The sequence below is a fragment of the Spodoptera frugiperda genome, chromosome 27 (assembly GCF_023101765.2).
Source record: "Spodoptera frugiperda isolate SF20-4 chromosome 27, AGI-APGP_CSIRO_Sfru_2.0, whole genome shotgun sequence".
NCBI lineage: Eukaryota > Metazoa > Arthropoda > Insecta > Lepidoptera > Noctuidae > Spodoptera > Spodoptera frugiperda.
The window spans coordinates 4,012,491-4,300,848 of record NC_064238.1 but is presented as its reverse complement, the minus strand read 5'-3'; the positions used below and the strand labels follow the sequence as shown (position 1 = coordinate 4,300,848).

Sequence of the window (288,358 nt, the reverse complement as noted above, 5' to 3'; positions counted from 1 at the left end):
CTTCTGGTGGATACACTTCTTCATATTTGCTGTGGTAAAATAAAGAAAAATTGGTATTTACATAACCTTTACAATAGAACTCTAGAACAACTTGTTCTTTACTGTACTACAATCTTCAACTACAAGCCTCGAAATAAAAATTTATAATTTCTATGCATGCATACTATGTATGTCATCCTTGCAAAGTCCACTTTTATCATGGCTTGATTAGTCGATTAAGAATCAAGATAAGGTTTGATCAACACATTTTCAAAGAGGTCCAATACTTACGCAGCAATGTAAGTAGCAGCCGTGCCCACAAGCTGTAGTTTAGTCCGCACAACACTCATGTAGGACAGGAACCTGTCTACATATGACACCGCCAGATGCAGGGTCTCACTCTGCTGGTTGTACTCATCACACACTTCAACCAGCCAGTCAATGAGGATAGAGCGCATCATGTGGGTGATGTCAGGCTGTTTGCGCATGTAGCGGGGGTTGGCTCTGTTCTTTGCCTAAAAATATTGACAAATTATTTAAGAAGAATATAAAATGTTAAATAAATTTTGTTTAAGTTATGCCATCTGTTGTTTTAGATTAGATGTATTACAGAACTTCATAAAATTTTATGAAAGATGTCTATTATATAGTATCCTATACCATTTCCAAAAATATGGTTACTTTAGCATAAACAGGTATTTAATATTGATTACTACTACTAGCACTTACATCTTTCAAGTGATATGTTTTAGTTACATATTTCATTGCTGGATTACAGCAGAAAGTTCACAAATAATAGAGTGTAATTTCTTTTCTAACTACTAAAAAATAAACCTTTACACAGTTCAGTCAACTATTATGTTTGTTTCAATACACATTGCATTACTGTAGAACTGCAAATGCTGTATTTTTTTGTTTATACACAAAATTTACTTAATATATACCATTTTGAATGCCCAGCAAAATATAATGTAGGTCAAATCCATTTCTTGCATTTCTAGTAAAATTTCTAACTGATATTGTATAATGTATATTGATGAACGGGTTTCTTGTGAGGACAATCAACATTTGACCACAAAGCAATTAAAATTGCAATTAGATAAACAATATTAATTGCTGTTTTAAGACTAATGTTATTTGGCCTAATTACTGTGACCTTAAATTCATATCAAAATGACAGTAATGAACTTCTTTCATTATCTAAAAAGCTTATAAGAAAATAATGTAACAATAATTACCTCAATCTCCTTCATGTACTCGTAAATGTCTTGTCGGTATTCCACCACATGGAAGAACATCTCCCGATCAGTCTGAGCAGTGGTCGTGTCATCATCTTCATCATCAATGATCTGACTCTCATTCTTGGAGATTGACATAGAGAGCACACTGGTGTCCCCAACTGACATAGGAGATTCCACCACATTTTTCTTCTCTTGTAGAGGCCTAGCAAGAGGAAAATAAATTGGAGGCTATTGGCAATAGGAGGTATGAAGAATTAAACAAACCCATAAAATGAGGAATAAATCATTCTGTATGCAAGTTGATATTATTATCAAACAACAATGCTAAGTCTTGTCATGTAGTAGAATGTAATCCATAAAAACTAAGGTTAAACCCATTACAAGATGTTAGATTCATAGGTTATGGGTTTCTTTAAAATTATCATTAACAGTTTTTCATGTGCCAAACATGCTACATCTATACCAAATTTCAACAAGACCTGTTGAGTAGTTTCAAAGTAAAAAGGAATATGCATGCCCAAACTTTTGCATGTAAAACAGTACTAGAGTAACAGCATAATAGGCTTTGAATATAATATGAATAAAAGTGAAATTATTTAGGTTATAGAACCCCAAATCTCAAAGCTAGCCAAAATGATTTTCCTTTAAGCAAATGCAAGTAAACTAAGGGTTTGTTTAGATGTTATAAAAAGAACATGTAATTACCATTTCCAATTCACAAAGTTTCATGGCATTTTATTATTTCTGATATTATGTAGGTAGACAACTTATAATACAATACGAGTATAGTGGGTAAAAATCCCAACTTCTAGAGTTAGGTTACAAAATAAAGGTTAACTTGGAAACTTACCGAACTGAAGGCGGTTCGATCAACCGATCTGGTTTCTTCTCAGCTTGAAGGCACAGCGTTTTCGTACTCTCGTTACTGACAAATATGCTATCCTTCTTCGTATCTTTAGCAACAAACGGCTTAAATGTGTGCTCTCTTTTCTTGACCTCGGCCTCCGTGGGTTTGTCTTCATAAACACTAAAGGCGCGAAATTGCGCCACGGGTGGTACGATGTTCTTTTCATTTTTAATCTGACGCATTGTCCTGTTCTCATCTTGACCTTTGCAAGCCCCGTTTGTCAGCCCCGGCTACAAACAAACTGTTTTAAGAAAACTGAACAAGTAAAAAACAACACAAACTTACCCCACCGGAGTATACTTACGAGTTTCAAGTTCCGACTTTGGTTGCATGCAAACTGGCTGAGGTCGCCCAGGGCTCGACGTTGATTAGCAAACACATCAGCACTGTCTTTTCTTAAGCCTAAAGAGGCATTTTCTTGATCTTCATGTATTCTAAAAGCCATTGCCCCCGCTTCCGTAAACACTAATGAAATGAAATACCAGACCGGACAAACACGGACCACGCGAATGCAAGAATGGCAACCGAAGCGGAAATGTGCTAATAACTTGAACTAAAGACACATTTTGTTGAAAAAATGAGAGTAAATTAAGAAATATGTGGCGGTTTTGTTAAAATCCACCCTCAAAACGCAAGCGAAGCGTCAACGGACAAGAGACATTTTAGAAGTTTCAGCTGTTGTAGTTTACGTTATTCTCTTGTCTGTGGTAATTTAAATTTGGTCCAATGAAATCGCGAGTTACAAAATTGTACTCTATTGTCTATGGACATTAAAAACTTTATGGTTTCAACCGTTGTTTTATTGGCATGTTCTGTTTTTAGTAAATAAAAATGTCTCAGATCTTTTATACATTCTATTAATTTGCATCACTATAAGACTTCAATTGCATTATTATATTATAAAATACATTTAAATTGGTATTAATAATTACCTCGATATTTTAAAACATTTGTTCGTAAACCAGTAGACATAATAATATGTGCATGGGATGCAACACTTAACTTGTTTAAACTGTTTGTGTAACGAGCGAATTGCGAATATATTTTATACTATTAGGACTCTGAAACCAAATTATATTTGAACTACACAATACCTTATTATCTTTTCATTCGTAATTATACTAGTCTTTACCTTATTCTAGACATTGAGGAACATTATATTTACAATTGTGTATATTAAATCGAGTAATATACCTAAAACTTCCTAAGTTTGAAAAATACTATGTTGAAAACCGTGTTAAAATTGGTTCAGTCAGACGCGAGATAATCGCGCACAAACATACATAAAGACGTATAGGTCATACTGAGAAAACTCCTAGTCGAGAGATTCTCAGTCTAAGTTGGAACTTAATTTCCTATGTATCAATCGAAAAAAAAACATTTAGTCTCTGGAAGACTAGCTGGCATTGTCATTGTGACATTTATTATTTTGGCACATATTTGACACTGACAATTCGACGTAAACAGATACAGCTGTAATAAGACAGTCAAGTCGTATTAGAATTGATAAATATTATAAAAAATAGAATGAAAATATCATAAATGATTAAAACTCAGTGAATTTAAGACAGTCAGTTATAGAAAAATATGTTTAAGTTGGTTATATTCCTTCTATTTGTAGGCTATGGCTGTGATACAAGTTTTGCTGTTAGAGTTTACAAAAAAGCTGATATATTAAAGCTCAGGTAAATAATTATTAATAATAATTAGTACGGGCTGTAAATTAATCGCATTCTCATATGTGATCATAAAATATGTCCCATTTTATTAATTCTTATTCAACCATATCTAATTGGAAGTGTCCCTAACAAAATACTGTTTCTTTTTGACTAAAAATAAAATTTTATTTAAAAATATATCCTTATGAGATAAGGATAATTATACCATAGTCACTATATATTATAATAAACATCACTTTTGTTACAGAGAAGAGGTGCGTGAAATGTTCCAACATGCTTATGATAGCTACTTACGATATGCATATCCTTACGATGAATTGCGGCCGCTGAGCTGTGACGGCGTGGATACATGGGGAAGCTATTCGCTCACCCTCATTGACGCTCTAGACACTCTAGCTATAATGGGAAACTACACTGAGTTCAACCGAGTTGTAGAATTAGTTTTACAAAAGAAGGACTTTGATGCAGACATAAATGTGTCTGTATTTGAAACTAATATTAGGATAATTGGAGGACTGTTGAGTGCTCATCTATTGTCACATAGGTAAGTGTTAAAAGATTATGATATTGTTTCAATACAAATCCAGGCAAAAATATGGTTACCTATAAATCTTCAATCTAGTTATATTAAAAAAATCAATTGCTGTTTCTTAGTCTTGCTAAAACTCAAGAATGGATGGAGTGATTGGTTAAATTTTGGTCTTGTATTATTTGTTGTAGTACAGGGAAGGTTTAAAAGATGAGAAAATAATGTTTGAGGCAGTACAAAGTTTGCCCTGTCAGCTTGTTATTTACAAATTTAAAAAAATAACAAAGTTACATAAAAACTGTGATATCAGTACTTTGACCATTAATTAATATTAAATATTTCTGTACCATTATCCAGAACAGGCATGAAACTAGAACCAGGCTGGCCATGTAATGGGCCACTTCTAAGACTGGCTGAAGATGTAGCACAAAGGCTGATTGCGGCATTTGATACCACAACTGGTATGCCTTATGGAACTATCAACCTGAGGTCTGGTGTGCCTCCTGGAGAGACAAGTGTTACCTGCACAGCTGGTGTGGGCACATTCATTATAGAGTTTGGGACATTGAGTCGTCTCACCGGAGATCCCTTGTATGAAGAGGTATGAAAAAATTCAATGTAGATCGATTTACTGCTTCATTTTTATAATAACTATTGTGAGACATATTAAATTAACTAAAAATGGTTACTCTCGTAAATTAATGGAGAAAAGCTCTACTAGTTTTGCACGACGCGGCACGTCTGTGCACGCAGCTCATAATGAAGAGTCCCTCTGGGACTCGAAATTAGTTGAGCTTTTCTCCATTAATTTACGTGAGTAAACCATAGTTTTAGTTAATTTACTGCTTTATTTGTTGAGTAAGTGCATCTGTTGAATAAATATTTTTTGGTTCTATCTTAATATTTTTTAATAGTTATTCCACTGTATTTAAGACTAGCTTTTTATATAGAGTGGAACCATACTGAATAGTGAGCATGCAATAAAAGTGCTGTTTAACATTTTTGAGGAATCGACAATGATTTAATGTTTTATTTTACTATGTAAAAGCTTAAAATTATGGTTTATAGGTTGCTTATAATGCACTTCTAGCATTATATCATCACAAATCACCAATAGGTCTGGTGGGTAACCACATAGACGTCATGACGGGCCGCTGGACAGCACAGGATGCGGGCATCGGCGGCGGTGTCGATTCTTATTATGAATACTTAGTTAAAGGTTTGTGGAATATACATTATTGTACATTTAAAGAGCTTTATTAATAACTAGCAAACCCGCGAACTCCATTTTGCCACCAATTATTTGCCGTTTTCTTGCTTTTCTCATAAATTTTTACCGATTTTTTCTTTTCTATAAACCTCACGGAGCCCGAGACCTTTCTAACGAATGCAAAACCGTGCAAATCGGTTCGTGCATTCTGGAGTTATAGCGTCAGGAAGGAAAACCCGACTTATTTTTATATAATAGACTAGCAAACCTGGCGAACTCCGTTTCGCCACCAATGAGTTTCCCTGTTTTCCTGATTTTGTCTTAATTTTTTTCTGAATTTTCTTTGCTATAAACCTCACGGAGCCCGAGCCCTTTCCAACGAATGCAAAAACGTGGAAATCGGTTCGTGCGTTCTGGAGTTATAGCGTCAGGAAGGAAAAACCGACTTATTTTTATATAATAGACTAGCAAACCCGGCGGACTCCGTTGCGCCACCAATGATTTTCCCTGTTTTTCTCTTGAGGTTTTCTTAGCTATAAACCTCACGGAGCCCGAAACCTTTCCAACGAATGCAAAACCGTGGAAATCGGTTCGTGCGTTGTGGAGTTATAGCGTCAGGAAGGAAAACACGACTTATTTTTATATTATAGATTTACTGACCATTAGGTTCAATTTCCAGATACAAAAAAAAAATATTACCACAACGTATTAAGTATTTCTTACACTATTAACCTAAAACATTTATTAAGGCATTTTTGCCCTGAAAAAATAACATAGTTTAGTAATCATCTAGTCAATTTGTAAACTTTTGGTCATTATCACCTTCATCCATTAAACTTACGTATAAATCTATTTTCAGGCGCCATTCTATTAGAAAGACCAGAACTGATGTCGATGTTTATGGAAGCTCGGAAAGCGATAGAGAAATACTTGAAGAAAGACGACTGGTTTGTGTGGGCGACCATGTTGCGAGGACACGTTACGCTGCCCGTGTTCCAGTCACTTGAATCCTACTGGCCTGGGGTACTTAGTCTTGTTGGTAAGGATATGTAAAAAACTACATGTTTTACTTTCGTATTTATCTTTGGTTGGTATATTTCGCCATATGTACTTGGTACAAAGTCTGTATTTTCGGTTGAGACACGGCCATTTACCCTCATGCATTTACTCGCTTGTAAATCGATGTATACCACATAAGATTTTTTGTTTACTCACTTAATCCATGATATACCGGTAGCGCAGATCTATACGAGACATTACTACTATTTTACTATGTGTGTGTCTCACTATATTCTATTGTGTCTCATATATATATACAACTGGTCTTTTGATACAGTATCAAAAGACCAGTTAAATGTTCCAACTAGTTCCAAGACCACAAACTTTTTCAACTCAATGAACTATCATATCAATAACCTCTTCCCTTTGCAGGCGAAAGCGACACAGCGATGCGTATAATCCACAATTACCACAGCGTGTGGAGACAATACGGATTCACTCCTGAAGTGTATAACCTTGGCACTGGCGAAGCTTCCTCGTCTCGAGAGAGTTACCCACTCCGTCCTGAGCTTATTGAGTCCATCATGTACTTATACAGGGATACCAGAGATCCTATACTGCTGCAGATGGGAGAAGATATCCTGAGGAGTATTCAGCATTCTGCGCGGACACCTTGCGGTTATGCCACGGTCAGTTCCACAAATTATACGAACGTGTATAGTAAATTATTTTAGGTGAAATGAAAGACATTGAAATATAATTGAAACTGATGGATAATATTATGTTACCAAATTATTATGTTATCGGCTTACTCACGTAACTGTTTGACAAGGAACTAAACTGGAAGACTAGCAACGCGACAATCGCCGCGTCGTGAGTTGCGGAATGCTGCTCATGAATATGAGCCTCTAGCATGGCTTGAAACTAGTCGAGTTCCTCGTCAAACAAATACGTGAGTAAGCCGATAACATAATAATTAATTTAGTATGTCTTACGAAAGTTAAAATAAAACAATTATATTGTATGAGCTACTGTTGCGGTACTGCTCCTTTGTACTAGAACTAAATTGCAATAACAATTTCCAGATTAAAGACGTGCGCGACCATCGTAAAGAGGATCGTATGGAGTCGTTTTTCCTTGCTGAAACGACGAAGTACCTATACTTACTGTTTGACCCGGACAATTTCATCCACAACCCGGGCGTACACGGCACTGTTATCAACACACCCAACGGAGAATGTGTTGTGGACCTTGGTGGCTATATATTTAATACAGAAGCGCATCCAATCGACCCCACTATGCTGTATTGCTGTCACGAAGCTAGGCAAGGGTAAGTCAAAATAAGTAGAAATGTCATATTAACAGAATATTAGTACCTTTACATTCAGATAAATTATTTAAATAGTCGTGTCAACATACATTTTTATACCGGTTTTCTTTTTATAGTCCGAGAAAACTTAACACAAATATTGTTTTTACAGCATCAACATAAGCGAAGTTCACAGAATATACCAAATGTTAGAAGAAGAAGACAACATAAAATTAATGACTATCGAAGGTTCTGCTAAAGGCACTCCAAACGAAACAGTCGAGGCTGCACAGAATGAAACAGTGCCAAATACGTCTGAAGATGCTAAAAGTGGTACAGTTGAGAAACTAGATCAAAATCAAGTACTGATTAAGACTGAAACGAGGACTGGTTACGTCAATATCGATGGGACAGAAAGAGAGAAAACCAAAAATGAATCTAGTCTAAGAGATATAGTCAAGGATCGTATCAATAGTTACTATAATAACTCGAACAGTAAACCAGAAAATGAGGATGAACTCGCGTTCTCTTCCGACAACAACACCCTGACTACACAGTTTGACGTAGACGACATAATTGTTCCACAAAATCCGCCCGAACCATTACAGACTCCCAGCGAGATGAAGGCGAAAGAAACTTTCAAAATACTACCGAAAGTTTTACAAGACTTTTTGAACAGTGACTGGAAATCTAAATCTAAATGTGAACCTCAGCACATGTTAGAGCGAATACGTAAAGAGAAAAGGTATCCAAATCATCCAGATGCCGATAAATATGAGCTGCTGTTGACACCGGCGCCATCTTTCTTACAAAGGATATCGTTGGCGGGAGAATTTCTAAACAAAAAACAGTTAGAAATGTAATAATCATTTTTTCTAGGAAAAGGTTGTTTTGAGTTACAATATCGTTTTGTAAATTTTTATTAGGATGTTGATGTTAAGTTAAGGATATCTGTTATTTAATAGAGTTTAATATATATTATTAAAGAAAACTTTTTTAATTACATTTCCCCATCCATATTATTATACTTCAGTAAAAGCAGACTTGTTTTTACTAAATTGTAAAATTCGAGATAGTATTCTTCTAATGGCACTTTCGTTTAATATACCAATAATTTCTACATTTGGATGTTTTGTCTGGGAATTTTTAATTTTGCGTGACGTTCCTATTGCATTGCACATATTGTATACAGTTTAGAACTTAAAATATGTGTAGGTCTATTAAACAGAATGTGAAGAAATACTTAAGCATAGAGCTTCTTTTTCGTAAAATATTAATGCTCAAATTGGTGAGGGCATGGTACTACTGCCGTGCCCCCAGATGATTGCTTTAATCGAATATTTAGGTACATAATCTTTCTAGTTATTTTTTTTAAAGGGCGAAACTGCGAAAGTCGTCTAATGACTTCCCTCGCTTTGGGCGAGGCGAGAGGAAGTGTCAGACTCTTACTGACTAAAAACCACACCGTTCCTGCTGTTGCTTTTCAAGCCGGAGGCCCGGTAATCCCAATAGGTAGACCGCAGCTCCGGAACCTTGCTCGTTGTTGGATCGACCATTTGGTTTATTACCTCCTTAGTGTATCATGAGGAACATGACATGAGCAGATAATTAAGAAGAAATAAGAATAGCAGGCTACGTCATGGAGACGTAGGATGACACATTTTGACACGAAACAACATGAAGAACTGTAAATACAAATTTTAGTGATCATTGAAACATAACATTTTTAATTCATAAAAATGAATACGTTCCCTTTGAATATGAGTAGCCGACCAGCGAATCCAAAGGGTGCGTTGAAAGGTGGTGCGTGGAAAACACAGTGCTCTATGTTTTACCACATGTTTGTATTAACATGTCAGAATTGAAAACTACTATATCAGAAGAAATTACTTTGTCTTCGAAAGGATACAAGTTACAAAAATTTTTAGGCGAAGGCGCCTATGCTAAGGTACGTCAACACTAATATTTCCTGTCTCTTAACAGAAGTTACACTTGCACCACTAGGTACTATTTTTTTTTTAGTTTCTCACCTAATATTCGTAGCGTATTTTGACAGGTATATTTATCTGAATACTCTTCAAAGGATGATAAACACAAGGCTACACTTGCTTGCAAGATCATAGAAACCTCGAAAGCGCCAAAAGATTTTGTTATAAAGTTTTTGCCGCGTGAGATCGACGTGCTCATTCGCTTGAATCACCCACATCTTATAAATGTGCATAGTATATTTCAAAGAAAAACGAAGTATTATATTTTTATGAGATTTTCTGAAAACGGCGATTTGCTGGGTTACGTTTTGAAGAACGGTTGCGTTTCTGAGAATCAGTCGAGAGTGTGGTTCCGACAGCTTGCGCTAGGTATACAGTACCTCCACGAGTTGGAAATAGCGCACCGTGACATCAAGTGCGAGAACATCCTGTTGACAGCCAACTACAACGTGAAACTTTCTGATTATGGTTTCTCTCGGTTTTGTCTCGATGATACTGATACCCTTGCTCTAAGTGAGACTTACTGCGGTTCGATGTCATATGCAGCGCCAGAAATTCTGCGTGGTAAACCTTACCTGCCGAAACCGACAGACCTGTGGTCTTTGGGAGTGGTGTTATTTGTGATGCTGAATAAGTGTATGCCATTTGACGACACGCAAATGCGAAAATTATACGAGCAGCAGATGGGAAAGAAATATAGATTCAGATCTAGTATAAGCAGTGCTGTCTCAACCGAGTGTAAGTCTGTCGTGAAACATCTATTGGAGCCCGATCCAGGACTACGCCACTCCGCCCAACAGGTGCTCAATTCCGAATGGATTGCTATGGATAGTAGGCTTACCAGTGAGTTCTAAACGAAGTCTTAATATGTACGAATCTATCAGGTCATTACAGTTTACTGGGGTTAAAGGTGCCCTTGTTAGACAATTTATTGCGTAATTAAAAATGTAGGTGTGTCTTAACTGTTTCTTTTGCAACTATCTGTTTATAAGTTTTGTTGATTTATTTATTACCCAATAAAATGATACGTTAAGGGTTCTTTCAAATAAGACGTTGTTGCCACTGTTTACCGCAAGTCAAAGGCACCTGGCATTGCGTACAAAACGCCTAAATTGAAAGAGCCCTTAGATTTGTCAAACAGAACACAGAGTGTGAAAGCTTACATTTAAGACGTACGATATTATGAAAGTTATCTAACAATTTAAAAATTACAAGCAATATTCGATACTTTAAACTGGAATCTTAATAGCTTTGAATGCAGTAGAAGCATCGGCACTCAAACGAGCCAAAGAGGAACATCGACGAAACTCTGAGTCTCGGAAACACCCGATTGCAAAACACGGAGACATTCTAGACAGCGCCGGTAGAAGTTCTGTCTATAAGGTAAACTTGTATAAACGTGAAATTGTCGTTAAAATACAACACTTTTTTTTGTATTATCATTAGAACTTGGGATATTTACCATGTTTATTTATATCTATGAGTTTCCGATATTTCGGCACTGTTGCAAGCGTCGATTTAGTTCATCCGTGATCATGGTAAATATCCCGTCTCAAGTTCTTGCGATAGTTACAAACTTTTTTTTTGTATTATTATAAAATAAATAAACGTTTTTACAGGCGAGTGAAATGTTAAAAACTCTTGCCAGTGTCACGTCAAAGCACATGAAATAAAGATAAATGGAGGGCAAGTCAAAGGTATGTTTACACAACAATTGTTAAAGGTAGGCGTCCACAGGCCCGCATCGTACGCATCGGACGGATCGCATCAAACGGATTAATTTTTCAGACTGCGTCCACTGTATCGTCTGACGAGAGTATTAGCGATTGGATTGCCCACATTCACTCGGATTTTTGACATCGGCATTCCATATGACGTCATCGATACGCATCGCATGTAGGCATTGCTGATGAGCGATCTGGGGCCTTAGTCTGCTATTATGGTCGATCATTGAGCAGTGCAAGAGGGACTTAGCTATGTAGGTTGTATAGCTTTTTCCCTCTCAGAATGGTCGTGATCGACCATTCTGACACAATTGTAATAGCAGACTAAGGCCCCTGTACGATGTGGATCAATGGACGTTACGTAGTTGTATGAGTTTCCGATGCGGGCCTGTGGACGCTTACGTTAAATAGGTAGGTAGGTACTTTAGACTCTTTACCACATTAAAGTACCTTCCTAACATTATTTTAACAGGTTCATCACACGGATGAGGAACTTAAACTTTCTGGATCAGAACAATTGACACTCGCTACTCGTGGCTATAAAATGATAAAAAAAGTGAACGAAGGATCTTATGCTAAGGTATTGTAATAACATAATATTATATTTATTTACATAGGTAGGACTGCCTCGTTGGTCGAGTGATCGCAAGTGCGACTGCCGGACAAGGGCCTTGGGTTCGATTTCCCGGGCAAAGTTATTATGTACTATGTAATCTGGGCGTATTCGGATTTTTGAAAATTTCTCAGTGGTAGCACGGAGTCTGAAATTGTACCCAGTATGTATATGGCAATAGGCTCACCCCTTATTACATGGGATTATAAAACAAATGGTGAAAAATAGGAGTATATTGCATAGCGGCATTACCTGCCGTAATGTGCACTTCTGCCTACCCCTACGGGGATAAAAGGCGTGACGTTGTTCGTAGGTGCAGGAAGAATTTAGGCAGAAATATTAAATGAACTGTAATAATAATTGTGTGATAACAATACAGGTGTATCTAGCGGAATACAGAAATCCATCGAAGAACGATAAGTTATCAATACTAGCTTGCAAGGTTATTGATACCAATACGGCACCTAAGGACTTCGTAAAAAAGTTTCTACCCAGAGAAATAGATATGTTGATAAAACTAAATCATCCACACCTCGTACACACCCACAGCATATTTCAGAGAAGATATAAATATTTCATTTTCATGAGATATATGGAGCACGGAGATCTACTGGAGTATATTCTTCAGAAGGGTGCCGTGCAGGAAGACCAGGCACGTATTTGGGCCCGGCAGCTCGCTCTCGCCGTGCAGTACATGCACGAACTTGAAATAGCTCACCGAGATATAAAATGTGAAAATGTTCTACTAACTGCTAATCAAAACGCCAAATTATCTGACTTTGGTTTTGCTCGTTCATGTGTTGATAAGTCACTCAAAGATATTCATAGTGAAACGTTTTGTGGCTCGCTATCCTACACTGCTCCGGAGATATTGCAAGGCTCGCCGTACTACCCCAAGCCAACAGATGTGTGGTCCCTGGGCATTGTCGTCTACGTAATGTTGAACAGGGCTATGCCCTTTGAAGACAAGCATATTAAACAGTTATTTCAAGCTCAAATGAACAGAAATTGGAAATTCCGCTCGCGATATATAGATTCTCTTTCAGAAAACTGTAAGCGATTGGTGACCCTAATGTTAGAACCAAATTGTCAGCAGCGAATTAAAATTGATCACATTATTAACAGTGAGTGGATAGCGATGGACTCTAGATTACTAGGTAAAATTAAGATAATTATCTTAAAACTCTGCCTTTATACTATCATCATCATCATCAGCCGAGAGAGGTCCACTGCTGGACAAAGGCCTCCCCCTTAGTCCTCCACGTAGAACGACAAGCCACCACCTGCATCCACTGGCTCCCCGCCACTCTGACGATGTCGTTAGTCCACCTAGTGGGTGGGCTCGCTGTCATCGCAGCGGTAAGTCCCCTCTTTGAGGAGTGGCTAGAGAGGCGCCACGGCGTCCTCACCTACCGCCTGACGCAGGTGCTTACCGGACATGGGAGTTTCGGTAGGTTCTTGTTCCTTATTGGGCGGGAGGAAACGCCCGGGTGTCATCACTGTGAGGACCGCCCGGAGGACACGGTAGAACATACGGTAGCGGTGTGCCCTGCGTGGGCTGAGCACCGCCAAGTCCTCAGGGATGTGGTCGGCGACGGCGACATCTCGCGCCCGGCACTGGTTCAGGCCATGGTGCGGAGCGAGAGGGACTGGGATGCCGTCTCCTCCTTCTGCGAAGCAGTCATGCTAGCTAAGGAGGAGGCGGGGCGCGTGAGAGAACAAACCTCCTCACGCCCCAGCCGTCGCGAGAGACACTCCGGGCGTAGGGGATCCCGAGACGATCTCCGGCCACCGTAAGTGCGGGCCTGCGGACGGTGAGCAAGGGTAGCTCACCGCCCGAACAGAACCAGACCCGTGCGTGCGGCGCGTCGCGTTCCGCGCGCGTCTCAAAGAGCCATCAGACCACCACAGATGGGGCCCAGTAGGGCTGATGCCTGATCCGGAGCTGCGGACTACCTAGCGGGTTTACCGGGGCTCCGGCTCGAAAAGCAGGAGAAGGAACGGGGTGGTTTTTAGTCAGTAAGAGTCTGACACTCCCTCTCGCCTCGCCCAAGGCGGGAGAAGTCATAGGATGATTTTCCCCCCTCAAAAAAAAAAAAAAGTCCACCTAGTGGGAGGTCTGCCCACTTTACGTCTTCCGGTCCGCTGTCGCTACTCGGTCACGTTCCTGGCCCCAGCGGCCATCAGTCCTTTGAACGACGTGTATGTCTGTAACTCTTGTTCTTTGGCGAATTTCCATATTTCGATATTTTTTATACTATATTTTCTTCAAATGATTCTCATGTAAATTATAGAATGGACACCGCAAGAGACGTTAGCTTTCAAGAAGGCACGAGAGGAGAAATTACAGTTGCAGAAGAATCTAGAGAATCAAGAAGAGAAAGACGTCAATACTGCCATACCTGACACCTCTGTAATGAAGGCCGCTGTGGATGTAAACGCTTCTTCGACGTCCTGGTAAAAAATGTTTATTTATTTAGTTATTCGCTCGAGTGATTCCTATATGCCTTCCTTTTATAAAATTCTTAATTATACCCGTAGTCAAGATTTGTTTACTGAACAGTACCTGATAGCGCGTTCGGCGCTCTATACGTTCGATTAGTTTAATCGAGCCGGCCAATCACTAACTCATACTAAGGGTACTGATTGGCCGGCTCGAATTAACCAACCAATCCGAGCGCCGAACGCACTCTCGTTTCGATTACTTTAAACGTAAAGCTTTCTCGTATTAAGGGTACTGATTTTACTTGTAAGTTGTAACCACGATAGAAGTTCGTATGACAGTGGAATCGAGAGTATGGAGGAAGACGATTTTGTAGGCAGGGCTTGGTAATGTCTTGATGTATTTCCAAATTAAACGATACTGGTCTTAGCAAAGTATTGAATTAGAACCGGCAAGCGAGCATAAATATTGATTAATGAATATTCGGATTGATGGATACCAAACAATCCTGTCAGACAGATAAGTTTACGGTGTCCATTCATATTCAATTAGGTTTCTACAAACAGAGGTTACATTGCGTTAATCTGACGTTGGATACTGGTATCTACGCTATTTTGACATAATAATAAAACATAAATGACACAGGAATACATTTCAACATTTACAGTAAAACAACTCCAATAAAAATGAATATCTATACACCATAATATTTTTTATCACGACTGTGTACCACTATGCTACCACTAAAAGTGAAAATGAAGTAATAACCGTTCGAGAATGTAATATAAATGGGTCCTGCTACCGAAAAGGTAGACCTTAGCACGACACAATCCGATATCATGGTATTACAAGAGAAAGGATTCATACTAGAAAAAATGGTCGGAGAAGGTTCTTATGCTAAGGTAAATAAACATACAGATGAATATTATGAAGCGAGTGGCCGTTGTAAACAGGTTTTTGACTATTGAATAAACTTCTTTACAGGTTTACAAATCTACGCATATGGTCGACGAGACACGGCACGCTGTGTTGGCCTGCAAAGTGATAGACACAGCGCAAGCCCCACGCGACTATCTCACTAAGTTCTTACCACGCGAGTTAGACGTTCTGATAAGAATCAACCACCCCCATATTGTGAATGTGTCCCACATTTTCCAACGACGAGCTAAATACTTCATTTTTCTACGTTTCGCAGAAAACGGCGATTTACTAGATTTTTTGACACAAAACGGCGCAGTGCCAGAGAACCAATGCAGACTATGGATGAGGCAGATTATATCGGGCATTCATTACATACACACTATGGATATAGCACATAGAGATCTCAAGTGTGAAAATATATTAATAACATCAAATTATAATGTGAAGATTACCGATTTTGGTTTTGCACGCAATGTTCGTGCGCGCGGCAACGACATTATGAGCGAGACCTACTGCGGGTCTTTATCTTACGCAGCTCCAGAAGTACTGAAAGGTGTGCCTTACTTACCCAAGTATGCGGATATGTGGTCACTCGGCATTATCCTCTACACGATGCTCAACAAAGCATTACCTTTCAATGAGACATCTGTTAAAAAGCTCTATGAGAAACAGGTACTTGCTGTTGACGTTTTTACGCAAATAATGAAACACTCTGTTCATCTCTCTCTCTGAATATATCAAGACCCACGTAAGTAAAGATACTTAATCCAGTTTATGTTTGACTAGGTGATGCGTAAATGGCGTTTTCGTACAAGCGTAGTGAACCAACTGTCATCGGAATGCAAACAACAAGTGACAGAGCTAATGGAACCGGATCCGAAGTCCAGGCCGTCTGCCGGGAGCTTCTTCAACGGACCCTGGATAGCGATGGATGCCAGGCTCACAAGTAAATACATACATATAACATAATGTGACTGTACTCACTTCGTCCCATAGAAGTAACAACAACAGTAAAACTGCAGAGCAGCTTTATATTTAAGAGCATTAACATGTACTAAAATTCATTTGGTAAAGCTCCACTAAGGGTCCGTTCACACAGACCGGCTCGGAGAGGAGAGCAAATTTTTATGACGTTGAAAACACAGTTTTAAATATCTGTATTAAGGTTTATTTTTTAATGTGCACTGTTTTTGTTATTAAAAATGCTTGACGGCGCTTGGTGTGAAATAATAAAAGGAGCTGACCGGCTCCTATCGCGTGCTCTTACTCGCTTGCGCAGCCGATCGGCTCCGAGCGCATCCGTGTCCAGCCGGTGCATGTGAAATAGTTGGCGACTCTGACTCCAAGCGTTTACGATCCGATTTGTGCGTTCGAGCAGCCGATCGGGTCCGATTGTGTGCTCTTTGTTGCTCGCGCATACGATCGGCTCCGAACGCATCCGCTTCCAGCCGGTTTATGTGACGTAGTTGGCGACTCGAAGCGACCGACTGCAAGCGTATACCATCCGGTCTGTGTGAAAAGAAAAATGCGCGCCGATGCTCTCCGAGCCGGTCTGTGTGAACGGTCCCTAATAGGGGTAATAGGGGATCCGGATGCAATCGCGTATTATAGTAAAGCCAAAAAGCCCCAGCATCCTAAAACTGAGACTGAGGATTAGGTACTCTCTTAATTTTGTTGATGAATTTGTTGAGATCCCCAAGGATGGTGGTCGTTATGGCAAGCTGACCACACAAAAGGGACCAACGGTCAGCAGTAATCCACCACCCAGCTGATTATGAGGATAAACAAAGTGGTTTAGTTAACCTTGATAATACTAGGCTTGTGTACATAATATTTTGATCACAAACTAATAATTTTATATTAAACTTATTTATAGAATTGACATTTTTAGAAGAGTCATTGCTAAAACAAGCCCATGATGAGGCTCAGAGGAGAGAGAAGGAGACGGAAGATGAGAGTGAGGTGGAGAGAATAGCTGAGCTGCGGCGGAAAGGACGTGGGAAAGGTAACTGTCACTTTAACTATGTATAGTACAATCAAAGTATAAGAATTAGTTGTATAGTTAACATTAACAACTTTTGTGTCGATAGTACAATCAAAGTATAAGAATTAGTTGTATAGTTAACTTTTGTTTTATACCCGGGTAGACAGAGATGTGAGAATTTGTTGTACCTATAGTGATATAGAAATCTGTGAAAAATATATTTCTAAATACTTTATTTCTTTTACAGAGGGCTTGAAAATATTGAAAAACAATGAAGCATTATTAGCCAAATCACAACAGTTATTTGATAATAAAGAATATTAAAAAAATGAAAATCAGCAATTGTGTTCATTCAGTATTTATTAAACTTTTAAAATTCTTTATTTTATATTTTTAAGATATTGTAAAAATGTTTTAATACGTAATTGTACAAAGACTTTGTTGTTTTAATGATATACATTAGTGAAATTATTCACTCGCTAGTTTTTTAACTTTTATTTATAAAGCCTATGGAAGACGAGGGTCTATCGTAAAGGGCTTACAACATGTAGGTATAACATTTGGCACAACGTGTTAGGAACAGGATCGTGGACTATACTATAACTCAAATCATTTGTAAATGTTTTAACATAGCAAAACAAACTTCGTAACATTGTGCGACAGAAATATAAATACAACTGAATGTTTGCTTCACATACATTGGACATATGAAATAAACGCTATAATATATTTGTAACAGACTCTCAGGATGTTTAATCAGGGTAATGCTTATAAAGACATCTATATAATTATTTATAATACATTTCTTAAACAAACAAGAAGAATTCCAGAAACAACTATTGAAGCTGTCCCTATTCTATATAAGTAAATATATTATAAACTGGTATATAATCTCTTATAACTATATGAAAAAGTATTTCCAGGAAGTGGAAAAGAGACCAGAATAATATTGTCGCCTTTCAGTCGATTCCTAATAAGCTACTTAATTACTTGTAAAAGCGCTAAGTACGGCAAAAATTGTAACAACTGTATATAATACTTATGAATATGCAAAGTTAGTTGATTGTGTTCACTTTCATAATAAACAATTTCATTTTGATATAAAAACATCATGGAATGTCTATTGCTCGCTTGATAATCTGATTTCTTTTTCATTCTATCATTATATCAACCAGCACACACAACTCCAGAAATATTCACTTAACCATTAAATTAGAGGTATAATAAATATTTTTCTTAAATAAATGATTACATCAATATCTATTATTCTCGGTCGCCACTCGCCTAATATTTTTTATGACTATTGTACATAATTACTTATGATCTTGACAAAAGTAATAAAGTATAAAATGTGATGAAATTACTAAGCATTTTTCCTCAATCTCACGTGTGTTTGAAGAACTTTCTTACAATATCTTAGTTATTTTTATAGTATAGTGAAGGTATATTATATCTTTTTTCATTTAAAAGACAATGCCCTTCACTACATTAGCTTTCTCTTGCGTTATGATTGTTTTAAAACAATTTTCACACTTTGAATCACGAACAACAATTTGTGGCAAAACACAATTGCTGTCCCAATATGAACGAAGTTGAATGACGACCATCATTAATCCTACAATAAAATTGTTTGTTTCTCTCATGATTTTTGGCAGCTGCATACAATATTACATCTGTTTTAAACACTACATAACTTTATTATTTCAATTAATACCTTGGACACACATTTCACCTTCGAGGACTAAGTCTTAAATATTCTTTCTTTTTACTTTTAGGGCTGAACGCCAAAATACATAATTTAGCACCAACACACTGTCGAAATTAGAAAAAGACCTCGGAATTAATATTTTTTCATTCACATAATTTTACTGCTGCTCAGCAATTAATTAATGTTAATTTAATTTACATAGTATTAAACGAAATTCAAACACTTTACCCGCCGTCCTTAGAAATTCTTTTAGGAACAAAATCCTTACTAACGAATAGTTTCAAGTAACCATTATCTGAGTACGGCAGACTTTATTTATCTGTGGTCCATTGAAAAAAATGCAATAGAACTCTTACGATCTCCAACAAAAATAGAGGGAATCTTCATTTAACAATATCTTGACACATAATTATAATATTATATTAATTATCTATTTGTTTTAGAGTTTTTTCTCTAACAATTCATTGCTGAAATTTATAATTTAAATAGGCTTACGTATAAAACATTTGTTATATGCCCTTTTCATAAAGGACTTCATAATTATTATCCGCGAGCCTAACATCCAATAATAATGTTATATTTATACAGACAGTGTTGTAAAATGTCAGCGAAATAGTAAAATGACATTATGAAACCTGTATTGTATTAATTGTAGTTCATTATTAGAATTTAGTAAATGTTTCGCTGACGTGATTTTGTTTTCTTTTTCACTTCTTACGCTTTGGTGGTAGTTTGCAGTATTCTGATTAGTATTTGATGAATGATGACGTACCTAGAGTGACATAGGTTAGTATAGCAGTGGTACTATTGCGCCCTCGCCTCGTCACGCGGGGGAGAGACAGCCGACGCGACGTCCGCTGTTGCTGATCTTACTTTCATCGTCTGAAAGCATTAGAAACCACTTATAAACACACTTATAAATTGCCATTGTATCGTCAGTTAGATATATGAGACTGCCTTATAAATAAAACATATTATTTTGTTTCAATAGTTAATTGTATACTTTTGTTATGCTACCCAAACCACCAAAAGCTAGGAAACCCAATTATTGCCGTGTTAAATGTTGTTAAAAGAAGTTCACAATCACCAAACTACAGTGCACACTCGTTATATAATAGTGCTAGAAAACAAACATACCTTTGGAGTTTCAAATTATTTCAAACAAAAATAAAAACTGATATAATCTTACTATGAATGCAAACTTATTTCAAATGTATATCTGGTCACCTGGACAAACTCTCTAAACAAAAAATTCAAATACTGATAGATTAGTTTATGATAACTTGTACATGTAATGGTATTTATATTAATTTTAACGCCACTGAGAATCCTGTAATATTCTAAAATGTGTCAAATTAAATTGAATTATTGTACATTGTTTCCAAAATAAATATGATACTGAATGAATTATATGTATATCTTTTAAAACCGTACTCAAAAAGTGTTCACGAAATCATCAATTGCTTTAGGCCATACAGCACATACATAGGTACTTGAATTGTAAATGAAACTAAACATGTACATATTTTCTATTGTAAAACAAGATAGATAATTTTTCATGGTATAAGATGGCAAACGAGCAGACGGATTACCTGATGGTAAGCGCAATCTCTGCCGCCCAGGGGTTAGGAATTTAAGGGTCGTTGGGGAATCGGAGATTAGGAAGATTGGGAAACGGATAATTGGGCGACCACGACCAGTAACCTCACTCACACAACAAAACACAACGCAAGCTTTGTTTCACGTCGGTTTTCTGTGAGGTCGTGGTATCACTCCGGTCAAGTCGGCCCATTCGTGCCGAAGCATGGCTCTCTTTAAACTTAAGATTACGATTTTCTTACTTTATAGTCCTTAACTGAAGGTTCAAAATTAAATATCATATTTATTCTACATATTATGATGATTTCGTGAACAGTGCAAAAGTATTACAGATTAGTGCTGTTAGTAAGGCAACTTACTGGCGAGTTGGTTATGTCACCTGAGCAGTCATCGTGTAGAGGGCACACGAGGTCGCCGAGGTCCAAGTCGTCCTTACTCTTCTTACGTTTCAACGAGAACTGGCTTTTCTTTGGTACCTAGTAATAGAGGTATCATTTAGCTTGCAATAATAAATCTTAATACAAATTTTGTTTTTATAAAAACACTAGCGGACCCGACAGACGTTGTCCTGTCTACACGTCTCTAATTTGAAAATTTTAAACTTTTTTTAATAAGCTAAAACATTCTGGACCTTTTTGATGAAAATTGTTATTCAAATGTTATGACAATATTTAACGTCATTAATATTTGACACTGCGATGGTAGCGCCGTCTGTCGGATCCAATGTAAAACATTCCAAAATCAACAACCTACTACTAAATTAAAAACTAATTAAAAAAACATTGTCCAGCGGACAAAATTGTGAATCTAAACCATTCTCAGATCCCCTTGAACACACACAAAAAAGTTCATCAAAATCGGTCCACTCGTTTAAGAGAAGTTCAGTGACATACACACTTACAGAAGAATTATATATATAAAGATGACTAGGATTTTCTCCTGTGTCGTTGATTCGTTTACAAGTATACAAATTCGTATACACGTCACACCCTACACACATTTATTTTACATCATGACGGTGGCAAGAAAGCGGACGTCTCGCCTGATGGTAAGTGGTTACCGTGGCCCATGAACGCCTGCAACACTTGGGGCATTACGTGCGCTTTGAGTTCGGAAACCTATTTACTCCCCTCTTGAAGTACTCCATGTTGTAGCCTATAGGGAAAACCTCGGCAGAAAGTTCATTCCACGTCACATATAGATTGCACAAACAGTTCTCTCTGTACTCGCGACACGTTACTATGTAGCCCAACCAAACTGTGCCAACCGTGCAGCAAATTGTAATCTCATGTGGAAAAGGACAAGTTTGCTACAGCAAAGTCCTTGTTTAGTCTTCAAACTGATATAGAAGATCAATCAAATCTAAATGGCAATGGTAATGGCTTCTTGGCCCATCAGACTCTCATACGAATAACAAACAAAATGACATCAAATAAGTGTTTTTTTTAAGTTCAAGGGAGTTCTTTTGTAAGTATGTCATTACTCTTGGCACTGCTACATATCCCTGACCTATGGTATTATTTTTAGAGTAGGGAAGGTTGATAAAATATTACGTTGAAAGGAGTATGTCATAGCTGATTTCCAATAGGAGGTGAAAATAACAGCGAACATTTACCTTGTATTTGGTAGTAGCAGTAAGAGGTTGATATCCGAGCGTTTGTTCCGCGTTACGCTTCTGTTGTATTACATCTCGGCCTAGCAGGTCGTTGAATCTAGAAAGATAAGATGCATAGGTTTATGTAATATTGTTTAGCTAACCTTTATTAACAAATTCATTGAAAAATGTCAACGACATTAGGAAAGAATTTAACAGATATAATTAATTATTATTATTGCTTACCTCTGCGTGAGATGCCGCCGCAGTAGCGTCTTGTTGGCTGGAATGTTTAGTAAAGCAGCCAGAAGTTCTGCCGTGAACCGCGGCTCCAGTAACATGAGGCCTCCGTGAACACCTTATACAGAGAGAAAACCATTAATATTGCAAAACAGACGCGGCGAACATTACGCAAGGCTGTTCACGAATATGAGGCCCTAAGGTGGCTTAAAACTAGTTGAGTTAGCAAACAGTCATGTGAGTAAACCGTAAAACTTGTTTTTTTTATGGAACACGATGGTAAACGAGCAGACATATCATCTGATGGTAAGCATTCGCCGCTGCCCATTGAAACACCAGAGGCGTTACAATTTCAATAAATATTTCCTAGCTTCGCAACTAGTTGACGCCTGCCAGATTCGATAAAATAAAATAAAAAAATCATAGTTATTATTGTTGCTCACCTGCGCCACGTAAGTTGGGCGCGTACTCCGCGAGGTCGATCTCCTTGAGCCACTGCATGACGCGGTGCGAGGACCACCGCGCCAGTAGCTCGGGCGGCACGCAGGCCTCGGGCGAGCCCTCCGCGCCCACCGTCTCGCCCTCCGCCGCGCGCCGGATCATCGTGTCCGGGTCGAACTTGTTGTCGCGGAGGACTTGGATACCTGAAAGTCGATTTTGATGGTAAATTAAATTAATTAACACAGTACAGTACAGTAACGTCACGCCTTTTATTCCCGAAGGGGTAGACAGAGGTGCTCATTACGACACGAAATGCCACTTTACAATGTACACCCACTTTTCACCATTTGTGTTATAAGTCCCAATATGGGCAATAGGGGGTGACCATAGGGTCACCATGCCCAGACTCCGTGAGAAATTTTCGAAAAACCGAATAGGCCCAGTATGAGTAATAATATGCCCGACCCGTGAATCGAACCCGAGACCCCTTGTCCGGTAGTCGCACTTGCGACCACTCGACCAACGAGGCAGTCTAAATTAATTAATTATTATTTATTAAAAGACCATTAAATATTTTTTTTTTTTTTTTTTTTAATATGTTTATTTACTTTTGTTCTCCACGGACTCTTGGTCCGTGCCCTTGTCATACAATTTGTTTTTCTTTTTACAATAAATCTTATCAATATGGTATCTACCTTACACACTACAATTAACCACAACTATTAAATTTTAACTACAAAAATACTTACGATTAACATATTTGTTTTCTTTTTTTAATCAACTAAATTAAATTTACCGGCGGCTCTGCCAAGTCAGTCAGTATATATATAAATATTAGAAATGGTAAAATCCATATCGGAATCCGGACCGGACGGCATAACCTTTGAGAACTGGTGCACTCCGAGGTTTCACTGGACGAACGGGGTCCCTGGATGCGGTAAAACGACTTGGATAGTGGATCAATTTGATGCGGACAAAGATTTTATTGTCACCACAACAACTGAAGCAGCAAATGACCTCAGAGGCAAACTATCTTGTCGATTTGGGGGACTACTAGTCAAATCTAGGGTTCGAACAATGGCGTCCATCTTAGTAAACGGCTTGAAGGGGCGAGAGAGCTGCACTCGACTAATGGTAGACGAGGCTCTTATGAACCACTTTGGAGCCGTGGTGATGGCCGCCCGAATAACTTTAGCCAAGGAGGTCCTGCTAATTGGTGACATAAATCAGCTCCCGTTCATTGATCGTGACAACCTCTTCCCTCTCCACTACGCCCGCCCTACACATATTACACCCATAAGTCAGGAGTTGCTGTGTACCCACAGGAATCCGATGGACGTGGCCTATGCTCTCAACACAGTTTACAGTGGCATATACTCGTCCAGGTCGGGCGTGAGATCCCTCGAGACAAAAAGATTCTCGGGAGCGATGATCCCAAAATCACTCCCCGACACCTTATACCTGGTACACACCCAGGCAGAAAAGGAATCCCTTAAGAACCAGGGATACGGGTCGGGCGAGGGATCACGCATCCTCACTATACACGAGGCTCAGGGACTTTCGTCCGCGAAGGTGGTAGTTGTGAACACAGCAACAAAGAGGCAAAAAATTCATGATAGCGTACCACATGCAGTAGTTGCAATTTCGCGGCACACACATAGTTGCATCTACTACACGGACAACTGTGATGACGCGATAAGTAAATTGATCAGAAGGGCTGCTGAAGAGAGCGACCATGGGATTATGGACTACAACCTGAAAATGGCCATCAAACACAGAGACGCGGCAGTTGTGGGGGCGCTTTTGGGCGAGAAATGTTCCTCGGACTAAAATAAAAATTTATATAGCGGGAGGTAATGTGTATGCGGAAAACGTAAAAAAGAATATAATTATATAATTGGTAACTCTTTGACTTCTGTAAGCTCTGTTGAAGTCAGCCCACCCGACAGGGGTTGAGGCGTCACGCTCACATAAATGTCCTACAGTCGGTGGCGCTGTGTGTTGGGTTGTTCCGTTCCCAACAAAATGGTTGACCGGACCAATTGCTGACACACACGTCATACTCGTGAACGAGTGCCTTCTGCTGGGGCAGGTCGGCTCTCCCAGCGCGCTGGTGGACCATAAAATATTTAAACCCTTATGAAGAAGTTTTCTGCAAAGTAGTTCATTGAAATGTTACATGAGCTTTACATTTTTAGAGGACGCAATTTTATTTTTTGATCATGTAGGGGGGGTCAATAGAAGCTTAACTTGAAGTTTGTGGGGTCGCCACCCTTGTCCCTCGGCCGCCATCTTGGAAAAAGGGATGGAAACACTTTTTTGCTATATCTCGGAAACTATGCATCGTAATAAAATTTTTAAAATCATAATTTGTAGAAAATTATTTTGCCTACAAATATGTTTATATAACTTTTTGCCCTAAATTAACAATTAAAGAAGTTATAAGTAAAAAAGTGATTTTTTTTTAATAAAATTTTCTCTTTTGCTCTATAACTTTTTTTTTACATTTTATAAATAAATGGCTTCAGACCAATCTTGTAGAATGTTTTTCGAGAAAAATTTTCCCTACAACTGTTTTCAATTTCATTCATTAGAAACTCAGTTACAGCGCTCCGAAGTTAACCGGGTTCGTCAAATTAGTCCAGTCAAATAAGCTTAAATTAGGTAAGAATCTCGGAATGAGAGATACCCAGCTGTAATTTTGTATATACTTGTATATTGACCCCCTAAAACTTGTCTCAAAACCATGGTATATATGGTAGGGTGTAAGCAACTCTTAAAATTCAGGGTCAAAGGTCCCAAAAATCGTTTTTTTGCGGTTTTTTGGAAATATCTCATTTCCTATGGGTTTTTGGTATTTGTATTCATTATTAATATTGTAGAATACAAAATTCTCTACTTTGACTAAGTTTTTTTTATACGGTGAAGCGTTTTCGAGATAGAGGGCGGAGAATGCGCGGTCACTGCATCACATCAGACATTTTTTTTTTCAGCTAACCTATCCGTTATGGTTGGTTATGGATAGGACATTAAAAAAGACGTTATAGTTTCTAAAACCATTTTTCGTCAAATTCAATTGTTTGAAAGATAGACGCTTCCAAAGTGGAAAATTGACCGTGCGTTCTCCGCCCTCTAACTCGACAACGGTTCACCATATAAAAAAAAAATTTAGACAAAAGTTGTAGAGAATTTTGTATTCTACAATATTGATAATGAATACAAATACCAAAAACCCATAGGAAATGAGATATTTCCAAAAAACCGCAAAAATACGATTTTTGGGACCTTTGTCCCTGAATTTTAAGAGTTGCTTACACTATACCATATGTAGGTTTTGAGACAAGTTTTAAGGTGTCAATATACAAATATATACAAACTTACGGCTGGGTATCTCGCATTCCGAGATTCTTACCTAATTTAAGCTTATTTGACTGGACTAATTTGACGAACCCGGTTAACTTCGGAGCGCTGTAACTGAGTTTCTAATGAATGAAATTGAAAACAGTTGTAGGGAAAATTTTTCTCGAAAAATATTCTACAATATCGGTCTGAAGTCATTTATTTATAAAATGTAAAAAAGTTATAGAGGAAAAAATAAAATTTTATTAAAAAAAATTCACATTTTTACTTATAACTTCTTTAATTGTTTATTTAGGGCAAAAAGGTATATAAACATATTTGTAGGCAAAATAATTTTCTACAAATTATGATTTTAAAAATTTTATTACGATGCATAGTTTCCGAGATATAGCAAAAAAAGTGTTTCCATCCCTTTTTCCAAGATGGCGGCCGGGGGACAAGGGTGGCGACCCCACAAACTTCAAGTTAAGCTTCTATTGACCCCCCCTACATGATCAAAAAATAAAATTGCGTCCTCTAAAAAATGCATTATTCGGCCCTCAAATTGTAACATTTCAATGGACTATAGGCGGTTTGTATAATCCGATGAGACGCATGAATGGTCGCCAAACGCGGGTGGCGGCTAATCGTGCGGTCAATCGCTAGTGTATATGGCTTAGTGATATACAATGTTGTGGCGTTGTTTGGTGTTTCTTATTGACAGTTTTGTTTTACTAAGAGGGATTGGTAAGTTTTTTTCAGGGTCTGGTGTATGCTGTCAAGGGGTATAAGACTATAGTAGGTACCCCTGCGTATGGAGAGCGCGTGCAGCGCGTGCGTGACGCGGAGATGCGCGTGCAGGTCGGCGTGCGTGAGGCGGTGCAGTAGTCGTGCGTCGAGCGCGGCGTCCCCGGCCGCGGCCCGCGCGCCGCACGCGCCCACGTCCTCCAGCCAGCGCAGCGTCCACGCCGTGTCCAGCCGCCCCGCCAGTGTCAGTAGCGGGTCGCCGTGACCGCCCTGACAAACAGAACACTAGAGGGTTTAAAAAGGTGTTTTCATATTCAAAAACGTTAATATTTTTTTAAAACGTTGACTAACGCGTCGTTTGCATATCACACACAGAACAACAACTTATAATCTATACTAATATTATAAAGCTGAAGAGTTTGTTTGTTTGAACGCGCTAATCTTCGGAACTCCTGGTTCGATTTGAATAATTCTTTTTGTGTTGGATAGCACATTTATCAAGGAAGGTTATAAGCTATAAAACATCACGCTATGACCTATAGCAGCCAAGCACAGCGGGTGAAACCGCGCGGAAGTAGCTAGTTCAAACATATAAATTTTTAAACTGACATGGTCACTAACACTAGAATAGGAATTTGAAACGGGATATTTACCATGTTTTTATTTATGTCTATGAGTTTCCGATATTTCGGCAATGTTGCAAGCGTAAATATCCCGTTTCAAGTTCCAATTATTCAAACATGTTAATATTTTTAAAAACGTTTTCTCACATGATGTTTACACATCACATACAGAACAACAATTTATATAATCACATCATATTCTATGGGGGAATGTAACAGCCGATCAATTGCATATCAGCCAGGTAACTTGTGACACCAATCGTGCAGTCAGTCTTCATACTACGAGATTAACGTACTTATCTACAATGTGATAGGGGTGAGACTTCTAACCCGTTAAGGCTGAGTACCACATCTAATTTTATCGAGAAAAAAAAATGGAGGGTTGAACCCCCAATTGAAAATATTGAAATATGACGATATTTTCGGTAAAAATAATTCAGAAATGTTTTTTTTTCTCACCTAAACATTATTAAACATATGTCTAAACATTATTAAACATATGTTTAAACATTATTAAACATATGTTTAAACATATGTTTAATAATGTAATGCTAACTGATTCATTACTTTTTTCATATGAAAAAAGTAATGAATCAGTTAGCTAAGGTTATTAGCTACTGTTTGTCGTATTTTTTATGTTTCTACGACGCATACAACCTTTGATATCAAAAAAAGTAAAAAAATATTAAAATAGCCATAATTTTTAGGGGGAGGGGATTCGACCCCTTCGACCCCCGACTTTTGTCGATAAAATTAGATGTAGTACTCAGCCTTAACGGGTTAGAAGTCTCACCCCTATCACATTGTATATCGATATATTATGAGAATATGAACACTTACCAGCAAATCAGTGAGGCCGAGCAATATCTTCTTCTTATGCAAAGGATGTTTGATGGCCAGTTCCTTCTCAATGGCGTTATGCGAGGCGGCCGCTAACTGTCCTCGCGCATCGGGCGAAGCACCGAGCCAAGTACGAGCGGCGGGTACATATACTTCCAAACCGAGGCTTTCAAGCCAACCACAGGTGGTCTCACAGTCCCACTCGCGAACATCTATCGTTTCCCTGGAAATTAAATTAACATGTTTTTTAGACTTAGCAAATTATTTGCGGGATGTCGACATATATGCAGCTCATAATTTAGGGTCCCGGTGTGGCCCGAAACTAGTCAAGCAACACCAAAATATTTTATTATCTCAATTGGCCAGAATGCCTACCGGACGGCTTCAACTACTCAAACAACTGTCGAGGGCACATCGCAGACTCGGCTGCGTCGTTATCCACAATAGCTTTCCTCCAGAACTTATTGCTTCAACACCAGGTATTACATCTAATATATAAAATTCTCGTGTCACAGTTTTCGTTGCCATACTCCTCCGAAACGGCTTGACCGATTTTGATGAAATTTTTGAGCTTATCCGGTATCTATAAGAATCGGCCAACATCTATTTTTCATCCCCCTAAATGTTTATTTATATGGCAAAACAACTTTTGCCGGGTCAGCTAGTAGTATATAAAAGTACATACCAAGGCATGGGATGCGTGCGCAGTCTTGGCGTAGAAGGTCTGGCCGGCCGCAAAGACCGCGCGTCCCCGCCCTCTAGTCGCGCGCGTAATGCTGCCGCCCCTGGGCTACTGCTGCGACCAGACGACTCTTCCTTCTCCGCTGTTACATTCAATTACACATTACTATCAATTTTATATTGTGTTTATTTCATGCCAAAACATGCTAACAAACTTAAGACAGTGTCGTGCCTATTCTTCTTGGTTCTGATTATAACCAACTTCTTTAGTCGTGTATTCGCGTGATTAACTCGCATTTGTATTCTATTAGGACTGCGGGTAAAACTGTAGCGTCTGTGTCAAATATTTATGTACAAATTATTGTTAAATATACGCAATTAAATGATGTATGTTTATTTATACGATTTACGGTGAAGCCAGGCTAGTTTCGAGTAACATTAGAGAAAACTTGGACTTGAACTTCTGTAAGGAAGCTGGTGTGGTTAGAAACTAGTCGGCCAATCCCTAATCCAAACAAAGATTACATTAGCTAAACAAAAGACAAAAAAAGTATTGAACGCCTTTAAGATACTATATCGATATAGTAAGGCAAAACTTTGTCTAACTATCATAGCTGCATCTTTTATTACCATCTTTAAAGACGCTAGTTTTATGGCCTCAAAGTTTTTGATCTTCCACGACACATGCAAGCAATCTTTTATAAAACTTTCAACGAGTTTTTGATATCGTACGGACAAATCAGTACCCTTAGTACGAGTTTGCTTTACGTTGAATGAAAACGAAACGACAGCGCGTTCGGCGCTCTGATTGGCCGACGCGAATAAACCAACCAATCATCGTTTCGTTTTCGTTCAACGTAAAGCCAACTCGTACTAAGGGTACTGAAGAATATACATAAAAGCCCCAAATTAAACTTTCACTTTAGCTAATAGTAATTACATAGTTCAGTTATCAATACAAAAACCAAAAGCTACATGCAGTTTGCAAACGATCACAAGGACACTGGACATATTCCTAGGTCTGTTTGGAACATGCGTCTACAACATTTTCTATATACAACAACCACATAACGACATAGACATAAGCGAGCGGAGTGTAACTGGAAAAGCATGATATGTAATATTTTTCCAGAAGTTTTAGGAAAGGGACATATTAGATTTAGAATTCCATTTCAGCTATGATCGTCCCACTGCAGGTCAAAGGGACATATTACAGAGATATTTATTTTGGAATATACGACAGTTGATTTTGAATTTGTCTCAAAAACTGTTAGGAAAATCTGGAATTTTGATTTAAACGACGCAATTGGGGGATTTTGGACATTTTGAAGATACAAAGGGTTGTATTAGAGCGTTCAAGCTGGGTCCATGCGGGTCAAAGTGACCGCGTGGGTCGTAGAGACCTAGGTTGGGCACAGAGTGTCCTCGGCCGCGCGCCACCACCATGTTGTTCTGTTTACCGAAGGCCACGCGCGCCTCTGACGTCACCACAGAAGAGCGCGGCAACGACGAATACATGTGCGTGTTGCGCTCGATCGTACGACCGTAGTTTGCGGGCGGTGTCTGAAATGTTAATAAATATTGTGTCAATACTATTTCATTTAGCCATTTAAGTGGGTAAATAGTAGGTATTGGAGGGTTTTTGTAGTGAAATTAAGATGTTCTGGCAAGTTAACTTGAAGGATTGCTCTTTCATTTTTTTGAGGGGGGAAAATCATCCTATGACTTCTCCCGCCTTGGGCGAGGCGGGAGGGAGTGTCAGACTCTTACTGACTAAAAACTACTCCGTTCCTACTGCTGCTTTTCGAGCCGGAGCCCCGGTAAACCCGCTAGATAGTCCGCAGCTCCGGTTGAAGAATTGCTTACAGCTAAACTTTCAATGTCTATTGGGATTTAAGATCCATGTTGATGTTGACTGACGCCTTTAACTGTCTTGGGATGAAACTATGAAACTTGATACTTCATACAACTTAACTGCCACAACTGTTTAATGGTAAAGAAACCTTAATTTATTGTGAACAGTTCTTGCCTGCAGTAAACTTTAAACATTTTAAACTGGCACAGTTTTGAGTCATAAAAGGAAAGCAATAAAGTAACATACTCTAGGGGGCGCAGGTCTAGCGATGGGCATGGCGGCCACTGGCTCGGGCGGCGGCGGCGAACGTTCTAGAATGCCGCGCTCGGCCGCACGCAGCCTCACTTCACTTAGTTTCGACAACAACTCCAACTTCTGCGTCTCGAGAGACGAACGTTGCAGCATTTCCTGGAAAAGTTTACAGCCATTTGTTAAGCGAGTTTTATTCTCTGACTATGACATACTTTGGTTAACTGTTTCCATTAAGGCAAGTATGAAAAAGGTGCATTATAGCTTAGATGTTAATTTCCCACAGAAGCACTTACGTATTCCGTATTGCTTAGCATTTTGAAAATGTATCAATACTTATTTTTCGAATAATTCTTGGAATCCGCATTTAATTACCTAAATAATGGTTTGATTAAACATTATTTTGCACATATAGATCGTATAACTTTAAAGCTTATGACCGTAAGTTTCATAGATACTACTTATACCCAGAACCCTAATAGGGCAGTAGAAACTCAAAATTATTATACACTGTATCCAGAAAATCCTACCTAAAACAAATACAAACAAATTCATACGCTCTATAGCATCGCGCTAACGACCCATACCATACATTCCAAATTCCATTTAAAATAAAGAACACGGAGAACAGCTGTCTAGACCAACTGTGCCTCTAATAGGATCTCTAAATCGAAACGTCTAAACAGCATTGACCTCATCGAAATTAAAGTTCAATCCGATAGAAATTTTTATAGTACAACGCTGTCTCCACTCGTTTGTTGGTTGTTAATAAAAAGGCGCATCTGGCGTACTTCGTACCGTACGCGCCACACATTGCCCGGAACGTAAATGGACTACAGAATTAGAACGATTCAAACGGACTGTTTATCTTTATTTTATTTAGTAGCTAACGTGCTGATTGCTGTTTTACCAGGTATTTTGGTATATTGAATCTAATATAAGATTCTTTTGGTAATTTGTTTAACATCATAGTTAGTTATGTTTGTGTTACGTTTCCATTCATCAGTTGTAGTACCTACATATTAATAGCATAATACTGTAATATTCAAAACCGGCTCAAATATTTTATACTGCAGTTTTATTTACAAACGCAAAACCAATAAAGCTTTATTGCTCATTAATACTAAAAGAAATAACCAAACCTATTTCAGCATTTATAAAAGCAAAATAATGTTATGTTTTTGAATAATATTTTATTAAATTGAAAACATATTAGTTTCAAATGTAACGATAACGTTTATTCAATAATAAATATTTTGTTTTGAACGATTTTACAAACAAGTTGTGTATTGAACTGTTCCTAATCTATCACGTTGATTGATCCGTTGGCACCCGCGCGTGGCCATGTGTAGGTGAGGCCATCATTATTTTCTCTACACTATTTTATCGATTTCCAGACCTACATGTGACTATGTGACGCATCAATTCTTTTAAACATCAACTAAGTGTTCCATTAAAATTAATTTAATTTCCTATGTGTCAATCACTGAAAGAATTTTCGTAAACATTCAATGAAATGTTTTTGTAACACAAATCTGAGACAGGAAATATCTTTAAACGAATATTTATCAATGAAAATAAAAGTTGTTGCCGTCCGAAACTTTTCCTTGTAACACAATACAACCGATATAGGAGGGTCATGCTGCCAAAAGTTGCTCGGTAATGTGGGGGCTTTGTTACTTTTGTATTTTGGTGTAAGAGTATGATGGAACAAGATGACAGGAGACATAAATCTCTTGTCATAATTCTGAGACAATGAACATTCTCGCACGCTCACGCGACTCGACGTCGCAACCCGTAATTTGCATCCTACAAGACACGCAACGTTAGTGATTCGATCATCTAATCCGCATAGTAAAACACACGTCATCTGTAGTACGTGATACTGTATTTTCTATATAAGTATGTTGGTATTTGATAGTACACTTCCATTGTGCCAGCGTAACGATTATCGATAGTAACATAAATCTATTGTCGATAAATACCAACATGAGTTTTACCAGATGTCGGTTCTCTAGTTGCTTCTTATCTATCTACACTAATGAATAAAACTGTAGTGTCTGTTTGTAACATTGAAATAACCGCTTTTTACTACAAACATAAAAATCCATACGATATACAATTTTTACAACTTTTGTCTGACTGACCGTTGGTTCGAGCTAATCTCTGGAATCTCTCTAAAATATCTGGACGGATTTAAATGGGAGTTTTATTTTCAGGTAGCTGATGTACTAAGGAGTAACTTAGACTACTTTAATTTTAGAAAAAAAGACAAATTCCCAATTTCTTTTGGAAGTCATTATTCTACGCGGACGAAGTCGCGAGCAACAGCTAGTTTTAAAATACATCATCATAATTCAGGAAAGGAATTTATTATAGTTAATAGCCTAAACTACACCGAGTTTTCGTAAGTTATGTTATTAACGTATATGCGACGCGACCAAGCAACTAAATGGTAACTGAAAATATCGATATCCAAATCCTCGGCAATATCTACCCTTTTCAATAAGGATTAAACTTCAGGTTGGCAGCTCAGGCAATTTAAAAATAAAGAAAAATGTGATTATATCCACAGTACCAACAAAATTCATACTTTTAGCGCTCTCCTGCCTTGAAATGCAAATATTACTTTTTGACTTGGAGATGAAACAATGAAAACGGATTTCATTCATTAAACTAATTGAAGGCGACCGGATTCTGGCAAAGCCGCGCTTTGATGACACGAAGGTAATCCTAGGATTACAATTCCCTATTGTATGTATAAGGGCATAGGTATCTATCCACCAAATACATTATATGCAAACCTATTTCAAGGACTGTCTACTATCAAACTAAATGCATAATAATTGATGGATTGGCTCTTTAGCCAAAAAGACAAAGCAATAATAATCTAAATAAAGTGCTTGTTTTAGGTCTATTTGTACCTATAAGTTTTTAAACTGACATGGCCATTAAACTGACACTATCATTAGAACTTTACTTGGAAACTCATAGACATAAATAAACATGGTAAATATCCCGTCTCAAGTTCTAAAGATAGTATTTGTACCTAGTAATTGCTTAATGTATTTGGTAAAATGTCGTGTGACGGGCACGCGAAGTTGAATGCGATAAAGAGACCGGGCTCCGCCTAAGGCGCGCTAGAAATTGTGCGGCCCACACCGATCATGATTATTCAATAGCCCCGTTCCACGGGGATCTAGGCCGTGCTGAATGTTAAACAGTTTACCGTCTTACTATCATATTTATTAATTCAACTGCAAATCCAAACGAGCTAACACTGTCTCACTGTTCCCTTAACAAATTAATTGGACACATTTACCCCTTGTTTCACTAAGTTAAATTAATCTATTGTATAGGCCTATGTAATGTTAAGGAAGTAAATGAGATTGCAAACTTTCCCAGTAAATAAAGGACGACAATCGCGAAACTTAAAGTAAAGTGGCAAGACAAGTGTACAGCGGAGTTGTAAAACAAGCAACTCTGTTTAGAACTAGCGTGACCCCAGTCTCTTTAGCGCCTAGTTTCCAACTTAAATATTGAAGAATTTTTGTTTTGTTTACGATTGTAAATTAAAGAAAAAGATTTCGTATTTGAAAATAAAATACTAGCAAATATTTATCCGTACGTATACAAGAACGAAAACAAAATAAATGTAGATACGCTAGCGTTAAATCTTGTCCCAGTTAAATTTTCACGCGTTTTTAAATGGAATTCTGCACGAGGCCGAGTACGATCCCAATTTCAACGTTATGTTATTTTGTTGTTAACCTAGTATTTTCAACATGCCCCAGAATGCGGCTGGAAGCTACAAGCGCTTTTTGTTTAAGCTGGAAAATTAAGTTTTTTTTTTACCTTTTGCAATCTTTGTTCAGCGTCGTCCAGCCTCTGCCTTGCATCCTGCAGCGCGCGTTCTAGGTCTGTCATCTTCTCGGTCTGCGCGGCGATTTGTTCCGACAACACTTGCACCTGAAGATGCAAACTTTCTTTGTCTGCCTCGAGCCGGCGAACGCGATCCTCCGCATCGTTCTGTAATGTTCGTTACACTAATATAGTTCACACAACACAACCTATAAATAATATGCACAACACACAAGAACGCCGCTATCCGTGCAAATGATTAAACTTGCAGCTCTGTTCATGATTCCGATCATATTTTTGCAGAGTTTGCATTTGTAACAACACAATTAATATGGAAACTGTTATGAATTGTTAAATCATTAGGTATAGTAAATTCACATTCAATTATTATTTACATGGCGCAAATACTAATAGGTACTAAATTAGTATGAAAAAAACATCTCGCACCTAAGTTCCTAGCCTTTACTACAAACTCAATTTACTGTCATAAACGGGTAGGTGGCAAATTGAAGAGAGACGTGTGCTGTAAATAATTTCCGAGCTCAATTCTCCAATTGCCTGAATTAAAGTTTTGTCTACTCTCACTTCCCGTACCTTATAACTTCGTGTGGGCATTGGCGGTAATGAGGGATTAGATGGCCAAGCTCTGTCGTGCATATAACACGGCGGTGGCACTGGAGGTCCGTGACACCAACACATTGGAGGCCACCACCCTCCCTCCGGCCACCGGAAGTGCTCGTAGGAATTCCATCGCCGTTGCAGTTCTGGAGGTGTCTCCTCATTACGAGAACGCCGCGGCCGAGGAGATGCGCGAACACTTGTTGGGTGTTGAGGCGGTTTCGATGTTAACGACGACCTTGACTTGCGGTCACGATCTTGCCGATCGCCCGGAGTACGTCGACGTCTTTCCAAACTGGCTGCGGAATAATCATCGACTCTAGATTCCGAGACACGTTCATCTCCTTCGTCTACCATATTTCCGGTTGGCATCCAAGTAAAATCATCATCACGTCTAGTAGAATTATCTAGCCGCCTACTAGGCGTCAGGGTCCGGTACTCCGCATCACAGCCTCCAGTTTCGTACTCTTGTTCATCAGAGTCATCTGCGCTGGAGGAGCTGGATTCTGTGTCAGATGATCCAGTTCGAGCTGCAGCTACAGCGCCTTCTGTCCAGGTAGTACATTTCACTGTTGCTTCATCAGGACTGTCTGAATCACCGCCTGCCACGAGATAAGCGATAAAAAGTATATAAAACGCGTAGGAGCCTCATGAGCGACATTAACTCACCCATCGGGGAGTACATGTAGGAGCGCACGGCGGGGTGTACGTAGCCGGCCGCCGCGCGCTCCTGCTCCTCATCGAAGGGCTCCGTTAGATATTCGCAGTCGGACATGAGGCTCCGCAAATGCGACACTGCGCGACAAGCTCTCGGCACGAGTCACCTACGTGTCTCTATTTTAAAGTTTGGCTAAGTTCCAGTAATATGCTACGTCAGTGACTCGTCCGCAGATCGCGAGTTACGTACTATCCTGTGGGGGCGGTTCCTCACTGGACTGCACAGAAGCCGAGTCCCGTTCTGAGGCTTCAGACGCTGTAGACAGAGGACGTTCGCTGCCGCCGGATATTCTTCGCGAGCGAATTTCACCAAAATTTTCTTCTCTTATGGAGCGCGCAACATTTCTTATCTCCGCGGAGGTCGATCGTGATTTGACCGATCGAGGCTTTTCCTCGACTACGGTACGATTGTGTAATGCCGCGATGGTGGCAGCCACGAGTGAGCCCCCGCGGCCGAGCTCGCGCATGTTTTAGTTCAAAATGAGCGAGGCTTACACGAATAGGGCCGACGCCCGCGCCCGGAAATAGATCGCTGTATATGCGCCTGATGCATTCTGAACACCCTTCTCGCTTTGATCAGACTTTTATAGTTTAACAAAAATTAAGGTTTATTATGTTAACAAACCCATTTTGTATCACATGTCAGTAACAAACGCATTATATGTTAATTTTAACACGAAATCTTGAAGTATACAACATATTGTTTATGTACACACAACACACCACAACAAGGCGTAGGTAATAGTTGTAGGCAACGTGCGATTCGATGCACACAAGCTAGTGCACTCACCGGCATACAGTTAACGCCTTCGTACAAGGAGTGGCGCGCTCGCCCCCACTCGTCATAGTTTTCGAAATTATTTCCAGCGTAATACTCTCCATAGTAACCGTTCCACATGACGCTAGGATCAAAAGCAGTTGAAGCATCGTATTCACCATTTTCATCGACAAAATCGGGGTTATAAGGTAATTGTGGCGGGTAGTAGGGCGGGGCGCTTGTCTCTGTCAGATTAAATTCATAGCGGCCCTTACACGAACCCAAACAATTCATATTGGCTCCTCTCTGTGCTCTGTATTACAAACAGCTACTTTAGATATAATTTATATCATTTTCTTCTGTGCTATTGTTGTGCACATAAATAAATAGTAAATGTATTTTGGTAACACATAAATCTTACTAATATTATAAATGCGTAAGTTTGTAATTTGTATGTAGTATGTATGTTTGTTCCTCAATCACGTCAACGGCTGAAGGAATCAGGATGAAATTTGGAACAGGTTGTGGTTTAAAAACATAGGTGGGCACTTTTTATACCAAGGGAACACGGGAGAAGCCGCTGACAGAAGCTATAGTGTACTACAAATATTTTAAATAGGACAATAAGTAAATATTATGTAGGATTTTTAGATTATTAAATCTATAAAAAAAAAATAATTTCATACACTTCACCGAGCAGGAACTCTTAGTAATGATATCTATGACACACAACACAACAATACGTTATACACAAAAATAAGTTATACAAATTCACTATTTATTGTGACTTATTAAATGTTATCAACAACATCCAACTAAATTCATTTTGAAAATAAGATAACTCCCCTCATGTCGGAAATAGCTCGACAGCTGTTCCGTTGAGAATATCCGACAAAAGATCCATTTTACTGTTCCACAGAGGGCGAGCACGTGTACCAAAGCCCTAAAAATAGACACACTGTTGAAAACTTTGCGTGCATGAAGCAATTGTTGCTACTAACATAAACATCTCAAACTTCAAAGTGATTCATCAAGAATTGTATACACAATACAAAATGCTTTCCATTACAAATTGTTGTAGGAAACACGGTTTGTATTATCCTCAATGTAGACTAAGATTTGTTCAAATGTTCTCACCCTTTTAACTCTAAAAGGATCGTTTAATTTGATGTATCCTAATAATACTTCGCATTTACGGCTTCTCTCGGAGTTTCTTAGCTAATGATACCTCATGCCTGTATACGGATAAAAAATTGCGTTTCAATGAAATGCAATCATGCGAGCAAGACTAATTGGTCACAAATCAGTTAGAAAACGCGTATCATATTATTATCTCATACTATATCATGTGCGCCAGACATCATGAAATTACTAATAATAAAAATTGAAACACGATCTTTGCGTGAAATAAAAGCAACATCGTCATGATCATGATCTTATAATTACTCAAAAAATCAGATCATCTACCGGTTTGTAGAATAAAATAAAGAAGAAATTACTCGTGTATCTAAAATAATATTTCATGATAAAGAAAGGATGACAGATAAAGCACAAAACTGAATGACAAGAGAGCCGAGATTCAATAAATTGTTAGCCGAAGCTCCGCGCCGAATGTCGTCCTGATGGTGACACGGGCTCAGTGGAGCAAACATCTCTCAAACGATTTGAGAATACTGACATTGCATAATTCCCAAGGGGACGTACAACTGAAGCATTCGAAATTCGTCACAATTTTATCAAATAAAAAGAAAGTCTGTGAGTAAAACGTGATGAACTTCGTCTCGTGGTGAAGCGTCAAAATTTTACAGAAGTCAGCCGCAAGGACCAAATCCTTTTAGGATCAGATATTGAGTTTGTACAATTGGTAACTCAAGTAAATCTGAAATAATATTGTTCCATTATATTTGACGGTTCTGCCTTTGGGAGCGGCTATTAGATATGGTAACAAAATTTATTTTGTGATATCTAAACCAATTGGATGTAATTACGTTACGTATGTACGGTTTACGAGAAAGAGCATTTATTATGTATAGGTAGAAATCATATGGATAAATTGATTTCTAAACTCATACGCGAAATAAGTACAGTCTATATTATAAATTCACAATTTCTAATTCACAAATGGAGCAGAATACTAAGAGATATTAATTATAATTTACCTAACAGAGCGGTTAGTTAGTTTGTCATTTGATAATGGTAGCAGTAGATTGTTATACGGGATTGAATGTTGGCGCCCATCGCTGGCCCATTTATCTGATATAATCCCTTTGTTGCCTTTAGCACTCCCGAGAGAAGTTATGGGATCGTATTTATAGCTGCGCTACTAGTTTATAGCTACAATACAAATAAATAGAAATTAACGAATACGTGTATGAGATAAAAACTAAATAACTTTACTACCGAAAGAGTCTTGAATTTATTAGTGAAGGAAGGAGGGAGGAGATTCTTATCAATATTAATTGGTTGTTGAGGGACCCTCTTATCCGTCCTTAATTTTTATCGGACAGTTGTATTTCGAAAAGCTTCAGTAAGTACAATTTGATTTTCTTTAAACAAGCTCTTCTTTTGTAACTTAATAAACGGTTCACTGGAAGTCTAAGTTGCGGCGTGTATAAAAAAGAAAAAAATGAAACTTAATGGCAACTTAGCCTGAAGTTGACAGCGAGTGACTGCCTGCCGTGGTACCGTCCGGGGAGCGTAGACGACACAACTTTTATCCTTCTTTTATTCTTTGAGATACAATCGATTAGCCCTGTCTGTTATGCTATGACACATACCTATTAGACTATTACTTATTTTCAGAAAAATAGAAAGTCAGTCAGTTTTTTCAACAACACAAAGGACTTTTTTCGTATATCACTGGATATTTCACTGTATCGCACAATCACATATCACAATACACATTTAAAAAAAAAACTCACAATCAAAAGCTGGCAACTATTAACGTAACGACTGAATGTAACAAACTGCTGCTAAAAATTCGTCACATCACTATGTAAACGCTTTGGGTCATTAGTGGAGCGAAACACGCGCTATCTGAACAAAATAATATTTATTACTGTATTTTCTCTACACTGCAAAAATGTTGTGTGAACAAAATTTATTTTAACGATAAATTGGTTTGATAGTGTTACTTTATTACTTTAATACTTATTCATACAAAACTGCACGTAAATTACCAATTAATGCAAAAGAAAATACCATTTTCTGCCGATGTAAATTAATTACAATTCCATTATTTTTACATAAAACATGTTTTCCATTTGCAAAATAACGGTTATATAAAAGACCAGTTTACCTAAAAGACTTTGATCAATTTGACAATGTTACTGAATTTTACATTTAATATTTGAAAATGATGCTTTCTAATTTTCTTGCTTCCTTTAGGCAAGTCATGACAAAAAATAACACAAAAGAGGGATACAATGTAAATTGTAAGTACAAATAAAGAGAGGCTTTTTTTCCACAACAAAATGTAACAAGCCCAGTGTGCAAAACGCGGGTCGACACCCTTGCGGCCCGGTGGGCGGCAAATGGACTCTTGGGCGGGCGGTGACTATAAATATCACTTGTTACTATAATATACTGTTCCACTTAATTATTGCCTGTTGAAAAAGAGAAACCTAATGTGTTTCCCAAGACACAGAGTATCTGGGTTAATCGCGCCATTGTTTATGAATTGAGCAAATACAACAGTACGGAAGCGCACCATACTATTTTAAGACATTGTTGAACCAAAAAGAATTTATTGGAGAAATTCTTGGGCGTACCACTGTTGTCGTAAATTAAGACGAGAAAACATGGAATAGCCATCGTGCTTGTGATGTGCAGGGAATGCTGAGTAGTGCTACAAATCACTCAGGATCTTGTCCCAACAGCTCATAAACATCCAGTACTAACCATGGCTGGGTAATAACGTTTACTATAAAGTAAATATAAACACTGCTCGTGGTTATGACCGAATTACGATCCATCAACGTGTTTACATAGAAACTAATATGAAAACAGTTACTTGCATTTCTCAAAGAACTAATATATTGTATACTGGATCTGCTTCAAATATTATGTAAATTACGTTCTTCGTCTTTTGCATGTAAGAATCTAAAATTGTCGCTTGACCAACGAAAAGACTGTTACAAAAAACCAAAAAAAAAAACCCTGTCTGTCCCACAGTCAAATAAAAAATATTCAACATAAATAACCAATCAAAATTAACCGTATTACACCATTATCCTAAAAGTTAAATGAATCGAGTTTTTTTTTTCAAGACTTGCCCCATAAATAAAAAGTTCACAAACGCTGGCACGGAAGTGAATTGAGAAACAACATTGGTTACAAATACCCTGGCTACATTGATATTTATTTTCCTTATATTTCATGTAAAACATGATGAATGGAACAGCTGCGACAAAGGCAAAGATGTGGTATTTGTACTGCGCATGATATCTTTGTGTCTTTCGAATACAATCAGTGTCTGACTTTTAAAGCCTTTTAAAGCCGTAGGTACCTATTTGTTGTATTCAAAAGATGTTATGATTATGATTACTAGTGCTTACTTCCTATTATTGATTAACCAAATTGTAACCTAAAATTTCGTCTTTTATTCATTAGCGGTAGAGTTTAAATCACTACACTAACCGCCGTATTCAGAGACATTTAATGATTACTTACTTCTTAAACTATTCCTTAGTAACGATTTTGTTCCGAAAATAATTGCTAAAGACTGTATTAAGTAACAATTAAATGATTCTGAGGACGGCAGTAAGATTTTAAAAATAAATTCTATACATCAGTTACAAATCCATTACTGAGATAGACATAAAAGAAAAACCCAAAATATTTGTACTCAACCCGAGAAATGGATCAGAAAAATCTATCCTCACCTCTAATGAACGAGCACACACTGGAATTAAAAAGAAAACTAATTTGACTAATCAAATAAAAACCTTTTCCGTTTGCAAATCAATTTGCGCTATGTGAATTACATATAGCAGAAATAAAAAATGCAAAACCAATCCGACATGCATTACAGAGTATGAAACAAAAATAATAGAAATGGATACGATGTAAAACTGCTGATGGAATCAATTAAGCGAATAAAACCTTTAGGTCTCCAATAACCATTGTTCCTAATTGGTTTTTATTGATTCGTCCAATATCTTAACATCTGACGTACTTAGTTATCATTTTCATTCAATTTTCTATTAATATAAAAAGGTTTATGTTTACAACATTTTAGTGTGGGAGAGCATAAATGGGCCGGCTCGACCGGAGTGATACCACGGCCTCACAGAAAACCGACGTGAAACAACGCTTGCGTTGTGTTTTGTTGTGTGAATGAGGTTACCGGAGGCCCAGTTTCCAATCTTCCCAATCACCGATTCTCTAACAACCCTTAAATTCCTAACCCCCAAAAGGCCGGCAACGCTCTTGTAACGCCTCTGGTATTTCGGGTGTCCACGGGCGGCGGCGATTGCTTACCATCAGGTGATCCGTCTGCTCATTTACTGGCTAATACCATAAAAAACATAAATGCAGGTTTTTCCTGAACTCTATTTTTTAATAACACTATTCTCATTTGTGTTGTAAGTCCCATTGGAATAAAGAGCGAGTCTATTGCCAAATGCCATAACGCTTACTGCATGTAGGTAACATGTTTTTATCTCACTCCTTAATTTAAAGTGTTATTTTCCTTAGCAAACCACTTAGAAAAACTATGAGAAGCTGTGGAAAATTTTTGCACATCTGATTAATACAAAGTTATTATAATGATATGCAAAACTGACATCACTTCACATGAATGCAGACAATAGACGCATGAGTTTGACCCATAACGTACTTATGATCCGTACTTGACCCAATACAGAGGAACTGAGAGACCCAACATTAGAATACCCTGGTACTTGACCTCTATAGAATCTATTTACAATGCTAAAAGACTCTTCAACGTTAAATGCGTGGCCGTACTCTCAGCTTCAATGTCAGTGTTGTTCATAAGTGGACACCGAAATATTAATTTATTGGTTATTTTAATAGCGAGCGTTGTTCGTGAACCGGCTTTATATAGAGTCTTATTTAATGAGATGGTATTTTAATTACGAATTGTAACAAATAAAAACGTTTATTTAGGTATGTAAATTACTTAAGCAAAAACAAAATAAAATCAGCTCTACTGAGACTTAACTTTTACAGCCCCAAAGGACCAAATTAGAAATTAGTGAAGTCCTCACTGAACAAATGTCTTGTTTGTTAAGGGATTTACATAGATTACATTTTAAGTAAGCACGCCCATTTTTCTGTTAAAGTACACATCCATTTTGAACTGAGTATTTGAGAACATATTGTGAAAAATAGGGCACAAAACATTCCGAGTATTTTCATGATACTACTGGTAAATGGAAAAATCCAATAAACAACCATATATTTAGTTAAAAACAACATAACGCGCAACATGTATAACAATGAGGCAATAATGACCGACCCGACGCGACTGAGGCGCTCTGAATTTTAAATTACTCTTTGCACAGGCGAATTCGCTGAGCCAGCTCGTAAACAGCCTATGTCGATGACTGCGCAAAGAAACATACCCCTTTTACGTATTTTCATTGTTGAAATACTTAACAAATGAATATAGCGAGTTTCAGCAAACATTTTTAAACATACAATGTCTACAACGTAGATCAAATTTTATCTGAAATTATTAAAGTTCATCTCCAAATCCCCTGTCATCTATTTCTAGAGATAAAATTTTGAATCTTCATTAATTAAAAACGAAATCCTCGATCGTATCTCCAAGTTGAAGACAACCTGAAACTTGTTGGTTCAAGCTTTTTCAAATTTACATAACTACTACCCAAGTAACGAGAAAGCTTTTCATACAGCGATTTGTGTAGCTTCTTCAAAAGTGAATAAAAAATTTAACTCCTAACTTTCCAGACGATTGCATTGTAGCTAGACGAGTTTTGAACCGCGCTTGCAAATAGTTTTAAAAATGAAATGAGTTTACAGCAGTCACAGAGCAGCCAGTAGCATATTGGAAACATTTGCGAACTTTGCCAAATTGAACCAGTTAAATCCAAACCGATTTGAAGGGGTTTTAATTATGGCACCCTAGTCGAAATACCAACATTGATGCTTGGAAACAAATTGAACTGGAATCCGAGTATGCAATAATATTTCGCATTCCATTTGCTCTGGAATTGCTACAGTATTGTTCCCTCGGTGACAAAGACTAAAAAATACGTATATTGGAATCTTCCTCAGCCATGCAGTTTACTTACCAAAGGATAAAGGGGTTGAAACCACAGCCATATCACATCATACTATGATAGTTTTAGGGGGAGCTACGGTTGGGTAAAACCGCATGCAGCTTATAGAAATTCCTTTTAGCCTTCACTATCATTAAAGTTAGGTGATTCTAAAAGTACGCACGTAGCTGTCTATAAAATAGATCATAAGAATATGTCAAAACAAGACAATTTAGATGCTACAGCAAAAAATAAGTAAATATTATAGCTACAGGTTGTTGAATAATTCATCAAACGATTTGTTATCTGATTCATTCTGGGCGGGTCGATTCCAGAATACTGTTCACGGGAAACGGGTGACAGGCATCGGATGTACGGCGAAGCCTACTTTCACGCTTGTCGCTCTGATGAGGCCAATGCCGAGGGCAGGCCTCTATGGTATTTATTATTTTATTTACAATATTGCCTACTTTATTTATTTACTGTCAACCGTCAACGGGAAACGAAAGTATATTTCGTTGTAGCCACGATGTTCCTTTTATGGTATGACCTTGAATGATTCTTCCAACAGTTTCTTTACAATTTCTACCATCAATATTCGAGTAAGACTCTACAAATATACGTAAGTATATATGAGTTTCCGAATACACTGTGTGCTGTATGGTCAATTGACATTAAAACAAAACTAACGATGATTCTACATGAGAACAAAATAGCATTATAGCACTGAATGAACACGTTCATACAGTTATTTTAACACCAACGTTAGGTAACAGCTTCATTTAATTAAATAAACGTTTCTGTTAACGTTTATGTGCGTCCAATGCAATCAATGTTCGACATAGCATATAATCCGAACGACGGACGTGATTACACAATATTAAACATTGAAGCAGGGGCACATAGTGCGGCGGACACTCCAACCCCAATAAGCCACGCAAACTACGATATAACAATATCATAGCACACAGACCACACAGCAGTATTGATGCTATACAGGCTCATCGACATCTCAATTTATAACCTATTATATAGTAGAAATAAATTCATTTCGCGCTCCCTGCTCGAGTTTTCCGATCAAACGCCGAGTGCCCGACATTTTAATTGAAATTCTGTTGATATCGAACCCATCTTGTAAATTAAAGAGTTACATTTTATTAATTTATGTAATAAATAAAATAAAATAGAGCATTTTCATAATAAATTGCTTTATAGAATTTAAGAAAATAATTGACAATAAATAGATAATCCAATTTTCTACGCTCTTCCTCTACAATACTCTATCTAGTCTTTAAAAACCCTGGCTGCAAGTTAAAAGCAAATTATATAACATTTTCTTGGAGCTCCTCTTTTACCCGGAAAATGTGGTATACATTTTCTTTTCCAATAAATAATAAGCTTTAAGTACTACGATATCGCCTTAAGCTTCCAAGTCAATCAATGTGAGTACCTATTGCACAGCGCTTTACCGCCAACACAAAGGAACAAGAAATGTTTAAAATCGGGCTGTGCGGTGCCGTCAATTTTAAGTGGGCCAAAGAGACTCATCGAAAATTCTTTTCCACGTACGAATCGTTAAGTTAGAACGGTTTTATTATTGGTATAGATAAGAGGCGTGAAATACGGATCCCCAGCGTGGGGTGCGGGAGGCTTGGAGAAATTCTAATTAGCGCTAATGGAACGCGCGTTCACCTGGAACTAGTCTGCGGCGAGCGCTTCCTACCTTGCGAAATTAATGTTAAATATTTTACAAAGCACAGGGCTATTATCGCACAAAATGTACCAAGTTCAACATGTCACGTACAACGGCAAAGTTATAACAGCAGTCAACTTTACTAACCCAGTTATTAAGGGCTGTTCCTAATTACACCTATTCTCGGGAGAAAACTAGGCTGTAATTATGCTCTTAAATAAGTAGTCTTTGAATCAAAGGAGCGGCGAACAACGAGCTTTATTTTATTTAAAGAGTAGGAAGACTTCAAATAAATTACAGACCTAAACGTTGAACGTAGCAAACACTGAAAGACTCATACATCTTTATACTAAATCAAATAACTCTGAAAGCTTTTGTTGAGTTTTGCATAGGTACACTAAAGAAGGTATGGTATTCCGGGATAAATCTTACGGATCAGATTGATCATCAATCCTTGTTTGAACGGATTGAAATACCTTAATCCAAGCTGCCTTACGATATCCATTCTGCCCTATTTCCATCAATTCTGCAGTAAACCAAGTAAGACTAGACAAATACAATGTTATGATATTCTACTACAAAAATTCAATGTAATTTTCTTTACAACCTCAATATTTTCGATGCTACTGCAAAATACATTGAATTAAAACAGCTTTTTAAACGGACTTCATACTATCAGTACCTTAAAATTGTTTTCAGTAACTATCAAAAGGCAGCAAAAGACTAAAGCAATATCCTCACTAACTAAATTACCAAATATTATACTGGAATACGATTAAAATAACCTACTACAATCGAGATTAGAATCAGTCGTTATTTAGTTCAATATGGGCAGTCCAGATAAGCTACATATTGGTATTCAGTTTCCACAAAGTTATACGCAAACTATTCGAGGCTTTCCAACAGTTTTATAATATGCTATAGGTAGTACGAACTACATGCAGCGTACATTGCACAAGGGAGGTTAGTTACCCCGTATGCTGTAAGGGAGGCAACCGGCAATGAATGCCTAAGTGGTGCACACAGCTTATGAGGTCCATTCAGGCACGAGGTTCAATGCTGGTCAGTAAACAGCGCATTCATCGCATACGTGTCACCTGGTAGCCCAGTGTTCATTTCACAATATCGAACTATTGGCAATTTCGACTAACGAATTATGTGACGGATTAGGATTATTTGCATAGGGAGCGGAGGAAATGTGATACAATAATGTAATGTATTTAAATACGTACATTTACCTCATTATACAAAATTTTCTCCGCTCTACGAGTATTGTATTTAGGTGAGTAATGTATATGAATAATTATTATGGTCATGACATGATATTTGCGGTATTGCGCCCGTTTCCATGCGCAATAATCGGTCATAGTACCTACAAAGTCTTTTATAGATTAGTACGCCAACGCTATGCTGAAATCAGCATACAGCTAATACAGCTCTTCGATTCAAATTATGCCAAACAAATCCTTGTAGGTAAACAAAAACAGGATTCACGAAAATAATTAGCAAAAAAAAAAGGTAAAGTAACAAAATATTAGGTCAAATAATCGATTCAAAGTGGGGTGTTAACCTGTAAGAGCTGTCATGTTATAACGAGCCTTGCGTCACGGCGTGTTCATTGAGCTGAAAGCTACTTGGGTAGTCACAGACAGACAGCTGTCGGCAAGCTGCGGCGACACGGACAGCCCCTTGTTCAGGAGCGACAGCACTCGTGCACACGTTGATAAGGGATCGATATCGATACGATTGTTGTTTATTTACAACGCTAATCTATTGTGGGAGTACTAAGACGAACGATAGATGTGTATTGTGTATTGTATTATAATTTAATTAAAGCCTTACCACTACCTTTAGTAACTACTAGGTATTTTAACGCGTCAATAGGGGTGGTGGAGTTTTAGAAAATGAAACTCAATACACATATGTATAATTATATTCCAAGTCACATCAACGGCATGACTGAGCTAAATACTACCCATAAAAAATGTATGGTAGCATAATAGGCACTTAGTCGCGACTTCATTATGCCATTTACGTGAAGATCTGAGTTAAGTGGAGATCTACAGTTAGAATATTCTAAATTTTAAAATATTCTACAATTCAGGCTTAAGCTTGACTTTAGCACTGACCAGAGTAATGCTAAAGTCAAACAAAATGTTAGAATGTTCTTCTTCAGTTAAAACGAAATCCCACAAAAACATTTTGTAAATAAAAATTAATAACTCTCGATGGAACTAATAATCGATTTCTGAAACGTAATGAATTCTAGTCAAATTTCTTTTATTATTATAGCGAAATTTTGTAAAAAGATATTTCAGACTTGGTACTTTAGACTAGCTCTTTACTCTCGGTCTATCTTTTGCCTTTATGTCAAACCATTCGAGCTTGCTTCTATAAAATAAAAGCATAGACGAGGACTGCAAAATTTCATTATAATTCACAATTAAATTAAAGGAACAAAGCGCTTCAGAAATGAGGACTGGAGGAGATACCTACATAGGAATAGTCACGGAAGCTAGCTAATTTTATTATTTGTTACCGAGAAAAATGTAGAGGAAAGTCTATTACGGTGCGTCTTACTTATAACCGTATAGTATCTGCATAAATGGAATAGAATCGAATTAATTGGATCCGTGGTTAACTTCAGCTCCAACTAACTTCCACTTGAGATGTGTCCCGCCGGCAGGTAACCAAGTTAGGAACGTATACCGTCAGCATTTCGACTATGCGTTGAATATTCAACGTTTCGTTATAAGCATGCAAATTCATATTTAGAGCTTTCAGTGGCAAATATTTGTTTAGGACGAAAAACGATTGGCTAACAAACTGTTTTCCCAAATTTTATTAACTCGTTTGAGTGAGTACGGCAACGTTAGTGACATTAGTTTAATGACGTGCCTGAAAATGTAAAGACAGAGGCGGGAGCCACGTGCTATGTAGGTAGGGTTGTTGCGAATGTATTCACGTCAGCGAGCAAACGTACCATGGGTGTGCAATTAGTTCCCTTCCGCACACAGCTTCCAAAGGCTTTTATGACCGGAGTTTTAAACGTAGGTAAGCGTAACCAAGACTCGCACGGGCACAGGATCCAACCGTGGAGTTTGTAGTATTTAAAAAAGTTTTGTGTAAAAACGATATTGATTTGTGAAGCAGAAATTCATTTGAACGAAGCATGAATGAAACAAATAAATCAGAAAATGCGAATTGGTTCATTCGAATCTGATTCTGATTGGTTAATAGAAGTACTTCGATTTTTAATAGAGGTTCAATAAAAACTTTAAATAAATATTTAATTATTTGAAGTATTTACCAACTCTGTATTCCCCGATTCCCAATTAACTGAAATTGAATTTACAAATCAGCCTAACGTTCAAAGCTTTGTAGGTTAATTAATTATTTATTCTTCCAATCGACGACATTTTTCCCCATGGGAATACGTTGGTGATTTTTTCTACTGTTCTGGAAAATCCAGAGACAGTTGACAAAGAATTTTCTTTTTCGTAGAATCAATATGAAAGAGGGTTATCAGGGTAGAATAAAAATCTATTAAAAATAATAAGGTTTCTTCCAGACTCGACGAGTTTGCACAATGTAAGAGCTGTTAAGTTGCCGTTCACGTTGTTTGCTGAGACAAAAGCTTCGTTCTACGAGGTAATTCCTAGGTGAGGATATACAGTACGGTTTAATACTATACCTACGCAAATATAGATTCATTATATAGACCCTAAAAAAAATTATTAATTACTTTTCTTTGGTGACTCCTAGCACATGTATCTCATATACATAAATGGAGACCTCTACGTAAGATAAATTGTAACAAATTAATAAGATATTGAAGTAAAATATTTTATTCATTTATTTATTTTCTTAGATAATTTAATCTAAGCTTAATCGAAAAACGAAGTGTCATCTAATAACGATCATCTTAAAAACATGGCTATAAATGAATTTGTGGAAAAGGGATAGAAAGGTTCTCAATACTAGTTCTTAACTAATTGGAAATGAGGTCGGGATACCGAAACAAAAAGGATTACATAGAAAAAGGTCTCGAAGAAAATCTACTACTACCAGACCTATTATGTTCTCCAAGAGAGATAACAATTTCAATACACAATCATTCAGTTGAGTGATTGTCAACTGACTAATTAAAATATCCTAAACATTCACTTGTATTCTGTACATATTTCATCGTAACACATAAATTGTCCCAAGTCGCGCATAAAACGGTCACGGTTCCATAATGACGCTATGATTATTCAATCGTAAACAAAGGTAAGGAAGTAAGTTCTTATCTAAGGAACAAAGGAAATTGTACAGTACTCACTAGGGCAACGGAGTTGTTGTTTTGTTGGAGCCATCGTAGAATGGCGCTGGCGGTGGTGAAGTCTGGTCGTGGTGGAGGAGGCACCGCGTGCTGCAGGGAGCTGGCTAGCTGCTGGGCCAGCTCAAGGGCTCGGGCGCGAGCTGCACGACCAGGCCCCGTATTCGTCGTGCCACCCGTACCTCCTGCCTCTGTAACATCATACAAACTATTACAGAATGTTGAAAAAGACCTTCAAAAGAGTGGCAAAACCACAATGTACCTATCAAAAAGGGTTCAAAACCAATCAAAACAAAGACATCAACAATAATCTTACTCGGGTACTAAACACAATAGAAATGAACTGATCAAATCAAACCAAACAAAATTATTGTACATCTTTAAATGTAAGAGGTAAGTTATCAACTCTACTATGAGAACACAAGGCTTTAGTGGGCGGCAAATGCGAGAGCGTTGCACAACAGATGGCGTTGTTTAATATTACGCAGGCCGGAGGTAAATAAAACGGTGAAAAAACCAGAAATCATTTGATAATATGAAAGTTTCCATCATAATTCTGACTCAAATTGTGCTATCTATGTATGGTCAAGAATTTGGAACTGTGTGAATCTTCTAAAACACATTTTACACGAAAAATCCTGAATCGCGGTATGAAGATTTTCTAAGGACTGAGCATGTAGTTAAGTTGGCTGTTTTAATAAGTGGAAGTGTATGTCTTCTGCTGTGTCGATACTTACTAGGCATTGATCGCTGCTCAATGCAGTCGTATCTGCTTAGTAAGAAAACGTCACGCATTTCACGGTATAGTTTAACGATGTTAAACCGGCTGGCTTGTAGCGTGCGCCGACTCCCGTTCGCCCGGACGGCCGGCCGCGTCGGTGAGGCTCGCGCACATTCCCTGACTGGCCTTTGCAATACGCGTTGTTAGTCTAGACACCGGGTTTAGAAGTCTTGAACACTTCCACGTGCAGGCACTGACCACGTCAGGTGCCAGATTTTTGTTTCAATTTACTTTTTTAATTCGCAATGAGAACTTAGCTGATCGATAACACAGAGTCAACTAAGCTACCTTCAGCTAAGTATCAATATCAGATATTACATTACAGAACATTATACGGTCATTCGATACATCGACGAGCTTCAATGGGCATTATTATGTATTGTATTTTCGCAGTCATAAGTACAAAATCACCTTCAAGTATTTTAAAAATTGAATCCTGATAGTGTTATGTTATCTCGACCCCATGAATTTTGACGTGGATAGAATTAACCAATACGGGATGAAAATTAAAGATACTCTTCGGAATTGAAGTTGTTAATGGTATTGGATAGATGATTAGGTATCTACGTCATCTCTATCAGTATAAAAGAGATTTTTATGAACTGGTTTCCAGGAGCAAAATTTTAATTTACCAAAAATGTCCATCAAAAAGATTATTTTTCAGAGAACAGTATTTAATTGCCATTATTTCTATAAATCGAGATTTAGGTACTCGAGAGAAAACATCTCGTGGGCGAAGTCGTAGGCTGAAAGTTTATAAAGGTAGGTAACTTCTTGAATGACCATTGGGCTATTGGACAACAATAGTTTATCGTGTGTATCGTCTCCTATTGTTGTAAATTGTAATAGTCAGTGAGATTCCAACAAAGCTAATGCTTTAGGATATCCTCATTGGCAGCACATTCGTAATTTGTGCCAGTTACTTCATTGGGTATATCTAGATAAATAGGTACAAATGTACGACATCATGTGCTCGCCTGCATATGATAGAGAATACAGAAAAGAGAAATACTGATCGAGAATGTTAGATACTAGAATTGTTCTGAATCTCATAAAATTGTAGGTATAGGTACGCACCTACAATATAAATCGGTTGTCTTTACCACATTAGGGAGGTACATGTTCTTTTTAATAACGAAGCGAAATATCATCTGTAAGTCATTGTCTTTAGGGGCAGACATCTTTTTGTTACCTTACAAGTTATAATACCTCTTATTCTTAATGTCTATCACTCTGCCTACATAAGAAAAGACTAGAAATAGTGAAGACAAATAAAATCTTATAAATCTGCATTCATTAACCAACGTACAGCCAGCATAAGCGCCACGACACAAATCTCTTCGAAATTACTCCACTCGCGCAAATTGCGCGGGGACCGAGTGAATTGCATCCGCCGATGAACAATGGCGCTTTTGCTTGGAGCAAAAAAAAATCTTCATCATTTTACCCTTCGTTATAATAGTAGGGACGTTGCGATATCTTTATACCACGGTACGCCTCCACCACGAATAATATGAGAAGCTCTTTTATTTTCAGGATTAAATAACCGGACACGTAATTAGCACAAGCCCACATGTGACCCCGCATTCTCGTTGTGTACAGCGCTAGTGTTGTGGTTAGGGGATAGAGATACAGCAAATACGTATCGAGGTATATTATGAAATGTGCATACGTTGCGGTATCTGGGAATCCGTAGCATCTGCATCGCCGAACAACCGCTGCGTACAAATATCCAGCAGCCACCACCTAGTCACGTGCTCTGGTAAATGCCAACAGCCCGGCATTGCAATCACATCAAACACTCATCACAAACTCATCACTTTTTACTAAAACTTCGAATGTCTTTCACTCTTTATCGTATCCAGATATAGAACGGTACTCCATTTTTGATGAGTGCATCGGAAACATTTTCCTGTACCAAAACGTAGCGAAGATAATTCACACGAAACACACGGAAATCACTAAAATGATTAACAGTAGCTTTCTTCCGGGGTAGTAGAGAAAACCGAATTTATTACGAACATAATATAAATCCCGGTGACCCGGTTCGGCTTCGCTCGAAAGCAATTTTTATGTTTGACTTGTACGTACGTTGCACTTTAAATGCGGTTTAAATTGAATTTTTAAAAACTGAAATGTTGCACAAGTTAATATTTTTTTAATGTGTTTTGGTTTTTTTATTCTTTGTATTATTATGCGTTTGGAAGGGAAATATTTAATTTTATCGTCTTTTTTTTTAGGATTAATAAATAATAATAGGAAGGAATAGAGATTAGACGTTACTAGTGAAGCAAAAATCTATTACCATTACTAACATTTAAAAGGACCGTCTTAGCAGAGCCACTTCCGGACCCTCTGATTAAGACTATTCAATGTTCGTTCTAACAAGATCAGATAAAAACAAGATACATTTCTGAAAAAAGCGTATTCGTATCTAAAAGTACAGAAGTAAACCGCATCCATTTGGATTTAGTGAACCCTGGGAAATGAGAGGTAGGATTTACGAGCGCTGATGAAAATGTTCGACAAAAAACACGGATCGACCTGTTGAACACACAGAAAATAGGAGATACAAAGAACAAACACAGAGGGAATAGTAATTACGAAAGTTCCTTGGTTCAAAGAATAAAAATAAATAGAAGTTGCTATTGCTGGTACTGAGCGTACCGAATGAGGCACATCATTTGTTAGAGAAAAGTAACTAGGTACATGAAGTCTAGCGTCGTCATTAGGTGGTGTCATTAATACTCCTTTGCCGTATTGGGTACAAATAACGGGAGCTAAATAGGTCATAGTTTTAACAAGGCATTTTTCAATAAAAAGTATTATTCCACATCTAAGTAAAACTCTATTTTAATGTAGAGAAAGTACACACAGGTTTTTATTAAGGGTCGGTCCTTATCTCTCCCGCACTTTGTATGTACTGACTACTGAGTACTGTCCCACATTATAATTCATTTTATCGTATGCAGGTATTAGGAACGTTTTATCTACATTACGTATTAACCATTTCTTTTGTTTTAGTAAATACGGTAAATGTAACGATGAAAATAAAATACTCTGGATCTCCTTTAGAGTTAAAATGTATGAAAAGAATTATGAATTTAGTTGATAAGTTAGAACAGTGAACTATGCCATATAATAACAAGGATCAGGGTTTTTTTGTAGTTCATCTCTGCCTACCACATCGGCGTGATAGCAATACATAATGACGTGACAACTTTTGAAAGTCATTATTGGGGAATAATGAAAGTCAGGTAAACGCGGAAAGGTGACTAAACGAATATAATAAAGGTAAATAATAAGAGGAAAACACAAAAGCTTCTGGGCAAATATTTGTGAAATGAAAATGCCGTGCGATAAGAAAAATAAACGCCTAAAAATTTAATCTTGACGCTATCCAACTGAGATTAAATTCTCTTGTCTGTGTTCATTATAACAAGACAAGGTGACATGGTGCAACTACAAACTAAGTTTTATCTCAACTAAGTAACTAGATATTCCAAACTTCGTATCGAGCCTAATGTTGTTTATGATTTTCTTCTTTTATTTAAGTACTCTTTATTTTATTTTTAAAACACTATTTCATGATGACGGTTTATTTGAATTTTTAATCAATAATTAGAGGTTTGTTAAATTTTGAGAAAAACTACTATTTATTTATTAACGTCTTGTCTGTCGGTAGTGTCGATATATGAGACACAATAGAAAACACGTTGTCTCGCGTAGATCTACGTTCCGGCCAGATACCACTATTTCCAAATATTAATATTTTCGCGGGTAATCTCATGAATACATTGTTTATTTTAATTATAATAGACTGATAATGGATTTTAATATTTATTATATTAAAAAATAAATATTGTCATTTTAGATATGACAATATTTATTTATAAATATAATAAATATTGTCATATTTAAATAAAATTAGTAGGCATTAGGTAATACACAAAACGTATACGTTGCATTAATTTATCAAACAACTTTCAATTTAATTAAGTGCTGTAAATCAATTTTCAAACCACTTTATTTTGCGAACGCGAAAAATAATCCGCTCCCGAGAATTCTGCTGATCCCTTTTCAAACACGCGAAATACCGCGACTGTCAATAAATACCAACGTGTATTAATTACATTCCAATCAATTGATTCGATGTTTATGATATTAATTGATTAAATTTTTGCGATTGTTATGTGATATTAGTTTTAATGTTTAAAAAAATATTTTAGGTGATTACTTGGTAACAATAGCGAGGGGAATTTTTCGCGAGCACATTAATCGCAAGGACGACGATACGTCCGCGGAGGCTGCGTGCGGGCGGCGGACTGGCGCCTCGCCACCCTCTGTTCAACAGTTTGCACCCTCTCCCACGAAAACGTCACCCCTATTTCCTGGAAAGCCTACAATCCGCCTGTTACGCTACCAACTTTATTCATTTACTTCTTACGTATTTCTTTTAACTAGAAATTTATATAATGACGAAATAAAATTAATAAATTCAAATTCTCGAAACTTGTCACATTAATTTTAATGGTGTCATTGGTACATTAATATAGTAAAATATTACTAAGGAGTTAGGGAACTCTTAATGTAGGTAAATTGGTTATTGAGTTTAATTTCAAAGCAAGTTTTCCTTAGTAGTCCATTGTGTTAAGCACTTATTCCTTTCAACAATAAAAAGTTATTTAAAAGTCAATATGTGCCTAATGTAGAAGATAGTTAATATAAAAAAATATATAATCAAATTTTGAGAATGAATTTTACTGCATTTAGTTAACTATTACATGATAGCAAGAGGAACTGCAGAACAAGGGGTTTTAGGTCGGGCAAATTCTTATTGGATGTTTTTAATTTTACTAAATTTCTTAGTAGTGTTGATCATGGAATCTTGACCTGCATATGGCTATTGCCACATACCAAGCCTTTTGGCTTACTTCCTCTATACAAGCAGTTAGCTGGTGAAAAGTGGATGTTATACTGTGTATCTAGTAAACCTTTACTCCGCAAAGTGTTATACAAAGTTACACCCATTAGACATAATTTAAATTCTTAATTATATTATATATAAAATTGAAATTGAATTGTATTATAACTTTCATTAGACATACAAAATTAATTATTATGATTTTCCGTTTCCTCAACAAACAGATATGTGCGTAAGCGATAAACCATAATAAGAAATAATATTGTGGTAATACCAACATTTATTCATTTTTAATTTTTAAACATACTTGATAAGCAAATAGGGTATGGTAAGCTTTATTTTTGAATGGTTCTTTGAACTGCACATTTTCCATTTTGAATACCTAGTACTAGTCTTAACACCATATCTTAAAGCGATCTAAGGTGAATTGTCATTTCATTCATTTAAGGTAGACAAACATGAAAATTAAGAAACAGTCATCAAATACATCAATACAACATTCATAGTACTTGGTAATTTAATGTGTAAGAAATGGAAACAGAAATCAAAACTTGGAAAAAGTTTTTAGTACCTAGTTAGGCAACTTTCTCTGAGGTTATCAAGTTTTTATGTAATCCGAAACTAATTGCTCGCTGTTGCTAGTTAAACCAACTATCCCTTTTATTATCAGATACTACAATACCTTCATCTAAACACGAATTATAAGCACAATTCAGGACCTAAATAGTCATTGAACCATGAAATTAGCAAAGTGATTTTTACTAGTTGCTAAGTTCTTATAAATTAGGAACCAGGTTTGCTAAATAGATTGAGTGGCCTATTTTATGACCAGTACCACTTACCGGCTATAATCCCATCCATCTGCTGCAAGGCAGCTTCCAATAACTTCGATGGATCAGATTCTGGCAAAGTTGGGTTGTTATCGCCATCAACTTCCGTCGTTTTTCCCATTACACTGAAAGTTATTAATTTTTAATGTATGAAAAATGTTTTAAATTACTTTGTTACTTTTTTGTTCATGTAATAAAGTTTTGAGAAATATTGGAAAAAGTTAACTTTTTGTCAACAAAACTTTGATTTTGACATTTGAATTGAATTGGACAATTTGACATGAATGAATATGGCTGACATTTATAGGCAACAGAACTATGTTATACAGCCTACAGTGATTAAGATTAATAAAATTGTAATAAATAAAAAATAAGAATAAAACAATTTTGCAATGTTGTTTTTGAAATGTTCTTTAATTTTCACTAAATAATTTGCAGTAAATGAAGGAATGTTGAGGATGGAATGTTCGCTTTTCGTTGGGTTCCGTACCCAAAAGGTAAAAATGGGACCCTATTACTAGGACTCTGCTGTCCAGTCCGTATATCTATCAGGAGGATGTATCTTTTGAACCTTGATAGTTAGCTAGGTACCTACATAATTTAAATCTTCACCCATAATAGAAATTGGTAGGCTACGTTTTAACAACAAATAAGTTACAAAAACTTACATTAAACAAGGTAGCTTTTTTATTTCGCAGTATCAACGGTTATCTCTTAGGTTTTTGGTAATAGGTATATACATAATAGGAATCTATTAGATACCAACCTTAAAATCATATAGGTATGTGCCTAGCATAACGCCTTAAGCGCCACATAGACACTGAAGCCCACTAATAAGCTGTATTTCTTTTAAGTCAATTGATTTTATCAAGCTAGGCATAATGCTATTCTTGTATATTACAAATTCTAACAACATCCAGACGTGAATCCCACGAGTCCCCAGAACAGCTTAGAGCTAGACTTACATGTTTGATTCAGGAGATAAGCTTGACTTTAGTGTGAAATGTCGGATCTATCTTCGAGATTCGAACAACATAATACTCACCATAGGGGCAGGCAGTGGTCCACACAATATAAATGGAACATGTAGGTACCAACATATACCATGTACCTAATAAGGGGAAGGGTGGACCTATTATGAACACATGTGTACATGAGATTCAATGCATTGCCACATTTACTTTAATAATTTCATTTAATTAAACATTTTATATAAGGGGATTCTACCATTGAAATAAAATCACTTTATTGTATGTCATAGTTTATTAATATTTCATTAGACCCTTTACCAAATTATTATAAAGTAAATAAATAGAACTACATATTCGGTAGTAAGTACCACATGTTTATAACTCTTTATCGTCACAATCGATAACAAGTACAATTTTTAAATAAACTGCAAATAAACTTTTTCTACGAAAACAAGCATAACAGCCATTTTGTATAATTATATTTTATGTATTTTTTATAGATCAATAAATAACATTTGTTTAGATTTACCAGATTCTAATAGGTGTATATATAAAAGGACGTGACAATTTTAAAAAATGCACACATTTAAAATAATTATGATATTTATATAAGATGATATTATTATAATCAATATTAAACTATTGATCTAAGGCACAATCTGCTACAATTTGATATAGTAACTATCACTCTTGATTCCAAACTGGTTCCTCGTAAGTAGTAACCCTATTTCATTTATTTATATTAGTACAGTTTGATATTATTTCTCTTAATATTGATATAATAAAATAACAGAAAAATATCAACGACAAATTCAATCTGCTTAGAAGTTACTAATTGCTTTCAACCATGTTAATTTCTCTATCTTATATTATTACATACATAACAACTTAAAATAAAATTATAATGTTGGTAAGCTGTGTTTTGGTATTAAGGTGAGGATCGCTACACTAAATATTCTGTTTTTTAATATTAATTATTATATGGTGTATATTATAGTGTTTATACATATAAGATACCACCAAATCTAGTGTAATATTTATTGTAAGTCACGCTGCTCTAGTTTCAAAGTAGGAATCAATCATTTTCAATAGACGACAATAATTTTCAATTAGGAAAAATTCCCAAAAATGTAACTTTAAAAATACTGTTTGTATCTACATGATTAATGATTTAATTTTATTTCAACAATATTCTAAAACAACGTCGAATACTTTAGTTTATAATTTGTATTACTACCACACAAAAAATAAAATATTTACTTCAAATCGCAACAATCAACAATGTCATTGCTGCATTGCAAATAAATCAATTACAGAACCACTGCATGATACAGTTTCATGTTGATTTTTTAGCAATGCTAGCACCCATGTCATAGAAGTTAAATAAATACAACTACATCTTTAAACCTCTGCATTCTGAAAACATTTTATATTTAAGATCTGTTCTTAATTACTCCTAGAATCTATAAAATATATTACTCTATTAAATATTAAAGGCAATATCTATCATTAGATATGGACGGATTAAGTAAAGGCGCCCAACGGGGGTTACCGATTAATAATATTAATAGCTCTTATGCTAACCTACACTTGTATTAACGTTAAAATTGCGGCGCGACGGGACCAAAATATATAATAAAACACTCAAGTTCTACATAACCAACAATTGAAACAGCATAATATAAGAATCTCTATAAATAAATATGTGTTGCTCATTTCAGGTAACTCACTATGTCCATGCAACTCACGGACGGACTACCGCGTGCGCCGACTGCTAACCTAACACCAATGCAATAACAAAACAAAATAACTTCGTTGGTAAACATAATTTCAGTTCCATCTAAGTCAATTTAGTAAACTTATCAGGCAAGACCACAACCGATATTAAGTACTTAATTGCTAAAGGAATGTAAATCTCAGGTTAAAACAAACAATGGAACGGATTGACCGATGTCATCAAATACGAATACATGGTACAAACAGTGTACCTTACATAGGATAAAACTTCTACATTATATAAAACGAAAATACGATGCTTAAATTTAGTTTAGTTAGTATGGATTGTCTAGAAAATATTGAATCTGATTAGAAGAAATTCATTTTATAACAAAGTAAAGTTTAAAGATATAATTTGCTACAATATGATGATAAATAGGTTTACCACAAAGTTGAGCATTTCTCTTAAAATAAATATAATTTACCTATTTTGATTAATCCATAAATAAAGAGCTTAGAACTCAGGTGTGATTAACCAATATGCCTGTTTGAAAATTTATACAATAAGTAACGAATATTATCTTAACAGGCACCAATAAAAAAGCACATGCAACTTTCTGTGGAGTATTTCAAAAATGTATGTGAACTAATGTTATTATGCTTTTGTGCGAGTACAACACTCTACATGCTCGGTGCTTGAGCTTAATTGAGCAAGGTGTGCTAAGTATAGCCACTCGTTATTAATTGTTGTTTTAAATTAAGAAATATTACTTTAATTCTAGATTTATTAGTTCCATTCATCTCAATTGTAACTCGATACAGAAAGCGCTTTTAGACTATAATAAAGTTGATTGACTTTTTAAGTACATAATGAAATTTATAATTCTAAGAATGTATAATATAATATGTATTTTAGAAAAATAAATAATAACAACAAAATAATTTAACTTGTACATTAAGTATTAGTCGTGGACTTGCATCACATGCACTTTATAAAAGGAAACATAAATAAAAACGGAATGTAGAATTTATAATTCCTGTCTGTACACAATCACAATAATTAAACCATCACGGATTTATCATAGGCTTTGCCTTTCTATAACTTCTCAACAGCGAAATGTAAAAATATATATTAATTTGTACACTCTTCACCATAAGTTTTATTTTAATAAACATTTGTATAATTCACTATCGCACCAAAATACTCTAAAATTGTATTTTTTTCAATTTCAATAACGGTAATGTACAGTTAAGTACTTTAAGAAAAATAAAAGTAAAGATTTTTATTAATTTGAGTAGGTAGTTCCCCACCAAAGAATGAATAAAATTCGTAAATCTCACGAAATGGAATGTATCCGTCATAATTTGGAATGTAAGTAATAATAATTACTGCTGAATTTCAGCATATTCCAAAAAGTCTTATAATAACTCAAATTATTAGACATGATCTCATTTTTTTTTCACCATATCATATCCCTTTTTAAGTACTAAAATATCCATATAAATATCTTCGCACATTTAACTATTATAACCACTAAATAATTATACCTTGACATAATTTGCACTTTAAAATAAAATAGCTTCGGGGGGACGTTCAGCATATAGCATATTCGAAGCACTTCAACATACAGTGCCTACTTTAAATAAAGAAAACAAGATAGAAGAAACAATTAATTGTATCTAATAACCGTAAATATGTAAATAAAAAGGTGAAGTATCTTCGAAGTGCTTACGGACTATGCAAACATAGCATACGACAAGTGCATCATCAAACCAAAAGTCAGTGATCGAACGGCCCCCCTGCAAACAGTCATTGATGGCTCTTGCTCAGCAGGTGGGAGTTGAACTCGTACACATTGCAGCACTGTTCGCCGCAAATGTTACACTTCCAAGGGTTGGAGTCGCAGTGGCAGCCCTTGTGCAGGAAGTACAGCGTGGAGTCTGGAAATGTTATGGAGCAAAATGTACATACGAGAGACGACGGCAGCATGGCAGCATCTCCGTGCGTCGAGGTGATCACTCCGCCTTCCGACGGCGAGGCGCGCGAAGCCTGAAACAGAAACAATCAAGGCTCAAGGAAATGTTATTCTAAAGCTTCTGTGAAAGAACAACTCCTATTCTCCAGTTAAAATTCATAGGAAAAAGTAATATTTCTTATTTAACTCGACATAAACGTACGCTAGAGCCCCGAGCGCGTCCACGAGCAGAGATGCGCCGGCGCAAATCTTCTCTTAATAAACTTTTTAGCGGTGACACCTTGATCAGAGATGACAGGCTCGAGGATACGCCTCGTTTATCGCCCCCATTTGTTTCGCCTTCCCGCATTTCATTATTAGCCGACTCTTCTTGAGTGTTGGGTTCCTGGAAAATTGAGAACAAAATATTCTAAGTATACTTAAGCTCTAAAACTAGTTTGGATATGTCGTATATGCAAATTTAGTGCTAGAAAATAAAAGGATAAAAATAAATTTACCTGTTTTATAGGTATCAGAGTGATGGACGGAGTTATATTTGTGGGTAGTCCAGCTGATAGGGAGCTGCTAGCGATGGCGCTGTCGCCTGATTGAGGTGAACTGGGCCCTTCACCGTTCATGCGCGAATCTAAAATCAAACACGATATTAATGCATAAGGTACTTGTTCCAAAATATTAAAAGATTCAGATAAACAGAGTAAAAGGAATCGAAAATGATACTGGAATTCAGCTACTGAGTAAAAATATTGTATAGCCAAAGGGCAGTATTTGCTCCCACATTGTTATTGCATAAAAACACAATGTTACTTTCAGGTTAATATGTGTTGGCCTACAATTCGAGGTTGGAGCGAAAACTGGTCGCATGTGTCATCAGGCTTGCGCACAAGTGTCCCAGTAATGTAAAAACTAAGATATTGCCTTTTGTCTAACAATTATGTAGAGTAAATACCATTAATAAATAAAACTATATCAATATTGTCCTAATAACTCTGCAATTACAAGGCAAAATTGCCAAAAATAAAAACATTTGTAATTTATGAAGTTAACTAATTCAAGAATATTCCTATAAAAATCTTATAAGAAAACATGTCTACTCATATACAAAAAAATCATAATTACCAGAGTTGCCTAAATGGTTTTGGCCGGGAGAAAAGGTTTCGTTATTGTCGGCCATAGAAATCTCAACATGTGGGGTCAAGTAGTGCATGGGTGGTGTTGCATTGTCCACGGAGCGAGCACCATTGCTTTCGCCACTATCCGAGTATGTTGCAGCAACAGACACGGATAGGCTGGATCCTAGAGCGCCGAGGGCATTGATGGCGCTGGGGTCCATTGTACCGTCAGCGTACGCGGCATTGGCGATTCCCGCAGCTAGCAGAGATACAGAAGAGTTGTTTCCAGGACCAGGGTTGTCCAAATCAATTCCATGTCTGAAATGTATTTACAACAATCATTAAACATAGTAAAAAAAACATTATTAATAATTAAAACTCAAATTATCCACAACAAATATGTAAAATAATTGTTATACACACCTGTTAAAGAAGTGAACCCTTAAACTTTTCATGGTGGGTGCACGATAACTACACAAGGGGCAAGTTTTAACGAGGTCATGTTGTCCAACGTGTTCGTTTTGGAAATGTGCGCGCATGGCAATTTGGCGCTGGAATCCTCGGTTGCAGATTGGGCAATGATACGGCAAGCTCTTAGTATGAGTAGTGAAATGTTCTGCCAAATGATCTTTCCGGAAGAATCTTTTTTGGCAAACGCGACATTCATACGGCTTCACTCCAGTGTGCCGCATTTTATGTCTACGCATATTGGCGCCATTTGAAAACTTCATGTTGCACACGTCGCATTCAAACAGCTTTCTGTGAGGCCGGGGATCGGCATTTTGTGCAGCTGCCACATTATTGTTGTCAGGGGAACATTGGGCCATGTGGGTGGTTAGGGCTCGACTACTTAGGGTACTAAAACTATTGCATGTGGTACATTTTAGTAATGTACCACCTCTTTTTGGAGTTTCTTTGCTGTTGGTGGCAACCTGAAAAAAATAACAGCATGAGCAATTTCATGTCTTCTATTCTGCTATGTTAGCCCCTAAAATACCCTACCATTTGTTTTCTTTAACAAGATCATGTAGATAATATCTTTCAAAACATAAACAACACCATATTATTATGTACACAAGTTGTAAACAATCAGGTAGTGGTGTACACAATACAAGACAATACTTGTAAAATACTGTTTTAAATCACATGATTCCTACACAGCTACAGATTGTAGAGATCAGTTAGTTATTTAATTTATTTTCCTCATGAATTAATATTAGAAATCTGAAAATCAAAGCTTAGGAATACATTTAGAAGAATAATGTTTAGAAAACTAACTGCAAATTAGAAAGTGAAGCAAGAATTTTTTGATAAAATTCCCAGTTACAGTTACGGCTAAATGGCACAGGTAAATTGTGAGTAGAAGGTTACCTTATCAGGTAATGATAATAAGTACTACAAATAGGACAGCTGATTCATCACACTCAAAACTACCATCTCAATTTGGGTGAAAGTTAAACTGATAGTCAAAGCTAATAAACATTTAGGTCAACACATCATAATAAGTGCTCCAAAACTTAAGCAATTGGGTTCTAGAAAGCACTCACTCGAAGCAATACTAAGTTAATAAATTGGCACTTATATTTTTTAAATTAATCGAGACAATTCAGCCACAAGTGCACAAGTTTGACTTGTGTTAATAACTTTTCTAAAACAAACACTTAACAAACAAATATTTTTTTTAATAATAAAACTGAATTACTGTTGCAAACTTTACAAGTGTGTTGCATTGTTACCTAAAATTATCTCAATTAAAAAATAATTACTCAGAACAAATTAATTAATCACATTGAATAATGTTCTCAGTAAATAATTATAATGTGTACTATCATTACATCCTTGAGAAAATTACCTTTATTCCCAGATTATATTACATAACATGTAGATTGGAATTTTGTTTGTATTAAATAAGGATAACTAATTGTTAATAGGCTTAGCTATGAGTTATAGTGCAAACCTTTATTAAAATAGAAGACCAACCTTGTGAGAAACGTCAAAGATTGTTATGAGAAGTCTTAATGGGAATTGATTGTGTATATTTATCAGAGTATATAAAACTTCTTATATAATAAATGCATTTAGAATGCCACAACTCACTAAGAACTAATGCAAAACCATTATATTTGCCATTTTGGTGACCTGCCCTACTTACACCGAGACAAGTTTTACATTGGATATTTCATTAGCTATACTTTCCCATTTAATTTAATTTAACATGCTTTTTAGTAGCAAATATAAACACTTTTAAACACTGGTTTCAGCACAAAGTTTACTTGTCTAATCAGATTTTTTCTCCTAATAATCCAGCAAAATTTGATAAGGAAATTAGTTGATTAATGATATTTATCCCGTAACTGATCTGGCGACACACTTTGCAAGTGAACCAGACTAGTCCACGATTTAGATACAGTTAACAAATGAGCTTACTAACCGGTTCATTTTTGACTGCAGATAAATTTGGTGACACGGTGCCGGAGTCGGCCTCTGTTTCCCCTTTTGATGACATCACATTACCATGTAGTGAGCTTTCTGATCATCACTCTCCCGCCTTCCAAACTACGAAAACATAAACACGTCAAAACCACACATTTTATGCTTTAATTAACGCCAAGTAACACAAAGCACACTAATTCTTTTCCTAAAGAACTCTAAAACACAAAACAACTTGTTTCTCGTAAGAATGGCGAGGTGACCCATTTACGAAAACATACGAATTATCTACACACAATATATTACTTTTTATACACTATCTGTCGTATTTTATGCTTAATTTCATATTGCATGTAAAGTTTAACAAGTTCAATTGCTAATGCTCACAGTAATAAATCACAAACTCACGTTAGCTTGATACGTCGACAACCAGAACAGCGGTATTTTAGGGAGAGATCGCTATGTGGCCTAATTCAATGCTTGAGTTCGATGCACAAAATACGTGTTACGCGTATAACTGTAAATGCATAAATAAGTGGTTCTTCGGTTTACTTATGTTATTTTGGTTTTACTATGCAATGACAGTATTTACTATGTTCTAAGAAGGATTATTCTAATGAAATTAAAAACCTTTAACCAAAACCATTTTGATAAAAAACCGAACACCTGTAAAGTGTTTTTTTCTTTTCCGAGATTATTTATTCTTTTCTGTGGCAACATAAAATTGTTTCGTGACGTCAGAGTTGTACCGATTGTCTCTGTCAGATTCATTACTAATTATATCTACTGTTCTCTGTTTCTCCCAAATGTTCAAGTCCTAAGAATTACAAGGATTAAAAATAATAATAAATAACCAAGTTGGAAACAAGTTTTAACTTAATCAATGATCTATAAATTAATAAATTATTTGATTATCTTATATAAATTAAATTTCAGTATTCTAAATTCTAATAGTAAGAATGGCTTATTTCTTTGCTTCATCTAAATTACTAAATTAAATAAATAAAGAAACAGTTTTGAATTTTATAAAATGATAGAAATATTTAAATTCTATTTCTACGAAGTTATGGAGTAAAGATAATAAAACTTCAGTAGAAAATCCATGAAAACCGTGAAAAGTAAATAGGGTTGATAATAATTATTACTGAAAAACTATTTTCTTGACTGTCAGCTGTTTCGTTTGACGTTTGCTCCTGTGTCATCTTGTATCTTTGTCATCACATCTTTACGTCAATTTGTTGTCAGAAAATATAGAAAACAGAAACCAGCAATAATTTAACATTGTGAAATACATTAATATTGCTTTGTACGAGTTTATTGTTATTATATAAATTATTATTTTAATTTTGTGTAGCCATAGGCTTCTTCACAGTGGGCTTATATGCTGAATCGAGAAACAAAAAGTGAAGAAAGTATTATGTTTGGCACGTAAAGGGTACAAAATAGTAAAGTTTTATAATGTGTTCTTCCACAATTTTATCTTTTTTAAGACAGTGGAGACTTTGGATTAGGCCTTTCTTGATAGCACTTTATGTTGTATTCATTATTGTATTAGTACCGATCCTCATCGCCCATTCGATAAACAATGGATTTAAAAAGTCGGATCAAGGTTCATTGGTGGGTGGAGGGTTTGTTCTTCTCGCCGTACCCATCTCCATATGGCAAATAACACAACATGTTGTACATTATACGAAACCAATACTACAGAAACATATTATAAGGTAAGCTATGTGTATAGTTTGTTAATTAATATAGTAATTTGATTATAATACTTAAATACCAAAGTAAAACATAGAACTAAAAAATCAAGTAGGTTCACATGAAAGTTTGGAATAAAGATTACTTTAAATATGCAACTATTTTGTTCCATTTAGGTCCAACAGTGACATACAAAGTTTCATGGTTACCTGTTAATTTAATTAAGCATTTTCCTCTGAACCTAAATAACTAATTAATGTGTTATTTTCCAGGATATTATGGATGGTACCAATATATGCTTTAAATGCTTGGATAGGCCTGGAATTCCCAGAACAATCAATTTATGTTGATTCTCTAAGAGAATGCTATGAAGCTTATGTAATCTATAACTTTATGAAGTATTTGTTGAACTATCTCAATGAAGATCATGACTTGGAAGCACTTTTGGAGACTAAACCACAAGTTTATCATATTTTCCCCCTTTGCTGTTTGACACCATGGGAAATGGGAAGGTAAGAGCTATTGGATATTGTCATAATAATTACAAACAACTTCTGCCAGTGGCTTCGTCAGGTGTCTGATGATAAAAAGGAGGTACAATATGATGCTATACGTTATTCCAGACCATAATCTGCCCCTGTTCCAAATTTGATATCGATACCTGTACCCATTTTCACATGATTCAGTAAGAAACATACACACACAAAAACACAAACTCTCAAACATTTTTTGGTTTTGTGGGGCTTAGTATATTGTAATGTAATTATATGGAAATTGAATAAATAAATAAATAAATAATTCACATAATAATATTAATAATGTCCCCTTACATTTAGATTAAAATTGTTCAATGGGCCTCTGCGAGTTGGCTTCGGCCCCTCATACGCCTTCCAAAGGTCTGGGACCCTGTGGTCCCGTGATTATGTAAAGAACATACATATTAATAAGATAATGTCAATTTATTAACATCACTTTTGATATTTTGCCTTTCCCTTTGCCCTGAAATGGAACAATAATAAAAAATAATATCAATATCACTGAATCCAATTTCATCATCAACTGTTCCCAATAAACATGGGCTTTTCCATTCCACTGAGTCTGAACTTATTTTTTTAAATGCTAAACTGTATTTATTTGTTTATATAAATTTTGATAACACAAGATATGAATTGATACTTATCAGTCATACTTAAAAATAAAAGTATTAGATAAAATGTGATAACTTAGTCCATAACATTATGTTTGTACTTTGTACATTATATTTAGAATATTCTAGATTACCATCCTAAATTGAAAAGTAGAAACAATGTATGGAAGCAATAACCTTTACTTAACTAAGGGTTTGTCCAAGGTTATCTAGACACACGGCAGTGTGTCCGCCAAGTTCGAGCAAAAAACCGACACACCGGCCGTGGGTTATATTACACGAACCATTTCGGGCCAAGTTCGACCCACCTATAACTCAAAATCTATTTTATCTACGCATATGAAATTTCTAGTATCTGTCGAGATCTACTTGCTTATCTAAAATACAAAATTTCATAAATGTACCTATTGTAGGTATTGAGATATCGACGTCAGAAAATCGCTATTTTTACTATACACTCACTGACTGACTGACTCACTCACTCATCAAAAACCTAGACCACTTCTAATGGTCGTATTGACTTGAAATTTGGCATGGAGGTAGGTCTTTAGGTCAAAGTAAAGGAAAAAATCTGAAAATGGCCAAGTGTGAGTCGGTTTTAAAAATAATGAAGGTGTAAATTCATACCCCTAAGGAACTAAAACAAAAAAATTATCTATATCTTCCAATGGTCGTAGCGACCTAAAATTCGTTACGAAGGTTTGTATTTAGTCAAAGAAAAGTAAAATAAGAAAAAAAGAAAATAAACCTTACAAAAATAAATGAAATCCCACCCAAAACATAAATGTGAAAGGCTGCCAAGTTCGATAATATTGGAATGCTTCGCCTATAAAAGAAGTGAGATCTAAATAAGTACCAAGTTCCATACACAGGCCTCAGTTAAAAATGATATAACTTGGCAAGTTTTAATAGAAAATTATATACCTATACCTAATGCGCTCTAACAAGGTGCGGCTGACAGATGCCAGTATGACGTTGACGTCTTTCTTTAGGGATGGACATTAGAAAAATCTTTTTTTATCGCTATCGATACTCGCAGCATACATTTAATTCTCTTTAATTTTTTTATTAAATGTGTGTGTTATTTAGTTGTGCAGTCTAACTACGTGTATATACTTGTCAAAATAAATATTTTATGACCGAGCCCTGAGGTGTTTCAGAGTTACAGTTATACAGAACCGTGAAGAAAAAAAGGATATATTAGTTTGTATATGTTAGATTAAGTACCACCACGCATTATCAATGGCGCCGGAAATGTCTAGAAAAATGCCTACTACATATTTCTGCTCAGATAATGTCACTGTGGTTTGGGCAGAGAGAGCCGCGTCTACAGTGGATTTACCCACGTAATTAAAGGTTTTTTAAGAATGATAATTGAACGACGCACGATTTTCGTTTTTTATTCTAAAAAATATCGACTACCTATCCATCGTAGCCGTACATCCCATCACTAAACACGACTATGGCTTTACGTTATACGCATAACACTTTACTTTATTTTTCATTTCATTAGATTTTAATTGAATACTAGAACATTCCGGTTGGTTTTAATTTAATTAACTACGCTTCCGAATGATTTAACATAATACGAATGTGATATAGCTAAAATATTAAGGCATAATTTTTAAATTGCAGCAACTTTCAAGAGTGATACGAAACGTTACTGAATCTGTCAGCCGCACCTTGTTAGAGCGCATTAGGTATAACTCATTGCGTTTAGTAGGTTTATAACAAAGTGTGTGAAAACTTGCCAATTTGTTATATCATTTTTAACTGAGGTCTGTGTATGGAACTTGGTACTTATTTAGATCTCACTTCTTTTATAGGCGAAGCATTCCAATATTATCGAACTTGGCAGCCTTTCACATTTATGTTTTGGGTGGGATCTATTATACTTGACATGCTTGGTTGAATGTAAAGTTGTTATCTACAAGTTTCAAGTTTGCAGCTGTACAAGACAACTTTTATAAACAAAGATTAAAATGTGTAACATACATAACACTTCAATATAACAATGAGATATTTATTATATGGATGCAAACACAAATAAAAGTATAAAATCAATAGCTTCTGTCGTGGTGGGATAAAAAGTATCCTATGTGTTATTCCAGACTATAATCTACCCCTCTTCCAAACCTCATTCCAATCCCTTCAGAGATTTTGATGTCATTGAGTAACAAACATACATGCAAACACATAAACTCAAAAACTTTTGATATTAGTAAGATGTTAAACTAACACAAGCTATCATCTTTATACCTTTTTATATATACATAAACATTCTTTTAACACCAAAGTTCTAATAAATTACATTATGAATTTATTTTCTATTATCATTATGTACTATTTGCCATCAATAAGTTACTTTTCTCCTCAATGATAATTATGTCAATTAGTTAAGTACATGATAAAAGAATTATTGTTTTTATACTTCAGTTGTGATAACAAACAAGAAGATATATTTAATCAAGGAGAAATGTTTATATGTAACCTGCTTGGCTTGCATACCCTTAGAATAAAAAGTAACCTATGTGTTATTCCAGACCATAATCTACCCCTGATCCAAATTTCATCCCAATGCCTTCTGCAGTTTTGATGTGATTGAGTAACAAATAAACAAACATACACACAAACATGGTAACTCACAAACTTTCGCATTTATAATAATTGTGGGTTTTTTTTTTGTTTTAGTGAATTTGTTCATAACTGCAAGCATGGAATCCTTCAATACACAGTAGTGAGGCCAATCACAACTGTTATATCAATGATCTGTGAACTATGTGGAGTTTATGGAGAGAGTGACTTCAGTCCAAAAGTCGCCTTCCCATACATGATAGCAATCAACAACTTGTCACAATTTGTTGCCATGTACTGTCTCGTATTGTTCTACAGAGCCAACAAAACTGAATTAAAACCAATGAAACCAATTGGTAAATTCTTATGTATCAAAGCTGTGGTGTTCTTCTCTTTCTTGTAAGTTTTTTTTTATTATAGTTTATTCAGATTTTTTTGAATACTTGATATTCTATTATGTAATCTAATAACGTATTTTCTACTTCCAGCCAAGGAGTTATAATTAACATATTGGTTTATTGCGGAGTGATATCCACAATATTTGATATCTCAGATTCGGATAAGATAAAAATCATGTCTTCAAAGTTGCAGGTCAGTTTTTAAATTTTATGAGAATTCTTAATAAGATGTAAAAACGAAAACTAGTTGCCCTTGAAAACCATCTCCATTGGAGTAGAATATTTTAATTCTAATTCTATCGATAGTCTGGGGAAACTACTTTGTACTATTAAAGAGTTTCGTAATTATGTCAAAAGTATTTTACGCAATACTGAATTAATTGTACTTAGATACTGGTCGCGTTTGCTTGGTTTTAAATAGGACAATATTGTAGTCAGATCTATTGTGTATTCCAATAATGTAACATCACGCTTCTTTCTCCGTTTGAAGGTAGGCAGAGCTATACTGCATTGCACAATGCACATATTCGATCTATGTAACACATTACTATGCACACATTTTGCCAGAGTATTTTATTAAGGGTCGATCCTAACTGACACCATTAAAAATTATCTTTACTATTGAGTCAATCTTTAATATTTGCTCAACCGGAAATTGAATTCGGGTCCGTTTTCTTGATGGCAGTTGCGTATTGGAAGACTCTCCCAAATGTTTAGCGATGATTTCATATGACGAGCTGAATGAAGAAGAACTGTCGCGCAATATCCTCTAGGAAATGTATGTATTAATAAATAAATTTTCTTTACAGGACTTTCTGATTTGCATAGAAATGTTCTTAGCAGCAATCGCTCACCACTACAGTTTCTCTTACAAACCCTACGTGTCTCCGGAAAATCCATCGCCATCATGCCTTGGATCTTTCCTCGCTATGTGGGATGTATCTGATGTCAAGAGAGATATATCTGAGCACCTTGGTGTTGTTGGTATGTAACGATTATTTATTTTTATAAGAATTGTATTAATATTTAAATAACACTTAAACAGGCTTTAAATAGGTATACAAAAACTAATTTAAATATAGACAATGTGTTATCAAGTAAAAGAGTATCCTGAGTGGCCTTCAAGCAACTGAAGGTTGTGTAATTATATTACCTTAATTCCTTTAACTAATTCCAACAGGAAGCTCCTTCAGTCGGAGACTGCGCGGTAAATCAATGTATCAAATGGCGCGCGGATATGACGAAAGCTCAAGATTGGTCAGCGAGCAAGCTATACCGTCTAGCTCAGCTCCTAATCTCACAGTGGATACGGAAACACCCGCTGTAGAAGTGCGTCCGTCAGTCTACGGATCCCTGGATAATACCGTATCAGCTATATCCACGAACTCCGAAACACAACCTTTACTCGACTACGATGAGCAAAATCAAAACGATCCGAAAGTATAAAAATGTGATATAAACTTTTTTTGCTTATTATGAAACCGAATATTAGTGGCTTGGTGCTACTTAATGTTAATTCTTATAGGTAATAGATATTGCATCACAATACAAGTCTCTTAAACTAAGATATTTCTAAATTGTACATTCCTTATTTTACTCAACCAAAGTATGAACTTGAACATGAACAGTGAACATCTTGAATTTTTGTTTTTTTAGTATATTTTATGATCTGCAAATGTATCTTATAATAAATAGTAATATAATATGAATAATAATATTAGTATAAATTGTGATATTTACGTTAATCTGACTATAATGTAATTATATGTTAAGTTTTAGAAATAAATATTTGTTTTATTGGAATAAGTGAAAACCTTTTATCTTTTGATTTAGTTTCAGTAAGCAATGTTTGCATGTGGGATACCAATGGTCTGAAATAATCTGATAAGATTGAAAGATCGTAGAAGACAAGTACCTTTTAGCCCATACTACCCATCATAATTGGAAAGTTATACAACTAAATTGTTGAACAAATTAAAGTCAAAGTCAAAGCATTTATTTCAATTAATCCTAAATAAGGCACTTTTGAAATGTCAAATTGAATTGTCCGTCAGTCTATCTGTCAGTGAAGCTAGGCGCTCGTTCCAAAGTGTTGCTTCGAATGGAGAAGAACGAGCAAGAAACTCCATCGTTACTCTTTTTAAAAAAATGATTTTTACATTAAAGAGTTGTGGCACAAAAGATCCTCACACTAGATGATAGCGGTTTGTATATTTATAATTTGCAAGTTGAGTAGTTTCTCAGAGGGGCTCTTCTGTGTACACTCATTAAGCATATTCATTCTATTTATTTGTTTCATAGCTTTTTATTTTATTTTTTTTATAGAAAATTGCTCTTGACAGAACTCTGGGATAGGGCAGACCTTCACAAGAGTAAGGATATTGAATAGATAATATAATAATGAATTAAAATTGCGACAACACTCAACTAAAGCATTCATCACAAATAATTTAAGTAAAAAAAGCGGATTTTATTTTTATCTTCATTTAATCATAGAAATAAGAGAATATTTAAGTAACTTCATAGGTAATTAACATAATAAATATTATTGCGAGATAAAATATCACGAAATGCTTTAAATACTTGATTATTTTGATTGAAATAATTATATTATTAATCATTACATAATAAACATTTAAATAGTGTCATTTATAGAGTAAATTGCATTATAGATTTATAGGTTTAAAAATATTTCACTTTTAATAGCATTAAAGTAAGAAATAGTTAAAAACAACATAATATTGCGTGATATTTGAGAGAAAAATGTAGCTCTTTGCATCCTTAGCACCTTTACATACATTCACATTTCTAGGCAGAGTTCACAATTTCTGACGATTCCATGTAATACTTGCTTGATTATAATTATATTATTACTTCATTTACTTATTTTCTAATCAATTATTAAGTCAACAGCCTCATAAGAATATCATAAACGCGGTTAATGTAGGAATGTTCCAATTCCTTATTATAAATATATAGTATTTGATATTTAATATGTACTCTTTGATATGCTTTTAGTTAGGGCGTAGGCAGTAAAGCAAAGTTTAATCAGTGGCTATCTTCGACTCAATTCTTGTTCTGCAGAAGTTTTCTAAAGCAGTCAATCCAGCCTTCAAGCTGTTCATTTCAATCCTGTGCCATAACGATCCCATTATAAGATAATAGAAGCAAAGTCCAGTGATGAATAATTTGATTACATCATAGATTATACTGTTTGGCCAATAACCAACGGTGCCAATTAGGAACATCAGGATCAAACCACCGACTGTCAAGTACAATGTTTTAGATTTTGACAAGTTAGTCATAGCTTCTTCACAAACTTTAATAGCTTGGGTAGCTGTGTCATCGAATGTATCGCCAATGTCAGCCTGTTTTTCTATATATTTATTGTCAAGTGGTTTCACAAGTAATTCTAAGGAAACTGCATTGTGATCAGAATAGGAGAACTCTTTGCCAGGCACTCTATCAGGTAATGGGTTGCCAAACTGTATTACTTCAGCCTGAAACAAAAAATAGTAGGCAAGTGATTATACAAACCAATCTTGGCTATGAGTTACTGTAAACATTAGTAATTCTACTTACGCCCCAGGCTGGGTTAAGTTTATACAAAATATGATCTATCCTCTTTCCTTCTGGACATATCTTCACTTGATTAGGGTCTGAATAGCTATTGTTAGCACAGTCAGAAGTTCCAAGGGATTTGGGTTTTGTTGGATCTTCAGAGAAAGGGTCTACCAATGGTGGCAATTGGGTGATTATCCTGGAAATAAACATATGTTTAAGTCAACAGTTTTTGAAGATTAAAAGTAAAAATCAGCGCAGATTTGAAGGCGTAATATTTTAGGTTTTTCGAATATTCGTAGTTGTGCCCAGTATATGGTGAATGCACTAGACTTTAATGACTAGAGACTACCCCATTTCAAAGGATTCATAATATAACTGGTGAAAAGTGGGTGTGAATAACATGCACCTCTGACTACTTCTTTAGGGTAAAGAGGGTTTGATCTTGATGTCTTTGCATAAATTTTAATTTTGACACTAGAGCAAGTAATAAATATTTTACTTGAAAGATAAATCTCCCGGTCCAGCATTGAGATCCCCAGCTAATATGGATATGTCGGCGGGTCCTGTAGTCAAGTTAACAAATTCAGCTGTTGAATATGCTTGCAACATTCTATGAGCCAAATAAATATCATCTTCATGATACTCCGCATGAAGCTGAAATTAAAGATACCATGATAATTTAATTAATAAATTACAAAAATAAGTTGTGGCGACACTCTGACAAGTGACAGATGACAGAAGTCGCACATAGACTATCGACGAGCAAATCAATGGATGACGTCATAAATATCCTGCATCACACATAATATGACGAACAACAGTAGGGCAGAACGCCCGCCAGGCATGATCACCTCGCCTGGTCGGAGGATCCTCCTTTGCTTAGGGAACTTTACTCTCTGTTCCCTAAAAAGTCATTGTTTATTTATTAGTACTTATTTATAATAATTAACATGATTTGATGATGAAGGAATTAGAGATGGGGTTTTGAAATGGGTTAGTGAAATGTATCATTAATGCAGGGCATAATATGATATTAATTACAGTATTCAATTTAGTTTAGTAGTATTGAAAGTATTTAGGGGAATTTCCAAGTAGTATATAAAACTGGTGTATTATTTTGGTCACTAAACACATTAGTAATATTTGTATGTAGTGTTTGTATATACAGACTGTTGCATATAATGTTATAATCTGATAATGCTAATACCAAAATGCTGTATCACAGATAAAGAATCATGTCACAGTTAAATTGACAATACTTTTTATCTTACACTTAGCCTCATTTCTGTATGATGTTAAGAGATGACTGATAAACATGGTTATATGTTATGTTTTATGTTAGATACAGTCAAAACTCTTAATCAGTCTAATTAGGAAGACAATTTAATCCAAGTATATGTTTAAGGGAGAAATAGCATTTCCTTCCCATTTCTCCAGTTTTAGAAAGGTTTTTAGTGCAAAATCAACTAAAGATACTTTAGACTGGTAAAGAGTTTTGACTGTAACATTTAAATGTGTTAAGTGATATAGGTACTCACTACTCACATGTGTACAATATACATTAATTAGTCTGTTACCATACTTAATACGGCAGAGTCCGACTCCTTTACCTCCAAACCAATCTCCATGATGTATCTTGTGAATGTAACCATTTAGAGGCCATTGATGGAAGAATACATCTTGCATTATCCATTTCGAAAATATACATAGGCCTGACCCAAGTACACCACTGTAAAATAAGGAATGAAATAGGTACATTCATTTTTCATAGTCATTACTTTCATACTTGTTTTGGGTTATAAAGCTACAAATTGCTATGACAAATATTAGCTTTTATTATTATCATCTTGGCTATAGAACTATAGAACTGACAAATTACAGAATTAATGGATTTCATGCCTATATGATTCTAGTGTCAATAAAAACAAATAACATATTGTTTAGACTGAATTACCTGTAAAAGTAGTGTGAATAAGGGAGATTGGTTTTCAAACTGTCTTTTAAGTACAAATAATCTTTCTCACTCCAGACTTCTTGTAGACAGACTATTGTATGAGAACTCTCTTGTAAGTATTTGGCTATGGCTTCATAACGCTCCGTACGATTTTTTGATACTACTGGTATGCCCCTGAAATTGAAACATATTTCTTACTAGCCAGGGATTGGCCTGCCAACAGTATTCCCCTAGGATTAAAAGTATCCTATAACTCAAAATTCGTTCCATAGTTTCAGCTTGATCAATGGACAAATATCCAAACAAACAATCTTTCATATTTAAAACATGGCTGTGATATAAAACATATAATATCACACTTTTATTTAGTACAAACAGAAATAGGTTTGACAAAATTAACAATAATAATTTTAATATCTGGAACACATTGGTTTCAATTAAGAATAATAAGTACCTACTCTAATTGAACTTTGAGGTTTGCCTTAGCTTTGACAAAGTACCAAAACGAACATTTTATTGGTTGATAATGAATTAAAATCAATATAAAAGTTGTAAATAATTTCTCACAGAAAAGTTTTAAAAAGTGGTCAAGTATAACGACCAAAGTATAGAAAATTAGAGATAGGAATATTTTGTTTTAATATCTATCGTGAGACCTAGGAATATATTATAGAGTTGTCTTAGAATGAAATGAAACTTACCAACAATTTAAAGTGAAAATATTTAAATGAAATTCCATTGTTACAATATAGGCCACTGACTTTACTTGAGCGGAGTTTTCGTATAGGAAACTAACTTTTTCTACGTTTCTATTTGCTAGAAAAATTAAGTTTTTACTTTTCAGTTTACTATATAGTACTGCATCGGTTTTTATACTTTGTCAATCTGTCTTTGTCATCATATCAACAGCTGTCAAAGTAATAATTCTTCTGTCAACGTCATCTGATTATAATGTTTCTTGGTCTAAAAAAATCGCAGTTGAATCTTGCCCTATGTAAAATATTAGTTATTGAGGTTGCATTTTTCTTTTTTAAATTAATGGAATATAAAGAATACCATTTTGTTAAGAGGGTTAAAAGAATTTATTGCACAAAATCAATCTTACAAAAATGCATTCAATGTTTTTTACACAACGTCTGTGACTAACAAAAGTACTATTTAATTTAAAACCAAAATACTTTAAAGAACATTGTTTTATCCTCAACTGTATAATTTATTGTACAACGAATCACAAATTACAATTTAAGTAATTTTCACTCAATATTATCAGCACAATTTTAATGTCAGCTATTATTGTACTAATTGCTAGTTACTACAATTAAAAGAAAATTAAACCAACCATTTATTCAAATATTTTAAATTACGACATTTAACTATCAATATCATTAGTAAGATAAACTAAGTACTAATAGGAAATGTTTTGTTTGTCTTCTAACACTAAACAAACATCAAGTTTTTTAAGTACTTTCATGTTTACTATTTATTATATTAAAAATAGAGGCGGTTTTCATATTGTTTGTACTCTACTACATAGCAAATATGTAAAAAGAATACCAGGTACTTCCCAGTGTAATCAAATTAAAAAAAAAAGTAATAATAAACATGAAGGTGTCAATATACTTACATCTCTAGTTTTTATAAGTAGATTCTTTCCTACAATCTTATATTATCTATAAACAAACAAGATATAAGATCTGTTCCTCTAGAATTCTAAAAGTTATAATACAAGCCGAGTTTACAGATGGCCGAATGTACCATACCATACCATAAAATGAGGTAAATAGGTGCTAGAATATTTTCCCTACATATATATACCCCTCTTCTGTATTTATTCACACTATGAATTCTATTCACCCAGTTTCTTCATAACTAATTTAATTAATGTGGTACACAAGCATCAAAACATGTGATCAAGAAAATATCTATTAGAATGCAGTAGTGGTCAAGCTTTCCCATTCTCGTTTATAATAAGATATTCTTAAAAACTACAACATAGTGTCAATAAATTACTAAATACTGTTCAGACGTGAACATCAACCTCAACCTCTATGTGTTCAGGTTTCACGGATAAATTCACGGCCCTGTTTGAAGTAACAGTTTTTTCAGGTGGCACTGGCAATCCAGATAACTTGAGAGCTGTTGATATTTTGAAAGTTCCTTCATCTTTTCGAGGTTTCCGATCTTTGCCAGTTTTTGGTACCACCTCTGGTTTCACTTTGTTATGTAATTGCATATGATAGTTTAACTTAGCCTGAAACATTATAAGAATTTTAATTGTTTAATAAAGTAATAATAAAACCTGTAAAACTACTTATAAAAAAGAAAACTAAATATCAATCACGAGTTGTAATATTTTAGTTTAACTCTAATAACTTTACAGATGCAACAATAGTTTACCTTAGGTGAATAGATAGGGTGTGCCTCACAGAAATAGTGTGCATTTTTGGAATATTTTCCCCTCTATGGTTTACCATAATATGCTGTTTCTATAACTAATCTTAATTAATGGAGTAAAACCTAAAAAGAAATTAAAGCAGTTGTAAAAATCTAACAAATAAATAAATTTATAAAAATTTAGATATATTGAAAATAGATTAGTAATATTTCAGTAACATACCTCAATGTGCTTTAAGGAAGGTGCGGCTGACTGATTCAGTAACGTTTCAGTATCACTCTTGAGAGTTGCTGATATTTTGAAAATTCCTTAATATTTTAGCTGTATCACTTTCGTTTTTGTTAAATCATTCGGAATGCGATAGTTAACTTAGCCTAAAACCAACCGGAATGTTCTAATTCAATTAAAATCTAACTGAAATGAAAACTGAAGTAACGCAGTGTTATGCGTATAAGTGAAAGCCATTCGTATTAAGTGATGGGATGTACGGCTACATGGATAGGTATTTTTTTTTAGAAAAAAAAACGATGAAATCTTGCGTCGTTCAATTTATCATTCTTAAAAATGACACTACATTAATAAATATGTGGGTAAATCCACGTGTTTAGACGCGGCTGACTCTCTGCCCAAAAACCACAGTGAACAGAGGTTCCTTTATCTGTGAGCAGAAATATGTAAGTAGGCATAAACTAGAATTTCCGGCGCCATTGGGCATAAGCGTGGTGGTTTAATAAAACATATACAAACGGGAGAGGTCAATATATCCTTAAAAAAAAAAGACTTTTCAACTCACGGTTCTGTAAAACTGTAACTCTGAATACACCTCAGGGCTCGGTCAAAAATACAAACAGCAAGTTTGACAAGTAAAATACACGTAGTATATATAACCGACTGCACAACTAAATAACACACACATTTAATAAAAAAACTTCAATGAGAATTAAATAATATGCTGCGAGTATCGAGATAGCCTAAAAATTTGTGGAAGATTTTTCTAATGTCCATCCCTAAAGAAGACGTCAAAAGAATAAAAAATATATACAAAAATTATATATATTGAAAATAGATTATTTAGTAGAATATTATTATGTATGATTACCTTGGACAATTTTCATAGGGACAAGGGAATGTTTTGGTAATTTTTTTATGGCCATGTGTTTTCAGATGTCTTACAATGTGACCTCTTTCCTTGAATGTTCTTTTACATTCATTACAAACAAATGCTGAAATGAAAAAATAATAATAAGCATGGAATCCAAAGTATATTCAATTCAATGAAAGTGAATGAAAGTTATTCCTAAATTCTACTAATTTAAATTAGTTAAAAAATATTTTTTCACCTTCGGCGTAGCCTTCGGCCGAAGGTGACAGCAACATACGACGCTCAGCCCCACCGGGGAGCCATAAATTTATTTTCGGCTGTATAACAGTAACATTGCTCTCTAACAACGATTTTAATGATTTAAGATTTTGAGGTGTCGACGTGTCTAGAACAAAGGAAACCGTAAAGTCTCTCTGCCTTAAACTTATTTTATAACATAAAAAATATTAATTAATTTCAATCTTTTGAATAAGCAAAACGCCAATTAAGTCACTTTATAGAAAGTAATTTAATTTAATTGAAATCAGTAGTTAGTACATAATATACAAAAAGGAAATGTTAGCATTCTCATTGGATCTATCTACATGATAATTACTACAAAGGTTAAACTAGAAAAATACATGTTAGTTTATGGATGGATTTATGGATGAGTTTTGATTCTGCAGGGGAAGTACCTTTATTGCTCTAGTTTATGGTATTTAAATTCCTCCTTGCTTATCAACTGAGAAGTGTAGTGAAGCATGTACCTTATGAATACTGTACCTTAGCACCTTGATATCCTTCAGGAAAAAAAGCAGGTATTAAACTGTACATTATTTTAAGTAATTGAATTAAATACTCACAACTCGGAACATGTTTAGCTTTTTTGTGTTTCTGATATTTTGACCAATGATCAAAAACTATATCACAATCTTCACATTTGTAAGTTTTGTGGTATCTCATGTGTCGTTTTTTTTGGTAAAGACTAACAAATGTTTCTTTGCAAATATCACATCTGGAAATAACAACAGGTAAATATTAATGAACTAATTGCATGATTTATCTATACTATACTAATATTATAAAGCTGCAGAGTTTGTTTGTTTGTTTGAACGCGCTAATCTCCGGAACTACTGGTCCGATTTGAGTAATTCTTTTTGTGTTGGATAGTCCATTTATCGAGGAAGGCTATAGGCTATAAAACATCACGCTATGACCAATAGGAGCCAAGCAGAGCGGGAGAAACCGCGCGGAAGTAGCTAGTATAAAATACACATATTAAAACTTATTTCAAAGTTACTTACTTGAAGGCTTTTATACCCGTGTGTTGATACATGTGGGCTGTAAGTTGGTTTTTCTTTTTGTACGTCACTTTACACAGGTCACAGGTAAACTGTACAGCATGGACTGTATTAATATGCCTTTTGAGATTCTGACGGTTCGCAAATGATCTGTTGCATTGTGAACAGCTGAAATAGAATATATTATATTAATATAGTTATCTTATAAGATCCACCATAAGAATAAATCTTTTGCTAAGCACATTTTGCCCTAATGTAAAAACTTAAAGTATAGAGTTAATATAACATAAAATTTAGTTTTTATACTTAAAAAATTCTTCTAGGGTATCGAAGCATTTTTAGCTTTCTTTTAAATTTCATGGTAGGTAGCTCTTTTATCTCTTTAGGAATAATAATTGTTATTAGAATAAATTTTTCACCACTTTCACTCTTTTCGCAGGTTTAACTAATGGCCTAGTACAATATATTTGAGATAAGCCCCTGTGGGCGTCCTTGGCTAGACTATTCCAGCATTTGATTGTCGCAAGTTGTTCACAGTGGCTCAATAGGATTTAAATAGTTAGAAGTAAATTAAAGTTGAATGTTACCTGTAAACTACATCATTTTCTGGAGGCAAATGCACAGAATTTACGTGACGATCCAAGTGACTTTTGCTTGTATATGCTTTGTTGCAGTTTGGCTGTTTGCAAGGGAAGGGTCTCTGAAAATTTAAACATAAATTGCCGTAATGTGCAACCAACGTGACTATAACCAATTTAAATCTTCATGAAACTTACTATGTTATTATGAGCCAGAAAATGCTGTGCTAGTCTATAAGGTCTATCAAAATACGATGCGCAGCCTGCATACGAACAATAATACAACTTCTTTGGTTGCTCTTCTTCCATTTTGTCACTTAAATCGTATTTACAATGTTTTTGAAACATTTGTAGTGGTTATTTAATTAACTGAAGCCTTACATTTATAAAGTTATCGATATAATATTACGGCAAATCTTTAAAGATAAATCGTTCCTTCTTATGTTATATTTTAATGTAACAATATTGATGATAATTTTATGTTAATTAATTAATAATTTTATAAAACTTTTGAAGAAATCCGACTGATAATAAAATTAATACAACAACGAGTAATGGAGCAAAAGCAAAGCACCAATCGAACCAATCAATGAATAATAAAGTTTATCCGTCAGTGTCATGTCAAAAACACAAATGTCAAAGTAGTTTTTTGAGCTTGTCGCCTTTTGCCTCGCACCCACGACGCCTATTATTTGGTAAAAAATAATTCTTTAATAGTAAAATAACTAAATTGATTGACTTAAATGTAAAATACTTTATCTTCACTTGAAAGTTTATATTTTAGTTTTAGTCGTTACAGTGAAAATGACTATGAAGGGCACCTCTATTTGTCTACGATTTCGCGATATATTTGACATATTGCACTTGGTGCAACTCTAAATCATTCTATTTTGTCCCGTATTCAACAAATAATGCGACGTAATCTTCGTTTTAATATAATAACAATTATGACTATATCTGAAATAGTTTAAACAATTCATGTGCCTGAAGTGTATTTTGTTGTTAGTTAATACAAATTCAATCGAATTTACAGTGCATCAGTCAAGTCAGCTGACGTACGTAAACAAAGGGCATGTCAATATTTTGTGAAGTGGTGAAACACCTTCAAAGTGATTTGTGATCCAATCTGAATATTATATTTATTCTTATAAGATGGATATTGACGGTTCGTCAGTTGGAGAGATCGATCAAAATTTATTACTGCAATTTAGTTGTATGAACACAACGGACAGAGATGAACTTATTAATCAAATGCAGAGACTCTTGGGTCCTAGTATTAATTATAACACTGCCAGCTTCTTTTTGGACATGAGTAATTGGTAATGTATATTGTGTTAATTTTACAATGATCCATAAATGTATAACTTTGTTTATAAATCTTAATACAAAATTATTTGTTTGCAGGAATTTACAAACAGCAATATGTTGTTATTTAGATTATACATTACCACCTAAACTGCCATCCATGTCATTAAAAGCTGCTCAAACTCAAGAGGCTGCTGTGGGACCTGGTGCATGGTAAGAATACAATGGAAAGCTAATTAGAGAGTAACATTAACATAAAGAAATGTATCACAGTTAGTAGTCATTGCTTATTAGGTCAAGTAATGACTCACTTACATAAACAATAATATTGTTCTTAATCACAAATCTTTCATGTTTAGACTATTTAATATGTAGTAAATAAACTTATTTTTTTTTAGTTTTGAACAAAGTTGGAATATTGCTAACACTGGTGCAGAGGGGTGGCCAGGCAGCTGTAGGCTGATCCAAGGTGGAGGTGAACCACTCGGTGCCACACCTGTCTTTGTTCCACCTTTACCAGCAGGACATTCCACTACAGTTACGTTAAAGTTAGTAGCGCCAACTACACCAGGCACACACAGAGGATATTTCCATTTGGTGACTGACAAAGGAGATCAAATAGGAGGTGAGTGAAATTGAAAGCAACAAGAAAAAAATTATTTGTTCAATTCACAAATTCTTGTTCCGGGTGCCTATGATGCAGAAGGAAATCCCAGGATAGTGATGTGAGGCATTAAATTTAAAATAAATAATAAGTTTTCTTTAAACCTTCCGAGTTCTCAACAAGTACAATGCAATCTTGTATTTTTCCCATTTTCTGAACAGATTGTCAGGATATTACTGACAACATCTTTAGCAGTTATATCTAATGTGCTATTATAATTAAATAATTAAGTTTGTCATTACTGAAATTGAAACTGTATTCAAGTTGCAGGTATTGATATTTTTTTGTTTTTAGATACATTGTGGGTGGAAATTACTGTGGAATCAGAGATTACAATGGCACTTGTAGAACAACTGGCTGCTTTACCCGTCCCAAGTAGTAATGGTCAGGTATGTATCAATCACTGTGCTAGAAAAACTATACTTTGCATCTGACCTTGTGGAAGGACATTTGGTTAAAACTTATTATTGCTAAACAAAGACTGTCTATTTGAACTAGTAGTAAAATTGGCTTCTCATTACTGTTCACTCTCTGGATAATGAATATACTGTTCTAATTAAATCTGGATAATAAAAGAACAAAAGTATGTCACTAGTATATAGATAGTATTCAGGATGAATAACATATTCTATTGAATATTTTACCACATACTTGTTCAGTCCAATAACTTTCTGGAAAATGATATAAAAATGTAACATGATTTTTTTTTTTTTTCTAGATGCCACCCCAAGATGATCAGATGTGTTGATGAACGGCAGTCACAAGATGTTTTGTAAAATTTTCATTAACTAACATGGATTATGTTATATTTATTAAGCAGTTAATGGGCAGTTACATGTCATTGCTTTCCTTCTAAGATTATTAAGAATTAGCCAAAGAATAATCACAATATTCTTATTTTTCAGTTTTCTGATTACTATTGTAAAAATGTAATTTATATATATTTATTGAAATAAATAAAAACATGGCTGCTGCAATCAATTGAATTTAGTTAAAATCTGATGCTTTGGTTACATTCTGTGTAAATGTTTTAAATTCAAGGAAACTTTTTGTCTTAGTATGTATTTTTTTTCACAAAATACATAACTTGCTTTTTTGGGAATAATTTTGGTCAATTTCAGTTGCTTTCAGCAATCTATTGCATGTAAAATTTTGCTATACAAATTTAAGACTCCTGATGGAAGGAAAATAATGTACAAACCATACATTATACACATGATGTTGATTAGCTGTAAGACAACAAATTAAGAATTTGTTAGATATTGTTGAATTTTACAAAATGTAATGATTTTATTAGGATTAATTATAATTATTTTTAGATTGCATTGCCATGAATGTAATTACTATGGGGAATTAATTTTATAGTATAAATAAGCAAGTATAATAATGATTAAATAATATAATTGCAGGTTCTGTTTTTGACTTGCTTGACTCATTATCATACCCATGCTACTGGACGGCGCTTCATGGCAAAGGATTTTAATACTAATTATTTTGAATCTTATTTCTATGAGTTTAGAAATTATTTAACTTTATTTTGATACCACGATGTCGCGACGTGCCGCAGGATGCTGTGGCATGACGTGACGTGCATCCCGCAAGACGTATGGGTCACTTTGGGGTCGAGGAATTATGATTCCTAACTAGTTCAAATAAGGTTTAAACTTGTGCAGCATTTCGGTGGGCGGCAATTATGCACCCAAAATTGACTTTTCGTCAAATTAGCAGTTCTTATTTGTCTCTCTTCATTTTCACCAAGAGGGGCTATTAAAATTAAATCCCAGTCCACCATAAGGACACAACCAACTTTGAATATGCGCATAGCAAAACTGATGGATGTAAGAGTGACTGGGCTTTCAGCAGGATGCCACGGCATGCTACGGCACGCCGCGGAATGTGCAGCGCGTCTTAGGATGCCACTGCACAACCTGCCGTGACACGCTGTCAGTAATGGTTTTTTAATGGAATAAGCCTGTAAATGCACCGATGAATAGCCTGATACCCCTGATGGCAAGCAATTGGCGCCGCCTATGGACACCCGAAACACGTTTCAAGAGCTTAGCCGGCCTTTTGAATTTGATAAAGGTTTAAAGACATGTGAGAAGTTGATGTGCAAAAATGTCTGAAATTCCTGTTTGAAATAAAGATTAATGAGACCATTATCATTAAGTTTAAATAAACTGTAAAAATAACTGTAAGGCATACTCCTCTTGATAATTTTTTTTGATTGCTTGGTATTAAAATGATTTTATAAAATAAAAAATAAATTATTTGGTTGATTTTAATCTTCATTTACAATTCTTATTATAATTATTTACAGGTATATTTAATGAAAGAATTCATTTGTAACTTACCAATTTGGCTTGACATCAAAGTCCATTCCAGCAAAACAATAAGGTAACTGACAAGCAATAATCATGAAATACATAATTATACAAATACATTTTCATATACTACTTCCTTACACATAACTAAAAAAATATAATTACGGAATAAACCAATTATTGCCATAAGCAAATAGCAATACTGATTTTGTATTTTATCTTATCATGGAAATAATACTTCTAAATTCAGAGGAAGGCTTCTTAAAAAAATAGTTTCTTGTGTGTAGTAAGACATTTATACCTATATAACTAAGAACAAATGCATTACTAATTATCTCGAAAAAAATTCTAAACAGCCATTTCCATATCTATTTTAGGCTGTGGCTTGTATCCCTTGATGATGAAGTCTTCATATTTGAAATCATCAATGGACTTGATTTCCCGAGCAAACTCCAATGTGGGGAAAGCTGTGGGTGTTCTTTGTAACTGTACCTTCAACGGTTCTATATGGTTTAAGTATACATGGGTGTCTCCTGTTGTATGAATAAACTCACCAGCCTGTATACAAAGAAACCATGTTACTTAGATAATTAGATTTAAAACAAATGCCATTACAGAAAGAAAATAGCAACAAAATGATCATGTTACCTCCAATCCTGTGATATGTGCAATCATGTGTGTGAGTAAAGAGTAGCTGGCAATATTGAAAGGAACTCCCAGACCCATATCTGCGCTCCTTTGGTACAGCAGACAAGATAATTTACCATCTGATACATGGAACTGAGCAAGGCAATGACATGGAGGCAAAGCCATTTTACTCAGATCTGATGGGTTCCATGCACATATCAGCATTCTTCTATCTGCAGGGCGATTCCTAAAATTAAGAAACAAAATACAGGATAATCAATGACAAGTGTCATGTTTAATTGACCTAAATGTATTGTAATTATTCAAGCTTACTTGATTGTCTCAATAACATTCTTCAATTGGTCAACTCCTTGGCCTTTGTAATCAGTTTTACAATCAACATAGTCAGCACCACTATGTCTCCATTGGAAACCGTAAACTGGGCCCAGATCCCCTGTAAAAGAATTTTATTTATTTATAATCTTGATCTTAATTAAAAGTAGGTAAGTAATTTTAAATATGATTGTCTAGAAGTAAACTAGTTTTAATAGTTCTTATCGAAATGGTATACATACCTTCTTCTCTGTCAGTAAATCCCAAGTTGTCTAGAAACTGTCGAGATCCATTAGGATCCCAGATGTGGACACCCTTGGAAGAAAGTACTTTAGCATCAGTTGAGCCAGATATCATCCAGAGTAACTCTTCAATAACACCTCTGGTAAATACTCGTTTAGTAGTCAGTAAAGGCAGGGTTTTATTCTTGAGGGAATACCTTTGCATAGCCCCGAAAATAGATAAGGTTCCAACGCCAGTCCTGTCAACTCTTTTGTCACCTGTATCAAAGGTTAAGCAAATATTGCCTATCAAGTTTGTACTTACTAAATGCAGTAAAAGTATGATTACATCACTAGCATGTAGTTATTTACTACTTAAATTCACTAAGTAGTTATTAGAAAAGTTAATTCAAGAAATAATTAGCGTGAAAACAAACCTGTGTCAATTATTTTTTGTATCAGTTTCAAATACTGATATTCATCGTGTTCCGCAAGAAGAGCGTTTAGCATACCCATTTTTAATGATTATTATAGGATAAGGCACTGTTTATTAATGTCTAAACTTATTAATCTTTACTGTAAAATGCAACTTGCCGCGGTAAATGAAGTTAACGTCATGGGCACAAACAAAAAGAGCGGGAAATCTTCCTTACACGAAGATGACATTGACAAGTTGCCATTCCGTTTTCATTTCGTTCAGTAACAAGGACTTTGAAAAAGGTGTTAGAACTTAAATAACCAGTTAACGTCCTTGTTCAGTATTAGAATAATGTCCTGTTTTAGTGGTGACATAATAATATTGGAACAAAATAAAAATGCCTTGGCTTGAATAGAAGCTGATCGCTTACCATCCGGTGGCAAACGAGCAGACGAGTCACCTACTCGTCTGCTCGTTTGCCACCTATTCCATAAAAAAGTAGTTTTTTGTTATTTCATTAGTAAAAACAGTAAGATATATAGTCTAGCACCTACCTTTGTCTATAAAGTTTCAAGTACGGTAGAGTAGATTATTTTTTACTAGGTTGTGATTGTACCATTGTAGGTACCTAATGTACTTTGAAGTACTTTGTAGGATTACTTGGATTGTGGTCCGAAGAAACGCCCGATCCGATTCCAGCCGTATGGATGAAGTCTCAATATTGGTAGCGACATATTGGTCCCTATGTAATTAATTTCTTTAATTTGCCGTTAACTGCCGTTCACCATCATAATACGTCTGCTAGTTTGCCATCCCATCCCATAGATAAATCTAGTCAGGGCACCTCTAATAACATTTACAGTTACCGTTGATTGTTGTTATTAGCAACCGATAAACAAAGTACAAAAATATTTGCAGTGGTTATATTTTAGAAAATAAATATTATTAACTTATTACATACTTGTAAAAATAATTATTATTGATTTTTCTATAGTTCAGCTATAAGGTACTCATCCAAACCGCTGTAGTAATGTGAGTTTCTAAATTCAAAAAATATCTACAATTTGTTCCCCTTTAACTAAAACGTTCTTCCTACTAATATTTGTATTCTTGGTAGTGATAAGGGTTAAGGAAGTTACAAAATGCCTGCGTTCGAAGCACCAAGTGTTGAACTGGGCAGTGCTCCTCAGACGCCGAGTATAGTTGCGTCACCTTCACCATCAGAAATCTCAAGCGCCAGTTCTCCAGAACCACCGATTATACGAGCTACGCCTTTATTTAGGTGAATAATGTTATTCCTTCTATCTCTTATTTAGTTTACTTTCGTGTTTACAAAAACATAGCTTTTACATACCACGATATGCTATTATAGTTCGTAGTTAGTATCTTCATGAGTCCTCAATAGGTAATAGCACAGAGCTTGGCGTTGTGCATGGGACTAACAATATCTTTGGTGTAAACTGACTGTTTGGTAAGTTTTGCGGTATAATAGGCGCGATGCTTCGCCGTCCTGGCAGTAAGCGGGTTGGTGGCCAAACGCAGACTTTATCAACGAAAAAAAAAGAAAGAAATGTTATGTTAAATGCTCTGCTTTTATTTAGAGCCTTGGCTATGCCCCCTCCGGATCCGGATCAACCACCAGGCCAGGAAGAATTAGAGCGACGGCTTCCAGGCTACAGACGCATAATTATTCCACGAGAACTGACTTTGATAGAGCTTTTGGTAAGTCTAAAGTTTATAATAATCAAAGGTCGGGCATTGACTTCTATTGACGTAGTTAAATTTACAAAAACAGAACTAATCTAAAATAAATATTTTTTGTCCCATTCGTAGATATTTCAATGAAGGTTTTTGTTTTGCACTTACGAGATGGCGCTAGTGAGGCGTAAGGGTTTACTAGAATGAATTTATTTGATTTGCTTGATAAAATTTTAACATAATACAATTTTTGTTCGATTCAGAAACAAAGCAGTGGTGTGACAACTGATGATGAGGTCTTGCGCATCCGAGAGGCTAAACTTCGTGTTGTAGCAGATCGAGTTGGCTTGAGAAGACTACACGTTCTCTCTCCAAGACTACGTATTCTCACGCTAGATGGAAGCGCACTTTCATCCTTGCGCGATCTTGGTATCGGTTTAGTTCATCTCAAAGTAAGTTAATACAACAAATTACTGTTAAGATTTCTTAAGTGGATGATAGTTTTAGAGCCTAATACTAAATATCAGCTAACAGGCTTACTTTGTTAGTTTTATATATTGTACTTTTTTCTCTTTAAATCGTTGTTTTTAACAGATTTTGAGTATAAACCGTTGCGGTTTATCGAGCTTGGACGGCGTTTGGGGATTAGGTAATTTGAGGGAGCTGTTTGCTGCTGGAAACCGCATCCAAGATTTACAACCTCTGGCCGCATTACAGAAACTGCACACTTTAAATCTGGCTGAGTATGTTCTACTTATTAACTTACACATATAATTAATCCAAGTATTCTATTCATCCCAGTAGGGCTGATGTCTGATCCGGAGCTGCGGACTACCTAGCGGGTTTACCGGGGCTCCGGCTCGACAAGCAGGAGTAGGAACGGGGTGGTTTTTGGTCAGTAAGAGTCTGACACATCTTCTCGCCTCGCTTAGGGCGGGAGACGTCATTGGATGATTTTCCCCCCTCAAAAAAAAAAGTATTCTATTCATAGTACATAACTAAGAAGAATAGTGCTGAGAATCGTATATCTCTGACTCGATGTATTAATGAGTACAAAGTTCCCAATAATTCTTCAATCCACAGCAATCCCATATCGGACTCTGGTCGGCTTTGGACGCTTGGAGTTTGCAGTTCTCTTCGGAAACTGACCCTCACAGGAACTCCTGCGGCTGATGATGTGGACTACCGTTCCCGAGTGGCTGCTGCACTGCCGATGCTAGTCTACTTGGATGACAGACCTTTGCATACCGATGTTAATTGTATGTATTTAAGCTTAATATCACCTTATCCAATAGATTAATTAGTTGTACAGACACTAGAACAACCTTTATTTAAAAAAAAATAATTTACCCGTTTAGTTAGTACAGTCGAAAGTAAAGTAAAGAAGATTTACAGTTTGTAATAAACTAAATGTTGGGTCATACCATTCTATTTCAATTAAAAAACCTCGTCAGCCATATTTAAAACTTCAAAGTAATAAGAATAATGTGCTTTACCATTGCACGTGCAGTAAAAAATAGCACACTATTACCTGGAACCTAGTTATTACCAAAAACTGCTTCATAATTACTTGTACAGCTCACTTACATGATGTTTTGTATTGCTACCGTCATCGCGTGTTCGCATGTTCTATTCTCATTTAGTTGCTAAGGTGAAAACTAGTCTTACGCTGAAATGTGGACCGCAGAAAATTAGAACGTTCGGAGCAGCCGTGAGGATTTATTTCAATTTCGATTTCATGATAGTCCGAATGCCTTAGTTTATCAGATGTATCCAGCGACGTCTTAACCTAGCTAGATGTAGGTATCTGCGGACTACCTAGCGGGTTTACTAGGGCTCCGGCTCGAAAAGCAGGAGTAGGAACGGGGTGGTTTTTAGTCAGTAAGAGTCTGACACTCCCTCTCGCCTCGCCCAAGGCGGGACAAGTCATTAGATGATTTTCTTTCCCTAAAAAAAGGTATCTGATTTATATTTATGTACTGGCATCTAACCTCCAAATACAATAACTACCTAGTTACTGATTATAAGGTAAGACGAGATTAATGGGCATGCTGTATTAATTACGCTGGTAATTTTCCATAATTTATTGTCTTTATTGCCAGTCATCATACCTTTAATTTTTTTACATCAATTAATAGATTCTTTGGGCGATTATTTTATAAAAAAATAATGAGATCTTAAAGGGCATATGCAAATTGCTACTAAGTACCTATGGATTTTTAGATTCTGATGAAGAGTTCGGCCCAGGATCGTCATCTTCGGAGAGTGATGATGAAGAAGAACCAGACCTATTGCCAAAACTAAACAGTCCACCGCCAGCTGAACCCGAACCTGGACCTTCGACTATGCCAGACGTAAGGAAATAACATAAAAATACTTATATTCCGCATTACCTAGATCTAGCTAAATAGTGTGTATAGTACTCCGTACAGTTACATCGCAGAACTATAAAACTTTACCGATCAACCCCTAGGGGTCGGAGACATAGACCAATTTTTCTATGGGAAACAAAGAACTTATCTATAATGGATTTTTTCAGTTCAAATATTTCAGCAGGATAAAAGTCCTCTATATGTCCTTGATATTTAACGCGATGCGAGCGATGACTTGCAGTAGGTAGACATTTTGATAAAATTATCACGTGTATGGTAGGTACTGTGTAGTAATTTTGCCAAATAAAATAATGATACGCGTGTCTTAGAATAGATTTAGGAGTTTAAAATAATGATAGGTTATGTTAAGTGATCTTTCGTTGATAAATGGTAATTTTAATTTTGCTGTCACGATGAAGGAGTTTAAAGGTACTATGCTCGAGATCGCAAGTTCAAGAGTTTATTATTACTACCTAAGTGATTATTATAACTGTATACTATACGTGCGTACGGCGCCTTGCGAACCGCGCGCGCCACATTGAGTCATCATACCACCACAGATGGGGCCCAAAAGGGCTGATGCCTCTTCCGGAGCCGCGGACTAACGGGGCTCTGGCTCGAAAAGCAGGAGTAGGAACGAGGTGGTTTTTAGTCAGTGAGAGTCTGACACTCCCTCTCGCTTGCTCAAGACGGGAGAAGTGATAGAATGATTTTGCACCTCAAAAAAAAAATACTACACACCTAAGTGGGTATATCAAAATAATGTCTAATCTTATATGTAGGATAGGTAACTTGAATAGGTCATAGGTAAATAGGTTCTTATTTGCTTGGCTACTCACGTAAATTAGGTATCTACCTAATCTAAATAAATAATGTTGATAAATAAATATGACACCATTTGAATGTCAACAGCAGTGACCTACCTACATTGCCCCCTTTCCGATTTCTAGAACAATTAGGTACCTCATTAATTAAATCGACTGCATGCATAAACATGTAGAACTACAGACAAAAAGACGAAATTAAATTTTAATTAGAATTAAAAGAAACATTTTTGTATAGGAAATACCAGAAGTTCATGAGGGTGGTTACACTGGCAATTCCAGTTTTGATTGCGATGCTTTACCGACACGTGTTCGAAGACGTCCAGCCACCACGGAGAATGCTGGTGTCAGACCAATCCGCCCCAACGTCCCGCCGAGGCCAAAAACTGCTCAAGACAGACGACAGAACTGTGGAGATCAACGGACTAGACTTGAGATACTAAATACGCTTTTGGGTAAGGAGAATGGAACTGGTTATTTAAGTTAGTTTTAGTCTTCTGCAACTTCACGCCTTTTATTTCTGAAAGGGTACGCCGAGGTGCACATTACGGCACGTAATGCCGCTACACAATGTACACCCACTTTTCATAATTTATGTTGTAAGTCTCATGCAATAGGGGGTGAGCATATTGCCATGTACTGAGCAAATTCCAGACCACGTGCTACTACTGAGAAATTTTTCCCGACCGGAATCGAAATTTTTGAGACCCCTTGTTCGGCAGTCGCACTTGCGACCACTTGACCAACGAGGCAGTTATTACTAGTTATCTAGATTGAAACGTGTGTCTGGTAATTGACTGTCTATTCTAGGCAATTAGTGGCTTCCGTTTGTATAATTGACGGCTGATTGATTATATGTATTTAATAATCGATACTTTATTTGAATACAATAATTACGTGTATAATTTGATAATTAATCGATGTAATCTTTTACAAGACGATGAGTGGTTATGCAGCGGCAGTAAGCTGACCTCTTTGGATGCTGTCTGTGGGAATTTAGCAAGAGCTTTGCGTCGTAACTCTAGCGCATACCAACGTCGCTTTAAAGGTGAGAAAAAGAAAATCCGTCTAGTACATAAGTACCTACATGGCTTAACAAAACAACCGTTGTTTTCACCGCACATGTTTATTTTCGAATCATTAAAATTAATCAGTATTGACAAGACAACATAAAATTTATTACTTTCATCTGTCCATGTTGTCATAATTTATTTTTTTATTTGTTTAATCTCATGTACCTACACAATGCAATTAAATAGTGGTACATAAGGCAAACTTAATGCCGTATGACATTCTCTACCAGTCAACCTTAGGGTTCAAAGAGAAAGTTAGCGAAAATGAAATAATCCGTTGTAGAAATATGCAAGTTAATAAAGATAAGATAAATAAGATATCATTGATTGTCTCTTAATGAATGCTGACATTTTGCCATAGAGAAACTCTCTGCATATTAAGACACCATCGCAATGATTACATAGTCAGCAAATAGCAGCCCGTTTACAAAGACAGTAGGTACTAGGTGTCTGTGTCTACATTGACTTTGACAATATTGAAGGTGCGTGTCGAACCTAATTTCGGTTAAGATTGCTAAATGTGAACTTAGATGTTTTATTGGTTATTCATTACTAACATTGGATTTAGCAGCAGTAACGTATTTTTGTTATAAAACAAACACATAGGTACAGCTTTTTTTTGATGGGGGTAAATCATCCAGTGACTTCTCCCACCTTAATATCAGACTTTTACTGACTAAAAACCACCCCGTTTCTTCTCCTACTTTGAGTCGGAGCCCCGGTAACCTGCCACGTTGGCCGCAGCTCCGGATGTAGGTACACTTTATGTCCAAATCAGACTCGACATAAACATTACAGAAAACTTTAAGTGTGGGAGAGCCATGCTTCGGCACGAATGGGCCGGCTCGACCGGAGTAATACCACGGCCTCACAGAAAACCGACGTGAAACAACGCTTGCGTTGTGTTTCGTTGTGTGAGTGAGGTTACCGGAGGCCCAATTCCCCCTTCCCAATCTTCCCCATCCCCATTCCCGAACAACAACCCTTAAATTCCTAACTCCCAAAAAGCCGGTAACGCACTTGTAAAGCCTCTGGTGTTTCAAGTGTCCATGGGCGGCGGCGATTGCTTACCATCAGGTAATACGTCTGCTCGATTACCGGCAAGACCCATAAAAAAAAAAAATTAATTACATAATTAGGAATCAAATCGTATCGCGGATGCGCACTACGCAGCCGTAGCACGTAGGTCGCCTAACATCTAGGTACACCATCCGTACCGACATATTTAATTATAAAAATGTCTTTTAACACATTGTTAATAGTCACAATTCATTCATACAGTCTATCTCTCCTTAGCCAAAGTCATCTTTGGATTTTTTATCACACATTTTTTGCTACAGCAATAGCAGTTCTCAAAGTAAACTGTAAAGGTCAATGACTTATAACTGAAATCATTTATTCAAAATGAAATTGTTTAAAAACTTTTCTCAACTTGTAAGATATGAGATTACATACTTAATGACTTCTCGATTGAATAGATATCTTCTTTTGTAACTGTAAAATATTGAAATTTCCTATGTTTGGTAGAAGTTTTAATATTCGTACAATCCTCAGTCTTTTGGTATAGTAGGTACGACGCGAAACAGTTAAACTTTAAAGAATCTAGGAGCGTATTCTCGTGTTGTTTATTTATACGTGAGTTAGCTGTTTATTTTAATGAATAAGAGTATACGAAATATAGTGTAGTATACGTAGAAATACGTAGGTATAGAGTGTACGAAAACTATCAAGTGGTCTTCAGAGCATCATAGTTTTCTATTCTTCGAGTAGGTAGCAAATATGTCGAGTGATTGCTTAATTTTGATTACACAAACATGGCCTCGACCTAAGATTGTTGTGAGAAAGCTGTGAAATTGTGCGTGTTCTTTGTTAATTCTGCTTGTTAACACAGCTAGCCTCATGAGATAATCAACAGAACCTTGTCCTATGTTGTGTACTCTGTCTATTTGAAAATAACTGCTAATATTTAGAAAGCGGCGAGGTCTTAGGATCTAGCTTATTAGAGCGTGTTTTTGGTAATTTCGAAGTAAAAACAAGCAGTTACATTCTCATTTCACAATTAGTGTAATTTAAGGTTTTAATGGTTTTCTAAATTTCAATTACATAATTGGTTTGTTTAGGACTTATTTTTTCAATTTTTTCCTCTTAACTTTCTTTAGAAACTATTTTGTAAACAGAACTGTAACGTTAGCACGTTGAAGACTTGCCAAGAATAACCTAGTCTATTTCAGTACATATATGTTTTCGTTAATAGATGCTGAAAAGGAATTGGTGGAACAAACGATGGAAGATGCATCAAGAGCGGTAGCAGCCGAAATACCGCGAGCACCACGTCTAGAAGATTGGGTTAAGTTCAAAGAAGAAACAGGGTAACGTTGTTTTAAAGAGTCATTAGGACAATTGTATATCTCTGTTTTGCATTAAATCATTTACGCCCGAATACTGAAATGCTACTCAATTTTAAGTTGTACATAAATATCGTGCTATCTCTGTCATTTTATAAAGAATTGATAGGGACAGAACTAGTTTTGAGAAAATTGAGTAGCGTTTGAGTATTCGAACATTAGTTAACTGAGATAGTTACAATGATTTGTCAATTGTAGTAATAGTCCAGTCATTTGGTAGTTTTACCTGGAAAGTTTTCCGGGAGTTTTGAAAATTGGTGAATTTATAGATTTGGGTATGCTCTTTTCGAATTTCAACTTTGCCACCTCGTACAACCGCCGCTCGCGCCGCCATATTGAAAAAATGGCGCCTAAAAACGGTTTTTTATTAATATCTCCGTTCCGACGCATTTTACGAAAAAATATTTATGTACAAAATTAAACTAGAAAAAATTTCCTACAATTTATGTATTGATAACTTTTTCATAAAATCAATAGTTTTTGGCGTACGAGCGCCGCAAAGTATTATTAGTCCAGTCAAATTAGGATTTCACCTCGGAATTTGAGATACCCAGCTGTAATTTTGTATATACTTGTATATTGACTGCCTGAAACTTGTCTCAAAACCTACATATGGTAGGGTGTAAGCAACTATTAAATTTTAACGTCCAAAAGTCCCAAAAAACGGTTTTTTGCGCTTTTTTGGAAATATCTAATTTCCTATAGGTTTTTGGTATTTGCATTTAATACCAATATTGTAGAATACAAAATTACTTAGACTATAAAGTGTACCAGATTAGTTTAGTAGAAAGAGTATTACCTACCTCCAATGATGCTATCTTTTGACAGGATTGACATCGATATAAATTTTAATGATAGACCAAAATGTCCTGATCCCACAAAGATTCTTGAACGTCTCGAGAAAATAGAGAAGGAGACTCAAGAAAGAATTAAAGAAGAAACATTAAAAGCAAAGTTTAAAAATGCAGATGGAAGCTTAAGCGGTGCAGCTAGCTTATCATATTTGCCAAACAGTACTACGTTCGATACGATGTCGACTTTAAATAATTATGAAATGTTTCACACAGATTTAGTTGATCTACCAGTTAATGCAAACATAGATACGTTTTACGATGGCATTGATGATTTACATTCAGTTAGCAGAGAAAGGGTTGGTTACTCCGATGACAATGATTCACTAACTGACTAAGAACAAGAACGACTTTCCCCAACGTGGCTTGATATTTTACCTAGACATTTAGTTCTGGTCTTGCTACCTTATTGTAGACTGTAGAAGATTTATTTTACTATCTCGATTTACTGCAACGACTTTCCTTTCGGTTTATTAGTGTCTGTGAATAGCGATAGGTACAGCATAGATGCAATGAAAACTTCCGAAGTGATAAAAGTTTAAAGAGAATTGAGAAAGTGCTAATGAGAATTTGTAACTTGTATTATTGTATTTTACTATGGTCATTGTTTTAGTAGAATATTCTACCAATTTTGGTTCGGTTTTACCTGTAGGAATTAGGTGGCCTACTTGGGTTTTGTTTTGCGTAAAACTCGAATACCGCAGAAATACGTTAAATGGTGATTTCATATTTATTCCGTGACATTACTTTGTCACGAGGTCACGATGCACCTTGCTGATTTAACGAGTACCTAAAACAGAAAGTTGCAGTAGGAAATTTCATTGCGTGGGTGCATAAATAAACCATGGTTTTCTTATTAAATATGTTGTTATAATCCACCAGAATTATGGAATGAAACTCTTAAGATTTGTTACTTGTTTTACCGTATGAAATGCATTTTTCGTTTCAAGCCATGCTCAGAGGCTCATATTCATGAGCAGCATTCCGCGACAATAGGGATGATGACTGGGTCAAAAATAAATTATTACAACTTTTCAATACAATAAAATATTCAAAAATAATCACACTCTCATTCATAAATTTTATGAACTACTTAATTTTCGATTTTTTCTAGCTAAATTTCTAGAAATAAGTCTGCTATATGACGTCAAAAACTTATGACGTCATAATAGAGTATTTCATACAAAATTCATAGAAAATATCGTTTTTGACGTTTCGAAAAAAGTATTGAATTTGACTAGTAGGAAACTAGCCAATTGCCGCCTCATCTGTCAATAGTTACGCCAGTAAGCCGATAGCATAATAATTAATTTTCTGAATTAGTTTAATAATATAATTAATCATTCATTAATAACGATATTAATCATGTAACCTTGTCTATTTTGTAATTATTATGAGTTATGAATGATACGTCATTGAATGGATTTGTTTAGTTTTTCGTTTTTGTTTAAAACTTTTCAGCGATTCTTAGTATTTTTGACATTTTCTATGAAAGAACGGACATCATGTTTAACGCGGTTATTCGCCTGCTACAAATAACGTAAATAAATTATTTTTATTATAAGTGTTTCTTGTGTTTGTTATTACAATTTATGAAAATAAAAGTTTATTGATCGTTGTTATTCTGTTTTATTTTAAACCTTAAGCTTTCTACTTAAGGAATAGTGTGTCCGATGTGGTTTAGTGAAAGCGTTTGTTGGAAAATGCTATTATATGACCATACCATATGGCCGTATAATGTTATTAGGGTTAGGTACACACACCATACTCCTACTTACTGACTTCAGAAACTGAACATTTTCTATCAGGAAAGTGGGTTAGCATGTAACCTCGAAATGAGCACTTATGGAACTACTCGAAATATTCTCATCACTATTTTATTTACTTACTTATCGCATGGTTTCCATCATGCGTACCCTTTTATAGCCGTCTTCATAAAAATGAGGTTCTCAGTTTGATCACCTGTATGTATGTTTGTGCACGATTATCTCGCGTTTGGCTGAATCGATTTTGATGTTTCAGTATAGTATTTTTCAGATTTAGGAGCATGTTGTAGGGATATTAACCGACTTATAAAAATGGAATTGGTTCTTTTTTTTATATGGAATTATCTGCTGTCGCTACGGTGAAGTCGCACTTATATATTAAAGACATTTTTTTATCAATATTTGGGTGATGCAGATTATTGGAGATATTCAATTCCTTATAAATATAGGTAAGTAAGCATTAGGTACTTCAACATTAACCCATATTTATATAGACTTCTACTGGTGGTCTACACTAAACCCTACGGTTTAGGACACAACTTTCTCTTCCGTGCGCAGTGCAGTACCTACTACCTACTAAAGGAATTTAAGAAGACTTGTCTCTGCGAGTTTATGGGTCGGTCTTGATCCAGATAACCACACCGAACAGAAAGACCGCAACGTTTTAGTTCTATTCCTTGGCGACTTTAAATACCTATAGCGAGTAAATAAACTATTATTTATAGTTCTATTCCATACCAAGAATCGATATCAAAAAGTAAATATAACTCCACCTACAAACATACGATTGACAAAGTTAAATATCATATACTCCTTTAAACTGAAGTGCATATTCAAATGACCTTATTCGTCATTTAATTTGCGTTTCCACTTGACTTTAACTATCGGCTACGTACGCCACTACGCGGTATTCACAAGTGTCAAGATCAAGGACATTATTATCTTTGCAGTAAAAACACTACAAGTTACATTGACTTTGGAAAACACGTTTAATTCTTAACTATTTACCTAAGCTAAGCAATATCTCAAAGGGAATAGGGAGAGAAAAAATCATAGCTCACTGAGTACACGGTAATAAATTCAAGGTTGTATAGAAAAAAAAAATTGCATGACCCTAAATGAACTGTAAACATAGTACCCATAACAGAACCAATAAGTACATGTAAGTTACTACGAACTGTGAACCAGTCTTTAGTCTACGGATAACGATAAACCAAAGAAGTTTAGCTTAGAGCACACACCGGCTGGCGAGACGGCAGTCATCTGCGCGGAAGACGGCGAGACGCACGTATTCACCGATACATACTTAATAGTAACAAGATTTAAAATGAGTGTATTATTGTGGTTACAACGCGTAGTGTACTATAATCTATTAACTGTATACTACAATGTGTTGATGCTCATCAGTTTCGCTGTAGTGTATATAAAAAATCCGTTCTCTAGTCCTTGGGCTCAGAAGTTGAAGTTGGAACCTCCCGCACGACTGACAGACCCTAAATATGGGATGCACAAATACATCAAAGTTAATGTAAGTACCTACTTAAATTAATTCAATTTCTTGGATTATAACTGAAATTGAATTGTTCCGTTTGGTCACAGTTTTTGATGTCATGCTTTGGCATGCGTGAAATGTGTATTGTGTATTTGCGTAAAAAGTAGTCACGGTATCCTGGTTTCGATTCCCAGGCGAGGTATTTGGGTATAGTTTGTTTCTTGTATGACGATATTTTATCTAGTTGAAGATGTGTCTGTATATTTGTATATGTCAATGTTAGAAGTAATAGCTAATGATCAGATGATATAACAATTAACTGACCTACACTAACTTAGATATTATGTACTTCTACCCGATGTTCTTAAAAAATATAGGAGCAGCATTATGTTAGAAACTATGAACTAAATAGATACTACAGAACTGGTAGATAGACTTGATAAGCATGTGAAAGTTTTCACATAGTTATCTAGTACATAGTACATGCATAAGGCATATTATGTTGCCGGATATCAGCTGCATTTTCCCGCGCGTTTTTATATACCTAGGCAGTAGCTTAGCGTGTCTTGGCGGCCCCGTATAAGAATTTTCTTTTTTACTCCCTTTTCTTTTTTTTTGAGGGGGGAAAATCATCCAATGTCTCTTCCTGCCCTGTCTCTCTAGTATCAAAGATGGGACTTACCGATATTTTAACAGTAAGCCCATATTTGGGGGCCCTTACAACGACGTTAATTTTCCTAACAAACTGAAATGAAATAGAAAATGGGAAGTTTTGATTTTTGCTTACGCACTTTGGGGGCCCCATAGCCCGGGCCCCGTATAATTGATATGGCAGATACGGCGTTAGCTACGCCCCTGTACCTAGGTACCTATGTGTATAATTAAATTTAAGCGTTAAGTGAGAGGACGTAATTAAAATTTACTCTTGATTTCACTAAGAATGCTCGTTAAGTTTCAAATTATTTTAATTAAAAGTTACGTAGTAAAGTTATGTAGAAGATACTTACTGAAATATTTTCATATAGATTCGGTCCTTATATGACGACGCTATAACGCTAAATATTTAATTATACAATGTAGTACACACTTTTCGTGACGATCAAAAACGTAAGCATTTCAGGGAATAAAGGGCGTCATGTTACTAGCTTCTGCCAGCGGCTTCGCTCATACCCTGTCTGTATACCAAATTTCATCAAAAACCGTTCAGTAGTTTCAGCGTGATTGACGGACAAACATCCAAACAAAGTTTCACATTTATAATACCTATTAGTGTGATAGTGTGATTGATCAGCTTCAGTACATAAGTTCTCATGCGACCCAATTAAAATATCGGTTCGGTATAAAAAGCATTGCATTGTTCCAAAGTTACATATACGTACGTTATACCTATGTACATAACGTAACGGCAGTGATATTATGTCAGTCAGATATAAAAACGTATTATGATGTGTATGTGTGTGTTTATGTATGTATTGTATTCTAGTAAGTACACTTACTTTTAGGAAAAGACTTTACTGTCATTAGGCGCATCATTTAAAAATCTATAGAAAAGATTTTGAATGAAAAAGTTTCAGATTAAAATATTGTCTGAAACATCATCTGCATCATCATCATCAGATGAATAAGAGCTTTACTCATTTGCCATAATTTCCACGTTTGATAAATTAACTGTTTGGAAGATATTTTTTATAATAACTATAGTGAGACATAATTAACTAAAATGTCGAAGTTTACTTACGTACATGAATGAAGAAAAGCTCTAATAGTTTCGATTCATAGAGGGACTCTTTGTAGTGCAGCGTGAGCAGCCTACCTAGTCAGTGATTTTCCAAAATCAAGTTTGAATCACAAGCCCAGTCGAGCTTGCACCCATAGTGCATCCAATAGATCCACGAGTCATATTAATCAATCAGACAGATCATTCATATAAGAAGTACCTAATATTACTAGTCTAGGTATTAGCTATGATAAGATACAGTCACAGACATTGATAGTTTAGATCTGTCTAGTCATTACTCTAATGAAAAACCTTATCATGATCATGCGACGAAGCGTGAAGTGCTATTTATTGGTACAGTAATAATTATAGTAACTGAACTTTGTATCTGGCCAAAGTTGTGCTAAACGAAGTATAACATTCACTTTTCATCTACCTATTGTAATATTTTATTTTAACATATTTTGTCGATCAAGTGAAACGGAAATTGTGAAAACTCCCAGTCTATTCGATTCGCGATCCCTTGTTTGATAGGTCGGCCTTAGAATACTAGTCCAACGATGTCGTAAGATCTATTTCAAACACCTATGACGATTTAAAAGAACAAATGAGGTGAAATCTACAAATAATTAATAAAAGTTAGAATATTTTCTTTACAAAATATTCCATTAATACTAATATCTACACATCTGTATAGCCCTGTAGTATAAGTGCACTTAGGTATAGGTACTTTCTCTTACAACTTAAAGAAAAGGTAACTTGCCGGCCCTTTTGTTGTATGTCTTGTATATGTGATTTATTTAAAAAACACTATTAACCTATTTAATTTAATAATATTGAATTTAAAACTTTCTAAAAGGAAAGATTTCCTTGACGCACACGCAGATGCGTGTAAAGTTTGTGCATGAAACATGAGAAAGTCGTTTGATAACGCGTCGAAAACAGTAATTAAAAAAATAGGTACTAAAGGTATCCCATACATCTTTAGTACCTATTCATTATCTATCTTTTGTAATGGCAGTGTGATATGCACGGGCGTGCACATACATACATACATAACGCAATATGTTCAACAATTGTACCCAATCGTGCTATGTAATAATATTCTGCTAAAAGAGAATACACGAAAGCCGTTCCGCTTTCTGTATTAGCACGTTCTTCCGCCGAGTTGTATAAACCTAACCAACCTGTTTTCACATGCTTCCCGACTCACCGGCCAGTGGGATCGTTAATCTTAGGATGCACTATTAATATTAAATAGATAGTTTTATTATGATAATAGGGCCTATAAGAAATTGCTTGAAATTCATGCAAAAAGTTAAACAATAACTAATTATAATAAAGGTGCTATTCGTGGATTCAACTTCCGCGTGAAGAAATAAGTACTTACTTACACTTTTTATTATTAAATGGTAAATAGCACACGCTAACTCTTTGACAGTATATAATATAATATTATATATTGACTGAACGGTTGACGCGGTGGCTGGGCAACCGATTGACACGCAACGTGTAGCGCGGGTTCGGATTCCCGCACGCAGCAACACTTGTGATCCACAAATTGTTATTTCGGTTCAGGGTGTATGAGAACTTGTATATTTGTAAACGCACCCATGACACAGGAGAATCCTAGTATGAGGCAACCATGGAATACGGAAACTCTGTAGGTATTTTATGGTGGTTCCCGTAGAAATTTTGCTGGTTGACATTTCCTCTAGTTTCTGTATACCATAGGGCAACATCTTTTTTTAATTATTAGATACAGTAATGTTGCGTCTAACTAATCTCCTACATACATAAATCTGCAATTATAAAGTGTAATTGTATGTTACCTGCAGGTTGTATGGGTAATCAAACAATTACGATTTACACATAATTAAACTGCTATAGAGACCTTGGACAGTTTTTGCACTTAATGTTTCGGTCGAATGAATCTACGAGTAAAGCAAGATCGTGGTAGAAATGTAAGACTGTAGATGAAGATAGGTACTATCTACTTTATTGTCAGTAAGTAACTAGGTACTTATTCCAAACTAGCTACTTCCGCGCGGTTTCACCCGCTTTGCTTGGCTCCTGTTGGTTTTAGCGCGATGCTTTATGGTCTATAGCCTTCCTCGATAAATGCACTATCCTACACAAAAAGAGTTATTCAATTCAGACCAGTAGTTCAGGAGATTACCGCGTTCAAACAAACAAATAAACTCTTCAGCTTTATAATATTAGTATAGATAACTGTCGGATGGATATTAAAATTCAAAAGATAAAGATATGATAGGTGACAGTTATTCTTCAAGTATTTGTATATATAAAAAATTATACGTTCGGTGTTAATAAGTTCAAGCGTGATTTTTTTATTAGCATTGCTTGACGCACACGTCCCATTCAGCCAAGCCGTTACACGCTCCTAAATTAGCCCAACGGTATTATGTCTTACGTAAGCAACATATAATGTACCATAAAGTACCAGATTTAATTTTTGCGATCGTAATTTACTTCGTCATGGTCCAAAAGGTCGTAAATACCAGTTCGTAGCCTAAGGACGCTTAGGACACCAAAGGTGCCACAGTAACGAAATTCGGACTAACTATAGAATATCTAATTATATTTTAACATAGGTACATCATGTACATTGTACATAAGGTGTTCTAAAATTATCTGCGACGCCTTCAATGGGAGGTAGTATTGTGTTTGAAGATTTCCCCGGACCAATTGATTGAATTTGAGAACAAAAATATACAACTACAATGTACTTAAATAAACATGGCCTCTACTCTGCACTCTCTAACTCTATCTCCCATTAAAGTCGTGGTAGATACTTTCAGAACACCTTATATAAACAATGCTAGCAAAGTATATGTAAATACATAAGTGCGTAGTGGTCGTGCGTAAGTGACGTCTTAAGTTTTTGCGTTTACCTTATTTACCACAAGAAATATGAATGAAGTTTTGCGTAGTTAAAATAATAATAATCATAGTTATGTACAGTTAAAATATCAATGTCTTGTACCTCCTTAGAGAATGAAAATAGCTTCGATCAACAATACCAACTAGATATCGGGTCGGCGCAAAAAATACGTCTCGATAAATAACAGCTCACTTGAGACGTGAGCTCTTATTTTGTTTAGTTCGCTTGTAACACGGCCAATGTAAACACGTTTCACAATGCCGCAATGTGTATTCAAGAGTTGCAAAAATAATGCCCGAAAAAGCAATTTATCGGCCGGAGTGTCTTACTTTCGGTAAATACATGTAAATTAAGTTATATTATAATTTTTAAACTAACAAATAATATTTAATTTTGAACAAAATTACCGATTTTAAATCACCGCTACAAACGTTTGGCCAAGATCGGCCAATACGTGCCCAAACTTTTGTGTAACAGAACAGTAGACGCATGGAGTAGATTTATGTTGTAGGTAATAATTTAAAATAATTTGTTACTAGAACTTTCAAATACGTTAATGCTACTTTTGTGTCTGTTTTTTTGGACTCTCATTAGATAGTTACTTATTTCTTTTTTTTTTAGTTTTCCTAGCATTCCGTTTACGTGGGCAGAATGTCCATTTTAATTTACGCAATATTATTTCTGTAAACTAGACTTGTGTTTTTTGTTTGTTTACAATTCTTTTTTGATATTTTTTTGTTGAGACTTATGTAATGATTTCAGTAACTTATTCGCTCCTTTGCTACTACATTCGCACCTTTGCATGTGATTAACTGAGGAAAATAATAAGTACTAGCTTTTGCCCGCATTTCATCGCTCCCGCTCTTCCCTTCTCCAACATACTTTACAATACAATTTATTATAGGATTAAAACAATTAAAATTAAAACGGTGTAAGTATATATAATAACAAACGTAATACCCAAAACATACATAATTTTAACTAAACTTTTACGTTCATATTATAAATTATTTTAGTGTTGAACGCGACTCCATACCTCCTGTAGTAATATTCGACAAAGCAAACTGACACGAAACAAAACGCTGTAGCTCACAAGGCCGTGACAGGAAAGAGTACTTTATTTGTTGCTCGTTAAAGTTGATTTTGCACTTAATGTTATTTGACTTATGTCTTTTCATTTCTAAGTGACAGAATAGGTTTATTGCTTTTGTTACGAAAGATAGTAAGTGTAAGATAATATTTTGAAGATTTGTGACTTTATTACTAGGTACGATGGTTGAAATTAGGTTAAACTTAAAACTGTTTTAAAACTTTTCTCTTAGTACGTTAAAAACAAATGCAGCTATATAGGTATAAATTCACGCGGACAGCATTTGGCTTTGATTTTGTATGTGACCCGTTATCTAGTTGGTATTGTTGATCGAAGGAAAATGGAGAAAATCACGCATTTGGTGGTTATTTAAAAAAAATGGGGATTAGAGACACGTTACTGGGGTTAGAAAGAAACCACACAGTGAATAGAACAAAACAGAACATGATAAAATAGCGGGTAGCATATATTATTATTCGCAAGCACAATTAAATTCTTATTCAAAGGAAATTGTCTTCAGCGGAATTAATGTTGCCTATTTACATGTCACAAATAGGAAGTCTTGACCTATCTGAGTGGCAGACTGGAATTATAATTAATTAGATTGTCATAGGTATACAACAAGTATGATATAGTAGTCACATCAACATATTATTAATAATTAATGTATTGCTAATTTTTGAAAAAAAGAATGTAAAAAATATCGAAAGGCCTTCGCAAAACTATCTATTAGAATTCTGTGTGTGTAATTTATTGTATTTTTTCCTTCACAGGGCACAGTACTGCACTATGTGGAGAGTGGTGACCCTTCGAAGCCTCTTATGATATTTGTCCATGGCTTCCCGGAGTTCTGGTACTCCTGGAGACACCAGATTGTGGAATTCCAGAAGGATTATTGGTATGTATTGTTTGTATAACATAAAACTACATTTTTATAATAACTATCATGAGACATCTAGAATTCTAGATTAACTGAGTAAATTATGGTTCACTCCCGTAAATTAATGGAGAAAAGCTCTACTAGTTTCGAGTCACAGAGGGACTCTTCATCATGATAACTATGACTCTGTGAGTAAACCGTGATTTTTAGTTAATAAACTACACTCTAAATTACTTGCTGCTGATATTTCTTTTTCAGGTATTTCATAAGTATTTCTCTTAAAAAAATTTTTAAATAAAGAAGACTTGAGACGGTTCGCATATTTATTACATTAGGTAGGATCATAACTAAATATTGCAACTCCAGACTGTGCCAAAGCTTGCATAGTGATAAGTTTTTGTAGACACAGCTGCTCTCAGAAGTAACGCGCACTTTGCAGTTAATTTTAGCCATTTTTGTTTACTTTAACTCTTTCGTCAGTTTACATCATTATTTTCCAATGGATAAGAAAGTCGGTGGGCAGTACCTGCAGATGGTTCGAGACTGTTTATATGGAAAACATTAAAGTATTTTAGAATCACACCCACAGCATTCACTTCCAGAAACATTCGAAATACGGCAATATTACTATTAACCCTTTGACCGCCACGGTCGGCTATAGACAAACGAAATGTACTTAGAAATATACATTTTCTTGTTGGCTGTGACCGACAGTGACAGTTCAGGCCATAGTTTGTTTGTCGGCTATAGCCGACCGTGGCGGTCAAAAGGTTAATAGTTGCATAATAGGAATCAGCAATCGTCTTTAGCTTGAACATATCCATTTCTTTACACTAACAAGACCCAAATCTGTCCGTCAAATCTATTAAGTTAGTTATTCTTTATTTAACCCATTACTTGCTCCATTACAGGTGCGTGGCAATTGACATGAGAGGTTACGGAGACTCAGAACGGCCAGAGGGCGTTTCTTCTTACCAAATACAACATCTAGTTGCAGACATAAAAGATCTGGTAATTCAATTAGGTAAAGGTTTTCTTATTCTATTGAAGTTGTTATTACAATAGCGTTTAATAGCGGGGCTTTCTTCAATTGTTGAGATGTGCGTGCGTGACGATGCAAAAATGAATACGTAATTGAGTTTGATGGACATTTTGTACATCGTTTGTGTGTGTGTATGTAAGTATGTAGGAATGTATGAATACCTACGAAACGGCTTTACCGATTTTTACAAAATTTTATATGCGTGTTCAGTACGGCTAAGAATCGGCTACTATCTATTTTCTAGAAATAATTTATAAGGCAATAAAATGTTTGCCGGGTCAGCTAGTATTTATTTATGTCATTGTATTTATTTATGTCGGAGTACACATCCCATCTAAATATTTCTTTTACAATATGTCCACCCAAAGGTTGTCTGGAAGAAATTGCTGTCAGTGATAAGACCGTCTTTGAGCTCATTATCTTAAATATTGTTTAATTTTAATAATGGTGTACAACTGTACAATAAAGATTAATCTATCCATCCTTAACGTGCAGTATGTCTTACTATCTTATTGTATCACTTTCGTAAACAGATAAAAAACGTTATATATGTACAAATGTACATAGTTATATCAAACATGCAGTCCAAATAATAAAGGTCACAATGACATGAGATCACTGGCTCCTTTCTGTACATTATAAGTATGGGAACAAGATATATGAACAAAACAAATAATGCATAAGTTACTTCATGCTGTTGTGTAATATCACATGCTGATTAAATTATACCCATCGCTAGTTGCTATACAAACACACATAACATATTGTTTAGTTTCAATACTATGCAATAATGAGTCATTTCACAAAACTCGTCTACAATTTACCTGCATATTAAGAGGGAAAGAATATTTGGAAATTGTTTTATATTGACTGCCTCGTTGGCCGAGTGGTTGCAAGTGCGACTGTCGGGCAAGAGGCCTTGGGATCGATTCCCGGTTCGGGCACAGTACTGCTGGGCTTTATTCGGTTTTTCGAAAATTTCTCAGTAGTAGCACGGAGTCTGGAAATGTGCCTGGTATATCGCAATAGAGTTACCACCTATTACATGGGACTTACAACATAAATTGTGAAAAGTGGGTGTACATTGTACAGTGGCAATACGAGCCTTAACGTGCACCTCTACCCCTTCGGGGATAAAAGACATGCCGATATTATTTTATATTCTGTGACAATTAATACACTATATAATACTTAACAATATTATCTTCTTTTAGGCAGAGAGAAATGTATTTTAATTTCTCACGACTGGGGTGGTTTGATCGCTTGCCAGTTCCGCAACCAGCATCCAGAGATGTTGAATGGACTAGTCATGTTGGCCAGTATATCGAGCACAGCTTGGGTGCGCGAGATTTGGAACAACCCTGAACAAAGAAAGCAGTCTTGGTAAGTTAAAGTACTCAGCTCCTGTCTCACCATTGTGATTCTTCTGGCGTTGCGGGTGTCCATGGGCGACGCTGAACGCTTTCCATAAGGTGATCCGTCTACTCGTTTGTCATCTATTCCATAAAAACCACCTTCGTATAAGTATACGGTAAACTTATGTGGCGGATAGTTCATACAAATTACGTTATTAATTCTTTATTAATATTTGGTACATAGCGGCTATCCAGACATTGGGAAACAGGCCCATCATACTGTTTCCTTCAGATTAGATCTCTACCTAAGTACTTACCCGTTACTTTATCACATACATATACAACCTCACGCTTGTCTCCTATGAGGGTAAGTAGAGACAATGGAACGCCAATTGCTACAAATCTTACATACCTCTTTCGCTTCATCAACAGTCATCATTATTTTCATGCATGCTCGTCAGTTAAGTATATGTATACTTAGTACATCCTTCTTATGTACTATTCTTCACAAGAAGTTTTATTGCCGATGTTTGTCTGGAATACCAATCAACATAAACCAGTTACACACTCATCTATATGTTAACAGACAATTATTTTTAATAGTTTCTTAGGAAAACTATTCCCATCAACCTTTAAAGATAGACCGGTTTGATTTAAAAATGCGTGCAAAGTGATGACTGATGACTGTTGATGAAGCGAAAGAGGTATGTAAGAATTGTAGCAATTGGCTTTCTGTAGTTTGTCTACATACTTGGGAGACAGGACTGAGATTTTGTATGTATGTGTGTATGTATATATGCACTTGTCTGATTTATTAATAAAACCAATGAAATCTGGAGCCCAATAACATTGGACATCAATAAAATTGCGCTTTGCCAATTTGTATTTATTGCAAGAATCATTGTAAGATCAAGTGGTTATTATTGAGGTCTTATGGAACAAGTGTTCTTATGGAGACTGTTTACATAGTCACATCGTTACGGTAGCACATTTTATTATTATCTATAGCCATGCATGCGTATTTGCATGCAGTACGATACCTAAAAAGAGAAATCATGCGTTTTAAAATGACGTAATTTTCTGGTCTTTTGTTGATATTTTTGCTGATGGTACAATAGTACGATATGTTACGTCATTGCGTATGTATGTAATATGTACTAGCGTCTACTTGTCTACTTCGGCTTTGTAGGCTTCCATCTTTTCTAACTCAATTATAGTACCTAGGCGTTTTTTTTTTATTTTTTATTTTTTGAGGAGGAAAGGTCATCTAATGACTTCTCCCACCTTGGGTGAGGCGAGAGGGAGTGTCAGACTCTTTCTGACTAAAAACCACCCCGTTCCTTCTCCTGCTTTTCGAGCCGGAGCCCCGGTAATCCGCTAGGTAGTCCGCAGCTCCGGGGTACCTAGGCCTAGGTAGTGTTATATTGCTTTGGACAAAAGCCCTCTTAAGTATTAAACCAATGCAGCTATAAGATACTAATGTTTTTACGTAATGCTAAAAACCCAACAATATAATATTAATAGAATTTGCGTAAAATACCCATAATACATGCATTCATCCATTCCAAATTAAATCACAATTATAATGTGCATGGGTATTTTGTATGACGTAGATGACTTTTTGTAATCAAGAGATACCTATTAATATTTTGCGGTTTAACATTCTTATTTTTGCAGCTGTATACATATGTATGATAATAAATAGCTCTATAATAATGCCGACTCTGCACCTATGGACATTAACTGCCCTTGGAATATTTTTAAAGTTCTAACTTTTATTTCTTCATCTTTGCGTCTTCAAGAACCGAGAGCTTGAATTAAAGAAAGATGCAGAAGATTTAAGAGACATAATTATGTATAATAATGTTGATGTACTTGAAAAAACTTAATTGTAAACAGTAATAAAATGTTGTTAAAGGAACGTGACCGAACTATTTTTATTACTATTTTGTAATGTATGTCTAGCTACTAAATTAAACCATTCTTTATAATTTCCAGGTACGTGTTTTTGTATCGTGCACCAGTGATACCTGAAAAAGCGCTTCTCATGAATGATCTAGAAATCTATGAGAAAGTCATGATGCTGCCTGGCAAAACCAATACTGATAAAGAAGACCTCGAGTGCTACAAATATTGGTTCCGTAAGCCTTGTAAGTTTTATTTCTTTATACTCTTTAGTATAGTATTTAAAAAACGTCTTAAATAAAAGACAGTTAAGTACCCAAGTAGCATAGTGTACAACAAAGCGTTGCGTACTATTCGTAGCGTTCGTTGTAGCAGATCAAGACAGGCAGGCGTACCACACGTAGCGTTGCGTAACATACGCAGTGTAACCCGCGTAACGTACGTAGCATTGCGTAGCATACGTAGTACTGCGTAGCGTACGTACGTAGCACTGCGTAGCGTACGTACGTAGCATTGCGTAGCGTACGTACGTAGTAATGCGTAGCGTACATACGTAGCATACGTGCGTAGCAGTATAGCGTAGCGTAGCATGCGTAGCGTTGTGTAGCAATTATGTAGATTTGCGTAGCGTCCGTAAATATTTTATAACCACACGGGTAAGTATTGTTTATCGCTTGCCTGATACGGATACCTAACTTGTTCAGTTGAGTACTAGGTCAAGTATAAAGTATACCCTGGTTATTCAATGGACTAAAAACTTCCGTAGATATTTTACAACAACGTAAAAATACGTTGCACCTATCTTGAGCTCCTTTCGCTTCACTGATGCAGAAAATTCATTGGAGTGGAAGCCGGTTTAAATTCAGTACTAACGAATATAGCTCTTCTTTTTTTAGTGTTATAAATATTAAAATAAGTAACAATGACCCAATGACATGTCCCATACATAAAATTAGGTACTTAATATTTACGTAGATACTTTTGTTACAGTTGCCCTAACGCCTCCCATCAACTATTACCGAGCGAACTTCAGATTCGACTATCCGGAGATTGTTGAACACAAAGAGAACGTACCAATGCTAGTGGCTCTCGCAGCCAAAGACGATTACCTGTGCCACAGCTTGCTTGACACCATGAAGAAGGAGTATACAACCATAGAGACCACTATTGTCGACAACACGAGCCATTTCTTACAACAAGAAGATCCAGAGAAAGTGAACAAACTGATCCGAGACTTCCTTACTAAGAATAATATTTAAATTTATTTCTATGATTTTATTGTTATAGCTTTCTATGTTAAGTGATTTTCGTAATAATATCTAGACACACGGCAGTGTGTCCGCCAAGTTCGAGCAAAAAAACCGACACACCGGCCGTGGGTTATATTACACGAACCATTTCGGGCCAAGTTCGACCCACCTATAACTCAAAATCTATTTTATCTACGCATATGAAATTTCTAGTATCTATCGAGATCTACTTACTTATCTAAAATACAAAATTTCATTAATGTACCTATTGTAGATCTTGCGATATTGACGTCAGAAAATCGCTATTTTTACTATACACTCACTGACTGACTCACTCACTCATCAAAAACCTAGACCACTTCCAATAGTCGTATTGACTTGAAATTTGGCATGGAGGTAGGTCTTTAGGTCAAGGTAAAGGAAAAAATCTGAAAATGGCCAAGTGTGAGTCGGTTTTAAAAATAATGAAGGTGTAAATTCATACCCCTAAGGAACTAAAACAAAAAAAATATCTATATCTTCCAATGGTCGTACCGACCTAAAATTCGTTACGAAGGTTTGTATTTAGTCAAAGTAAAGTAAAATAAGAAAAAAATAAAATAAACCTTACAAAAATAAATGAAATCCCACCCAAAACATAAATGTGAAAGGATGCCAAGTTCGATAATATTGGAATGCTTCGCCTATAAAAGAAGTGAGATCTAAATAAGTACCAAGTTCCATACACAGACCTCAGTTAAAAATGATATAACTTGGCAAGTTTTAATAGAAAATTATATACTTGACTCATTGCGTTTAGTAGGTTTATAACAAAGTGTGTCAAAACTTGCCAACTTGTTATATCATTTTTAACTGAGGTCTGTGTATGGAACTTGGTACTTATTTAGATCTCACTTCTTTTATAGGCGAAGCATTCCAATATTATCGAACTTGGCATCCTTTCACATTTATGTTTTGGGTGGGTTATTTTTTAATGATACGACTGTAGTCAGTTACTACGTCTATACGTAAGAGCTTCAGATCTAAAAGTATTTTATTATGTTTGTTTGTTCTTATAATAAAATGTATTAGATAAAATGTGTGCCTTCATAGTCAATGTTACTAATTAACGTAATTAAAAGTTAACATTTAATAGCATGATTATGATTCTGATAAGAAAAATAAAGTATTTTATTGAGGTACATTTTTATTTACATACCTGATTTTACCTTATTTATAGACTGCACGATTGGCGCAGTTCAGTGGGCGGATAACCGGCTAAACTGCTGGTTGGTCTGAGACAATTCTATGTATCATCCATAAATTTTTATTTTGGGTCTGGGTGTGATGTATGGCCGACTTTGTAAAAAGACAGTTTGTAGGATGGGCAACATGTTAGTCATACATACATAATTTCTATCAAAGGACATATTTGGAACTAAGTAGTCATTTGTATGCTATGTAGGTAGTAGGTACTATGGGACTAGGCGAAATATAATCAACATGAGATTTTGAGCACACAGTGCTAAATCAGTCACCTATTCTTAGCTAGTTAATTTTTAATAAAAAGAATTTATAGCTATGGCAGAACATAGGGGGCTACAGAAGAAGTCCTCTATTTCTAAGAAGGAAGTGGGTACCTATAGTAGGTAAGTTCAAATCCACATTACTTTTTGGATCTTGGGTTTACAAGTTCCCAGATAGCAGGTAAAGTATCGCTATAGTAACCTAGCATTTCTTGCCACTCGAATCGCAGGTGAAATATACGATTAGAAAGTATTCACCAATAATATTTAATTAGTTATATCAGGGCAACGTAAAAATGAAAATAAAATCTGAATAATTGAATATGACAACACAATTTTCCACTGTTGCAACACTAAACCTTCTTCGATTCTCTGTGATCAAGGTCATGTCACAATATAATCGCTCTGATTTGTGAACTGTTCAGAAAATGTTTTGTCTCTTTTCTGTAACACCATAAACCTACAAGCCAAGCTCAGATGTCTAATGGCGTCTCGCTCTAACTTGTATCTTTATATTTGGAAAGATAATACTCCGCCACAAATGAAATGAAAGCTAATGGCTGCTGTACTCTAATCACGAAACAGCTGATATGCGTCTTTTAGTTTTACATATAAATCGGTGTTTTGTTTAAATTTATCGTTTGAATTTGCTTAGATGAAACGTTATTCGTGTGACAATTTTGTGTGGATATCAGGGTTGGTGCAGTTCTGTTTTAAAATCGATTTTTGAAGTGGTCTGTTGTGAGTTTTCTACATTGCTGGCTTTTTCAGATGTCACTGACCATACAGCAAATAATTTTGGATGCTAAACGACTTGCGGGACGTCTCAAAGAGCGCGAGACTGAAGCTGATGCTTTGCTAACCGAAACTCAAACTGCTTACCGACAAATACATACGATGAAACAGGTAGGTTGTTGGAATGTGATACGAGTACAGAACTGTGACGCTCGCTCTTGTCTATTGTCTGAATATCTAATTATTAGGACGAGATCTTTTAAGTAATCATCATTACGAGTACTATTAGTACTAACAGGATCTAAATGTGATGTAAACATATTTTGAAAAGAGTTCCATGACCTTGTGGTTTGTTTTTCTTATGTTGTGTAAACAGTTGGCTTTCACATAAGTCAATTAGCCACCTCCTGGATTAGCTGAAATGTGATCAACATCCAACATACAGAGCCTAGTATTTATCACCAAAATGTTTAGAATGATATAAATTGAACGGCTAACCTATTTTAAAATTCATAGTTTGAAGATTTTTACATACATTTACATGTTATTGACATTATTATGTTATCATTTAAGGATAATATCTTCTACCTTACCCTATAGATATTCAAATTCATTCAAAAATATTGACTGTCTGTATAATTATGGAGGTATGTGGATCGCCTTAGGCATGTTAGTGAAAGGTGTACCATGATAGATTTAAAAAGATGAGCTGGCAAGTTGTCAGTACAATATAGTAGGCTATATACTTACATACATGTTATGTATTAAGTTTCTCATTGGACAACTTTGGCTGGTTGCCACATCTCCAGTACTTTCATGGTAAAATAACAAACATAAATTGATGGTTACTCAACAACCACTTTCATTGATCTCTTAGTGCTGATTTTTCCAACTCTAGATATTTTTTTCAGTAGAATATGTTTGAATATTTGTCAATTTATTTATACTAAAAACTGTCCAATGTAAATTTTATTCTACAGCTAAGAATTATCTGTTGATTAAAAAATCAGCCCATAGAATAAGCAATATTTTTCACGAACATACGAAATTGATTCTAAAATGCTAATGTTGAGCTTGTTTCTCTTATAATTAATTCTAATTAGACTTTTTCATTCAAGTGCTCAACCATTTGACAGAAAATAAACTTAGATTTTTAATACAAAAACAAACTATTACTTCAGTATACAATTCGGAAACTTTAAAAGTCTTATGTAAATAATATAATAAATCAATAGCTTTTCCTGTTATTTACTTTGAAAGTAAAATAGGTACATGTTTATAATTAGAATCTTATTTAATAATGTCTATTTATGTTGTAATGACACATATATGGGAGGAAATTATTATTCTAAACATAAAGTAAAACATAATAAATACTATGCAGGTTGTAGATTTTATATTCCATGAATGTATCACACAGTATGGTAACACAAGTGCTAAAATATCCGAAAATGAGTTAAATATGCCAAAGTGTCTATAAAAATCTATAAAAACCTTAAAATTATTAATATTAGCACTGGCCCTTGCCTTACCAAAGGTGCGATATATATTTTTACAGGATCATATAGGTACTATAATCTGTCAATCTGTCATATTCAATTATGCAAAATATTTAAATAAAATTTCAGTATAAAGAAGAAGTTGATACTTTGAATGAGGCCTCTCGTGAGAGACCACGTGGGGCTCTCATTGGCAGTATTGAGCGGGAGTCACGTCTGATGAGGGATGTACAACGTGAGAATGGTGAGCTGAGGGCAGCTCTGGAAGATCACAGACGAGCATTGGAACTCATCATGTCCAAGTACCGACAGCACACTGAGAAAAGAGTATGGGAGTCACGGATAGATTTTACAAATGCTATCAATGAAAAGCAGCAGGAGGTAGGTGGAATTAATCTATTTTCCAATACCTATGGGTTATTTATAATTAGATAAACAAGTAGGCAAAAGTACTACATACTTTACTCCCACACATTTTGTAAGGCCGATGAACTAAATATAATCATTGTAGTAAAATGTTAATGTGTATTTATATATTTCGAGTATGGATTATTACTTAATTAGCTGTCTCTAATTTGTAGCCTTATTTTATTTGTCCACTTTGTACAAAGCAAACAAATGAATAATTCCTTGGCTTTTAATTACAGTTGATCCGGCAACAAGCTGAAAGAATTAACGAGATGACAAGTATTATGTACAAAGCCGTCACTTTGGATGAAAATAGTGATGCGAGGAAAGAAGAGGAACTCTACCAAAGGCTCATTACAGAAAATAAGGTGAATGAATAATATCTATGTAACTAGATTGATTTTGGTTGCCTTATTGTTATTTTGTTGCAGAAAATAATTCAGCTTCATGTCATTTCAGGGTTTGAGAGAAATGCTCGATCTGTCAAGGAGATACGGGTCAGACCGTCCGTGTGTCCCGCTCACGGAGGACAAGGACGTGCAGACAGATGGGCCGCCACTGTCTGGCGCGTGACGGTCCGTGCTCGAGCCCTGCCGCCTGTGAACGCACGGCGCTGGCGGCCCTGGAATCGCCGCCTCGCCGCGACACTCTCATAGGTAGACAACACACCTCCTGTCCGCACATTTGAAACCCTAACAGCACGGACTCTTGTACTCAATAGTGTGTACATATTTACTTAAGAAAACTACGTAACTCATGTGTCCAAAGTCCCTCAGAAGTTATAATCCAGTACCAATGAAATTATGTGTAGATGACTTTAATATTATATTGTCCAAATCTAAGTTTGGATGTGTCGTGACGGTTATGACGTCGGTATGCATTCGAATTTAGTGACAATAATTGTCTTATGGTATCCTACGTAACTATTGGGCATTGTGGCCCGGATTTCATAACAGTAAGTAATCTTAATACGTGATTGGGCTGATTGTAAGGCAGTTGTGATACAACTGTGACGTACTTGCTGTGATATGACTAGCAGAATATCATCCACTTCGACTAGTACTTACTGTCCACGTTATGAGGTGCATCAATGTTGCAAATGAGATGATGAATCGGATTAATGTCAGATGTGCCGGCAGGGTTGTATTGATTTGCTAACAACAGTCACCGTTCCAGTATACAACTTGTATTTTATTGTTACTCACAGGTTTTGGATCTTAGGTCTTTTGACATACGTACCTTTCAGATTCACATTTATTTTAAAAATGTGAGTGTTACAAATTAAATACAGCGAAGAACTACAATGTAGCTATTAAAACATTTGGTTTATCCTTTGGTTGTATTTGATGTTAAATATTATAAAATAGGAATATATTTAAATGGCGTTTCCAGTTAGAGCTCATGTTATATCTATAAATAGATTGTATCGTGTTCACACAACGTCTATAATGATAATGCCATTTTGTGTAACCAAATCACTTGATATGGCAGAAACTGTGATCTTTAGTATTGCGCTGTTAAGTTGTAGAATGTTTCATTCACTGTGCTTCACTAAACACTCAACCACTTATTAGACTAATTGATGATAATAATACATAACTTCATTTGTTTTAATTCATATAATATTAGACATCTTCTTATTGTAATATAAAGCTTGCAACATCATGGCATGTGTGGTTGGTCACCTTTTAATTTGAATAAAGTTTAATGAAATATATTTATCTCAAACCATAATATAATCTATCATTTGTTTGTAATACTCGTCATATACCTACCATAGTTATGTTTTAAATTCTAGTAAATGTACTTTGTTTAGCATGATATTAGAATTCTCGAATTACATTTAGAATTAAAGAAATTGTAACTTTTATTTGTCACTGCTCTTACGACCTCCTTGATGTCCTGCAGAAAGATATATAGGAGGGTTAAATTGAGTATTATATTATCATTACCTAATCACATGTTTACTAGTCAATTCATTGAGCAGGTCTAATACTGTATACCTAACACTGCATAGGGGTTTATGTTTTAGTTCATGTTGTTGAATCATAGTTAAAATAGAAAGTAACCTGCATCATCTGTTATGATTGTTGAGTGTGCAAATTGATTGCAATAGTGTTTATCATTAAAGTATATGCAATATTTTTTCATGTAATTTAGCGGGATCAGCTTTGAATGTTAGCATAATGGTAGAAGTTGTAGATGATTCTTTGTAGGGAACTTCGTAAATTCTTAATGCCAGAGGCAAATACAAGCAATACACTAAGAACTGTTTTACATGTAAGGTATCTTCGTTGACTCAGGCTCACTTCATGATCATTACTTTAGTGTACAATAGGGTAGCTGTGCTTGTCTTGCATTTCATTGGAAAGTAATATAGAATAATATAATATTTACTCATCTACAGGATACATTCGATGCAATAATTTGAGATATGACAAGGTTCATTTATGAGATTTATAATGTTCTTAGATATTAGAGATGAATAAAATTGTTATTATATAAACCTACGACTTGATTTTCCCTTTACCTGGTTGTGTGGTTTACTTCGTTTATAGGACAATTTAACCAATCACCAATGAAAATTTTAAGGATAATGTTGAGTTCTTATTTCCTTTAAGTAGTTAATAAGTAACCTTGTTAAGATAAATTTAGGAGTGCTTACTTGTGTTTGTATCTTATGTTTATGGTCACTGTGCCGACACACCCACTTGCACAAATAGCAAAATGTTAGTAAATTGTTTTATTTACATTCATTAACTGAACAATCAGGTTTAAAACACCATTATTAAAATCAATATTAATATAACCTTAGTAAAATTTATGATAAATGAATTTTGGAAGGAAATAGATCTTTGTTAAAAACTATTTTTACAGTTAATTAGATGTTAAATTATATTTTAAGGGTCCTCATTATATGGCTCCAGAATATATAGAAAATATTATAATTCAAATACCTATATTGTATGTTTCTTAAATGTACACGCTTGTATGAGGTTTTAAACTTAAAAACACATGTAGTTGAAAAAAGTTTAGAATAATGTTTCTGCTTAGTTGATATGCATTTATATTATACCTCATTATTGGGAATTATACCTCCTATTTTGTTAAACCTAGATGGTTTCTTGTGGAACCTTTATGTAATGTGCTAAAATCTTTAGTTAGAGACAATTTATGAAAAATCTGTGTGATAAATCCAGTCCACTTGAGACTTGTAATTGTTTCATATCTGGCAATGCCGATAAAATTGGCGTAATGTTTCGAAGACATACATAGATACCTCTGTTATGAGCAATGGTAGGGGTCACTAGTTTTTTCTGCTGTAGAACAACACTGTAGAGCAAAATGATTAATGTATGTTTAATTAAAAATGTAATTGATAATTATATGATATAAAAACTAATAATTCTTTTATTACAAATATCTTCTGTGCTCTTCCTTACTGTTACAGGTATTGATGATTAAAAAAAATACACAAATATCGATTATCACTTTATTATTAACAAATATTTTTTCAATCTTAATAGTTAAGAATGTAATGAGTCACAAATTTACCATAACTATTAATGTAATGCTACACATATTTTGGAAATTGATTAACAACTACTATTTCTTTAAATTAGCACTTTATATATTTTATTATTATGGTACAATCCTGGCTGAGTTCACTTCACTGTTCACTTTTGTCCACCCCACAGATACAATATTTAATTAGGCAAAAATTAAGTCATGGTTACACAGTCAATCTAAATTTTCTACAAGTTGCTATAATAAAGTTTCAATATGTACAATGTTAATAAGAAAGTAATAAATAAAACCCACAGATGTGACAAAGCAGTATATTAGACAATCTTATTATAACACAACTCTATCTGAACCCCCAGCTATGCAAACTGCAATATTCAAATGTAACTTATGGATCATACTCTTGTTTGAGTATAATCTGTGGGGAACTTGAAGGAGTGTTGACCGAGAGCCTGGATGTTTGGCAGCAGACCTGCGTTGGGGATGATGTTCCATGATAGAGTTAGAGTAACGTTGCTGTGACCCCTGTAATAAACAAATAAGAATTTTAAATCTAATAAGAATCATATAAGATATATAAGTGTGACAGCACTGGTAACAGATAACATAAAATTTGTGAAAGGAGTAGTAGTTAAAAAAAAACAGTAAGTAAATATTGAATTCTATTTTCTTGGTGTTCAGGAGGGTAACAGGAAAAGGTAAAATAAAAATGGACATTGGGTAATTTTAAATATGTTGAAAAGTGTAGATGAACATCCTAATTATTATAAATGAGATGAAACAACATTAGTAATATACATTGAATTAAAACTTACTTCAAGCCATTGCCATCATCCCAGAAATAGTATTTCGTGTTCATGTTCTTGAAATCTAAGATAGCATTTTCCCCTCTGAGGATGATTTTGTCCCACAGAACAACCTGGTTTAATTCATTGTTTGGTGTGATGTATTCAGCCGTGAGGTAGAGGAACAACTGCTTCACGTTCCAGTTGAACAGGTGAGAGAGGTCCGTCTTGAGATCGAAAGTGAGGAAACCAAGATCATTTCTTTCCCTTGATGCTCCATAGTCTGGCACGTTCTTACTGTAAGCACCATTGTGAATTACTATCAACAAATTGAAATATAACCACAACAACTGTTCGGAATACTCACACGACTACTTTTACTGTGTTCATTTGTGCAGCAGTCCTATAATCCACGGTTAATGTGGATAAAAAGCACAGAAAGGTTAGACATGCTAATACACTTAGCGTGTACGTAAGTATTGCGTTTCCTCTTGTTAACACAGAATACATTTTAGAGCTATATTTTAGTTAACTTTCTTCTTAAAAATATGCAGCGGTGGCATAGAAAACCACTGCAATAGGCGTTTTTAAAATGTTGTTTGATTGACGTTGCTGTTTATTTGACAGATAGGACACGTCACTTGTCAGTGACAGTGGGGTGAGTGTTCATTTTCGTTCGGATATTTGTCGAGTCGAGAATAGCTTTCATCTACGATTACTTTTTTTAAACGTTGGTGTTCTATATTTTAATATCATTTAAAATTATGAAACATCTGTTCCAGTTTTTTCTTAATTTATTGGCGCAGATTAGGTATCTAAAGATAAACGTTTTTGTTTATTTTTTTGTAGTTGTGTGAAAGGGTATCAAGTAATTGCACTGAGTTACCAATAGTTTTTAGTTGTCTCTTGTTTTCTGGGTTTTAATTTATTTTGGAATTAGTAAGCCAGGCTTATTATAATTGTTTTTACAGTTTCTAATAGGAAATAAATTAATAAAAAGCCATTTAATAATAAAAATATAGAAGAGTAAGTATATTTTTTATACACTTTTATTAATGAAATCTGACTTAAATATAATAAGTATAGCCACGAAGAAGACAAATAATGTGCTTATATTTGAAAGAAAGGCGTTGTTACAAGGTACACCTCCAGGTATGGATCGGCAGAAGCAAGCTCGGGTGACAAAACTGCCGTTTCTTTGTTCGTAACAGCCTCTTGATATTGCTTGCCCGTTGCTATCCACAGCTCTTGTACACATGTACGTCGAATTATCAACTGTAATTTGAAAAAACAATATGTTTGTTATTCTGACAACAATTAGATTGTATTTGGAATTAAATTTGTCTAAATCCTGCTGTATTTGCTGACTTGTCGAGTATCTAGGTACCTACCGAGGAGTAAGTACTATCGGGATATTTTCGGTTCTTTGAAAACTTTCAGTAACAATAGGTTTGCACTATTGCAATATAAAATTTTATTTGTCTAATAAATGGTAGTAGGCTCACTTCTACGACATGAAAGTTGGCGAACAGTGACTACAGTTGTATAAAGTATTTTGAAATCGTAACAAATAGTGCTGACAGGTCAAATGTTAATTCACTCAAAAAAATTGGCGAGTGACGTCTCTGAAATTTCTTTCTTACCGACTCCATCGAAATAATGAGTGTACTGTACACAAACGTCATTATTGGCTAGAACGCAAGAAGCATTTCCCCTGTGGTTCCTCCAAATATAATGCACGTCCGGCCATGATCCGTCATCTGAAACATACGAAGATAGTAAAGACTAGCTGTAGAATACGAGTAATGACTTCTGACAGAATTTGTTGTTAGCCTAAGTTACCTACTTCTTAGCACATCAGCTACATGCCAATAAAAAGGTCCCGTTAAAATCGGTCCAGACATTTCAGAGATTAGCGGAACAATCTATATCCAGAGGATTTTTGTTTAATTTTGAGTAACATGCTCCTTTCACTCTCATTGAACATTATCTCCTGCATGATAGTTTTAATAATATATCTACGGACGTTGTACACTCACGAATACTTAAGACTGTTAATAATTGTTTCTAAAAAAAGTCCCTAAATTATGATTAAAGTGATTCATAGCATTTTACTTGGATAAATTACTTATCTACGTCTTAAGATTTGTAATCGAACAAAGCTATTTGGATTAGCAAGTACAAAATATATCTAAAATTGTATAAAACAGAGTACATTTTACAATGTTAAGCTATCAGCGTAATAGGGGCTATATTTCATAAACTTACAGGAGACAACGAGCGGTTCGGTGCAAGGCACCCCCTCAGACAGCCTTGTCGCATCCTGGCACGTAGCGTTCAGAAACACACTGTTGTTATTCCATCTGGGACCTAGCCAAGTAAACTGGAAGCATCGGGCTTCGCGGTCATCTTCCGCCTCTATATTTTTGTCATCTTCTGCAGTTATAGATACTGCACCTGCATTAGAAAATTAAACAGATACTTAGGTAATAAATAAAATAATAGATAGGTAATTAAATGTTCGAAGTTCTTTGCCTATTAGTTTTTAAAGTTGTATTTCGATCGTGGATGAAACAATGATAGATAGAATAGCCTAGAAACGATGGAATTGCAGAAGTTTTTGACACGACGACGATGATGATGGAGTGATCACTTGAACTCTTTTGTAATAGAAGAATCGCTGCGTCGTGTGTGTGCTCCCTCGCGTTTTAATTATTGTGTAGTATGAGTAGTAGAATATCATTATAAAGAAATTAGTAAGGAAACTTACATGCCAATATAATGCACAATGAAATAAAATAATAATATCTGGACATCTTTCACTTTGTGTTGAGTTCTCAACTAGATCCAATAGACTTTGAGATTTATAGTTTCTTCTGAGCACAATAAACACACTTTATTTTCAAATCATAATAATACGAAACTGTCAATTATCACTTGAATTAATTATTTCTTCACATTGCTGTATATTGTTTATCGGGGAGAATCGCTTTACGTAGAATGATTGTCTTATCAAAACAATTTTAATCTTTGCTAGCATTATCATCGCTATATAAAGTACATGCATTCAAAATATCCGGTAAATTAGGACTGATTTTTAAGATAAGATATTGATTTCTTTTAACCTATCTTGATTATTACACATTTTTTATCCTTTGTTTGTGGTATTTAGAAGCAATAGGTACACCCACTTGCTGACGTATAGCGTACAGATTTAATTTAATTCCCAAAATTGGAACTCACCTTTATCTATTTTCTGCGTATCATATTTCTTTATAACTTACTATAAAAAGGTGTCTGTCTATCAGTCCGTTTATGACGGCTTGCGTTGTGATTAACAGCAAAATCATTAAACGAATGTTATGCAGGTTTTCACGAGTAGATGTAATCATTCTTGAAGATGGTTTCGTACCTCACCAAGTACTGATGAATGTTGTTACTTAGGTACCGAAAAGAGTTCTTCATATAAAAGCCTCATTGTCAATTAACATGACAGTCGGGAAGCGAGGCCAGCCGCGCGGCCGGTGCATGCCAAAATGAAATTATTCCCCGTTCCCTTCCACCATCGGCGGACGATAAGCCGATTTCATCTAACCTCGTTCAATCAGCGAGCTCTGAAACCGAATACCTACACTCGCACAGATTTTCACCAGAATAGTTTGGGAAACAGATACATTTTTTTCCTTTTTGTATCAACAGTCAATAGGTACATAAAATACTAAATGATTAGATACATTTGAGAAATACTTACTGTATCTACGTAATACACAAACATATCAGTTTGTTTCGGTATGTAATGCGTTTCTACCAATGCGTAAAAATCCAATAGCATTTAGCGAGTTTACCGGAGCTCTGGCTCGAAAAGCAGGAGTAGGAACGGGTGGTTTTTAGTCAGTCAGAGTCTGACACTCCCTCTCGCCTCGCCCAAGGCGGGAGAAGTCATTGGATGATTTTTCAACTTAAAAAAATGCATTTCGGAGTCAGTAGATATAGATCACAAAAAGTGAGTAAATCTCAAAATTTACTGTTTAGTAATTGGTTAAGCTGCATTAAAATGTTCGTTAAATGAGAGATGTAATAAACTTAACGTTTATTGACAAGCGTGTAAGATTTCCCTAAGATTATCTGTAGATACTTATGTTCCTCCTAGTGCGTTTTGCTGCTTCACTCATTTAACTCAGTTCAAAATAAATCTTAAACCTAATGACTTTACATACTTCAGAAGAAAATACTTTGACGTTGAAAGTTTGCAATGAACCTTTAGTCTGGGATTCGAGTGTGCAGTGTGTATTTGCACTTGGTATTGTGGAGGCTCTTCGTGTCCGTCTGACACAGGCTGAGAGGTGCAAGCTTTAGGTATACTTCCCGCCAACAGCAAGACATACATGGTCACTACTCACCAGCCTCTAAAAGGATAAGAATAACACGGTCACACAATTTATTTACTTGAGGTTTTGTTTCACAGTTTCACTGGTATTGTTCTGGACAAGTTTACAGTTACAATAGAATATATTAATTTATATGTAACGCTGTGGTAGATAACATTTGTCTTCTTCATTTATTAGGCCTTTTGCTAAAAGATATGGTCTCACTTATATAGATTTAGCTGAATATCTATTTGTTACATGGATGATGGAGCGCAAGTATTATTTTAAAAGCGCCCTTTTTATGGAATAGGGGGCAAACCACACAGGTTACCTAATGGTAAATGATCAGGGCCGCCCTTGGACACCCGCTAAACCAGAGTAGTAACGGACTTTTACACTTTTTGAAAAAGAAGTACGCTCTTTTCTTAAAGGTTTGAAGATCATATCGTATTACTTACCATTATAATAGTTATTAACTAATGACGTCTTTAACACTGAATTTTGAAAACAATAAGCTTTCAGTTGTAAACACAAAAACAATAACAACACATATAGGCCCACATGAAAGGTATGGACAGATTACTGACAAAGGTACGAGGACTCGAAACCCGATAACATGACATGCAGACAATAAGCCTTCATCGGCAGCCCTCTGTCATGAGAGCCAAGTATACTTAGGCAGTTGTCCCACCAACGGCGAGTGAACGACTAACTATCGGCTATTTTCTCGCTCAAGAAACGTACAATAGATATACTTTCCGTGTAAACAAAAGAGATGCATATACAAATAGTTGATCGCTGACTGTTCACACTGCCGGCGAGTGCTCGCTTCACTAGTTTGTCGCTGAGCGACAAGAGCTATGAAAGATAACACTCGCTCGGCGACACTCGCCAAGCGATTAAAACTCACGCCGAGCGAGCAACCAATGGTCATTTCTCTACAGTGCGTATCGCAGTGCGAGTAATCGCCCGCCTCACTCGCACACTCGCTTATAGCCGAGCTACACAAATATCAGAACTACACACTCGCTCGCCACGTCTCGCTTAACTCGTTTCTAGTTCTAGCTCTACTCGTTACTCGTTCATCGTTGCCGGTGGGACAACTGCCTTAGAAATGTAGAATAGAATAGCTATTATGAATAGTGAAACATGTCTATTAACTACCATATATTTGGGCACATACGTACACGTATACCTATCACATTTCACCCTATTTTAGCATCTACACTTAATATTGATAACCTTGTTATTTAGACAGCAGTTTCGTAGCTTGTATGGAATCTTTTACTTGTATAATGTAATTGATTAAACGCTTGTGTTACGACTTGTATAACTATCAGTCTTCTGAAATTTATTGTGGGCTATTAGAAGATGCTTCGTGTGTGAAATTTTTGGCAGTATACTTTGTTGTTGTTAAAGTTTATGTTTTGTTTATTATTTTATCTTTTTTAAATACCTTGCCCCATACTAGGACTTTCTCTTGTGTCGTGGGTGCGTTTACAATGACAAGTTCACATATGACACTCAGATCCGAAACAACTATTTGTGGATCACACAAATAGTTGCTTCGTGCGGGAATCGAACACGCTACACTTTGCACAGCAGCCGGTTGCTCAGCCACATCACCAATGCAGTCTAATCTATTATATAAAAATAAGTCGGGTTTTCCTTCCTGACGCTATAACTCCAGAATGCACGAACCGATTTGCACGGTTTTGCATTCGTTGGAAAGGTCTCGGGCTCCGTGAGGTTTATAGAAAAGAAAATTCAGGAAAAAATTAAGAGACAAGCAGGAAAACAGGGAAAATCATTGGTGGCGAAACGGAGTTCGCCGAGTTTGCTAGTATCTTATAATGTTGGTAGAAGTAAAACAATAGATTTTTCGCTAGAAAATGATTGTTTATTCTCGTAAACTGCACTGTTACTTTAATTAAGCTACTGATGGGGCCGGAATTTCGTACCGACTACTCTGAGAAGAAATGCTGAAACAACCTCAGACGTCTCAGTCACTTGTCTTGCTACTTGTAAGTACGATTTTGAGCCAATATTTAGTTTTATCGTCATCCTATTTATTCTATAATTGCAAAACTATTCCATACTTACTCATCATACTCATTGTTTACCATCAGGTGATCCGTCTGCTCGTTTATCGGCTTATTCTATAAAAAAGGACGTACATTGACTGCCTCGTTGGCCGAGTGGTTGCAAGTGCGACTGCCGGGCAAGGGGTCTCGGGTTCGATTCCCGGGCCGGGCGAAGAATCACTGGGCTTTTTTCGGTTTTTCGAAAATTTCTCAGTGGTAGCACGGAGTCTGGAAATGTGCCCGGTATATGGCAATAGGCTCACCCCCTATTACATGGGACTTATAAACACAAAATGGTGAAAAGTGGGTTACATTGTATAGCGGTATTACGTGCCGAAATGTGCACCTCTGCCTACCCCTTCGGGGATAAAAGGCGAGACGTTGTGAAAGGACGTACATACTATGTGCATAAATTTATGAGCACAAAAACCATTTCATTCTCAAGTATTTAATATAGGCAGAATTTAGTACTTTTCCCAGACCATTTTAAATTCTAGATTAACTTATGAAGTACACAAAACGGCTTTCATTAATCTTAGTTTCATAACTTAGAGGCCTCTTTGTTTCTTTCAGCGCCCTACTTAGTAGGGAACGGGTTTAATTAAGATATCATGGGAAATAAACCTTTCAACTTAGTAAAATATTAGTCTCTAGAAGTCTGGATTGGAATACGTTTTGCCAGTTGTATTAGATAGGAGTTTTTGTACAGTAAGCTGTTAACTTTTAGCCCTATTCCAATTTTGGCAATTAAACATATGAAATATGCCTATTAGAGCAGTATTTAGATATATAATATAGTATGAGTATAGAATGTTATTTTAATCAACCTGGGAATCGAACCCAGAACGTCTTTGTAACCAGCTCAAGTGCGCACCACCATACCTACGATGTGTTGTGTTCTATTCAAGGTTTATCAGATCATTCCTAAGTCTTAGAAGGTTTAAATAAGTTATAGACAGACATATTTTATTTATTTATTTGTTTAATAGTATAGAACCCACTTATTCTAAGCAATACATGTATTGTACAAAATATTATAAAATACATTATGGAAGCTATCTACAACTATAGCTATAGGTAGGTTTAGGTACAGTTATGTACAAGAGTACTATTTATAAATAATAATTATTTACAAAGCAATTACTGAGTACGAAGTAAATTGCGTTACATTAGTTATCTCTATTACAGGTAAACATTACCTCCACGTACGGTTTGCCAGCGAACGCATCGCACAGCGCCGGGCTCACAAAACTTTATAAGAAATACAACTCCAGAGTTTTCATGTTTCCACAAAGGCTATAAATCCCACCGTTCTGCTGCTTTTGCACTGTTTACTGTTCACCTACTCGCAATACAGTTTATCACGTGCACTACAACAACGCATTCACAGTTTAAAGTTTCGTTTCTCGTGCAAAAGTTACGTGTTATCATCACATACACTGCTGAACACAATTTTTAACTTATAGTCCGCACTTATTGATTTTCTTTACAATATTTACTGGTTTACTTATCCTACGTAGGGGAAGGGTGCGAATGGCGGCTGGTAGAATCCAGGGTAGGCAGGCGGTGCAGCGGTCGGTTGCACCGGGATCGATGACGTCACGTATGACGTCAATACGGTTGGCACAACTTGGGTGGTGAATAGAGTGGTGTATACTGTCTTCGCACCAAACGTTAATTTCAATACTTGACTATTTGTAGCTGTAACCTCTGTGTTCACAACGACTGGTGTTGAAATTACCGAGAATTGCTGCGGGAACAGTGGGTTAAGTGGGTTAAGTGTTTGTAAAGGCAACGCGGGCAAACTGCTGGTTCCGATTTCGTATTCCGTTTTGGTTATTGTCGCTACAGGCCTAGAAATGGTACTTTGAACTGTCGTCTTGCCATCATACACTGGAATCACGTGAGACTCATAAATAGTTTCGTATTTGATTACAGGTTTAGATGTGGTTACAACATCAGGAATTTGAGCAGCCGCTGCAGGATTCAGGAGTCTCAAGAGAGCAAGTTGTTGTGCCTGTTCTGGAGTTAATGCGGGAGTGGGTGGGTTGGGTGATTCAGTTACGTGGTTAGCTTTGTTTTGACCATGAGCCTTCTTAAGTCTCAGATGATTTTCTTGCATTCTATATTTGTCAACTTCAGTAAGGTCAAAGTCTGATCCAATGTTAGCGAGGTCTAGATCCGGTGGGAACACGCGCCTTGGTACTCCGTCTTCGTCTTCATTGCTATCACCAAAGTCTAACTCCAGATGTAATTCGGAACCAGCTTCATCCAGACGACTGTTAAATTCTTTAAGAGTTTTGCTCGGTATAAATTGGAAGAAGTCCATAGGAGGTAACGTTTTAGTTGCAGTTACGAATCGAGTAACTTCATAAGTTTGAATGAAAGTTAAGCTACTAGTCAAGTTTACGTCTTTCACTACGGGTAAAATATGAGTTTTCAACATGTGCTGAGTCGTGCTGAATGTTTCTGTAACAGTTTCTAGCGGCGGTGTTTCCATGTCTGAAGATAATGTTATCGCGGGGAGAGTAGCTATACTTGAGTCTAAGAGATTATGGTCCTTTTCATAAGGAGATGCTGTCGCTAATATGTTTTCTGTCAACGGTTCGTTGAGAGAACTTTGCGAGTTGATTGCCTGCGTGGGTTCTATACGCTTTTCAATTGTAGAAGTTACTGTAATTATACGAGTGTTTTTGACACGTCCAACCTGGAAGTAAAAAAAATATTATTAGAAAAATTTTGTTGAAGATAAAGTCAGTGTGTATTTGACAGATACATTACCTGGAAGGTGTAAGGAGACTTGATAGTAGCAATTTCATAATAAACATCTCGGAAATCAGCAGGAGTAGAGATTTCAACTTTCAATGTTTCCACTGGCGGCGGTTTTTCAATAGAGTTGTCCTCGGTGTCATTTTCAAGGAGAGTACCGGGACCACTCTGTGAACCTGATAGTTCTAAATCATTATCAGACCTTGCTTGCGGCGATATATCATTGCTTTGCGTATCATCAAGAAGCGGATTTGAGTTAGGCGTTGTTGGCTGCTCGTCATCAGCGTTAAGCTTGCGAATAGTCACTTTAGGCTTAGGACTCGTTTTGTATTGCCAGCGACCTGATCCCGGGGCGCGGTTCAACTTAAATTTATACACACTGGTAGTAGGTGCTGGGGTCACTTGCTCAACGGGTGTAGGCTGAACCCGAGGTTTGAAGCCTCGTTTCGATTGGCTGTCGTTGTTGCTCGAGGCTGACACAGTAGTCTTATGTCCAGAGTTGCGGTTGCCTTTCCTTCTGTTGGAAAATGATGGAGTCGCTGTTTCACTGAAAACAGAGACGGTTGCCAGTTGAGGCGTATTCACGGGGCGACCAAACCGTGTACTGAAAATAAAATATTTACAATTGCCGATGATCCATTGATCAGTGATTATTTAACTACGTTAAAGCTTTATTCATCAGCTCAGAAGTCATGCAGATGCAATGAGAAAATAATTTAGACAGGATGGTCGGCAATAGTATGACGGTCATGTGTCGAATTGATGATGTTATTATATCTATATCTATGTATAATATGTATGATTAATAGAAGGGGTTACAAAGACTTAACAGAAAAGTTACATTAGCAAAAATCATCTGAAATCCTTACAACATGCATTAAATGTTACAGTTCTTTTTAGTAAAAGCAGAGGTAAAAGTAGAGTATTTTAATAAAGGTGATAATTTAGGAAGTCAGTATCCTTAGAGAAAGTGCCAAAAATTAATTCTTAATATGTTACCTTTGTGTCCGTTGTGAATTATTATTGTTTCTGTTTTTGAATTTCTTGCTCTGGGCTGGAGGTGGGCTGCTGTGGCTTTCAGTATCTGCATTGTTGTTTTGAACTCGGTGACGGTTTTTGAAGGATCCTCCACCGTTATTTTGACGCCGTGTCGTTTTTCCATAATTGCTATCATCATCATTAATGGATGGGGTCGGTTCCAAATGTTGCCTATGATTTTTGGATATCGAAGGTCCAACTGTCTTCAAGATTCGATGAGTTGGAGTAGGAGATATTTTTCCTCTATGTCCTGCTTGTGGCAGCACTTTAGAATTGCTGTTCAGTACCTGAGCGTATTTACCAGATATAAAAGTACCAATGACGCTAGTTTCATGAACTGTTGTTAATCCATCCTTAACAATCGTACCTCCGAGCGTTGTTACCAAGCCGAGGGGATGGTCATCATCATCTTCTGGAGGTGGAGTCGGTTGATGCCTGTTCTTGTGGCCGTGCTTGTGTTTTTGACCAGGTACCTTTGAGGGTCGTATGTTAATAACTTTGTATGTTTCTTCAACAAACTCAGAAGGTTGACGCGACAAAAAGTCATATTCAGGTTCGCCGATGTTGTTATTGGTAATCAAGATGGCAGGCTCTTCTTCAGCTTTGCTAGATTTAACTGCAACAACGCTGCTGACTTTGGAACTAACAATAGATGGTGGAGGTCCTTGTTTTACTTCAACTTTGCTGCTTACAACACTGGTAACAGATTTCACACCATCGTTTTTCTTGTTTTTGTTGCTCGATTGTGAGTTTTGTTTGTTTGATTTTTGGGACGATTGTTTAGGAGAGCTGCTTTCAACGATTTTGGACGGACCAGCGACTACTTCAACTTTAGTTATGATTTGTTTTTGCTCTTTTGCGACAGATTTAGGTACATTCGGAGATTTGTTGTCCTTTTTCGGTGGGGACGATACAACTGAGACAGCACTAGATACCACAGCTGGGGCGGCGGGTTTGTTAGTTTTATCTTTATCGGAAATTTTGCTTGGTTTGATCGCTTCAGGCTTGATACTGGTGACTGATGGTGGAGGTGGTTTTGTTTCGATGATGTTTTCTTGAACAGATTTTTCAGTTTTCGGTGGTTCTGGAATTAAAGAAAACAATATTGTGAGTTCGCTATTTCAAATCACAAAAATAAATAAACAAAAAAGTTATCTAAGTTACTGTAGATAAAACAAAGAATTGACCTGGTGGTGGAGCAGACTGGGGTGAGAAGACCATGACTGTGTTGCCAATAGTTGTGGTGAAGTCCAGAAAACCGTAAACAGTTTGAGTGAGCAAGTTGCCAGCGGGTGCGGCGTTGATTGGGTTGCCTTGTCCATCGAAAACGGGTCCGTCAGCCAGGGACAAACTACCTGTAATATTCAAATTGAGCATATTAATAAACTGCATAGACGGTGTAAGGGTTACCTCTAACATCAGCCTCCATGATTTGCTGTTACGTTTAATGTGTGCTCGTCTACTTCGATTATATTTTAACAATATCTATTCAGAAAAGCTAATTGACTTTCATAGAACATTTATCTAAATATTGTATAACCGATCAAACTAAGAACACTTCATGTTAAGCTCGCTTGCGAGAGTTTTTATGATGAAAACTCGGAGCAGAATGTATTGATAAAGGCGAAAAGCCAGTAACAGCGTTACTTCGGTACCATTGGCTGGCAAATGATCTGTGATAGTACCTTCATATGGCTTAAAAAAGAGAGAGTGTTTACAAACAAAGTCATTGTCGAGGTACGGCTATAGTTAACCTAATGATGTGTGAACGTTAAGAAAAAGTGGTTGATATGAAAACAAATGTCGAGCTTCGCCTCGAATGTGGGTTGTGACTAATGACATGGCTGTGTTTGGGCGTGCGAATTTTATAAAGTGTTTTTTTTTGTTGACTACGTTGATCAAGTCATTCATTATAACGTAATCCCTATTTTAATTTATACACGTGGTGGAAATACGTGGTTGATTGGTACTTTACCAAAGAGAGATTCACTTTATACATTTGTAAAACAAAGACCTTGTGACTATTGTTTTCCGTAACATAGGCACATTGAAGTCATACAAATAGACTTTCGTAAACTATAATGGGTTCCGTCCTACTAGTTCACACAAATATCAATTAAATAAGTTCTGCGAGCTTATTTATGTGTGACATGTTTTAATGACAACATTTAGTGAAAAGAGTTGAGTCAATGTATTATCTAAATTGTTTTCAAATTCAAATAGACCTCCCAGTTTTTATATCGCGACATTACTTACTTAAAAATATCATTCCACATAACAGTCAGTATCTTACGTATTTCAACGAGACGTATCTACTAAACTGACTTCTATCCGAGTGCGCGTAACAATATAAAATTTCAATTGTGCCTCTGGCATTGGGAAGTGAGTAACAAATTCCAGAATCGTGTCGCTATATCCTTGTTACTTCCGCACCATTTGTTGGCAAGTGGGCTGAGATAGTCCACCTTAGATACGGATCGAGGATCACACTCGTCCTCTATTCCAATCTATGTACTTTAAATTACTCTGTCCCAAAACTTTGTGTTTTTGTCCTTCTAATACACATTCACACATATTCTCACGAGCTGTTAGTCGATAATCCTTATTCATGAGTTTTCGTATTGACATGTTTACCCTATTTACGCATTCGTAAGTTCTATTCAAACTTTTTCAAATGTATTTACATTGCGAGAGTAATATGAATTTATTGGAATATTTTCGTCATCGGAAATATTTGTGGGATAATATTTTCTAAACAAATTCTGCGGAATACACTCCTGTGATACCCTGCCGCAGGAATTCATGATATTAGTTCGGATATTGGGGTAGTTCTATGTAAGTATAGTTTGGCTTTTATTACGATAGAACTGAGTACACAAATGTTTACCAGAAATATCGTATGACTGAGATATTTTTACTTTGTTACTTTGTGTATTGGTACTAAGTAGAGAAAATGCTATGAAATTTTATAGATGAAGTTTCAGAGAATGTTAATATTATTTCATTGCTGTGTCCTTTTAGAAAATTAGAAAAGTGTAGTTAGTATTGAATCAAATGTTCGCACTTACATAAATGGGCGGTTATCGCCAAAACAGCAAATAGTTTTCGATCCATGGCGTTTGATTCTTGTACTATTCACAAATTAGATGGATGTCTGGTGGAGTCGCGCTCTTGTACCGCAGTACAACCTCATTCTGTGGTGGAACCTGAAACAATTCAAAACAACTATAAAGTATTTGCAAAATATTACGAAAGTGGTACAAAAAAGTAACAACAAAAAATAAAACAAAATGTATGTCAGAGGAATATAATTCGTGTAGCTATTAATGTTCGTATGAATGAATACGAAATCAACCCGTGAACCGCAACGCATCGACGGACAAAATAATCAGTCGATATGCAAAACGTCGGGCCACGGTCACCCGTCTCATTTCAGCGGGCGACCGATTTCATTGCACAAAACCAATACAAATTTTAATATAAACATGTTTGACCGATTGCTCATTGCCTCCGTAATTATTATGGTATTCCCGACACATTAAAACGTTGTTGTTTTAATTCAATTTCGGATATATTTTATCGGCAATCATTTACGCCGTCGGTGACAATATTTTACATTGATTTCGGTTATGATTTGTATAATGAATTGAGAGCTCATATAATTAGTTATGTTGTTTATTTTAGCAGTATCGACTTCATTATCTGTGCGAGTTCTAAGTATTTCACTCATTATCTTTAAATCCCTTATTTATAAAGCGCTATAGTACATTTCAGTCCCGCCTGTTTATAAAGCTGTATAATTTACGATGTTCCCAATGATTACGGTTGGCAATTCACGATTGGCATCCTTTGTGGGGTTTTGGCATTTGAAGGCGCCATTCGAGGGACTAATCTTAAGGCCGCAAACATTAGCGAGAGTACTCAGAAATATGGTTGTTTATTGATTGAATTCTTGAATAAAGTCTTGACTGAATAGTTTTAAAGAGACAGCCCATTTCAGGTCCGTTTCATTTCGAGTCTGTTTGGAGCAAAGATCTAGTAAGGACTGTGGACGTCAGTACATGTAATTAAGTACATACCGCACCTCTCAACGTGACATCTCTAGGGACTCTACATGTATAGGTGGATGCGTCCAAGCCAAATTCCCGGGCAGATTGGCATCCATTGTGCCTACCACCGGCTCAGACGAGGCTGCATAGCGGAACGTATTGAAACCATTTGAATGCTTAGTGAGTTCCGATTGTTGGCACCGAGTGCATTGCAACGGGTAAGGGAATTTATGGCGTATTATTATGTACCAACTTGAGCACGCCTTTATTGGATAACCTCAGCTCAGTGTGCTGCGATGATGTTCAAATTACCAATTGATTGACTGTTTTGAAAGGTGAACAAGACATAACTAGAATTTACCTCACTAACCCTTAATTGATGATCAGTAAGCTACGGTAGACTTGATTTCTAAGTTCCTATATCCTATGAGGTTTGAATGAGCAGCCATTACGTACTCGATCATAAGACAGGACTCTGGCACGTTGTGAAAGAGCCTGCCTCCTTTTGTGACCGTGTTGGGGGTTCAGTGTGTGTGTGTGTGTGTGAATGGCCGAGGTATGCAAGTGTTTGCTCGCGAGATGGCGCGGTGATGGAGCGGTGATGTTTGTGGCTCCCTCCCGTCTGGAACTATTCAGCCGATGCTCCTATACCGGTAGCGATAGCACAACAAATTGGGATGATATTTTGTGCTTTTTTAGTCTTCTTGCTAAATAATTCTTTTAGATTTGACTGCACGGTTGATGCGGTGGCTGGGAACCGGCTGCCGCGCAACGGGTAGTCTACTCTTTGTGTGATCCACAAATTGTTGTTTCGGGTCTGGGTGTAATGTGCATGTGAACTTGTATGTTTGTAAACGCACCTACGACACAGGAGAAAATCCTAATGTGGGGAAACGCTTTTTTTACCAAAAAAAAAAGATTTTGAATCTTCTAAGTGGATTACCATATAACTAGTTTAAGATACGGAACTTACTTTTGTCTAAGTGAAGTGCAAAATGTACTTGAAAGGAACTTGTTCAGACGTAACGAAAACCGGTGTAACTTGTGAACGTTTGTTCCTATTGTGTATTGTCAACGTAATAGATGTACGAGTACATAACTGCGCTTTCCGGAATTGGTTAGCTGATGTAGAAGGCCGTCTGCTGTTACATAATTTGTTTAGAGCTTATCCTGTGTGTGTGGATTTGAAGTGAAGTTCTGTTGAAATAGTGATTTATGTTTGTCTGTTATATAACTGAACATGTCTTCTTTTCTCCAAACGTATAGGTAGAGTTACTAAAATATAGTTGCGGACATTATTCTAGACTATTTATGATTATTTAGCTCCAATCTAGAATACCTAGAACTATTTTCTCGGTAGACGTATCGCTAAACGCGCTACTAATGAGGCATCCAATATTTATTTTTCCTTATTACACCAAATGTTAGAGATTTTATTTGCGAACAGTTCAACTTGTATCTGACCAAGTAGGCAGCCGGTCGGTTCATCCCTCTATTCAAACAAAATTTAATGAGGCGTACGCCCATACACGAGTGTGCGCACTCTCCCACAACCCCGCATGATCCACGATAATTATACGCACTACTTATACCGACCGAATCTGTAATGACAGCCCTAATAAATAATACATCAAAACAACCCAAAATTGTCATTAAGCGAAAATCATACGTCAATATACATACTTAAGTATTAAAATGCATTGTACGTGATAATTAAATAACAAACAAAATATTGTTGTTTGAGAACGCCGATGGCGTCCGCTGCATTGATTAAAGATGTTGATTAAATTGTACAACGTAATAGTTGCGCGAGGCAACCTTAAAATTGCACAAAAGAGCGGAAGGCAGTACGGACGGAAGATAATAATGAATAGCTACGAATATTTTTGTTCAGACTTTCTCACAAAACTTTACCAAACAAATATTGCTAATGAGGTTTAATTGAATTACTGGATATGCGAGCTCGAAATAATTACCCCAAGGTTGCGAAATAAACACGAATGGAAATATGTTGTTATTATGTTATGTCTGATAAATCACTGGTATGATGCGGTATGTATCGCTATTGCAAGTCATCACGTTGAAGAAATCATTAACAATAGCTATCATCATTTCCTATTCTCATTCAAAAGGTATTAGGGAAATATCATATGATGAGCTTGGGATGGGCAGTTTGGTACAACACTGTGAGAGGGAAATACTGGCGGACTTTCCAACGTTTAAAAACTTTCAAATCACTGGAATATTTTCGTATTTTATTACGCGATATTGGCAAACTGATCGCATTACATTCGTAAGCACATAGTACGCGAAGAAAGTTTATCGTCGTACAAATGCTCTGCGTACAACAACTACAACTAGTAAAGTAGTCAACTATTTTACTCAGGTGTACGTCTTATGGGGACGTAAATCGGGATTTTCCAGAATGTTTTACGAGTTTCTATTCAGTACAGAAAGTGTAAGCCTCTTTTCAGATTTCCAGACGTCTTATAAAGGATTTAATCCTCGCCTTGGAAATGTAAGGATGCGCGACAATGCATCATTTCTTCGCTTTGCTTATGAGGAAAAATGTATTCAATCCTATTTCTTACTCTCGATAAAGTTTTCATATATCTAAAAGGCTGTCTCTAGAAGCGTGTATTATTGCTGAAATAACTCAAGGGAGAAAGAATATTTCGTTAGAAAAATATCAGTGGCTGTACTAGCAAGGTATGTAAATATTTGTCGATCGTTGTCGGTAAACTAGAGACGAATGTTGTCCGATAATTTATGTTGGCAACCGTGCCTATTGTCGGACAAACAACGCGCAGGCTCGTGGCCAAATTTATATTCCAAGTTTGGGTGAACAAGGGCTGCCCACAGAAATGCCCTCCCGACTGAAACCGATAAAGAACTTACTAAGCAGAACTGATACAAATGACCGTAAATAATACAAAAGCTTAATGTTTATTCTTTGTTTGTGTGAGAGTTTTGTAGAGGTGGAGAAAGTTCAGTACTTATGTGTGGAGGGACTGAATTAGATGCATTTGTAGCGAAGGTTTTTGATTCAATAAAACGCAAGGATACGAGTGAATTCGTAGTCCGCGCAGAATATTATGTTAAGTAAACAAGCTCTCGAGGACGGGCACTGACGCACCGGGTTACACGTTGCACTTTTCGCTATTGGGGATTACGAACAAATATTATATTTCTTTTAAAATATTTTACTTTGCGCAAAATTCCTTAAAAGCTTGTCACTTTTCCACGAGAAGTATTTTACCTACACATTTTTTATGATTCTAAACACGCTCTAGACTTGCAAATTGATACGAGCACACAGAATCTTAAACATCAAATTAACAGTTCTGTCTCATAATTAGCATATAAAAAATAAATAAAAAAATCACATTGGTATTCCCTTTGTAATTGACATTTAAAGCGATATGAGTACTAAGTTGAGCCTCCTATAATTTAAACGAACTAACGACGAACTGCATATTAGCGCAGAACAAGTTGCAAGCACATAGATACTCATTCATTCTAAATCAGCAGTTAAGTTGATTTCCGTGTAATAATCTGCGCTGCATGCGAGGGTACGGCAACTAGTTGGTAATAAATAACGGTTTAGTTGGGAAAGCACAATTTTCCAGATGAGAAGGGGCCGAGGCTCGGGGTACGCCGAGCCGTTTTGGCTGCATCCCAGACACGTTTTGCATTTTATTCAAAACGTTGACGTGAAGGATAAAGTTTTATTATTTTACTACTTTGACGTGATCTGACTGTGCCTGAGTGATGGCGTACCTGCTGATGTGATCATATTCAAATCGGGAACCTGTGAACATTTTGCGCATTCTTTGCACTCTCCCAGTTTACGGCGAAATTGGAATTGAATTTAGATGTCTTGCTTAAACATCGTGGAAAGGGGTTGAATATTATAATCTACAAAGAAATCTTATACATATTAATAGGAAGAAGGAAACAAAGCATGTTTATAATTTTGTTCACTGAACTTTTCCCATGTTTTCTTGACAGTGTTTTGATCGATTTTAAATCTAATAGATGCACAAACATGTATAAAAGAAAAAGCATGCATTCAAAGTTAATCAAACTTATCTCAGTCTGTTTATCTTAATAATTACGTACATGTTATTGTCTCGTTTACATTGAATGCAAATTGTCGACATGTGGAACGAAAGGTCCAGGCATGAACATGTTAGACATACCAAATGACTAATGAATCGTGATCGAATGTGAACGTGCAATAGTTAAATTGTTTGAATATGGATTTTAAACGTATGACCTTTAAGTTCCCTTCGCCTTGGCCCTAGATTAGTTCTTGTCATTTATTTTTTTAATAATGATAACTTTGTTAATTATTTTTGATGCAATTAAGGGCTCACATGGTCTCATTAGATGACTAGACACAGACGTGTCTCCTTTTATTAATTTAACGTAACACACATAATTAATGCCAAAATGTACTTTATTCTGTAATTTGTAGGTTCTAATTTTGTTTGAACACATTATTTATATAATTAAGAAAATGTCTACGAGAATTAAGAAAGAATATCTGATGGCTACGACAAAGGTTACGCGCTACGACATTGCTACGCAACGCTTAAGGGTACTTAATGTCAATGCGATTGGTTAGAAGACTTACGTTTCTTAACTACGATGATACATTTGATGTTTTTTTTAAGTGTATGATACATCCTAGTTATTTTCTAAATACAACTTCTGTGTATACATATAATGTCTCCTGTGTCTCCATGCTACATATTATAGAGAGTATTGTGATCATTTAAAACATAGTTCCAATGAACATTAGGTGTGAGAATGGTGTAATATTATTGTATTGTACGTCTCAAGTTTGTACCACAAACCGTGAGTCGAGCGATAAATTAAAGTTTACGAGCCCTAAAACTCACATCTCGGCTATTTGCTTCCAATTCCGTATTAACAGTAAGCAGCCAGTGAGCCATTGCTACACTAATGACACGTAACTATTTTGATAGCCTATATCTGTGTACAGCCCGTACAATATTGTCTAGTCTTATTGTAATGGATGGTCATATACATAGACCAATATGTGTAAACTAAGTAGTATTTATTTAAGTGAGTGCAGCCAGTCCAGTTGTGATTAATTAAAGTCCTTGGTCAGCAATACAATACAATACACTACCGTTATAAGTACCAACGCTTTCGGGCAACCACACAAAGTGGTCCTAAGTTAGTCTTTAGAGTAATGCGAGTACCACATCCGTCTCAACAAAGCGAAAATCCCTGAGAACCTTGCTCACAATAGTTCAAGCTAAGTATGCATCAGTTAAATGTGAAATTGCAAAACAAAACCGTGAGTAACTTCCTCAATGAGCTCGGTTAAAATGGTGCTCCTTGGAAATTTCGTAAGTCGAACCCACGAGGCATTTTGATCAGCATCGCAGTCATGAGTCATGGGCGCGAGTCAAGTCGCGGCACGAAGGCGCGCCGACACCGTTTGCAACGAGATAAAGAACAATAGATACTAACTACCACTATGGCAGCTCACCAACAACCCACCCACCAGAATTCTTCTTATTCTTCCAAAATACATTATGACGTGACCTCCACTAACCTTAGCGGAGGTCACATTAGTCACATTATAATACGTTGGGCGGGAGAGGTACTTAATCCGTCTTAGTAGCAGCCAATTATGTAGCCTAGCCGTATACTTACATACCTTTTCGGATTAGACCGTGAAATTATGCAATGCCTTGTATTTTTTGTTAGCAATGGCTAGGACTTAAATATATTGTCTAAAGGTAGGTCGTACGAAGCGATGTACCCCTGAGGAAAACAATACAATTTGTAATAATAGCTTGTATTTACGAGTCAACACCGGAGGAACAAACAAATATTTTACCTAAAATTTATTCAGTAGTTGTTTACAGGCGCAACCATATTAGGACAAATAGGTAGCTATCCCAAACAATTGCGAGGCTGTTTACAGGTTTCCTAATAAAAGCGGTTGAATACGACCTCCTTGATTATGTATTGTGAGTTAGAAAACAGAAGCACCTAGAGCGAGGTCTGGGAGGTATTGTGCCCTCTAACAATGCGATCGATGCCGTCCGCGACCACAGCAGACAAAGGACAGGGGAATATTGTTTGTCACAAAATTTATTATGGCGGCAGACAGAGTGGGACGCGCGCGGTGCGAGCAACATATCCAATATATCAGCGGCAACAGTAACGCGGCTGAGCGCAAACATATTTACGTGCTGCGCCTCGCCCGATTGTCGGCTCGCCTTAAACTACCATGTGTTTGTTATACTCAAATTCTAACTATGATTCTGTGTCGGCCACTCTCGGTATTGTGCATTGGGGGGAAATCATAGCTCGTTGTGTTCTCGCGTCGAGTTTACAAATCGTCGCTACGGTATTCAAGTACTTGTATGGGACATAATGCACCGCTTATTGCATACTTACGTGCCATTATTGTTCACATTGTCTTGTAATTTAGTCAATAATAAAGTGGGACCGTGAACACAAAGTATGAATTATCTAGAGACGGTAAGGACTAGACAAGGTGGCGACGGCCGCCACATTCCTTTCACACCTTAGCGCAGACATGGCGATAATGAGCAGGCTTAGGTGTTAAATAATACTGTTTATTAGCCGATAATAATACGTTAAATGATATTTATGAGTATTCAGTCACGAGCAAGAATATTAGAAGCAGGATGTATAGTAAGAATTGTCTCAATTGACAACTTACTTGTAACTTATTGTCCCCTTTACAATGTTTTATAATAAACGGGACTCGGTATTGTAAACAATTTTATACAAATTTTAATGCTATCTGAAATAGACTAACATAACAACCTAGATCTTCAAATAAAAATGTCTGATTTACCATTTTATTCGAAATGAAAATGTCATGAAGTATATCAAGTTGAAATGATCCAATTTTTCCATTTGAGTGCAGTGCTATAACAGCTACGTATATACAATTTGGTTGGTTTGAATGGATGTGTGTAAAACGATCGTTCACCCCTCGGACAAACATGGGGTCTTCGCTTCGTTTACTGTTCCCTTTATAAGTCAATTCCGTGCGAATGGCGACTACGAGACTTGTTTACACCATGGTTTTATGTTTCTTCTCCATTTTCGATGACTTACGTATTGTTTTATCTACTGAGTGCCTTATTTCCATATACGTTTGTCGAATTACCAGTATAATTACGTATAATCGTTGATTTTTTGGTCGTTGGGTATTATGTTTTATTTCAAATAATTGTTTGGTTTTGTGATAATATTTTAGAATTGGTTTGTGTAGGTATATGACATAATAGGTCTTTACAGTCATCGCATAAGCATTGAATAGTAGAAGTTGGTTTTGACAAATATTAATTAAATTAAAATCAGAGTTTTAATTACAGAAGTAATTAGGTTAGCAATACCAATAAAAGTAAATAGAACATTTTGTTGAAAAAAATGTGAAATATGCTAGAAAGTAAAAGGCGCAGAAGTTTGTATTACAATTGCTGAGAAACACCATTAAGACAGCGAAGAGGATGGGATGAATTGTCGTAAAAAATAATTAATTAAGCGTCCCCAAATCTGGGCAACGAGGAAGGCTGGCATTCTTTTCCACATTAACATTCTTTTAGTGAATTATTCATGTGCATTTAATTGAATAGCATTTAAATTCATTAGTCTTGCTCCACTCTTATCTACGTAGAATTTGGCCATTATCATTTTGGTGCTCATTTTTCATGAGTAGGTGTGCCTTAATTCTGAAGATTACTCTGAACTTCCTCGTTCAAGTAAATGTTACTTCGAGACATTAGCTTTTACAACTAAATACATTACCACGCTCGTAGGTGCTACGTATCGCTGAAGATTTGCAAGAGACTCACGATTATACTCACCTATTGGCGTCAATTTCATTATTCAGTTTTAGTATTGAGTTTACGAGATTCGTAGAGGTGCTATAAAACCTCAATGTATCGTCTCCCTTATCATAAACATAGAATAAGTAGCTCCATCGTAGCCCCGTTCAAAACTGCCCACGTAGCCAACTAGATGGCGCTAGTCGTAAATATAACTCTTAATACTGCCATATCCTAATAAATGTCAGGGAGAAGCACTTATGATGTCACTTTACTCTTAGAAGACCTGAATTTTGCATGGCGTCTTATTCGTAGGATAATCTTATCGCAGAAACGAGCTATTTTCCTTCACATAGCAAGTTTATTTATATTGTGTTTCTTTTTTACTGCGTGTATATGAGAACATAGGTTGCACTGAAAAGGAGTGTAGACACTAGAAACTTTTTTCTTGTCATTTCAGCCAATGATGAATGAATATTGAGAACAAAGTATAAGAAATCTTCTAAAAAGTTTATCTGGTAGCTGTAGGTCCGTCTTTTATCATTCCAAGTAAACATGACAAGTGTTTGCTGTCAGCTCTTAACGAGGATATTCCTTCCATTTATCTGTTTCAACAAAAATTTTGAATTTTAGATCAGTGAGTGGCACGACGCCGCTTTTAATGGATGAATAATACCATTCTCTAGCGGTATCCCGTAATGGAGTCTCGAATATATTTCTGCATTCGCATTATTTTGACATCTTGAGTGCTTCGCGACATCGTTTCAACGACGAGCCGTAATTTCATTCTGAACAGAACTGTGATTGAAGTTACCTGTGGGTAAATACCGGCTCAAGTAATAAACTTTGAGATGAATAATAGCTAGGGTAGTTAGGAAAACATCCAAGTTATATCGCCCATCATCGCAAGTTGGTAACTTAACAAACGAAAGTTGTCGGCGAACTGTGAACAGATGTAACAATTCTATTGATCTTCTAGATTGGCGAGGTTATCAAAATAGTTAGTTATATGTTTTAATATCGCTTTGTAAGCTGCTTCGTAAAGTTTTGTTGTTTAAACTGAACTATTTTATGTTGATAGTAAATCATGAATGTAGCTAATAAATTATTCAGGTGATTTTGTAGGTGAGCATTTGAAAATCAAATGGAAATTGAAACAGACATATTTATTGAACGCGTAAAACAAAATTTGAACTATATTTGAAGAAAATGACTGGTTCTTGCATGAATTTAATTCCCAGAGATGGTTGAGAACTGTTGAATGTTTTAATTTTGGGAGGACGCATAAGGAATGTAGAGTTTGTGTTACCTACTTGTATATGTGTATGTGTAGGTAATACATATTATGAAAGATTATATAGAAATGATGTACATACAAAGTACTAGAATACATTTATTTATTACGAATGCTAGTTACAAACGTAATTGCTAGTCTTGATGTTATTCTGATTAGCTGTTTCTCCGAGGCAAACAAGTCTCCATATTTTTCTCACTTAAACGCTTCTACGATAAATATATGGAGTAAACCTTCATCTTTATAATTTTCCTGGTGAGAATTATTTACTTTGTGTACTATTTACTTACGTCAAATGTTATTATTATGAGATTTTATGTACACATTGGACATTGGTACTACCTAACTTTTTAGAGTAAAACTACCCTTAGTACGAGTTTGCTTTACGTACAGCAAAGTAATCGAAACGAGAGCGCGTTCGGCGCTCTCATTGGTTGATTCATTCGAACCAGCCAATAAGCCGAGGGTCCAACGTGCTCTTGTTTCGATTACTTTAAATGCAAAGTTAAGTCATGCTAAGGGAATGCATAGTAAACATTTTTTTCATTTCCTAATTAATAGCCATGTGATATACCTCCTGTATGTAGGTACTTATACCGTCAAGTTCTAGAGCTTTCCAGAGAATTTTTCTTTAATGACATAACAAGTGAGCTCCCTGCAGTAATAGAGTTGGGTTTTATGTCCGCCATTAAACCTGAGTCGTGTGATTTTATGAGAAAATGGCAGGTAATGAGAACTTGACCTTTTAGAACAATAAAACTGAAGAGGTTACTTGTCTAAGGTCGTCCTTGACCCGGCATCGCCAGGAGGAAGGAACCTTTGGTGAAAACTAGATAAGAAATGTTAAAATCGTGACAAATCTTTGGCACTTCGCTCGAATCACTTTGTTTAAGCTTTTGTCGGGTTATCTAAAATGGTACAAATTACTACAGTTGCTGCTTTGCGTGCCTACCGCTATTACTCGAATAACACAAAAAGGGGTAGTTTTTTTTGTTTTAAAAAGAAATAGCGTCTATTTAACTTTGGGATACGTTTAGGGAACAGAGAGTAAAGTTCCCTAAGAAAAGGAGGATCCTCCGACCAGGCGAGGTGATCAGCCTGGCGGGCTTTCTGCCCAACTGTTGTACGTTGGGATTTTCTATCCATGTTAATTCGCATGCAAACTTCATATGTGCGATGCAGGATATTTGTGACGTCATCCATTGATTTGCTCGTCGATAGTCTATGTGCGACTTCTGTCATCTGTCACTTGTCATTTGTCAATGTGTCGCCACATCACTCCCCCCCAAGACCGGAGGTCGATCCTGTTGAGACGGCTGTCGATGCTTGAGATGAGCGGTGCCAGAGCCAATGTCCCTAGTTCCAGTGAGTCGGAACTGTGCCGCTGAATGCCCAGTGAGTCGGGTGAGCGGTGCAGGGTGATACTCCAGTGAGTCGGAGTAGTGAGGCTCGCAGTGTCCCACGGTGAGTAATTGATGCAGGGTAGGTGCGTAGTGGCGTAGTAGTCTGCTTGACTCAGACCGTGTGCAGAGATGCTGTGCCTAGACGCTGATTAGGGAAGACCAGGCTGCATAATGTAGCGTATGAAGGATGCTGGTTGGCTGCGATTGATTACCGCTCAGCCTAGGTTTCTTCACGACTTTTTCCTTCACCGTTTGTTTGACAGTGGTGTCGAAATAATCTTAGAAAGTACATATAAATCTCTGAAAAAGTCACATTGGTACTTGCCGTTGGTAGGTTTCGAACCCGCATTCTCAAGCATGAGAAGCGGGTATCTTGAACAACTGGGACACGGCTGAATTGACTCAGTCTGTCGGGATTATCATCCTGTTTTACGTAATTAATTAAATAGTTAACTATTAATTTAGAAATTTCACGTCTGTTACGGAAAGGGTCCTCGTTAGTCCCTCATATTATTATTTTAGTGCTTTTGCTATATCCGAAGCCGTAATCATAAAAACCTTTATTACTATTTAGTGACTACTTACTCAATGTTTGTCGAAACTGTTGTAAAATATGGATCATATAATATAACTGTTCGTAATGACCAATGTAAATGATATTACTAAACATACTAATGACTTGTAAGCATCAAGATTATGTACTAAAGTTAGTTCTCAATTCTATGATGTGGGAATGATAGCAATCCTCATTTCTTGAGATGCGTTTGTAATGCCTAGTACGAGTATTCTGGTCGAATATTGCATCAATGCACACTTAGTCTCTATAGGTACGTAATGAGAATCCTACACGATGATCGTATTCCATTAATTCGTGGGAAGATTACCAGCTGATTGGAAGAAAAATATAGGTACCATGTTATTTTTGCGTCCCTTATTCAGATAAACATTAAAACGACCTTTGAAAACCATTTTCCCACATTCGACCGGAAAATTATAATTTGTTTTTTGAAGCTTAAAACGTTATTGTGCGATCAAATATGATATAATTCGCGTAGGTAGACGTTATTTTGGATAAACGTTTATAATAATTAGGCATGTAGGCGAGAAAGGTTCGTGTTGTTTGTTAATAAGCCTGCGGACCTACCTGCCACCAAACGGTTCGATAGATCCTTGATCCCGATCCCGATTGATCCTAGACTTATATGAAACCTTATCAATAACAAAAAGTTAATAAATCTATCAACCATATTATCCTGACTGCCTCGAAGGTCGAGTGATCGCGACTGCGACTGTCGGACAAGGGGGCTCGAGTTTGTTTCCCGGGTCGGGCAAAGTCTTACTGGGCATTTTTCGGAGTAGCATGGAGTCTGAAATTGAAACCTCTTATTACATAGGACTTATAACACAAATGGTGAAAAGCGGCAACATTTTATATTGGCATGCCGTAATGTGCACCTCTGCCTACCCCTTTGAGGATAAAAGGCGTGACATTGTCTAAATATATTAGTTAATTGTCCCATACACAATCAGAATTCGTGCACAAAATAAATACTGACCTTGCGATGAGTCGTTTAATATGACAATGACGAGATAAACGCTTAAATGACATATGACATTTAATATAATTGCAATCGTTGTAATTAGTTTAGCTTGTTAATTACGAATATTTATATGATGACTCGTTTTGTCAAGATGTGCCATTTGAAAGTATTTAAAGTGACCTTCGGTAATGAACTTCGGAGTTTAATTGTCGGGAGTTTTTGCTGATTGTCTTTTGTGTAGATCTTTTTTATTTGTTTTCGATTTGCTTTAAGCAATAATGTTGCTAATGATGCAGTTTCTTGCTCTTTTTGCTGACGATATTTGTACGAAAGGATTGCCAAAAGTATTCTGAATACTAGACATTATCTTTGTCATAAATTATTTAATTTGTTATTGCTTGAAAGGAAAGACTTATCCACGTATCGACTCATTATCAATATTATCATACATATATGGCAATATTCTCGCGCGCGCCTGAAAGTGCGCGTGATTCCAGGCAGAGGGTGCGATAGGCGCGAAACTCGAGTCGCCAATAGCAGCGCGACAATCGCCGCGTCGTGTGTCGCGGAATGCTACTCATGAATATGAACTTCTAGAATAGCTTGAAACTAGTCGAGTTCCTCGTCAAACAGTTATGTGAGTATCCGATAACGTAATCATTAATTATCATACATTTTCCAAAAGAGAAGTGATTGATTATTGTCTATCTCTCTCTTTCTCATTAAACAAGTAAATATACGACAATCACAACATCGAAATCCGTGTATCATAGCTCCCATGTATAATGCATGGCACATTTGGCTAACATTAGCTCGGCCGAGATTACAATTGAACATGCTAATGTGCATTAGGCCTAGACGTCTACTTACATGATGTGCTTTCAGCTGCAAATTATGTAAACAATCCCCAGTTATACTGCTGATAACTGAATTAAATGAATTGTTTGATTTCATGGAGAATGGGAATGAGAACCTTAAAATTACCTACTAATTACATCATTATCATCGAGAAAACGACTGGCTGAAGTCTTTGACTGCTTCATTGGTCGAGTGGACTGCTGAGTATTTTTCGGCTTTTCGGTAATAGCACGGAGTCTATAATTGCGTCCAGGTTATGGCAATAGGCTCACCGCCTATTACAGGGGACTTATAACACATATGGTAAAAAGTGAGTGTACATTATACAGTGGCATCGCGTGCCTTAATGTGCACCTTTACCCATTCGGGGATAAAAGGTGTGACGATACATCATCTTTGATTTTAACGATTACTTAAACTGAAAAGTATGTATCTACATATTTCTACTAAAGAGGTTGGCTGATTCATCACACTGACTTTTCTCTGTATGTAGTATGTGTTATGTAATAAAATGTTGTATGTCGTGTAATTTTTTACATTATTTATATATGTATATATATATATGTATTGTACAGAGTTTTAACTGAAATAACTTAATTTACTTATGCGATTAAACACAAATACAATTACTTATGCAAATTAGTTTTATATTCGGCAATAAATGAAATTGAATGCATTCAAATAGCAGTAGCCAATAGCCATCTCTTTTACATTTGCGGTGGGCACGTATTGGCCTATTGGCTTCGGTCCCGGTCAGCCGTTCTCGTTACTCGCTCAGCATTTTGCGGTTCGAACACCACTCATTCAAATAGCTAGCTTATCTGCACTCAGGGTGACCGTGTTGCGGGATATATGCTCAAACTGTAATAATACTCTATAGTTTCCAGTAGTTTAGTCTTAAGCAGCTTGAAGTTAACATGGCGTTCTATAATTAAATCGTTAATTTAAACGTTGAAGTTTTCATTTGTTTAATTTCTGCAGTACTAACAATTTATACTCAGAGTACTTTTCTACCAGATATGTGCTTTGTAGCTGTGTTACGAAGATGTAATAGTTAAGATGTGAAACTATGTGACCGTTTCCACTGATACTAAGCTATGTAGCTGTGCGAAGAAGATGCGCAGCTCGGGTATGCAATCTATTGATAGTAGGGAAGCCATCCATAGCACGCATCTTTCCATAGCTTAGCTGATTCCGTTTCCACCAGTGCTATGCTATATAAAGCAACGTAGCATAGCACATATTTGGTGGAAAAGCACCCTTAGTTTGGCTAACTATATTTGCGTGGGTCTATTGAACATAGGGATGAGCCTTCAAGCTGAACTAGAGTTATCTTCTAGCAATTAGGGATGGGACTAATGTCTTAAGTTATGACTGATGATTATGATACTTTATAGTACAAGACGATTTATCAGTGCGTAATATCTTACAGCTTACACTCGATTGAAGTCCAATCATTTCATACTAATTGTCTACAAGCGTAATATATAATTATATTTAGGTCAGCTACAGTCAATAGCGATGTAATTATTGGAATTGTCTGACATGGTCGAAGTGGTTTAGGGATCAATGCATTTTGAGTGTCCATACTTTTATGAACCATCTCTTTTACCAATACTTATTATAAAATCGTGATTTTATTTTATGTGTAAAGTTATAGTTCTAGTTTTAAGTACAAAATAAATTATTAATTAAAATTACTCCCATATTTTTCTCTTTGTCTTTTAATGCCATACATAGTTTGTGCTAGATGAATATGAACTCATAATGGATCCCTTCCACGCGTTTCCTCCCTCATACCGCGTATTCCTCTTGTTTTTGTGTAAATCCACGATCCAAACTTCGATATGTTCACCCTACTTACTTTATCTACCTGTAGTGATTTGCTCTCGCTTCATAGAGCGAAAATCAATATTAGGAATAGAGTAAGTTAATTAACTTGTGTTGGCGGGGCTTGCTGAACCTTCCTACAACTCTGCAGAATAAAGACTTCCTACTAAAAAGGTAACACAAATGCAATTTCAAACCCGATTCTGTACACCACCTAATCTGTGGCTACTTAGCCGTAATTGAAAATCGTGGCAGTAAGGAAGTTCTTTTTGTTTATGTGAGCATTACAAAACGTATCTAATTTGTATAATAATCACGCTTCTCCAAACAAAATGATGTTTTATTCTTATTTGCGAGGAGAGTAACAGCACCGCTGGCATTCATAACAAAAGCTATGGCCGCCCGTTAAGGAAATTTCGTTTAGATTATAATCAAATGGCAACGTAAACAAACTTTTCGTGCCACGTGACGAGCATCGGAACTGCTCGGGACGATTCTAATTTCACGGCGTGACGAAGAGGTCTCCTCATTTTCCTGACGGTTGCGGATATTTTCAATTTTCCCGACGGTGGCTCCTTTTTATTAGTTGTTGTTTCGCCTTGAATACTAATCGCTGAGGAATTAACATTCACGTGACATCTCCTTTGCTTATCCCAGACGTTGCGGACGGGCCGGAGTTCTCATCCATCCTGAATGGTGCGACGTTTATCTGTTTGCTCTTGATTCTATCGTTTTTCTTTCGTACTCATAAATCTATTCCTTGTTTCTCTTTCGATTACTGTTTCAGTGATCTAGTGGTTGTGAACACGACTTCTGATCACAAGGAGTTTCAAACTGTGCGATGGGTTGATATGTCATCATCAGCAGCCTGTTTTCATTCACTGCTGGACATAGGACATACGGTTCATACGTATATAATACGTACTTTTTATTTAAATTTAAGTCTATTGAATGCCATATCACCGATCTAAAACATTAATTTGAACTTAGATAATACCATTTTCACAACTTTGTCTTGAGACGAGTTAATATCCTAAACATGTATAATATGAAACCACTTCCCTATGTGAGTACAAACATGACATAAACCCGGTATCGATATAATAGTTTATCTATCGACAAGCGTTTTAATTAAGCGGGAGGTTATTACGGGCGATGTCACTTGCCTTCACAGTTAACACGTATAGATATTCTGACGATGCAACCAGTTATTAGCTTCCTTGCCAAGTTATTATGATATTCACTTTGCTCGCTTTAACTCCAGCCGAGCATATAAAGCTACGGGTTAATTACACTGTATTTATGTTCGTACTCTATTCTATAACGTACGATATTGCTTAGCTTATTTGTGTTTCTTCGTTTTTCATAAGGTTTTGTTATATATAGAGTTTGTATAACGATTTAACATTAAACTAGAGTAATTTGCATTTATAAGAGGTATGAAGTTAATGTATTTGACTATATAAATTCAATGCAAGTGCGGAAATAAGGTGACGGTTGGTTCGTGCTGGGCGCTAGACAGAATACTTGCCTCGCCGCCCGCCGCGCTAGTAAAATAGCAAGTTAACTGGAATAGTGCTGGCGGCGTAATTAAAGCTGAACTTAATCTCCTGTCACCGTTTCACGAGCTGAAGCCCGCGCCCACCGACTTAATTAGATTTTTGATGAATTGTTCCACCCAATAAAGCCTACACGCGTACTATTGTGTACAAACATGTTCCAGTCCAGTCTCTAATTAAACCTAGTCAGCCGATACATTTCCATGCTAATCACATTACTTACAAATGCATATCATGCAGCTAGACAGAGTAATTACAGCATGGCGTCTTTAAAACATCCATTCAGTTTTCTTATTTATTTGGGAGCACCTCTAATATCGAGTTGGTTCGAGATATAATCGATTCGTATTATAGTTAAACAAGAGTTCAACATCAGGATCCTATTCAATGCTCAATCGACCGTGACTCGAATGGTATTCGAAGCAACGATAAGTGGATCGAGTACTTTTGACGTTGGCAAGTAGGAGCCATCACAATGGCAGGGGATCTCCAGCGGTTGGGGATCTTCGTAGATAGATAACCTTTACTTCAATATTTTGATTGAACCGATGTAATATAACCAAGGTCGACGTCATTGTACGGCCATTGTGTACTCCGAAGGCTCACTCGACGATCTCATTCAGAACAACCAATTATACAGACCGGACCATTTTGAAACCAATCCATCATTCCGATATAATAAATAGTAGTAAACAAAGGGTCGCCATTACGAAATCAATTTCATAGCGATATATTACAAAAGGCTTCGTGCACGTGGAAATGGAACGCCCTAATTTATTGTGAAACAATGTGAAAACCTTCATGAAAGGTGACGGAAAATTCAAACGATGTCTTTAATTTTAATAGACGAATTCGCTCACGTTTTTCCTGTAAAATGTTTAGGCAAAGAGTATCCTACGATTGATTGTCGTAGATTTTTCAATTAAAAAGTACAACTCCATGAGTCGAGCATTCAAATTCCTGTCTTATATTGAAAACCTTAAATTTCAGTTTGGTCTGTCTATATTTTTGTAAATTATACTGAAAAGAGATTAGGTTAATTAATATTTCCAGTATCATTTCAAAATGTACTCAATAGTTAAGAGAGTACCCTTAGTACGAGTTTGCTTTACGTTTAAAGTAATTGGTTGGTTTATTCGATCTGGCCAATCAGAGCGCCGACCGCTCTCGTTTCGATTACTTCTGTCCTACAATTGGGTGAAATCCCAACGGTTCATTAAATAATGAAAATTATCAAAGATACCGATATGAATGATTAATAAAACACTCTTGTAAGTTACAATTATTAAGACAAAAAGACCTATTTTATTTTAAACACCTATCACTCTTATTTTCCAACACAAAGTACCACACAAGACGATTAATCAATACAATATTTCAAGATTGACTTATTGATTCACCGTGTGAGGTACACTGTACAAAAATGTGTGAAATAATACAGTAATTGATAGGTTTTCTACCATAAAAACTGTTGACACTGATTAATGACGAAACCTGATCTATGTCATGATTGTAACAACATATTGATAATGTATTGATTAAATAATAAACGATGTATAACCATTTAAAACTAATTGCATTAGAAAATTGAACTATGTCACTTATGAGTGAATGAATGAATGAATGAGTGACATTTTTAATAAACGTTTGTGTAGGCAAAGGTCGTAAGTTAAACAGCCAATTGTAGCGTTTAATTATTGCTAGCAATCTGTCGTGTCACGTTTAGTTATCGTGTGCATCAGTTCACACCTAGATGACCTTTTATTTCAAATTCGAATTTCGATGTCGTCTTCAAATGAACTGAGAAGGACGCTCGCTGTAAAAGTATTACATTTTTTATTTGAATGATTCATGCACTCGATGATATAACTAATGGCACTTTGTTTTGACGCATGTCGAACATGATTGAGGTTTGTGAATCGTTTTCGATAAATCAATGAGGCTTGTTATCTGTTCAAGATGTTTAAAGTGCTACTTAATGCGGTTTTTGTTGGATAGCTTTACACGCAATTAAAAATAAAGCTGACATGTTATTTATTAGCCGATTACGTATGTATTGAAGTATTTTTTTTACAATGAAACTGAAAATGAATGATGGATTATGTATTTGAAAATCGAAGTAATATTTAACAATATTGGAGAGTGGAGTTCCCTTTTGATGAAGACATTGCTGATAAACAGCACGCATGGTCATATATGCGAAGCAAGTCTTAGACCTCCATGCCACTCCGACTCATAAGTAACTTAATACTAACCTTCAATAACATTCTTCATAGACATTTAATAAACTTCTGATATCTATCATCGACATCTTCAATGCGAAGCTAATCTCTTCCTTAAATTCCTTTCAAAATGATTAAATAATACAGTCATTATGACCTAACCTCACCTTTAGTACTTAAAAGTCAAGGACTCAGTACATTTTATTGTTTACTAAACGCCCCGTTCGTATTTGTAGGAACATTATTTCAATTGTAGAGCAATCAATCATTTTAGTGTCAATAATTGGATGCCTCGTATTATTACAGGTGAACAGGCAATATTTTGTTTGTTTGTACGTTCATAATAAAGCTGTCAGACATTTTTGTTGTTTCAAAATGTATGTTCTGTAAAATGTTATTTATAGGTACAAGAAAATGTTTTTGTTTTATAATGGTGATTGTTTTTTTTTATAGCGAGATATATGTATAATACAAAGATTGATAGCATTTATTAGTCGCATTTTTGAAGCGTATAATAATTATAAGCTACTAAAAGTATTAAATTCAAGTTCATATATCGATTGTTCCACATCACAATTATACATTAATTATCTAGATAATTACGTATTGCAGTAGATAAAATTATCTATATAATTAAAAACAATAATTAATGTTAGTAACGAACTTTAATATCAACACGAATTCGATTATTTGATTATTTACCGAGATAGCGTTTATATATTATGTAAAATGACCCTAAGTAAATAACAGTAACCTATTATCTCATCGAGGTTAAAACTATTTTTATTTTTTAATCGTGACTAACGCATGAATGTGGTCTTAGGGCTTTAGTTCACCGTGAGTCGTGTGTAACCTCGCTCCTACGATATGACACGTAATATTCAAGACAGGGCCAATCAAATATTATTATTGATGCGAATCGATTATATGAATGCCTAATGCAATTATGTTCAGTAAAATTACCTAGCGATTATATTATTATGTGACGATATCTCCATTATTGCCAATCACTTTGTTGGGTGATGGCTTCACGCTATTTCAATTTCTTCGATATTTCTTTCGGAATATACAACGTATTTTTGTTTTTAATTGATCAATTAAGTATGGTAAAAGAGCCTGGAATTAACGAGGTATATTTTTAAGTAATGTAAATTGGTATTGGCAATATTGTTTTATGAAATTCCTATCAATTAATCTGTGACTTTATTTGAATTAGTCAATAAAATATCACGAATATAAAAATCATCTTTCTCTTTTCGATGAAGGCAAATAGAAGAAAATGTACACGACAACTTAGCACTTTGTATTAGCAATAATGACCTCAAATGAGAATCATATAACCTTAGTGCTATCTAGCCTCATTAACTGCAGTTTTGTAACTCCACACTTCCTTTAACACTGGGCTAAATGAAAAGTACATAAAGAAACTATTATTAGTCGTTTAATTGCTCAATTCATTGCGACGATAAAAGGGGTCGCTGGGGTGCTACTTTGCATACTTTGTGAAATAAGCAAGGAAGGAAAGCGGACTGTATTTTTCATCTTCCTTAGCTAATAGATTCTTTCATTCAACTTACGGTGCCGAGAATAAATGGGGGATTTTTTCGAATTAAAATTTACATAAAGAAATTTCTATTAAGACGAGGGCTAGCATGGAACTTTCCTAAGGGAATTAGTATTTAGCTTAACTGCATTAACGTGTAACTGTGCGTTATAAAGTGCTGGTTAATGAATTTTATATTCACCCATTAACGGCACATGCTCGAGTTTTCATTCCACTCTACGCTTGCTTTAAATATATTAAGTGTTTATGTAAACGTTAAATTAGCACAAAACATAAATTGTTTTACTGCTTTAATTAAATTCACTTAAGATTGTTTGGAAAACTTTAAAGTAATAATTACGGTATTAAAATTCTTTGTACTTCGTACGTTCATTTTGCTTAGTTGATAGTTAAAGAAGTATAAATATAGATGTGAAGGATGACTATTGTTCGTGAGTACATTACATGCCATGGTTTGGAAAACAGCTATATTATATCATTGTCATATTACTTATCCTTGAACCAATAGTTCAGTTAGGTCGCTGAAGGGGAACATATGTAGTTCCCGCCGCGACTTAGATAATATGTTGGCAATGTATAATTACATTATAAAAAAATAAATCAGAACATAAAATCAAAATCAAAATCATGTGAAGAAATAACAGATATTTAAATTTTAACAATTATGTTGCAATCTTATTAAGCTAACAAAATAAAACGAACTAACACACTACCTAACTTAGAAAAAGTAAGTAAAAGCAAGCTCATGTGATTCATTTAGAGTACCAAACAAAACAAGTTACTTACGTATACCTAAATATATTTACATTTCCTCTACCTCGCATACAGTTCCTGTACAAAGGTCGCAAGCTAAAGCTTTTCATCTTTTTCGTTATCTTGTATCAGTAAGTTAATCCTATTGCAAGGAAGCTAGACTGTACTTACATACATACATAGATACATGTATATAATGCCTTTGAGAAGCCACTAACGAGGAGGTTGGCTATCGACTCAAACGTATTTGCATACGCAGTGCTCAGAAAGAGGCGTATAGGTTTTAGAGAAAGAAATGCTAGTGGAAATTTGTTAAAAGTAGACTTTGAAAGGAATCATTAAGGTAGTTTTTTGAATGCAGATCATTAGATATGTCGTTTTTTCTTTGCATATAGATAAAGAGTTGTTGTACTTGATATTGGTTCTTAAGTGATTAAGGTCGCAAGGAGCAGCTGGATGCAGGTCGCTTCCAACTGGCCTATCTGGAAGTCATTGGGGAAGGCCACTGTTCAGCAGTGGACATTTTGTGGCTGACATGATGATGAGGGTTCTAGAGTTATTGCGAAAAACGAGATTTTAGGTTTGGTTCAATAGAAAATAGTATGTAGTATTCGTGTTTAATTAATACTTGGTTTACTAACCACAACTTCTTAATTAACTTTCTCTTGCATCCTCAACCTTTTCTCTTCGACTCAATTTCCACAGCACCTATCCTCAGTAAGAAAATATACCCACAGGCGTACCAAAAGCCACATAAACACTACCATTATCTACAACTAGCTAAACAGGCTTGAAGAATGTTCACTTTGAGTGTGAGTAAGTAATTGTTACGTGGCCATTTAAGGTCGAAAGTACGGCAGCATTAGTTGCACGTAACAGTGGCGCATCATTACACGAACGACCACTGTTACATGAGAACTAGGAAGAATTACTAACCTGCGGTCTAATACCCAACACCCTATAGACACGTGTGTTCCGAGAAACGACGGAAAAGGTGAAGCGAGGCGTCGTGGTTTTCACTCAAATGTAGATTGGACTTTATGCTGGACGGAATAGAGTGAATTTTCCTTTTACTGTTTAGAGTTGGTTGGTTTCTATTTTCGTGTAAATTAGGATTGAATTTGTTAATACCTAGACTGACATTACTACGTATACATTACGTCTGTTTTCTTTGAAAGGTAGAGTTGTTTTAGACATTATGTACCTACAACGTATGTTGTTATTACCTACAAGTCTCTTCAGGATTATTAAAGAAACATTAACAATTTCCCCACAAATGCACATAAGGCGATATAATATGTCCAGCTTCAGTATTTAGTATCACAAGGAACACATGTAAATGAAAGGATCCCCGGTTGGCCGCGCACGTCCCCGGGGCATTACTCTACGGCGCTAGAATAAATCATTATTTTAAGCTCTTCCCATTCATGCATGAATACACGTTAGGTAATAGAATGCTTTCAAGCAGGCACTTAAGCTTCGTTCGAACGATGCGTCTAATACTTGAATATTATGAAATACTCGTATCTCATATCTGTACAATGCAACCAATGCAAGTGGGAATAAACGAACCATAATAAATAAACGAACGAGTGGTTATGTTCAGTGAATGACAATAATGTCCTTTTAGATAGCAAATTATTCTATTCTCTGAAATAATTACGCTATGAAGACTTATATGTATAGAAGACAAGAATTTTAACCTTTAATTCTAAAATTCTGTCCACCTTTTGCTTGTAAGCTCTGCAGTTACATTTAATTTTTAACTTGTTGTATATCTGTATCAAGTTATACTTCACTTTTAAACAAGGTTTACGTTTAGGTAATACGTGTTTGTATGATGAAATTACTAATGGTTAGTGTAATGTATTCGGATTTAGGCGGCGGGCATTAGAAGATAATGCTAGAACTGGGTTAGAGCGGGCGGTAATCTAGGCGTTTATTCATCGTCACGCGTGTGACAGCGCGGTCGCATCATTATTCGTAGACATGCATGTTTCAAGAGAGCATGCTTTGCAACAAGCGGCTCTGTACATATAGTGAGGCTGTCGGCAACGCTAAGGGCCCTTAAGGCTTCGCAATTTACGTTCGCGACACGCATATGCAAGATTTGCGATGCTTTTATTAAGTGCACTCTGCATAGTTTCTGACATACATAGAAATATTCGCGTGTTAACGTTCCATGTGCACATAATTCTGTTGACGTATGTTAATGCACGAACATTGCAGTCCTTGTCTTCATTTGCAATGAATAGTTATTGAACGACTATTGTTAGTACACGTTAGTTAAGTTAGATACTGAATTGTTCAGCAGATGCTAACAAGACGGGTAAGTACTTGTACATAATATGCGGACGATCGTGTCAAAATATTGCGAAACTTGACATGTGGTACTCCAAATCAAGCGAATCTTTTGTTGTGAGTCGAGGGTCATCATCTATAGCAGCACAAAATGGTATACATTTAAAAGTTGACTGTGAAGCTTTTTGTCCGACACTACAGCTGAGTTGACAGAGTAATTCCAGGTCGGCGGCAACAACGCGGGCTGTCGCTCATACTTGATCCGCATCGATTATCCAGGCTCAATAACGGTGAGCTATTCTACCTCGACTGCCCTTTGTTGCATTCCATTGTTGGCCTGGAAGCCACGCGGCCGTATAAGAGACACTCGACTTACGCTGGAATCACTGTATATTGCGCCCGGCGACTGCGCTCGCATTGTTCGTGGAACAATCGAGCTGCGATCGTCAACTCGTTTGATCGGAGATTAGGTGTTGTGATCTGTCTTCGACTAAACAAGGCTGCAATGTTGCTGATTTTAAACTATAATTTGTTATGATTGAGTGACCGGTTATATTGGTTTGGGTACTTATTCAAATTGTTATAGCCAACTAAAGTAAGTTTTAGCATGCAATTTAAGCTGACAATGTCGCTAATTTACATACTGCAATATTTGCTTTTGTCTCGTTTACTGTGACATGTTATACCGTCACTTGTTCGTTTAGACCCGTATTAGTAAAGAGGTCACGCTGTAATTCCGTAAGCTACCTACTATGTCACATTCTGTTTTGTGTTTAAGGTTTAACACAATAGAAATGTAAACATATTGTTTTCGAGCTCATTGACACCTGGTTACACGAAGAGCATAATGTTTGAATGAGACAATACGGCGTGCAGATGAAACAAGACGGCGCAATCAATCCAATAATTCACAGCGGGCCAGCGCGGTGCAATCGCATCATAGTGTTGGGATTCGCATCAGTCCCCGGTTCATTTGGCGGTCATTATTCTGGGGCACGTCTCGTCGCCACGTCCGCCGACACCCATGTCACTCATTGCTCAGTTGTTCGCAGCCATTTGTGAAGCAGTCTCGTTAATTACGCGTGTAGAGCGCGTAATTATTACAATTTGAATTCTGAATAGAAGTTACAACATAGCATTGCAGTGGTGTGCTAATAGAATGGTTCCGAACGAAATCTGCTTATGTGTTATAGATAATACTTATAATTAATGGACGGGGATTTTCAACCAGTATTATTCGTATCTAAATTAATGTATTCATGTTGTCAGATATAGTAAGTGCATATTTCTCATAATTGTTTGTGAAATACATGTTATTACCAGAATGCATATTGAAATAAATTTAATTCCTAAATGGAAAGCTATAGTCGACAGTAAATAATGTTAGAACATTGAAAGGTTTAGTGTTGTTCGACGGATCATTAAGACTAAAATAATTACCTATGCAAATATTGAATTCAAATACAATACACATAAAATACTTTTTACAAAAAAATAAACCGACTTCACTAAAAAAGTTAGAAATAACTTTAATTTCGGAAGTCGGTGTTTCTCGGTATAATTTGTTTGCTACACCGACTTCCGAAATTAAAGTTATTTCTAACTTTTTTAGTGAAGTCGGTTTATTTTTTTGTAAAAAGTATTTTATTTCACACTTTTTAGTTGCGATACTGAATACCGCATATTACGATGCGATACTGAGTATAACTAAAAAAGTCGGTTAAAATTCTCTATCTCAATAACTACTTTATTTATTTGTATTGTCACAGTCACTTAATTAACTTTATTGTGATTTCTATGTGAGTATGAAGTTCCATTGGCCATTTCTGGTCTTCTTCATCAGTTCCACCTCTTCAAAGGTTACTTTTTGACTGTAAATGCTTCAATTCTAGATGAATATACCAAAATCACTATATAGTTCCCTATAATATTTGAGGAGTTCCCTCGATTTCTCTAAGATTCCATCATCAGATCCTAATTTGGTGACAATGGGACCACCTCAGAACTATCTACTTTCGAACAAAAAAAGAATTTTGAAAATCCGTCGACAATTGACGGAGTATTAATTAACTTTATTGTGATTTCTATGTGAGTATGAAGTTCCATTGGCCATTTCTGGTCTTCTTCATCAGTTCCACCTCTTCAAAGGTTACTTTTTGACTGTAAATGCTTCAATTCTAGATGAATATACCAAAATCACTATATAGTTCCATATAATATTTGAGGAGTTCCCTCGATTTCTCTAAGATTCCATCATCAGATCCTAACTTGGTGACAATGGGACCACCTCAGAACTATCTACTTTCGAACAAAAAAAGAATTTTGAAAATCCGTCGACAATTGACGGAGTATTCGATGAACAAACATACAAAAAAAAAAAAACATACAAACAGCCGAACATAGTACCTCCTCCTTTTTGTGAAGTCGGTAAAAACGGAGTTTATTGGAAAATCTATTGTATACCCTTCACTAGTCGAAACAGTGATGAAACATTTGACATATCACGTAGGCATACCTCGTGCCAGTAATTAATCAGTAGTCCATTCACGGATACGAGTTCGCAATGTAGGTGCACTCATAATTTTCAATGTGAGAATTTCAATTTTGAATTGTTGCTTTTGTTCTCTCGAACAACTATGTAGGTGAGGTACTATCGAGTTAATGAGGAGACGTGTTAAAAAAATGATGTATCCAGATTCACAATGGGTTTATTATTCTTAGTTTTTCAAACAGTTAATGACTCGACATTTGAAACTAAGCCAGATCAAGATATGGTTTTGGTTGGGTCTGTGGGTTAGGTGAAGTAGACTAGGTCTGTGAGTTCCTGTTTCATATTCGCACATTATTCACCTGCCAAATTAATTATGATTCCAACCACGCATTAGTCGTAGAACAAGCAATTACAGGTTAAAATATCATCTCGAATGAATGACAAAATGAATCAGAAAATGGAAATGTTGGACGCGCAACAACCCTTAGTATTTACGTTTGTCAGGCGCGTCCGTGATACAACTATAAATTGGAAGTGTTATCGAATTGAGTTTTGATTGTGTTCCCGTAGCAGCCGTATCGAAATGTAGGCCGCAGTTACACATTCGACACACGGCACCCGAGGCCCTTTACACTCGTCCGCACGTCAGAAATCATCCACTTACCCTTTATGCGGATTACAATTCAGCGTGGAAAATATACTTCGTTTATTATGAAAGGAATATAAATATGTTTATTCCGATAGTCGTATTTCAAAATATGCGTTCTTCGCACCCAATCAAACGTGAAATATGAAATATCGTGACGTCTCGAGTAATTCATCGGATTTCTATTTGGATTGCTTGTGTACGAGATTCAATTTTCTTCGGTTCAATATATGTTAGCAATCAGCAAAATGAGAGAGAAAATAAATAGCTGTGTTTGTGAGAAGCAAGTTAATTTAAGTATTTCTTGTGTTTGTTTTGAATTTCTTCGTTCGTGGTTGAAATGTTGACTGTATGAAGTTCTCAGGCCGTATAATTACTTTGAAGCAGCGCAGATTGTGGGCACATCAGAATGAGTGATGTAATAAGACAGCGTCCCGAATGCCCTCGCAATCCTTCAATAATAATCCGGGTGATTACTGCGCGTCTGATTGCATACACTGGAGATAATTTGCACCTGTGAGCGTGATAGGCAGTACACTTATGGAAATGAGCTTATAAGCTGAATGCAAACGTGCTATGATTTGATTTCAATTTTGTATATGGGTCGCGATGATTGAACAGGCCTCTGTCATTCCGTTGCCCATCTGGGTGAAATTTCGATGTCATTCGTTCGCCGCCACTCAAATCAATACCAGATTTTCGTATGTTTTCCTCGTCCTTTTATTTTTGTGATACATGTAGGCTGGATGTTATTTAGGATAGTGCTACACTACTTGATTCTGTGATGTTTTTGGATTGAATTGTACGTTACAGATGTATTTACTATTGGACATGATTGGTTTCACTTGTATGTTGGGCTTTGGAGTACACAATACTCATATTACAAATATTTGGGCCAAAATTATTGCATGTTATTTATATGGCTGCAGTAGACTAAGATCTCAGTTATAAAATATGCATACTAATAACTTGTCACCTGTCAAACTAAGTTATTTGGTAAAAAGGGCTAGAAAGCAGATATTAAGTTTTAATGCTAATTAAATCTTCAGCTGACACACTTTAAAATAAATTGAATGTCCACGTATGTAAGTTTATTTTTGCAGAGCACTGTATTCCGGTCTGTTTGTATATAAATTTTGATATCCACTAGTTGTTAGTGCATAAATCCTGGAACACATTAGTGACGTTCGTTACGTGACACACTGCCACTGGATAATTGCATGAAATATACTTCGTTGCGGACATATATACCTCTTTGTTCTTTGGTGAGAATTTAAATATAAGTTGTAAGTTCTTTGTAAATAATCAAATGTAATTTTTTTTGTATTGGAAGTGTATTAAAAATTGAATGGGTACTTCACTTTAAAAACTTTTGCTTTAACTTATTAGACACTAGTTTCTGCCAGCGGCTTCGCCTACGTTTCCGTGGGATAAAAAGTATCCTATGTGTTATGATCATAACCTACCAAATTTCATCCCGATCCTTTCAGCCGTTTTGACACATAAACTCAAAACTTTCGCATTTATAATATAAGTAAAATTTTGTGTAAAACAATCTCCAACCATGTATTTTGCTTACAAAGATAGATACGTAGAACTCAACAAAAAAAAAACACGTATTCCCGTTCAATAAACAGAAAATTCGACTGCAATCAGTAAACCTAAACGAAGCAATTTAGATTTCAGAAAATACGAAGCGCATAGTAGCACAATTCTAATAATCTCATACGATGTCTGAGTAACTGCATTAGGCGGGTATTTAGGCGCAATCTACAGAGGTTTTCCACAATTATCGGACTTAGATCGAGGCGTGGCCAAATTTATAACCGCATAAACTTTCAACGAAAATGGCTAAAGCTTGCCTTATATTAAACTACTCGGTTTTAGTGCGCCGTAAATCTAACCGCGAAACGGTAAAAAACTTGCTTCAGATGATATCATTGTGAACCTTGCAGTAAACGGCTGGAACAACCTTCCAGACTTATTGAATCACATTACCTATGTAGTTTGGGTTCAATTTGTTAGATTAGATTACTTATGGGTATGTGTTTCTTACGACTTTTTTCTTTGTGTTGAAATTTATTTGTCGATGTTAGAAACTTTGGACATAGATTGTAACATCATGTAAAATCTTCTTGTCCCTAAATTTTATGTATGTACATTTGTTCCGCTTGCCATGTGTTCTACATATTTTTTATTAATTCTTGGTGAATTCATCTAAGCTAGAATATAAAATGTAGTAAAGAATATAGAATATACTTTTTCTTATGTATTTCTTTGCGTAGGCAAAGGAACATGGGGGAGCTTTTCCATTAACACTCCATAAAATATAGCTAATGTCATTAATATCACCTCAGTGAGTCAATTTCCGAAAAAGTGAATAAAAAATCCAATTCTATCATTGTCCCTTTAATTGAAAATCATTTTATCAAATCGTTTTAATCTTCAGTAATTAAATTGGCTCCGTATTCGTTGCACGAGGTAGGAAGACTTACTAATGAGAAATGAAAATTGGTCGTTTGGATTATACCTACCTACTGTTTTTTAGTAGGATGCCTCTATTTGTGTAGGTCAGGGGTTGCCAACCACTTTTATAATTCTTATTATGCTAGGGACCACATTATAATTTTACAATTACTTTTAATTTTTTCATATTCTGATTTTCTTTTACTCATAAAATTTGTGATTTTTGGATTAATGAAATTAGTTGCTTCTCTCAGTTGTCTCATTTGATATAAGTTTTCGAGCTTTAACCGTGGTATTTATTGAACAGAGGTGTAGACTTGTTTATTATTTTATCCATTTTGCGGACTATTTTTTCTTTTCTGCGGACCACCGGTTGGTAACCACTGCTGTAGGTAATGGAATATAGTCAATCTCGTCTAAGAGGATTAGGATAGTGAGTTTTCTTTGAACTTGTATTCGTGCGTTTAGTATGTTTTTCGTAAAGGTCATTTCATATTCTTATTTATGACTTCATGTGTTGAGGAAAATAGTTTAATTGTGTATTACTTTAATTAAAGTATCTTACAGCAACTAAAAGATCTTTGGTAAAACAGTAACAATGAAATACATCTACAGTTTAAACGGAATAACTTTAAAATGTTTCCTTGAAAGTCGATAGACGACTTAATAGATCGGGGCTCGGAAGCCTGGCAGCGTCATTACGCCCACCGAGTGTCAGGTAAAGTTCGTTAATTAATTTCATTACAACCTTTCTTAATTGGATGCAAAGGGCAGAGGGGTTGTCACAATTGTTATACTTTATACTTTAAGAGGCACAATATCTGTCCGACTGTCGATACACTCCAACACCTTCATTACTAATTAGAAAGGAATTTAATCAAAAACTTTCCTCAACTTACAATGCAAATAAATTGTAGATACCACAACTTATTCCAGCTCAGTTTTAATTAAAGTCACACAACAGGAACCGTACCTGAAACAAGAATAAAAATCAATATTAAACAGGTTTAATTAAAGAAAATATAAGTCCGGATAATGAACATTCCCGGCGTTCACGGGATTCATAATAAAGTTATATCTGAGTGCAATAAAACAAATTTTACGTAAGCAAGTTAAAACAACAATAAATAAATTGCGGTGGCGCGGTGTACAGACACAACGCTGGGAATAAAACTCAATTAGAGATTATAGCGTTTCGCAGTATTACTCCATTTTAATGCACTCGGGTGTTTTTGTTCGTGAAATCGAGTTATGTTCGAATTCAAATGTTTTAAAACATTATTATTATTGGTTTGTTTTATTTACTTTTACTGCTTCGTGGTTGGTGTTGGTTTTTTTTAGTACCAACCGCATACATAAATTTTTAGTAGGAATATTGGTTGGAGTAAAATTTAATGTGAAGCGGAATGGTTCGATTTTTTGTAATTGCATTACTTATATGTATATGAACATACATAATATACTGACTGAATAAAATTGATTTGTAAAGTTTTCACTGCATTTTATTTCACCTTTTATCGTCTCTACAATCCCTGAGCTGCGGACTGCCAAAGCAGGAGTAGGAACGGGATGGTTTTTAGTCAGCCATAGTCTGACGCTGATCTCCTCGCCCGAGGCGTAGAAGTCATTGGATAATTTTATCTTCTTGAAAACAAATCGTCTCTACAATTATAGGTAACAATTTCAATCCCCTTGCAGCAACCAAACTCAAAATCTAACTAAAAATTCAGCCAGGTACCACAAAACACTAATGAAATAACAACTCTACTAAGATTAATAATAATGAATGATATTAACATCGTTCCGTACATTACTCTGTGGTCTATAATCCGGCTAGCATTTAATATGGCGGGTGCTGGAAGCTTATTGAGCAGAATATAACGGTGTCATAGTATTAACACTAACTGTGTAATGGCAATAATGCGCTAAGTTTTGAGAGCCTTAATGTGAACGTGGCTTTATGTTTGGTAATGTAGTTTTTGGTTAAACGCGTAGACTATTTTCTATATCATATTTATATATTTTTTTTAGACAAATCGAGATGGAAGACCACTGTGAACGCCCTTGTTTATTTAGTGGACATAGTCACTGTATATGAGTACTTTTACTATATGCGACAGGGAAACGTACATCACCCGATGGTAAGCGATCAGCTTCGCCCATGGACATCCACAACACCGAATGATTTACATGTGGTCACAGGATTTTTGGGGCCGGATTTTTTATTTTTAAGAGAAAACATAGGTATCAGTTAGATAAAACACTGAAGAGTAATTTCGAAGACAATATTGTACCACTTCTAATTTGTGAAGTACGTAATGTACCTATTAAGATAATGTTCGAAATTAGACAAGAAAGACACTTTTGTATACAAATATGTACTTCACTTCATCAAACTGACGAAAATAGCGAAGTAAACCAAATTCGGATCGAAAGCTAGTACACAGAGCTAATTTATCAAGACCCAAACCTTCCATTTTTAGGCATTTTCAACCTTAATCGATGCTGGTGGTCGGTATAAAAAGAAACGAACGACTCCACGTGCCGTTGACGTTAGCCGGTTAAATCCGGTTCAAATCGGATTACAGAATTCTTTCACGGGAACCGATCGTGATCCCTGGTTTAACTGTCAATAATCAACTGTAAAGCCAAAGTAGTAATTAGTGTCGAATCAGCAAGGCACACGAACCGGCCCCTATTCCGTATTTGTTGTTTTATGGTTAGGGACATTTTGGCGACATTTTTTCCGTTATTTACATTGATTGCTTTGAATGAAGAAGGGAATCTTTTAAAGTAACAATGCAATATGATAATCCTATCCACTACAAATATAAGCATATTAATGTATGATACTACGTATTAGATATTTAATAACGCATTTTATTTAAGGTAAGTCACGTCTCTAGACATTATTATTTCACCATTGTTATACAAGGTGATTTAACGAGCAATACGGAATAGCAACTACATGGCCAACGCAATAAGTAATAGGGACGTCTATCAGAACCGACGAAGCCAAAGAAATTACTTTGAACGTTAACACCGACTTGATTGCTTTCAAAGCGTAGTTTCCTGGATTCTCTTGAAAAGGACTCAGTGTTCCCGCTTGAAAACATTTCGTTGGATGCAGGCTACTAAACGTGACTACGTATATTCACTACATTATTCAGATTCCCTCTAGTGAATTACGAACTGGCTCTACTCACTAGTTATCCTTCTTATTTTAGCAATTTACGGTTGCTTGCAGAATTTGTGTTAAAAGTTGCCGTTTTACAGGAAAACTGAATGAACGCCAACTGACCCAAAATGTTAATTTATTGTGTTGAGATCTTCATAAAATAACTCATAACCAAAGGGAATAACGAGTTAATCAGTTCCGTCAGAAATCAGGACTAAAGTTCAGTTCAATATAAAAGTAATTAAAGCCTGAAACTGGGCCCGAAGTTAATAATAAAGCGCGCGACTGAAATTCAACTCACCTTGCTGTTGATTACACCGATGCAGCGATTAAAAAAACACAATTAAATTATTGAAACTCATTTTCGTGTTAATTATTTTCGGATTACGGAAAATTTATTGAGTAGTGTACACGCTGTTGCAGTTTGTGTCTACATTGTTACCGCAAGCGGCGCGGGTAGCGGGCGCGGGTATTAATACAATTTACGCGAAAACAACGTTCATAGCATTCAAATGTGAAATTGAAAACTGGCGAGCTTCGCGTAATTCGTAGCGAGATTAACTTAACTAAATTATACAATCAAGTGTGCATTCACTCTGTAGGCGAGCGCCGACGGGCCGCAAAAAATATCGCTCTGCGTCTCCCGCGCCATATAAATAAGCACAGGACCATCCTTCTCGACTTAGATATTTCATACGAGAAAAATGCAGCTTTATCCCCATTCCGCGAACCTCTACTGCACCCGGTGGACACGTTCCCCGATAAAATAAACACTAAAACAACGTTAGTTTACAGATTCCTCTCATACGGTATCATATGCAGCCGCATTATACAGCACATTTTCCAAACAAATTGTTTTATCTCTACTTCTTAAGTGGATCCGCTCCGTCGCACACGTAATTCTTCTCAGTCCGCATACAAACAGCCCCTAAGGAGGCGACAATCCTCACCGCAAACAATAAAAATGTGTATAAAATAAATTTGATAGTTCCAAACAGACCGTGATAAGCTATGGTCGGGTAGCCGAGCATATTTCATAACATGTAGCGGTACTTGTGAACTTGTCAGTGTTTTGTGAGGAATGCATCAATTCAGTTGTCAATAGTCCCATTCATATGAGCAATGGCGTCATCTTCGTGTCGAAGCAAGATGAAAATGGGGTGTGTTGGAGAAATATCTGACGCGTGTTGAAATGCTGCGTCGCGTCGCGTCTACTAGTAAATTGCATTGTACTGCGACGCAGGCGCCGATACGAAATTGGATTGCACGTTATCCAATAATTTCGATCGTGATTTTCGCCGATGATGGTCGTGACAGGTAAATTTGCAATCACGGGGACTAATAACTAAGTAACCACATTTCACCAACATTGCTAGTATGAATCCTACGTTAAGGTGTGGGAGATGAACACAGTTTGAATATTTTGAAGATACCATTATAGAGTTATTGAAGTATTGCGAAGTAATGATATTTTAATGAATGCAATAGTCTCTCAACTATTAACTACACATAAATATTTATAAAGACAGCTTTAAGTCGTCCTAAATGCATTGCACCTTCGAGCTTGAATAAGATTAGCATGCGCATAAGCAAGAACAATGAGTTATGATACGGCGCATACATCAGTCACTGATATTGTTCAGATTACCATAACAAATTGAGTCATTCAACAACTGTCGCTCGTAAGTATAACAAGTCGATCAGTCTCTTGGGAGACAGGAATAGTAGCTGACAAATTATGATCAAATTATGAAACTAATCTAAGTAATGGACTTCTAAATGATGTTCTATTTGTATATATTAGGTAATGTAAAGATGTGTTTTTATCTAATCCTAACCCGTCGCAAGGTGCAAATTGTTGGCTAACGACTAATTATTTAGCTCTCACAGCACGTGGGAAGATCTCACGACTCACATTGCTGCCTTTGATCGAGTTCACTTTTTAGTGATAAGTTACTCTGCTCGCGCATTCGCTGACCTGAGACAATAAGCGCGTATTGTTTCGCTTACTTTGACGTATTTATTCAAGTTTGTTTTGATTAATAGTACTCCGAGGTGCAATGTACTGTGAACCACTAGAAGGGTCCGCGGGTGTCATAACAATATTGCTACATTAGTTAAGCAAACGCCCTGCGCTGCGAAAAAATGGAAACCACTGTTCTCAAGGAGAATTAGCCTTTTCGTTACACTTGTGTGAGCACAGATTAATGTTCAGATTACTGTTGGTATTATACCGATTATCTAGTTAATTTCCTGTAACATGAGTAAAGGATGCGATCGTCATGTTTATGAGCAAGAGTTTTTAAGGTGTACTTAGATAACTTTAATGGTTTAATTGATCAAAGATGTTTGGTATTGCTTCACGAATAAGAGTAATTTGTAGCTGATGTTCGCTGAGATTGTTAGAGCGTGGATATACGGTTTAATGATTTTGTTGTTCATTAACAACCCTGTTGCGTTGAGAGAATGCATTCTCGTAATTTCTATGTTCATTGCAGCAACAATTTATTGATCGTTCCCACTTATGATTAACAATATTTAGCATACAATAACGCATTAAACGCAGACACAGTTGTGCTCGGTTATCGTTTATATTTGGCAACAGGTTATTACAAGCAGTTAGTAAACAATTAATAATGTTCAACGAGTCAGGTAATTGCGATATCGGCCCGGCTTTGGCATTGACGTTTTAATTGTCGCTATGTGAAACTGCGGCTGATATTTTTGGCATTTCCTATGGAAATAGACTATAGGTATTATGTACAAGTTAAAAATGACTTTACGCTACATAACGAAGTGTTAATTAATGTTACTTACCGCTTAAGTCTACTTATGTCATAAATTTACTAAACACATGCAAATTAATAGTAATAAAGAATTCTTAAAGTCGATTTTACCTAATGTACAATTTTTTCAATACCAAATTGTACTAAGAAGTAAATAGATTTTAACCGATTTTCGTATTAATATTCGTAACAAAATCTTATTGTATTCGGTTGACATTTGACTAAAAGCATTGTTACCATAATTCTTTTACGCACCGTCGACGACGCGTAGCAGTATTTTATGAAGTCTGAAAGGCATGTATTTCATGCCCAGGAATAAAATGCCTGTTATTTTTCTATTTTATTTGTATTGCTTTTGTTGTCACTCTGTCTTATTGGTGGTTTTATTTTCTTTTATGAGGATTTTGTACCAAGATTACGTAGGTGTACAAAGCAAAGCTTGACTCATCTCTGAAATGTTAATATCACAGATACTAAATCTCTTGACAATAGATCTTTACAAATCGCAGGAACTAAAGCCTTCTCGAAAACATGTACGCTCGTACCTCAGTTCCCAAGTTTGATCAAGCAAACTAACCCTGAAACGACGCAGGAAGAGATTCGTATTTCAACAAATGTTTAGACTTACGAACAAGCCGAACAAATAGCGGCGCAACTCTACAATCCTTTTGTTACATCGTGTATTTGTTTACCAAGTTTTTGAGCCAAGGATGCGGTGCCGTACGCCGAACATAAATCACTGTTGACAACTTGCCTATTTTCACAACCGTCGTCCTCGGCACTCGGCAGTGTCTCGGCAAATGCCGAACGTTCGGTATTCATCGCAATGCACAGTAAACAATGGGACTATTGCTAAACATCATTTGTTTACTTCGCATGCACGATCAACTTATTTATGTCCGAAGGGACCAAGGACTCACGAATCCCGCGAACTAATCGCTTGTCGTCTCCGTATGTAATTAATTAATTACACAATGCACCGGTGGTTTTCTTATACGCAGCCGTCTGTTACATCAAACAAAAGACGTGCTCTAGTGTTAAATACGCGATTGTTGTGCAAGCACGCTGGATTAGATGCGTTGTACAAGGTTAAAATTAATTAATTTACATTTTATGTGTTGGTCGCACGGAGGTTACTTATAATTGCTAGTAATTATCTGTTTATCTAATGTCATTTACATCATTTCACAGGCCACGACTTTCGGGCTTGCTTAAATTGGTACTAAAATTAGAACGTCCTGTTGCTAAATCTGTGAACAGTGTAATGAAACTTTTGCGATGGCAATTTTCACTTGAGGTATTGTGGCAAACCAGACAAAGATTTAAGTTATGCAGAGCGTCTGAACTTCAGCTAGCATGTCAAGTACGAAACTTCAATAAAGCCATGAAATGTTGTGGACAGTTCCCGAGCCGGAGTGGTCTAATCAGGGGTCGGGCCCGCATCGGCCCAAAGTCCGGGACTGCAAACGGCAATGGAGTTACATCTATTATTCCAAGCGACATCTGTTTTTGAAGAAGAGTATACAATGGATTCAGAGTCGAGTCTTGCCGGAGACACACGCTCGGTTGACTTATTTACACTGTTCACCGTCTAGGTTGTTACCCCGCTTCGAGCCTAGTTGAACGTCTATTAACTTTGTTTACTTATTAAATAGTTGCTTAGCTTATGTCTCGAATGTTCTTAGTAGCTACAGGATGGTTTATTGTCCGTATTGCGTTCATCCACTGTAAGTTTGATTTACGTTCGTGAGAACATAACCTATTGTAGAGATCTTAAACTTGTGTTCTTGGTTGAACACGTGTTTACAAGTTATCTAGTTTATATTATATTAAACATTAAAAACTTAAGAAATAACACCTATTGTGAGACATAGTACATTAATTAAAATAAGGTTCACACACGTGAACTATTAAGGAAAAGCTCTGCGTTCTGAAAACGTTCGCCGTTTATAAATTAGAGTCCCGGCGTGACTTGAAACTAGTAGAGCTTTTCTCGAATATTTCACACTAGTCAGTCGTATTTCAACTTACATAGGAAAAAATACAATATTTTGAAATAAGAAGAGTTCGGTTCTTAAATTTTGAAATTCTCACAAAATTATAACCTCGACCCCTATTACATGGTACACGCCCTGCTTACATCTTCAGGGAAAAACAAGCGTGATGTAATGCTTTGTTATTATTCTGTGGTATCTATCATTATATGTATTGTATTAACACAATGCTTCTAATTTGCTTGAAACATTCGGATCGGATCAGAAGTCGGGTTAGATGTAATCAATTGCTGGCTTTGAGTGGATTGCACACAGTCCATGGTGTAACGATGGTAGCTGATTTCTCGTCAAGATAATGTACTATGTATTTAGTATTATGTACTGACATATTACGGTGAATTAAAAATATGAAGGCAGACGTGAAGATGTGCTCACATTCGGTAGACTCTGTTATTATTTCTGATTGATTTCGCTAAAGGCTCGCTCTTATCGGTAGTTTTGTTTTAAAGACGAAGAATATTGTATGATTTGTATACTATTGTATACAATATACTACAGTTAGGTTGATATAAAGATATCAACCATATTTTTCCAACCAAGAGTTTTTAGCTAAGTAACACATTTAATAATTCATTTCTGATTTATGAGTGGCCAAAAAGCCGTATAAGGAAGTTTATAAAAAAAATAAAATATGAAAGACGATTAAGATAATCTAAATATCTTATCTTGATACAAAGCCGAGAATTTGGCGATGTCAATGTAGTGGAAAGTTAAGTTATCAAACTATTGTATAAGTTCCGGATTGTATAACTTTGTATTAACAAGTTCCGATAAAGATAACGAAAATTGGAACGCGACGCAAAATTAAAGTTCATACAATAGATGTTCGGGAACAATACAGATTATATCTATGGAGACGATGGCGAACCACGGCTTCAATATTGTTGAGAAAAAAAAGAGAAAAATGTATAAAGATCTCGTCGCTCAATATTTAGGTTACATAAAAAATACGTATTTTTATTTTGGAGCTGATACACCCTGTATATAATATTGTTTTTGAATTAGGAATGATTCTAGATTTTTAAGTAATGTTTTTATACTTTACTTCAGAGTAATTTCTCTTGAGTAAACTGTACATCTGGTACAATCCTTTGCCATACGAATAAGAAGGAAAATTACGGACAAGAGAGCAAAAATCTCGGACACACTTCAGAACTTTGTACAAATAGTAATTTAGGTATTAAATCAATCCGGAGCTGCGGTCTACTTTGCGGGTTTACTGGGGTTCTGGCTCGAAAACCAAGTCCTACTCCTGCTTTTCGAGCCGGTTTCGGAAACCACGGGGTGGTTTTTAGTCAGTAAGAGTCTGACACTCCATCTCGCCTCGCCCAAGGCGGGAGAAGACATTGGATACTTTTCCCCCTCAAAAAAAGGTATTAAATTAAGCGAGAAGATAAGATTATACTAATATTTACCTGATTAGCATAATAATAATTAAACAATTATGTACATACGCATTTTTTTATTACAAGTGGTCACTTTTATTTGGCGTTGTCAAACATTAGCGCGTTTCGTTGCGCGTGGGTATTTTCACTGACAAAAATTAAGTTTTTCCTCTTGACATAATTAATTAGTTGTCTATAAATATATATACTTAGCACACACAGTTTTGTATATTATCTTTTTTAATAATACCTGCAGTTAAAACTGGTTTTACCATTCTCAGTAATAAACTACACAGGTCCAAACTATAGTATTAATTTGGATTTTCCTTATTACTCTTACAATTGAATTAAATTGAATTGAATGATCATTATTATTTCAAGTCATCTGTTTTTTGCTTATGATTTAAATTAATTGTGTATTTTTGTTACTAGTTTTTTTATTTCAAAAATCAAAAAATAAAAATAAGAAATAAATTATTTATAAATAATTCAAGTCATTGTGTACCTAGATGGCGGCCTGGTGATCTGTATCACAGGTATTACCTATCACAGACCCCAGTCTCTAATAAGTGTTTAATTATTACGTGACTCAGTACAATTGATGATGGGAAAATAAATAAATAAATTATTAATGATTACTACAAAACTCTTATGTAAAAAAGAAACATAATCTAAACAAGGTATAAAAGCTGATTGGCTTCATTATAGCTTTCGTGAGACATATTAAATTAATAAAAGCCGGTAACATAATAATTAAGCTGTTTAGCGTTTGGCATTGAAGATACTAAGTCCCTTAACTATCTAGTTCCCATCACGTCAAACTGATGTAGGTTTATATTAATCCGTGATCTCTCTTATTGAAAACACGAGCAGGCATTACCTTGTATTGCCAAGATATAACGTTGTATCCCTTACAGGATTAGCAAGCATTCAAGTGTCTAACGTTGTGAATACGTATGTCTCATAAGCTCAACTAAAGGCTGTCTTAATATTCCCCCGTCTAGATCTTGTTCCTAATTTATGGGTTTGCTAATATTATTTGCTATTATCTAGTAAAGCTGCTAATAAATCAATTTTGCGTGAGCGTTACCTGGGAATCATTGTTCAGTTGATGTCACACGTGTCAAGGTTTTGAATTGTGGTTAATCCAATGTAAACATGGATGAATTGTTTGTCTGATAATTCTAACTACTGTGAGAAGGAAAATATACATGACGTTAGGCGTTCACATTTCCCGGAAAGAGTTTAGTTTTTGGTTCGATGAAAAGAACTTGAATGTAAATACATGATGCAGGTATACAGTTTCATTATTTATGTTTGTATACCAATTTATTTTCACAGTGATTAGATTACGTATCACGAACCTCGGCTCGTTTTTCTCAACAACTTTTCTTGGAAGTGATGCCGCGGGCCAGAGCCGGGGTGGAAAACGCACGTAAATTAAACTTTAATTTATCAAGCGTCTGTATCTTGACGAAAAATCCCATTTGCATTCTATTAAGTGAGATTGACAGAGCGATTTACTCGGTTTAAAAAACACATTTATTAAGCTGTCCTTAGCTGAATTACGTATACTCGTAACGCATGTTTTACACTCATTTTATTTAGGTACTAGTTTTAAAATGCGGTAATTCTGAATACGTATTGGACCGTTAATTTTATCGTGTCCAATAACAATATGCATTAAAGGATAGTACGGAAAATCGCGTTCAACGTTATAAACGGATGGAATCGCAGGTACGCGCGCGCGCCTCGCCTGCTCCCCTGTTATTTCACTCGTTATGAAAATTGGACCCGTGATGCGACCGTATAATTTTATGTCACGTTATCCTATAATTTGCAATATTATTGCCGCACACGTGAATTATCTGTCATGTTACATATAAATGTGTTTCATAATTCGTCGAGGCGACTGCGCCATAATGGAACACAGTGTTATTGTTTTTGGAAATTGGATTAAAGTCCTGGTAATATTTTAATACTTCGGCAACGCAAAGTTTGGTTTGGCGGCATCTTCGACAGCCGTTGCGGGTATAATTAATGGGTTAGCTAATAACGTCTTTTAGAAGGGACGATCGGTTCACGATCTTATGTAATTGTTGGATTAGTCATGGAGTTTCGGCAGACTGCCAATGGTAATGTAATGGTTGTGTCGATGAACTGACAATGTGTCATAACTGTTCCACTCAATCAAATACTATCTCGCCATGAGTATATGGCACACTTACAATTGACAATGACCTCGTATTGTAATCGACATAGTCACTTAATGTGATTTTATCGAATGGTCATAATAGGTTGATGGATGGCTGTAATTACTGGCGCATGAGATCGATAATTCATTTTAAGCGTTGATGACTATCAACTGTGGACTGTCTAATTGTTTGCGATTCAACGAATCAATAACTCCCATTCATATTTGAAAGATTGCTAAGTCGGATCTGTTTGCTCGATTAAGCAGACTCGTGTATGAGAAGTTTGAGTCGTGTCGTGAGATTGAAATCACATTAAAGTCGTGTAATGTAAAGAGATGGAGTCTCCAGCATCGACCGGTGGCAGACGGCAGCGATCGTATGCGTGTCATCCGTAGTCTGAATAATGACGTCGGGTGACATTTAATTTTGGATACAAAAGGCTCTTTATACTGTTTACCCTAATCCATTTAGCCCCCTCCGCCCCTATATTGACACTGAACCTTTTAACTTGTCGCTTAATTACATTGACGGGATTATCATTGGGATCTTATTTGTATCGATATGTTCGGGGATTAGTTTTTCGGTTTTGGGTTTGAAGGGAGAAATACGAGTATGTACAGGGTGGGTATGTTTATGTTAATGTGTGACGCCCTTTTTGTGCTCAGAATTTAAAATAGTATGGAGGTTTTCCTTCAAAATGTGGTCTTATTTACATTATCTACATATTCGTATGTAAAGTTTATTGATTCCGATATATTGCGTGGTGGCATCGATACTAAGCTTGCTTTCCTTTATATATCCTTTACGTTATATATGTAAATAGTTTTCGAATTATAACTAAACTGGTTATTATTATTCAGATGTTTCCGTATTTTTATGGCAAAGAAATGATAGGTATTTTTCTAAGGAATTTAAGCAAAATGTTTTAATGATTTTGAGACAATAATGTAACGTAATAAATTCCAATACAATTCCAAGTTACTGTATAAACTAATTGGGAATATATGACAAAACGTTTTGGTAAATACAAATGTAGTTTCGAGAAACCAGCGAACACAATCATGTTTATTAGCTATATTCGTGTCTCTACACATGTAATGTATCGTTGATGAAAATGAATTCCTAGAATTTTAGAATACAGTTAATTTTGGAATACATTTAATTTACGAAACTAAACTATTGCAAATTGAAATGTTTCCAATTATAACTCTAATTAAATTTGAGAAGTAAATAAGAGTACTGTTAATTAATAATTGAAACTCATTGGAATTCTCTTATAGAATTTATATCATAGATTGAATGTACTAGTACGCGAATGAAAATTAATTATTGAGATCAAAAGCGTTGCTGATTTGAATTAGTGCCGCTTTATGGTTAAACTTAATTATTTATACATTTGTTCGGGTGCTCAATGCGTTCATTTAAAGACAGGAAAACTTAAATACTTCTTAAAAAGATAATGCTTTGTTTATTAGTCTATAGTTAGTAATAATATTAAAGCAGAAAGATATCTATGTAGGAGTAAATTACAGTGAGCGATTCTATTTTTATATACCGGATATTAGGTACCAGATACCTTATTAATATTTTTATTATGGTATAAGTCGGTAAATGAGCAGACGGATAACCTGCTGGTAAGCAATCGTCACCGCCCGCGGATACGCCCGAAACACCAGAGATGTAACAAGTCGTTGCTAGACTTTTGGGGGTCAGGAATTTAAGTGTTGTTGTGGAATCGGGGATTAGGAAAATTGGTTTTCCGAGAGCTGACCCATTCATGCTGAAGCATGGCTCTCCCACACTTAAATATATGTAATAACTAGCTTTTGCCCGCGACTTCGTTCGCGTGGAATAGTGACTTCCAGCAAATTTTTGGTTTTAACCACATAGTTCCCGATCTCGCGGGATCTCTTCAAAAATGAGATGTGGAAGATATTCCAGGGAACTCTTCAAAAATCAACATAATGAGCTCTGCGTTTGAATTTAATAGATGTATACTCACTTGGGGCATTGAAAAAATAGTTTAAAAACGGACTTAAACTAACTTAAAACTAAAGAAAGCTACGAATTACGAATATATAACAATTCAAAGTCAAAGTCAAAGCATTTATTTCAATTAATCCTAAATTAGGCACTTTTGAAACGTCAAATTGAATTGTCCGTCAGTCTGTCTGTCAGTGAAGCTAGGCGCTCGTTCCAAAGTGTTGCTTCGAATGGAGAAGAACGAGCAAGAAACTCCATCGTTACTCTTTTCAAAAAATGTTTTTTACAATATCTCTGATACATTATTTGATCATTTACCTATTGTATATATATGTAGGAACAATGTAACGACAATACGACGTCAAAACTATGGGACAATAAAACCAATTTGTAAAGAATATAAAATAAAAAAGCGGGTTGTTTCAAACATAGTGCCCACATATGTACACTTACAATTTTGAAATAATGCTTCTATACAAATAAAAAATAATCTTTAATTTAATTTTTCAAATAAAAAAAAATAACTGCTTGATGCCACAGGATCCCTAGACTACATTGGAATAAATTAATACTTTAATTTAACGTGTAACTAGTGATCGTATTAGAGCATTGTCTAGTGTGAGCGAGTGTCCAGTGGAGCCGGACCAACATGCTGCCACACATTTTTATCTTCAATATAATCTGACAGTTTATAATATGCCTGTTTACACAGTTCACGCTTTATACAAGATTTAAATTTTTTCTCGTTCAGATTCAGTATGGTGGTTGGTAGTTTATTGTAACACTTAACACAAAATCCCATGAAGGATTTCTGCACTTTGGACAATCGGAATTGCGGTATAGCTAACTTATTTTTACCTCTCGTATTGAAATTGTGTCTGTCGCTTCTTTTTTCAAACAATTGTTGATTTTTTCTCACGTACATAATATTTTCGTAAATGAATTGAGAAGGCACTGTAAGAATGTTTATAGTTTTAAATAGTTCTCTCAAAGATTCGCGACGGGGCAAGTTATATATTGCTCGAATAGCTTGCTTTTGCAAAATAAAAATTGATTCTACATCCGCAGCTCGCTCCCACTGCAAAATGCCGTAAGACATTATGCTGTGAAAATAACTAAAATAAACAAGCCTTGCCGTACCTACGTCCGTTAGCTGCCTAATCTGTCTAACTGCATAAGCAGCTGAGCTTAGTCTCCCCGAAAGTGCTTTTATATGGGGCCCCCATTGTAATCTGTCATCTAATGTGATACCCAAAAATATAGTCTCCTTAACAAATTCCAACTTTTGTCCGTTCAAAGCAACATAACATTCGTTATTTTGTACGTTTGGCAAGCAAAATTTAATACATTTGGTTTTTTTCTCATTAAGCGCCAAGTTATTAATAGTAAACCACTCATAGACTCGAAGAATGGAGCTGTTTACGTCGTCAAAATTATTCGTACGTCGACCTATTTTAAAAATCAGTGATGTATCGTCTGCAAACAGAACCATTTTTGGTTCATTTTCGAATATGAGTGGCAAATCGTTTATGTACACTAAAAAGAGGAAAGGACCCAATATTGAACCTTGAGGAACGCCCATTTTTATCTCAGACCCTTGTGAATTAACACCGTTAATATGAACTTTTAGCTGCCTATCTCCTAAATATGATTTCAATAGACGGAGCGCAGTGTTTCTAATCCCGTAATGATTTAATTTCAGCAAAAGTGTCTCGTGATCAACGCAATCAAATGCTTTTGAGAGGTCACAAAAAACACCTATGGCATCCTGTGCTTCCTCCCAGGCACCAAATATTTCTTTCATTAAAGTAACACCGGCGTCAGTTGTACAACGACCTTTAGTGAAACCATACTGCTGATGGTGGAAGATGGAGTTTTTATTAAAATGATGAAGCATCTGAGACAGTATCAACTTTTCAAACACTTTGCTAAGGACCGGCAAAATAGATACAGGCCTATAATTATTAGGTTCTGTGTTTTCGCCGCTTTTAAATAGTGGGATAACCTTGCTATATTTCATAAGGTCAGGAAAAACACCGTCATCTATACTTTTATTAAAAATCATAGCCAGGTAGGGCGCTATAGTTTGAATAATTGTTTTGCAGACTTTCACCGATAGTCCCCAAAGATCTTCAGTTGATTTTATTTTAATTTCTTTAAAGACTTTTACTATCTCTAGAGGATTCGTATATTGAAAACTAAAGTCATGTTGACATGATTTTACATTTTTTTTAAGCAAACTAGCTGAGAGTGTAGCTGAAGAATTTAAATCTCTAGTTATTTTAATAGGAATATTAGTAAAAAAATTTTCAAACTCCTGTGCTACATCACATCACATCAATTAAAAAAGAAACTATATTACAACCTATCCTCTATGCTATAATAACCAAGCTTAAACTAAATAATTTAAAAGAAACGACTTAAATCTAATCTAATTAATTTATAAATAAGACTTACAATTTTATTAAAAAAACTAACTACAGTAACTACTAATAATCGATATCAAACTAAACCTACGTTAAATAGTTTAACCAAAAAACCAGGAAAACCCAACAAATAAACTTATTAATTGACAAATACAACGAAACCAATTTAGAATATACGAAACAGCAGGACCACTACAGACAAATAATCATACGACTGATAATACACTTTTTCTACGATAGTACCGAAGCGCTCGGCCGATACCCAACCAAATGAATGTAACGAAACCATAGCGCGATCTATTTCGATCCCAACGCCATCTATCGAGGATAAAGACAACTTGGATTATTTATTTATACTCCGTTCGGGCATTTTCTTTGTACTAAAAGTTTAATTATATTGATATTATTTTTTTCATACCTTTTTACTATTTATTTACTTTTTTCGATGAATTAAAACAATAACATGAACCGAAGTCGTGTAACGATCGACATAGAATTATCTATACTCCGTTAGAGCATTTTCTTTGTACTAAATGTTTTATTATATTGATATTATTTTTTTCATACCTTTTTACTATTTATTTACTTTTTTTCGATGAATTAAAACAATAACATGAACCGAAGTCGTGTAACGATCGACATAGAATTATTTATAAATAATTTATTTCTTATTTTTATTTTTTGTTTTTTGAAATAAAAATATATCTATGTCCTTTCTAAGGTTCTAAACTATATCTGTACCAAATTTCAACCAAATCCGTCAAATAGTTGCGGAGATTAATGGTATAAGCATAGAATGTTCGACGTGATTCTTTAATTTGACATAACTTTTTTATTTATGAACCGATTGACATGAAACAAACACTAAATGTAAATTTAAGCATCCCACAATATATTCGTGAAAACCGCATCCAACTCGGATCAGCCGTTTCTGAGATTAGCGCGCACAGACGAACAGACAAACAGACAAACAGACAAACAGACAAACAGACAAAAAAAAGTTAATTACATTTTTGGGTTCGACATCGACATAACAATAACCCCTGCTATTTTTTTTATTTTTATTTTCAATGTACAGACAGCACTTTTCTACGATTTTATTATATGTATAGATAGATAAGGATTTACCTCACTTAGGAAATATCTCACGTTAGGAAAGTAAGTGGATATCTACTACCTACATAAATTCCCCAAGTTTCCTATAACAATGAAAACGTGAAGTACGAGTACCTTCAAGTTGGGTGTGGGCTTCGAAAACGTTATAATTTAGTGATTTCTCATAACATTGTGCTGTCCAACCTTTAAACGTGTAACCTACGCCTTAGTTGGGAGTTTAGCTTCTGTTAAAGTTCATCTTGATTGCAACATTATGAGCTGTTAGTACATTTCTTTACAAAATTGACTATTGTTTTGGCTTTACGAGCTTTTGTTGGCCTTGACACCTCTTTGTTAGTAAGAAGATAATTAGAAACTTATTAAGTAAGTGTAAGTTATGTATATAGACTACCTTGTTGGTTTAGAGGTCGTAAGTGCGATTGCTGGACAAGGAGTCTCGGGTTTGATTGGCAAAATATTACTGGGCTTCTTTTGGGTTTTCGAACAATTCTCAGTAGTAGCACGGAGTCTGGAATTGTGCCACCCCCTATTACATGGCACTACACATGCAAATCCATATTATTTGTGTTATACACAAATAATGAAAAGTGGATTTGCATTGTATAGCGGCATTACATGCCGTAATGTGCGTCTTCGGGGATTAAAGGCGTGATGTTGTGTTTTGTGTCGTAAGTAATGTATAAGTATAAATATGCAATGTGTAGTCGACTTCAATTTACTTAAAACAATGACCACGGCACCAGGATGAAAAGAAAGTACCTTATCTTACTTCTTGATCATATTTACCTAATCATGCTTATAATGTAATTCCCGCCTTAGGGTTCAACGAAATTGAAATAAGATCTCTAAAAATAATTTACTCCAGAATACTGGCTTATTTATAAAGTTCGTGGTCTCGTGCCTACGTAATCGTTGTATCATATTTTTGTAGCAATTGCCCTGAAAATTAATTTGAACGCTCACCTTTATGAAGTGTTCTTCAGCAAGGCTCTTCGTAGTAACTGAAAAAAAATAAACATTATGTTAATCTTTGAGTAAAATATACGGGAATATTTATTTGTTAGGTTGGCGTGGATCAAGGGAGCGGTTTCTCGTTCAATTAATATTCTGACTCTGGGCACAGCTTTGGGGTACACTTATTTTTAGGGGAGCACGGAAATTAATTTTCATACCCGTGGTTGGCCAGATTGGAATTTCAAGTCGATTTTACGTAAGAACCTATCATACCCATAATAATTCAATTTGGATTACTTCTGAAGAGTTTAACAGTTTCATACAATCTTTCCATTTATAGAACCTCTCAAATTTAATACCATTTAAGTATGATTGAATAGGTTTTCGTAAAGAAGAGCATTTTCATTCAAATTATTCCAAAATGTTAACGGCTTGTCTTAAGTGAATGGTGTTGAAAGTTTCGAAGAATTAAATACTTTGATTCATTCGATTATTCAATCAGCTGGATCACGTGGCGATAGGCTTGGGGCGGGCGGCTGCCAGTGTCACAACATCGAATAATTCATGAGCTAGTGATGTGCTGTGCACGGGAACGCGAGTGAATTATCGTAATTAGATCTGACAAGCTTGATTTTAAGCTCATTTAAAATTACGCATTAATTATTTATTTATAATTACTCAGTTACAATTTATTTTGAAAACAAAAATCCGTTTATCTTTTGCCATGTTATAGGAACTAGGTAGTTAAGATCACTATAGTTAGGTACTAGATTTGCAGCAGGTTATTGAAAACTGGAAGCCTAGCCTAGAACTACAGTGTCATACCAGTTTACTATTGAACGCTCCGACTAGTTGTTACCGCATAACTTGAAAGTCAACTACATTTAAAGACAGTTTCGTAAAGTTCCGTTTTCCTATTAATTGTGTGACATCACTACTCGCGGCGATGTCAGGGCGGCGCTTCTAGGGAGGTGTTTCTTTTCGTTTTGTAAGAACGTTTCGTACCACTCAAGCCATTGTGCTATTATTATGCAAAACTCTGACTGCCGATCGCAACAAATGTTTGTAGCGAACACTGAACTACATTTCTTTGTGTTAAAAGGTTATTAGAATGTAGGTCTCGATGTAAACATTTTCAAGGTCGCGTTGCTGTTTTGGAAATTGATTATGACTGTTCAAAAGTACATAGTTTGCGTTTTATGAAATGGGGTGGAGGCTACGATTAGTTTAGATAGGTAGAGTAGATAAGAATAGTGGCATTAAATATAAGTCAACATCACATAGTTTTGCACGACAGAACAACAAAATTGTAACAAGTTAATTTTTAACTCAAAAACATAAAGAAATTTGTATCACTTGAAAGATCATCAACTTTTTTTTGAGAGAGGAAAATCATTCAAATTTCTCCCAGCTGTCAGACGTTTACCCAAACCAAACCGCCTACTCCTGAGGCGAGAGTGAGTGTCAGACTCTTACTGACAAAAAACCACCCCGTCCCTACTCCTGCTTTTCGAGCCGGAGCCCCGGTAAACCCGCTAGGTAGTCCGCAACTCTAGAAGATCATCTAATTAGGTAATTAAAATGACTCACTAGTAATTTAAGGACTAACTAGCACATCAGCTTGGTCTAGATGCTATTTATCACTGAATCCGCTGAATGTTACCTTCATAAAGTTACTTTCCTTAATGATTGATGATATACGCTAACACATGAATCAGTACAGTCTTAAAATGTTTCGAAAACACATTTAAAGCAATGAAATATCACGTAAAATTACAAATGGCTGTTGAATTCTGGCACATTGCCTAAGAATGTCGCCCCATTTCTTTCGCTTGACAAGTGCAAAATGCGTGCATGCAAGCAAGCAGATGTCTTATGTTTCTGGATGCACACGAAAATGGAATTCAAGTGTAAATAATAGAACGAACTTCTATTTATTTCTTGAAGGCTCTCTCGATGTTATTGTTTTTATTTTATTTTATTTCTTAAAGAGGACAATGCAATTTTCTTTATACTTTTGTGTACGGAGAAAAACCAACTGCTATGTGTTCGTGTTACTTTTGCGTCTTAATAATACCTTATATTGTTTGAGCATCTTTTTTTTAATAAATAACGTCGCTCCATACTAGGATTTTCTCTTGTGTCGTGGGTGCGTTTACAAACATCCAAGTTCACATGCACATATCATCCAGACCCGAAACAACAATTTGTGGATCACACAAAGAGTTGCTCCGTGCGGGAATCGAGCCCGCTACACGTTACGCGGCAGCCGATCGCCTAGCCACCGCACCAACCGTACAGTCAGCATTGAATATGGGATTTCGATTTCATAAAGGATTTTGAATAACAATGTTTACTGCGAAATGAAACATAATTCACAAGAATAAATATTTTGACATAAAACAAAATCAATCACGCAGACGATCACTCCTTTCATTTATCATTTCTAAGGAATCGATAAATTGAAAACGAGTCTAGCCAAACTTTAATAAATCTGAGACTAGACTGAATGTCTTTGGTGATTAGAAGGACAACCTTGTCGAATAAATCCTCTTTTGTAACGACATCTGTGGTAGAAATTAATACAAAGTAGTTGTATCTTCAATACTAAATTATACATAGAGTACAATTAAACGATACTTCTATTGGTTTCATTTAGTGATGTAGGTAGTGGATATGGTGTATCGATTCCGGTAAATAATTTATTGTAATCGAATACTGAAACGGTTTATTTTTAAGGAAAATGGGAAGATACAGTTTTATAAATAAGTACTTATGTAATTGGCAAATCAGTGCAGTTTTAATGTATTGTATGAAATTATTGTTTTAATCGGCCTGTGGACTTCTACTAGGAATGTATGTATAAGATGGTAATTATCAAGTAAAACAGTAAAAAAAGCACTAAAACATGTTGACATTTACATAATGGATTATAATATATAATCGATAATAGTAGCATCACTTCATCAATCGATTGTATAGAGCTTTGTAACATTATCTGATTGTAACAGTTATTTGAATTACGAATCCTGAGAGTCTAGAGGATATTTGGTAACCAGAATCGAGTAAAGTTGTATGTAAGTGCCCTCTAGGCGTACTTACTGGGACTTCGTGACTGAATAACTAATTATATACTCGTGCCAGTATGGAAACAACAACAGCACCGATATACGAGATATAAACACAGTATTCTAATGTATGTGTTGTGCAAACCATAAAAAAATACTTTTGGAATAAAAAACACATAAAAGTAAATCATCAATCATTTTTTGGTTTTCAATAAAACGAACAAAATAATTCAAATTTATAAAAATCAAAATTCAAAACAGTTAATAAAAGTGACCTAAACAACATATTTGCATTCATAGTCCTTTGATCCGGTAACCGGCTCTACCCAGCCGTTTCAATCCGAATTCGTCCAATAAATGCGTAGTCATGGTAAATGCATGTCCTGTTATTTTCGGCACAGACGAGCAGGACATCAATCTGTATCAGTTTGTTTGATTGGCACGCCTGATCCCGCGCGTCCCTGCCCATTTAGCCCCGCCGGCACGCTTAACTCTATGGCCGCTGATTTAATTATCTGTACCAATTCATTTTTCAAGCTTCTGTTGTAGGCGTAATTTGCGAGGGTCTGTGGTCTTTTTTAAAATTCAAATTTGGAATAGAATTAAAACGAAAGATGATTTATGTGGCTAGTTTTATTTTTTTATTTGAATATTAAATTTTTGGCAATGGAAAAACACGGATTACGAAAATGAAAATAAATAAAGTAAAATGATGTAACATTTTCTTGATTTATTTCTTAATCTTTGTACCTACACTTTTATTTTATTTGTTTGGTTACTAAAAATATCTGCTGTTCAAATACCTAATCAACCACAGACATAGACAAATTCCCGTCAAATATCAAAACGTATAATTTATTCAAAGTTCATTAGTAAAATTAACGGTGTTCCGCACAGAGGAACTTATGAGATATTAACATGTGTTACTAGGATTATAAATTAACAATACAATTTACATATAGTGTAATTTAGCTACTGAAACTAACGCACCGCGATGTGTATGTGTTATTCATAATCTGTGTGACGTAATCTATCTCGCGCCGTGGCTGGTTCACATCCAATATAAATTACATTGTTTTGGAAATGATGCCTCAATGACATTGCGATTAGAATATACTAACTAATATGATGAATTATGTTTGTTTAGACTATTCAAGTTATTGTCATGATAGCAGTGAAAATCATTAACCTCTTGTATATAAGATATAATAGAAAATACATTGTGTCGCGCGTGGATCTACGTTTCGGTACACGACGGGTTAAGTATAATGAAGTAGATAGTATCTCACGTTCACGTAGGCTTTTTATAAAACGCAATTTGAAAATAATGGACTACTATAGCGAGATCTTTTTCATAAAACGATTTCTTAAACTTTTATTTTATTTACTTATAAAGAATCTTATATCGACTTTCATCATTTGAAATAAACGAATGGACATCGAAATCAGTTTCAAATACATTTAGTTACAAAAAATTAGATTGCCACCTGTACTTATTATTTTTTACAAAATGAATATTAATTGGACGTTCTTTACACCTATTGCGATTGTTGCAAAGAGTTGTCGACAGCGACATGTTTCGCACTAAGAAATTAGAATACAATAGATCTTTCTTTATAGCATTATGAGTGACACACAAAACTGTATTATGACATACAAAAAAAATGTTATAACACTTCTTTTTCTTTGTAAGTGACAAAGCTATTTGTAACGTCTCGCGATGTTATTTGCGTGACCGATGATGCGAAAAAATAAATTAGCTACCGATTTGAAATAAATATAAAAAGTCCTTTAAATCCTTATAAACTATAAATTAAACTGTAACGTAACCGAAATACAAATTTGGCGTAAAATCGGCTAACAAAAAATCGTCTTAGTCTAATCGCCATTTAATTGTATCGCAATAAAAACCTTTTTAATACCTACTTTTACGCGTAATATAAGTAATTGGAAAAGTGAACATCTAGCTTATCCATAATAGACTACCTTTAGTTTTGAGAGGGGAAAATCATCTAATGACTTCTCCCGCTTTGGGTGAGGCGAAATGGAGTGTCAGACTCTTACTGACTAAAAACCACCCCGTTCCTACACCTGCTTTTCGAGCCGGAGCCCCATTAATCCCGCTAGGCAGACTGCAGTTTCTGGTCGGCTTCAGCCCTTCTGGACCCCGTCTGCGGTAGTTTTTGCGCGCGCACGGAACGTGACGCATCGGTAACAGACTACCTAGATACTATAATTGTGTTTGTTCAATATAATTATAATTTTCCGTTACACAGTTTTTGTTACCAAATAGTAGCCAGTTAGTCACAATGACGTAGAATAAAATATGAAACAGGCTAAAATAGATGCTGACATCAAACTGTGATCAGTTTGTTTTTGCTATTCAAATACCTACGTTCAAAGAAAAAAGGTACACGATTTTCCATACGTTATCGATGATAAACACTATTACGTAATGCTTTTGACCCAAGTTATTAATCAAAGTTACTATGTTTTTTGTCCGATTAATTCAAAAATAGAGTTATGCAGCTAGGATGTTTATCGAGATTTTATCTGAGAATCCTTAGAATTTGCATTCAAAAACATTGATGATTTAATAAAAGTGCATACAACAAAAACGAAAACAGATTAATAAGATGTCAATTTTCATTTATTTTTATACTAATAATTCGTTCCAATGACAGGTTATTAAATATCTTAGGCTTGGCACCGAATTGGTTTTTCTTTTTACGTCTAGTTAGTTGCTTATTTTCCTTCCCAACAAAACTAACTAGTATTATAATATAAACAATTAAGATTTTCCTGTTGGCTCTTATTAGTTCTCGTATAACGTCTACGTAGGGTCGGGAACCTAAGTTGGTAATAAAAGGAGCGTCATAGGAAACTGAATGGAGTCTTCCTTCGCCAAAGACGAAGGTTCGGCATCCGAGAGAAAACTTCGAAACAAGGAATGCTTTGACGAATATTTTTTTAAATGAAACGAGACAGTCGGAATTTGTCGTAGATTTTATTTACAGAAAATATTTCTTTATTACAAAGAAAGTAACAATACACTAGTTTTCATAACGCTATTCAATTCCACATTGAGATTTCTCAACGGCTATATTTGAAACTAACATTACTTCGTCGGAAATCGATTCATTGGAAAGTGACTTACTCGAAATTGAATTCGATTGTTCATTCGTAGTCTAATAGAATACCCTTGGAGCTTTAATCAAAAGATTTGTAATGTTTTATTCAGTCAGAGCCCAGTTTCGATTACCGAGGGTCAATTTTGTAACTTCGTTAAGTGATATATTTTATGAATTGTAATTAATGTTCTGTTTAACAATGCGAGCACTGTCAAGTCAAGTAGTTAAACTATGTCAGGTCACGACAGATGGACAAACCTTCATGGCGCTGCGCTTTCAAGGTTTATGTCAAATGTCATGACTGGAATGCCGGATCAACAGGTACAATTGCGAATAAATTTAAATAGATCGGATTAGAAGTACTTGCGTATATTTTTAGTCATACTTATTATCTCATTGCTTTGGACTGCCCGCTTGTATGTCACTATTGTAGGTACCTATCGTTCATTGTATATCGAGAGCCTTCTACTGATAAATGACTGTACGGTCCAAATGTCTACAGAGACAAAATAAATTCAATAATAACCTTACATTAATATTAATGTCTATATAACACAACGTATAATTAAGCCGCTGATATTTCTGTCTGCAATAATTCTTCAATTAAATGCTCTACATTCGTGCAAACAATGGTAGCACTAAAAGTTTAATGAACCAAATAAAACAATAAGATAGCTACTTTATTGTGTTGTTGAATTGTCTAATTGTTGTTCAGTAAGTCATTAAGATAAGAGATTAATATACAGGCTAAGATTAGCCGCCGATAGCCGTCGGCTAAGACAACTAATAAACACGCTTCGATACAAATGTTCGATATCATTGTTGGCGCTAATTTTTCAGCACGGTTGTAATATTGAGGCAGTTTGTTCTGAATCTTATTGGTGGTGTTGGTAATTAACACTATTTATTTCATATTATGGCTACTATTTTTAACGTATATGTTACAGTCAGAGTGATGAAATAGCAATTATTCATAATGACTGGTCATTATGAATAACTGTATATAAATACCAAATTCACTAGACAATATAAAAAAATAATCACTTTATCTGGACATTATTCATAATAGGAAGTCCAAGTTAGTCAAAGTAATAATAACTTGTAAGAATAAAAATTAGTCTTTAAGATCAAAGACTAATTTGTTTTGGCATAAAATTGAGTCACATAACGTTAGTAGGCCTAATGACTTATGTAGAAAATGGTGGTAGTGAACTTGTAATGCCCTATATATAATTTCGATCAAACTAATTTGCTATAAGTTCCTGTAACAATTAAATAATAATGTCGTTTAAAAATTTAATATGCTGTGCAACAAAAGTTAGTGACAGAACCGAATTGCTACAAAACCGACTCCACGTAGTCTTGTTTGTCCTACCCCTAGAGTGTAATTTAAAATCGCGTAGGCGCGTAGGACCGAGGCGGCCCGCGGGCTGAGGAGCAGGAGGCTGCTAGCGAGCCACCGTGGCTGAGGCTGGCCAACAAGCCGAAGCTGCGGTGGTGAGCGAAAGCCGTCTGCGACGGCCGCCGGAGGACCGCAGCGCCGGAGCCATGACAGAAAACCTGATGCATGCTGCATGTTTGCTTGCATGCTGCTCGTTTTATTACATTATCCAAGTCTTCGAAGATAGTATATAAAATTGCTAGTTAATGTGATTAATTTTGTGTCATTTATCACTTTATCTAAATTGAGTAGTCTTTATATATAATTGCTAGACAGTATATATAATATCAAGATTTATTACTTTGGCTGTAACATATACCAAATTAATCAGATATACAGACAATAGAATTGTTCACGTATCTAGTCGTTTGATTGATAAATAATTTGCAGTAACAGAGAAAAAGTTTAACAATATAGCTTCAAAATTAATAACTAAGTACTGGGCTGAAGACTGCCTAGCGGGTTACCGGGGCTCCGGTTCGAAAAGCAGGAGTAGGAATGGGGTGGTTTATAATCAGTAAGAGTCTGACATTCCTTCTCGTCTCGCCCAAGGCGGGAGAAGTCATTGGATAATTTTCTCCCGTAAAAAAGTACGTTACTAGAATTCTTTAGTTATTATACTAGGCCATAGTATATCACCAGTGAGTTCGGTTGGTTGATTAATTTCAATAATTAGGATTCTAATTAATCCAGTTAATGATTAAACCTGTGTATTCTGATTGACCAGTTCTTGCTTACAATAGACGATACTTATAATTATGTAACTAATGAGAATGCTAATTACATAAACGTACCTACATGCACCTATGTGTATTTGTGTACTGCAATACAAAGTCAGCTTTGTATTGTCTTGAGTTGTTGATTAAGAACAGCTTATCTTACTATTGATTATTTAGGCATTTGATCGTCGAAAGTTAGGGTGTAATCCTGTTGAATGAAAAGTCATGAAAAGCTACTTATTATGTAGACCAATAAATAAAATTGGAGTGTTTATTTGTAATATTGAAATAACTAATTTTTACTATATGCATATCAATATGATCGTACATACGTTACACAAACCGAAATTTGTTTGTCTGTCTGTTTGTTGCGATCACGTTGCGATTAACCTGAAATAGTTGGATCGATTTTGACGGGACTTTTATTGGCAAATAGCTAATATACTAAGTTGTAACTAAGCCAAAAACCCAAGTTCTCAAGTCAGAAGTAATTATTCTACATGGACGAAGTCGCGGGCGTCAGCTAGTTTTAGCTAATGGTTATCATTTCAATTGATGGGTGAAATTCAATATGATTTATTTATTTGATGTGAGAGCTGGGCTTTTGCAAATGTATATTATATTTAAATATTGTTTATTCATAACAGAAAAGCTTTAGTACTATTGTGATTTGTGCACTAAAACCTACCAACATTACGCAATCTAGTATATTTTATTTCCATAAACTAAATGACGGCTTACTTTAAACGATATTTGACCTTTTAAAATAATGACTCAAACTCTAATACGAATAAATGACTTTTGAATTTCAACGATGTCGTCAATAGCAGGATGTACTGCATTGATATTTGATATAAAAAAATCTTTTGTTCAATGAAATGTCTTATGGGCGACCTTTGAATAAACTTTATAGGCTTACTGCGTACCTTGAGTCGTGCTTACACGAAAAATAAATAACTGTGAGTAAACCATACATTTTATTATGCAATTCGTTACATCAATTACGATGTACGTTTATATTTTAATTGTTTAACATTGACCCTAGTCGAACAAATGCAGGACATGCAGCTACGCCCCTATTCGCATACAGTGTGGCAAGCTGTATGTAGGTAGATGTACTATTGTTCTAACTGTGACAATATAGCCGTTTCATGTTTAAAGCCATTGCGAAAAGGTTACATTTTTTACATTGAGCCATTACGACATAATTATGCGACATATTTTTCCGTACGAATTGCAATCCGAATAGTATTGTATTATGAATTAATATCAAAGCTCTACTTCAATCAATTCGAATTCTAATTAAATAACACTTCAGGCGAGAAATTAAAAACGTAGTCACTCAAAGCATACAAACAGGAGCACTACGCAATCAGTGGTAAACCATTGCATTGCACATACATAACCCTTGAACGCTTATCAGATACAACGTCGACAATTAAAAGCTTGGGTGCCCTTTGTCCAAACAAAGCGGTGTTTATCAAACAGTATCGATATTAATAGACAAGAAATGGCCACTGGCATATTCGTATCTAAATTAAATTCATGAATCAATTGTCCCTGTGACAGGTCATTTGCTAATAACTGTATGTACCTTGTGTTTGTTATCAACAGTTATCGTGATTATGTTTAATAACTGGCCTGAATACTTTGGGCGGACTAAGTACAGGACAGAGGGTCATTCGTTGACAATGAACTCAAACTGTCTAATGATATTTAATTGATCTGCGTACTGTTATTATTGTTTAAAACAGGTTTGAATGCTGTGTAAGTGTCGTTAGGCTTTGTTGTCTTTGTTGTTAGGAGAAAAGGTTCATCGATTGTTTAGAGTGAAGTGTTGATGTATTAATATGAGTTTAGAAATCTTTAAATTACGATTTAATACTTGAACTTTAATTCTCTACAGCCGCACTCAGAGACGTTTAATGATTACTTACACTATTCCTTAATAACAATTTTGTATCGAAAACAATTGCTAAGAACTGGGTTAAGTAAACATTAAATGATTCTAAGTACGGCGGTTAATCCTCAAATAAGTCATATTATGTATTCTACTTAAAAATATTTTTAATCTTTGTCTTGTTATTCTAATTACATTTTAGTTACAAATGACCTATTACAACCTAAACAATCTACTTAAATTACAATAACAAAAATTAATTAGACAAGTTTCTACAGTAACATTGAAATTAAGTAACTAATTTAAAACTGCGCCTAATATTTCAATGTTAACCCTGCGATCAAAGCGCTCATTGTTTTGAAACCTACTCTGATATTCTTTTGTTCATTAAAAAGGTTATAAAAGAAGAACACAATATCAAAATATCAAGGTGATTTTTGATGTGATATTTATGATATTTGTACAGGGTGTTTGATTATGCCGCCTCTCAATTGTAGATAGTTATTTGATAAACAGGGCAGTGTAAATTTGCGATTGTTATCGAACAATATAAATCAATTGTGTATCGGTGTGAATCTATCAACGCTTTAGATATTCACAATGGCGATTGGCCTATAGAGATGTGTTGATGCGGACTTGATTCAGTATTATTTTATGTTCTAACAACCTGTGGTTTATAGAAAAATGGTCACCGTTTTGACTAGTTAGTATAATTTGTCGTTTCCAAACCATTACTGTCTAAATATGAAGTCGGTATGTGTAGTAAGTGTACATATTTTCAAGTAGATAATTATGTACGAAATATAAACTCGACGATTACGAATATTTGCAATAATCACAGAGTCCTTAAAAATACGTATTTTCCAGCCCTCGCTATAATTTGAGCCCTTTATTTGTTGTCATTTCAAAAGTACCTATTTATGGTTTAATTGTAATAAATGATTTGACTTTGACTTTGATTTTAACCTCATAACGACACAAAATGTTGCGTATTTCAATCAAACATACATAAAATTTTGCTCATCTATTAATGAATGACTAACAAACTAAATATATTTTCTAATTGATTACACGAATAGGTCGAAACTGTCATGGCGTCGTGTGTTGCATCAAAATAACAAACGAGTCACGACTACGCATGAATTTATGGGATTCTATCTGCGTTGTTGACTAATTAGTCGTTTTGTTCAATATTCATTCTGTTAAAGGAATTAGTTGATGCCCTCGACTGTGTTTACAAAGGCTCTGTTTACTGATGCCCTTAGTACAGAACTTATATATAATATGTACTCATTTAATTACTGTAATACTTATTGTATCGTACTATGATGCGTACAGAAATTGCCAACATCGCTTGTTGCTATTTCCAATGCGTGGTTTGGCTTTAAGGGGGAAAAGGGTGTTAGGTTACCTGTATCCAATAAGCAATTAGAGTTGTAGGTCTATTACCGTTGTTTCATAATTATACTGCTAATAACATGCTTCTAGGAATATTTATTAAGAATCATGTATATGAGCTTTTAGAGCCCTATTTATTATAAGAATCATATTTATTGTCCTATTTATTATTTTCTCTTAGGTATTTCATTCTTCATTCCATTCTCGTTCTTCATATTCGTATAAATTGTCATAAATCTGTATTTTACTTTAGATTCAACGAAAAGAGAACCAAATATTTTTGGTAGACACCCGAACGCCTTAGTCACGATGCTATTGTGAAAAATTTATGCAATTTACCACTCGAAGTTTTCAAACTGTTTATGGAATTGAATAAGCATTTGAAGGTTGACACTCAAAAGGCAAGACCATTGAATGGCTTTCTAGTAACAATGAGGAATTGTAAAATTGGAATTCTTATTTTGACATCATATTTCCAAATATTGTTTTGCAAAAGAATATTTTGCTGTCATGATTATGAAGTAAGTAAAATTTATTCTACGAATTATGATTTCATATTAATGAAAATTCTGCTATTGACTCATTTGATCAGGACAATAAAATGCAAAATTATAACTGTATCTGCATGAAGCGAATACGTTTCTGGGTTATATTTTACAACGGAAAAAGAAGCCGGTAGTTGAAAAGCAAGTATGAAAAAGGAAAAATAACAACTGAATAAATAATAGTAAAATATTTTTGTCATTTCATTTGTTGCCATCTATTGTCAAAACGCGGAGTTATGAACGTAAAAAGTAAACAAACAGTTGAATGACTTCGATTCGTTCGCTGAGCGAGATCGGCTTGTTTATTTTTTTGATTACCTATCCATTGTAGTGTCGATCAATCGATCAAAATGTGTCGGCAAACAATGTAGTCGAGTCGGTATCGATATAGTATCGATTATAGAGGCGAAATGTTTAAAGAATTATGTAACGGTGGACCTTGAAGCTTGACCCTAATCGTGATCCGCGGTGGTGACCGCGCGTGGCCCAAGTGTGAGAGGTGAGCGATTGTAACTGTGATATATTACAATTTTTCCTTTTGACCTTCATTGCAGATTGTAAACTTCAAATCGATATTTCGTCTACAATATTGTATAGCATCCAATTTTGGTTTTTATTAAGTCATGGTTGATTTGTTCAGTTAAAAAGCGTCTATTCAGAATTCCGTATGCAACACGATGACTATAATTTTTGCAAACAATACAATGACCATTAAGTGACAAAAAAGTAATTTGCGGTTAAGACTTTTTGGGTGTCGCCTAACCACTTAAGTCCTGATTCGTATTGTACTTGACAAAAAACTTCTTTTCATGGCTTTTTTTTAAAAAGAGAAAATCATCCAATTATTTCTCCTGCTTTGGGCGAGGCGAGAGGGAGTGTCAGACTCTTACTGACTAAAAACCACCCCGTTCCTACTCCTGCTTTTTACGGTAAACCCGCTAGGTAGTCTGCAGCTAATCTTTTCATGGCTTGGACCATCTGATCAATAACTAAGAGTTACCGGTCGTGATCGTATGCATTTCGAGTCATAACTTACGTCCATGTTCAACTTCAAAGCCAAGAGTGCCGTGACAGACAACTGGAAGTGTTACGAAGGGCACACTGGTGTCCAGTAAAAGGCACGAGACAAATAATAAATTGCCGTATGTTACGGAAATCAAATTACCTTGAGCCTATTGTGTGGGAGCATAGGTAAATAGATCATTTTGTCTGACGGATACCTACTGAAATGTTACTCGATTTTATGTTCTGTGTTCTTAGTGTCATAGTTCTTTTTAAGTTTATAGCAGCTGTAAAGATGATCGATAAATAATATTATTATATTTTTGATAAACACGTTTTTTTTCGTTTCGTGGGAATTTCGTGTATCGTATGTAATATTAAGTAAAAGCTCTAGTTGTTGTCTAGTTAGTAGTAGTAGTTAGTTCTTCCTTTTTATTAATTATTTATTATTATTTAGTAAAATAAAAAGGAGCTTTTTCATACAATTGTTAGTCATACAATTGACTATGCTATAATTATGGACTTTGTCTATTTTTTCACTATCCTTAAAATAGTAATTAACGTAATGGTATGAGGAAAAACTTAGATACCGTTTATAATATGTATGCTGTGTTTGGGCATTAAACATATAATTGAATGTCTCAATTATTTTGACAGCACTTTTGTGAGCTTTAGACATTAATAAATTATACCTTTATGTTTGTACGTTTCCTCATTGTTGGTGTGCATAATAATTAGGTATAGATATTAAATAATTGCTCGCGTTACTGAGAAGGTTAATAATTAGTTCTATTCTCGAACTAATAATACTATTTAGAAAGATTAATGGTTGCGCTCTATCCGCTTTGATACAAGTACCTATTTCTATGGCGTCATAGGTTTTTAAAAGAATCGAGTCATTATTGGTACTGTGTCAATGTGTAATGAGTTTTTTAGAGTTTCATGCGATGCATTCGTGGATGACGGTATTCTTTGCTTACTTGAATAAAAAGAAAAATATATTTATTTGCATTAGACACATGTTTTTGCTGTAATTTGTAAAATCTAAAATGCTTCTGCGTATTCTGTTTGTATGAGTAATCTACCGACTTAGTAATTGAGCAACAAAGTCATTATAAGGTCACAGTAAAATACATAAGGAATAAATAAACTGTACCTACTTCGATGATATATTGGTGAAGTAGCAGCTTTTTGAGAAAAACATCCACAAAAGTGATAAACAAATTTAATAATGAACATTTCCTTGATAATTTTAAATTCTTATAAGGCCAAACAGAATATCTAACATTGTATCGTTACCTCTTTTTATCCTCGAAAGGGTAGGTAGAGGTGCACATTAGGGCAAGTAATGCCGCTGTACAATGTACACTCACTTTTCATCATATGTGTTATAAGTCCTATGTAAAAGGAGGTGAGCCTATTGCCATATACTGGGCACAATTTTCGACTCCGTGCTACTATCGAGAAATTTTCGAAAAACCGAAAAAAGTCTAGTAATATTTAGTCCGACACGGGAATCGTACCCTTTACTCGGCAGTCGCGCTTACGACTACTCAACCAACGAGACAGTATAATGCTTACAAGAATATTCATCACTTTAACTTTTAAGATCAAGATCACAAATAGCCCTTTATAGGTCTACAAGTATCAACCTATGCCAGTAGTCACCAACAAGTCACGGGTTCACATAAATCACAAATGACATTGAACTTTAACATCAAAGCGTTAAAGTCAACAATGCATTCTAGATTGTTCAATAGACAGACCAGTGCTGCACGTAGAAACGATCATGTACAATCGAACAGTCGAACAGTCACAAACATTTTCTCACGATGAAGAATAAAAAACGCTATTGGTTAAAAAATGTACCGATTTGTTGACGTTTTTGTCGTTTCACAAGTTTTGTATTACTAATTCAATTACTATAGTATGACTTACTGACATTTCCTTGAGTGTTGTACAATCAAAAGTGCAGATACTGACAGCGCTATTTCTGTATTTACGTGAAATGTATAAAAAATGGATTGTTTTTATTTTTATGGCTATTTCAGTATTGGTGTTTTTTTATGGGGTATAAGCCGGTAAACGAGCAGACGTGCAAATAAACGTTCTTATTTTTTTCTTATAGTTATTTTATTAAGGTAGAAAAAAATCCATCATCAACATTATACATACGAGTACATCTATCAGATGCGTTCGGCCAGCGCTCCTGATTGGTCGGCTCTAATAAACCAACCAATCAGGCGCCGAGCGCGCTCTCGTTTCGATTATTTTAAACGTCAAGCAAATTCATACTAAGGGTACAGAACAAAAGCCTATTTCTATCTCTTACCAATTTAAGTAAAGAAATAGGGATAACAATACTTAATGATTCATACAAAATGCAGTATCGATAAGCGATCACGATTTTTAGGAATAAAAAGAAGAAAAACTAAATAGTTATTAGAAAACCGATAAAACTATCACTTGATCGTTTACACTTTTTATTTTAACTCGTGGCTTAGATAGTGATCGCTATTTATATTTAAAAAAAAAGATTACACTTTCCAATACTTAAGAATAGTTACTTATCGATAGAATAGAGTGTGAATAATCGTACAATCTTCAAGAAATATTAGGTTTTGATATTATATTATATTCTTAGCTTATTCACTTTTACATAAGACATGTAGTTTTGGACAGATATACTTTCAAGATAAAATATTGTGGTTAATGTTTTGCAATACTAGTATTTGGTCCATTTAAGTAGAAAAATAAACTTAAAAAAAACTAAAACTTATATAGAGTAAGAAACAATAAGACTGAGCTTTGAACATGAAAACTAAATGTAGTTTAGGACCACAATCGACAGCTTTTGAAATTAAAACCTTTCAATTATCTCTGTTACATGGGACTCAAAAACTCATAAAGTAACAAGTGAAATGTGGCTGTTACATTAAAAAAGTGTGCTTCAAAGAAAACTTAATATAGGCATACAAATAACAAAGTTTTGCTAAATCTTATAAACATCAATATTATAATTGAACCTAAACATTTTATGGAATTAATATGCATGATTGAGCTAAAGGTTTTGGCGCCTCATGCCTCACTTGTTTCACGAGGCTGAGGCGAGATGACACACGTGTCGAAGGATCATCGGTCTATAGGTCGTTGGTGTGACATTAATCTAGTGTAGCAGTTCACACATTACTTCGGTACCATTTAGGATAAGAATTACAAGTGAAGTAGTAGAAATATAGTAAATTATAATTACATAATTATGTAGTGAATTAAAATTATAACTAAAATTTATGTAAAAATATATTTTTTTTGAAAAGAGTGACGATGTAATTTCTTGCTCGTTCTTCTCCATTTGAAGCTATAATTTGGAAAGAACACCTAGCTTCATTGACAGATTGAAGTACAATTCAATTTAACGTTTGAAATGTGCTAATTGCAATTAAATTTATCCTTTCAAGATAAAATGAAATAAATGCTTTGAATTTGATTATTGATGCTGGATCTAATGTCTTATAATATCAACAATTGACACATATGTCATTAAACCCACTTTATTATCCACACGACCAATTTATTAAACATCTGCATTCATACTAAGTGCTCTAAAGCTATGTTCAGTTGCCCAGGGCCACATAAATTATAATATTTAGTAGGTAACTTGTTACAGTACTATCTTAGTAATAATAGGGGTCGCGAACCGAGACGGGGACATTAATTAACTATGCAACTTACGTGAAGCTTTGTTTAACAAACGCATTACACGATTTAGACTTCGCTTTGTCAGTTAACACTTTCATATAAGTAATGGAAGTGATTATAAATAGTTTGTAATGTCTTAATTTTTCTTAGGAAAATGAATTAAAATCATGCTAATTAATATTAGGAACGTGAAAATGTGTTTGTCTGTTTGTTTTTGCGTCTTTTATGGCAAAACCGAGCAATGAATTGACGGGATATTGTTTAGTAGAGATAGGTGAAGGGTTAAAGCGGTAAAAATAACGTATGAATCTTACTAATATTATAAGTGCGAAAATTTGTGAGTTTATATAGTTTGTTATGTAATCACATCAAAACGGCTGATAGGGTCGAGAAGTTATTTAGTACAGGGTTAGATTTTTAAGGCAGCCTAACGTGATTGGTTTATATTATGAAGAAATTCAACTTTAAATTAGGATTGCCAATAATTGGAAGTAGATAACTGGTACAAAAACATTATTATTAAATACGTAAATCGTCAAGCTTGTAATACCTACATTTACTAGCTTTATAATAAATCATAATCTTCAAGAAAATGATTCCTGATGTATTATCTGTTCAGTTGAAGTAATTCCGTATTATAACAGATGTGGACGGTAAGACGCAATTCACTTTCTATTTTATATGTTTCCGTTCTTGTTAAATCCATTTATGGCAGAAGAAATCACGTCGTTAACTTTATTATTATTGTTTAGAATGTATTATTATATACATATTTATATGAAACGTAACAAGTAAATGGAACGGAAGATTTTCAATAAGTCTTTTATTGTAAGTAGGAAAAACATTAAATACAATAACGTCAATAATTAGCAATTTTACAAGCATAAACCCAATCGCAAAAGTCAATTCAAATTGTACTAGTAAGTACATAGAGAGAAACGACAAATATAAATCATCTTTATATATCTAACATAGCAATGAATCATCTTTATTTGAAATCTAAAGAGTAAAATTTCCCAATTTCCTATAAAAACAAAAGCCCCCTACTACGTAAGCGCTTCTAGTACATGCATTAGCTGTTTGGAAGCAGACGAGCGAATTAAAGTATTTGTAGTGCGCTCTCGGCATGTGTACCGAGCGCGGTGATACCTAGCTTTGACTGCGAGCACAACGCATCTCACGGCGCTCAAACTCACTCGAGTAAGGGCTGGTGTATATTGGGGATGTTTGAGATAATCATTCGTTCAAATTGTATTTAATTGATAAGTCTTGTCTTCTGTACAGGTGACCTGTTAGACCGCTCAACACAAAGTAACATTAAAAGGATTAATGTAGTAAGTTGACAAAATGTTAAAATTAAATGTCTTACGCCCGAATACTGAAATGCTACTCAATTTTAAGTTGCACTTAAAATCGTGCTATCCCTGTCATTTACAAAAAAATTGTAGGGACAAAAATATTCTTGACAGCGTCTTAAAATTGAGGGACGTTTGAGTATTTGACCATTAGCTAAGTGAAAATTAAAACGACGACGTTTTCTCTTAACCCTTAACACCTATCCACTTTATCTTATCGTAATGTTGTCACATGTCTCAGTTTTAAAGGAAATTCGACCGATAAGTGCACTAATAGCAGTCTAATTTCCAAACAACGCTTTGGTCGAAACCGCAGCAATTATAAAGATATCGATCCTGTCTGGCTTTTAGAACTTGGCTGCTATTTTTGTTCGTGTGATTAGCCGCAATTAGCTTCGCGCCAGTAAGCATGCTTCGTAAGAATAGCCGCGAAAGGGGAGCGTCAAATACCTACAAACAAATATCTGCATATTTAAAGCCTTTGTTAGTAAGATTCGTAGCAATTGACGTTCCATAGTCTCTGCCTACCCCCATCGGAGACAGGTTATGCATCTATGTAAAGACTTTTATATCTAGGTGGATTTATTTTATACAATGTGGTTTCAGATATCTAATTCTTTCTACAATAGTAGTTAGATGTGATTTGCAAAACGTCAGTACGTTAACGTAAGTTAATGATTACTATGAACGATACCACTAATGAGGTACCTACTATAAATAATCCACGAAAAACTACAAAATCAAACAATATCATAAAAATACAATACAAAAAAGAGCAGTCCAGTTTAGCCTTTTAAAAGACCAATGAGAAAAACACATAATCGCACTAAAAATAAAGCTCAATATGCAGTAACCCTTATCGATTCGGTTTTCAGTGTGCACCGTGTGTAAATACGTTTGTTTACAGGATTAATCAGGGAACTGTTTTGTCTCTAAGTCGGGTGTTACTTTACAATGCGACTTGGTAAACTTTGATTGCATCAGTTTACTCTGTCTCCTTCCATGTGTGCCGTAAATAGGGATTTATGTTGATTTGATTGTGTGGTTTTATGAAATAGGAGGTTGCTGGTGTTTATTTTGTGTTGGGAAAGTGTTATAAGTATGTTGTAATGTACACATAGTATAGATAGTTAGATATATATGTTGTTTTCACAATGGCTATAATTTTGTTTGTGGTTGGTCCAAAAAAAATTTTGTTCGTCTTGTTTGCAATCTTTGTTTGATACAAATGGTTTATATACATATAACAGTTATAATTAGTATTCACCATTCATGTGAAAGGTGCTTAATTTTTCCATAAATCAGACGTCGTGATTATCTAAGAATTGGGTACTTTATTTAACAAAGTTACTATTATATAGCTAAGAATATCTAATAATTTTCTAATAGACACTAGTCTCAGATAATGACAGTCACCGCGTTTGAGAGAAAGCTGCAAGTTTACGCGTTAATATGTAGAATCAATAGCTCAGTAGGCCGGGTGCCACTTTCTGTCATTAAATTGTAATAAAAACACTAATTATTGTACAGCTCAGATATTAATTAGCCGTTATTGTATACCCGGTAATTACATTTCCGATTTCTCTTGTTCCGTAAAATATAAGAGCTTTATTATATTTATAAATACTTATTTATATTTTACATGCTATAGAAATACTATTTCATATTCTACTATTTATAATATTTAAACGAAAATACATTAAGAAAATGTTAAGTCACGGCCAGAGATATTTTGCAAGAGGAAAAGTTATTTTGTAATATGTATCTATCACATGATATCATTTTACTTCGCCGTAGGTTAAAATAACCACTGGGAAAGTTGAAAAATTCCAACTATGCGAAGTGCATAGGGCGGGGCTACATAATAACAATATAAACAAAAGTAAATTAAAATATAGCTACTTACTTTCAAGTATAATTATAAGGCCAACACCTTTACTGACTATAATTAAGTAGGCGATAAAAGTAGTCTTAATACCTTTTGCACTCCATAAACTTGTCAAATAAATCATTACGTTGTGAAAACTTTATTACTGTACCTACTGTAACTACTCTAGTCGCAATAACATTAGTAAACCTTGAATAATAGAGACAAATAGTCTACTAAACGGCCGTAAACTGAAACAAAACTATAATTCATTGTAATTACGACACATAGTAAATATACGCGAATTGACTTTTTACGCTCTAATTACAAAACATAAATTAGCATAATTAACTTTGTTGTTAGGTCTAACCTTAATTGAAATAGTTGGTCAGGTTTGTGAATTTTTTTTAGCATTGTAAAAATATATCATGATTTTTTAACGTCCAACTCGATGTGCTTAATTTATATTAGAGTTATAGGTTGGCCTATGTTAACTAATTTGCGTTGTGTTTCGTTATGTGAGTAAAGTTCAATTACCCCCCTTTCTAAACTTCCTAATCCCCGATTTTCCCAACAACCCTCAAATCCCTAATCCCTCAAAGGCCGGCAACGCATTTGCAACCCCTCTGGTCTTTTAGGTGTCCATGGGCGGTGGCGATTACTTACCATCAGATGATACGTCTGCTCGTTTACTGGGTTATATCATAAAAAATATACACAACTATGTACAGTTTGCAACCCCTAAAGGTAATCTATTCAGTTTAAGTACAATAATTTGTTCTATTCATTTTTATAATGTTAAACATTCCAGCCGAGCCATTCCATGTGCATACACATTGTTAGATATTATAATAGTACTCGAAAACTTAGATTTACGTACGCGGTAAGCTCTCGGAATGGGTTTTATCTTGCTAATTGCACAAATGAGTTATATTCTAAAATAAACGGGAACGTATTTCACTAATTAGTCACAAAAATAAATTATGGATTAGCTCCACCTCTTACATATCATTTATTTTAGCTATGGAACTTAAAATGTTATTTCCCTTCCGAGAAATTGAAAGAGAAATTCCGTGTTATTGTGTCAAGGATCAACAAAACTGCTTTTGGCGAAAGTCGAATGAAAGTAAAACCTTACAAAGATATCGCAGCCATCTTCAGATTTGACAACATCGTGATTTCCGAATGCAACAAAGGTTATCAACGCAGTATTTACTTATTACGTTATCGAACGGACACTTGGCCATGACTCGGAATGCATCGGAAAGTTATTGACTTTTGATAATGAACGAAACCAGTTTGCGGCGAGCTGACCGAGAGCCCGCGGCCTCGTTCAATACCAGATGGACACACCATGCAACTGCCCCTACATCCAAAATAATCCTAATACCGCATACATTAACATTTCACTTAAAGCCTACCAACAATCACTACCTACCGAACACGAAATGTAAAGCGCCGTTTCAATACAACCAACTATCATCGAAACTTACCGCAACTTTGGTAAAAGGCAAGTTTATAGTAAGCGACAGGTCTCAAGTTTGCTGGCAGAATTTTGCCGTAACTTCTTTATGGAAGTAAAAACTGATGATAGGGAAAATTATAAAGTCAATTTTACTTGATAAACCGCCCGCCCAGCTATTTTATGGTCAGGAATTAACTATAACTGTTAAATTTTATGACCTCGTTACCTTAAATAGGTTACTATCTTGGTGGGTTTTGTTTGTGGCTGTCCTATATTGTTTGGTTCGTTATTGTTTATTAACGTTCATTAAGCTCAAGTGGTTTATTTTTAAGTTGATTTATTTGTTGACTTCATGAAGCTGGATTGGGACTGCAAAAAGTAGAAAGTTTGTAAGTTATGGTGTGACGTAAAGATGGTGCGGTGCCATATCGGGCTCAACATCGTCACGTATGCACTAACTCGGCGTGTAATAAGCATTTGAAATATCACCCAGTAAGTGGGCGCGTATAAATAATAAAATTACTCGACGCGGAAAGTTGTGGTTAAGCGATCACGACTAGTTTCGCAAAGCGTTCGCTTGTCTTGGACGACGCGAATTCGTTGAGCAAGAAACTAGAAACATTTTTGTCACTTTAAAAATTTCCCTTTTTTCATAACGTACGCAATAGATCACGCCCAAATTCGGCGTGGTCATTGAATTATTCGCAATAAGTACTTGATAATTTAGGCCAGTAGCGAAAGGGATTTGCGACTACGCTGAGCGGCGTACGCCTAGCACTAATTGTGGCTTAACACAGCGCCACCGGCAACTACGTGTAAATGAGTTGTCTTTGCTTATTCACTGTTTATTTTCTCTTGGAAATGCAATTAACACTTAGAATTGTGTTTGTAATTTTAAGAGTGAAAACAGAAAAGAGAAGTAAACAATAATTGGTTTTTGTTTAGTTTAAATTATTCCAAGATTTTACATTGTTTACAAACGAACCTGCTTGTGTTTTTCTTTGCCGTTAACAGGGTTTTATAATGCTTTGAGAACAATATCTATAATGGCACATCTGAGATGAGTATCGATCCAATTTGCAGCATTGTTTATAGTTGTATTTTTATTCTATTTGGTCTTCCTCATTATCACACAAAAAGAACATCAATAAGTGTTGCCGGCAATGTAATAAAGCGAGTCTCCCACTAATACGACGTTTGTAGCGTATGCGCATATCAAGTGGCGATGTTCCGAGGAGATTATGTTATTTATATAGCGAGGGGAACACACAACGCCTCACTTTCTCGCCACTCCAGGAAGGAAGCCATTGTTCTTCGCGCTAGAGGCGTCCACGCCGGATTTATCATAACGCATCATTCAGCGCGTACGCCGTACACATAACACCTCACATTTACATACCTGCACAATTTACCTAACGATGAACATAACAAGTTTGTTATTCAAATTCATGTTATCGCAAACGTTCAAGTCCAGTATACAATGCACGAAAGCTCCACTAATATATTCATAGAGGAAACTGTATTTCGTTAATGACAGTATTTGAGTTAACATCGCCGGACGGACGCTTTCGACGCTCACCGTGTAATTTTCTTCGGGCGGACAACTTGAAAATTGTCTAGTTTGGTTGGAAAAGGTATTTCGTTGAGAATTTCTCGTCTAGCAATAAACTGTTACTTGTTTAACGTGAATGAAATGAGAGGATGCGAGACGCGTTTAAAGACTGAAGATAGTTTTCTTAAAGTTGGTTAGGTCGCCGTCGTCGGCGGGCACGGGCGTGCATTAATAAAGAGATCTCCACCTCGGGGCGGGCAATCTCGGGATCCGCTTCCTGCGCCATCTAGCGCCAGCCTAACGATACTTGCATGTCAAAGACACATTCACACTGGTCCAACATTTAGTACCTAAACCGTCACATCCATCATTTTTGTCACAACGTTTAACTATAGTCAGTTATGATTGATTGATACGCTCTCTGTACATCATTTAAATATTAAAGTCATCAAAATGGACATTCAAAGTGAAAGTGGTTCCACTTGTCTTTAAATAAACGATTATCCGAAGTAATTAATTGGATGTGGGACGATTTTGAAGACAAGCTTGCATTACATACATATTAACATTCCATTTCGAATAATTTCACGTGAATACAAAATAATTGGGCGACAGTGATGCGATTGTAATGCTTGTTAACAAATGATTATCATTGTCGTGCGAAGATTTATTAGACTTTTTACTTAAATCATATTTAATGTCCGTCCAGATTTAAGAATTCTTATGAAATCTGATATTGGACCCAGCATTGCAAATTTCTCTACCTAAATCAACTTTCTCATATTAACATTATTTTAAATCTAGTATCACAAACCTTGTTCCTACGAACTAAATTATCTTACCCACGTAACCGTCTACGCCCAATGTGGACGCGGCTGCAGTAAGTCGGGACTTAACGAGCTGTGTTCCGGTAAGCAGCCTCTAAACTCCACTCAACCCTTACAAAGTTAGACAAATAGATTGTGCAGGAAATACCCAAGTCCTTTTTACCTTAGCTACGAGACATTTCCAGTAATTATCGTCACTCTTTGTAAGGAAGTTCGTGTGTTATAGTTTGAAGTTTAAGGTTTGTTTGTATGTGTTTTTTTCGAGATTTCGTTTTAGAGTTTGAAGTAATTCATCTACATTACAGTTTTAAGCGTATATTTTACTAAGCTCATTATATCTGAAATACGACTCTTTGTGTTGAGTTTTTGCTTTTTGAAATAAATAGTATTGTCTAACATAGAGTGAGATATGTAATAACATATTCTTAAGCTTGTAGAAATTAAAATAAATTACATTCTAATCTTATTTTGAATGAACGTAATCAATTACTTACTACTAGTGATGTCATAATAATTAGAATGTATTAAAGCCGTCATGTTAAACCAATCCATAACGTCCACGTCAACGTCAGCCCCATCACAATGGAATATCGATCAATCCAACTTGATTTTCCTTTCCAATAAAATAATAATCCCGTACGTCATTATACCTCCACGGATGAAATCATTCGGATTTATGATAAAGAAATCGGAAGTCCGATTAACAATGAAGTCCTCTTAATATTCACGTCAATTGTGATTACACATAGGCACGTATATATTGAATGCTTGATTGGGAGCCGGGTGGTGAGGGGAAATGCTCCAGTTTCCTGAGTACATCGATGCTGAAAAGGAAATTGAATGGTCGTTATGAACGACTACGGAGCCTTCATAAATTCGCCAATTGATAGATGATTAGTACGTATTTATAGAATGTTGGCCCATTTTGGATGAGTCCCTCTATTGTTGTTCCTTAGGAAGCAACCGCTTTGTTAGACTTGTATAGTCGAGAGTTTTTAGGGGAATATTTCAAATGTTTTGTTAACTGAGCCGCTTACAATTTATACTTGAATGGTCTGTCGAAATAACGCGAGTGGTTTTTCGAAAGGCTTGGGTTTGGCCACAATTAACCTTATTTTCTCACCATAATTGTTCTATGTAGGTGTCAATAACTCGTACGTGATTACTGGCAGTTCGCGATACAATCTAGATATAGGTACTCGAATGAGTATTTGCGAAATATTGATTGTCTAGAATTACTAGAGTGTAGTTCCAAATTTCTATCTTGGCATTGACTTTCGACGGTTTTTTATCTTTTGCAATTATTAAAGTTTTTAGAGGCAATTGGGGGTAGTCACGGAAGCGTGAATTGATACGTGCGGCGCGTGCGCATTAAGAAATCGTTGACGAAATGTAAAAAGGTAGTAAGTGATGGGCGTGGTTCGCATATTTCGTGCGTAAATAGCTGTGGTAAACGAAAGTAATTTGTAATTTCAATTTTGAATGAAATTGTCTTAATTTGAGAACGTACTCACTGTAGTTACTTTTGCTTTAAAACACTGTTGATGAATTCTGGGTCAGTGGGTAATCTTAGGGGCGGATGGATATCCTGATTTTTTTTTTCAGATTGATTCAGTTAACTACTGCAGTTCTAGAAAAGCACGCACACAGACAATCACTTGGTTGGTAATCGAAATCACATTTTGTTTTTTATTTTAATCAGACTACAAAACACTAGGCTTAAACATTATTAACAGATACGTGACCTACTTTAACCGAGTAATCAATTAAACACGAACGCTATGCACGTCCGATTCTAATAAGTACAATTTGTAAGAAGGAAATGTATTTATTCGGATTACGACCTCCATTTTAACCTTTGAGTATTATGTTATAATCGGCTTACCGAAATAATACCATAAAATCTATGTGAATTAAAACTCACGAAGGACAAAATTTCATTATTAGATCATAATACAAAAGCGGTTTTAACAAAACCTTTATAGTAGCAAGGTTTGTGTAACTATGACCTCACGCCTTGAGAAGCAGTGCTTGCGTTGCCTGCGTTCCTTCCCTTTCCTGTGTTCTACTATAATCATACTATTAACTAGACGATAGAGTGTAATCAGAGTCATTATTAGACGCCGTGAAGGCTGACTTTTCCATTTTTTTGTTCCTGAATACTCGTTTCGAACATAAAAACGCAATTTGGAGCGCAATTATCTGTTGTGGCAATATTGTTTCAGTGTTTATGAACTGTTTGGCTAGTGTACCGTGAAAAGTATACCTATGGTGTTGGTTCAACTGTTTGTTATGCCTATTCTTTGTTGTGATTGCTTACAGAGTGGTATGACATAAAAAGTATTATGTATATATTATGTAAAATTTAAAACTATTCGTTGTTTTTGTTACTACTGTTGCCTCGTTGGTCGAGTGGTCGCAAATGCGACTGCTGGACAAGGGGTCTCGGGTTCGATTCCCGGGTCGGGCAAAGTACTACTGGGCTATTTTCGGTTTTTTAAAAATTTCTCAGTTAGGTAGTAGCACGGAGTGGCATATTACATGGATTACCCCATATTACATGGGACTTATAACACAAATAGTGAAAAGTGGTGTATATTGTATAGCGAGATTGCATGCCGCAATGTGCACCATTACCAACCTCTTCGGTCATAAAAGGTGTGATGTTATTGATGTTTTTGTAATTTACTTAGACGGGAGCTTTCCAGATGATGGAAATTTCGACCGGAGATCGAAGTCTGTATTTAGATCCAGGTATACCTATGACGTAAGATTAATATAACCTAACAGGTGAAAGAGAATGTGACTTCTATTCTTATGTTAATCTCAAAACTACTTATTAGGAGATAATGATCGTATCGCATGACAACTAGTTCAACCCAAGTTTAACACATTAGACGCCATGTCGGACAACGTTGTCCGATACTAGTGAAGGAATAGCCTTTAACAGTTTTTTGTTGGCAGTGAAAGACTTAGTTACACTTTCTAACCGAATAAAAATAGCCAGTATCACCAAATATTGATACGAGCCTTTTAATATAGAATTTATAGCGATCAAAATGTAAAATGAATGTGACAAACATGTCGAAACAGTGGTTTCACGCTATTGGTGTTCAATATAAATACGATTCGTGTGTATGGGACGTGGCCCGCATTTAAACAAAAACGGACATCGGTTTAACATACTCGTTGATACTGTTTTTTGTCATACAAGCATTGTGAATGATGAACAATGAATTTAGAAATTCTGCGAATTAATTCTGTATGAATGTTTATAAAATCGTATTGTTATATAGTGATCGTGCTTTTAGGTATTCTATTGAGAATGCAGAAGATAGAGGTTTAAGTTCAAAGCAACATCACGCCTTTTATCCCCCAAAGGGTAGGCAGAGGTGTACTTTACGGCACGTAATGCCACTTTACAATGTACACCTACTTTTCAACGTTTATGTTATAAGTCCCATGTAATAGGTGTGAGCCTATTGCCATATACTGGGCACAATTCCAAACTCCGTACTACTACTGAGAACTTTTCGAAAAACCAAAAAAAGCCCATTAATGCTTTGCCCGACCCGGGATTCAAACCCGAGTCGTCTTGTCCAGCAGTCGCACCTGCGACCACTTGACTAACAACGCAGTAATAATTACGTTCAATAGTAAGCGTATTCACTTTTGTTGCCAGAATTAAATTAATTTTATTGTTAGGACAGACTTTTAATTTATTGGGGAGACTTGTAACTATAGAAAGAGATATTTCACAAGCGTAAGTCCAGTTTTCAAATTCTATGCATTACTTTTTATTATTGTATAAAATTAATAAAGAATCTATATTAACCTCTTTGACATTTCCCATTATACTCAAATGCGAGCAGTAATATATTCATAATCTCTACAGCATGTTACGTTTACATTTTAAATTGGTTTACAAAGTGACTCATTCTTATCACAAAATCTATTCTCATTATGTCCGTTCGGGTTGTCAACTCAATAATGTAACATGTGTTGCGTTTTACAAAGAAAGATTTCTCTAATGTTAGCAAAAAATGGCGGCTTGTCAAAGATTTGAATTAAGAACTTTCAAACGTTGATTGTCACTTGTTTGTGTTCGATAATTATTTTTTTGAATAAATCAATGTGATTAGTATTGTTGTACATTATTAGCTTTTGCCTTGTAGGCTGAGTGGTTGCCAAGTGCGACTGCCGGGCTGGGACTCGGGTTCGATTCACGGGTTGGGCGCAGAACTACTGGGCGTTTTACAACATAAATTATTGTGAAAAGTGGGTGTACATTGTGTAGCGGCATTACATGCTGTAATGTGCACCTCTGCCTGCCTAGTGCCTGTCTATAAAAGTCGTGACGTAATTTTTTTTTTTTGTTAATTTAATTTGCAAATGAATTATGAATCTGAAGAAGTTCTAAATAGCTATTTGATTTTAATATATTTCTTTTTTATTTATAAGGATACGGAGATAGAAGAGAAAGAAACTTCTCCTTATGTAATAAATAATATATTTATATTATATCATTTAAACGATTATCTAACAGAGGTTAAAGGTGTAAAATAAATTCTAAATCGCTGTGAAAGTTTGCATCGTTATGACTATTTTACGCAAAACTATATTGGTATAAATATTGCATTTTGAATGCCTGTCTAACTTTTTTAAATTTTATAGTGTTACTAGCTGGCCCGGCAAACGTTGTTTTACCGTATAAATTATTTCTAGAAAATAGAAATAATATCCGATTCTCAGGCCTACTGAACACGCATATAAAATTTGGTAAAAATCTGTAAAGCCGTTTCGGAGGAGTACGGTAACTAACATTGTGACATGGAAATTTTATATATTAGATTATCTTACAAATTCGACTCAAAAGTTTATTTATTGACGATATAATCTGAAGTTGAGACGATGATAGAGCCTATCTTACAAAAAAGATTTTAAATGAATCCTTCTAGTCGTGTTATTGACCACACAACACACACACACAGCTCTATCAAAAACATCTTCTAGACAAAAATATCTGTAGTCACAATAACAGCCAGTGATAAAGACGCACAGATAATAAAACTCCTTGTTAATTTTTATGACGGATCTCGTTGGTCAGACCTCTGTGTAAGATCAGGAAGGTCTATCAGATTTGTACAAGGTTTCAGTTTGTGCTCGTGCGTAAATGGGGGCTTGATGGCAATAATGTGAGATAAAACAGGTCGACTTGGTGATTCGTCACCCAAGTGTCTTAAACATTGACCCATTGTGCTTACAGAATGTTAAATTAGCAAAGAAGAGATTTTTTTCGAAGATAGTGCACTTGTCTTGTGCATTCTCTACGTAGAATAAAGATTTTTTGGCAAGTTGTTACCTTCTTAAGCAAGTCAAAATTGTGAAATTAGAACCGTGTTTAGATAAACTTAAACATTTAGCTATATCTATCTTATTATATAAATAAAAGAATGCATGTATGTATAAGTAAGTTTCGAAAATTTTGCGAATTCATAAATTAAACATCTTATATGTAAGTTTATTGCTCTGATTCTTTATTTAATGATTTACATTCAAATATGTAAATGCTAGTGCTTCATTATAATATACATCAATGTATAAACAAATGGTATCTATATGTTTTATATTGACAATTTGTTTTAATGGTTTAGCATAGACAATATAAAAGTCGTAGTACTATTAAGTATGATAAATAGAGAGTTTATAATTAGTATTTTTATTTTTATTCTTAGTATTAATACTTAACTGTGTGCCGTAATTTCTTAACTATTTTTATATGAACATTAACACAACAGTTACACATTATGTTTTATTATATTATTACATTGTTTTGTGTAATACATAAATTGTTCTCATTTTACGAATGGAGCTAGTTTCGTAAGTGACACTTTTATTTCTTTAGTTCTAGTTTTTTGTTTGACTAAAACTTGTGACATATTTGGGATAAGCTAAGTACATGTTTAACAGATTAATAGAATGTTGTTTCTACATAGTCGAGTATTTCTTCACGATTTAAGCACCATTTAAAGTTCAGACTTTCAAGTCATGTTTTCCATTATCTTAATTCGCTTCAAAATGTTATTTTATTATATTTCATAGTAATTACTTAAGCATAAGCTAGTTTAGACTAATTTGTTCTAAAGTGTACCGTATAAAAGTAACATTAACATTCCACATAGAGGTTAGTTTAAAAAACATACCAATCATGTGTGAAACGAATTTTCTTTTCAAACAAAAAGTTGTTCTCACAAAAAATGGCATCGTAACGCAAGCTAATTCTCTTTTCTACGTATGTCAACGTGTAGTGAAAGCGTTGTAATGTGATGTCATTCTAGAGAAGAATATAATGACATTTGCGTACGAGTTTGTCACATCCATGATTGCGTATAATGAACAGTTTACTTTCGCCCGAACTTAAGCCTCGGGCACACTGGATTAAGCGACTGACGACTCCCATAATGGCGCGGCGAAATTGAAGCCCCATAGTTATTACAAGATACATTGTAAATAGATATTATCAATCTAACGAGTGTTTATGTAAGAGACGGATAACATCTACACATGACTCTTCAGGCTATATTAATGTTATCATTCTTATACTATTAAGTATGATAAATGATTGTGATTGACATAGCTCGGTTTCTTGTAGAAGTTTTTTCTAAGAGATATTGTTAATAGTCTGTTGTATCTATAACAATAACAAGTCTTCTAATATCGTTAATGTGTTAGCTTGTTTTCTCTTCACCAACATAACAATATGTGCGCACTCTTATGCAATTTTGGTCATTTTGTCACCTAAACTGTATCCCATACGTTTGCCAAATACTTTTCTTTTCATTTGCCTGTTGTAACTAACACCATTTCATACGTTTATGCAAATAGTTTTTTTTTTCTGTAGAAATGCACGTGTTATGCGAAGTATGTTGAGACGCACATTATGTAAGGCAACTACGCGTGACTTTAATACCAAAACATTTGTGGTTTGTATGAAAAGTAAGTTTGAAACGGTTATAGTATAGAAAATATGCCTACTTGCATAATTAGGTGATGTGACTAATCAGTGTTTTGTGGAGAAAGTGAGAAAATTATAATTAAATGGGCACCTTGGTTACGGTTAATGCCGTGGTTGACCTATTGCCGTTCGTGCTTAAGTTAAACTAGAGTTTAAAATCTCTAAATAATAATCACTACTGTTTATGGTATGTTTTGTACTACTTCTGTTAATTAACAGTCAAACATTTTTACGACGATCCAAAAATATTTCTACTTAACTGAATTAGGCATGTATTAAGTAGTAAAACAAGACAAATAAGTAAATAAACTTTACAAATTTGTCATAAAATGTACACAATTTTACTTAAAATACTGATGTTCACAAATGAAGTCATATCACAGCATAGGGCCAACACGTAAGGACTAATTGAAGGTGATTTGATTAGCAACTTGTGTGGCCATCGTGATACCATATTGAGAGAAAAAACTTCAATTAATTCAGTTCTCAGCATTCAGTGGAGTATTAATTGCTGGAATTTCAAGGCATTCCTCACTTCGTTACACTCCACTTACGACCAAAATGTAGGTAAGTGTATATTTTCCCGGTGTATTGCACGTTACAAGTTACACGGTGCAATATTAATTGGTTTTCGTCACTTCTTCAGTTTTATCAGAGTTGATTTCCTCCGTAAAAGTTGGTTTAGTAAATTAATTTTCAATTAGAAATGATTTATTGTTTATTATTTTGATTAATGCGATTGTTTCTAGAACATTTTAAACGAAAGAATTTGCTCATACGTACGAAACATTAAGAATTGTTTTCATAATATTATTTGATCTGTATTGTATGAGTCTACCATGTAGGTATCTATCTATTTGAGCAAAAACTGAAAATATACAATAACAACATGTTTCGTAGAAATTCTAAGTACAGTCTCGTTTCTATAAAAATACAATATTATAAGTACTAAAACAAAACAAAATGTTAGGACGTAGTCCCAACAAAAGCGTCGCACTAGAGATATAGAAGCGAACAAAGGCTGTTGGCACCAACTTTGTGTCGTCGAAAAAGTTTCACGAGGACGGTAAAAGCCCAACTATTATAATGATGTGACGCAAAGAGGCCTTTAAGCCATGGAAATGACGGTATATTTAGTTAATGCTCAACTTCAATGCAACTATAAACATAGTTGTTTGGAACTGTATTAGACTATAGAAGTAGTGCTAGCTAGCAGCCTGCTTTGTTCCAAGTTTTAATGAAATTACTATTTTATTTAGAAGTTATTATTATTATCAGATTTTATGCAGTGGGTCAATGCTGCAATTTGATTTAATTAACTATTTGTTTTTTGGAATTCTAATGTAAGTTAAAAATATTTTAGATTGTTATAAATCATAAGAATCGTTTGCATACATCATGCTATACATCGACGCGAAATAAATAAACAAGTAAATAAATATTCTTTGTTATTAATGATATTTTGATAGTAAGCACTTACATCACGAACAGTTATGATAACAGCCGAATGGACACGAAAATGCGTCGTCCATATTCGGATTGTCACTTGCAATTTCCGTGTATGGTATTGAGACGGAACCCTCGACCCAACTCCTCGGACCGTTTTGTGTGACCTCGCCTTTACCGTTCAATTTTTAAATGGACACACTCGTGCCCACAGCATTATATTTGAAGCAGCATATGGCGAATTATATAACTTAAAATATTATATTTACAATTTCCCAGAATGTTTGCTTTCCTAACATAAATTTAAAAGAGAGCCTGTATATTTGTACTCGGAAAAAAACATAAATTATTTACGGGCCCATTTTTAATCTTCTTACTTTAAAGGTCGAAAAGCGCAAAAAATACAATTGTAATGTACTTAGGAGCGAGGAAAACATTTAAAACGTTGTCAACTTAGCGTTAATGCAATATTAAGTACGTTTACACGGATGTTCAAACATAATAAATCATTTTTGTTCTGTGCCCGTACCTGTACGATGAAAAAAAAAACATTTTCCTCCTTTCAACCCTTGTTGACTTGCGCGTGATGTGAAAGCCACTGCTCCGGATTTAGGGAACAACATTAATTTATGAATCGAGCATAAAATATGTGATGATTATGCAATATTTTGTAGCGAGATGTTTTTCGATTCTTTTGAAATTCTAATTCGAATTCTGTTTGCTTTGATGTGTTTGCTGTGACGTACTCGTATTTCATCGATGACATTTTATACAGTAAAATTTTACATTTATTTCGATTTATCGATAAAACACATGTACCTACTCTTGTCAGTCTTCTAATGATGTAAAAAGAATTAAGTTAATTATAGCCCTACAAGTAAGGTTCCCTATCCATATTTTAATCGTATTTTTTTTTTTATTTACATGCTTTGTCAACAATAATATAACGTTTTTTTTGACGGAGATATTACGTCGTAAAGTATTACTCTACTTGGACATTAGCAACAGGTGGCTCTTTTCTTAGAAGAGGACAATGTCTTTATTTTTATGAACGGCCCGATGTTTGGTAGCCTCAGCTTATTTTAAAAGCAATTTGTGGTCGACCCTCTTCTCACGCATCACGCTCGTTGTATAGAGACAAGCTTATTACAAGTTTTAATATTTTATCTTCGTAGAATAATATACTTTAGATATTCTGTCTGTTAAAAATATGTAAGCAGGATAATATATGTAAGTATATAAATGGTAATTTTGACCATCTTTTAAAAACACGGAGAAAAGTGACGGGCGATGAATCTTTCAGTAAATACCAAAACCAAATTGAGATAGTGCATACTTATTGATATAATGAATAACAAGAATATAGAAAATAAGAACTAAGCTTTGGAAATTCCATTTGTAACGATTATAACAAAAACACAGCTGGAAATTCCATCAAATTTTCACAATAAATTCGTCAAGTTATTAAAAGAAATTAATCAAAACATCGTGTAGGGTACTAGGATCGCAGTAAATTGTGGTAGCTGTTAATACCGCTAGTCAGTCTCAATTTGTTCGGAGAATTAACAGATAGTTTGGTTACATCTTCTGGTTGCTGCCCGACGTTGACCATTGACAGGGTTCACCCCTTCATTATTTAAGTTAATCCATCAATCCATTTGGGATTCCACTAACGGATAGATGTACGTCTTTTAATAGCTTCGGCCTTTGTTTATATCAAGCCTAACTATTTGATTTAAGTTGAGTTTTCGCCAGTTGCGTTTATTTTATCCGAAACTGCGGACTACCTAGATGGTTTGCCAGGACACCGACTCAAAAAGCAGCAGTAGGAACGGAGTGTTTTTTAGTCAGTAAGAGTCTGACACTTCCTCTCGCTTGGCCCAAGGCGGGTGAAGTCAGTGTATGTTTTTCCTCCCTCGAAAAAAAGCGTTCATGTTATAAGTTTCGTAGCAATCGGATCGGAGGTCCTTAAAATCAAGAACCCATGAAGCGAAACCATTAAGGTAATTCATGTCAAAAATACACCCGAAAAACAAATGCGACCACTAAAAAGTTTTTAGCCGACCGTATAGTTTTCCGTGCGGTTCCACGTTTCGTGCGAGCTATAAAAATGATAAACGTATGAAGTTGGAGCACACCATCACATTTCACTATGTGATATATAACAGCTATGGCGGCGATAACACAACATTATAAATGATATGCAACGCATTATGTGCATATATGAAATGTGTACTGACAGATAAAATTGATAAGTGCTGCGAACGCGACGGTACTTAGACTGTGGTGTTCTTGAGAGTTGGAGATATAAAAATTATTTGTTTTGATAGCTGTTATTGCTTTTTGTTATTTATTCATAAACGACATTTAAAAAGCAGCATTCATAACCAACATAGGATTTGGAAACATATCCGGTTTAAACGTTGCCTCACACTATGATTTTAGGATTTTCCTGTGTTGCGTTTACAACACATGACACCCAGACCAAAAACAACAATTTGTGAATCACACAAAGAGTTGCTTCGTGAGGGAATCGAAACCGCTACGAGTTGCACAACAGCTAGTTATGCAGCCACCGGAGCAACCGTGCAATACCATTAGACCCATACTATAAAAACCGAGAAGCAATTTTTAACCACAATGATTGTATATAAAAATAGTAAGATCTTTAAATAGCATTCTCTTTAAACAAAAAAATAAATGAACGAATACATTTTCATAAGTATTTTAGGTTAATAACACTCAGGGCCATTATCACGGTCAGTGATTATAATACAAGTTCATTCATATCTCGGCATTACTGAGATTCTGTACTGAACATTAATTCACTAGTAAATAATGCAAACATTTTTGTAGATAATTATTAAATGCTTCACCTTACTTGGTCGGCACGTGCTTCGGCTTTCAAAACATTTATTGAATAAGTGAATGATTGTGAGCCTTTTCGTATAGACGTTGCCTTTTTTATTTATAGAGGAAGCTTAGTGTTATTGAAGATTTCTTTTAGTATTATTAGGTATTTTAGTAACATAGTGCATCACTATTTTTAGATGAATAGAACTATATTTTTATAAAAACTATCGTGAGATATATTAAATTAACTAAAAATCACGGTTTACTCATGTATTATTAATGGAGAAAAGCTCTACTAGTTTCGAGTCACAGAAGGACTCTTCATCATAAGCAGCGTGCGCAGACGCGGCGACGTTGCTACGCTAATCTATTATATAAAAATAAGTCGGGTTTTCCTTCCTGACGCTATAACTCCAGAACGCACGAACCGATTTCCACGGTTTTGCATTCGTTGGAAAGGTCTCGGGCTCCTCGAGGTTTATAGCGAGAAAATTTTATAAAAAATAAGGGAAAAACAAGGAAAATCATTGGTAGCGAAACGGAGTTCGCTGGGTTTGCTAGTTTGAAATAAAACTGTTTAATTTTCAACTTTAATGTTCGATTCGTTATGTTCAAATATCATTCAATTACCAGGGATATGAAAATATAGTTATTATTTATATTCCCTTTGCTCGATTTGAAAACGGAACATTATTAATGACGCTTTAGATTTTGAAAATGTATTAATTTAATGGTACCTATTTATTTGAATCACATTTTAATTAACGTAGTGTAGTAAGCACATGTTATTTAGTAGTTTGAATGTTTGTAATATTTGAATTAATATCTGGATACGAATAATTTATTTACTCGTAAATATCGTCATAACGAGTAAACGGTAATAAATTCAGTATAGTAGAATTGAACTAACAGATTTAATTTAATTTCGAAATTACTTATCTGTGGTAAAAAGTGGTTCGATTTCCAAGTTTATTTTCAAGCAAAAAACAAAATGGTGGAAAGACGATACAGATAAAAAAGCATTCAAGATCCCATGACAAATAATTCGGTTCGATAATTGAAAATAAACGTGAACAGTCACATAGGTACAGAGGACTCAATGTGAAGACGTGGTCAGCGGCAATATCCCGTTTCTTAATTTCCCGAGGGAGGCTGCGTTGCTTTCTCGACAAATCGAAGTGTTCTTACGTAGGTACATGTCATAGCGCTACTCCTTATCGAATTATCTTTGTAAACAATGCTGACGTGACGTGCACTGAGCATCATATTGCTTTTTTTTCTATTCATGTGACAGCTGTCATGTTAGCGTACTGGCCACTTGGGGCTTGAAAATGCATCACACGTTTTTTTTTGTTTGTTTCTGTAATCTATGGTAGTATCTATAAAGAGGTTTTATGTATTCTGTTTGAAGTGAGGATAATTTAGTTCGAGGTGTGAACCAGTAGGTATTTAAATTGAATGGTTGGGTGATTGTGAAATATTCGAATAATTTTGTTTATTAGTTTATTTATTGATATTTGGTGCGCACTGGCCATTGGCTTTCAAATATTTGTAGATTCTCCTCAATATTTTAGTAATTAGGTGATACGAAACTGAATATATATTTTCGATTAATTATGTGTTTGAAACTGGTTTGTTACTTTGGGCATTGGTCCTAATAAATAAGATAGAACTAAGTACGATTAGAGTTATCTGAAATTGAGCAAATATTGCACACAAATTAATATTACGTTTTGTTTTACCTACGAAAGTTTACTTATCTTCGAGAAAAGTGTAAGCAACTTCTATTATATCACTTGCACTAAGTTGACTTGGCGAATAAACTAACAAAGAGAATTTCGTAGAAATAATAATTATACGAAGGAGTTGATTAAAAATGAAGAAAAAGAAAAAATAATGAATCTCGAGTAGTTAACAGTTCGTCTGTATTCCACTCAGTTCCTTGATGGTGGAAGTAGCTTCCATGCTTTGATCTCAATTATTTTTTATACGAACAAAGTACGTATAGTTCCGTGAAAGAAAAATCTCGCAATTTTGCTTGATGAGATTTTTTTTTGCCTGCGTCGACATTCTTTGAACACAGAAAGGGATCTTACCTTATGATTTTATGAACAGTAATATTATATTACGATTTTTTCTACTACGAAAATATCTTCGAGGAACTCTACCGCTATGACTTTAGGTAAAGAAACCAAAAAATGTAATTTAATAAAGAGCAAAAGCTATTTGTGTGTTACAAAAACCTGACTATACAAATCTAGGTCAGAGCATCAACAATAAAATAATTTAATAAGATATTATTAGAACTTTTTGTCATCAAATATTATCTATTGAAATAGCAGATAGACTTCAGAGTAAAAAATAGTGCAACACTGTATTTTAGTCAAAAAAACCTAATTCGTTTGGACGAGCAATTTACCCTGTCAATATAGTCTATCAGCTTAGCGTTTATGTGGCAACGGCCTATTAAGTTTTTACCGCAAAGCAAAATAGTTTTTGTGAAATACTCAACCGATTCACGCACTATTTACTTTATATGTGAAATCAAGTGTCTGATCTTAGTAACTTCATAATACTAATTGCTATATTGAATACACCATTTTTCTTCTTTATTTTCTTTCAAAAGTAGTGATTGCATGTCTGAAATTTCAATCGTCTGCTGAATTTCAGTTGAATCGTAACGAATAATTAATTTATTTGTTTCATTATGAATGTACCCATCAAAGCAAATTGAACCAAATGAATATTATCATACGTTCTGTATTCATTTCACAGCAACATGATTTTTAATGATGGCTGCAGTATTTTTTCTGTATGTCTGTAAACAAAGCTATATATATGTACACAATATACATAGCCTACATGTAGAACCAGCGCAAATGTTTCGTTCGCAAATGAATTCACGTTCGCAAAATTAATATTTATTAAAATTGCTTCACAAAACGAAAAATGTAGTTTCCCTGCAGCCATTAACGTTCGAATTAAAAGAATAATTTACGAAATCCAATTTCACCCAAAGCTTAAACGAGTGCCGTGTAATAATGAAGTCGTAGAGACGGGGGTTAATATTAAAAAAGAACCCGTTATCCGACGTTCAAATAGCCGAACACGTGTCGTGCTTAGCTGAAATCCGTTATCGAGAACGACTCTCAAAGGATTTAATTTCCTGTCGGCGAAATGAAAATCGATTAGTTTGATTTCCGCCGGCCGCCGGCGCCGGAGGGTCGATAGTTTCCGATGTAGCTCGTGCCAAATTAAATAAGACACGCTAGTTCTAACTGGGACACCTACCTTGTGCCATTAATTATGTGGACTCAATGTTAGTTCTGCTCTATCTCGAGTGCTCGTGTTGGGGCTTTAGATTGGTCGGCGAGTCGGCGTACTCAACGTGCGCGTGGGCAACGAATACAAATAAGACAGTGATATCCATTACTAATTTCATTTAGATCTTTCGCAATAGTTTCAAAGAAGGAATGCACAGATCTAAAGTGAATGAGTTTAGTAGTAGTGTTAAATAATTTGGATAGGTTCACTTACCAGAAATACACCGCGGACGAAGTTTCAGTTTATCTGTAAAAAATAAAACGCATATTAGATAAGTCACACCATTTGTTACCAAACTGAATCTGAAAATGCTATAATTAATTAGAGAGAAAGAGAGATAGGGACAGAGATAGTTATATACAAAAGGTGTACATGAGTGAGTGAAATCGAATTCGCAATATATATGAGGTTGACGTAACTTAAATGGTTCCTGATACCATACCCATAGAGTATCATAGCATGCAGTATTTCCCACAAAATTGCGCGATGTTAACTAAACATTTTCGCTCCACATAAACGCGGATAATTAACTTTGTCACTTTACCGAAATTATCTTTGCATGTCGCAGTATATCACGGTTCACGAGGAAAGTTAATATTCAGTTTAAACTGACAGGGCCTCAGGGCGTTTGAGACTTTAACGATTAACTAACGAAGATACCTCCGGTTATGTTATTATTCTCGACTATTGTGTAATCATGAAAAGGTAACAAGGAATGATAATATTTACTTTGCCCTGTAAAGAAAGATTCTTACATGTATTGTTTAATGGTATGTTACTTTCTAATTCCTTAGTGCAATGCCATACTTTGAACCGCCTTATGTATCTTTATTTCTCATTGTAATAGACGTTAAAGTATAAATAAATAACTAAATGAAAAAGGAATCTTCTACAGTTACAATAAAAATGTTAATCTGTGACGACACATGACAGAAGTCGCACATAGACGATCAACGAACAAATCAATGGATGACGTCATAAATCCTACATCGCACATTTTAAAGTTTACATGCGAATAAACATAGATAGAAAATCCCAACCATGGATAAAAGAAAGAGACTGGATTGGCCTTGTGGGCGGGCCACGCGTGCCGAGGGTGCGAACGAACGTGCATACCGTTGTCATAACGCTCAAATGTTCATACTTACCGGCTAGCAATCGCTGTCATGTTTTGACAGCGTACGTATCTCCGCAAAAATATTATATTATGCCGTCTTGCGCTATTATAACGTGTCGGAAAAGAAACCAGGTGTGTAGCATAGCACGAGAAGGAATTTCTTTTCACCGGTAAGTCCAAAAACATAAAAATACGTGTGATATTTGTAATTATAACATTAGTATTATGAAATTTATAGACAAAAACGATATAATCGCAAGCAGACTAATAGTAATACATTGCTTGCGATAGATGAGTACAATCTTGCACTACGTGAGCAATCGCGCAATGTATGACGTCCATTGCGAGAGTCCCGAGTACCGAAACAAAAGCTCATTTCCACAAAATCTATGACATCGATAGTGTTGGGCAAATTTGTAATCAATGTCGATTGTTACTATGATACAGTCTATTATAATCAATAGCACACTTTATAATTTAAATAATAAGTATTATTTATTACGACTAATTAGTAATATAGATTTTGAGTGAGTTTTATGTTTTTATTTTTTTATAGAATGTGACATATGATTTATTTTAATATTATGTTTTAGGTTTCCAACAGATCCAGGTGTAACAAAATTGTGGATTGACACAACTGGTAGAATTATTTTTTTTTTCAAGTTCCACCACACAGATTAGAAACTGCGTATATTTTTATCTCCACCATATTTATACAGACATTGGTCTTAAAAACTAAGCTTATATAATAATTAATAGTATAATAAATTATGTAGCAAGTTACACGACCAGGTTTAAAACAATTGAAATGACAAGTGGTGGGATTCAGGAACCCAAACTAGGAAAACCTGTACTATGGGCTCCTGGATTCCTACTAAATGTAGCATATTTCGTTCGCAACATTTCGATGTTGATAATTACATAATAACAAAGTCAGGGAAAAGAAACTTAAAATTAGGCGTTTATCCGCACAATATCGCAATGTGTAATTCAGTAAGTAAACTGATTTTATTTTAGAAAATTTTAAATTAGTCTCTTTAAATCAGTTTTTTTGTCTAAAAATGGCGATATTTAAAATATCATCTTTCGTAAATTTAAAAAATGAAATAATATAACCATGTTATTTCAATGTGTTCTGTACTTTATACAGATTATTGTAAATGTGAGAGCCCTGTAATTAGCTAAATTAGACTAGTAGAATGCATTTGTGTCAGCTTAGAGTTGTCATGCTCACTCAAAGGTCTCACTGGCGGTGGCACGGGCATTGGATCGTTCGATTCCCTGCAACATGGTTGAGTTGGACGGTGCTGGTGTACGTGTCATGTTGGTGAACGAGCGCTGTCAACTGGGACTGGTCAGCTCCAGACTGTATTAATTTTGTTGTTCTTAAGGTTTTTTTTCTATCGCTTTGACTGAATATTAGTTTTACATTGTTCTCACATAGTTCAAGCAATCGATGCAAAGAAAAGCAATGTTATCAAGAATTGTATTGTGAAACTAATTGAAAAAGATCGAAGAACAGATCTTCGATCTTCTCCATAGGAATCTACACTTTGGAACGAGCAAATAGCTTCACTAGAGGGCTGACCGACAGACAGACGTTATTAATATTATTATATTTGCTTTGACGTTCAAAAGTGCCTATGATTTATTTATTTTTTACTGATTTTTAACTTATTGAGTATTAAAATTGGTTTTAAAATTCAGTTGTGTATTTTTTATTTATTTTACTTTTATTACTTGGTTTCTATTTCGCATGAATACAATTTCACAATATTCAACAATACTTGTAAAACAAAAACAAGATTACTTAAATTTTATCGATATCAACAATCGACCTTTGTCTCGCCCTAGCATACATGAGTTTTTATGCGTGTTAGAGTGTACGTCAAATGCAGTCATTGCGTTTGTGTGACAACCAATAGCAAATTCGAGATTTAAATGTGTGTTATTTATTTGTGGGGGTAATCCGCTCAGACATTGGTCTCTTGCTTGTAGTGAAATTAAAGGGTGGGAGAAACGGCGACACGCGTTCTGATACAAATCAGGGACTATTTCATTTCTACTCTCTTTATATGTTCTGTGATCCCAACTAACAACAGTTGGGCAGAAAGCCTGCTAGACACGACCATCTCATCTGGTCAGAGAATCCTCGTTTTCTTAGGGAACTTTGCTCTCTGTACCCTAATAATAAAAAATAAAAAAAATACGATAAATAATACGCTGAACGTAATGTCGTGTGTCACACAAGTGTAGGTATTGAGGTAATAATATCTCAGCACATAAGTCATGCACGTCTTCCAAAAACTTTTAAGTTTTTATCGTAAGCCTTAAAAACCAACAAAAAAGGTATGTTTTGCGTCAACTTAAAAATAAACTGAGTTCAAATGTGAATGCCCTACACAAGATTCGTTGATCCCTTCTTATATATGTATTCTTTGTATCGATATAAACTCTAAGTAACGAAAGGACTTCGGAATATAAATAAATGCATAAGCAATCTTGATCCAGTATCTGATTTGCGTATATTTTAATATTTTGTAACTTTGTTTTTGAGACTAGTTTTCTGAATTCCCTAATCCTATTTCTTATCCTTCAGTTATCCTTTTTATCAAGCCTTAAAAATTCATTTCGACAGTTGAAAGAAACCCTTAATTCCTTTGAGGGTGGATAGATAAATCTGTATCTTTATAGGTTTATTCATTAATCACCCTAAACCGATTACGTTGAAATTTTAACAGACATTGTTAAAGAACCCTTTTATGTTCCAGTCTTATTGAGTGCTCTATAGACGGTTTTTTTAGCCATATAAGATCTTAGTGTATAGCTATGCATTTAATTTACGAAATTCTTTTGAAGATTTATCAAATTTATTTTAAGAATATACTTCTTTGTAGCAAATAAATTCAAATTCAATACAAAATGACTCTTCACTACAACTTGTTGCTATAAAATCTAATGAAAAAGACTTCAAGATTCATCTAATTCAGTCACTCATTGACTCGAAGAAAATGATACAAGTAGGTGTAGCTTTAATCCAAATTGGGACCAAATCTCCATTGTTCTAATAGAACAGAGTGAAAAATAATAATGTCGAAATCTTTCAGTACATAATGCAAAATTAATTGTGTTAATAAAAGTAGGGGAGGGGGAGGGCGAGTGACAGAGGGTGCATTTTAAAGTAGAGAGTAAAGAGTTGTGCGTACCCTAAGGGCGTCAAAGGTTTATCGTCCGTCTATTATCACCATTTAAATAACTTAGTATTTCATAATACAAGAATTATATTTAAGTTATGAATGTTTTAGTTTATAAAGACACGAAAGAAATGAGTGTGAAATTTACGTAGTTTTATTGTACTCACAATAAACATACATTACTCGCGTTGCCGTGGGATAAAAGTATCCTATCACCCAAGTCAGATCATATCCTGTCTCTATACTAAATATTATCGAAATCCGTTCATTCGTTTTGGCATGAATGACAGACAAACACCCAAACAAATAAAGATACCCATTTATAATAATTAGTGTAATATAACTATCGGTGCAACCCAGTTTAAAAAAATGAGCTAGTATTATATAGTTTAAAATACGGTTTCTATTAAAACAGACGTAGCAATAAAAAGGGAAACGTAGCCACAAAAGTATTTTTTCATTGAAACACAGCAACACCAAGTCCTTTCGAAGCTTGATTGCGAGTAATTTGCTGTGAGTATAATTTTCTAGTATTTCAATAAACTGTCCAACACTCAATTACTGTGTCACGAAAGAAATAATTCACGAACAGGGTAATAGAGACATTTTAATGAAACTTAAATAGACATTCAGTGGAATGGTCTCAATTGCAATATAGTGTAGCCAGAATGGCGTAATTACGCCATTGCATATGAATGTAGGTATGAAAATATTACATTGAAGGTTTTCTTTCGAGTTGTTACTTAACAGAACTACGATCTGTAACAGTGTGGTCATGCTAAAGGGTTAATGGCTGATGTACACGAATGTTTAATTTAATTACACAATATCTCGCCTTTTTCGCACAAAAGAGTCGTCAGAAGTACACATAATTACGGCACTTACTGATTACTTAAACTATTCCTTAGTAACGATATTGTTCCGAAAACAATTGCTAAGGAGTGGATTAAGTGATCATTAAATTACTATGTGTGGCGGATAAAACATTGGGAGTTAAGTTATATCACCATTGCATTGATTGATAAAAATCAAAAATAAATGTTTTTTGGTAACGAAGCAACATTTTTACACGTTTCTACAGAAGTTTTCAAAGACACGCACGACTGTAAATTAAAACAGTTTAAACCATTACTTCGGTGACAGTTTAATCAGCTCAGTAGCCCATGATACAGCCTCAATTAGCCTCATAGCTTTCACTTTTACAACGATTATTTAATCCAATCTTCTTAGACAATGTTGTTTCTCTAAATAAACAAAATGATAAGTTTCCGTGGTTGTTATCAACGTTATGCATCAATACGTAACCGTTATGTAAGTTATAGATGCTCAGGTTGTTTGGAGTCAGAGGTTACGGAGAGAGTGACGATTGACCCTGTCGCCTGATGACGTCATAGAACCAGTCCTGGCCACGACGGTAAATTCCCATTTAGTTTGCCGAGAAAGCTACAGATATTTATGTATTGTTTGACATTTTACGGTATCGGAGTATCCGGAGTTTCGAGTTTCGAATGCGATGATACCCTGGTATTATGTCATTAATCTTTTTGATGGTTCTCGTGAAATTTATGTTGTCTTAGTCGATTTGTTTGGTGTTGATTGTGTTCTTGTCGAGTGGTTTTAAATGCAATTGTTTAGTTTGACGTTTTGCCTCTCTGCTTGAATTCTGTCGTTCTTCCTATATTTACTTACTTTGATGACAAACTGACACTGAACTTTGAACACTTTTATTTACTCCGCCTTGTTAGTTTAACTTTTTGTTAACGTCTTTATCTTTCCTCAATACTACATTATAAGTGCTATTATAAGTACAAGATATTTATTTCCACTATTTATCACTTGTTACTATTTTAATTTAATAACATCCTTATATCAATAAAAAGATACGGATCTAAAAACTGCATTCACGCACAGAGTTCCGTTTAGCACAAAATTAATTAATTTCACACGTTTTTTTATACCAATTACCGCAATAGGATATGTCACACATTATTATAATAGAATACGATTGCTACGCTAATAATACCTAATTATAATAATAATTGGATTGTTAACAAATAGTTGTGATAAATTAATAAAAACTGCAGGCAATGTACCGCGACAACTTACTAATAATATGAAATTAGTTCTATTTTTTTGTTGGTCTATTAGTACTTATGTTTTGCTTGACCTAATAGTGGCTAGTGACTGAGTTATTTGCAAACGACAATGGCCCAGTAACAAAGGCGTTGATTGCTGTTAGAGAGGTCATAAGTTGTAATTGAATGAATTGTGATACCTTTCTCTAGAGGACTTTATGCGTGAATGATTATATTTTGGTATAAGCTTCCAGCATATATTTATTGGTTCATAGGTAAGGCAAATGTATGTACTGTATGACTTTGACAAGTCTATTAGGATTGATACAAGAGTAATGTTAGTATTTAAAACATTTTATAGTTCGGGTTCTTAAAATCTTACAATTTTGTATTTATATTAGCTTCCTAACATTTACAGAATTCAATAGACTAAAATGTATAATATTCTAATAAAACTTATCAGACATAAAGTTTCCTTTTAAGTAAAAGTTTCTAGTTTTCCGGAAATTATAAATTCCTAATTTCTGTTTTGGATGGAATTCTAAAAGCATCTAAGTTACTATTCAGGAAATATAATTATATCTCATTCGGCTTAACTTACGGATAAACTTGGGATCTTCTACATAAAGTATTTGTAAGCGAAGACTCCTCAGTTGCTGGAGAACATGGCTGAACTCAAACAGTTATAATACTTATGCCAAGTCCCGACACTGAACTTGTTAATTAAACTTGTTTCATTCAATGAAACTGAGAATGAGTTCCAAAAATTAATCACCGAGTGCCTATTTGAATAAGTCTGAGAAAAAGAAACTTCTAAACGGGCGGACTTTGCGGAGAAATTAAATTTCATTCTATTCGCAAAGTGAGACTGATTAGCATAATACAAGGCGAGATGAAAACGAAAGATTCACCTGACGCTCCGAGAACAAACCGACGCGACGCGACGCGACGGCGGAACGACGAGACATCGAGGTGCCGACAATTTGCACCTCTATAGCGGACAACCACATGAATGTGAAGAATAGGAATTACGAACAACGAGGCTCACAATCCACGCCAGTTGACCACATAATGTAATAATTACCTCCTTGATATATTCTGTTTACAATAACAACTCATAAAAGTAATGCACATTAAGTTTCAATGAGTTACATTTCGGTTAATATATCGCGCTGTAAATAAACGCGACGGACATCAATACCGAATGCGAAGTTTAATTTCATTATGCCATTTGCTTAATGATACGGAAATTGTAAAAGTATTGTAACTTAATTTATACTGAGTGACTTCATACCTGTAACGATGCAGCCAATAATAATAAATTTCGTATTCAATGAATAATAAAACATCGAAATATCCATCAGAAGTAAAATTTTAGTGGTTCGTACGAAATCACAAAGAAATGTAATCAGCAACAAGCGAGAGATAAAATTTTATAGATTTTCTTAAGAGAAACAGTCTGTGGGAGCATTTGGACACAGACATTACAAGACGGCGGCTGCTTTGTTAAACTTCCAAAGAACATTGCTTCAGCCGACAGTAAAAAATAAAACGAATTGTTTTTCAGAAAACACTGCACCTGTTACACTCTGCTTTAAAACCATATTCCGGTTTCGGAATCATCCATTTTATCGTGCGTATAATTAAATCTGTTGGGCAACTGTAACGTAGGACGTGCGCGGTCGAGGGACACACATGTCAGAATACTATTAGAGTTTGGTGCGATCCCTTCCGGAACATTGTGCTACTTCTACGAGACATGGGAATAACTAGACAGCTGATCGAACCCTTTTTTAATTATTGGATACCGATGTTATATAAAATGCCTTATTGTCGAAGTAATTCGTTAAAACTTGTGATTTAGTTTCAAAAGGCGGAATTGAATGGAGCACCGGGAATCCGACTTCCAGTCTGAAAATTTTAATGAGAAATTCGTATCTCATTGCTTTAGAAACAGCTATGGAGGGCGGCAATCTCTCGCGTCAATTATTCTGTCTCGACCGAAGTTTCAACTGTTTCAATGAAATTCCTTTCGGCAACATCTTATTTGTCTGTCGGGTCCAAATTAAAAGATAATGTGTTGAAGTTTGGCCGTTTTGAAGTTGTGCGGATGGTGCAGATTGGAATTATTACCTGGCCGTTAGGGCCGGCCGGCCGAGGGCCGCGACTTAATGTTAAAACTCTGCGATTTATTTCAGCGCCCAGATGCCGACAACAATCACTATGATAAATTGTTTTTGTGCGTGACTCTAAATTTTTGCAACCGCTTCCTTACAAAAAGTTTGTTTTAATGTTCATTTGTAAACAAATGGTCGAAAAGTTCTCGTCTCTAATTCTGCTACAAAAAAATATTTTTTCCAGTTTCGTAATTAAAACGTTGAAATATTTTACCCTGAAAATATTTCTTGAGATATTCTTGGCTGATAAATATGTAGTAGGCAATTTGTTATGGAAGTTACAGAAGAACAATCTTAATGTTGGTTGTTCAAATCAAATAAACTAAACGTAGCTTTGTAAAGAAAAAAAAAGCTGTCGGAAATAAAACTTTGAATGTGAACAAATGCATTAAGAGACACCACTGACAGTGACGGCTCACCATAATTCAGCTACAATCATTATAAAACCACAAAGGGTTTATATCTCTATTAAGAAACAGAGGAATAATAAATGAAACTAATTGTAAAGACGAGGAAGTGTCAAGACAAATAAGATTTTGTTAGCTAATGTTGTCTTACTTCGTGACATGACCTCACGTTTGCACCTCCGTTTTTGTTTCAAATAAACATGTATATAATATACACTTTATATATTTAGTAGCTCAAGGAACACGTCTGTCTAATGTACTCATAGTCATGAGTCCTGCTTCTCTTCCGTATTTTTAATTGGTACTTTTGACGTGTTAAATTAGCGCACGGTTGCTATTATATAATTATTGAATGTTTTATACGACACGCACGCATTTTTTTTTTAAATCCTATTACTTAATGGTATTTAGTCTCATGCCGATGCTAATGATAACAATCTTAAGTTGTTTCATTTTTATTTATCGATGACTCATATTTAAGTGATTTGGTATTGATCTTCTGTCTATCCAAATGTAGATAGACCTTAGATAAAAAATAAATTCCAAAAGCATCTAGCTGTAGGCTCTGTACAATCGACACGTTCGGATTATGACCCACTAGAAACTTATAACAGACCTGCAGACATTTAAATCCCGTAGGCGTCACATATGCGTAAAAATACATTTCTATTGTAACAATCATACTCTCTGTTTTTAAAAAATTTCAAACGATTTATAGTTAAAGTGGGTCTTGATTCAAATATATCGATTGTACGTTAAAAAATACTTACCCTTAATTACTTACCCTTAATTAAAAATAACAAGTGACAATTAAATATTTAGTATCGAGGTTGACTGTCCGAGATATTCAGAGGTACGTACTTAGGTATCGTCACCTCTGGAGGGTTTGCACTCAGCTCGGTACACATAATGAATTAATTATTTAATCAAGGTAAGGAGTAATGTTTAAGTAACTAAGTACTTAAAATTCTACCTTATTCTTTGACTAATAGATGCTACTTCTCTTTTGCATGTTAATATCAAAACTGGTTTATGCAACGTTACATCATATTAGTTTTTTGTAGTTCTAATCACATGTTCCATTCATGTTTATTCTGTTACTTTTTTAATTATCTTGTCGACTTCTGTGTCATTGATGAACATGATGTTTTGAGTTTGATCCCTAGAGTCACGATTTCAAACTAAAATCACACTAGGGCGTGACGTGGCAAAAATTATTCCACACATACACTGTGTGGAATAATTTTTGCCATTGAACTTTTTTCTTACAGATGATAGAATAGAATAGAAAACCTTTATTTTAAATTGATTTCGGGGTTGGGCATGGTATTACTGGGTTTTTGTTCAGTTTTTTTGTAGTAGCACGGACTTTGGAATTGTGCCCAGTATATGTCAATAGGTTCAACCTCTATTACATGGGACAAATTGTATAACACACACTTCATTAGTTTAACTCTAGTGGAAAATTTTGTGAAGGTGTACATAACTATTGTTAGCCACTAAATTCTATTGTGTTGCTCAGTTCAATTCCACTATCGTTTTCTTGTGCCTACACAAAAACAGTTTTTTACACTAAATGCATTAGTTTAACTCTTTCGAGTGAAGATAGGTAGTTGATTTTGTTTTTCTAATTTATAGGTGTATGTTGAATTTAATAATGTTTTGTTAATATTCACGAAAATTCTCAGCATTGTATTGCGGTCAGTTCAATTCCACTATCATTTTCATTGTGGCTACACAAAAAACATTTTTTTCTCTCTAAAACTAAATACGATAACATTCGAGTTCCACTTTCTTTTTTCCACCTTTCTTTCGAAGTACGAAGTAAGTTAATTAGCTTGAAGTTTTTTTTCTAATATTATACAAACTTAGGTCCGTATAGTAACGAATTTGTAATGTTAATGTTTTAATTAATATTCTGCGAACATATGCGTACGGTCAGCATCTTTATTTTGTTTGGCATAAGAACTATTTTTGTAACAACTATAACAGTGGATCCCAATATTTAGTAACGTCTCTATGTCACTAACAATAAAGGCGATTGTTGAGTAACTTCGTTTCAAGAATGACTTATCAATAATTAGTTCTTATTTCGTTATACACAAGGATCTGTTTCCGTAATACAAACATGTGGAAAAATACTGTTATTTCAAGTGAATTGTGTCTAGGAATAATTCTAGGCTAAGTGACAGGACAAAAGCTTAGGAATTAGTCATTGTTAGGTTTAGAGTTCATGGACATAGCTATTAGATATACAAAAGAGGTACGTGTTTCTAAAAATTGTCCGTCGTAGGTAACATTTGTTGTGGGTGGACGTTGCCTGCATTGAAGATTAACTTTTGATATGCCGACTTGTTCCGTCTAGTCTCCGCATTACCTTAAAATAATCTTTTAGAATAAGTATATATAAAAGATGATAAAATCTTTAGTATCTTGAAGAGGTAGGCAGTAGATTTATTGTTTTGATAGGGAGTATAAGTTCCGACCAATTTAGCTTTACTGGCAAAATGACTGACAGACAATTACCACAGCCAGTCACAGTTTCAAATACTTAGTTCTATTAAAAATTAAAAAATGCTTATACATTAATAAAGAAAAGCTCTACTAGTTTCGAGTCACAGAGGGACTCATCATCATGAGCAGCGTGTGCAGACGCGGTGACGACGTCGCGCAGCCTACTGTGTACTTTTTTTAGTTAATTTAGTATGTCTCACGATAGTTACAATAAAAAAATGGTCCTTATATGAAGGACATTTAAATCATCAATATGGTATGTAATTCATAAGATATAGTATGTAGAACAAACATAATTATTCCCATGCACCGGACACACCGTGCTACTTAACACTATCCGTGATTCAAGGTTTTATTTATATGTTTATCTCTTATGTTCTATCTCTATAATTATCAAATGAATCACTATTATCTATAAGTTAATGCCTTCACGGATTATGACTAAGTTTAGTTTTAGTTATGACTGACTTCAGCGTATGGTCTACGTCATGTTATATATATACATATACTTTGTTTTGTTATATTTTTTAAAGGGATGATGAGCTATGCCAAAAGCTATATTATGAACCATGTTTAAGATTGTAGGCTTAGTAGAACAACAATCAGAATTAAACTCGCAATATGTTTCGCTGCAGCTGGTGGTCTAGCCACTGTGCCAACGGTATAGTCATCTAGTTTAGTTCTCTACATGACTCAAATTTTACGTATACACTACTATTTTGCAGTGTAATCTACAGAATGTCTAGTCATTCAGTCATCTAACCAAAAAATAGGCCGTTCTAGTCACGAAGTTTTGATTTATACAAAAAATGTGCCATACTCACTTGCGCAATTAGCCTTGAGGTTTTACCTAAACCACACTGTTTTTGCTATATTTATTTAAAGATAGGTACTTGTAGTAATTCAAGCGTAATTAATTAATTGAACGTGGTAATGTAACACAAAACGCGTCCGCTGTCGTTTGTGGCCGGCTACGCAACGAGGTCGATGAATTTTAGATTTAATTAGTAAGGTCGAAAATCTTGTTTCTATAGAAAAAGTATAGAAAGACTAACAAAAGATTGAGGAAAAATTTTATATGTATGACTTACTTGACTTTAGTTCCTGTGACCTATACAGCAGGGCGTCCACAGAAACACAAAAAAAGAAATATCTACTAAATTATGTGTGACATAAAACTATGCAACCCTATAAACTAATTATATTTAATTAAAATCAATTCTAATAATGAGCTTATTTTCTAAATTACTGCCATTATCAAAAGATTAAATTAGTAGATGACTGTAACATTAAATAGGTTTTAATATCACTATTATCAGTTTTCACCTATATTTGCAGTATGTCATGACTTAGTTACCATCAGGTGAGATAGCGGCCAAATGTCGGCCCATTAAATGTAACTAAAATATCACTATAATCACTGTATTCATCTATATTTGCAGTATGTCATGACTTAGTTCTTTTTAAAGGGCTTTTAATTAGCATGCTATACCAGCCTATATGTCACGCCTTATATGGACACTGGTGTTATCAAATTAACAAAAAGTCTAAGCTTACTCAAGTTTCCCATTGGTTATTTATCAAGCAAGAAGATTTATCTTAAGTTTTACAATAACATTTAAGAAATTATACGAAGCCATTAAGAACAAAATCTTCGCTCATCTATTAGTAGACAATAATCGTAGTTTAACAGTATCCAAGAAGTTCATAGCGTGCGGCCAGCCATTATCATTAAGGCTCACAGGGCAATAGTATTTTATTGCGCAGAACTCTTCCTGATACAATTAATATATTGCTTTCAACACGATAGGAAGTGATTGCTGGTGTTGAAGCGTAAGATATGTACTCGTAAGTGTACAGTTAGTCAATGAAGTTACTTGTTGATCTAAAATATGAAGTAATGTGAGTAGTGTACTTATAATACATAAAAATCTTTTTTACTTAAAAAAAGAAAGAAGAAAGGAATGTGTTTTATTTGGCATGGGCAAGGCACCAGAAAAACAGGTTAAAGTAAAAATATTAATTCATTTTCTTCATTTTAACGGTTTTAATGTGTATGGTCTTCAAGATTAAGAGTTTGTACCAAATATCAGAATCCATCTGTCTTTAGGAAGTGGGTATAATTTCAATGATAGGTAAATGTGACTCCAAATAGACATACTAGGTAAGGTAAGTAAAATCGTTTATTTGAGTTTATTTTTGACACATACGTTTCGCTGACTTGTATCAAGTATGAATTTATATATACGATTGAGGGCTTGATAACATAGCTTATTAAAAAGCGAGTCCTAAGTTGCAAACAAGTCTTTTATGTATAAAGCATAAAATAAAACATAATAATGAAATAATCACTGATTTACCTCTCTGACTGTACACATCCATAACACAGCTTTCCACGTTCACCTCTTACGAAATTCACAGGAATTGATATACGAGAAACTAACACTACATATATACATACATACATATAATATACATATATATATAATATATTGTATAACAACTTTATACGAGTATGTTTCCTTGTATTTAGAGGTTCTTTGAGATATAATAGGTGAAGTTTCAAAAGCTGGAGGACTAATTATGTATAAGGACGCGAAATAAAGTTATATTTGGCTGAACTTGTTTCCTCAAAATATTTTGGGATAATTATATTATTTACGTGAGATTATTTACTGGAACCTTTTCTTGAAGAATGTGAATAATGTAATTGTTTCATTAAAACCTATTGTTTCACAGAAATATAGTAATATAGGTAATCAGTCATTGCAGGTAGAAAAGGGCAGTCTATTGACAAAATTACCATAATACACCATTGCCATACTAAACCTAAGACTGCAGGTTAGGATTTTACCAAATGATTAAGTATGTACAAGTAATCTCGTATATTATGATACAGTAGGTAGTTTTTAATCTTCACAAACAGCTGCAACATATCGTTGTACGGAAGAAAGTCGATCTGTTGCGTTTGCGCAGCGTCCACTAATCGGAGAGAGTTACAAGTGACACTATTTATCTAACGTCAACTTTTATACAACAAATCGATACGATTACGAGACCATTTAGTTCCGGTTATGTCATATGTGGTTTAATGTTAGGTTTTTACTGAGCTTTTATACATAGGTACATAATATACATGTTACTGTGTGTGTTGACACATCGAGTTACACAAAACCAGTTTAACATGGTCTCGCTTTGTATGACCTTTCCTCACATTCGACGGTCAGTTTATACTGGTTTTTATAGCTTGATGTCTGGCCGTGTATACCTACGTGATAGAAATAAATGCTGGTTATTTCAAAGTCAACCATTTTTATACCTAAAACAAAGTATTTGCAATACATATTCGCAAGTCACCGTTCTGTTGTTTGAACATAAAACATGTATGCTTTTCTTTGTTCGCTCGTTTCTCTGTTAAATCATTTATTCATGACGTTATTCGCAAGTTGATATTTATTTTTAGTGTTAAATGTATATGATGATTTATTTGTTGTTCATATCAAAATAAAATTGATTTATGAATACTTTAATTTAAAGTGATAATAAGCAATAAATCAAAACTAAACGATAATATCACACACTGATTCTCAAGGAATGTTGATACGAAAGCTAATTGAGAGTCATGATGCGTGCGCCGGCGCAGAGGCGTGCGTTGAACTCTTTTCCACTAGAGCGAGCGATCTAGATCGATTCGCTTTACTATGCAACGCTTTAAGTACACGAGTTACGCAAGTGTCATTGCCGTGATTTGCATTGATCAGTGCCCACTGAGTAACTCAGTAACTGAGTAATTATTGTATAACACTTGGGAAAATTCCTTGACAGTTCACTTACAAATGTCAAAGGTTCTGGTCGCCTACAGGATGTGACGTAGGTTTTGTAGTCCGGGAGCTAGATTCGTTTGTTGATAAGCTTCTCAATAAATTGAATTAAGTATGATGTTTGTCGCAAATAATTATAATATCACAATAAGTGTGGGAGGGTCATGCTCGGCACAAATGGGCCGGCTCAAGCAGAGTGATACCACGGCCTCACAGAAACCCGACTTGAAACAACGCGTACGTTGTGTGAGTGCGGTTACTGAAGGCCCAATTACCACCCTTCCCCATCTTCCCTACCGTGATTCCCCATCCACCCTTAAATTTCTAACGTAACGTACTTGTAACGTCTCTGGTGTTTTGGGTGTCTAGGGACGACGGCGATTGCTTACCATCAGGTGATCCATAGGCTCGTTTACCGGCTTATACAAAGCCATACACCAATATTAACATAAACATACCAAATTCAGAAAACATGAAGGCCATTAAATAGCACCCAGTTGACTATTTTTATTTAGAAGATATCTAAATAAATTATTATGTTTTTCGGCTTATTCACGTAACTGTTTGCGCATTTGTTTATGCTGTAAACAAATGGTAACATTATGTTATCCAACCGTCCGTCCTTCAATTACAACTGACATAATAACCCTAAAACCAATTCGATGTTACATTATACAAAATGGTTTCCGATACACTTCAATTTATTTTATTACCACAAAAACACATTCTAATGAACTCATACTCTTTATTAGGCGCCATAATTGTCAATGACTTCAAAATTGCTGCACTTAAAAAGCAAATAGGCATAATATTGTCTCGCGTAATGCACTTTAATCAACATAAAAACAATAAGTATGGTATAAATGCTCATATTATCTATACAAAAGGATTTTATACCTCGCTTTTAGGTCAAGGAAGGACAAAGGATAATATGTCCTATGACTTTTTGTCACCATTATAGCGCAATAAAATTATTTTATTGCTGCTTATAGAATTTAAATAATTCATAGAATTAATTTGTCGATATTCACTAATTAATGTTGTTCCAAAATAACACTCAAGTGCATTCAGGTGACTATAAAGTCACCTCTCTAAAAATGTATGGAAGAAATCGGGTCTGTTTTTGATAATTTTTATTTTTATTGCGATAAATCTAGTCCAAACTGCGTATTGGAAATACTTTTAATGGTAAATGTAACATAAAACAGGTCATAGAATGCCTTTTATTTTGTATAGGATGAGGTATTAGGTGGAGACACGAGTATTAAATGTACCTAATTATCGCTTTTTGTGATGCAGGTCGCTTCCAACGGACTGATCTGGAGTCGTTGATGAGGCATATAGTATGCCTTTTCTGTGGATGTATGTATGTACCGGGCCAAACAATTGACTGTGAATTTAGAACATAAAAACCTAATGATATCTAGTAAAATAATATATTTGATTAACTTAGGCTTCGAGTCCAAGATTTTTACTTCGTATGTACTTGTGCCATCTCAAATAACACGAAGCAGTCAACAAATTTAATTTAACGACGTAGTTTTACTAACACGAATATTTAGTACCAATACGTTATTGGAGGTAAATTGTTTAATCGCCGTATAAATTTTCCAATTGAGAACAAATTGCATACATATACAAGAATAATATTTATTTTTATTATTTAAAACGGAGAAGGCTATTGATTTCTATTATGTAGTTAACATTAAAAAAGAGAGAGTCGTGTAGCATAGTAGCTTTGAATAACTCGTCATTAATAGTGAATTTATAGCAGTCATTACTACCGTCTGTTTTATATATTATATAGAATTAAGAATGATAAATGACTATTGCTATAAAATTATGATCGCGTGCCATTAATTTAATATTATTAGAATATTTGGAAAACAAAAATACGTATCCTGCCTCTTGCAATATAAATAATAACAGTATTAATTTTAGCTTTCATAAGATATTTATAGTATTTTTGTGAAATAAACAAATTGCATGCCGTCTCCTAGTCTTTTGATTGGAAGTAAATTTTCAATGAATATTAAAGTGAATTGCATAAGTGTTAACTGTTAACTATTTAATTTTATTTGCAATATTTATATGTACTTTATGAGTGAACGGTGCCTGTAAAGTGTGTTAATAGTAAAACATGTAGTATTTTAAATGTAAATAATTTGCTATTATTACTAATCTAAATACCTACATGAGAGTAAATAGCCCATTTGAATATTGACTGGCAATTATAAGTCCGATAACTATAATCCGCTCTTGAACTAAATGTCTTGATCAAAGGAAGAACGAGAAAGATATATATTCTAGTTAATTTGAGAGTAAACATTGTCCTTTTTCAAGTTAAACGTTCAAGACATGGTTAATTCGAAAACGAAACTTAATAGACATGTTGCAGCTGCTAAAAGGGGTGGTTTGTTGAAATAAGTGGCCAGTTTCCTTCGTCCCGGCTGCCAGTTTTAATCAACTTGGTTACGAGGCAGAAACATCCAGCTAAGAGCTCGCACGGACGTCGAGTGCACTTTGAAAGCGGCTGATTAAGTCTCACGACGCACCAGAACCCTCGCGACGTTCCAAACTCGCTTTTTGTCCCGATCAAGACTTAAGATACAGAATTAAATAAGTTTACTTCGCGTCAATTTACAAGCAATTGTCTTGTTCTGTCCAATGGGCGATGCCATGAAGATATGCCAAAATGGTGGTAGCTCATATTACAAGGTACTTAAGATTAAATTACTGAATGAAAAACAACAATGACAATGTTGTTTTAATTGAAAAGTCTTTCCATAAAGTCGAGTATTTACGGTCTGTTTATATTTCGTTTATTAAAAGAATGTCTTGCCAAACGACACAGTTTTAAGTTCAAAGTAATATCTAGTTCAGTTGTAGTGTAAGTACGAACGTGATGTGCCAAGCATCTGGTCTATAATTACCTTAGTTCGGGTGTGCCGGACATCGGAGCAACATTCGCCTCCTTACGGTGCAACCATTCGAGATAATCACTTGGAGTTCGAATGAAATATGCTGCATTAGATGGAGCACCGGCCGATTAAGATAAGAATATTGTGGAGTATTTTCTAGTTTATTTTTGCTTTATAGGACGAGGATACACGATTGTGGAAAAGGAATTTGAACAATAATAAAGTGGTTGAGTAAAAATATTGCATTTTGTTGGAATGAAATGGTTACTTAAAATATAATTTGAAAATTGTTAAATTGGTCCAGTCATTCTGGAGTTTTAGTGAGACTATGGAACAGAAATCGATTTGAAAAACATGTGACATAATGTTGCATTTCCATTATTCTACATTAATCTTTAGTTAAACCACAATAAACTTAAAACTTGTATTTATCAAACGTATAATGTGTTAACAATAAGCTTCCATATACATGTAAACGTGGAACAATCCATAAAAACACTACAAACTACAAAAAGAACATACTATCAGTGTAAGTAAAAGTCTACAAACTGTAAACAACTCTTACTTAAATTGTAAACTAACAGTTGTTGTGTAAACACTACTAACTAGTTGTATCTTCAACAAATAAGTCCGTTAGTCGATTCCTTGTGGCTGTGTGTGAGTTGCACATCACTGTAATACTGTACATTGCGGTACTGTTGCGTTCTCCGTTATGGTATTTGGTCTTAGATTTAGGTATAGATGCTGGTAAAACTTCCTTGAGTACTTTGTATAAGTATAATGTGAGATTACGCTTATTAGAAAGAAAGACAGAAAGAAAAAACGTTTTTTTACACCACGACATACAAGTTTCTGAGAACACAGGTACACGAAATTAAAAAAGCAGTGCGTCGTAGCGCAAAGCCTTGGCTAGCTTAATGCCGTGGCCCGGGTACGAAGGCTCGAGTCCGGGGCGCTGATTTTCAGCACCAGTCAGTATGATTGAGTCTGCATTGACTACATTACTCTAACTCCAGATAACAGTATTTTCTTTAGTACTATTTACTTTACTGAATACCCAGACTAGTTCAACATGTTATCAGAATAACGAATTCAAAAGGTGTAAATACAAGCAGTTCTCTTTATTGTTTGTATTGTGGTTTACACACAGCTGTTGATTTAAATATAATCGCTAAATTAGTATAAAAGGAAAATGTTATCAAAAATAAGGTTTCTAGAAATAAAACCAACAAAACTATAAATGAAAAAATAGGCGACCGCAATAAATTAAAATAATAGTCAGATGCACAACAGGTTTTTTGTTTTTCAATGGACAATGTCAAAGGAAGTTCGATGGTTACTGCGTAGTCTTCTACACCATGAGCAATAGAACAATGTTCTCAGTAAACATGAGCAAGGTTAATTTATTCAGAATACTAGTTCGGTTAGTCATTTTTATACTTTTTGTTAGACTTTTATTGCTTCTAGGTAAAAATAACTGCCTATTCCCGTAATTTGAGCAATAAAAAGTATGTATACTTTGTTTTTGGTAAGTTAGTATGCTTTTATTATTTTGTACAATGCCTTGATGACTTTTAGAGGACGAAGTTTGGTGCATTTTTATTTGCTATTGATTTTGGTAGTTTTAAGGTTTTGGCACTGATGTAAAATTGGTGTCAGTCTAGATCATTTCTATTACTTTTTATATGAAAAAAGAGTAAGTGATCAAGTCATCATCGTGTTACACATAGAATTATAATATTTGGCGATTTAAATCTCATATACTTTTTGTTATTATAGCTTGTTAGTTCAAATGGACGCAGTGATATTGGAAATTTCACTACTTTTGATGGAGTAACAATACAATACCGCCTTTATTCTTAAGGATGTAAAGTGCAAAGTAAAATGTAAGGTAATAAAACATTGAAAAATCCCAAAAGACATTCAATAAAGCTGCATCATTTACCTTGTAAACATCAGGTCACATGTGCGACGTACTTTTATGCAACAGTTTGGAACCTGCATTGAATATTGATTTAGAGAGAGTCTTATGCTTTGCTGCTATGATGTCGTCATAGGTTGTATGCTTCCAAACCATTTAGCTGTTATTATAAATATGTTTTAGCTTTCATGTAGCGTGGAAAATGCTAGACTTTAATAATCAATTTAGATAAAATAGGTTTTCTTTTAAATATAAAAAGTCAGATAACAAACTAAAAAAGAGATGACAATTTTATTTAGAAATGTATTTGTATCTATATAATGACCTTCGAAAACTTTTTGGTTTAGTAAACTGAAAGTTAGATTTGAGAACAGAGTAATACTTTCTACTTTGTTTCACCATGTTACATTTAATATTGTTTTTACCTCTTCTTACATTTTTGAGGCAACCAACAGTTAATATTATTTTAATCATAAATACAGATGAATATACAATATGTGCACTGGATGAATTCCCTAAAGGCGTGTTCCGTGAAGCGTTTGTCGCTTTCACTGGAAAGTCGCAGAGTCCGGAACTGAACGAGCGCGGCGCATGCGCATGATCGTAGCTCACCGCATTCATAATTATCTTTAGAGCAATTGTAATTATGAATGTAGTTCGGATGTTTTCATTGTAATTTATGCAACATACATAATTATAGTCACGTCTTTGTTTCCTAGCTAAATTAATATGTAAAGTTAGTGTGATGTGAGGGTTTTTAAACAACGGAATAGGTGTTAATGTGTATTACGAAAACATACATAATATCGCCCGAAATAGAAATGGTACCTTTTTTCCCGTTCGGCATAATATGTTTGGGTATAATTGTTTGTTTGTTTGTTAAATGTTAGTTTCCTTAAATTTGCAACGCTAAGCTGTTCAAAATATTAAATTTAAAACCTGTGCAATTTGAAATCGATGAACTATGCATGAAGTTACTTAAAAATGAATACAGCGAAATGTGTTGTTTTAAATGGCTGGCATCGAACGATTAGATTCGTTTATCGTGTGTATAAAAATAAACTAATAAATAATGACAACCATACTTTACTAATCTTTAATAATAAATCAATAAACCTGATTCCATAGATGTTATAACAACGAATAGTTATTCAAACACGAAAGAAAAAGCTATAAAATATAATGCTCCTTGTAGTAGGTTAATGGCAAAACTGCAACGTCTAGAGTTCGAACTTACGACCTTTCGCTTGTTTAACAGTTCCAAAGCCATAAAGTATAATAAAATGACAGGACATTTAATAACATCGTGTTATTCTCTTTTAGTGGTGGCTGTGTCGCAATAGCAGCTTATCTTTGACTGTTAATTATTATTATTGGTTTAATCAAAAGATGAAACTAGCAAATGCCAGTTCCGACTTTTTAAAGCAAGCAACTTAAACTTAAAATTTCTGAACAATGATGCAATATTCAAAGCAGGTATAGACCGGTAGGTATATACCATACACTAAAATTAGTAGGTAATTTTTTTATATAGCATTTAAATCGAAATAAGGGAAGTTTCTTATCAAGCTATTACCGAAATATTTCAGTACTGAACAAAATATTATATAAGTTTTTAAACTGACATGGTCACTAACACTAGTATTAGAACTCGAAACGGGATATCAACGGGAAACTCATAGAAATAGAAAAATATGGTAAATATGCCGTTTCGAGTTCTAAAATATTATAGTTTCAAATATTTTCGATACTGTACACTGTTACTTCAGTCTATACCTTGAAAATATTGCCCTCAGAAAGAATGCATTACACTAGAGACGGCTGCAAATTACTCTATTTGTATTCATAAGAAACCGTATATTAGATTCCTTGCAGTTTTGATTTCAAAGATAAAACGGATTTTGAAATTGCGTCCAACCCTTTGCATAGAACAGCAATTCGAAAACCTCAGTAACAAGAACAACATAAATGCATTTTTATGTCGATGTAATAAAAACTATTTTTGAAAATTACTGTTCTGATCCTCTACCATGAGTTTGAAGTAATAGTATTTGTCGATAGTCACTAGCGACGACGTAAATTTTTGTATAACAAATTTTACAACGCCTCTACTGGTCACATGTGGACCTAAAATTTGCGATACAAAAATATTACTTACTACTACTATTGCTTCAAACTCATGGTAGATGTAGGTACTGTTCGTCTAGCTTTGAACTGACCATGTCTTAGTACAAACTGTTTGATTCTATTTTTGAAAAATTTAGTTTTTCTATGTACATTTTATGACCATGTAAACATAAAACCAGCTACAATGTATTAAAAAGTTGAAAACTAGGGTAATAGTGTCCATTCAATTAAACATGAATCGTTTGCTCCAAGTATATTATCTTCACGAAACACGCGATCTCATAAACCGTTCCACAACAAAGTAAAGTGCAAGAAGTGAAAAATATTCTCACAATATCAAAGTATTAAAGTATTAAAGTTGCTGTTCATCAAATTTAAAAAGTTATAGTGGAGGTGGTTCTGTTTCGTTTTGTTCTACTGTATTAAAACTGCATGGTTCAGGTCGAACCGTCGAACTTGTTAAGTAACGGAATGGACAGACTATGTTCTGTACATACGGGTAAATAGTTCAGTGTGCAGGTTACTTATATATTTTTTGGATTACTTTCTTTTTTTTTTTGAAAATAGACTAGTTTTGTGTTTTTAAGTACTTAACTCGTAGATAAGGTTGAGGATATTTATCTTGATTCGTATTTGAGTTACTATTATACAAAATTATAACGCATAAACAAACATACCTATTAACAACATGGATATTGTTAAATATTTGGGAAACTAGGAAAATAAAAATAAGTAATGTTTGAATGTATATTTAAAATGGCAATTACGAAATGAAATTGTAACCTTTCCTGAGAAATTATTAGCTTCTGCCAGCGTCTCGTGGAATAAGTATCCTATCATCCATGTCAGCTCATACTCTGTCTGTATACCAAATTTGATTAAAATCCGTTCTGTAGTTTCAGCGTGATTGGCGGATACACATTCAAACAAACAAACTTTCACATTTTAAATATTAGTGTGATAATACATCTGAATAGTGAATGGTAATGAATGTCGTAAATACCATTCACGAATGAACAATAAACATATTTTTATGCACATATTTAAAAACAAAACTGCATCAAAATTCCTGCACATCACATCAGTATGGCATTGTGCCAAAACATTGGCATTACACTGAAGGGTATTTGCTTATCCTTTTGGCAAAGTACAACCCAACCTTTTGGGTCACGTAAAGTGTCAATCAAGCACTTCGCACTGTCCTTTAAATGGAGATGGATACTCGAAATATAAGGAAAACGTAAATGTTTTAAATGTTTATGTTGTATATTAAGGATAAAAATTACGTCACATTTATTTGTATGACGTAATTTTAAATAAGTAACATGAACAGGTTAATCCTTTTTTATTTATATAAACCATAAACAAGTCTACAATCCATCTTAATAGAGACTTAGACTTTAACTAATACAATTTTACTGATTACAAACTCAACATTAATGGTCATCGGAAACAAACAAACAACGGCAACAATACACCCAAGAATTGTATTGTGAACCAGATTGAATAAGAGTAACCTATGGAGTTTTTTGCTCGTTTTTCTCCATAGGAATCTACACTTTGGAACGAGCAAATAGCTTCACTAGAGGACTAATCGACAGACAGACGTTTTATTTTAATATTTGCTTTGCCGTTAAAAAGTGCCTTCACAGTCTATTTGAAATAAATAATTTTGACTTTGACTATGATCTCCTAAAACATTAATGATTTACAAAATAATGAACCTGCATCGCAATTACTGTAATTTCTATAAAATTATTGAGTTTACCAGCCATATTATAAAGTAAACCCGAAATCCTTTGCTCCATAGTTGCATTATTATTAGTAGATGAATGAAGCCAAACGCTTCTATCCTATTGAAACTAATACAAAGAAGAAAATAATTATCTTGTACGCTTTCTTCTTTCTCCGTGTGTACCAAAGATCCCGCTGGCTTCTAGTAATCTCGAGTCGAGATTAAGTCTCGAACTTTACTAGGTATCGACTATCGACTCGCCATTATTTTGTGTTATCCGCTGTACAAATTGGACGCAATTTGTAACTTATTCCAATAGTCAGTTCTAGAATATGCCTTTTGTATTACAATGAAGCATCGGTCTTTGTTTATGATTTAGACGACTTTTCAACCATATTGCCTTCGTTTACCTGTATTGTTTTAATATTGAAATGTTTAAGGGTTTGCTAACTATGCAAGTTATTAGCGGATGGTTTCAGGCAAGTCAATTATAGGGTTTTTGGTAAAGATGCATAATAACTTCGAAGCTAATGTAGTTTAGTGAAACCTTTTAGATTTGTTAGAATTATTCTTGAAGAAAGGCATGTGCTATCACTCAATGTGCTGCAATACTAATAGATACATCCCACATCAACAGCCTATAAGTGGCCACTGCTGAACAAAGGCCTTTTAGTGGTGTCTAAATAGTATTAGAAAGTACATATAGTTTGGAAGAAGTCACATTGGTACTTTGCCGTTGGTAGGTTTTGAACCCGCACCCTCATGCATGAGAAGCGGGTGTCTTAAACCTCCGGGCCACTACAACATTCATCAATACTAATAAACATAGTGAGCGAACATCAGGTCAGACATACTTCAAAACAAGACAAGCAAATCAGCTTTTCTCTCCAATTCTACATCCATTTTTATATAGAATCAATAAACACTTTTACTTATGAATAAAAATTTGATAATACCATCTCTCATTTCACACATTTTTGTAGGTCAGTGACGTCTGTAAGTAAACATAGTACGATGACTAAGAAACTCGTTTTAACTCCTTGATCTTGACATAGATTTTGTATAGTATAAATCCTTCTGCGCAAAACCTGTTCACTGCTGCTATTTGCAATTGCCTATGGATATTGATGGTGACTGTTGAGGGACAAGCATGCATTATATCCCAGTAAATTGTGTTACTTGAATTCTTTATATATCCTGCCATTTCATTAGAATACCTCTAAGTTCTATTTGTTTTGTAAGTGTTTGCGTGACATAAAAGCGTTGTTAAGAACGTATTTGTGTTGGTTTTCGCGAAAACATCGTATAAATTTTATGTTTCTACGATCTATTTGGATCACATTTGGTTATGAATGTGATACTTAAAAGTTTAGGTGATTTACATGTCTATAAAATAATGTGATAAAAATGAAAAGAGAAGTTTGTGTATTTCGGTGTTGATTTGGGAAAATGGAGGTCGGCTAATAATAGAATTATCACCTTTGTTGTTTTTAAAATTGGAGTACTGTAGATGGTGGACTTGGATAAGATCTGAAATTGCCCAGGTACTAAGAGGTAGACGGCAGTATTGTCCAAAATATCAATAGCAATTTAAATGCCTTCTCCAAGGCACCTATCCAAAAGGAGGATTGTAGCAAGCTCCTTAAAAAAAGAGATCTTTATGCATCATATAACAGTAGACATATTCCAGCTAATGGAAGCTGAGGAGATGGTTTACTTTATACTAAACAAAAATGCTTGCCTAAACATTTATTTATGCCCCAATAATTAAGTAAAATCTCCAACAACTTTTCGTTTTCCAATGAACCATCTATCGTTTATCGGAAAACTTGATTCTGCTGACTTTAATAACATTAATTGAAGGGAGTCAAGTTATGGCTTCGACCTTCAAGCTTTGTCTAGTTTACACGTTGATTTTCCTCTTATTTTCTTACAAGTACCTTTTAATTATTTAGTTTTATGTTCAAGCTCGGTCAAAGACCTTATTGCTTATTTGCATGGAACGAATATAAATTATTGATTTATCGTTCATATGATTCGAATTGATATTAAAAGTTCAATGTATGAAGGCTTTTGGCTTGTGACTAGCAATAAATTTACATTTAATAGGTTTGTAATATAACTAATGTAAGGGGAACTGTTTTTCATAGAATTATGCATTTGCGATTCTAAAAGGCCTTTGTTCAGCAGTGGACGTCTCTCGGCTGATGATGATGATGATGATTCTAAAAGCTAAGAAATTTAAAATTATAAAGTTTCAATGTCATTGAGGTAATTCTCATTAGAATTTTAGAATTATATTAGAATCGAGACCTATTGTACTCAATAGTTACATTTTCAACCCATAAAACGATGAACCATCAAACATATACTTACCATTGTACATCGACAATAGTATATATTCAACAAGAAAAAGGAACCGTTGAAAACGTAGCCAATTTTCTGCCAGTGGATTAATTGCGGATTCGCAATCAAGACTTTTTACTATTTTTGTATATTTTTTTTTCCAACGTCGAGAGAGATGAGAAACTTTCACTGGCTGGCTGTCCAGACTAAAAAGTACAGCCTTTTAATGAGGAACTTCAAAAATAAAAGAAATGCGGTCGGACGATGTCGCGGGGAAGAGCTATTGAAGGCTCGCTCTTAAAGTTTTTTTGTTTGTTTGCTTAGGAAAGTAGGCGCATGACGTTGAGGTATTCCTTGAGGTTTATGCGAAGAATTGCTTTAATTTGTATGCAATATTATATTGTGTTTTTTGGTGTGTAATGTTTTTTATAAATGAAATTTATACGTCGACTGTGGCATATCACTAATCCTGTGTTCGATTACGAACGGTGCAACAATTTCCATAATTCGGTATTATACCAAGGGCTCAACCTTGGTAGCGAATAAAAATGAAAATTTTGCTTTGCGCATCCATTATAGGTACGAGAGATGAGCACCTATTAAGTATAGAGGTTGAAATAAAGTTAGCATAATGAGAACGATTAACATGGAAATGTGTTAATAATTTCATTAAATAACTACATTTGCCTAACATGATTTCACGCTTATGTCCAGATTAAATATAAATCCGACACTAAGCGATATAAATGATTGATGATTCACGTATTTGTGGAGGTTGTAATTAATATAGAGTTACGATTTGTTATTAGATAACTTTATGTTATGATATTGACGTAAATTATACATGCGAGTTCATTAAAACATGTGAACATCACGTAAATATTGCAACACATCATGTTTGTAAACATTACGTCATAAATATCTTTCCTCAAAAGAGTAACTTATAACAGTGAAAAGTAGCGACTATTCACATTAATTTATTATTATGTTATCGGCTTACTCACGTAACTGTTTGACGAGGAACTCGACTAGTTTCAAGCCATGCTAGAGGCTCATATTCATGAGCAGCATTCCGCGACACACGACGCGGCGATTGTCGCGCTGCTATTACTATTCTATGTTATGACTATTCATATGTTATTTTTTTAATTTAGGGAGCAACATGAAATTAAAAATAAACTTTAATTCTTTTAGAGCGCCTTTACACTACCGTTTTTCCAGCGTAGGCGTTCCATAAACGTATGCGTAGTGCAGACGCCGCAACTACGCGACTTTCAATTGACTCCAGAGGAAACGCCGCGACAACGCGACGCCTGCACCGCGTGGGTTGTCTAACAAACGCTCGTGTGAAGGTTCTCTTAATGCCCTGGCATACAACATACAATCTACCTCTGCTTCACTTGCTACCTCTCGACCAATCTCAAGTACATAGTGAGTATTAATTAGTGTACTTTGTAAACAAACATTATGAAATACAAAATTCACAATAATGTGCAGTTAACTAACTAATAATAGAGTGATGTGTTCCATTTGCTTTGTTTTCTATGTAGATTTCATGAGGTAATGTTTATGTAAGTTTATGGTATAAAATTTGTAAAATTATTGCGCCATTCTATGGTTCTCATTTCTGTGTTACAATATAATATCGTTGCGTTTCCTATAATTATACTGATCTGTTCCAGTAAAGCTTAAAAGGCTTTAATGCCCATTTTAAATAATGACATTAATATATTCTACATTTAATATTATACAGTGTAATATTTTTGAGAGTATACAAGGATCATTTCTCAATATTCATATTGCAGGATGCATGGAGGAGCTTGAACGTTTTGCCAAACTCTTGGCTCCATGTAAATTTCCAATTAGTCGCTTCGTCTCTAGGATACTAAGATGGCTCCGACGCTACTCAATTTACCTAAATTAGTTTGGCAGTTTTTAATTTAAATTATAATTTTGAGCCAGTTCAAGCGCTCTTCGTGAACACGGAGCAAAAATATGAAGTAGATATATAAACTAGATTTTCTATGGATTGCGGTCAAAATAATTGTGTAAAAATAGTTGTTCACCTAAATATACGTGTGAATTACACTTGATGCTGGTAATTTGAACTTTATTTCGAGTTAAAAAACGAGTCTAGAAACATATAGTAAACACATAATCTCTATTAGCATCTTAATCGCCATTGAAGCGAGACTGGCTCTCTTTTGCATAATTTTTACGTTCATGCAATGTTCGAGTAAAAATTGTACAAGTGCAGTTCTATTCTTGCACAATGTTGCTTGTTACTGCGCGTTTTCGAAGCGAACTCGCGAATTTATTCGTGTTAAGTAAGCAATAAACACTGCTGTTGAATATACTGTTGATTGATTTTATTGTCAGTTTCAAATTGATAGTCTTTATGTGAAGTATAAAACAGATATTGGTATAAGTTATCACTTATAACAGCCAATGTTTGTAAGAGTTGTATGCAGTAAGAACAATTACTGTCCAAGCCATAAAGCTATGGGCATTAATGATGGGTTTAAGAAGAAAGCTGGCAGTAACCTACCAGTAACAATAATAGCTTTGATTTCCCTTAACTTTCTTTTTTAGTAATTTAATGGTTGCTAATATTACAGAGGTCTTTATAGGGCACTTTAAATAACTTGTATGTGCAACCACACTTTTTTACCGGGGCTCTGGTCGAATACGTGTTTTGCAGTAAGAGTTTGACACCTCTCTTCGCAAATTCGTCAAAATTGAAAGTGATAAACAAACAGAAAAACTCACATATTAGTTAGAAAATCACAAGAAAAGTGACTTAGATACCAGGAGCACATGAACATTAGTAGGTTCCCGAGCACAAATTGTGTGGGAACAACGCGTCCATTGAATGCGCCCAACATTACCGTGCGCGTCGCTTTGCTGGCTCGCTTGTTATAAATGTTTATTTATGTTAATGTCCCGCGTAAAGAATGGGAATGTAAGGTTCTGGGTGCACGCGATTTCTCTTACAATGTATTTTGCATTGCATTTTATCTGCACTTACTTTTCGTTCAATTAAAGGGTGATTAAGTTTGTTGCTTTTATTTTTATTTAAAAGCACGGCTCGTTTTTGTGTACGTAATATTTGTTTGATGTTATGGAAACTGAAGTATTAGAATTCGATGATACGGTTCGATAGACCGACGTTTAGAATTTGCCAGATTTCAAAAAGCAAAGTAGGACATTTTGTCGCACAAGTCATACAGATTATATGACTTGTATGACATAAACTCGACAGAATCTATACACAAGACTTCCACGGTGAACATGGGCTGACTTGATAAGGGACCTGCATCCAGCTGCATTCTCCCTGCGACCTTATCAGATCGTCTGTCCAATTTACTTAGTAATGACCCCCATTTCAGAAAAGGTCATGAACAAGAAAGGTTTAAAAGTACATACCATTTAAAGGAATTTGAGGTCTATTAATAGATGCAACAAAGCATTTTTCCAAACAATCGTACTCGCGTGATTTAACGTTACGCACGGATTTGTTTACATTGTAATAGTTTATAATTGTTAGTTAATCGCCGGAGAGCGAAACGATAACCTGTTCTTAATTGATTTTCGTGAGAGTCGTTATCTAATTAGTGTGTGTTTGATAACATAATTATGGCCTTTGACTTTATTCGACATGCCACTGCGATCAGCAATCAGATTATAGATAGATAATCTGACACGTTGAGGTAGCCTGTCAGTTTCATATGTACCATAATTATATGTTCACGGCATGACGCCATAACATTGCGCCTTAAGTCGTTTTGGTGTTAGGCAGAAGTGTGCCTACTTATATTAAGATTGTTTACTACATAGTTCTGTTAATAATTTAATTGTGATAGAAGAGGCCTAATTTTTTTTAAGGGGAAGAAATCATCCAATGACTTTTCCTGCCTTGGGAGAAGAAGCTTAAGGGAAAACATTTTGCTCGTAACATGAGAGTCGTAACTATTACTGAGATTTAAAAAAATGAATATCTTTAATATACACATACGAGTACATTACTCGGCTTCAGAATCAAACTTGTACTTGACCCCGAAGCTAGATTATATGATTAAAAATTTAACTGTAGAATATCATTGCCGATAGTAACTGATTATGTAAATCCGCTGAATGAAATAGCTACGTACATATCACAGTGACACGTATCAATTAATTAAAGCTCACACAAAAAACACATTATCACATGTAGATCCTTAATCACAGTATTCCGAGTCCATTTAGTCCAATTAATAATTAATTGAATTAATGTTTTAATTGTATCGGTAATTGATTGCGACCAACATGATGAATGGATTTGCACAATTTAAATCGATTCGTTGCAATTTGCAATTATTTGGTAAAATCTAGGTCTTTTAGTCTAGAAACCAGTGTTTGTTAGTCACTGATTTATTTGGTACCTAAACGCGTATCGTTTAATATGTATTGATTACGATTTGTTAGTATATTTGGTGAGTGTTCTGGTATTAATATTCTCTCAATATTGGACATAATCTAATATTTTAGTAAAAAAATTGGTAGGTTTATGTCGAAAATTTTATCGTGATTGTAAAATATTTTTTTGGAAATATGTCTTGTATCTCGTAAGTAAGTTATGCTTCTTTATTGTTTTACCAAGCCATTGTTCTTTTTCCTTCGAAATCGAAATCGCAAGCTCGAATTGAAAATGCAGAGTCGAATGTTCAAGTGACGTCCCACTCGGTGTGAATGCACTCCAAACTCCAAGTCTTGCTGTTTTATTTAGTATCTAACCCACGTCTGGGACCCTTCCCAGAACTGGTTCCTAAAGATTCCCCCACACTTACGTCATCAACAAAAAACTCCTTTGTGCCAGTATAAAAACATTTGGAGGCATGGTAAAAAGTCTGGTATATAATTATTACATCGATTTACTAAGCAGTCATTAGCTCTATACCTATTTTGAATAATCGTTAGTGAAATAGTGACCCAAACAGCAAAGTGGACTGTTCCAAATTCCTTGCTAATAGCTGTATACAAATAAACTAGAGTTTGGCGTTGGGCGAACCGTTGCAGAGTTTGCTTTTATGCTCAGCATAAACATAGCCCTTTGGATATGCAAATTGGGTATACGCAGGCAATGTTCGTTCACGTCGTAATTTATAAATATAGCTATATATCATAGTATTTTTTCGTAACAACACCAAACATAAAAGTTTAACTCTCTCATTTTTGTCACAAGCGAGCCGTATCTAGACCGAGAATTTAGGACTCAAAATAGCGATCATATTTATTAGTACCTAAACGTAAATACGTACAGATATTTTCGTTCCGCTACGCGTAAATCGATCCAGTTAAATACATCCATTGTTATAAAAAAGTTATTACTTTTTCATGCCTTTTCATCGAGTATTAAAACGACAGTAAATTCTAAAACATTTGTGGAAAGTGGATATTTCGTTCGTTAATCTGAAACGTCAACGAATGAGCACACCGACTTTACTCTCTCTGCGAACTTTGTAAGACGTACTTCACAAAATAATAGAAGTTAACTAAAGAACGAAACTTTCTAATAAACTGTAATAGAGAATTCTATGGACATCGAAACTGAATAAATCTTTTGAGAAAGTGATTCCAACTTTACCCCTATAAATCGTGAAGGCAAACGTTTGACTCGCAGACGACCTACGGGTTCGTTAGGTTAAGTCGGGGTTACCCAGTCCTAATTTCATCTAGGTATTCCAATTTGGTATAATCCAGTTGTGTTACGAGAACTACTATTCTTACTCAAATATGAATGAAAATGTACATAATTTTCCTATCTTATATTCGTAGATTTGCGGTTGCCGCTTTTGGTATCAAAATATTTGTACTAAATTATGGCAACTTTATGACTTGCTTAAATTTACTTTAGAATACAACTTGTATTTTACTTGGAGCAGATATTAACATTTTCGATACGGATGAAAATTATTACAAATAAACAAACGGGTATCGTAAATACTAAATAATAATAGCTAGAATATTGTTTGTGCTTTTCTTCTCGGGAATAACTGATTTTGTATTAAGTCTTATTTACATTTTTAACCGTTAGAAGTAACTCAACTTTTGTTATTAATGTTACTGTTTATGTTTTGTAGGTTTTAAAGTTATACCTTGGATTTCAAGAAATTATTTCGTTGTTTTATCTGAATTTCCAGCTAACAATGAAGTGTTATTTCTAAATTTCTGAAAACACTAGCAGAAGTTTAATAAAATAATGAAGAAAAATCTGTTAAACCACGGCTCAACTATTATTGCATGACACAACTGTTGTATTACTCTACCTTCCCCATTGAGAATAAAAAGATGTAACGATATGTTATTTCAATAAACTTGACACCTAAACAAGTGCACATAAATGGGACACTGGGAAAACTATACATCATTTCAAACTTACGACCTATGGGCTAAAGTCTTTTGCACAATCGTTCCCTAGTCACCGTAACTCGGTCTAGATTTCTCTGGAGTACTAACATGACTTACGAAGGCAATCTAGAATATGCAAGATCACTGCATCTTGTTATACTATGGACATTTGCTTTGTAAGCTAAATGTTTCAGTGAAGACGTTTTTGACTAAAGATTTTTAAGTTTGAAGCAAGGAAAAATCTTCAGTGACTTTAAAACACGTTGAACCAAGTTTTATATTCTCAAGAGAGCAAAATTAAATAGATGTAATAAACAAATTGTCACTAACGAGTTTTATTTCATTTGGGGTGCAGTGGACATACAATTTCGGACACCGTGAACAATTTCCGACATCATACGATTAACAATTTCCTATTTTAGATGACCCTTCAAACTTTGCAACACCCCATATTTGCAAAGGTGGCCTCTTGTCCAATAGTTGTTGGACAAGAGACCTACACCAACTTTTTAAAGCGTAGTCATTTCTTTCAATGTTAAATTAGTCATCAGGTTTCATCATCAGCCACAGCAGATCAAGCTGCACCTTTCTGTCATATTCCTATATTCGATTTTCAACTTAATTACCTATTTTGATATAAAGTCGAAAATTCAATGGCAAAACTGGAAGGACCTGCAGGCTTGCAGAACAAAGACAGGTGGTACTAATACCCAGTAGGTTTTGATTAAGTATTTAGTACAAAGATATTTTGTTTACTATACTTATACAATATATCACTTATCTCAAAAACAATAGATTTGTAATCGTTTGATGAGTGGGAAGCAAAACAATTCATATTTACAATTGTGATGTGTACTCGTATGATGCAATCATTGAACAATTTAATGTCAACAGTTCAACATTCATAATCCTTGTAACTATGCAATACTTTAGTACCTTCGAAGAATTCGTACTGTTATTTGTATTTCTGAAATCTAAATGTGTCTTAAAAATGAAATTATTCGGAGTTTTTTTTAAGGGGGAAAATCATCGAATGACTTCTCCCGCCTTGGGTGAGGCGAGAGGGAGAATCAGAGTCTTACCGACTAAAAACCACTCGTTCCTTCTCCTGCTTTGAGCCGGAATTGAAGTCAAACATCGCAACAATACAGCAACACAGTTTATAACAAAACCAAGAAGTCATAATATGCCTGCTATTCTACGACCAGTGGAGACACTTATAGTAAGAAATTAATTAAGTACTTATCTTAAAAGGACATAATTACAACACTAATTATAAACACTACAAGGTAGGTAATAAGCTCATATTAATCTTTTTCTACAAAATTGTCAACTTGTTGATCATCGCATTACTTTTGACATTTATGTTACAGACTATAATAAACTTTTATATACTGTACATACAAGCTCTCGTTGAAGAAAACATACATAAAGCCACAAAATTACCAGAATTTAACACATAAAAGTATTTTTAACTTTTAAGTACACACGCGACGCAGTTTTGTACTGACAAATGTGCAGTATGTAAATAAAAGCCATTGATAATGTTTATGAGATTACTTTATGTGTGTAGAAACGAAGTTTAGTATTTGACTGTATACCTGCATTGTTTCCTAGAATAAAATTATTGTTCGAAAATTTTAACTAACTTTTGATTGAGGTGGAGTGAAAAATCGGCCAGCTTTTGGTAGATGCTGATAGCTGTACCCTTGGTACGAGTTTGCTTTACGTTAAACGAAAACGAGAAACGCGTTCAGCGCTCTGATTGGCCGGATAGAATGAACCAACCAATCAGAGCTCTCGTTACGATTACTTAAAACGTAAAACAAATTTATACTAAGGCAAGGCAAGGAAGTAAACAACTGAACAGTAGGTATCTACTACTATTTATACATCTAACTATATTTTAGAAAAAAAAACAAACCTGTCGAGTAGTTTGTTTATCCAACAGTTTCTGTTTCCTTTTTTGTCTGCATTATGTAGTTATTTAACCAAGGTGGAATGTCAAGAGCAACCGAGGAATGCATCCGTTGACTTGACCGACTTTGGTCCTAGTTTCATCTCAATATACGTATAGAACAGCAGCCTTGCGCCTTATAAGTGACTTACAGCCAATAACATCGCAGCTTTATGTCAAGAAGTACAGATTATCTCTTCATTTAGTTATTATTTAGAAGGGTCTGGTTGCAACAAATTAACCTTCGCTGTCCTTGCCTTTACATAGTCCAGTTATCGTGAGTATATGTAAGTAAAGCACGTATTTTGTATCATGTTAATTATGTTTCTATGAATATGTCTATTTCTATGTTCATGTACTGCCTTTAGGCTTCCAAAGGTTTGTAAAGTAAAGTAGTATTAAAACATGAGGTGTACTTGTACCGCTTAGGGCTAAGGTCCAGAAATACTCGTGAAGTTTTTGGTACATTGCCTGTTGCCACAAATTGCTTATAAGGGACCGTTTAATATTAAACTATAGAAGATATATGTATAGGTATCTTTAAATTATAGGTTCGTGTAATACATAGTAACACACTATAAGTTGTTTGCTTGGGATGAGTTCACTGGTTACGTCATGTGACCACAAAAAAGCTTGAGTTAATAAATGTGCTGGCGAGAAATTGAACTATTGTTTGATTATATTTCTGTAGATGTTATCGACAGAATTTAAAAATAGCAAACTGTTTGCGCGTCTTCGTTTTCCTACCACGCAGTTAGTATTCGAAGTTGGTAATAACAACGATTCACGAAATAAAATGACAAACATTTTACAACAAATATTTTCGTAGCGAATATTTTCAACGAGTTGAATATGGGAAAAATATATTATGGTTGTTGGAGTGCTTGCTTGGCCCCGATTCGTCTTTAGAACTTCAATTTTCCAAATATATTTCTGGAGTGAATTCAAAAGTTGTTCGGTAAAACCTCAACTGTCACATACATTTACGCGATATATAAGTTTTAACATTCAGCACGTGTCTAGAATATCTAGGGAGGAGCAGTGAACTTCGTTGTGGGTGCATTGACTCCCCCTCGCCAGCCGTACCTACCGTGTCCTCGAGGACGTTATACAATTTATGTCAACGCTAAAAGCGAGTGCCTTCGTCGTTTTTTCGTTTCTCTACTGGGCAATAACAAGACAGAAATAATTACGCTATAAACAAACTATGTAATTGAACAAAAGTGTTGTAAAAGACAACTTTTAACAGTAAATTACATTTCTTTTTCCATTTATTCTTGTTTGCTTGCGCTTATTTACATAACAAGAAATGTTCATTCGAAACTGAACCAAGAACTATATTGAAATGGAAGTTCGATTTGCAAAGCTTGTCTGAATATTAATTTGTTTGGTAAATAAATACGGCACATTCTGCTGCACGCTGGTTCACATTTCTATTATTTGTTTATTTGGAATTTTAATTAAATAATTCATAAATATTTATGTGATTGTCTGTCTTAATTTTATATTTAACATTTCTTTAAGGTGTTATATACTGACTTCATTAACATAAAACCTGCTCATTTCTCTTCGAAAATCCTTTACAAATGTCAAGATAATATAAAGCATCGCGTGCGTTAAGTATTACGTCGGACTTTCGCTTCGCTTTGTCGATCGCCAGGTCGATTCGTCTATTGAGGCGTTATGTATAATTAGTTGCGTCAGTCCCGCTACGTGATCTACCGGTCCCATATTCTCGCGTGCCGTGAATATGTTATGATTGCTACTTTCACATACCGGTACGAATCTTCGAACCAGCTCGATAGTTTCCGACATATTCTGATGCACAGTTTTTCTGTTGTTTACGCTTTTTTGCTGTTTCGGCTTTTTTAGATTACGTCACTGGTCTACCATGTGTAGACGGTTTTTTGTTACCGTTTTTACTAGTCTGGATTAGTAGAATTAAGGTTTGAGTTCATAAGTGCTATTATTAATGAATTAAACCATTATGTAGAGTCATTACCTAGTTAAAAAGTTTAAATAATTATCTTTTTGTTTGGTTTTATTTTGGGGCACCTGAATTCATATTTTTTGCTTTATGTAATTGCATTTTAAAATATGTGTAGTAGTTATGAATAGAGTAGTTTTTGTTAATAGGTCTACAGGTTTATTTATTGAATATAACTGGCTAGTTTTTGTTCAAAAACGTATAAAACTATATCTTTTCAGTCACGGTTAGTTAACTGCAACACTTTCGTATGACAAACGAATTAGAACGAACGATGAGCTCAAGGCTCGACGTTTGTCACTGACACACATATTTATTTAGGTTATGTAACGTAACTAAACGAGTAACGTAACGCTATGTAATAGTTATAATAACTGTTATAATTGTTGCTGACACGTTTTGATGGCTTCGATGTTTTATTGCTCAGTGAATATCATAATTGGTGTTAGATACATTATAGACAAGGGCAGAGCTATAGCTGTTGCTATTTCATAATACCTCGTTTTCCTAAAAATTGTTAAAAGATAGTCCGGAGTATATGACCAGCGTTAAGTGAGGTGCTAAATAAAAAACGTATATTCATACGTTTTAATCAAAAAATATTTATAATGGTTGAGAAAAGGTCTTTGATCTGCAGTGACCACATAAAGGCTGTTGATGTGATGTGATTTATAACGATTCTATAGTAACTTAACACATTTTTGTTCAAGTGGGGAATTTCATTTAATGGCTTCTCCCGCCTTGGGTGAGAGTGTCAGACTTACTGACTCACTTGTTCCTACTCTTGCTTTTCTAGCCGTGTTCGAAACTTCCATGTAACAAAAGTTATAATGATTATATTTACAAAGCCATTTTGGTTACTTTAATTGTGCTAATTGATGGATACCAAATATAAAGACGACTTTACGATATTTATCTTCCACCTACTATTAGTTCTAGAGGCTACTGACCTGTGGAGAGTGAGTAGGCGTTTAGTATTTAGCGGCCAGTATACGTTTGAGGGTCACTTTGTAATTTCATAAATATTACAGTGCTAATCTGTGTCTCAGACATGCTTTAGTTAAATATACTAAGTTTACACGTTTAACTAATGAAAATGAATTACATATTAATTATGTGGCTTCATAAATTAGAGGTTATATATATGTTTGTTTCTAAAACACTTCACACGTTATACTTACTGATAGGTACTTACTATGTTTTGTAGATAGTACAAAAAGTTGCGAATCAAGTCTGCTATGTACTATAATAATGTTTAAAAATAAAAGAAAAAAATAAAAACAAAAACGTTGTTATATCGTGCTCTGATAATATCTATCTACATTATTACTTATCTATTTTAGTATGTATATCGATAGTTCTTTTCGACTATCTAGAGATCGATAAAAAGTAGAGTATCTTCATCTCGGCCGAATAATAACAGCGAAACAGGGGCATTGGGTCAATGTTTTAAATTATTTTGAATCTGTTCACTGACAATGTAGATGCGAAAACGTTGACTTTTGAACTTGAAATACTTTTTTAAACTGACTTTATATTGGTTCATTCATTGTAAGATGTAATGTTTTGACTATTGGTTAAGTGATTTCACATACAACTGCTTATTTGAGTTTGGAGGTCGATACCGGAACTGAATGTGATAGCTATACTTATCTATTATTATTTATTTTTACGATTTAAGAGTATTGAATCGTGACTCAAGTGTAACATTATCAATGTTTTAAAGCGTTATTTATAATGCTGCATCTCTTATTTATTTCAATTAGTCTTTTTAAATTTTATCTTTGTTTAATCGACTTTGATTTGGAACTGGACTAATAATGTCTAATTTTCAATATGAAGTATTGAAATATCATATTATTATCCAGTATATTATGAAATTTTAACCCAGAGCTGCGGACTGCCTAGCGGGTTACCGGGGCTCCGGCTCGAAAAGCAGGAGTAGGAACGGGGTGGTTTTTAGTCGATAAGAGTCTGACACTTACTCTCGCCTCGCCCAAGGAGAAACCTTTGGATGATTTTCCCCACTCAAAAAAAACTGTATAAAATTATTAACATAGAACGCAGAAGTACAGTTCCGTACAATAAAACTATTCACTTATCGATGAGAAAATGTTTTTCAAACAGTGGAGCAAGAGTTCTGGTATTACCCGAAGCCATTTCCTCATGACGGCGACCAACGTAATCTGTGTGATCTGTTCCGATACGGCCATCATCGATTCGTGATGAAACGCAGGTTTCATCTCATAACTGTCGCAAGAGTTTCTGAAGCTGACTGTACTGAGAAAATGTAATGTTTGTGGGTTTTAGCAATTAGATTTTTTGTTGTAAAGTTTTTTGTGTTGTTTTATTTTATTTCACTGTCTTTATTGTTATTGTTGATTTGGATTTTGAAATGTAATATGTTGTAAATAAGTCGATTTTTCTATCCCAGCGTGAGGTTATTTGTATTGAGCTTACCTTTTTTGCATAAAATTTTTATAATATTTTTTTTCTTACGGCAAACTCCATAAATTATCGGTGTTCATTAGAAGCGCTACGCTATTAAACTCTTCGAATACCTACACATAAAACTTTTAGCACACATCATTAGGTAAGTTTAGAGTCCATTTAAAAGTTTAACTGGTATTTTCTTTTTAAAGTTTTATTTTTTAATTTATCTTTATTGATAATTTATTATTGTTATGAAATATAATTAAGTATCCATTATTTTAGAAATTGTAGAACTCTGAAATACGCATAAAACTTACACAAAAAAACTTATAATAACAAAATTCAACTACCTAGGTATTTATATTCTACTTATATTTTATAATACGCATAACATTCTCTACTCTATTTATAAAAAAATAAAGCGTTTGTTTCATAATTCTTTGCATTTCTTTTTCAGGATAATGCATTTTTTTTCATTTGTTATGTAAACTATAAATACTTTTTTCGTTTATAATAAACCTATTCTTGAGAATGTAGTAGCGGCATATAACCTCGTTACAAGTCATAATTAAGATCGTGTAGGTAAACTACACAAAAGTAAGTATGAAATATGGTCCGCGAAATAATAAAGATACACAAGACATCACCTAATAAAAATACTACGGTTAGCACTCAAATAAAATTTATTTAACTGATTTCCATAATCAAAAAGGAACTTATTTTATAAGACACTGGAGAAAATATTTGGGATATGTGGGAACCACATGAAAAAAAAAATAGTTGGCCTAACAAAAATGTTAAAAAATGGCGCTCTATTAAAAGAAGCTTGGGAACCCCTGCAATAAATCATAGATTATAAGTAACCGTCGAATACGATGAAGTGAGTAATTTTTTGTCTTAAAATTTTATTATTGTAAAAAACTATACCGTCATATTATGTTCATCGATCATATTAGTAGACTGTAGAGCTTATTATTATTGGTTTTGGCAGCACACAATATTTTTTATGATTTAACTGGATTTGAAGGCATTTTTGAACGTAATTTCGTTTTAAAGGTTGTTTCATTTTAAGATTATATTTTAATTGTAATTTAAAAAAGAACTTGCACTCGTATTTGTAGCAAGGTGATAGATAAATAGTACTTAGTTGATCACGCAAATGTCAAATTTTTATATAAGTACGTATAATTATAATTTAACACAATATTATCATATCCGTATTTTGTATGATCTACTATTATCTTGTAATTGTTTCATGTCTATTATTTTATTAAAATGTACACGGCACAACGCTGACTCTGACATTACTCAGAAGTTTAAAATAAAAACTGAAAAAGTGGCACATCACAAAAAATATACTACCTACTAGAAAATAAGCATTTTAGCATTCCATTTTTATAAACGCTGTTCCATACTGGGATTTTCTCCGGTATTGTTTGTTCATTTATAATACCTACGTACGTAAATATCACACCTAGACACAACACATTAATTTGTAGGTCACACATAAAATTGTTCCGTAAGGGAATTGAACTGCTCATATTCGGCAGTAGAACAAAACAGCTTGCCTTAATAATGTACCCAACAACTTAGCCCCACTTACACAATAACATATTTGCGCAAAAAATAGAAAACCTGTTCATAGTACATACGCACGTTACGTCTCATATATCACGCCGCCGACAAACAGTTGCTAACAACTGGTTGCTAAAAAACTACAAAGTACCTTACGTTTAACTCGTTGTGAAAAACGTTACCCTCCTTTACCCACGCACTCGAGCACAAACCAAGGTCTCGATACAACAATTAGTTCACTGATTAAATAATTAATGCTAAAATTGTGTCATCATTGCAAAACTACACAAGTTAAGTTTAGAAATTCATGTTTTACTATTTAAAGTTACTTCAAGTTTTACCTTCGTCATTGGCCTTTGTAGTTACTCGTCTATGAAATATTCAGAGTTGTAGGTAATTAAATAATTCGCAATATTATTGTTATAATGCTAATATTATTCTTATTCTTGTTATAATGTAAATATATACAAGATTTTTTAAGTAATAGACCTATCCTTTGTTCGACCTGAGCATATCACGGTCTCACAGAAACCCGATGTAAAAAAAACCCTTGCGTATTATTTCGTTGTATGAGTGAAGTTACCGAAGGCTCAATTAACCCCTTCCTCAGTCTTCCCAATCCCCGTTTCCCTAACAACCCTTAAATTTCTAATCCCCAAAAGGCTGGCAACGCACTTGTTATGCCTCTGATATTTCTGGTGTCCATAGCCGGCGACAATTGCTTACCACCAGTTGATCCGACTGCTCCTTTACCGGCTTATACCATAAAAAATCTATGTCCTGCATATTTTTTTAATATTAGAAAATGCAATTTTTTACCTCTTTATTAAGTAAAAATGTATAGCAGTATTCTAATAAATTTTTAAACACTCAAAAACACTAGATTTTACAAGCACTAGACACAGCCTTTGTTGGTCTATTATTTTGAACGTGCACCGTATTAGCTGGATGATTTATGTGAGATGCAAGCGAGCATAAAATGAATGACCGAATAAACGCCGCGTAAATTACGTGTGAGATGCAAGATCTGAGCACTGGTCAGCTTGTAATTGAGATGTATTTATTAAGTTTGTTTTGAATTATTTTCTAGACTTTAGTGATTTTTTCCTGATATTTGTATGCTTATTTTCGATAATTATCATTGCAGTTGGAATTAAAATCTGTGTCTTGGTAAATTTATGTCGTAGCATTATAATATTTTTTTAGGTATTTTTAAATGCTGTGTATGTCATGTCATGAAATAAAACCATCTCAAATTTTATTCAAACGCACAAACATGATATTTGTTCCGCTACAAAAAAATAAATAAACAAAACCTTTTAATTAGCATAAAAATTAATTCTACAAAAATCGATTCATCGATCACGACTGTGTAAATAGTGTTCATTATATTAATTACCATATTGGGTATAATTGTAATTGGTCACGTTGCATAAGGCGATTCTTCGGATCGTGACAGTGAGAGTATTTCTATGTTTTGTAGGTCGCGATCATTGTATCGAGTAGAATCGAGTACCAAGCGTGGGACATTTGGAACAAGTGAAAACTAGACACACTTCGCATTTTTCTATTGTATCTAATTACAGTACCTACGGGGTCGGCTAATTTTTTTAATTGACGAAATAATTTATTATTGTTGCTCTCATTATTTATTTTTTTAAGGATGTTTTTTTTAATTTTTTTTTTCCGATTTTTTTTTTTAGGTATATATATTTTAGGTTTTATTTTAATGTTTACTATGTAACTGATTAAGTAAATTTATCTTTATAAATGACAGTACTATCTAAGTTATCTTCTAAATAAAGGGGTCATGTAAGAATAAGGAGTACGTAATTTTCGTTGAAACTAACTCGCTAATAGGTCTCGATGGTTATGGCTCAACGATGTTACACATTTAGTTCGAACCGTATCGAAGTTATGAAATGAGCTAAAAAATTCATTGACTACCGATTGTTACAGGCATGCTAATTCGAACATTTCGAACGAAATAACGCAACAGTTTCGACAGCTAAACGCCACTTTGAAATTTTTCCCGAAATTTAGTTTCTATTTTTTTTCGAGAGAGAGATTTACAATTTTTTTGACTGGTTATCGAGGCCACGGAAATAATCATAACTATTTTTATAAAATGTATTGGGATATTATTATCTTCATTAGAATTATTTAGATCGAAAAATATAATTATTTACTTGTGCTATTTTTAGATTAATAAGTAGTTAATATCAATTTCGCTCTCTTTCTTACCCATATAAAAATAGTATAATTCCTTAAATACCTACGTACATTATTTTTATTGACCTCAATTTATTTATTTTGCCATAATATTCGTTAGAGATATTTATATCGTGACAGATTGATAAAATAATTAAATGTATAAAAACAATACTACGTACGTTATTAAACGCTTATAATATTGAGACACTCGTCAATCAATAGATTGCAATAAAACAATATTTATTTCCTAGTACAATACCCGTCGCAACATTAAAATAATTTATCAGCCAGTACCGGCTCGCCTAATCACAGCTTTCTTCGTCTGTCACCGGAGAGAGCGCAACCGCTATTTTATTTTAAAGAAAGTTTATTTCTCTCTACGTTTATAAGCGACCATTAAATAAATTCAACTTACCGTGTATATGCCAAACAAAACACAATCACAAAATAATCGGCACAAGAAAGTCCGCAAGTTCACAGTTCACAGGTGTAGCGGCGCGCGATCTTGACGCGGTCTACGATTCGAGGTTCTAAGTTCGTTCTCGGCCAGTGTCGTAGTTGCACTGAGCGTTCTTAACGGAAGAGCAGTGCGTGGTTGCGCTCGCGCACGCTCACCTAAAAGTAAAACCAAATACGCGCGCGTACACCGTACCGCGTAAATCGGTAAGATATCACTGTCGATCTAACACCCTACACAATGCGTCGTACGCGGCCAATTTATTAAGGTTAAGGATAGAAAAGTACCATACCGATAGTTATAGGCATAATTTTTGAGTAAATCGATTCGACATAGCGTGACTCGATTTTAGTGCTAATTAAGTTTCTGTAAGATACAACTGGAGCGTGAGAGTGATCTCGAAAGTTAGAGGTCTTAATTAGTAGGTGTATGATCGAGTATGAGTGCTTACGTGTGCTTGAGAAAATATTTCATGCTATAATGAACTGTACAATAACGTAACAATAATAATTGTGGGTTCTGAAACGTTGTGTTTTGATAAGTAGATAATGAGTTTTAAAATCAAATTCGATGTAGAACCTGTAATAAGTAATGTGCGCTCAAAGTTCCCAGGACTCCCGAGAGTAAACATTGTGTCGACGTCGAAGTCCTCTGAACTTGATGACAAAAGTGGCAATAAATTCCAATTGGGTTGTGGTAGTGACTTCAGACGCGAGGATACGTGCACTGTCAAAGCGCTCAGATAAAGTACTGGGCGGTTGGGGTAAACATTGTATCAATGCAGAGGCGTTCGCAGTCGTGCGTCTTACTAAGGAAATCATTACAAATAATAAATGTAATAGGTATCTATGCATGCATTTTCTGTTGCACCACTAACATTCATTTGTCATTCAACTTAGTATAGATATAGTTCGAGGTTGAAAAAGGTTAAATTAATATCGTGGTTTTAATTTTGAATCGCAATATAGATAATCTACATTGATACATACAAACTAGTTTGACTACAAAACATTACGTACAATTTATGAATTAGGGATTCAATTTTCAATGGATAATGAAATTTGCTTTTTTTGTTTAATCACATGCAATTAGTATCAACATGTTTTAACCTACAATTTCGAAATGTCTTAGGAGTTTTCGGATCGAAAATTATTGGATCATTATATGTAATATACTTGCTTATAAGTGCAATAGTAAAAATTATATGTACTAAGACATTATTGTCACCGCATCTAAGTGCCCGCGCTGTGGTAACGAAAATTGCGACACAAAACCGATTTTGCCTCGTGTGTGAAGAAATTCTAAACTAGTACGTTTTAATATCGATTACTTGAACAATTTCGGTTGTTATAAACTCTACGTGAACATATTTCTGATCGTAATTGACCGATTACGCAAATCTGTGCGTGGAAAATATGTTTTTATGATTGCCCGTTTATGATGGTCGATCTAATGAAAGTTTAAATTATTCGAATAGTTTAATTTCGATGTTGGGAGTAATTATTTTAATGAGTCATTAGCAGAGTTTACTATACAATTTAAATTAGGATCATATTTTGTGAAGAACGTCTGGATGTTTGGAAAGTAGCAAAAAGTAACGATTGCCCAGTTTGGTTTTATATTATAATTGAAACATATAAAATATAATTCACATGAAGCTTACCTAATTCAATTCGACTTATTATTTCAACAAAGTTTGTCCAGACTTTCACTACATCATATAGTTTCTTTTATTAAAGAAAATGTGTGACAAATTATTATTTTTAAAGCCAAACTTGCTTGTCAACGGTTTTATTTATTCGTTATGGTAAATGTTTATTTATTTCAATTATATAATTTGTGGACGCTTCAAGCAATGTTTAAGCAAGTTTATTTCTGAAGATTTCTGTTTTCTTTTTATTTTTCTGTCAAACGCTTTTTGTCTAATTTGCCTGCAGTTTAAGAAATAAAATAGTGTTACTAAATTGCTGTCACAAATTGATTATTTGACAAAGACTGTTGCTATTTACTTGCTTGGTTCCGAAGTATTTTATTTAACTTTTTAAATTGACAAAAAAGGGATTCTATTTCGTTGTTTGCTAACGTCACTACTGATTTGACGTGATTAATTTTGCATAAAATCAGGTCAAATATAAGTAACAATAATTTTCAATTTCTAACACATTTTTTTTTATAGTTTATAAAGACAGAACTTTGTGTGGTCATTTAATTACAGCATTATTTTAATTTAAATAAATAAATGATCTTTTATTACGGAAAAAAGTACACAAATATACATTAATTCGATACAAGTTATAATGTCATAGTAAAACTCTGACCTCTGTAATAGGAAAATACCTGTATCACAGAGAATTAGCTGATATAAAGTGGAATGAGTTTATTGAAACACTGCTAACACAGGAAAACATTGTGAGGACACCCTTAGTATAAGTTTGCTTTACGTTTAAAGTAATCGAAACAGCGCGTTCGGCGCTCTGATTGTTCAGTTTATTCGAGCCGGCCAATCAGAGCGTCGAACAACGAACGTACTATGGGTACTGAACTAAAAAAGTTTATTAATATGTGTCTGTAATCACCAGTGATAGGAATAGGTAGTGCTTATTAGCCTAAACAGAGAACAGAGAAAAGCAACAGAGACTTCCCTGTGCAATATTTTTTCCCTGACACCTGCTTAAATCATGTTTAAAAATACTCTAATTATACCTACATTGTTTTACCGTTTCAGTTTTTTATATAACTTATGGTTATCACCTATCCGTATTGAGCTTGCGTAGGGACCCATTCCAAATGAGATCGCATCTTCTTTTGCAAAGATCTGATACAGTTACAACCTACATAAATATTAGTGTTCATCGATCATAGTATTGAAAAGTTGTTACAGACCAATAGGTAAATGCCTAAGTGGAATATTGTGTATTTCTAACAGATGTTTTTTGTCAGTCTCAATGTAAATAGAGGCGACTATTGTTTACACAGTTCTTAGTTCATATATTTGTTTGAAGTATTAGACTCTTAATGTCTACACGTTCAAAATTTCTACTTTCCACTGTCTATAATGCTAATTTAGCTGGTTTGACCCGGAAAATATAGAGTTACGCTGTGGCCCCTTTACTTAGTTAAAATTGTAATAGAATGAGTATTTAGTTTCACGCTTTCATTTAAGCAACTATATTTCCAGATGTACGTAGGTATATATTTAAGGTTTCTTTATGTTATAAGCCGGTAAACGAGTAGACGGATTACCTGATGGTAGGCAATCGCCGCCGCCCATGTACACCCGAAATACCGAAGGCTTTATAGATGCGCTGCCGGCCTTTTGGGGGTTAGGAATATAAGGATTGTTGGGGTATCGGGGATGGGGAAGATTGGCAAGGAGTAACTAAAACTTCGGTTACCACGCTCACACAACGAAACGTAACGCAAGCGTTGTTTCACGTCAGTTTTCTGTGAGGCCGTGGTATCATGCAATAACTGTTTTGAAGGGTCAGAGTCAGATAACACCACGTTCATTTTCTACGAGTTATTTTATGATTTATGAATCTCCATTATAGCTTTACTTATTGCTATGCACTTCAGATTGAATGTTATGATATTTTTTTAACTTGAATGTCATACTTACTTCCCTTTCTGGATCCGGGCATCGTACCCTAAACCTTCTTGCTCGGTAGTTGCCCTTGCGACCAACTGACCAAAGAGGCTGTTAAAATTGGAGATACCATTTTAAAGCGTAACAACACGCCTATTCGCATCCCTGGGGGTCGTCAGAGATCTTATGCGCATAATAATTTTCCTAAATGTAATATATCTATCCATTTTTAGCCTTAGCACAGAGGACATAGACTCGTACATACATTTTATTCCAGTTTAAGCTTTAGGCTGGCTGAATAAAATGTATGTAGCAGTTAACTCAAGCTTAGGCAGTTATGCTAAATAATCAGAGTAACATAGACGACTCTGTCTCTCTCACTGTATAGACTATTACATCAACGTTATATTATGTATCGAACTGAAAATTGTGACAAGGGTCATAAATTCTATAGTTAGTAGATTTGTTATGAAAATGGCAACCTTATTTACTGGTTGTTGTACTTAGTTCACAAAAATACAGTTTAATATACTATTGTACCGAGAGATGGCGTTACTAGTACATATAACACAGTCGGTTCGCATTACATTTTATAGAGTCTGTATTACACAATGGGTGTTATACGACTGTTAAAAATGATTACAAATGTTGGTAAATATGCATTATAGTATAACTTCATGCCTTTTATTCAGAGAGGGATAGGCAGAAGTATTTATACACAATGTTCCTAACACCCATTTTTTACATGCAACTCAAAATGTATCTGGTGTATCATCATAATAGGTCATCTCCTACTATGTGTGTAGAATAATAAAATAACTAGTTTTTCAACATTTTAGTTTTATACTAAACCAACACACTTAATGAGTACGAACTAACGGCCAAAATGATTAGCTGTTTCATTAAATGGCTAAATATCTCATTCAAATCTATAGTTAAAGTGTAAAGAGATTAAGTTGAAAATCAAGTAGCTACCAAAATACTAGGTTAGAACTGCAACCCGTGCAGAAATGGAATCGCTATCAGAAATAAACAACTAACAGGATGGTACTGTAATATTTGATAAGCGAGCTAAACTGTTAATTAATTTATTGAGGTATTACATAAGTATATGTAATATATTATTTTTTGTGGAAGTCTCTCCTTCTAGATGTAAAACCGGTGAACATGGGCACCGCGACCCGCAGGAAAAACGGTTATTATATATTACATTGTATTATATATTGTTATACCATATGGGGAAACCCCTTGTGACTTAATTTACACCACATATCGTCGTTCACATTGCAATTTGTTTGATGTCAATAGAATCTATTTTTGTTTGTTTCTATAAATGATTATTTATGAAAGATTCAAAATACACATTTAATAGAACATAATAGGTTATGAAGTTTTTTTTTTCAGTACAATGTATTTTTTACTTTCCTGTAAACTCGTCATTTTTGACATAGGACTAATTGCAATATGAACGACGATATTTGTTATTATCTTGGCTGAGGATGTACGATATACTCAGTAGATAAGCCAAAAATAAATAATATTATCTTTGAGTTAATTTGGACATTATTTACTTACAAATACGGCATTACAACAGCCGCGTCGCATATCCGTAAAATTCCTAGACAACCTACAACATTACAGCTCTTCTATTGTCAGGATACATGGAGCTGTTAACACAGAGGTTAATACTTAATTATTTTAATTATTCATTTTGTTTGAAAATTTAATCTTCTTATTTTTCTGTTTTCGTTGAAATATTTAGTATTATGCTTCTGTGGACGAGTAATACTTGTAGTATCATTTAAGTCGTATGAGTGATCTCAATACTATATACATATATTACTAGTCATACATGATTATGTGACTAATTAAGCTCTCTACGACATATACATATTATGTACCTATATATAAACAATTAAAAACATTTATCCTTATTTACTGAACAAGGAAATTAGCAACTATGTATTTTAATCACATAGGTTTATATTCCTCGTATGTTTACTAATAATAATGTCATAACTATTATTTAAAAAGTATTGTAAAAAAGACGGTTTAATACCAATTAAACCGTCTTTTTTCATGAACTAACAAAAACGTATTTGGTTTTTAATTACCTATAATAAATAAATGGAACATTTTGCACATTAACGTTCTTTAGTGCTAATCTATTCTATACATGTAATAAAACTATAGAAGCATAAATTCTGTACATTAAAAATATATAAAAAAATAGTAAGGGTGTTACTAGGTAGACACCGAACCCAAAAATATGATTAACTTTTTTTCTGTCTGTCTATCAGTCTGTTTCTAAGTTCAAGCATCATGCAAGCACTACCGGTCCGATTACGATGAAACTTGGTATAATTACATATTGTATTAATACGTACGTTTTATCCCGAAAAGGCACACTGTATACGCTAAAAACTAAAATTAATTGTGTGACTCGATCCCCAGACAAACAAATAATATGTCAAATGACCTTACGCTGTAAATGTAAGGCTGATGGTCGAAATTAGCTTGAACCGCTCGCTCGCAGTACACGCGTGGCGTGGGGATCTTACTAATATTATAAACGCGAATATTTGTTACTTATGTTTGTTTCTTATTCACGTCAAAATAGCTGAAGAAAATGAAATATTTTGCAAACAAAATGCTTTTTAAATACATTTATTGTATAAACGAATGTGTTGTAATCCTTTTAGAGAAATGATTTCATTTATATATTATCCGTATACTGAGTCAGAATTGGGAGATATTTGGATTCCTATTGCATCCGGACAATTTCCACTCGTCAGCGGCCGCAAGCCACCAGGACAGATCCTTCCTGTGGCAATACTTCCTTGATTGTTAGGTTCATTCTGCATGAAGGAAGTGAGCACCACGTCGTACAGGTACAGGAGCACGTCCTCGGGAGCTGCTCCTTCCAGTACCGCGGGGACTGCAATATCCGGGCTGTTGAGATCTAGCCCCGCCACTGCACTGGCCACTGCCATTACGAGGATCACAGCTCGCATTCTTTGTTCTGAAATAATATTTTTGAATGCATCAGTAAATATTCTGTTATATATTTGAACTCTGAACTATATTTGCAGTGAACTGTGAACAGCTCCATGAACATTGATCACAGAAGAGCTGTTATGTTGTACGTTGTCTAGGAACGTTACGGACCGGGACGCGGCTGTTATAATACCGTATTTGTAAAGAATGTCCAAACTAATTCAAAGAGAATAATGCAGTTTTTGGCTAATCTACTGGGCCTATCTCGCTAATTTTCAACAGCCAAGATAAAATATGATGATAATTAATAAATGAAATAAGAGTTTAATGCGTGACTTGTTTTATTTATTATCTGACGAACACTAAAATTTGTATTTAAGTTACGTAATGTATTTAAAATGAATAAATACGTGTCTCAGGAATTTGATATAATAAGTTAATTCTAAACCTTACCTTGTAATACTCCGGGTGTCGCTCAACTGACAAAATATTAGCAGCAATTATTATTGTAAGTAGACTAAATTATAATTTGTATGTCACACGTGATCACTTTAATAATAATTGCAAGCAACGTTCTACAGGTGTTCAACGCTTGGAGTCGAATGATTTATTGTAAGTCGACTAGGATGCAACAGGAAACTTAGCGCATGAGTTTGACGTAAGCTAGTGGTGAGTGTCCCGTTTAATGGCTGCTGCTTTTTTATTGTGAACATTGTGTGTAACTTCTCTTGCCCTTGGTTAGGCATGAGGGAATGTCAGACTCTTAGTGACTAAAAATCACCTCGTTCCAACTCCTGCACCAAGCTGTGGCTGCGGTATATCATAATGGTTTATTAATGACTATATATTTAAAACTAAAAAAATACAAATATAAACCTTATTGTCCTAAACTTTATTACTCCCAACAAATATACATTTTTATATCTCTGGACCTTCTTATCACATACTTGAGTAATAGGATTCAGAGAGTCGAGATTAACGGAAAAGTTTCCTCCGGGTGCTACCTCGTTGGACGAGTGGTTGCAAGTGCAACTGTCGGGCAAGGGGTCTCGGGTTCGATTCCCGGGTCGAGCGAAGTATTACTGGGCTTTTTTCGGTTTTTCGAAAAATTTCTCAGTGGTAGCACGGAGTCTGGAAATGTGCCCGGTATATGGCAATAGGCTCACCACCTATTACATGGGACTAAAAACATAAATTGTGAAAAGTGGGTGTACACAGTGGCATTACGTGCCATAATGTGCACCTCTGCCTACCCCTTCGGGGATTAAAGGCGTGACGATATATGTTTTCTCCGGGTCTGTTGTTAAGATAATGATGAAAATGTTAGACATGTGAAAACTAGCGTGCTAATCAAGGGCGAGGAGTTGGGCCCTGTAGATTCAAATGTCCTTTTAGGTATAACCATACACGCTAAGCTACAGTGGGCCCCACACGTAGATAAGTTGTCAAAAAGACTGCAGCACATGCCGTTCAAAATATTAATATTTGTTATCTTTCCTTTTAACATAAAACATTAATTTATTTAAAAATATATTGATATGCATAACATAAACACTAGAAGTAAAAACAAATATATTATGTGGATCCCACTACTGGCCTTAAGAAAATAAGCGGTTCGTTTAGATGTCGATGCATACGCTTTTACAATAAAGTTCTCAGCCACATTCAAAGTTAGACGTTAAATGAATTTAAAAATATTATTAAAGAAAATCTTTAGATTACAGCATTTTATAAAATAAATGACTACTTAAATGATAATCGGGGAATGAGCACACAGATATAGTGTCCAGACAGGTCATGTTTACGTCTTTGCAACATATAGTTACATGTTTATACAACTTGACATAAATATAACTTATACTAGATATTATTATATAAAATATAATAATACATATACATATAATTATAACATAAATATATGTAGTACAGTACAGTAGTACAGAAATTAAATATTTTGTATATAAGAATGTGTTGTAATCATTTTAGATAAATTATTTATTTATTTTTTATGAATAGCTTTTAGTGTTACCATATTATTCCAAATTATATAACTCATTATACAATAATTCGAGATTATCCTGTGGGACTGATGTTGTATCCGGACATTTTCCACTCGTCAGCGGCCGCAAGCCACCAGGACAGCTATTTCCTGTTGCAACACTTCCTTGATCGTTAAGTTCATTCTGCATGAAGGAAGTGAGCACCACGTCGTACAGGTACAGGAGCACGTCCTCGGGAGCTGCTCCTTCCAGTACCGCGGGGACTGCAATATCCGGGCTGTTGAGATCTAGCCCCGCCACTGCACTGGCCACTGCCATTACGAGGATCACTGCTCGCATTCTTTGTTCTGAAATAATATTTTTGTATGCATCAGTAAATATTCTGTCATAGAACTTATTTGCAGTGTACAGCTCCATGTGCATTGATCACAGAAGAGCTGTCCTATTGTAAGTTGTCTAGGAACGTTACGGACCTGCGACGCGGCTGTTATAATGCCGTATTTGTAAAGAGTTTTCAAACCAATTCAAAGTGAATAATGCAGTTTTTTGGCTTATCTACTGGGCCTATCTCGCCAATTTTCGGCAGCCAAAATAAAATAAGATGATAATTAATAAATGAAATAAGAGTATAATGCGTGACTTGTATTATTTATTATCTGACGAACACTAAAATTTGTATTTAAGTTACGTAATGTATTTAAAATGTATAAATATGTGTCTCAGGAATTTGATATAATAAGTTAATTCTAAACCTTACCTTGTAATACTCCGGGTGTCGCTCAACTGACAAAATATTAGCAGCAATTATTATTGTAAGTAGACAAAATTATAATTTGTATGTCACACGTGATCACTTTAATTGTAAGCAACGTTCTACAGTTGTTCAACGCTTGGAGTCGAATGATTTATAACTATAAGCCGACTAGGATGCAACAGGAAACTTAGCGCATGAGATTGACGTAAGCTAGTGGTGAGTGTCCCGTTTAATGGCTGCTGCTTTTTTATTGTGAACATTGTGTGTAACTTCTCTTGCCCTTGGTTAGGCATGAGGGAATGTCAGACTCTTAGTGACTAAAAATCACCTCGTTCCAACTCCTGCACCAGGCTGTGGCCGCGGTATGTCATAATGGTTCATTAATGACTATACATTAAAAACTAAAAAAATACAAATATAAACCTTATTGTCCTAAGCTTTATTACTCCCAACAAACATACATTTTTATATCTCTGGACCTTCTTATCACATACTTGAGTAATAGGATTCAGAGAGTCGAGATTAACGGAAAAGTTTTCTCCGGGTCTGTTGTTAAGATAATGATGAAAATGTTAGACATGTGAAAACCAGCGTGCTAATCAAGGGCGAGGAGTTAGGCCCTGTAGATTCAACTGTCCTTTTAGGTATAACCATACACGCTAAGCTACAGTGGGCCCCACATGTAGATAAGTTCTCGAAAAGACTGCAGTACATGACGTTCAAAATATTAACATTTGTAATCTTTCCTTTTAACATAGAACATTAATTTATTTAAAAATATATTGATATACATAACATAAACACTAGAAGTAAAAACAAATATATTATGTGGTTCCCACTACTGGCCTTAAGAAAATAAGCGATTCGTTTAGATGTCAATGCATACGCTTTTACAATAAGGTTTCCAGCCACATTCAAAGTTAGACGTTAAATGAATTTAATAATATTATTAAAGAAAATCTTTAGATTACATCATTTTATAAAATTAATGACTACTTAAATGATAATCGGGGAATGAGCACACAGATATAGTGTTCAGACAGGTCATGTTTACGTCTTTGCAATATATAGTTACATGTTTATACTATTTGACATAAATCTGGGGGCACGGCAGTGCCCCCGCCAAGTCGAGCAAAAAAAAAGCGGCACGGCCGTACCATCCTTTTCTCGAAGCAATTCGGGCCTTTTTCGACCCCCTATAATTCGGTTGTGGATAAAGCAAGAAACCTGTATCTTCAGTAACTAATCCGGCATTGTATAAACACGGAATATTTAAAATTTCAGTCAATTTGAACCAGTAGTTTAAGAATGACAACTTGTTAAAGTTTCTAAATTTTGTCACTCACTGACTCACCGATCATCAAAAGTCCAAGGCACTTCTAGCAGACTTAGAAGCTTCATATTTGGAATACATATAGAGTTTAGTGTCTTAATCATGGGAAAACTTAAATATTTTGTAATTTCGGTCCAGTTTTCCAAATACAAACTGCATCAATAACTTTGTAATCCCATATAAATATATGGGATTACAAAGTTATTTATGCAGTTGGTGGTTGGTGGTGGTTATAAATTTAATAGGTGTAGATAGGTACCTACCATATGAGGCAAAGGAGGGGGTATAGGGTGGGTAAGGGTGTGTTTAGCCCATGAAACTGAACAACATTATTACTTGTAAAATGGTCGACGTAATGAAAAACACATGATTGGACATGTCTTGAAGTACGAAAATCTAATAAAACAATATATTATAATTTAAATCTGTTATATATAAATTGTTAGCGCGACTAGCCTCCTTACAGACAGACTGGCCTCTATTTTACTCTATGACTGACAAGCAAAATATACGCCAAAATGACAGAACAATGAAATGTGAATGCCTTCGAGCGAGCGGCAGCCGCAATACGTGCGAGCGCCCTCATGCTGTTCGGATGTGCCTCGAAACCTAACCTATAAGTTTGCGAATAGAGACAGGGAGTGGGCTTTGAGAAAAACTGTGGCTGAAGCTCAAGAAGTAGTACCGGAAAAGAAAAAGAGGAAGACTACATATAAAAATAAGAAAATATCATAAGACCTTTAACAAAATTCGTTAGAAGTAGATGGTATCAAAAAGAAAGGCTCTACAAAAAGAAGTGAGATCCCATCAAAAACATCCTGTAAAAACCCAAGTCTCGCAGCTCAGTCTTTCTACCGTCAAAAGTTGTGAGATCCATGTAATACCAAGTCGGTTAATCTATTTAGTGTCTACTTGAAGGACCTTCTGTCTTAAGTTATTACATAAGTTATTATCATGCCAATATTAAAAATATTTAACGTTTTAAACAAATAGATCGACTTGGACATCGCATGAAAACAAAATGAATATTACAATATTATATTAGATTCTTTAGTCTCTCGCGCCTCACGCGATTGAAACTCTCGTTCCTGTTGGTCGCTGGCCCGTCGTGCTGTGTAGTGTGATACATACTAATAATCAAATCAAGCGATGTCCAAGTCGATCTATTTGTTTAAAACGTTAAATATTTTTAATATTGGCATGATAATAACTTATGTAATAACTTAAGACAGAAGGTCCTTCAAGTAGACACTAAATAGATTAACCGACTTGGTATTACATGGATCTCACAACTTTTGACGGTAGAAAGACTGAGCTGCGAGACTTGAGTTTTTTACAGGATGTTTTTGATGGGTATAAATTATACTAGATATTATTATATAAAATATAATAATACATATACATATAATTATAACATAAATATATGTAGTACAGTACAGTACTACAGAAATTAAATATTTTGTATATACGAATGTGTTGTAATCTCTTTAGATATATATATATTTTTTATGAATAGCTTTTAGTGTTACCATATTATTCCAAATTATATAACTCATTATACAATAATTCGAGATTATCCTGTAGGACTGGTGTTGGATCCGGACATTTTCCACTTTTCAGCGATGGCGAGCCACCAGGACAGTTGCTTCCTTGGAAAAGACCTCCTTGATCGTTAGGTTCATTCTGCATGAAGGAAGTGAGCACCACGTCGTACAGGTACAGGAGCACGTCCTCGGGAGCTGCTCCTTCCAGTACCGCGGGGACTGCAATATCCGGGCTGTTGAGATCTAGCCCCGCCACTGCACTGGCCACTGCCATTACGAGGATCACTGCTCGCATTCTTTGTTCTGAAATAACATTATTGTATGCATCAGTAAATATTCTGTTATAGAACTTATTTGCAGTGCACAGCTTCATGTACATTGATCACAGAAGAGCTGTTATGTTGTACGTTGTCTAGGAACGTTACGGACCTGCGACGCGGCTGTTATAATGCCGTATTTGTAAAGAGTTTTCAAACCAATTCAAAGTGAATAATGCAGTTTTTTGGCTTATCTACTGGGCCTATCTCGCTAATTTTAATAAGATGATAATTAATAAATGAAATAAGAGTATAATGCGTGACTTGTATTATTTATTATCTGACGAACACTAAAATTTGTATTTAAGTTGCGTAATGTATTTAAAATGAATAAATACGTGTCTCAGGAATTTGATATAATAAGTTAATTCTAAACCTTACCTTGTAATACTCCGGGTGTCGCTCAACTGACAAAATATTAGCAGCAATTATTATTATTGTAGGTAGACAAAATTATAATTTGTATGTCACACGTGATCACTGTAATTGCAAGCAACGTTCTACAGGTGTTCAACGCTTGGAGTCGAATGATTTATTATAAGCCGACTAGGATGCAACAGGAAACTTAGCGCATGAGATTGACGTAAGCTAGTGGTGAGTGTCCCGTTTAATGGCTGCTGCTTTTTTATTGTGAACATTGTGTGTAACTTCTCTTGCCCTTGGTTAGGCATGAGGGAATGTCAGACTCTTCGTGACTAAAAATCACCTCGTTCCAACTCCTGCACCAAGCTGTGGCTGCGGTATATCATAATGGTTCATTAATGACTATACATTAAAAACTAAAAAAATACAAATATAAACCTTATTGTCCTAAGCTTTATTACTCCCAACAAACATACATTTTTATATCTCTGGACCTTCTTATCACATACTTGAGTAATAGGATTCAGAGAGTCGAGATTAACGGAAAAGTTTCCTCCGGGTGCTGCCTCGTTGGACGAGTGGTTGCAAGTGCGACTGCCGGGCAAGGGGTCTCGGGTTCGATTCCCGGGTCGAGCGAAGTATTACTGGGCTTTTTTCGGTTTTTCGAAAAATTTCTCAGTGGTAGCACGGAGTCTGGAAATGTGCCCGGTATATGGCAATAGGCTCACCACCTATTACATGGGACTAAAAACATAAATTGTGAAAAGTGGGTGTACACAGTGGCATTACGTGCCATAATGTGCACCTCTGCCTACCCCTTCGGGGATTAAAGGCGTGACGATATATGTTTCCTCCGGGTCTGTTGTTAAGATAATGATGAAAATGTTAGACATGTGAAAACTAGCGTGCTAATCAAGGGCGAGGAGTTGGGCCCTGTAGATTCAAATGTCCTTTTAGGTATAACCATACACGCTAAGCTACAGTGGGCCCCACACGTAGATAAGTTGTCGAAAAGACTGCAGTACATGACGTTCAAAATATTAATATTTATAATCTTTCCTTTTAACATAAAACATTAATTTATTTAAAAATATATTGATATACATAACATAAACATTAGAAGTAAAAACAAATATGTGGTTCCCACTACTGGCCTTAAGAAAATAAGCGGTTCGTTTAGATGTCAATGCATACGCTATTACAATAAAGTTCCCAGCCACATTCAAAGTTAGACGTTAAATGAATTTAAAAATGATATTAAAGAAAATATTTAGAGTTCAGCATTTTATAAAATAAAAGACTATTTAGATGATAGTCAGGGAATGACCACACAGGTCATGTTGACATCTTTGCAACATATAATTACATGTTTATTCGATTTAACATATATATAAATTTTACTAGATATTATTTTAAAATAAATATAAATATATGTAGTACAGTACAGTAGTACAGAATTTAAATATTCTGTATATACGAATGTGTTGTAATCTTTTTAGATAATTTATTTTTATGAATAGCTTTTAGTTTTACCGTATTATTCCAAATTATATAACTCATTCATTATACAATAATTCGAGATTATCCTGTGGGACTGGTGTTGGATCCGGACATTTTCCACTTTTCAGCGATGGCGAGCCACCAGGACAGTTGCTTCCTTGGAAAAGACCTCCTTGATCGTTAGGTTCATTCTGCATGAAGGAAGTGAGCACCACGTCGTACAGGTACAGGAGCACGTCCTCGGGAGCTGCTCCTTCCAGTACCGCGGGGACTGCAATATCCGGGCTGTTGAGATCTAGCCCCGCCACTGCACTGGCCACTGCCATTACGAGGATCACTGCTCGCATTCTTTGTTCTGAAATAACATTTTTGTATGCATCAGTAAATATTCTGTCATAGAACTATATTTGCAGTGAACTGTGAACAGCTCTATGTACATTGATCACAGAAGAGCTGTCCTATTGTAAGTTGTCTAGGAACGTTACGGACCTGCGACGCGGCTGTTATAATGCCGTATTTGTAAAGAGTTTTCAAACCAATTCAAAGTGAATAATGCAGTTTTTTGGCTTATTTACTGGGCCTATTTCGCTAATTTTCATCAGCCAAGATAAAATAAGATGATAATTAATATATTGAATATGAGTTTTAAGTTAATGCGTGACTTGTATTATTTATTATCTGACGAACACTAAAATTTGTATTTAAGTTGCGTAATGTATTTAAAATGAATAAATACGTGTCTCAGGAATTTGATATAATAAGTTAATTCTAAACCTTACCTTGTAATACTCCGGGTGTCGCTCAACTGACAAAATATTAGCAGCAATTATTATTGTAAGTAGACAAAATTATAATTTGTATGTCACACGTGATCACTGTAATTGCAAGCAACGTTCTACAGTTGTTCAACGCTTGGAGTCGAATGATTTATTGTAAGTCGACTAGGATGGAACAGGAAACTTAGCGCATGAGATTGACGTAAGCTAGTGGTGAGTGTCCCGTTTAATGGCTGCTGCTTTTTTATTGTGAACATTGTGTGTAACTTCTCTTGCCTTGGTTAGGCATGAGGGAATGTCAGACTCTTAGTGACTAAAAATCACCTCGTTCCAACTCCTGCACCAAGCTGTGGCTGCGGTATGTCATAATGGCTTATTAATGACTATATATTAAAAACTAAAAAAATACAAATATAAACCTTATTGTCCTAAGCTTTATTACTCCCAACAAACATACATTTTTATATCTCTGGACCTTCTTATCACATACTTGAGAAATAGGATTCAGAGAGTCGAGATTAACGGAAAAGTTTCCTCCGGGTTTGTTGTTAAGATAATGATGAAAATGTTAGACATGTAAAAACCAGCGTGCTAATCAAGGGCGAGGAGTTAGGCCCTGTAGATTCAACTGTCCTTTTAGGTATAACCATACACGCTAAGCTACAGTGGGCCCCACATGTAGATAAGTTCTCGAAAAGACTGCAGTACATGACGTTCAAAATATTAATATTTGTATTCTTTCATTTTAACATAGAACATTAATTTATTTAAAAATATATTGATATAGATAACATAAACACTAGAAGTAAAAACAAATATATTATGTGGTTCTCACTACTGGCCTTAAGAAAATAAGCGGTTCGTTTAGATGTCGATGCATACGCTTTTACAATAAAGTTCCCAGCCACATTCAACGTTAGACGATAAATGAATTTAAAAATATTATAAAATAAAAGACTACTTAGATGATAGTCAGGGAATGACTACACAGGTCATGTTGACGTCTTTGCAACATATAGTTACATGTTTATTCAATTTGACATATATATAAATTATACTAGATATTATTATATAAAATATAATAATACTTATACATAATATATTACATAAATATATGTAGTACAGTACAGTAGTTCAGAAATAATAGTAGTATATTAATATTTTGTATATATGAATGTGTTGTAATCTTTTTAGATAAATTATTCTTCTCCCAATTTATATAAGTCAATCTTGATATGAAAATATATCGAGATTATACTTTGGGACTGATTTTGGATCCGGACATTTTCCACTTGGCAGACTTGGCAAGTCACCAGGACAGTTACTTCCTGTGGTAATACTTCCTTGATTGTTAGGTTCATTCTGCATGAAGGAAGTGAGCACCACGTCGTACAGGTACAGGAGCACGTCCTCGGGAGCTGCTCCTTCCAGTACCGCGGGGACTGCAATATCCGGGCTGTTGAGATCTAGCCCCGCCACTGCACTGGCCACTGCCATTACGAGGATCACTGCTCGCATTCTTTGTTCTGAAATAATATTGTTGTATACATCAGTAAATGTAAACAGGCATACTACAAACTAAGAGATTATCTGGAAGGTAAGAATGCTTGGCAGCATGTTGGTCCGGCTCCACTGGACAATACTCAAATCTAGTCAGTAGGTAGTTGCTCAAATTCCGTTCTAGCTTTCAATGCTCAATACTCAATTCTTTCTTATGGCATCGAACATTTTAATATTATTGAAACAACAAGATTCTCTTTATTTTTTGTATACAAGCACTCTTTTAGATTGTCAGTATATATACATATGTGAGGACCATGTTAGATCAAAGGGTCCCTCGGTATATCAACGTAGTAAGTTTGTGTTACGCGTTGCAATGTCTCTACATTATTTTCACATATATGAACAATAAATTGATTGGAAAACTGTACAAGAGAATTAGAAAATATGTATTTTGTAAAGAATAACGAATGGAATTTCTCACTCGTTGTTTTCTATTCGAAGGTACACTTTGGAATTAGCACCTAGCTTTACTGACGCACAGACTGACATACTATTATATCTCTATTTGTTGATATTCCGAAAGTACCTATTTATGGTTTAATTGGAATAAATGATTTGACTTTGTCTAATTATAATTAAAACTTGGTAAACAATGTACACACTATACCCACGGGTTACTTTTAAGGAAAATTTTTAATAATTTATACTTATTAAATATATTTGCTGAGCGCCAACTAGCAATGTTACAAATATGAATTTCGATCATTATACATATAGTAAGTACTAAGGAGATATTATAAAAAAACCCTTCCACAAATGGTCAAATTGAGAGATGATAGTTTGTGTGAAAGTCCAACACTTTGAAAGTAAAATAAACAGAGTTTTATATTTTAGTTATTGACAGAAAACAAATAAATACGTGTTTTTAAAATTTCGCGTAGTAGGGAAGGAAATAGGGGTTTAACGGTGGCACGGGATTTGCATTAATTATTATCTGAGAAATACTAAACTTTGAATTTAACTTAATGAATTTGAAACTAATCAATACGTATCTCAGGAATTATATAGTTATATTCGTTAATTTTAAATCTTACCTTACAATACTCCAGGTGTAGCTAGAGTGGCAGAATATTAGCAGCAATTATTATTGTATGTCAACAAAATTATAATTTATATGCCACACGTGAAAACTATACAGTTGTGCAACGCTTGGAATCGAATGGTAATTATATATGTAAACCGATTAGGATGGAACAGGAAACTCAGTGTATGATATTGACGTAAACTTTTAAAACGGAGTGTCCCGTTTGACGTGTGCTGCTTTTATTTGATTGTAGATATTATCACATGACTTCTCTTGCCCTTGGAAAGGTATGAGGGAATGTCATACTCCTAGTGACTATAAATCTCCTCGATCCAACTCCTGCTCCTGCCCGGCCAGGCATCGGCCTTAGGTATATACAGGGTGTAAGCGGAACGCCACAAATTGTTTATGTTTTTATAATTTTAATCGTTTTTGTGTTTGTATTATTCATGCTATATTAAAATTCAGCATTAGATTCTCTTTATAACTTAAAATAAATATTGAATTCATACTCCTTTTTTTATAAATAATACTCGATTTTTACCATCACTGTTTGCCTGTTGCGTTACGTTTGGGAGGCTCAGCCTTATATATTACATTGTTAAAAAGTAAAATAGATAAATTTGAATAATTATCCTAGTCTTTATTATTCCCAAAAAACATATATTTTTAAAAGGTAAACTACTTTTATATAAAATATTTATATAGAAAATAAATGAATGAAATATTTTGCAAAAGAACATTCTTTGGTACTTATATTTATTATTAAATGAAGTAACGTCCTGTAAGTGTAAACTTTTTAGACAAATGAATTTATTAATTCTTTACGCATAAACGTCGGAATAATCGGATCCTGGTTCATCTTTTGGATCCGGGCACTTTCCAGATAGCAGCGGCTGTAAGCGACCAGGACATGTTACCCCTGTACCAATACTTCCTTGATCGTTAGGTTCATTCTGCATGAAGGAAGTGAGCACCACGTCGTACAGGTACAGGAGCACGTCCTCGGGAGCTGCTCCTTCCAGTACCGCGGGGACTGCAATATCCGGGCTGTTGAGATCTAGCCCCGCCACTGCACTGGCCACTGCCATTACGAGGATCACTGCTCGCATTCTTTGTTCTGAAATTATTTTATTGGACGATTTGTTACTGTTATAATATTATATTATTACTAGCTTCCGCCCGCGACTCCGTCCACGCGGATGTCGGTCTTCGCGTGGATGTTTTATTTCTCCATTTTGAGTAACTCTGACAATGAGATCTTAGAAATATCTATTGAACATAAATACGGCTAGGCCCATAATAATTAAGAAGATCCCTCTACTGAGCTACTGCTGTTGAGCTCGCGTTCTGTAGAATAAAACTGAAAATTAAGATTTTTTCAGGATAAAATGTATCCTATTTTATGCCCAGGATAAAATGGTATAATAATACCAAGCTTCATCGAAACCAAACCGATAGTTTTCATGTGATGCCTGAAATAGAGACAGACAGACAGACAGACAAAAAAAAAAAATCACATATTTGGGTTTGGTATCGAGGCAGTTACACCCCCTGCTATTTATTTTTCAATATTTTCAATGTACAGAATTGACCCTACTACAGATTTAGTTTATGTAATATAGATAATACATGCAGGCCGCTTGTGTCGGTTTTTCTAAACATTTACTCATTAGTTTATTAAAAATTGCATTTTCTAGACCCCTGATTACTGTTCAAAAGACGAATGATTAGTATAAATAAAATATACATTTATGCAGTAATGTTATTCAGCAGGTAAAAACACTTTTGTTTTCCTCATAACCATCATATAATTATAATGAATTTAAACTATTATTTCAATTTAAAATACATTAATTTTAAATCTTACCTTCTAATATTTCTGCGTTTATAAATTGACAAAATGTTGACCGCAACAAAATTGTTATTGTATTTATATGAAATTATATTCTATATGTTACGCATTATCACTTTACGTTGCACTTTACAGATATACAAGACTGTAGACCGAATAACATAAATGCACGTTAGTCGAATGGGGTACAACAGGAAAATGAATGCATAAAATTTACGTAAGCTCATAAACACGGGAGTTTCATATGATACAAGGTAAGGTTACTGGTTACTTCATATATGGCGTGGCTGTGGCTGCTTAGCCAGTGACTGGCGTACAGAGGCTGAGGAATGCTGAAAAATTAAATATTATATTGTCATCTAGCCAATATAATATAGCTTTTAGTATTAACGTTGCATTTCTTTTGTAACTTGCGTTGCTGAATAAAAGTTTTATGTACAACGTCTTTTTTACACAGAAAATGATAGAAGTGTACGAGACAACACAGAACCTTTTCATGTCCTTTTTATCAGAGAGTTGGAGATTGGCTTTGGCTATGATTTATTATTCTAAATTGATATAATGACTAACAGACGACAAGGCGGTGGCACCAACAGTCTCTCGGAGTTTCGAAACTTTTACCTTACCGATAATAAATGAAGCAAGTTATGACAGTTCAGATGGAATCGTGACCGTTTGTGCGTGCTGTCAACGGCTCTCGCTACGTTTCGTCCGTTGGTTTGAACAATGCAATTAGGGTCGAGTCGTATTTATTTATATTTCAAATGAAGTTTATTTTACTTGTATTTGTAGCACCAGTTATTAAAATCCATAATTATAGCGAAAAATTATATGAAGAAGTCATGGTTAAAATCCTAGTCTTTACACCTGATTCCTTAATTCTCTATGAGTCTATGGTACAAAAGAGTAAAATACACAAGAATATTAAAAAAATATTTTATTTCATGCACAGTACAAATAATTAATTCAAAGTTAATTTAAATGTTGCGTTGATATATCTATAATTATTATTATTAACTAAGATCTCTCTCATTGTATGCTAAAAATCATTCACTCACTATCAATATAGGGATTGCAGCTAAGTCTTGTAGAAATATTGGGACAAAAGTAGGCTAGATGTTTGGTTCTGAAAACATTGCAACAGTTTGGTAGTTTTTGAGCCTTTAAATACAAACAAACTATTTAATCGCTCCTCCCTATAATAATAGAATATATAATAAATATATTAACACACGGAAAATTTATAATTTATTCAATAGTATTATTATCAACATAAATAGATAGATCAGGCGCATTATTATCAGTAACATTCGTATTTCCACAGCGGTTTTTTAATTGATTACCAGGACAGTTACTTCCTGGGCCAACACCTTGATCGTTAGGTTCATTCAGCATAAAGGAAGTGAGCACCACGTCGTACAGGTACAGGAGCACGTCCTCGGGAGCTGCTCCTTCCAGTACCGCGGGGACTGCAATATCCGGGCTGTTGAGATCTAGCCCCGCCACTGCACTGGCCACTGCCATTACGAGGATCACTGCTCGCATTCTTAGCACTGAAATAAAACTGTTGTATACATTTGTCAATGTTTTGTTATAAAATTATTACTTGCAGGTCGTTCGTTTCAGTTTGCCTCAAGTGAGTCGCGGGCAGAAGTTAGTGCCACATGCTACATAATATGTATGTTACATACCCTATGTTTATGTAGATAGGGGTGAACATATTGCCACATTATACCAGACAAAATTCCCCCATGCTACTACTGTAAAAATCCAATAATATGAAAAAACTTAATAATTCTTTACTCGACCCAGAAATTTAACTCGAGACCCCTTTCTCCAATTGTTTGATATGATGACCAATAAAACCAGCCAAGTGCGAGTCGGACTGGACCATGATGGGTTCCGTAGCAGCAAGTAGATGACATAATATAAAATTTATAAAATAACATGGTTTTACATAGTGTTTGTATGAACGACAAAGTTATATTTGCGGTTTTAGAAAATGTATTATTTCCTAAAAACTAATTATGATATCTGGTTCAAACTAATTTTCGTTGAAAGCTTTCATTGTATCTACAGCATATATATTTTTTAGTTTTCTTACTCTCTTATTTTAAAAGTTACACTCATTTTTCCACTTTCGAAGTGTCTCTTTCATCTTTAAAACAATTGATTTTGACGAAAATGGTTTTAGCAACCTTGTATGTATTTTTAGAGCCCTATCCATAGATAGCAATCACGGATAGGATAGCTGAAAAATTTTTTTTTCAATCGGTTGCATGTATGGAGTGGCCCATTTAACTTTAAATTTATAATTTTTTATTGCAAATTTGAATAGCGGTTACCAGAACACACCAACCTACAAAGTTTCAACTATGTAGGCCCAACAATTTCGGAAATAAATGGCTGTGACATACGGACGGACTCAAATAAATATAATTGTATAATAATATATCATAACTAACTGACCTGGCAAACTTTCCTTGACTTAAACAAATAATTCAAGACCAACATTTGCCAAATCGATTTAGCAGTTCTCGAGTTTTAACGAGACTAACAAACAGCAATTGATTTTTTTAGTGGACTACTAGCGGACCCGACAGACGTTGTCCTGTCTACACGTCTTTAATTTGAAAGTTTGTCGGATCCAATGTAAAACATTCCAAAATCAACAACTACTAATAAATTAAAACAACTTTGTCCAGCGGACAAAATTGTGAATCTAAACCATTCTCAGATCGCCTTGAACACACACAAAAAAATTCATCAAAATCGGTCCAGTCGTTTAAGAGAAGTTCAGTGACATACAATTATTAGACCTTACACACAATGTAAATTAAATTATATTCTTACTTGGTAATGTTCCTGCGTCGCGTCGCTGTACTGACAAAATATTCACTGCAATTGCTATTAAATGTATCCGAAATTTTAATTATAAATTCACTTTAATTTTAAGGAACACTACAGTTGGTCAACGCTCAGAACGGAATGAAAGTCGAGTAGGATGCAACAGGCAAGTGAGTGTACGAGATTGACGTAACGTAGGTAAGTGAGCAATGTACAGGTGCACACAATAATGAAAAAATAACACCTATAATTATAGATACCTACCTTTGGCAGGCGGGATATTACTCATACTAAGGTTATGCTCGATGCTATCTGCGGACGGCGTGCTACCCACGGTCGCCGTCCGCAGCCGCAGACCCGCACTTACCGTGGCCGGAGATCGTCGCGCGATCCCCGACGCCCGGAGTGTCTCTCCCGGTTTGTTCCCGTACGCGCCCCACCTCCTCCTTGGCTAGCATGACCGCTTTGCAGAAGGAGGAGATGGCATCTCAGTTTCCCTCGCTCCGCACCATGGCTTGAACCAATGTCGGACGAGAGAGGCCGCCGTCACCGACCACATCAGTGCTCAGCCCATGCAGGGCACACCGCCACACTATACTCCACCGTGTCCTTCAGGCGGTCCTCGCAGTGATGACACCAGGGCGTTTCCTCCTGCCCACTTTCGACCCCATAATATATACATAATAAAATAATTTTGGCACAGTCAACTATAAAACTTTTTAAAACTCACTAGGGTTCTTCTTAGTGGTAGGCTTTTTCAATTTCAAGGTTAAAACTTTGTGAATAAAAACAAACGAAAGTAATTTCAGATTTATTTATTCATGACTGTATATGATCAGATAAATACAAGTATTTGCAAGTAGAACATGTGCTTGCATCAATCAACGAACTTTAACCACAAACAAATTATACGGAAGGAGGAATAAATACTACGGCTGGAATTTCAAAGCAACAGTAACGAGGAAACTAAAATTTTGCTGATAATAAAACCCACTGTCGGTGCTCAGGGGACGAGAATACACAATAATTAGAGGCCGAGCGTACACATAAGTAATCGGGAGCTAAGGAGCCGAGGATCACATCTATTAGAGAACGCTACTTCCCGGTCACTGTTGAATAGTAGCCGCTTAGCGTGGTCATAAAACACCTGAAGGAAGAGTTAGGGTGGTGATTCATCTATTCTAGTCTGCTATGGGTGTTATGGGTGTATAGGAAATATTATTTAAAAAAATGAGAGAGAGAGAGAGAGTGTGTGTGTGAGAGAGAGAGTGAGTGTGAGAGAGAGTGTGTGTGTGAGAGAGAGAATGAAAAAGAAAAGCTCTTAGTAATTTTAAGTCGCCGCCGCTCATGGGCACCCGAATAAACAGGGGTATTACGAGTATATGTCTTCAATTGCAGCATTTTTTTCAGTTGTATAAAAAGATTTGGATTTGGACAAGAATGTTTTAATTGTAGGCGTCCAGAACCAGGACAGTAGATTCCTGTACCAATACTTCCTTGATCGTTAGGTTCATTCTGCATGAAGGAAGTGAGCACCACGTCGTACAGGTACAGGAGCACGTCCTCGGGAGCTGCTCCTTCCAGTACCGCGGGGACTGCAATATCCGGGCTGTTGAGATCTAGCCCCGCCACTGCACTGGCCACTGCCATTACGAGGATCACTGCTCGCATTCTTTGTTCTGTATTGTTGTACACTTCTGTGAAT

At 35.1% G+C, this 288,358-nt stretch overlaps 16 protein-coding genes and 2 long non-coding RNA genes across 34 annotated transcripts in view; 10 read left to right on the top strand and 8 right to left on the bottom strand.

Moving 5' to 3' along the window:
* The window catches only part of LOC118263605 (cyclin-A1), a 5,060-nt gene extending 2,234 nt beyond the window's left edge, over window positions 1–2,826 (bottom strand). The window contains exons 1-5 of the mRNA XM_035575697.2: window positions 2,432–2,826; window positions 2,071–2,357; window positions 1,218–1,422; window positions 271–494; window positions 1–29 (exon numbers count right to left, since the gene is read on the bottom strand). The exon at window positions 1–29 is cut by the window's left edge and continues 176 nt beyond it. Of these exons, the coding sequence (XP_035431590.2) occupies window positions 1–29; window positions 271–494; window positions 1,218–1,422; window positions 2,071–2,357; window positions 2,432–2,572 (886 nt within the window). The 5' untranslated portion in view covers window positions 2,573–2,826. The remainder of the gene's footprint in view (window positions 30–270; window positions 495–1,217; window positions 1,423–2,070; window positions 2,358–2,431) is intronic.
* Window positions 2,827–3,565: 739 nt separating this feature from the next.
* LOC118263604 (ER degradation-enhancing alpha-mannosidase-like protein 2) lies at window positions 3,566–8,844 on the top strand. The gene is made up of 8 exons (XM_035575696.2): window positions 3,566–3,812; window positions 4,054–4,350; window positions 4,693–4,936; window positions 5,404–5,554; window positions 6,405–6,584; window positions 6,977–7,233; window positions 7,630–7,874; window positions 8,026–8,844. The coding sequence occupies exons 1-8, from the start codon at window positions 3,715–3,717 to the stop codon at window positions 8,714–8,716; spliced, it is 2,163 nt and encodes a 720-aa protein (XP_035431589.2). The 5' UTR covers window positions 3,566–3,714; the 3' UTR covers window positions 8,717–8,844.
* A 556-nt stretch (window positions 8,845–9,400) lies between these two features.
* On the top strand, window positions 9,401–15,964 carry LOC118263607 (testis-specific serine/threonine-protein kinase 1). Of its 4 annotated transcripts, none has more exons than XR_007707301.1 (6): window positions 9,401–9,801; window positions 9,910–10,684; window positions 11,103–11,224; window positions 11,461–11,538; window positions 12,038–12,145; window positions 12,558–12,599. XR_007707301.1 is itself a non-coding variant. In XM_035575701.2 (6 exons), coding segments are annotated over exons 2-6 (1,068 nt in total). In that variant the 5' UTR covers window positions 11,103–11,224; window positions 11,461–11,520; the 3' UTR covers window positions 15,818–15,964. The 4 variants fall into 4 exon arrangements, 2 of the variants coding, with proteins under 2 accessions (XP_035431594.1, XP_050561421.1); XR_007707300.1 differs by having other exon boundaries at window positions 9,472–9,801; window positions 11,091–11,224; XM_035575701.2 differs by lacking the exons at window positions 9,401–9,801; window positions 9,910–10,684 and adding exons at window positions 14,473–14,635; window positions 15,817–15,964 and having other exon boundaries at window positions 12,558–13,335.
* Window positions 15,239–18,889, top strand: LOC118263606 (testis-specific serine/threonine-protein kinase 6). Of its 2 annotated transcripts, none has more exons than XM_035575700.2 (5): window positions 15,239–15,523; window positions 15,606–16,214; window positions 16,329–16,488; window positions 17,434–17,547; window positions 17,774–18,889. In XM_035575700.2, the coding sequence occupies exons 1-5, from the start codon at window positions 15,410–15,412 to the stop codon at window positions 17,848–17,850; spliced, it is 1,074 nt and encodes a 357-aa protein (XP_035431593.1). In that variant the 5' UTR covers window positions 15,239–15,409; the 3' UTR covers window positions 17,851–18,889. The 2 variants fall into 2 exon arrangements, with proteins under 2 accessions (XP_035431593.1, XP_035431592.1); XM_035575699.2 differs by having other exon boundaries at window positions 15,242–15,523; window positions 17,419–17,547.
* Window positions 17,869–37,426, bottom strand: LOC118263602 (liprin-beta-1). Of its 7 annotated transcripts, none has more exons than XM_050705461.1 (13): window positions 36,829–37,426; window positions 35,898–36,523; window positions 35,298–35,471; window positions 31,440–31,601; window positions 30,799–30,901; window positions 29,343–29,481; window positions 28,658–28,880; window positions 27,254–27,464; window positions 23,111–23,311; window positions 22,674–22,785; window positions 22,449–22,545; window positions 21,213–21,309; window positions 17,869–20,116 (listed from the first exon to the last, which is right to left on the bottom strand). In XM_050705461.1, exons 1-13 carry the CDS (start codon window positions 37,103–37,105, stop codon window positions 20,058–20,060), a joined length of 2,481 nt encoding a protein of 826 aa, XP_050561418.1. In that variant the 5' UTR covers window positions 37,106–37,426; the 3' UTR covers window positions 17,869–20,057. The 7 variants fall into 7 exon arrangements, with proteins under 7 accessions (XP_050561418.1, XP_035431583.1, XP_035431585.1 ...); XM_035575690.2 differs by having other exon boundaries at window positions 21,193–21,309; window positions 30,742–30,901; window positions 36,829–37,408; XM_035575692.2 differs by having other exon boundaries at window positions 21,193–21,309; window positions 36,829–37,408.
* A 21,009-nt stretch (window positions 37,427–58,435) lies between these two features.
* Window positions 58,436–66,097, bottom strand: LOC118263346 (zinc finger protein sdz-12). Of its 2 annotated transcripts, none has more exons than XM_035575275.2 (7): window positions 65,802–66,097; window positions 65,395–65,519; window positions 63,387–63,895; window positions 62,971–63,281; window positions 62,352–62,479; window positions 62,135–62,239; window positions 58,436–61,928 (listed from the first exon to the last, which is right to left on the bottom strand). In XM_035575275.2, exons 2-7 carry the CDS (start codon window positions 65,467–65,469, stop codon window positions 61,689–61,691), a joined length of 1,368 nt encoding a protein of 455 aa, XP_035431168.1. In that variant the 5' UTR covers window positions 65,470–65,519; window positions 65,802–66,097; the 3' UTR covers window positions 58,436–61,688. The 2 variants fall into 2 exon arrangements, with proteins under 2 accessions (XP_035431168.1, XP_035431167.1); XM_035575274.2 differs by having other exon boundaries at window positions 62,057–62,239; window positions 65,802–66,096.
* A 511-nt stretch (window positions 66,098–66,608) lies between these two features.
* LOC118263632 (transmembrane protein 184C) lies at window positions 66,609–72,996 on the top strand. The gene is made up of 6 exons (XM_035575731.2): window positions 66,609–67,114; window positions 67,364–67,603; window positions 70,930–71,211; window positions 71,301–71,403; window positions 72,020–72,194; window positions 72,391–72,996. Exons 1-6 carry the CDS (start codon window positions 66,852–66,854, stop codon window positions 72,654–72,656), a joined length of 1,329 nt encoding a protein of 442 aa, XP_035431624.1. The 5' UTR covers window positions 66,609–66,851; the 3' UTR covers window positions 72,657–72,996.
* Window positions 72,997–73,678: 682 nt separating this feature from the next.
* LOC118263741 (putative neutral sphingomyelinase) lies at window positions 73,679–77,621 on the bottom strand. Its single transcript, XM_035575905.2, has 6 exons — window positions 77,430–77,621; window positions 76,729–76,902; window positions 76,320–76,503; window positions 75,274–75,428; window positions 74,793–74,970; window positions 73,679–74,710 (listed from the first exon to the last, which is right to left on the bottom strand). The coding sequence occupies exons 1-6, from the start codon at window positions 77,465–77,467 to the stop codon at window positions 74,255–74,257; spliced, it is 1,185 nt and encodes a 394-aa protein (XP_035431798.2). The 5' UTR covers window positions 77,468–77,621; the 3' UTR covers window positions 73,679–74,254.
* Window positions 77,622–78,179: 558 nt separating this feature from the next.
* On the bottom strand, window positions 78,180–82,786 carry LOC118263328 (transcription factor IIIA-like). Its single transcript, XM_050705628.1, has 7 exons — window positions 82,282–82,786; window positions 82,093–82,205; window positions 81,509–81,673; window positions 81,068–81,219; window positions 80,464–80,610; window positions 80,223–80,346; window positions 78,180–79,001 (listed from the first exon to the last, which is right to left on the bottom strand). Exons 1-7 carry the CDS (start codon window positions 82,429–82,431, stop codon window positions 78,749–78,751), a joined length of 1,104 nt encoding a protein of 367 aa, XP_050561585.1. The 5' UTR covers window positions 82,432–82,786; the 3' UTR covers window positions 78,180–78,748.
* Window positions 82,787–82,937: 151 nt separating this feature from the next.
* LOC118263326 (protein ILRUN) lies at window positions 82,938–86,337 on the top strand. Its single transcript, XM_035575246.2, has 5 exons — window positions 82,938–83,402; window positions 83,488–83,601; window positions 83,787–84,013; window positions 84,347–84,441; window positions 84,771–86,337. Exons 1-5 carry the CDS (start codon window positions 83,236–83,238, stop codon window positions 84,798–84,800), a joined length of 633 nt encoding a protein of 210 aa, XP_035431139.1. The 5' UTR covers window positions 82,938–83,235; the 3' UTR covers window positions 84,801–86,337.
* On the bottom strand, window positions 86,320–88,205 carry LOC118263325 (thymidylate synthase). The gene is made up of 5 exons (XM_035575245.2): window positions 87,995–88,205; window positions 87,579–87,836; window positions 87,337–87,457; window positions 87,025–87,250; window positions 86,320–86,934 (listed from the first exon to the last, which is right to left on the bottom strand). The coding sequence occupies exons 1-5, from the start codon at window positions 88,071–88,073 to the stop codon at window positions 86,725–86,727; spliced, it is 894 nt and encodes a 297-aa protein (XP_035431138.1). The 5' UTR covers window positions 88,074–88,205; the 3' UTR covers window positions 86,320–86,724.
* Window positions 88,206–88,820: 615 nt separating this feature from the next.
* On the top strand, window positions 88,821–98,816 carry LOC118263324 (uncharacterized). The gene is made up of 11 exons (XM_035575243.2): window positions 88,821–89,007; window positions 89,093–89,257; window positions 89,577–89,697; window positions 89,937–90,125; window positions 90,268–90,416; window positions 90,757–90,932; window positions 91,897–92,027; window positions 93,108–93,324; window positions 93,807–93,917; window positions 96,197–96,311; window positions 97,176–98,816. Exons 2-11 carry the CDS (start codon window positions 89,118–89,120, stop codon window positions 97,534–97,536), a joined length of 1,710 nt encoding a protein of 569 aa, XP_035431136.2. The 5' UTR covers window positions 88,821–89,007; window positions 89,093–89,117; the 3' UTR covers window positions 97,537–98,816.
* Window positions 98,817–100,162: 1,346 nt separating this feature from the next.
* LOC118263732 (epoxide hydrolase 3-like) lies at window positions 100,163–113,313 on the top strand. Its single transcript, XM_035575890.2, has 6 exons — window positions 100,163–100,492; window positions 106,942–107,066; window positions 107,960–108,072; window positions 109,305–109,473; window positions 111,444–111,595; window positions 112,341–113,313. The coding sequence occupies exons 1-6, from the start codon at window positions 100,292–100,294 to the stop codon at window positions 112,607–112,609; spliced, it is 1,029 nt and encodes a 342-aa protein (XP_035431783.2). The 5' UTR covers window positions 100,163–100,291; the 3' UTR covers window positions 112,610–113,313.
* A 1,319-nt stretch (window positions 113,314–114,632) lies between these two features.
* On the top strand, window positions 114,633–120,153 carry LOC118263388 (FGFR1 oncogene partner 2 homolog). The gene is made up of 5 exons (XM_035575336.2): window positions 114,633–114,801; window positions 114,877–115,011; window positions 116,469–116,720; window positions 116,987–117,115; window positions 117,207–120,153. Exons 2-5 carry the CDS (start codon window positions 114,877–114,879, stop codon window positions 117,318–117,320), a joined length of 630 nt encoding a protein of 209 aa, XP_035431229.1. The 5' UTR covers window positions 114,633–114,801; the 3' UTR covers window positions 117,321–120,153.
* Window positions 120,154–120,226: 73 nt separating this feature from the next.
* On the bottom strand, window positions 120,227–124,067 carry LOC118263785 (signal peptidase complex subunit 3). The gene is given in 7 exon segments (XM_050705459.1): window positions 120,227–120,797; window positions 121,088–121,354; window positions 121,425–121,593; window positions 122,228–122,332; window positions 122,701–122,817; window positions 123,326–123,514; window positions 123,828–124,067. Coding segments are annotated over 7 exon segments (1,023 nt in total). The 5' UTR covers window positions 123,874–124,067; the 3' UTR covers window positions 120,227–120,667.
* Window positions 124,068–128,468: 4,401 nt separating this feature from the next.
* Window positions 128,469–264,947, bottom strand: LOC118263348 (mucin-5AC). 6 transcript variants are annotated; one of them, XM_050705673.1, is made up of 9 exons: window positions 264,774–264,947; window positions 264,153–264,352; window positions 221,043–221,075; window positions 182,232–182,269; window positions 134,384–134,521; window positions 132,503–132,670; window positions 131,277–132,399; window positions 130,290–130,824; window positions 128,469–130,215 (listed from the first exon to the last, which is right to left on the bottom strand). In XM_050705673.1, the coding sequence occupies exons 5-9, from the start codon at window positions 134,427–134,429 to the stop codon at window positions 129,016–129,018; spliced, it is 3,072 nt and encodes a 1,023-aa protein (XP_050561630.1). In that variant the 5' UTR covers window positions 134,430–134,521; window positions 182,232–182,269; window positions 221,043–221,075; window positions 264,153–264,352; window positions 264,774–264,947; the 3' UTR covers window positions 128,469–129,015. The 6 variants fall into 6 exon arrangements, with proteins under 6 accessions (XP_050561630.1, XP_050561631.1, XP_050561632.1 ...); XM_050705674.1 differs by lacking the exon at window positions 264,774–264,947 and having other exon boundaries at window positions 130,290–130,453; window positions 130,658–130,881; window positions 264,153–264,737; XM_050705675.1 differs by lacking the exon at window positions 264,774–264,947 and having other exon boundaries at window positions 130,290–130,453; window positions 130,658–130,824; window positions 264,153–264,736.
* LOC126912635 (uncharacterized) lies at window positions 221,872–223,652 on the top strand. The gene is made up of 2 exons (XR_007707315.1): window positions 221,872–222,116; window positions 222,540–223,652. It is a non-coding gene; the product is annotated as an uncharacterized LOC126912635 (long non-coding RNA).
* Window positions 264,948–273,852: 8,905 nt separating the features above from the next.
* Window positions 273,853–280,490, top strand: LOC126912578 (uncharacterized). The gene is made up of 3 exons (XR_007707282.1): window positions 273,853–274,175; window positions 278,046–278,422; window positions 280,356–280,490. It is a non-coding gene; the product is annotated as an uncharacterized LOC126912578 (long non-coding RNA).
* Window positions 280,491–288,358: the final 7,868 nt, after the last annotated feature.

Bases quoted from the DNA above. Each gene is read 5' to 3' on its own strand.
- LOC118263325 (XM_035575245.2), bottom strand. From the start codon at position 88,073: ATGGGTATGCTAAACGCTCTTCTTGCGGAACACGATGAATATCAGTAT. The intron at 87,458-87,578 runs GTATGTATACCA...ATTCTTTTACAG, and splicing joins ATTTACTGACAGAGAAGAAG to GGGATCTGGGCCCAGTTTAC. The intron at 87,251-87,336 runs GTAAGCTTGAAT...TCTTAATTTTAG, and splicing joins AATGTTATTGAGACAATCAA to GAATCGCCCTGCAGATAGAA.
- LOC118263602 (XM_035575690.2), bottom strand. From the start codon at position 37,105: ATGCGCGAGCTCGGCCGCGGGGGCTCACTCGTGGCTGCCACCATCGCG. The intron at 23,312-27,253 runs GTACCTACTATA...ATCGACTTTCAG, and splicing joins CGCGCTCTCCATACGCAGGG to GTATCCAAGTCCTCCGCGAC. The intron at 22,786-23,110 runs GTGAGCAACAAT...TCTCTGTATAAG, and splicing joins GCCCAACTTACGTGGCGCAG to GTGTTCACGGAGGCCTCATG.
- LOC118263328 (XM_050705628.1), bottom strand. From the start codon at position 82,431: ATGTTTCAAAAACATTGTAAATACGATTTAAGTGACAAAATGGAAGAA. The intron at 81,674-82,092 runs GTAACATTCAAC...ATTCTATTTCAG, and splicing joins GAAAATGATGTAGTTTACAG to CTGTTCACAATGCAACAGAT. The intron at 80,347-80,463 runs GTGAAAAAATAT...TTTTCATTTCAG, and splicing joins GGCCGAAGGCTACGCCGAAG to CATTTGTTTGTAATGAATGT.
- LOC118263732 (XM_035575890.2), top strand. From the start codon at position 100,292: ATGAGTGTATTATTGTGGTTACAACGCGTAGTGTACTATAATCTATTA. The intron at 100,493-106,941 runs GTAAGTACCTAC...TTTCCTTCACAG, and splicing joins ACAAATACATCAAAGTTAAT to GGCACAGTACTGCACTATGT. The intron at 111,596-112,340 runs GTAAGTTTTATT...CTTTTGTTACAG, and splicing joins ATATTGGTTCCGTAAGCCTT to TTGCCCTAACGCCTCCCATC.
- LOC118263388 (XM_035575336.2), top strand. From the start codon at position 114,877: ATGTCACTGACCATACAGCAAATAATTTTGGATGCTAAACGACTTGCG. The intron at 116,721-116,986 runs GTAGGTGGAATT...TTTTAATTACAG, and splicing joins TCAATGAAAAGCAGCAGGAG to TTGATCCGGCAACAAGCTGA. The intron at 117,116-117,206 runs GTGAATGAATAA...ATGTCATTTCAG, and splicing joins GGCTCATTACAGAAAATAAG to GGTTTGAGAGAAATGCTCGA.
- LOC118263604 (XM_035575696.2), top strand. From the start codon at position 3,715: ATGTTTAAGTTGGTTATATTCCTTCTATTTGTAGGCTATGGCTGTGAT. The intron at 3,813-4,053 runs GTAAATAATTAT...CTTTTGTTACAG, and splicing joins GCTGATATATTAAAGCTCAG to AGAAGAGGTGCGTGAAATGT. The intron at 4,351-4,692 runs GTAAGTGTTAAA...ACCATTATCCAG, and splicing joins GCTCATCTATTGTCACATAG to AACAGGCATGAAACTAGAAC.
- LOC118263607 (XM_050705464.1), top strand. The intron at 12,146-12,557 runs GTATTGTAATAA...ATAACAATACAG, and splicing joins ACGAAGGATCTTATGCTAAG to GTGTATCTAGCGGAATACAG. The intron at 13,336-14,472 runs GTAAAATTAAGA...TGTAAATTATAG, and splicing joins GATGGACTCTAGATTACTAG to AATGGACACCGCAAGAGACG.
- LOC118263326 (XM_035575246.2), top strand. From the start codon at position 83,236: ATGGATATTGACGGTTCGTCAGTTGGAGAGATCGATCAAAATTTATTA. The intron at 84,014-84,346 runs GTGAGTGAAATT...TTTTGTTTTTAG, and splicing joins CAAAGGAGATCAAATAGGAG to ATACATTGTGGGTGGAAATT. The intron at 84,442-84,770 runs GTATGTATCAAT...TTTTTTTTCTAG, and splicing joins TCCCAAGTAGTAATGGTCAG to ATGCCACCCCAAGATGATCA.
- LOC118263606 (XM_035575699.2), top strand. From the start codon at position 15,410: ATGGGTCCTGCTACCGAAAAGGTAGACCTTAGCACGACACAATCCGAT. The intron at 15,524-15,605 runs GTAAATAAACAT...ACTTCTTTACAG, and splicing joins GAGAAGGTTCTTATGCTAAG to GTTTACAAATCTACGCATAT. The intron at 16,489-17,418 runs GTAAATACATAC...ACTTATTTATAG, and splicing joins GATGGATGCCAGGCTCACAA to AATTGACATTTTTAGAAGAG.
- LOC118263632 (XM_035575731.2), top strand. From the start codon at position 66,852: ATGTGTTCTTCCACAATTTTATCTTTTTTAAGACAGTGGAGACTTTGG. The intron at 67,115-67,363 runs GTAAGCTATGTG...GTTATTTTCCAG, and splicing joins CTACAGAAACATATTATAAG to GATATTATGGATGGTACCAA. The intron at 67,604-70,929 runs GTAAGAGCTATT...TTTTTGTTTTAG, and splicing joins ACACCATGGGAAATGGGAAG to TGAATTTGTTCATAACTGCA.
- LOC118263324 (XM_035575243.2), top strand. From the start codon at position 89,118: ATGCCTGCGTTCGAAGCACCAAGTGTTGAACTGGGCAGTGCTCCTCAG. The intron at 89,258-89,576 runs GTGAATAATGTT...GCTTTTATTTAG, and splicing joins CGAGCTACGCCTTTATTTAG to AGCCTTGGCTATGCCCCCTC. The intron at 93,918-96,196 runs GTGAGAAAAAGA...TTTCGTTAATAG, and splicing joins ATACCAACGTCGCTTTAAAG to ATGCTGAAAAGGAATTGGTG.
- LOC118263348 (XM_050705671.1), bottom strand. From the start codon at position 134,429: ATGGATCGAAAACTATTTGCTGTTTTGGCGATAACCGCCCATTTAT. The intron at 132,671-134,383 runs GTAAGTGCGAAC...TGAATATTACAG, and splicing joins GGCGATAACCGCCCATTTAT to GTAGTTTGTCCCTGGCTGAC. The intron at 132,400-132,502 runs GTCAATTCTTTG...CTTTAATTCCAG, and splicing joins CCAGTCTGCTCCACCACCAG to AACCACCGAAAACTGAAAAA.
- LOC118263346 (XM_035575274.2), bottom strand. From the start codon at position 65,469: ATGTCATCAAAAGGGGAAACAGAGGCCGACTCCGGCACCGTGTCACCA. The intron at 62,240-62,351 runs GTAAATTTATTT...TCAATTTTCCAG, and splicing joins CTCTGATACCTATAAAACAG to GAACCCAACACTCAAGAAGA. The intron at 61,929-62,056 runs GTACGTTTATGT...TTTCTGTTTCAG, and splicing joins GACGCGCTCGGGGCTCTAGC to GCTTCGCGCGCCTCGCCGTC.
- LOC118263741 (XM_035575905.2), bottom strand. From the start codon at position 77,467: ATGGAATTTCATTTAAATATTTTCACTTTAAATTGTTG. The intron at 74,971-75,273 runs GTAAAATATTTA...GTTTATTTCCAG, and splicing joins CCGGGAGATTTATCTTTCAA to GATAATCACCCAATTGCCAC. The intron at 74,711-74,792 runs GTAAGTAGAATT...TTTTTGTTTCAG, and splicing joins AACTTAACCCAGCCTGGGGC to GCTGAAGTAATACAGTTTGG.